The following is a 288358-nucleotide window of genomic DNA, read 5'->3' on the forward strand; positions in this document are numbered from 1 at the left end:
AGTCATGGATGCTGAATGCTGAATAAAAGGGAAGCTAGTCAAATATAAACCATAAGCTATATATAGTCGTTATAACGACTGCAAAACAAGCACCATACAGCTACAAACTCGGTTTTCTGAAATCAATCTCTTGTCACTGGGGCTGCCTTTGCTGCACTCTATTCCGACCCCGGCAGATTTCCCGGAAGATGTGAAAGCTTGAACAAATCGAATAGGAGTCCTCACTAATACCCCAGACAGACATGTGATACGAGTGTAATTCCTGTACAACGGTACACAGTGTCAAGAAAATTCTAACAAGACTGACTTGAACTGAGAGAATTTTCAGTATGGCACTCATTTCAAGCGCAATTGTACAGTGACTCTTGTATCACATGTGTGTCATAAGTATAACAAAACAGCTGCTACTATACAGTACAATTCGTAATACAGACAAATCCACAAACCAGCAGCGCTTTGAAGGTCGTTATGTGATTTCATTACATAAAAATCAAAAGTCGTCCGGCTTCGATGGAGCCTGATGGTGGCTCCGAAGAGGATAAGTAACAGTTTCTACTCGACAAAAAGTTATATGTACTACACACTTTAAACAGAATGCCGAGATTGGCTGTGCAAATCTCGATTAACCACAACATATGTGTTGTTGTGGTGTACAACCCGACCGGATCCAATCCCCTTTTTGTACAGCATTACGAGAAACTTTTACTTGACCTTCAAGAATTCGACTTCGATAGAATCTATCTGGTCGGTAATTACAACATTAACGTTGCAGCGAACCATCTCAGCGGCAATGCGGAGGCCCTTGCTCGCATCCATTCTTTCTTCAACCTCACCATTCTACCAACCGCCGCAACAAGGATAACCGAACAAAGTGCTACAACCATCGACCTTCTGGTTACTGATTCCCCGTCTTCCATCCGTACGTCTAAGACACAGTACGGTAGCTCTATCTCCGACCATGAGGTAGTATACCTGATTGCAGATATCCATGTTCCCTCAGCCGCATCCCAAACGATGAAAGTTCGCAATATGCGCGGAATCGACATCGTTCGATTACAAGCTGATTCCAAGCAATTGACCTTCAAGACGTCTACGAAACAAACGATGTCAATCGAAAAGTCGAAATAACAACAACAAAATTGCAGTCTCTTCTGGAAACGCATGCCCCGGAAAAAGTTATTCAAGTTCGCGATAAATGCACACCTTGGATAACTCGAGGTATAGAACAAGCTATCGCTGTACGAGATCTCGCGTATGCGCTATACGCCCGCAATCCCAACCGAACCAGAAATAGCAATCAGTGGAGGGAGTACGTACAAGCCCGTGATCGCGCAAAGACTCTGATCACCAACGCCAAGAAGCAATACGCCGACAGAAACTTCTTTGCTGACCTCCCTGCCAAACAGCTCTGGAGTAATTTGCGTAGGGAGGGAGTACACAACAACGAAAAGAAAGCCACACCATCCAACAATGTCGACGCCCATCAACTCAACCAGTTCTTCACGGAGGGGCATCTAGCACTTCCAAACAGTCGCAATGCAACGGTTCCGGTAACTCAGGAAACAGACGCCCGCCCACGTTCAACAAGAACTGAATTTTCAACCCATCAGCGTAGAGGAAGTAGCTAGAAGAATGTTCGAGATAAGTTCAATGCTACTGGAAGCGATCATCTCCCAATCTCCTTCGTGAAAATGCTGAGCCCCTTCATACTTCCACTACTGACACACATACTCAACACCATTATCGCAGAAAAGACCTTTCCGTCTTCCTGGAAAAAAGCTGTTGTAACACCGATTCCAAAATCAGGTAATCCAACAACCCCTAAAGATTTCCGCCCAATCAGTGTCCTGCCATCGATCTCGAAAATCCTCGAAAAGGTTTTGCTTGCGCAGATATCCTATCATCTAGATGTCTCCAATCCACATCTAATGGCCGCACATCAATCCGGTTACAGGCGGGGATATAGCACCACCACCGCACTTCCGGAAGTCACTCACAACATCTACCAACATCTCGACAATCAACACTGCACAGTAATGGTTTTGGTCGATTTCTCGTTAGCTTTCAACTGCGTTAAGCATCGAATTCTCTTAGACAAACTGAGCCGGGAATTTGGATTTTCCCCTGCGGCCTGTGACTTGATCTCGTCGTTTTTGAACCAACGAAGGCAAACTGTAAAGCACGGGGACGCCACGTCAGAGGATCTGCCCCTAATCGATGGAACACCCCAAGGATCGTGTTTGAGTGCCATGCTGTTCAGCCTGTTTATTAACAGTCTACCGAGTGTCCTGAAGTGCAAATACCAGCTCTATGCCGATGATCTTCAGATTTACGTTTCTGGCCCTATCAGTCAGGTTGATAGACTGGTAGACATCATCAACCGAGACCTGATATCGATCGAAGCTTGGACCCGGCACAATATGCTCACACCGAACCCTAAGAAAACCCAGGCAATTGTGTTTAGTAGGGAAGGCAATGTCATCCCTCAGAACGATATTGTCTTCTGTGGAGAACCCATTCAGCTTTCCGATAAAGTTACCAATCTGGGTCTTGCTAGACAAGAGACTATGCTGGACAGACCAAGTCAACGATGTGGTGAAACGGGTCTACAACACACTGCGGACTTTTCGTCGATTTCAGAGTGTGTTGTCGCACACCACCCGGAAAAAAACTCGTTCAAGCTGTCATCGTACCACTGTATTCGTACTGCGATGTTGTATACTACTCGGGATTGACGGAAGCACTGAAGCAGCAGCTACACCGAAGCTTCAAATCAGCCGTACGCTTTGTTTACGGTCTTCGCCGACGGGATACCACGGAAGAGGTACGCCATACCTGTGGGGGGTATGAACAAAGCTGAGTAGCATTTCTCATGCGTGTATTTCCCCAAGCAAGCATCAGTGACAGCCAGCACCATGACGGGGTCGTCGTCAGTGTGATGCTGCCTCATTGACGAGTGGACTGTTGGCGGAGCAAGTCGCCATCACCGTGAGGTTCCGTATTATGCCAAGTGATTCTACTGCAGTTTGCTAAGATGGCTGGGAACGGATTGTTCCAGTGAGTTGCCCGTTATTCACAATACCATTCTGGGAAGGGACCTCCTGGACAACTATAAACTTCGTGTCTGCTGCTTCCTACGACGCGGCTACCTCCGTGAACTACCGCCGTACCTGCTTCAACATCTTCAACCGGGGGCGAACATTAGAGCACGCTCCTTCGTCCTACCACATCATACAACGTCTAGAGGGAAGAGTGTTCTTATCAGCGGACCATCACTCTGGAATCATCTGCCTTTGGCCCTGAAGCAGAAGCCTACACTAACAGCATTCAAGAGTGGTTTCCAATAATATGTTAGATTGTCTAAATTGATAGCTTATAGGTTCTAATTGATTTCCTTCATTAATTACTAATGTCAAATTGTCCGATTCACCTTTCCTTGACCTGAGCAAAAGTTGTAATAACTAACAGGCTGCCGTTTTCTAAATAAATAAATTACAAAAATAAATTACAAATTACAAATTAAAGTTCATTTCCTGAATCTCGGCTAAACATTTGACATTTGAAGTTTGATGCCAGCGGCACCCATAGATGCTGATATGAATACAATTGATTTTTTGCCAACATTTCAGTTGAGTTTAGGTTGCAGAGCACTCGGCTGTGCGGATATCGGCAAAAGAATGAAAATTAGCCGAGCTCAACTAAGTGTGTAGGAAGAAAAGCTGGAAACCTAACCCATATCTATGTAATTGAAAATGTGGTAAATTATCTGAAAATTACTTCACACTTAATTTGGAATACCATGTTCGCTAATTTTTTGACGAAAATAGAACCACTGAATACAGCAATACTGCATTGTTTACCTTTTGCACTCGGTTTTGATAGTTGGTGTACTGAGCCTCAGTAAAATCGATTACCGCCGAAGCTACCGAAGTAGCTTTGCTGTTCTATTTTCGTCAAAAAAGTGCTGATCAGGCAATTCAGGGTTGAGTGTGTTGACTAACCTTCCAAGAACTTATTCCATGATGGTGGCTTATAGTTATATGTACCGTAAAACGGGGTATCTTTGATAATACGGGTAACTTTGATGCGACAGGCATTGTTTAGTTTATCTTGTAACTATAGGGGGATTCACTTAACAGCGTAAGCTGATTAAACTGATTAAACGTCACGATCACCAAGGCAATCTTTAATTATTTTATTCGCAAAATTATGAAACATTTCAATTAAGCAGAAAATTATGGCTTACGCAGCAATTTAATCTGTTTAGTGAGTACCCCTTATGATTCCTTCAATCAGTTCAGAAAAATAACATACGTAGATCAAAATTATACATATGAAATTCCAACTTAAACGTATTTCCATCAAAATCGAGATTATATTTAAATTTTTGGGCAAAACATAAAAATTGTTGATATTTTTGTCACTCGTCAACCTCTTCAAACAATCTGCTGTACGACTTTGTTTCAATTATTTTTTTCAATGAATGGTTTCTTATTTCCGGTAGATGCATCATAGTTGTAGAACCAAATCTGGCTTTGCATCTCCTAACAAAGTGTGTTTTTACAAACTGGAATCAATTTTGTAAATTGGGACATAACTCTGTACATCAATACACTCCTAAAAGTATGCAATGTCTTTGTAATTTAATGTAGTTAATTCTGTTGTGTTCTGTTGTCTATAAAACATTCAGAAACAACTCAAAAAAAGAATTCACCATGAATGGCATGTAATTATATATTAATGTACCGTTCAAATATATTTTTACAAAGATAATGATTTTTTATAGCTAAACTTACTGTGTTTTTCAGTCAGTATCCAACACAGGGTGTCTACTACCTGGAAAAACCTGGAAAACCGGGAATCCTCAGGGAATTTTATTTAACAGGGAAAAAAACCTGGAATACTCAGGGAAAACCTTGAATACTCAGGGAATTTTTACATCAATAAAAATAAAACATTGGTTACTTAGTATGAATAACAAGTAGTAAATTTTACTACTTGTAGATCTACATAGAAGTAGGGTCCACAGTAGGGTGGCCCACACTTATATGAAAAACAAAAATTTCGAAAAACTTCAAGTCTTACCTCCTAAATCAGTTGACTCCCAGAAGCTACGTTCAAAATTTGAGCAAAATAAATTAAGCCTAAGGGGGCGCTCAAAACGCTCAAAGTTTGTATAGAAAAACTTGGCCAAATGTATGCAGAAATTTTATGTTTTCGAATTTTGCCGCTAGGTGGCGCTGTAAGCGTTCAATAATCAAACACTTTGATATTATTGTTGGTGACTATATGCCAAAGAACTTTGTCGAAGACCGCGAAGTGATCTGACAGCTGTGAAAAAAGTTATACCCTAGGCAAAGTGAGGCAATGTATTGAGATTTCATTATTGATATTATTCCTTTACATGTATTGGAAAAACATCAATAAAGTTTATCCTCACTTTACCTAGGGTATAACTTTTTTCACAGACGTTGGATCACTTTGTGGTCTTCGACAAAGTTGTTTGGCATATAGTCACCTACAAAAATACCAAAGGGTTTGATTATTGAACGCTTACAGCGCCACCTAGAGGTAAAATTCGAAAACTTAAAATTTCTGCATTTGGTCAAGTTTTCCCATACAAACTTCAAGCGTTTTGAGCGCCCCCTTAGGCTCAACCGATTTTGCTCAAATTTTGTCCAAAACAACTGATTTAGAAGGTAAGACTTGAAGTTTTTCAAAAATTTTGTTTTTCAAGTGTGGGCCACCTTAGTCCACAGAGTATATAACATTGAATTAATCTCGTACTTTAAATTAATCTAGGAAAACTTTTTTTTTATCTGTATTAACGAGATTTTTAGCCCTAGGCTAGTTCATCTCGGGACCCACGCTTTACTTCCCTTCCAAAGGAACAGACAAAAATAAAACCTGTTAAACCCAGCAAAAATTTGGCAATTTTAGCGGTTTTTTTCAGGATATTTAAGCTTTGTAAAACTAGTATCACCCCCTGAATTTTCCCTAAGTTTTTCTTAAAGATTTTTTGCGAGATTTCTTCCTTGATTAATTCCGACTCCGAGATCTCCACAAGGTCGTAGGTGTTTTCACAGAATTTCTCCTAAAGCTTCTCTCGGGATTCCTCTTGAAGATTTTCTGAGGTTTCTTCCAGTGTTTGTCATGAGAATCCTCCAGAACATCTACCCGAGATTTGTGCTAGAGTTGCTGCAGAAGTTATTGCTGGGATTTCTACAAATTTTCTGTAGGAGTTTCTCCAGAGATTTCTTTCGAAGTTTCTCCTGCAATTTCTTGAGCTTACTGGTCAAGAATTTCTGCGGGAGTTATGACTGGAATATTTTCTAAAGGTGCTTGCAGGATTTTTATAAAGTTTCATCTGAGATGTCACTCGGAGTTTCTCCCGGTACTTCTCTCAGAAGATTCCTTCCAGCCTTGGCCCTGGGATGTGTAACAGAGTTTTTCAGAACTTATCTTGGTCTTTTTTTATAATTCTTTTAGTGTCCTTTGAGATTTCTGTATGAGATTTTTCAGGCTTTTCCTCGTATTTATTTACCGCATTTATAGCAGTGACACACATGAGATTATTTTTTTTAGGTTTTATAGGAATTATCCCCAGAGATTTTCTCGAAATCTCCAATTTTCGAAATCCAATCTCGAAGTTTCTTCAACCGGAAATCGTTCCAAAATGTGGATGCTCAATTTTGAGATTTCTTTCATAGTTACTCCAGGAGTTCTTGCAGGGATTTTCCGGGAGTTTTTCCTCGGAATGTTTCCTAAGATAAATTCTTTGAAGGATATTATCTGTGAAATATCGGAAAGAATCCAGGTAAGAAACCCATCAAAGATCTATTGCAAAACTTGAGAGGTAGTTTGGGAGAAATCCTGAGAAAAGTAGCACATTTCGGAAAACAAAATCTGAGAGTAATCCCGGCAGGAAATATTGAGGAAATTTAAGCAGGAATCCCAAAAACATCCAAAAGAAATCTTAACATCGGAAAGCTCTCTAGAGAAATTCCTTGAAGAACTACTACAAGAACCTCACAATAATCCCCAGAGAAACTGTTGAAAAGCTACCCAGAAAACCAGTAATTTCTAAAGTAGCTTTGCATATGTTTCTGAACGTTCTTCGGGAACAATCCAGCGAAAAACTTGCGAAAACCTCTGAAAAAATCCCAGTAGAGACTGTGATAGTATCTGTATAATTTTTAAAAAGTATACAAATTTAACTAGAATTTGGGGTTATTATTTTTTAATTATAAATTTTCAAAATTCCCCCTGGAAAAACCTGGAAAACTCAGGGAATTTTATTTTGTCTTATGAGTAGACAGCCTACAAACTCTTTTTTATACGTAAATTTTGTAAAAATAAACATATTTTGCTATAGAAATTCAATCTAATATATTACACAAGGTTTCTTATATCATGTTCATACTCCTAAGATTTCAATCTGTGATGATTTTTTTAGGATTTGATGTGTTTTTGGGCACTATTAAAGTTACCTCAAAATGAAAATGTAATTCTCGCGCATAAAAACTAAAAGTCTCCTTAAGTATTTCAAATTATCGGATCTTTCAATTGTAATTGCTAACGGATACCCTAGTACTTGTTTTAAAAATATAAAACTAGGGAAAATACTGTTACATTGAAAAATATTAAGAAAATTTGTTGAAAAACTATCAAAGCTCTCCTGTTTTACGGTACTAGGAAGAAAAACTGGGAATCTAACCCATATGTAATTGAAAATGTGGTCATTTATCTGAGGAACACTTGATTATCCTTCCCAGAACTCATTCCATGATGGTGGCTCCGAAGAGGATCAGTTATATGTACTAGGAATAAAATCTGGAAATCTAACCCACATGTAATTGGAAATGTAAATGATAACTCGATGAATTAAAGAAAATCAGAGATTCATGGAATCAGAGACTCGGAGCGTCATTTTATATAAAAATATTCTCAGTTTTATAAATATTTTGAATGTTGCTTGTGATTTGAAACAGTTGTTTGCTCAATCCTACAAAAAAATTAAAGTACAATAAAGTTTTCCTACTCAAAAGTATTAGGATGAACATTTGCTTTTTAAACACTCTCAGTACCACGCCAATTTCAATTGGCAATATCTCGGCAATTTTCCGGATGAATGTTGAATATTTACTATATGAATTTCATCAAACATGTATCTTTGAGATCTCAGAGAAATATTTAAAAATGCTTTTTTTTTGGACTAATAAAACAGCTTCTTTTATACAGTACGTTTTAAAATGTTGCCAAATACACAAAACAGCATAGCTTGGTAGCTGTTTAAAGAACACTTTTTCAGCTAGAAGCTGTGACGAAGAACCTGTTGGCGCAACCACAGAGCTTGTCCAATATAAACATTATTGCGTATGACGGTTCACAAGCTTTTGCAGTAAGATGAAGTTGGGTAAGGTTTCTTGTGGCACACTTGTAAAGCCTTGTCTGGAGTAAAACAAAACGGGCTATTTTCCATCATCGGGACCAGTGGATACGGAGATCGGGAGTTCGATCCCAAGTAGTGGCAAAGTACTTTAATTATTTAATTTTGAAAGCGATAATTCCAGTTGCACATGTATTGCGTCACGGTATCCATAACCTGATTATATTTAATCGATTAATTTGGAGATGCCGTATACTATTATTTAACAACTGTAAAAATACTGAACAAACGCCTTTGCAAGATGTTATTCAGTTAGTGGTTACATAGGAGCTGAGAAAAAAGCTAGGACTTGGTGGCATAGATGCTGATCTGTTTAGTATAAACGAATTTTGGCGCCGGCTCATCACATTGGGAAGTCTAATGCAACGAGCCAGACTCAAAAGTCGTGGAACAATTTTCACTAAATCCGAACTGTTAGTACTCTTCTTGGATGATGTGAACATTATTGGTGGACATGAATTGGACTGTGATATTCCACAGGACATCTTCAAAGAGCACCTCTTAAGCACCATCGAAACCTAGTTTATTCCGAAGTTCTAGTCTAGCGACATCAGCGAGTCCAAACTGGTTAAACTATCGCCCCGGCTCGACCGTACCGAGTTGCGACTGTCGAGCCGCGGTCCACCTAGATAGCTAATCGGATTGCCGAACTGCCGCTTGTCGGCGTCCAGATAAACCGGAGGCAGTTTCCTATACTTGACTCGCAACACTACATTGTCCGGCACCCGGGGTTCCCGTGGTTCCGCATCGACTACAACCGGTTCTCCGTCTGGGGTTTCTCCTACGACTGCGTGATCTACGACATCTCGTTCTTCGGACGAGTCCGACGTTGATGGCTCGTCTACTTCGGGGATTGTTTGATCTGCAATGTTATGCTGATATTTATATTGCGACGGTTCGTCGAGCTTAGCCTGCGAGTCTACGCGGATATCTACGGTAGCCGAGCTTGTTTCTATTGCGTCCTAAAGGGGAGGGAGGTGAAGGGCGGTGCAGGCAGTGAGCCGAAAGGTTAGAACACGGTGAGTAGCTAATATGGAGCGTGGAGGGTTCCTCTGCGATCCGCACTGTTCTCGGTGGACACTTGGCACTTACTCGATTGTGTTAGTCACGAACGGAGAATGAAACACAGAAACGATGACTGTTCCTTAAGAAAAGTAATCATCTTTATTTGGCTCCATACACTCTGCGGGGGAAACTAAGAATCTAATAGACTGAAGTTAATACACAGAAACACACATGTCGCCACCGGCTTGACTAAGGGGGATGGAGAGATGATGCTGACTGGAAAGAGAGATCATACAACACAAATATCCGCGCATTCCCAACAAAACACTTTTACACCAAAGACATGTACAAACACATGTGACCACCATGAAGCGATTAGCCACGCCCTCATTCTCATCCGCTCAGGTATCTATCTACGCCGGCGATTCGGGTGATTCGTCGATCTTGTACGGCAGCTGATTCGTGCTGATCAAAGCCGCCGGTGGTGGACCCCAGGATACCTGCCGCGGGGTGCGAGGTCGCAGCCCATTGTTGAGCTGTGGAGGTTTACAGGACAGCGGCGTCGATGGGATGATCAATGATGGCGACGAATCGGCAAATAGAACCAGCTTGGGGGGTTTCCGATGGTGACTAGGTTTGACCGGTTCCGCCACCTAGATGAACGGAATTTGGACGAAGTTTGTTTGAGCTGTCGTTGGGTGATAGGGCGTTTCGTAGTTTACTAACCATGCGGCATGAATGACATTCGTAGATATGTCGTGCGGCTGACAGAAACGAGACTTGAGACTAGTTTGGCATAACGTACGTCAGGAAGTGTGGCATATACAATGAACATGCAAAAGATATAAGCTGGAGTGTTCCTTATAGGCATGTACACTCCCGATCAAAAGTTTGGGGTCACCCCTGGGCTCATATCTCTACCAATTTTCGTCCGATTTTAAAACCCTAGATCTCATTTAAATGATTATAAGTCAAAGAAACTTTGAACATTATTTAAATGAAATTTTTCAAAAATGTTTGTGTGTAAACTCAAGCTCACCACATTTCAAAAAATTAGGCAATTTTACGTTAAGTTTTAGTATGTAAATTTCAACAAATATTTGTGGTTCAATGTCTATGCAGTAAGTACAATTCATTATGTTTTAAATAAGCCAAGAAGAATAAAATTTTTTATGAAAGATGCCAAGGATAACACTTTTCCATGTTTTAGGATAGAGACCCCAAACTTTTGGTCGATGACATCAAGAGTTAATTTACCTAATAACTTTTTTCCTACATTTTTTACCCAGATTCGGCAAAAACAGTTGAAAGCTAATAGAAGGTTATATTACCGCTCTCATCTTAAAATTTGGTCGACCCATTTTCCAGCAAAACTGCCGAATGTTTATTTTTAAGAATAAGCTTTAGCTTAATTTCACATACAAACATTTTTGAAAAAGTTTCATTTAAACCATGTTTTCGCAACACGATAAAATTGAATATAATAACATCATATTCTGAAAGCATTATTTAACTCTTCAGCAGCCACGGTGTTGTATTTTGTATAATACGTTTGAACAAACCTCGCCTCTTCTACACAAATTAACGTGATGCTGGTAGCAGTGGCCAATTTCTGGAAGATTTAGGAATTTTATTTACTTGTGCACCAGGTTCAGGTTTTGAAGAAATAAGCTCAGAATTTTGTTTGGTAATATTCTTCTTCTTTATGGCTCTACGTCCTCACTGGGACTTGGCCTGCCTCGCTTCAACTTATTTTTCTTTGAGCACTTCCACAGTTATTAATTGAAGGGCTTTCTTTGCCTGCCATTGCATGAATTTGTATATTGTGAGGCAAGTACAATGATACACTATGCCCAGGGAGTCAAGAAAATTTTCCCGACTGGAACGGGAACGAACCCGCCGTCTCCGGATTGGCGATTCATAGCCTTAACCACTAGGCTAACTGGAGACCCCTGTTTTGGTAATATCTACAAAACATTCGTAAGAAACTATAGCTAAACTCTTTTGGTGACTAACCCAGAATTTTCTTCATGATTTCCTACAACATTTTCTAGAACATAACCCGTCCGAAGATTTTTTTCAAAATGTTTTCCATGACTAACTGGAGCTCTTTCAGTAATTAATCATCCAGTTTGTCTGAGCTTATTAACAATCTTGGAATGTTCTGGGTCTCTATTCCTCTAAGAATAAACCTACAGCTGAATTGTTCCGAGTGCACCATTGCCGAAATCTCCCTAATGATTGTTTTATATACTCATATACTGCATATGTATACTCATCTCAGAGCATAATCCTTTAGAAATGTCAATAGACGTATTCCCAGAAAGTTCTTGGAAGAATTTTTGTAGGTTTTATCGTGAAAGTCTTGAAGAAAAACCTCGAGTTATACCTGTGGAAATTCCTGAAAAATTCCTGGAGAAATTCTAGAATTCTCTGGATTTAAAAAAATACTGAAATTTATTCAAAAAGAAATGTCTGGAGGAATTTAAGATGGAATTCCTATTGGAATACCTGAGTAAACTTCTAAAGAAACTGCTGGAGGGATTCCTGTATGCATCCTTTTTAAATTATCTTCCAATACTATTCGCTGGAGGAATTCCTCAAAAAATTCTTGAAGAAATTCAAAAATTCATCAGGAAACCCTGGAAAAAATCTACATCCCTGGAAGAGATGATTTCTGAAGGATTTCTGAAGCAACTTCTGAATGAATTTTTGAGATGTATTTCGAAAGAGATCACTGGAAGAATTCCCGGAGCAATCCCTGGACGACTTCCTGGATAAATCCCCGAAGACCTGGATGAATCTCTGGAAAATATCCAACCCTGTAGAATGCCCGGAGGTATCCTTAGAAGAATTTCTAAATTCGGCCTACTAAATCAGATGATGTTCACTTATAATAAACATTGCAAAAATATTGATCTAACCATGACACGGATAAAATTGAAAACAAAAAATACTTTTATGATAATCAAAACCATAAAACTTAATAAATATTGATAAGTGGAATAGAGCAATATGAAATGTACATCTAAGCATACTAATTCCTAGAGGAAATCTTGGAGAGATTTCTGAAGGAATCCTTGGAGGAATTTTTGGAGCTATCCCTGAAGAATTCCTGGAAGAATTCCTGGAGGAGTTCCTGGAGAAATCTCCAGAGGAATTCTGGAAAAAAAATCTGAAATTATCCTTTAAGAAATTCTAGGAGGATTTCTTGGAAGAATCTTTGGAGGAATTTATGGAGAATTTCGTGGAGGAATCTTCGCAGGATTTCCTGGAGTAATCTCTTGGGGAATTCCTGGAGGAATGCCTGGAAGATTCCCTGAAAAATTGCTGAAGGTATTCCTGGAGAATTTCCTGGAAGAATCTCTGAAGAAATCCCTAGAGAATTTCGTGGAGAAATTCTTGGAGGAAGTACTGACATAGTTTCTGGAAGATGTCCAGAAAAAAATCTGACAAAATTCTTAGGGTAATCCCTGGAGGAATTCCAGGAACAGTTCCTGGAGAAATTCCTAGATTAAATCGTAAAGGAATGCCTGGAGTAATTATTTGAGGTATTCCTGTGGGAATTTCTGGAGGAACTCTGGGAGATTTCTATTTGTATTATTTATATATTTCTGCAAAAAATCCTTGAGAAATTCCTGGAGAAATTTCTAGAGGAATTTCTGGAGGAATTCGTGAAGAAATCCTCGAAAAAACTTCTGATCCCTGGGGGAATTCTTGGAGAAATTTGTGGAGAAATCCTTGGAAGAATCCCTTAAGTAATTCCGGAAGGAATTTCTGGAGAAATTCCAGGAGGCATGCCTAAAGGACTCCCTGAAAAAATTCTGAAGATGTTCCTGGTGAATTTCTTGTAAGAATTTCTGAAGAAATCCCCAGAGGATTTCCTGGAAGAATCCATAGAGGAATTTCTGGAAGATTTCCTGGAGGAATTTTCGAAGGATTTCCTGGAGAAATCCCTGAGAAAATCCCTGGAGAAATTTGTGGAGAAGTCCGTGAAACAATTCCTGGAGGAATCTCTGATAAAATTCGTGAATTTTTGAAGGTATTTTTGGTCAATTTCCTGCAAAAATCTTTGAAGATATCCCTAGAGATTTTCTGGAGGAATTTTCGACAGTTAGATTTTTTACCAAATTGAAATGAATTGAAAGAATTCCTGAAGCAATCCTAGGAGAAACTCCTGGAGAAATTCCTGAAGGAGTCCCTGAAGCAATTCCTGGAGGAATATCTGTAGGAATTTCTGGAGGAATCACTGAAAGAATTCCTAGAGAAATCTCTGCAAGAGTCCAAGAAGGAATCCCTGGATATATTCCTGAAAGAATGCCTACGAGAATTCCTGATGGAATTCTTGGGGGAAGTTATTCCTGAAGAAATCTTTGGAGGATTTCCTGTAGGTCTCTGGAAAAATCCTTGGAGGAATCTCTTGAATAATTCCTGGATAAATTCCTGTAGGTCCTTGATGGAATTCTTGGAGGAATCGCTGAAACAATTCCTGGAGGAATGCCTGGAGGAAATCCTGAAGGAATGCATGGAGGAAACCTTGTAAGAATTCTTGGCGGGATCCCAGGAGGATATCCTAAAGGAATGCCTGTAGGAATTCCAGAAGGAATCTCCAGAGGAACTCCTGCAGAATTCTCTAGAGGAATTTCTGGAGAAATCTCTAAATGAATTCCTGGAGAAAGTCTACAGAAATCCCTGCAGGCATTCCCAGAGGAATCCCTGGAGGATTACCTGAAGCAATTTCTGTAGGAATCTCTTGAGGAATTCGTAGAGAAATACCAAGATCAATTCCTGAAGAAATCACAGAAATTTTGAAGGAATCCTAAGCAAAATTCGTGGAGAAATCCCTGTTGCAGTTGTTGAAGAAATCTCTAGTGGAATTCCTGAACAAACTCTAAAAGAAATCCCAGAAGCAATTTCACGAGCAATTTCATGGATGAATCTTTGGAGGAGTTTTCAAAATAAGTTGTTCCAGAAAGAATCACAGTAGGAATTCCCAAAGTAAAGCCATGGATAAATTCTTGGAGGAATCCCCGGAGGAATTCCTGGAGGAATCCCTCGAGAATATCGTAGAGGAATGCCTGTAGGAATTCCCGGAGGAATCTCTAGAGAAACTCAGGAAACTCTAGAAGAATTCCTGGAGGAATCCAGAGTCATTTCTGAAAGAATCCCTGGAAGAATTTTTAGAGGAATCCCTGCAGCAATTTCCAGAAGAATCCCTGGAAGAAGTCCTGGAGGAATACCTGAAGAAATCAGTGTACGAATCCTTTTAGCAATTCCTGGAGGAAGTTCTGCAGGAATCCCAGGAAGAATTCCTGAAGAAATTGCAAATGAAATTCTTCGAGAGATACTGAAGGATTCCTAAGAAGAGTTCGTGAAGGAACTCCTTGAGGAATCCCTGTAGTAGTTCCTGAAGGAATCCCTGCAGGAGTTCCTGAAGAAACCCCAGGAGGAATCCCGGAAGCAATACCAAGGGGAATTCTTAAGGGAATCTCTAAACATTTTATGGAGGAAGTACACGATTATTTCCTGGAGAAGTTCGTGAAAGAATTCCAAGAGGAATTTCCGAAGAAATAAAAAAAAAGTACCTGGGGGAATCCCTGGGTGAATTCTTGGAGAAATTTGTGGAGAAATCCTTGGAGAAATCCCTAAAGTAATTCCGGGAGGAATTTCTGGAGGAATTCCAGGAGGCATGCCTGGAAGAATCCCTGCAAAAATCCTGAAGGTGTTCCTGGTAAATTTCTTGTTAGAATTTTTGAAAAAATCTCTAGAGGATTTCCTGGAAAAATCCATGGAGGAAATTCTGGAAGATTTCCTGGAGAAATCTTCAACAGATTTCCTGAAAAAATCCCTGAGAAAATCCCTGAGAAAATCCCTGGAGAAATTTGTCGAGAAATACCTGAAGCAATTCCTGGAGGAATCTATGAGAAAATTCCTGGAGGAATCCCTGAAAAATTCCTGAAGGTATCAAGGAAGGTATTTCTGAAGAATTTCCTGAAAAAGTCTCTGAAGAAATCCCTAGAGGATTTCCTGGAGGAATTGTTGACAATTATATTTCAAATTCCTGATAAGCAATCCTTGATGAAACTCCTGGAGAAATTCCTGAAGGAGTCCCTTAAGGCGAAACTGGACGCTTTTCTTATTTTTTTTGGTTTTTGATTTTTTATTAAATAACGAAGCAATATTTTCAAAATCGGTTTTCATACACAGTTAGAGGAAGGATCGAGCTATCTCCTGGATTTTTTTCAGGTGTAAACTTTTACCAATTTTTCAAAAACCATATTTTTTAAAAAATTCATTCAAAAATGGTTTCCTTAAAACTGAAAAACAATTTCCACCTGAAAAAAAAAATCAGGAGATACCTTGATCCTTCCTCTAACTGCGTACGAACGCCGATTTTGAAAATATTGCTTATTTATTTAATAAAAAATCAATAACCAAAAAGTGAGGAAATGCTTCCAGTTTCGCCTTAAGCAATTCCTGGAGGAATATCTGTAATAATTCCTGGAGGAATCACTGAAAGAATTCCTGGAGAAATCTCAGCAAGAGTCCAATGAGGAATCCCTGGATAAATTCCTGAAATAATGCTTAGGAGTATTCCTGGTGGAATTCTTGGAGGAATCCTTGAAGTTATTCCTGAAGAAATCTTTGGAGGAATCTCTTGAAAGATTCCTGGATAAATTCCGGTAGGAATTTCTAGGGGCATTCTTGGTGGAATTCTTGGAGGATCGTTGAAGCGATTCCTGGAGGAATGCCTGGAGGAAGTCCTGAAGGAATGCATGGAGGAAACCCTGTAGGAATTCATGGAGGGATCCCTGGAGGATATCCTAGAAGAATGCCTGTAGGAATTCCTGAAGGAATCTCCAGAGGAACTCCTGGAGAATTCTCTAGAGGAATTTGTGGAGGAATATCTAGATGAATTCCTGGTGAAACTTTTACATAAATCCCTGCAGGCATTCCCAGAGGCATCCCTGGAGGAATTCCTGAAGCAATTTCTGGAGGAATCTCTCAAGGAATTCGTAGAGAAACACCAGGATTATTTCCTGAAGAAATCGCAGATGGAATTCTTGGAGAAATTCTGAAAGAATCCTAAGAAGAGTTCGTGGAGGAGTCCCTGTTAAAGTTGTTGAAGGAATCCCTAGAGGAATTTTTGAACAAACTCCAGAAGAAATCCGGGAAGCAATTTCACGAGCAATTTCCTGGGCGAATCTTTGGAGAAATTTCTAAAATAAGTTGTTCCAGAAAGAATCACAGAAGGAATTCCAAAAGTAAGCCATGGGGAAATTCTTGGAGGAATCCGTGGAGGAATTTCTGGTGAAATCCCTCGAGGATATCGTAGAGGAATGTCTGTAGGGATTCCCGGAGGATCTCTAGAGAAACTCCTGGAGGAAACTCTAGAAGAATTCCTGCTGGAATTTCAGGAGGAATTTCAGGAGGAATTCCTAGAGGAATCTCTAGAGCTATTTCTGGAGGAATCCCTGGAGGAATTTTTAGAGGAATCCCTGCAGAAATTTCCAGAAGAATCCCTGGAAGAACTCCTGGAGGAATACCTGAAGAAATCGGTGTAGGAATCCCTTTAGGATTTCCTGGAGGAATTTCTGCAGGAATCCCAGAAAGAATTCCTGAATAAATTGCAGATGGTATTCTTCGAGAGATACTAAAGGATTCCTAAGAAGAATTCGTGAAGGAACTCCTTGAGGAATCCCTGTAGCAGTTCCTGAAGGAATCCCTGCAGGAGTTCCTGAAGAAACCCCAGGAGGAATCCCGGAAGCAATACCAAGGGAAATTCTTAAGGGAATCTCTGAACATTTCCTAGCGGAAGTACTGGATTATTTCCTGGAGAAGTTCGTGAAAGAATTCCAAGAGTAATTTCCGAAGAAATTCTAAAAAGATTTCATGGGGGAATCCTTCGAGGAATTTTTAAAATAATCACTGAAGTTGTTCTTGAAAGAAACACAGAGGAGATTCCCTGGTGAATCCCTGGAGAAATTCTTCTTAGAGGAAAACCTGGATGAATTTCTGAAGAAATCCCACGAGGAATTCGCTTGGAGATCCTAGGAAAGTTTTCTTAACAAATTCCTGGAAGAATTCCTGTAGGATTACTAGAAAAAAATATGAAGGAATCCAAGTCTGCAATAATTTCTGGACGAATTGTTGGAATCTTGGGATAGACTCCCAAAATAATGTTTTGTAGAATGGTTCAAGGAATTCCTGGATTATTTTTTAGATAATCTCTGGTAAAATTTGCTGAAAGGGTTTCTGAAAGATATTCCTGTTGAAATACTTCGAATTATTCCCGATTGAATTAGTGAAATTTTTGAAGGAATATATGGAGAAATCCCTGAAGAAATCTTTGAAGGAACACTTGCAGAAATACGTAAAAAGATCTCTGTCAACATTCCTTTGGAAATCTCTGGGGAAATTTCTGGAGGAATCCTCGAAAAAAGCACTGGAACAATCACTGAAGGAACCTCTTAAGATATAGCTCAGGAGAAATTGCCAGAGGAATGTCTGGTGAAACCACCCTAGAGGTATGCTTGAAAAAATCTCTAGAGTAATCCATGATGGAATCACTGAAGGACGCTATGGAAAAAATCCTAGAGGAATTCATCGATGCATCCTCGCCGAAGTATCTGTAAACTGTATGAAGGAATCGAGTGAGGAGTTCCTGAAGAATTTCTTGAAACAAACCCTGAAACAATCACTATCGGAACCCAGCAGGATGCTCATGGAAGAATTCACGAAGGAGAAATTCCTGGAAAAGTCGCTTGAGGAATCCATGAAAGAATCCCTGCAGAAGTTCCTGAAGAAATACCTGAAAGAGTTTCTGAAAGAGTCCTTGAAAGAATTTATAAAGAAATCCCAGGTATTTTGCTCTTGGAATGACGTTTGTTTGAACTGAATACTAGTGAAAATTAGTGAATTATGTGCTACTGCAATCTATAGCAGCAGTAAAGTCTGCTTATCTAACAAATAGATAGACTGCCATTCCCAACAAACATATTTGCTGTATAAGAGTGGAACAAACCACTCTTAAACTAACTGTTGTTTAGCTACTTCTGTTACTTGGGTTATGTTTGATTTTATGGCTTATGCTCTTTGTACATGTTTTCCTTCAAATTTGTATTTCTGAATTTTTACACCTAACGTACGTATGCCAAATGTGTTCGTGTCAAAACTAAAAAGAAGAATGTGGGAAAACTAATTGGGACATGCGGTCTGAATAATCATCACTGAAGCTTTTACACGTTTTATTTCAGCTATTTTCATGCTTAAATTTTAACAATCAAGACTAGAACACGGATAATACTGCTGCTTACTTGTTTATGTACAAATAAATATCTTACAGCCTATTCGCGATTGATTGTGCTTACCGGATTTGTTTTGCTATTTAAAATGCTTCTTACCATTCTCACTAAATGCAAACAATGATGAGTAATAGTAATCGTACAAGAAATAAAATGTAGAGATGAAAGCGTGTCTTAGTATGCGTGACTAGTTTTGTAGGTGTGTGATAGAAAGAAAGGTGCATTAGTAAGACAGTAGGTAGATTAGAGAATGAACAAAGGATATAGACTCGAAATTAAAATAGAACAAAAAAATAACTTAAAGAACCATTGAAACACAATGCGGTATAAACTACACATCGAACTCCTCGGATTTTAGTTGCAAGTCGCCAAGATCCAGCTTGTTTAGTGTTACTTCACTGATCGAGCTAAACGGTGCAAGGGATTGCAGGGTCATGCTTACCGGAGGGTCGGTCAGTTCGCTATCGCTGTCCGCGTCCCGGTCGGACGGATGGTGACCGGTCACACCGTTGCTTCCTCCGTTCGCCAGCTGTGGTGAGCTGCCGCGACGGGAGCTGGCTCGACTATCGTCGGTACCATTCGGGATCTCTTTCATAAGGGCTTCCGCCTCCTCGGCGGCCAACGATTCCCACAACGGTTCGTGGTCCATCAGTTGACTGTCTGTTAGATGGAGATGGTAGTAGCAATCAGGATCGAAAAAAAAATTTGAATGAATTAATTGAACTCACCTCGAATGCCAGTCAGGAGCTGCATGTCCTTTTCGTCTGGAATTTTTTGACTGTTTGCATCCCCATTGATGGGAGGGGTAACGCTTCCGTTCTTCAGTATTCCAACTAACGGTTTGGTGGCACCGTTCTCCTTCTTTTCATCCAGCGGGATCTAAAATTTGCAGAACGTTGTACCGTATTACTACTATTTCAACTTTTTGCACTAGGAAGACACAATTTTAGAAATGAATCGTCCTAAATCCCATTTGAAAATGAATATCCCTGATTTATCCAGGTTTTTCTATGTTCTTGAAAATAATTCCAGGTCCATTCCAAATTACTTATGAAATTAGGTTTAAATTCCATATTCGACTTTCATAGAATTCTAAAACTCACCGCCTTATAGTTATACCCCTTGCCGGCGTTGGGTCCCGAAGCAGCCTCGTAGTGCATTTTGGCCGCGGCCTGTTCCTTCGACAGTATGATATCCTCGTCCGTTTTGCGCTCCTGCCGCTTCTTGAACTCCCGATCCGAGCGGTACACCTCAATCAGACAGCACACGACAATGACCACGAAGACCGCCGTCAGTGTGATGAACACCACCTGCGTTTTGTCCTCCTCGTCCGATGGGTCCGCATGGATGGCTTCGTACGGTATCCGGGTCGGTGCTTCCACGACCCAGTTTTTGTCCGAGCCCTGTGCCGAGAGAGGTAAAGCGCAATACATAAATGGATAGGGGGATATTCGGTACGGTCTTGATTAATCGCCGTTGCTGAGCAGTGCGGTGCTTACCGAGGACATATTGAGGGCCGGTTCGCTGAGGGGCAGCTTCGGAACGATGTCAAACTGCTTACACTGAGCCGACCGGACGCCCTGGGGATTGATGACTTGGATTGATGCCACCTCGCTCTTCGTAAACAGCATGTACTCTTCCAACGGTTTCATGGTGTCGTTGTTCACCTGGATGAAAATATCTGGGGATTTTTATATGTGGGAAGAAAATAGAATTTATGAGTTTAATCTCAGATGCATATGGGTCGAATATTTTGCCATCTCAAAAAATAAAATGCAGTCGGAAAGTCGGAATAATCTGCAAAGTTGTTCAGTCACTCTTAGCATTTTCAAACTGTTAGCGCTACAATGGCCACAACGTAACCCAAGTTCTACTTTTTTTTTTCGAGAATTCAACATTACAATTTATCAAGAGTATAAAATAATGAAATTATTATTTAATTGGTACCCATTTTATCCTGCATAACTTCAGAGAAGGTACAAAGACGATTCTAAAGGATTTCACAATAGTGGTTTTGAGGGGAGTTTTTCGGGCGGTTCAGAAGGAATAAAAGGGTTTAACAAGGTTTCAGGGGAATTCAGGGGAGATTCAACGAGATTTCATGGTGGCGTTTCAATGCAGTTTCGGGAAGGTAGGGAAGGGGTGCCAAGGGGTGGAATGAAAAAGTTGTTTCGAGTTTGTTTAGACGATAAGAGGTTGAAGGAAGAATGCAAGGGTGGAGATTGCAAGAAATGTTTCAGAGGGAGTGTCAGAAAGATTTTCAAAAGGGTTAAAGTGGGATTAGGGTCTTCAGTTAGCCTAGTGGTTGAGGCTATGGATCGCCAATCCGCAGACGGCGGGTTCGATTCCCGTTCCGGTCGGGAAAATTTTCTCGACTCTTTGGGCATATTTAGTGTATAATTGTTCTTGCCTTACAATTTATAAATCCATGCAATGGCAGGCAAAGAAAGCCCATCAATTAATAACTGTGGAAGTGCTCAAAGAACACTAAGTAGAAGCGAGGCAGGCCAAGTCCCAGTGCGGACGTAGAGCCATAAAGAAGAAGAAGAAAGCAGGATTGTTGGAGAGAACTTTGGTAGAGTTTTAGGGTTTAGGCAATTCAAGGAAAATGAAGAGCAGGAAGTGTTTAAGAAGAGACTATGCCAGGCGTAAGGAAAGGGATCATAGGTGGTCAAGTGGTTTTCTGAATGATTTCTAGAGTTCGTTTAGAAAGTTTGAAGGGGTGAGAAGGAGTTTAAGGAGGGTTTAATGCTTTAAAAGAGAGTAGTGGAACGAGTTCCTAGAAGAATTGAGGGGGACAGTTTATAAGTGAAAAATAAGCATAGAGAATCAATGGAAGTGTAGCTGGCCATTGAGTAGCATTTCAGTGGAGTTGAAAAGTATGGGCGTGCAAGGCGAGGCTATCGAAATTTTAAAGGGGGTATAAGATGTGCATAAAAAAGTTTCAGTACGAATCCAAATGGGGTTAACGGGCTTTCGCGAGGGTGTCATGATTTTTTTTTGGTAAGAAGATGAGAGCTTCAGTGAGGTAAGATTCAGTGGTGATTGGTTATGGGTTTCAAGAAGTTTCATGAGGATTACAAATGCGTTCAACAAGTATTTAATATAGTTTCAGAGAGACCTCAGGTAATTTCAGTTGAGTTCAATGGTAAGGAAGTGAGCACAGCGGTCAATGTTTTAAGATGACTGAAAACTCTGGGGTCTCCAGTTAGCCTAGTGGTTAAGGCTATGGATCACCAATCTAGAGACGGCGAGTTCGATTCTTGTTCCTGTCGGGAAAATGTTTTCGACTCCCTGGGCATAGTGTATCATTGTTCTTACCATACAATGTACAAAAATTCATGCAATGGTAGGCAAAGAAAGCCCTTTAATTAATAACTGTACTGCCTTAGATCAAAATTAGTTCCTTCACATTACCATAAGCTGCAAATACCTTCAGAAGGCCGGCTCCAGAGGCGCGTGCCGCTTTATTTCTTTCTGTTATTCTAATCTATCTGTCAGATCAATTTTTGTTATTGATTTGATGTTATAATATCTAAAGAAGATGTTATTTTGTTCTTTCCCATACTTATTTTTAATCTAATTTTTGATCTTTTATCTTTTATGTCCAACAAACCAATAGCTAATTATGATCTTGAGTTCTTCACTGAGTAATATTGATTGATGATATTGTTTTGATTTTTTCATCTACTTGGGCCGTCACCGATGATTCCTTCCAGAACAGAGTCAGGCGTCGAAAATGGCCCGGCGATTTCGGTTGGCGATAGACTTCTGGTTCACTGGCGCCCCGACGACCTAAAACCGGTGCCACGGCATGTCCCCGGCGATGCATCATGCCTGCCCGGATCCCCGTTACTGCTCTGTCGACAGCGTTCCATGTGTCTTCGTCGAGACACATTTCTTCGACATTGCTGACAACTATCACGCCTCGCATATCCCTACGCATCTCTGCGAACCTACCTTACGGTATTTCCTCCAAGTTCTGGGCAAAAAGGGGAAGACGCATGACCAAACCGAAACCGATACTCCTGGAAACAGCGTTCCTTCGCCGAAACCATTAGACGTCTTCCTCTACGTATACAGCCTTGTGAACAGCCATCGCTCATTTTCAGAACACTCGGTCAGCCTGTTGACCTTCCAGGACGCACGCCATCAAGCAACTGAAACTGCATCGCACTCGCATTGTATACAACGAGCGAGGTTTTTTGATAGTGTTGTACTTTTTTCAACAGCGCACGTCCTGAACGGTTAAGGATGATCCGATGCTGACATTTTCCGAGTGTATCCAACAGACAGATCGGCCTGTACGATGCTGGATCTCTCGGCTGCTTCTTTGGTTTTGCCAGTAGCACTAGTTTTTAGAACTTCCATATACATATCCGGATTGTTACCAACCTCCAGCATGAATTTGATCATCAACATTAACTTCTTTTCACAAGAATAGCACTACGGACCACCTGTTCCAGTGGCAGGAGTCCACTATTCAGGGAACCCCATATTCATTGTGTCATGTCGCCTTATACTCACAGTGTATTCTGTGAATCATCGCCTTTGGCGTTATACAATCGATACCAATCTCTTTATTGTGCTGTAATTGTAAAGAGTTTAATCTTGCCTAGTTTGGGTAGTGGCGTATACGGTTAGGATAGCTCAGATCAATATTCAGCTAAGAAGAACAGTAACGATCAATCTTTGCAAAATTCTGTAAAATGGTACAACCCAAGTGGCTTTAGTCCAAGAACCTAAATTTCGTAAGAGGAAGCTCTATTTAGGTAAACTTGTGAACACGGTGTTTGCTACTATCAGTAAAATGAAATGGCAGTCTCGCGTGTCATGCCTCGAGCATGTGTGCTTGTCAGCAACGCAATCGTTGCTACACTGACTATGAACTATCCACCAGAGATGTATGTGCTATCACAATAGAATGATTGCTGTGTACATTTTTATTGATTGCTCTCAGTTGGTGCCAGCAGTGAAAATTGCATACAAGTACTTTTATAGCATCTAGTTTCCAGGCGCTGTTTCGCCACCGGGCTACACCATCGCTTGTATTCAATGCACCGTCTGTGCTACTCTCGGTTGTCAACTTTCTTAAATTTTCACCTCAAGCTCACGGAAGCATGGTAGTCAAGAACTGTCAAATCGTATGGAAAAATCGCGAAAAATGTTAATTATTAGAAAACGGGATAGTTTTGTAAAAAGTTAGTGAATAGAAATCAAGAATGGTTTGAAAAGGCAACGTTTTGTGTTTACTTCATGTTCCGGAACAGTTTCTTCATCGAGAAATTTTGATTTTACTACCACACAAAAAAATGCCATCTGCGATATTTTTAGCTTGGAATGTCGATCTATTGATGTGTCTGTTGGAAATCTCAACAGGAAATATGTCTATTGTTCGGTTTACTTACCGCATGAAGAACCATCCCCTACGGATGCTTTTAAACAAGTCATCGCATACTGCACTTAAAAAGGCCTTCCGCTAATTGTTGGCAGTGATGCTAATGCTCACCATACCATCTGGGGCAGCTCAGACATTAACTTGAGAGGCTTTGGTTAGGTGGATTACTTTAGTAGTACAGATCTTGGATTGCTAACATAGGCAACCGTCCAACCATAATGATATCTGCTAAAGAGGAAGTGTTAGACGTAACGCTTTGCTCTAGCAGAATTAGGCACGAGATGACCAATTGGCATGTGTCAGTTGAAGAATCTTTATCTGACCATCGCTACATTTTTTTTGAACACTTAAATGTAACTTCGCATACTTTGGGTTTCAGGAATCTGCGGTCAATCAACTGGGGATCTATTTACTGATTTGATTTCGGTTAAATTTCATGGATACTCACCAACCATGGACACTCAAAATGATTTAGATGATGCCGTTGTTACTACAACGGCGTTTATCATGGAAGCTGTTAAAGAAGCTTGCCCTCTGAAGCTGGGTCCGTGAAATCCTTGGTGGAACTCTGTTCTGGTCAAGCTCAGCAAACAATGTAGAAAAAGTTGGAACAAATGAAATTCAGCTCGATCGGAGTCTTGCAAGGCCTACAGGAAATTCTCCGGTCTGCTGAACCATTCGGCTGGAAAAACCTTTGTACAAATGTTTGCGGTTTGAGTGAAGTCAGTCGGTTGAACAAAATCCTTACGAAATCTAAGGATTCCCGAGTGAACGAGCCAAATGACGATTTTACATCCTCTGATGAGGAAGTTCTGAAATGCTTATTCAGTACACACTTCCCTGGGCGTGTGGATATTACATTTTCGAATGAACCTCAGTGTATCACAACTCTAAAATCAATTGAGTAACAAAATTTCAAACATGTTTTGAAAAAACTACTTGTTTGCAGTTTTGCTACAGGGTGTATTCCGAAATCTTGTCGAGATATTATTGTGAGTTTTATTCCTGAAGTGGGTCGTGCGTCGTATGAACTAGCAAAGAGTTTCTGGCCTATTAGTTTGATCTCTTCTCTACAGAAATGCTTAGAACGTATTGTCGATCATCACATCCGTGAAGTTCATCTGGCTAGTGTACCTTTTCAAGTGAACCAACATGCTTACCAATCTGGAAAGTCCATTGGTGATTTGATGTTGCATGAAGAAGAAGAAGAAGAACTATGGTGTTTTGAAAAAATCCTATCCCTATAACACAGGGGAAGTTTTTAAAATGCCTCTATAAAACCTAAAACAAAATCTAATGAAAAACGGGTATGTGTTCCATCATTAATCTCACGCTCCCATATTCATCCTATTCGAAAACAAGCGACTACGGCACTGATTGATTCCGTTCTTTTTGTTTTCATGGGTGCTCACTTCTAACAAAAAATACAAAAATAAGAAACAAAACAAACAGCGCTTCAATCCTTTGTTTTTCGTAGGATGAAAATGGGAGCCACATGCTTAAGAAGGGAACCAATACCCTATTATCTCAAAATGTTTGGGTGTTTTCTAATGTCGTTTTCGTTTTTGATTCAGTTCCAACCTGGGTTGGAGCTGGATGAGATCACAGTTTCAACCCCAACCCGACTTCGGTTTTGCTTGTACTAAAGTTTGTTTGAGTTTGTTTGACGTTTGTTTGTTTACACATTTTCCGCCAATCCAGTTTCAACCCAGGTTCAAAAACGAATTCGACTTAAGATATCGAGGGTGCTTTTGACAACTTGTCTTTCGATGCCATATTGAAAACCGCACGGAGTCACAGTACATCTCCAATGATTTCCAATTGGATTTACAAAATACCCAAAAACCGACATCTCTTCTCGACATTGCGTGAAGCAGCGATTAGGTAATTGTTACCACCTTTGTGGAATCTCGCGGCAGATAGTTTATTGAGGCAAATAACATGAGAAACATTGTCAGATAGATGCTCATGCATGAGCAAAATTTCATATGAATTGAAAAATATCACACCTATGCGATTTGTGCGTTGAGCTGGAAATGCTTAGTTCGTTTTAAAATTATTTTCATCCGAACTTGTGTTAATACATCTTTCAAGATTTTCTTGTAGAATACGTTCAATACGTTTCAATACCGATTTTATTCCAGGATTTGCAAGGATTCTGTTCCAACGATATCATCTGAAAAAGCTTTCGCAGATAATCCACTCAATTACTTGACAATCCGTAAAGCCCCCTGGAAACTTATATGAAACCTCTTGAAACACTCTCGAAACTCCCTTGGAAGCTTCCTATAGCCTCGCATTCAGGAATAACCTTTAACACATTTAGTTTTATACTTACTGGACAAACATCCATCGTAGCCCTTGTACACAGCGAACCGAATATCGGTTGTATTAACTCCACCAAGCTGCACGTGGTTCTCTCCCGGCTCCGCCACCGGAATCAGCACCTTGTTGTCGATCGCCTTCATCGGATACGTCTTTCGATCTACCAACAGTGAACTTTCGTTGCCGTGTCTATTGTAGAAAATCGAATGCCGTGAATCGTCCATAAAGTTGTGCCCGATGACGGCCTCATAAGTTGCCCCTTCACGGTCTTCCTGAATGACCAGATTATTTTCCGCATTGATAGCCACCATCAAGTAGAAGCTTCGATCGTTCTTCGTCTGCAGCAGTAGCATCACCCGATTCGCTCGCCTCATGTCATTACTGGAAAATGCCAACTGCAGCCGAACCTGTTCCACCTTCTCAGTCAGAACAAACTTTCTCAGCACGGTCGCCTCCCCACTGAAACTGGCTCCCTTTTCCTCCGAGCAGAACTCCCCAAGGAAGCTCGTATGCTCGCAATTGCAGGAGCTTTCCTGTTTGGCAAAATTCTCCGTACAGATGCCACCATTTTTGCACGGTTCCGCATCGCACTTCATCTGGCAATCGTCCTGCACGCCGTCCTTGACTGCAAAAAGCAAAATTAATGACGATGAGACAAATTCAAACGGATCCTCCTTCCAGTCTTCGACCTTACCGTGGGCATTGTTCTGCTGGGCCATCTCTTTGAGCGAAATCAAATTATCGCCCACCTTGAGGCCCCGGATGCACCCGATGTAGCCCTGCAGGTCCTCCGTGTCGGCATTCGGTTTGAGCAGATTGGCCGGATCGTAGCCACCGATGTTGAACTGGAAGTACTCCGTGGGCGGGGCTGGAGGCCGGTGCGGTGAGAGGACCTCTGTCGCGTGTGGAGAAATGGCGGGGCGGTGTGAAATGAGAAGAAATTTCATTATCGCCTCGGAAGCTGATTTATCAGAAAGGAACTCATGGTGGGTGGTATTGGGAGCGGTGCGTCGATGGACGGGTTTTGAAGGAAAGAATTTATAAGAAGATTTTTGAAAATGTCTTAACCCGTAAACACCCGGGACGATCTTCTTTTCGTAGAAGTGCAATATCTTCTTTGTTTCAAAATATTTTACCCTGGATTTTTTTATAGTCAAGGGGAATAGTTGTTCTAAGAAATGCATGGAACCTCCCCCCTTTGCATTCTCCTTCCTTTGCCGGGAGCCGAAAATACGTGGCTTTTTTGTATTTTTCATAAATTCTACATACATGTTTTTGCTCAAATTTCATCGTTTTGCTATTCTAAGGCCTCCAAAGTACTCCGAAGATTCTGACACAAATCAAACATTCTCAACCAAATTTTATACACGATGAATGATACAGAGCATAGTCAATAGTACTCGAAAAGCCTCAAAGTACCCCTAAAAAATTCATGGTACAAAAATTGGGTGATCTAGGTTATCCAAACTACTCTGGAGTTCATTTTCTTAAGATCTACAACATCTGCCATCGTTTGCGTTCACTCTGAATTTAGAAGTTTAGTCACGTTGATGTCCATTAGACCTCGCAATGCTACAAGCAACTTGATATTGTGGTAGTTGGACATTCCGTGAAATACAAATGGCCTCCAATACACTTTGGAGTTTAGGTTACGATATCTACATATTGCATCATGCTTTAGTTGTAAAAAATATTCGTGGAATGTAGTCTATACTGCTGATGCAGCCTCAGTACTCAGCTAAGATGCTTTTGGTATATTCATGGGATATTCCAGGCTTTCCAAACTATGCTGGAATTAGGACCTCCAAGGTCTACAGGCTCTACTCTTGTTTCTCTTCACTCTATCGGCATAATTCTTTCACGATTGTGTCTGTTGCTGCTCATTATATTACGAGTATCTCTATGTGTTGCTATTTGGGTGACCAGTGGCATCAAAGTGCCGGCTCCATAGCCACGTTATCCTCCATTTGGGACATTTGTGTCCAGTGGCATACAAATGGACCTAATGTTTTCTAAAGTATAGGTCGCAATATCTGTAAATCTTAGGATATTTTTATTGTAGCGAATGCTCGCGGAATATATCTTACGCTACTCTCAGAGCCTCAGAGTGCAATTCTGATAACTTAGCAACATTCACTTGGTGATCTAGGTCATCCAAACTATTCTGGAATATAGACCTTAAAGCTCTACAAGCTCTACTCTTATATCTCTTCACTTAAAAAATCCTTTAGATATTCCTCTAAGACTTTTGCCAAGAATTCCTCAAATTCTGCCAATAATTCCTTCAAGAATTCTTCCAGGAATTTTTCAAGAAAATCTTCGAAAATTCTTCCAGGAACTCCTCCAAGAATTCTACCAGAAATTTGTTCAACAATCCTTTCAAGAATTTCTACAAGAATTCCTTTGAGAATTCCACCAGGAATTTTCCAGGAATGTCTCCAAGAATTGATCTAGGATTTCGTGAAGAATTTTTTCAAGCAATATCTACAGAAAACATTTCAGGAAATCCTTCAGAAACTTCTTCCTGGATTCCACGAAGAATTTAGGGATTTTAAGGATTTTTTCTTAAATTCCTCCAGAAATTCCTCCACTAATACTTCTAAGATCATTCAGGAAACCTTTATAAGTTCCTCAAGAAAATACACCTGGGATTACTCCAAGAATTCGTCCGAGAATTCCTTCAGAGATTTCATCAGAAATTCCTTCAAATTTTTTTTCAAGGAATTTCGCCAAAAATTATTCCCGAAATAACTCCAGGAAATCATTCAGGAATCCCTCATAAATTCTTTATGGCACTCCACCAGGAAATTCTCAAGGAATTCCCCCAAAAATAGCTCCGGAAATTCTTTCAGGAAGTCCTCCAGGAATTCTTCTTATAATATCTCATGGAATTCCCCAAGAATTAATTCAGGAATTCCACAGAAAATACTTCAAGGAATTACTCTAAGAATTCATCCAGGAATTCCTCCAAGACATCTGCCTAGAATTCTTTCAAGAATCCCTCCAGCAATTCCAGCAATTCCAACAGGACCTTCCCCAAGAGTTTTCCAGAGATTCCACTAAATCTTCTGCCAAGAATCCCTTTAGGAATTTCGCCATCAATACCTCCAAGGATTTAAAAAAAATCATTCAAGAATGTGTAGATGGGGGAGAATCGAATGTATTTTGTGCAACTCGTTTGATTCAACAAGACTGCGTAGCCTTCAAATCCGAGATTCATCAAACAAAAAAAAAATCCTCCAGAAATTCCTTTATGAATACCTCCAACATTCTTCAGGAAACCTACAGAAATTCCTCAAGAAAATACTCCTGGAAAAACTCCAGGGATTTCTCCGAGAATTTCTCCAAGAAATTCTTAAGGAATTACTCCATGAATTCCTCCAAAATTTTCTCCAAAAAATTCCTCCAGTAATTTTTCCGAGAATTTCTCCAGAAATTCGTCCAAGAATCCGTCCAGATTTTTTTCCAGAAATATTTCAAGAATTCTAACAGGAACTCTAATAAGAATTTCTCCAAGACCTGCTCCAATACTTCTGTCAAAAAATCCTCCAAGAATCCCTCCAGGAATTTGGCCAGTGATAGCTTTAAAAATATTCTAGGAATACTTCCAGGGATTTTTAACAAATACCTTCAGGAATTTCTTCAGAAATCCTTAAAGAATTCCTCCAGGAATTCTTCCAAGACATCTGCCGAGAATTCCTCCAACAATCTCTTCCAGAAAACCCTTTCATGAATTCCTTCAGAAATACCTCCAAAAATTCTTTCAAGAATTCCTTCAAGAATCTCTCTAGGATTTTTTCAATGATTTCCTTGAAGATTTTATTTTTCAGTATTCTTTCAAGAATTCCTACAACAATACTTCCAGGTATTTCTTCAAGAATTTCTTGAAGAAATATCTGGAGAAAACCCTGAAGGAAATTCTGGAAGTGTTCATGTAGTAATTTGTGAAGGAATTTTTAAAGAATTTCCTAGGGGAAGAATTTCCTTTAGGATTCCTTTGAGGAATTCCTGAAGGAACTGCTGGAGAAATTTTCGAAGTTATTTTTTTTCTTTTCTGGTGGAATTCCTGGAGTATTTCCTGTAAGAATTCATGGAGTAATTCCTGGAGGATTTTTTAAATTTTTATTATTGTTCGCGCGAGGTATTCGTAAAGTATTTCCTACAGCAATTCTTGTAGAAATTTCTGCAGTTATTCCTGGAGGAATTCTTGTAATAAATTCTGGAGAAATTCCTGGAATATTTCTTGTAGGAATTCCCGAACAATTCCTAGAGGAATTCCTGTAGCAATTCCAGGATGAATTCGTAGAGCAATTCCTGGAGAAATTCCTGAAGTAATTCCTGAAGGAACTTCTGGAGTATTTTCTGAAGGAATTTCTGGAAAATATCCTGGAGTATATCCAGGAAAAAATCCTGGAGGAATCCCTGAAGAAATTCCTTGAGAAATGACTGATGCTATTCTTAGAAGAACCACTGTTGGAGTTGCTGGAGGAATCCATGGAAGAGTTTTTGGAGGACACCGTAAAGGAATCCCTCGACGAATTCCGAGATGAATTAGCAGTTATTCATGGAGAAAGTCCTGGAAGAATCGCTGGAGAAATTACCCGAGAAAATTACCCGGAGAAATTTAGTAATCCCTGGCAGAATTCCTGGAGGAAACTCTGAGGGAATCCCTGGAGGAGTTAGTGGAAGAATCGCTTGAGGAATTCCTGAGGAAATCCTTGAATTAGTTGTTGGAGAATCTTGGATGAATTTCTGAAGGAGCTCTGGAAGAATTCGTGGATGAGTCCATGAAGAAATCCATGGAGGAATTCACGAAAGAATCACTGGAACAATTTCTAGAGAAATCGCTGGAGGAATTCCTGGTAAAATTCCTGGAGGAATCCCTGGAAAACTAACTCCTGGAGGAATTTAAGCATAGTTCCTGAAGAAATTTCCAAGAAACTGCCGAGAAGCTCGTGAAGAATTTCACGGGAAGTCTTGGAGACATTTCTTAGGAACTCGTAGAGCTTTTCTCGGAGACTCTTGGAAGAATTTCCGAGGAAGGCCTGGAGGAATTCTTGGGAAATTGCCCACACTTTATTTAAAATACCATAAAGATCATGTGTATGTCAGTGGATGCATAAGTAGCACGAAGAAGTACTCAACATATTATGAGATACAACAGAGGTAATTGAGAAAGAATTACATCGATAAAGTAAAGATATACAAGAGTAGAGCTTGTAGAACTTGGAAGTCTTTGTTCCAGAATAGTTTGGATGACCTAGCTCACCAAGTGAATGTTGCTAAGTTATAAGAATTGCACTCTGAGGCTCTAAGAGTAGCGTAGATTATATTCCGCGAGCATTTGCTACAATAAACATATCCTAAGATTTACAGATATTGCGACCCATACTTCAAAATATATTGGGTTCATTTGTATGCCAATGGACACCGAAATAGCAACACATATAGATACGCGTTATAGAATGAGGAGCAACAGACACAATCGTGAAAGAATTATGCCGATAGAAGGAAGAGAAACAAGAGTAGAGCCTGTAGACCTTGAAGGTCCTAATTCCAGAATAGTTTGGAAAGCCTGGAATATCCCATGAATGTACCAAAATCATTTTAGCTGAGTACTGAGGCTCCATCAGCAGTATGGACTGCAATCCACGAATATTTTTTACAACTAAAGCATGATACAATATGTAGATATCGTAACCCAAACTTCAAAGTGTATTGGAGGCCATTTGTATTTCACGAAATGTCCAATTACCACAATACCAAGTTGCTCGTAGCATTGCGAGGTCTAGTGGACATCAGCATGACTAAATTTCTTGAACAGAGTGAACACAAACGATGGTAAATGTTGTAGATCTTAAGAAAATCAATTCCAGAATAGTTTGGACGACCTAGATCACCCAATTTATGTTCCATGAATTTTCTAGGGGTACCTTGAGGCTTTTGGAGTACCGTAGACTATGTTCTGTGATCATTCATCGTGTATAAAATTTGGTTGAGAATGTTGGATTTGTGTTGGAAGGCCTTAGAATCGTTCTGGGATCAAAACTTCAACAGACTATGATGGGTAGCAATACATTGTATGTTAAGGATCAGTGAAAACTATTGATGAGAAAAACTATAAAATTTGAGCAAAAACATGTAGAATTTATATAAAATAAAACAAGCCACGTATTTTCGGCTCCCGGCAAAGGGGGCGGGATGCAAAGGGGGTTGGTTCCATGCATTTTTTAGCATTTCTTCCCGGGTGTTTGCGGGTTGACTGAGAAATAGATAAAGCGCTTAAAAAGTGTGTTGCTGTTGAGTAATCATAGATGTTAGTCGAGAAATTTGACCAAAAAAATTCTGTACTGTAAACTGTTATCTGTGGAACTTTGAATGTGTAGTACCATGTTTAAGGCTGTAGCCAATTATATTTTTTTAATTTAGTGTTTTCCGTTAATAACCACTCATCGAACCACCGCCAGCCGATCCTTAATTATTGTCGTCGTCCTTACCCAACTCCGGGTTGTTCCACGGTTTGTTCGAGTACTCCTCCAGCAGCAGATGGCCCCGCTCCACCGTGACGTTCTTCTCGTTGACAAACAGCGTCGTGTTGGTCTCGGTCCGGATGACGGCCACCTGGATGCTGCGCGCATTGTTCAGCCCGTCGTGCTCCAGCGTCAGATTGACGATATCGTTGCCGTAGTTGTACAGATAGACCATCTGGTTGCCGTTCGTCAGGTACAGCTGGATGAAATTGTTGAAGTGATCGTTGGCGTACAGCACGAACGAGTGCCTATCGTACGTGCGGAGATTTATTAGCAGCGAGGAATTTAATATGCTGCGAAGCTTTTCGCGCTCCTCCCGCTGGTCCTCGGCGTCGCTGATGTAGTTCCGCTTCAGGTACGAATCCCGACTGGTGAACGTCAGTGCATCTTCGTTGATGTCTATTGTGTGCGCCGTGGACCGCCCGAGAAAAGAAAGGATTGAAGAACATTGAGATTTGCTTCCCGTTAGAAGAAGACAAATGACAACCATTATGAAATGGATTTCAATTGATTGCTTTTGCCCTCCCCCGGCTAGAGGACCGACCGGAGCTTCCGAGAATTAATAACGTCTAAACGTGTCATTTGTGCTCGATTTCCGCGGAAACAAATGGAAAATGGGGCCGCATGGTGTTTTGTGACTTACTCGTTTCGCAGTGCTGGCCTAGGTGGGCCCATCGGTTTTTGCAGACACACTCGAACGAGCTCCACAGCTCCCGACAGTAAGCTCCACTCTTGCACGGGTTAGGAACGCAGGACGGTCGGCAGTCTTTGATGATTTCCGACAGGTGGACCGACATGAAGCTGTAGATGTCCAATATCTCGCCATTGACCACCAGACCACGGAAACAGCCGATCAGGCCTTGCTTGACGGTGTACTTTTTGGAGATTTCACTGAGGAAAAGTTGGGAAATTTAGGTGAAATTATAGGTAACAATAAGCATATATGCTTATTATAGGTAACAATAAGCATATATGCAGCACTGTTTTGGTCCAGCTCAAAATTATTCTTCTCTTATTTTCTGACGAAAGCTTGTTAAAGGACACGAACTTTTAGTAAGGATCAACATTTTTCATACTTCGCATCACCCTGTCTAGCTTTTTTTTCAATGCGAGTCAACTCTAGATTATCAATAATTCCAAATTCTAGACAAAATATGCCAAGAAATTTTGATAATTTCACCAAGTATCTCTCTAAGAGCACCACTTAAGTATTATCATATAAATTTGCCTAATAGAAAGCGTGGTTGAATGGCTAAATTTTGTGATTTTTGTTTATTCCAAATTCCCCGAATATGCCAGAACCTGTTTTGGTATGAAAAGAGAAGGACTTGCTAGGATGCTGCTAGCGTGTAGTAGTTCGAATTTCTCCTTGGTGAATGCCTTTATGGACGTGTTGCGGGATTTCGATAGTGATTGTTTCAGAGCTAGTTCCAAAAAAAAAAACGCTTCGGGAATTCCTCCCACAATATCTTCAGAAATTCTTACAGATACATCTGCAAAGACGCATTAAAGAATTTTTCCGAGAATTTTCCCAGTTTCCTTCAATGATTTCATCATGAGTTCATTCAGAGATTCCTTCAAGTATTCCTCTAGGGTATTCACTAGATATCCCTACGGGAATTTCTCCTGGGATATCTTTAGAGGTTCCCACAGAGATTGTTCCAGTGCACAGTGGGAAAAAACCGACCCAAAAAGGCACCTAATTATTGCGGCTGATTGCGATCTTTGAAGTCCACCTTTTCCGAATGGAAAAATGTCAAGGAATCGATTGGTGATAGTTTCATTCACCGGAATTGGGTGTAAATGTCCATTTTACCCTATTTTCCCCTAAAAAACACTGTTTTTCTGAATTAAATAATGATTTAAACTGATTGCGGCTAACCAACCAATTTTTTATTGATGTAGAATTGACAGGTGCAGTCTATGGGGCATACCTCGATCTGTGTCATTGACTGGAAGTGCCCATTTTGCCTCATTTTCCCCTAAAAATGCTGTTTTTCTGGATTAAAAAATAGTTTCAACTGATTGCGGCTAACCAACCATTTTTTTCTTGATGTAGAATTGACAGGTGCATTCTATGGGACGCACCTCGATCTATGTCTTCGAAGTGCCTATTTTGCCTCATTTTCCCCTAAAATACTATTTTCCTGAATAAAAGAAATGTTTCAACTGATTGCGGCTAACCAATCAATTTTTACTTGATGTAGAATTAACCGACGCATACTTTGGGGTGCATCTCGATCTATGTCATTGACTGGAAGGGTTCATTATGCCTAATTTTCCCCTAAAAATAATGTTTTTCTGAATTAAAAATTAGTATCAACTGATTGCTGCTTACCTACCATTTTTTCTTGATGTAGAATTGACAGGTACATTTCATGAGGCACACCTCGACCCGTGTCATTGACTGGAAGTGCTTATTTTGCCCTATTTTTCCCTATAAATACTGTTTTTTTTATTGAAAAATAGTTTTAACTGATTGCGGCCAACCAACCATTTTCAATCTGATGTAGAATTAACTGGCGCATACTTTGGGGCGCACCTCGATCTGTATCTTTAACTGAAAGTACTCATTTTGCCTAATTTTCCCCTACAAAATCTATTTTTCTGAATTAAAGAAATGTTTCAACTGATTGCGGCCTAACCAATCAATTTTTACTTGATATAGAATTAACCGGCGCATACTTTGGGGCACACCTCGTTCTGTGTCTTTATTATTATTATTATTATTAATATTTATTAAAGACTTTTTACCACTTATGTGGCATTCGTGTCTGGGTGTCTTTATGTGGTGGTGCCTATTTTGCTCCATTTTCTCCTAAACTACGGATTTTCTGGATTTAAAAAAGTTTCAATTATTGCAGCTAACCAATATTTTTTCCTGATGTTGAATCGACCTATGCATACAATGTGATACACCTCGTGCTATGCGTTAGTCTGAAATTGCCCGTTTCGCCCCATTTTCACCTAACTAGTTCCAACTAATTGCGGTTAACCAAGCATTTTTTTTCCTAATGTGAAATCAATCGATGCATTATATGAGGCGCAACTTGTTTTGAGTCATTGACTAGAAGTGCCCGTTTTTTCCCTTTTCCACCTAAAACACTATTTTTCTTGTTTGAGAAACAATTTCAACTAATTTAAATTAACAAAACAAGTTTTTCCTCATGTAGAACAGATCAGTGCATATTGTCAGACAAACTTTGTGTCACTGATTGGAGGTGGTCATGTTGTGCTATTTTCCCCTTAGTTGGAACAAACTTTTTGTCCCAGAAAAACAATATTTTAGGGGAAAATGGGGTGAAACGGGCAATTTCAGACTAACACGAGGTGTACCCCATAACATACATAAAACGATTCTTTTTCAGGAAAAAATATTGGTTAGCTGCAATCAATTAAAACTTTTTTTAAATCCAGAAAATCCGAAGTTTAGGAGAAAATGGAGCAAAATAGGCACCGCCACATAAAGACACAGAACGAGGTGTGCCCCAAAGTTTGCGTCGGTTAATTCTACATCAAGTAAAAATTGATTGGTTAGCCGCAATCAGTTGAAACATTTCTTTAATTCAGAAAAATAGTATTTATAGGGGAAAATGAGGCAAAATGGGTACTTTCAGTCAAAGATACAGATCGAGGTGCGCCCCAAAGTATGCGCCAGTTAATTCTACATCAGATTGAAAATGGTTGGTTAGCCGCAATCAGTTAAAACTATTTTTTAATAAAAAAAAACAGTATTTATAGAGGATAGTACAGTATTTATAGAGAATAGGGCAAAATAAGCACTTCCAGTCAATGACACGGGGCGAGGTGTGCCTCATGAATTGTACCTGTCAATTCTACATCAAGAAAAAATGGTAGGTAAGCATCAATCAGTTGATACTAATTTTTAATTTAGAAAAACATTATTTTTAGGGATAAATGAGGCATAATGGACACTTCCAGTCAATGGCATAGATCGAGATGCACCCCAAAGTATGCGTCGGTTAATTCTACATCAAATAAAAATTGATTGGTTAGCCGCAATCAGTTGAAACATTTCTTTGATTCAGGAAAATAGTATTTTAGGGGACAATGAGGCAAAATAGGCACTTCTAGTCGAAGACATAGATCGAGGTGCATCCCATAGAATGCACCTGTCAATTCTACATCAAGAAAAAAATGGTTGGTTAGCCGCAATCAGTTGAAACTATTTTTTAATCCAGAAAAACAGCATTTTTAGGGGAAAATGAGGCAAAATGGGCACTTCCAGTCAATGACACAGATCGAAGTATGCCCCATAGACTGCACCTGTCAATTCTACATCAATAAAAAAGTAGTTGGTTAGCCGCAATCAGTTGAAACCATTATTCAATTCAGAAAAACAGTGTTTTTTAAGGGAAAATGGGGCAAAATGGACATTTATACCCAATTCCGGTGAATGAAACTATCACCAATCGATTCCTTGACATTTTTTCCATTCGGAAAAGGTGGACTTCAAAGATCGCAATCAGCCGCAATAATTAGGTGCCTTTTTGGGTCGGTTTTTTCCCACTGTGCAGTGCTTTGTTCGAGGATTCTTCCAGAAATTTTGCCAGGGCATTTCACCAGAGCTCCTTTTAGGTATTTCTGCAGGTATTCCTTTAGAGAATTCTTTATGGATTTCGCCATACATTCCTTTATGAATTCCGCTAAAGATTACTCCCGTAATTCCATCTAGAATAAATCTCGCAGTACTTCTGCAGGAATTTCTGCCAGAACTTCTTTCGTATAATTTTACCAGAGGTTATTCAAAAATTAAAACAGCAATTGCTTCAAAATTTTCTACAAAAAAATCTTTTGGAGTTCATCCAAGAATTCCTTCCACAATTCGTCCAGAAATTACTGCAGACATTGATTCCTTCAGAATTATTTCCAGGGACTTCTACAGAAACTCTTCCAGGAAATATTTTAGAAATCTCTCCAGAGATTTCCTATAGAACACCTCATGGAATTGCTTTTGGGAATTCTGGAATTCTTCCAGGTATTCCTCCAAGAATTCTTATAGGTATTCCTTCAGGGATTTATTTGGGAAGCCCCTCGGAGACAGCTCCTGGGATTACTTCAAAAATTCCTACAAGGATTCCTTTAATTTTTTTTTGAGATTCCTTCTCGGAATTGTTTTGAGATTGCCTTCATTTTCTTGGGATTACTTTCGGGATTCCTCTTAGGATTTCTTCAGAAATCCTCCAGGGATTCCTCCAGGAGTTCCTCCATGAACTCTTCTCGGGATTCTTTCAGGTTTTTTTTTCTTCTTCAAGAACTCCTTTTGCAATTTCCTTAGTACATCCTACTGGGATCATTCAAGAATTCTTCCGAAAATCCTTCCAGGGATAACCATACTGCCGTTATTCTGCAAAGTGACGTAAGCGCCATTCAAAATGTCGATATTTTTTGGTATACAGTAGTTTTTCGGTTTTATCACGATCAAAAAAAAAAAAATTACCGTGATATAAACGAAACCGTGAATTTAGTGAAACGAGAGAAAATGTTAATTTTTTATTCAAAATCGTTCAGCTGCAAAATATACTAGTCGTAATTCACATTTTTTAGCAGTTTTAGCGGACTGGGCAAAGCTGTATTGGTTTTATATTGGTTTCGGAATGTTTTAGAACAATTGTGATAAAAACGAAACGAAAATCGTGATAAAATCGAATAGAAAACCGTGAATTTGGGCGAGTAGTGATTAAAACGACTAGTGATAAAACCAAAACGCCACTGTATTATATAAAATAACTTGTGTAAAAATAACACTGTGGTAGGCTTGCTGTAATAGAGTGCAAGATCTAATCGTAATCTATCATCTATGGAAAGAAACTTTTGCGAAACTTTTGAGGATGAGCAAGAGTTTTATGCATAATAACCAAAAAATGGGCCAAAACTATCAATGTCGCTTACGTCACTTTGCAGAATTACGGCAGCATACAACCTTCTGTAAGGATTGATCTAGGAATTCCCGGATTTTTTTTCCAATGATTCTTCCAAGAATTTCCCCAATGATTTCTCCAGGAATTCCTCTAGAGATTCCCCTAGAAATTCCTTCCGACATTGCTCCAGGATTCCATCCAGGAATACCTCCAGAGACTGCTTCAGAATGCCTTTAGGGATTCCTTCAGGAATTCGTCCAGGGATTCCCTAGGGATTTATCCAAGATGTCCTCCAGGGATTTCTCCAGGAATTCTGCCACGCATTGCTCCGGGCATTCCTCCAGGGATTGTTCCTCGAATTCCTCTTGTGATTATTTAAGAAATTTATCTCGGGATTTCCCCAAAAATTTAGTTGGGGGTTCCTTCAGAAATTTCAGAAGTCCTTCCATCCTCTTTTCCAAGGATGCGCCAAGAATTTCCCTAGGGATGCTTACACGAATATCTTCAGACTTGTTTTTAATTATTTCAAGGATTTCTAAAGGACTCCGGCGATTTTTATTGGAATTCTCTAGGATAATTCCATAGGGATGCATACAGGAGCTAGGAAATTCTGTAAGAAGTCATCCAGGAGTTCTTTCACAATTTTCTCCAAGAAATTTTTAAGTAGGTTATCCATGAATTTGTTCAGGAATTCATCCATGAATTCCTTCAAGAATACCTTGGAGTTTTCTACACTCTATAGTTAAAATACACTAGCTATAAGTTAAAATACACATAAATAAAAAAAAAATAATCAAGCATATCGCCTGAAGCTTCTGCAAAGGAATTCCTTCAAAAATTCATCCTGCGATTCTTTCAGATGTACATTATAGTTTCGATTTTATCACGCCCTCCACGCGTCAGTCCTTCATTTTACTATAATTTGCTATTACATTTGAGAGTATTTCCCCTCTTCTTTAAGATGAATGTTGAAGACGCGTTTTGCAACGTTGAAAGTATTGAAAATGCAAGTAGATTTTGTATAATATTTAAAAGCAGTTTTGAAAAGGGGCGTGATAAAATCGGAACAATACTGTAAATCCTTAGATTTTTTTCTCCACAAATCCTTTAAGATTTCTTCAGGAAGTCCTCCATAGAGGATTTTTTTCAGTGATGTTTTGAGGGTGTTCTTTCAGAAAGTCCTTCAGAGATTCTTCTAAACATTTGTCAAGGGATTACTTTGGAAATTCCCCGGAAATGCCTCGAGGGTTCTATAGGAATTCCATCAGGGATATCCTGCCAAAACTTCTGTAGGCATTTCACTAGAAATTTTTGCGACAAGAATGCATTCTTCTAGTGTAGAGTATCGCAAATACATTAACAAAAAAACAAAAACAAAAAAACAGGAATTTCTTTTGGAACATCCCCAAAAAGTTGCCTGAAAATTGCCAGGGATTCCTACGGGAATCCCTCCTGCAGTTTTTTCAGGATTTCACTAAGGGATTTCATCAAGAATTCACACAGGGAAGACTCTGTTGGAATTCTCCCAAGGATTCTTCCCGGAATTTCGCTAGGGAATGTACCAGGAATTTTCCTCTAGGAATTCCTTCAAGAATTCCTTCAGATATATCTTTTCGAATACTTTCCAGCGTCCAAGAATTCAGGTTATTTCATGAATTCTAATGACTCTCCGGGAATACCCCCAGGAGATCCTTCAAGAATTTCTCTAGGGATTCTTTTCAGAATTTCCTAAAGGGATACCTTCAAAGGTTTCCTTCAGTAATGGTTTCAAGACATTTACGGGAATATCTTCCAGAAATCTTCCAAGGATTCTTCCGGAAGTATGTTTATTGACTTTTCTATAGGATTATGCTCTGAGATGAGTACATACAGTACATGAGTGCAAAAAATTTGTCTTAAGAGAAATTTGCGCTCGTTTGTCTGCTCAAACCCTTCAACGAAAAAAAATCATGAAACAATACCGATATTAACCATGCATCGAAACCCTATTCCTTACTTCCTTCCCAGTGAACATCGAAAACACACTGAAACAGTTTTCCTTGCTTCACGATCATTCTTAGTCTGGATCAAATCAAGACCATTTCACTTTTAATTATATAGGTGTGAAATGTAATAAGGACCAAAGTTTTTCCTTTAAAAGATCAATATTCCAAACTAAAAAATATAACAGATAAGGCTCTTTTTTGTGTGGTAGGAAATTGGATTTTCTCGGTGTATTCACCGACATTTCGGAACATGGAGTAAACAAAAGAACTTGCCTATCCAAACCATTCTTGATTTCTATTAATTTTCATGGCCATAATTTTCATGGCCATTGTTTTGATTTTTAGTGATAAAACTGCTTTTTGTTTTCCGAAAAATGATGACGGTTGCTTGAGCCTTAACGTTTTTCGCGATTTTTCCATACGATTTGACAGTTCTTGCCTACCAGTTTCCGTGAGCTTGAGGTGAAAATTTGAGAAGGTTGACAACCGAGAGTAGCACAGACGATGGATTGAATGCAAGTGACAGTGTCGCCGCCGAGCTGACAGCTCCGGAAACCAGATGCTATAAAGGCACAGACAAACAGACATACCACTCAAATCGCATTTTTTATGAATGGGTAACGCCACGAGGGAGTCGTCACCTGCTTAATTGTTACATCGAATCGAGGGAAACAACACCTGCAAATGAATGCTTCGGATTGAGCATTATAGAGGGTGCTAGTGAGATGCCAAACGATGATTTTGAAACAAATTTCTTCTAAGTAGTATGTCTGTTTGTCTGTGATAAAGGTTCTTGTCTACACTGCTGGAAGCATTCAATGGATAATCAAACAGCTTTTACCCTATTACACTAAAATATGCTGTTCAATAGAATGATTGCTGTGTACATTTTTATTGATTGCTCTCAGTTGGCGCCAGCAGTGAGAATTGCTTGCAAGAACTTTTATAGCATCTAGTTTCCAGCGCTGACAGCCCGGCGGCGACACCATCGCTTGTATTCAATGCATCGTCTGCGCTACTCTCGGTTGTCAAATCGGCACCAACATTTCAAAAGGGCGTAACTGCATTTGGAAGTAATACCTTCTTTTAAAGCTGTAGGTCGTACTGCCTCCCTTACACTCAAACCACCGTGGTTGTCGGACGAGAGTTTTTTCCATGTGGTACTTGTTGTGAAAAACATGGAAATCATAACACATGATCCACAGCTTTAAAAGAAGGTGATGATTCCAAAAGCAGTTACGCCCTTTTGAAATGTTGGTGTCGAAATGTCTTAAACTTTCACCTCAAGCTCACGGAAGCATGGTAGTCAAGAACTGTCAAATCGTATGGAAAAATCGCGAAAAACGTTGATTGTTAAAAAACGGTATAGTTTTATGAAAAGTTAGTGAATAGAAATCAAGAATGGTTTGAAAAGGCAACGTTTTGTGTTTACTTCATGTTCCGGAACAGTTTCTTCACCGAGAAAATTTGATTTTACTATGTATGTACCACACAAAAAAGAGCCATCTGTTATATTTAAGCTTGGAATGTCGATCTATAGTCTATTTTACGAAACGACAACAGTGTTGATATTGATATTAACACTCACGTGCTTGGGCGCAACCTCCTGTCAAATTTTCATTCATGAAATGAGCGATCAGCTGATCCGAAACGTCTCGTAAAATGGCTCATTGTTGCCTTAGTTTGGAATAGGGTTAAGGTGGTAGATCTTTCACCGTAGCGCAATCCAAAAAGGCGATCTACTCACGTTACGGGCTCCGTTAATGATTGAGCATCTTCTAAGCCCCCTCAACCATTCATTCATCAGCACGGGTCGCTGGATACCTTGGATCGGAGTTCCCTGTTTGGTGGCCTTTAACCCTAGGAACAGGAGGTCCGTAGCACATTGATCAATACCGATTTTACTATATTAGGGTGGTTCAAAATTTTGAAATCTGCTGATTATGGAAAGCATGTAAAAATAATCGATAACAAGCCATCACGATGTGCTTTCTGAACGTAGGTTTTGATTAACCTTTTAATTTGGGGGTTCTTAAATCATGTATTGGTATTGAAATAAACTATAATTATGTATTTGATGCTGTTAGGGTGGTCCAAAATCTTCAAAACTACATAAATCATTAGAAAAAATCGTTTACCTACGTTTTCTTTCAGTGGATCAATTCAAATACATACCAATGTTGGCTGACAAGACGTGGTCTATTCTCAGGGACTGCCCATAGACCACGTGACATTTTACGGTGGGTGCACGGAGGTGTGTTAATTCAATCGTTATGGGGTCAGATATTCAAATATAGTGGACTGCTTAAAATTTGAACTGCTTTTTATCAATCTCGTTTCAACAACTTCATATATGCTTTTCCGAGTTTGGGTTGTAAGGTACATCGATCCCTGCTATCACTTGTCGAAGCAACCGAAACAACCCTATCTATAAAGAATTGGCAATTCATATTCGCAAGGGAAGGGAGTTTTTGATAAACGATCATCAGAGATCGGTAATCATATTTATAAAAAAGTAGAGTTCCAGCAAATATTTTCAAAATCTTCATCACTCTGTGTGTCGTTCAGTAGAAATGTGTTTAACGAAACTGCATTAATAACATAAAATAAAACTTCAAGTTTAAAAAACCAATATAAGGGGTTTTACTAAAGAGCCTAAAATGTTCGTTTCATAAAATTGCGATTAAAATATTCAAAGATTGCCTTGGTGATCGCGACGTTTACGCAGAAAAATATTTAACGTAGAGTTTAACGCCGTTTTGTGAATTTCTTTTATATTTTATAGATGATTGTTGCTTTGAACTGTAGCGATGTGCGTGTAGAAAAGAAACACGTAGATGTCGACGAATTTGTGTCACTATATATTGAAACTTCGATAGAAGTTCGTGAAGAGATTGCTTCCAAGGCTGTTAAGCAATTCTAACGATTAAGATGAATCGAAGAAACGACCAGTTTAAGAAAATCAATGAGCAATGGTTTGTAGTTATTTTTACATGTTTTTCGCGGTTGTTTTTGTCTTTCTGTTATTTTGAAGGTTAAAAGAGGTAGTTGTATCTGGTGAAGCAACATGTGGGTAGTGTCTAAGAAAATAAAGGCTTATTCATACTTAGTCATCACTCCTTTCCTCTCCAGCTGGAGCACCCACCTTCTTGTGTTTTACTGTCAAAAAATAAAATGATACTTAAAAAAAAATAATAATGTTAAAACAGTGGCCATTACATTATCAGACACCGCACCCCCCCCCCCCCTTGTGACCATCTTACTTGGTGAAAGTCTCTTACAAGAATGAAAATTACACTAAATTGTTAGTATTCTGAAGTCAATTTGACCTATGTTAAGATAAAATTTGAACTTTAAACAATATCACTTCCCCTACAACCATGCGGCTCCATAGTGACCTGATAGAAAAAAAAAATTTTTTTCGCTCTTAGCGCAAAAATGCGCAAACGGTGACCTATATAGCCAAAAACTAGACAAAATTACATGTTAGATCCGGGATACGGCATCGTTTTCTGATGTTTCCTAAACAAGTACTGGATCTCTTTAATACGAAGTTTTTCTTCAAAATTTCATAAAAGTCAATATGTTTGCATATTGTAAAAACATAATAATTTTGTGATTGAATTCCAAACAATCCCTGAAATGTAATGGTTATTCATACCCAAAACCACAAAAAATATTGTCACACTATTCAAGTCTTCCTAACTTTTACAACGAACTCATGAAGGAAGCTCATAAAATAAAGACAATAAATACTAATATCGTAGCACATAAAACTTCAACTTTGAAAAAATCCACAAGACTCAATTTTCGACCAAATGACTTGAAATTTTGGGATTTTCTTAGTTAATGGAAGAAAAATATTAGAAAAATAAAATATTGAAGTCGATTTTTGAGGTTTTGTCCGGCTTCCGGCCACTGTGCGTAGTGTTAAATCGCTTTAATGCCTGTAATGCATTTCCGATGTATTGCAAGCAATAATAATGACAATAAGAATCGGTTTTTAAATTTTCCAGAATTCTTTCAACGAAGGAAAGAATGGACTAGACTAGAATGAATTTTAAACAAAGCTTCGGATAGATGTCTGTTGAAAGTATCTGTTCTTTTATAGTGAATTTGGTAGAATATATTTTGATTTTTTTCTAGGATCCGGTGAGGTCTTCAAAAAAATCCTGGATAAATTGATAATTATATGAGTGGAAAAATTCTTGGAGAAATTCATAATGTTTTGCTACATTCTTTAAAAATCTTCTTGATAATTTTTAGTTTGCTCCTGCCGACAATATTAAAAAAAATCATTTACCAAATATTACTACAAACATTTTTTATGGGTTTATTTAGATATTTCAGTAATAAACACGTAAGCTTGATTCGAGAATTCGGTTTAAGTATTATAAATTTCATCAAATATTTTTTACTACTTTTACAAAAAAAAAACACTCTTAACATTTTTTAGGAAATCCTTAATTAATTCCTGAGCTTAGCCAGATTTTTTCTACGAGTTTAATCTTATATTCATGTTTTTTCGCCGAAATTTTCAGAGAATTACAAGACACTCGGCGAGATTAAAAAAAAATCCTGAATAAATTGATAATGGTATGGATGGGAAAATTCTTGGAGAAATTCATAATGTTTTGCTACATTCTTCAAAAATCTTCTTGGTAATTTATGGTTTGTTCCTGCCGACAATCTTGAAAAAAAAAATCCCTTACCAAATATTACTCCACACCATACCCCACACATGCTTTATGTTTTTTTTTCATAAATTCAGAGGCTTTGTTCGGGAATTCGGTTCAAGTATTATAAATTCTTTCAGTTATTTTTTGTAAGTATTTAAAAACAAAACTACTCAAAACTATTGTTAGGATATCTTTGATTTTTCCCTTCAAGAAACTCCCATGAGCTCAGCCAGATTTTTTTCTACGGTTCTTCCTTCTATTCATTTTTTTACGCCAAAACTTTTAAAGAAATTGCAAGACAAGGAATTCTTTAGCAATACTTTGAGAAGGTCCTACAAACATTTGTGAAAGTAAGTTTCCTAAACTTCAGGTATTTATTCAGGACTTCGACTGGGAATTCTTCTAAGGCATAACAAAATTCTCCCAGAAACTGCTACAAATGTCTTTTGAAATATTCCTAACATACCTGAAAATCAAAATACTGTCGAAAATTGCCCTCAGAAATTGCATATTTTTTCTCAAGAATCTGGAAATTCTGGAATTTTTCAAAATTCATCATAAACCTAAAATCTTTAAAGTCTCCACCATAATTTAAAAATAAAAGCAAAATGGCTTTAAGGCACTCTGTTGAAAATTTGTCCCAAGCTTCGGTCACCAGCTTCTCGCAAATATCTGTATAACAACCGACTCCTAGAACTTTGCAAGTTTTTTCAAAAAGAGCAAACAATGTCTCTGCAAATGCCCTCCAAGATTTTTTTTAAAGAATATTGATGTAGTTCAATATAATACGTCCTTGTGTCATTATTTGCTCAATAAACCCTGAGGAAGCATTCACATATTACGTCCATCGTTTTTAGGGATTTCTAAACCCCCTCTGCCCCCTCTGTCACGATATTTTCTTATACCTAATGCACCGTTGGGCCGTTGGGCGCATTCCCTTATCATATTTTTATCAAAATATTTTAATTGACTTCATAGCTCCCCGTAAAGGACACCAAGTAAGTTTTATTTTACTCTACTTAAGCAGTGTTGCCAATTCTAAAAATACTAGATTAGCATGTTCTGAAATGCCACCCATTAGAACGGTATTTGAAAATAGACTGAGAATTCGAGGGAAGTATTGTATTCGTTAACATGATAAATTTATGTTCTGAAACCACAAATCTGTCGAAAATTTAAACTTTTTCTAGTGTAAATAGCAGTAAATACTATTAACAGTAGCCAGTTCTTAGGATTTTCTTTTCGCCAGACTGTATATATATAGTGACTGTAGGGTGATCATGGTCTAATATAAATGGTGAGCAAATGTGGAATGCATGCAGGGTTTATAAACGGCAGCCCCAAGCCATAATGGTGAAAAAATGTTGGTTTAGTTTTATCTCAATTGATGTTACGAAATATAGTTTAACTGAACAAAAACAGTGCTGAATCGTGTCATGATCAACATGTATCATCTTACGTGGGTGCCCCTCCGATGAACATACTGCCCTCGAACGGGCCAAATTCCTCCTCCGGTTGAAGATCCACCATCCGCGTATCGGTATTGATCATAAACCGCACATGGTGTTCATTGTAATCGATCCAGATCTTGTGCCACTCGCCACCGTTCAGCTTTCGATTGGTATCGATCGTCAGCGTTTTCGGCGTTCCGGTGTTGAGGGTGAAATTGAACGTGAGCTGGTAGTCTCCAGTGAGAGCTACCATAAAGGACGGGAAGTTCGATCGGATTGGCGGTTGGAACAGAAGGATGGCTTTTTCACCGGTGGTTCGGAACGAGAATGCAATGTCACCTTTCCTCCAGCCGGGCACTTCGATGAAGGATTGGGACGTGGTGAATGTGACGACGTATTTTTGGGTGTCTGAAATGGGAGAGATTTCAGTAATTGAATAAGCGATAATTATTTTCTGAGCTCACTTGTTTCCACACATTCCAGCGGACCGAGTGTGATGCGCCCTTGCGATTTGTCGTTGAGAAGTTCCTTCTGTTGCAAGAAGTACATCTGCGTGATGCCCAAACTCGTCGGATCCCTAAAGAATCCCTCGTCCGATTGCCATTTGTCGGACCGGGCGTCACAGTTGCAGGTCGCACCCGGATCGATACAGCTCTGTGCCACCGAACATGGACACGTTCCTCTGAAAATTAATTGATAACGTTGTCTTAGGATTTCGCATCGAGTTGCGAATTGTCTCACCTCTTAACTTCTCCGAGCGAATCGATGGTGTTGTTGTTGTAGGACGACTTGAACCACGTGGCCGAGTGCAAATCCAGCGGAGCTTGGATGCAATCGTACTTGACGTACTGCGTACAGTAAAGGGAATGCGAAATCAGCTCCTGCAGCATCTCGGCGTTGAACTCTCGGTACTGAATCTGGAAGCTGAAGTCAACGTCGTCGAATGAACGCACGTCCACCTGCGACGGTAAATTATGCTCCACTATCGTCTTGGTGGCATTGGTTAGACTTTGGAAGTCACACTTGACCCTTGCCGGCGGAAACACCCCGTTGCCGTCGATGTCAATCGAGTAGACGTCCGACTTGGAGAAGCCCAGCAGGGCCAGCTCTTCGCACGTCTTGCGGTACTGGGTAAAGTGACAGTTCTTACCAATGTATCCGGTGTCCTTGCAGTCGCACGTGGTGCTGTCGTCTTTGACCGAGCATTTGCCACCGTGCTCGCACGTGTTCGGTTTCTTGCAGGGATCAATGTACTTGCAGTTGTCCAGGGAAACATCCCCCACCACCCGTTCACTTTTGACCAGAAAGCGTGGCTCGATTTCCACACCATTAATTTTCAAATCTCGCAGGCATCCAACGAGACCGGAGGCGGCCGCCTTCAGGCTGCTTCCGATGATGAGCTTATCGCCGACGTTGAACGACAGCCCGTACAGCTGGGTGACGGAATGCCGAAAGTCGACCACGAACGTAATTTTGCCCTGGGCGTAGGTCAGATGAATTGCGTGCCACGACGTGGGGTTGTCGATCTTAATGTAGGTGTTGTGGGTGATGTTGCTATTTATGTCCGGATTCAGGTCGAAGCTGAGCCGGTCGGACGAGAGGCGAATCTGGAAGTGATGGAAGAGAGGGAAAGTTAACGTTGGAGATAATATAATTGACATTCTTGTGAAATAGTTGGGATTGTGCGACATGGTGCCTCAATGAAATTCATTTGTCAGCGTGCTTCAGGCGAAATTCTTTGAATATTTTCGAATTTAATATAAATTAGCACGTTTGGCTTTACCTGGATAAAACAAGTGTGTCAATCATAACGGTTAACAGAACTTCATAGTTTTTTTTATTTCGATAGAGAATTTATGACAGAATCCATACACGCTTGTTTTGCATTTCTTGTACATCACTGTCTTTCAAGATATCAGATTATGTTTATTTACGATTCAGAAGATGTACAGCGTGCAAAAGATAACAAAGACACATACGAGAGAGAAGACAGAGAAGACAGAGAAGACAGAGAAGACAGAGAAGACAGAGAAGACAGAAAAGACAAAGAAGACAGAGAAGACAGAGAAGACAGAGAAGACAGAGAAGACAGAGAAGACAGAGAAGACAGAGAAGACAGAGAAGACAGAGAAGACAGAGAAGACAGAGAAGACAGAGAAGACAGAGAAGACAGAGAAGACAGAGAAGACAGAGAAGACAGAGAAGACAGAGAAGACAGAGAAGACAGAGAAGACAGAGAAGACAGAGAAGACAGAGAAGACAGAGAAGACAGAGAAGACAGAGAAGACAGAGAAGACAGAGAAGACAGAGAAGACAGAGAAGACAGAGAAGACAGAGAAGACAGAGAAAACAGAGAAGACAGAGAAGACAGAGAAGACAGAGAAGACAGAGAAGACAGAGAAGACAGAGAAGACAGAGAAGACAGAGAAGACAGAGAAGACAGAGAAGACAGAGAAGACAGAGAAGACAGAGAAGACAGAGAAGACAGAGAAGACAGAGAAGACAGAGAAGACAGAGAAGACAGAGAAGACAGAGAAGACAGAGAAGACAGAGAAGACAGAGAAGACAGAGAAGACAGAGAAGACAGAGAAGACAGAGAAGACAGAGAAGACAGAGAAGACAGAGAAGACAGAGAAGACAGAGAAGACAGAGAAGACAGAGAAGACAGAGAAGACAGAGAAGACAGACAAGACAGAGAATCCAAGTCATACTTCAAAACAATTTACAATTCAATAAATAACCTATAAAAAGTTCCATTGATCAAACTGTCAGGGCAGCAAATGGTGTGAACATTCCATTAACCGAAAAATTTGAACCCACAGCTGTCCACAAAAATTGATGGACGACAAACAGGTCTCACCATCTCACCGAGCCTACGTCACCGCCCTGTCACATTCCGGTTGTCCTACATCAATATGATTGTCGACGACACGCAATGGCCCGACACTGCTGCAATGTCCCCATCATCATCATCATCATCATCTACCACTACCAACGGAACCATTCGGTTGGTTGGTTGGTTGACAGAGTCGAAGGCGTGTGCAAATATACAGAGACCAATAAAAAGGCTCATAAAACGGTTTCCTTTTGGCTCGACATGTGCCTGGTTTCCGAATTCCTAGAAGGAAAGACACATTTCACACGTGTTTTCCTCCACACAGTCCACACGTTGCCAGCTTTTGGTTCATCCGTGTTGTGCCACACATGAGAGTTTTGAGTCAGAACTCAGAATTCTGATGACGATGCAGTCAGACAGTCAGTGGTGGACCTGGGAGGTCTGGAAAGAATGCTGCTGCCATCGGATGTTTCCGGCTCACAACGAAGTCAAAGTGATGTCCCCCAATGTATTGCAATAAAATATTAAAAACACGATAAGAGCATTTCCTTCCGTTCTTATTTGGTTGCAGATAGAGAGGAGGTTATGTGAGAGGAAAGCTCGCCCCAACTAAGGATCGTTTTACGACAGTTTTCTTCTCTTAGTTGTGGTATCACCTTTGTCCCGTTTGAGGTAAAGATTGGGAATTTTCTTGTGTAACAGTTTTTGCAATGCAAGAAGTTTGTAGAGAGATATGATTTATGAAAATTATACTTGGAATTGGAGACTTTTTGCTCCGACTCGGAAACATTGTTGAAAGAATTCTTAGCTTCGTCGACCATAAAAGCTTCACTTCGTGTTCTATCAAATTACGGTCAGCTCAACAACCGTAACGGATACCAGGCAGGCAGTGGCACTTTTCCCATCATGCTCTGCTTGAGATTGAGGTTTGAAGTTGGGTCGAATCGAATGGTTGCCAGTTTTTGGTTACAACTGGATGAGAGTAGTGGATGAAGGACAGCCAGCCACAATGGATGCCTACAAGGCTAATAAATGGTTTTGAGCTTGTGTCCCTGGAGGCTTGTAGTCGATATTCGTAACGAGCCTTTGTCTCTGAAATGTTTGGGTACGGAACGCATCGAACCTATGTCATCCCAAGAGGGAGGACTAATTGGTTTTGTGTGAAAGATCAGATTTTAACGACTGTGTGGGAAATTGTATGATTCTTGTTTGGGATATTGCAAAAAAGATAAAAATGCTCAGTGGTGGATTGAAAGATGACTGAAGACGAGCCCAAATTTGTACCAATGATACACATATAATAGGTTGACAAACAGTCAATATTTGAGATTTTCTTATGCTCTCTATGAAACGTTTTAGCATGTTGAACTTTTTTGTGAGAGAAAAAAAAAGCCTATCCCAAACATTTTGGCCACCCCCTGTACTTGAAACTAGAAAAAACAAATTCAATGGCTTTCAGAGGCATAACAGAGAGTTTCAGAGGTTTCAGAGAGTCACAGGTACGTCCCCTCTGACAAGGGGGCTTCAGGGCGTTTTCAGATGTATTTTAAGGAATTTAGATCGATTTTCAGCCGGTGTCAGAGGCTTTAAGGTGGTTTTAGGTGGTTTCAAGGGCGTTTTGGGGGGTTGAAGGGACGTTAAAGGGGGTTGCGATAAGGTTTCAATAAGTTTTCGGAGACATTCCAGGAAATATTACAGTATTTTCAGTACCCGAGTCTTCCAAAGGCGCTACAGGGAGTTTAAGGGGGTTATATGGAAACACTCTTGAAAACACCCTGAAACTCTCTAAAATGCCCTTGAGATTCTTCAGAACTCCCTTGAGTATATCTGAAAACCAACGAATGCTCTTGAGCATGGATGGAAGATTACAGCTGAGGCTCAGCTGCTGAGCATTTACAAACGCAAACCAAACCTACTCGTGAGCAACAAAGGTCCTAGGGCACTCGCACTTCTTTATTAGTGAGTAAACGAAGCCAGCACGTGATTCGCGATGCATCTCTGAGCCTAATCTCCTAATCATAAATTGTAATCGCTCTGAAATTGCTTTCGCACTGAAACCCCCTGATAAATGTTGTGGTAGCACCTTTTAAGCCCCTCCAAAGCTTATTTCAAACTCTCGTTGAACTTGTTTGACCCTTCTTTGGAACCCCTGAAGCATCCGTGTAAGTTTCATGAAACCCCTCAAAACCCCTTGGAACGCCTTGAAGCCCCACCCCCACCGCACATGCTCATCTCTTCATTTGATCTCATTTGCTCTCCCCTCATAACGAACCCGGGCTGCCGTTGACATAGTTACCGTCATTATCACATTTTCTTATAAACAATGTTGGTACCGAATACAGTACGACTGCAGCGACCAACACGTTTGGTCGTGTTCCGCGGCGTGCTCGCCAGAAAGTAAACTCCATTGGAGTATAAACGAAAACTCGTTGGCAATATAGCGCTAGTTCGCTGCGCCATTTTTCCGCTCTTTAGCTCTGTGCAAAGAGCACCAGAATTGAGAAGAAGAAGAAGGTACCGAATAGCTCTCCCACTAGGGTGGGGCTAATTTCAAAAAATCTCTCCGATATATGATTTCTCAAGTGGAAAGTGATCTACTAGTCGAAATAAGTCAGCTGTACAAAAATGAGCGATTTCGGTTGATATTTAGGAGTGGCGCAAAGGGTTCAAGTAAAATTTTCGCTAGAACCATTTCAAATTTAATTTTCAAACTTATTTTTTCTAGACTAAATCGGTGATTCTAGAACCCAATTGAACCAAATTTGTGCTCAAAATTGCGATATCTCCACTGGTTTCCGAGATATTTGAGAAAAATGTCATATTTTGGTACCAAACCCAAAAAATACTGAAAAACGACATTTTTTTTTTCAAATATCTCAGAAACCAGTAGAGATATCGCAATTTTGAGCACAAATTTGGTCCAATTGGGTTCTAGAATCACCGATTTAGTCTAGAAAAAATAAGTTTGAAAATTAAATTTGAAATGATTTTTGAAAGTTTGTTCTAGCAAAAATTTCACTTGAACCCTTTGCGCCACCCCTAAATATCAACCGAAATCGCTAATTTTTGTACAGCTAACTTATTTCGACTAGTAGATCATTTTCCACTTAGAAAATCATATATCGGAGAGATTTTTTGAAATTAGCCCCTCCCTACTCTCCCACTCCCTCCATTAAAACTTAAAAAAAGAGGTTTAAGTGTACTTTTTTTAAGGAATCCTTGGAAGAAAAACGGGTTTCTTGAAAATATTCCCGAAAATATGTTTGCAAATTTTCATTAAAACTTATGAAAAAAGTGCGGCAGAAATTTCCTGGTCAAATTTTGACATTCTTGAGATTTTTGTAGTGATTTCAAACGATTTTCACACAAAAATCTGTTTGCAAAAATTTCTGATGGAATACTTTATTTTTTTTACAACCTTGAAATTACTTTACCTATAGTGAATTTGTAGACTTTTGGAGTTTTGGTATTTTATGAAGGAATTTCAGCAGAAATTCCAAAGTATGTAATGCTTCTCGTATCAGATAACAGTGGGTCGGCTCCTGCCTCAGGAGTTTTGAGGCACGTTCCCCTCTTGTCTTCATCTAGTCTATGTGCTGAAAACACAGCTTTGCATGGGCTTGGATTACTGTTATGTATGTAAGTGTCAGGAAATATTTCGTAATCGTGCCAGCAGAAATGGATAGTTGGCAAGAATACTCTGGGTAAATAAATATAAATTGTCAGTAGCCTTTTCCGATAGAATATAAAACTTAAATGTCGCGTTCGTTCAAGTGGAGAAGTAATGTTCTACAAAAATATTATCAAAAATATTCTCTAGATTTTTATCAGCAAAGATAAGAATTCTCCGCAATATACCTGCAAGAATTGTTGTTGATGCATTGAGATGTTTTTAATGTAATTCCATAAGAAATGGCTGAAGAAACGACAGGTTTTTTTTCGTAGAAACTACTGAAAAAACTTGAGAATCTCGCGATACATTTTCGAAAATTTCTTACTGAATGCTTATCGTTGCTATACAAATTACTGAACAAATCCAAATTGATAAAATCCCAAAAAAAACTCCACTTTATTTCTGTTTGTATCATTTAAACAACGATGTCCCTCCAAAAATATTTATTAATTTGCCTAAAAACTATATGCATAGGATACAAGAAGCTCCAAACAAACTGTGGCATTAATGATAATAACAAAAAACGATAGACAGCTTTACCCTTGAAAAAGGCAAAATAAACCAAGCCGAAACGTCGTGCAATGCAAATTTAATCGTTTGGATTCCCTAGACTGAGAAAGCCAGAATTTCCATAGAAAACCAGTTCCAGTCGAAAACCCCTAGCAAAAGTTATAAATTTCATTAGAATAATTCTGGCACATTTCTGATGCTGATCCTTCAAAATAGAATTGCAAAATGTTTCAATAAATATTTGAAAGGATCCTGATAGTAGGTTAAAATCCTTCTGGAATTTATTCAGGACGAAATTAAGAAGTTTTTATAAATAATTTGCGAGAAGGGGTTTTCTTGAGAAATAATAAATAATTAAAAACTGTTTCATTTTCTGATAAAATTCTTCGTAGAAATTTAAGAAACATATACCTATTTTAAAAGAATGCTATAGATTTTATTTACAGCAAAATTTACGAAAGGGAGGGATTTCAAATCTTTGCAAATATAAAAAGGAAATTCTTGAATGTGGTCTAAGCAATTTAGAAAGAATTTTCCTAAAAGGATCTGGCTCTTCTTTTTTTTAAGTATAAATTTATCAGAAATTTCCATCGTAGTCCGCAAACTAATACACGATGCCTTGAAATTTGAAAAATAAAAGAAGATCTAGAGAATAATTACACTTTTCCAGAAGTTCCCTATGAAATAATTTAGAAATTATTTGGAGGTATCTTCTCAGGATTCCTGAGAAAATTATTTTGGAGGAATCAAGTGCAGAGATGCCAGATTATTTTATCAAAAATCTGTATCAATACAGATTTTTCTGTATCGCCGTATTTGAGGGTGTCTACTACTGAGTGTCCTAGATTTCAATAGAAACTAACAAAAATGTACTACTTTTTGACGATTTTTAATTTTTACTGTTATTTATTTTTCTAAAACATGTAAGAAAATATACAATTTCTCATGAATTCTGTAAAGATTAACGAGCAGTTTATAAATTTTTCATTGAATTTATTGAAAATAACTACACATTTAATGCTTTCTGGAGAAATCTGTATCACATCTTAAGAATCTGTATTTTTCTGTACTCTGTATCTTGTCTGTATAGAAAATCAAAAATCTGTATAATACAGAAAAATCTGTATATCTGGCATCTCTGATCAAGTGTAAGGAAAAACCCCGGAAGAAATTTAAGAAGGAATAACGGGAGGAGCTGCGGGAAGAATTTCTAAAAGAATGCGGGGGGGGGGGGGTAATCCTTGGAGGGATCCCGGGTAAAATCTCGAGAATAATTCAAGGACAATTCTCGAGGAGAATTCTCGAACTCTGAAAGAATTCAGGATGAATCACGGCAGAAGTTCCTGAAGAAATACTGAGAGCAATCCATGAATGAATTCTGCGATAAATCCTTCAATAATCTCAAGAGGAGTCTTAGGAAAAAAAAGGAATTCCTCTCAGGAAGTAATCTCTGTAGGAATTCCGAAAGGATACCTGGATGAATAAATCAATAAATAAATCTCGGAAGAATTTCCTAAAAGAATCTCTAGAGAATTCCCTGAATAAATCCTGACAGAAGTCCCTAAATAAAATCCGGGAAGAAGTAATGACAAATTCGTGGGACTAATCTCTCAAGGAATCCCTAAATAAATCTCAGAAGGAGTACCTGAAAAAATGCCGGCTGGAATCCCGGTAGAAATTTCTAATGAAATATCTGAAAAAAAAAAATTAAGGAATCCAGAGAGAAATCCCTAAAGAAGTCCAGGAGGATTGATTGTGTTTATATTCTGTCCAGTCTTGCTTTAGCTTATCATCCGTAGTTGTACAGCTAATATTATAACAGTCCACGACATCATGGATACTGATCGTTATTCCTGGTTCGTGGGTTGGTTTAGGCTCACAGACCGCGATTTCTTCTTCCAATGCAATCACTATTAGGCGAACTATTAGAAACTTGGCATTGGCACTTCTTCCTTGCGAGATTCACTACACGATCGTCTTTTTAGCACAAAATAATACACTTTATTTGGAAGCGATTAGAAATTAGCGAAAAATCCTTTTTATTGTTGAAACGCGCGACGATCTAGAACGATATCTTTATTGCCTTACGATAGGTTGGCTACTAACTGCCGGTTGTTTTGCTGGCTATCTATTGTGCCTAATGCTTATCTGTGTTATCGATGTATACAAAGTTTGTGTTGTATGAGTGTTCAAGCTGTTCATAGTGATGATCAAATTTGTGTCTTTTTTGTATAACAGTTTTTAACTAGGACTAAGTTTTAATTTGTTTGTGTTTTAGTTTAAGTAGCAATTCAAATTTACCTTAATCAACTAGTAAGCCAACATTACCGGCCCCCTTGAACTAGCTTCAACGAATCCATTTTACAATTTTTAATTCTTAAACCTACTAATTCAAAACCTCTCTGGAGCCACCATCTGGCATTGTAGATCTCGTAACTCGGCGATCCAGGTCATCCGTGGGTAACGGACATACACGATTCACCGCCCGCTTGTACACTCCAGTCGCCGTCTTTACCGTTACAACACGCACAACTCCGTCTGGACCGGGGTGTAGGCCAGTGATTCTTGCCAATGGCCAACATAGTGGAGGCATGTTATCCTCGCGTAGAACGACGATGCTGCCGATTTGGAAAAAGTTGACCGGCAGGCTTTTCGTTGTCATTTGCAGCTGTGTCAAATACTGCTTGCTCCACCGTTGCCAATAGCACTGGAACATTTGCTGTATTTGCTGGTAGTGGTCAAGGCGGTTCGTGGGAATTGATATTAGATTGGGCTCAGGAATTGCTTTCATGACGGAGCCTATCAAAAAATGTGCGGGGGTTAGCGCTTCAAATTCAGTGGGGTCGTCTGATAGCGGAGAGAGAGGTCGTGAGTTCAAAGCAGCAGTAATTTGAACCAAAAGGGTGGCGAAGTTGTCGTAACTCAACTGCTTAAGGCCGATATCTTTTTTGAGCGAGGTTTTTACAGAGCGTACGGCGGCTTCCCATAATCCTCCAAAGTTGGGAGCACGTGGGGGAATAAACTGCCATTTGATTCCTTGCTGCGCCAGCTCGTTGCTAATGGTGGTGAGACTGTTCGGGTTATTCAGCATGTCGTAGAGAGATTTGAGTTCGTTGCAAGCCCCCGAGAAGTTCTTGGCATTATCCGAGTGTATTTCGGCAGGGACTCCTCGATAACCTATGAACCTTCTTAATACAGAGAGAAAGGCAGCGGTAGATAGGTCGCCCGCGATTTCAAGGTGCATCGCCTTTGTTGTGAAACAAACAAATACTGCAATGTAAACCTTTTGAGGAGCTGCATTTCGACGTGACGGTCTCAAGTAGAATGGCCCACAATAATCTACACCGGTTATCAAGAATGGTCGTCCAGGGCGAACACGACTGGCCGGTAGCTGTCCCATTGGCTGTTGAATCGGAATTGGGTTGGCTCGAAAACATTGAACACATTTCCGAAGTACAGTGTTGACGACGCGCTTGCCATGTATGGGCCAAAACTCCTGTCGTATTTCGGACAACGTGAGTTGGGGTCCGCTATGGAAATTTTGACAATGGAAGAAGCGGATAACCAAATCCGTGAAGGGATGATTATTCGGTAGAACAGCAGGATGTTTAACTGTGTAGGCTTCTTGTGACAAGCGTAGACGCCCTCCAACTCGGAGGACACCGTCGACATCTAGAAATGGGTAGAGTCTTTTCAAGCTGGATTTGTTGTCGACTCGCCGATATTGCTGCAGTGTTTTAAGTTCGTCCGGAAATCTTTCACTCTGGGCAATCCGCGTCAACACCATTTTTGCAGCCTGTAATTCTTCAGGATCCAGAGTTGCTGAACGTTTTCTGTTGTTTGGGTTTCGACAGTTGTACGCAAACCTGCGACAGTATGAAACGATCCTAAGCAATGACAGCAAGGAAGAGCGAAGACTGAACAGTTCATTGGGAGCATCGGCGACTGTAACTTTATGAACAGTTTTGCGAACTTCTAACTGTTCTTCGTGATGATTGTAGTCCTCGGCTGCACTGGGCCAGGTATCTTCACTATTACGCAGCCATGGAGGTCCTTGTTTCCACAACTGACTATTCAGAAATTCCTCGATCGCCATTCCGCGGGACACTAGGTCAGCTGGATTTTCTTTCCCTGACACATGTCTCCAAGAATGTGCATGTGTGTTAGTCTGAATCGTCGATACTCTGTTGGCCACGAAGGTCTGCCATGAGTTTGGTGGAGCTCGTAGCCAGTGTAAGACAATTGTACTGTCAGTCCAGAAAATCGAGCGGACGTTTTCCAAAGACAGGGCTTTGATTACCTTCGAATGCAATATGGCTGCTTCCTTGGCAGCGCAAAGCTCAAGTCGCGGCAGCGTCAGTCTCTTCAGTGGAGCGACGCGAGATTTTGATGCGATGAGTTCAATTCGAACATTTCCAGCTTCATTGGTCGTTCGCACGTATAAACACGCACCGTAAGCCAATGTGGAAGCGTCAGCGAAACAATGAAATTGGACATCTATCCAATTTGAAACAAATGCAAATCGGCTAATACGCAGCTCGGAAATTTTATCCAGATGAGAATAGAACGCCTCCCACTTTCTCTCTATGTCCGCTGGAACTGGCGCATCCCATCCAGAGTTGAGTAATGCGAGCTCTTGCATCAGCATTTTAGCTACTATAATCACTGGTGATATCAATCCCAGAGGATCGAAAAGTTTGGCAATAGATGAGAGAATGTTTCGTCTTGTCCAAACTTGCTCGCACTGTGGTGCGTCGAAAATAAATCGTAGTTGGTCCGTACCGGGTTCCCAAGTGATTCCCAGAGTTTTCACCTTTTCATCCGGGCTAATTTCGAAAGAAATCGACAAATTTGTTCCTAGTTGATCGGGGGGAATAGCTGCAAGGACTTCTGGACGATTAGAACACCATTTGCGTAGAGAAAATCCTCCTTTCTTCATAAGACAGTCGAGGTCCGTTTGAAGCTGAATGGCTTCGTCTATGCTGGGTGCTCCACCGATGTAGTCATCCACATAAAAATCGTACACGATAGCGTTAGCAGCCTCTGGGTATTCATTGCCTTCATCTACTGCGAGTTGATGCAGTGCACGTATAGCCAAGAACGATGAAGGTGTCAATCCGTATGTGACCGTTGATAATTCAAAAACCTTTACAGGTTCATCAGGAGAAAACCGAAAAAAGATGCGCTGCAATCCGGTATCGTCATTATGTACACGCACCTGTCTGTACATCTTCTCGACATCGCCAACTAGTGCCACTTCATGCTTCCGGAATCGCAGAAGAAGGCTGAGGAGCTCATCTTGAACCACAGGACCCTTTAGCAGAGCGTCGTTCAGCGAGTAGCCGCTGTCCGTGCTGGCGGAGCCGTCGAAAACCACGCGAACTTTAGTTGTAGTGCTGGATTCCTTAAGCACGGCATGGTGGGGCAAATAATACTCTCTTTTCGGAATCGTTGCGCCTGTCTCCTTTAGAAGTTCCTCTTCAGTTACTTCCCTCATATGACCAAGAGTTAAGTATTCCTGCATAAATGCATTGTATTGTAGACGCATCTCTGGGTTCCGTTCTAACTGCTTTTCCAGGTTCTTGAACCTTGCTAACGCTACTGAACGAGAATCTCCTAGCATTTGATGGAAATTGACGTGTTTTGGTAATCGCACTACGTATCGGCCGTCCTCCGTGCGACTGAAAGTTCGAAGAAAATGATCTTCGCTGTCCTGCTCCTCTTTCGACCATGGTGGCCGATCCTCGTTGCTTTCAACCTCCCAAAATTTTTGCAGTTGTGTTTCCAAACAATCCGGAGTTGCCGCTACGCAGCAGGTAATTGTTTTGTTTGCTGTTTCTGAGACCTTCCCAGACACAATCCATCCGAATACTGAGTTGATCAGCATAGGCATTCCCGGTCCTAAAGACATTCGCTTCATTTCCCTTTCGAAGAAGAATCTGTAGAAGTGTTCCGCTCCAATCAAGAGATCGATTCTGTTGCTGGTATTGAAGTCTGGATCTGCCAGCTGAATGTCGTTTGGAAGCTTCCAGTGCGTTATCGACACGTGCGTCGATGGCAAATTTGAAGTAACCTTTTGCAGAACTAGAAATTCCATCCCCACTGAGAAGTCCTGAACCCGTGAGCTCACGGCAGTGCTTACCATGAATCTTGCTCGTGTTTCCGATTCACCGATGCCACTTATCGGTACGTTTATCGTCCGCCGTTTCAAATTCAGCATTCCAGCAAGTCGTTCGCTTATGATGTTGGCTTGAGATCCGTTGTCTAGCAATGCGCGAGCCAACTGTTTTCCTCCTTGCTGATCGCGTATGACCAATACCACCGTGGAGAGTAGAACACTTGAAATTTTGCCGAACTTGGCCCCTACGTTGTATGTTCCGACCGCGCCATGTTCGTCGTTCTCTCCTTCATCGTCTTCCGTCTCATTAGTAGCCAGGTTTGCAGAGATCGCCTTCTCGTTTCGTTTGCTCTCCGGCTTGCCGATCGGATGATCGTTTCTGTCGGACCCGCTACTACTCAAAGGAAACCCTGGATGAATCAGTGAATTGTGCCTCTTGCTGCAGTCCCGGCAGCTGAATTTTGAACTACAATCGCGTACCCAGTGGCCAGATTTTAGACAATTGCTGCATAATCGTTTGGCATTCACAAACTGCAACCTTTCCTTCAAAGTCATTTTAGTAAACTTGCCGCACCGTCCCAAGAAATGCGATTCCCCGCAACAACAGCATGCAGAACCACCCCTTTCACCTTCCGTAGCCGAATGCACAATGACCTTCTGTCGCCTAACTTCCACCTTTTGTGAGCTGCTCCTCACTTCGACGTTCGATGAAACCGCTTCCAACACTCTTGTCCGCTTTTCTAGAAAACTCACTAAAATTGCGAACGTAGGATCCTTCGTTGACGCTGCGTGGTCCTCCCAGAGCTGTAGCGTCTTCATGTCCAACTTAGAACACATCCAATGAACGATCATTGCTCCCCAATCGTCGGTCTTTTCTCCTAGCTGCTTCAAGATCTTCAACCGCTGTTCAAACTCATCCACTAACGCGTGAATGGCAGTTGACGACTCCTTCTCCACCTTTGGGTACTCCATTAGTGCCTGCAGATGCCGCTTCTTGAGCAGATACTCATTGGAGTACCGCTTCGTGATCGTGCTCCAAGCGATCGGATAGTTTTCATTGGTGAGCGTGAGCGATTCAATGAGCTTCGCTGCTTCCCCCTTCAGCGCAGATTTGAGGTAATGAAATTTTTGAACATCATTGAGCTCCCCAGACTCGTGGATCAGCGACACGTACGTTGATTTGAAAGACAACCACCCCTTGTAGTCGCCGTCGAACTCCGGTAGCGAAATCTGCGGTAAACGAACGCCAGTGTGAGCTCCCAATGCTTGACCGTTCCGTATTGTGTTGTTCAAATCCACCGCCGTAGGTTCCGGTTCCAGTTTTGCCAGCAACGCAGCCCGTAACCGATAGTACAACCTTTCAAACTCTTCATAGGCCGTACTACAGTCTTCCTCGTAATTCCCTTCTACATCCAATTCCGCAATCTCTTCCTGAACCTCCTCAAACTCTTCAAATTTAGTTTCGATTTTATCCAGCCTCGACTGAACTTCCCCCGTATGGACATCCGGAACGAAACTACCCAGAAATAGCGCATGCCGCTTTAATGATGCGGCAATGCGCTCCCGCTTTTTGATTTTCTCTTTAATTTTCTTCTCCGTCATTTCCCACAACCACTACCAGCACAGCAAGTCGACGTACGATCGATGAGGACCGAGAATGAAAAAATGAAAACCGACCAAGAAGCACTGCTACTCTCCACGTGAGGCTTTTGGACAGGTACTCACCTGAGGCCTGTCTCTAATAGGCCTTGTAATCAAAATATGCAGCTTGCGCCGGCCCCCGTGCAGTAATATACCCTGATTCGATCGTCGTCGTACGTCGAGTTGAGGCTTCGCCAAAAATTTTGTATAGTGCAACTAGCAATGCAGACTGTGTTGCAGCAATATTTCTCCGACAATGGGAGACTCCAGTAACCGTGCGATATCCAAAAATAGGAAAGAAAATCCAAAATAGCACTGGCTTTAAGGTAACGGAAGTTTGGACAGGTACTAACCTGGTACCTGTCAACAACAGGCCTTGTATGTTTGTACAAAATGCGCCTCGAATCCAAATGTATTCCCAAATAACAGAAAGGGTTCAATATCACTGACCTCGGATGTAGATTGATAGACTCTCCTGAAGCGTGAGCCGTCTAGTCGCATTAGTTTCCCTTCGCAAAGTGTGACGTCACGGTGCAGCAGCTGATCCAAACCACGTACACCAGATGTAGAATATCGCTGCCGTCCAACTATCCACAGGAACTATCGAAGGTTGTGAACTCCTGAGGCCTGTCAACAATAGGCCGGGCAATACACCGTTCGATGCAACCGAATCAATTAATGAATGCGCGCAGCCTCGAACTCCGTCCAGTCGCGCAGCCTCCCCAGTATCGTTGTATCGTGCAGTGTAGCAACCAGCCGTCGTACGAGAACGAAACCAAAAAACAATCTAAAGAGCACCAGCGGGCTTAGGAGAGAATGTAGGAGAGCCACTCACCCGTGGCCTGGGCAATACAGGCCTTGTATGATAATTAATTACTGCAACAAATCTCTCCCTCGTCGCACGACAAGATGGTACAAATAGATGTACGGCGAGTACGACGGGAAGGATTACTTTGAATTCGGTGAACGGAACACAAATTCTATGCCCGTTAGCAACCGTTTAACTAGCAATCCGTTGCTCCAAGATGTCCTCTGACCAGCCTTTTATCCACAAGAACAGAACGAAATATGGCCTTTTCCAACCGATCCTGGTCACGGCACCATAAAATGATGATCGTTATTCCTGGTTCGTGGGTTGGTTTAGGCTCACAGACCGCGATTTCTTCTTCCAATGCAATCACTATTAGGCGAACTATTAGAAACTTGGCATTGGCACTTCTTCCTTGCGAGATTCACTACACGATCGTCTTTTTAGCACAAAATAATACACTTTATTTGGAAGCGATTAGAAATTAGCGAAAAATCCTTTTTATTGTTGAAACGCGCGACGATCTAGAACGATATCTTTATTGCCTTACGATAGGTTGGCTACTAACTGCCGGTTGTTTTGCTGGCTATCTATTGTGCCTAATGCTTATCTGTGTTATCGATGTATACAAAGTTTGTGTTGTATGAGTGTTCAAGCTGTTCATAGTGATGATCAAATTTGTGTCTTTTTTGTATAACAGTTTTTAACTAGGACTAAGTTTTAATTTGTTTGTGTTTTAGTTTAAGTAGCAATTCAAATTTACCTTAATCAACTAGTAAGCCAACAGATACCAAGGGCTACCAATCTGTTTAGAGAGTGAGATGACCGCAGAATGCGTGAGATAGATATGGAGATACTGAACGCCATGCATAATTGGCGCGTGGAGTACCTGAATTCCACAGATGCTCCATTTTTAAACTGTTAAAGATCGTCCAGGTTCTTCATTCTAAATCTAATCACTAAGTCGTTAGGATCAACTTAAATCCAGCCCCTTTTTCAAATGTAATTACAAGTTAAATAAATGTATTGTCTGTAGTGTGAATAAACGTGTAATGTAGTGTGTAATAAATGAGTTGTCAGTGTTTTATGGTGTAAACGTCTTCTTACTGCACTGAACCTAGAACATACCTATCTACCGGAACACCTACATATCAACCTGGGCACTGCAGACTCTCGGAACTTGAAAACCTAGACGATCACAAGAATTTCTTTTTGAACACTTGGTTAGGTTACAACGGGGATCTTCGAAAAAATCTAGGAGGAACTCTCAAAGGAAATCTTAAAATGAATCTTCGGAGGAATAGTTGAACGAACTCCACCAGAAGTCCTGAAGAAATCAATAAATGAATCGCAGAAGGATTCCTTGAAAGAATCTCCGGGTATATCTCAAGATGCATCTTTAAAGGAAGCCCTGTAAAAATCTATGAGAAAATCCCGGGATAAATAAACGATAAAGAATTCCTAAAGAAATTCCGTAAGTAATCCCTGAAGTATGCCAGGTAGAAATCACGCAAGATAACCCGGGAAAGGATTAATTAAGGATTCCCGAGTGAATCGCTCCAAAGATAAATGTCGGAAAAAATTATAAAAGAATCTCGGAAGAAATCAATGAAGAATTCCAGGGAGAAATCTCTGAAGGGATTTAGAGAGGAATCAGGTATCAGAAGGCCAGCTTCAGAGGCACGTTATCCTACATTTGGCAGATTTCTGCCTTGAGGATGGAACCACCAAAGGTATTGTTGTCGGAAACCCAGGCACAATAAAAAAAACTCAAAAGAAATTAATGAAGGAATCTCGGCGGTAATCACCGAAAAAAAATCCTTGAAAAAATAGGAGGGATTCTCAAACGAGATTTTGAAGGAATACCTTAAAGAATGCCGACAGTAGGCCAAAAAATCCTAAAGGAATCCCGGGAAAATATAATAAAGGAATGCTAAAAGGAATCGCGGAAGATATGTATAAGAAACTCGGACAGAATCCTTGAAAGTATCTCTGATTAAATTTTGGGAGGGATCCCTTGATGGACTCTCGGAAATATTTCGTGAAAGAAGTAGGACGACATCTTGGTAGAAACCTTTTAAGAAATAACGAAAATAATTGATGGGCATGGGAGAAATCTCTGAAAGATTCCCGGCAGAAATCTCGGAAGAAATCAATGGAAGGAGCTTGAGAGCAGTTCCAAAAGCATTTCCAGGGAAAAATATACTTGAGGAATTCTTATAGAAATTCCTCAAGGAAACCCAGGAGGGATCAAACTAGGATGCCAAGAAAGAAACTCAAAAAGAATATCGGCGGAAATTGCAGAACAAATCTCTGGAAACATGTAGGAATAAATCCATAAGGGAATCTCTAAAGAATTACCGCTAGGATTCCCTGATGAAAATCTTGACGGAAAATCATGTAAATTTGTAAATAAATGCCTGAAGGAGCTCCGAGAAGAATCCCTTTGGAAACTTCTGAAAAAATTGCGGGAGGCGTTCTTAGAAGAATATTAGAAGGAATCCGAGGCAAAATTCTGAGCGGAATACCGAAATATATTCCAGAAAAAATCCTTGAGCAAATCCCTGAAGAATACTCGAAAGTAAGTTGCTGAAACCGACATACTGATACCTGAAGGACAATAATCGAAAAGAATTGCTGAATATTTTCTTAGATAAATCCATGCAGGAGATCTTATTTGTAGACCAAGATATCTGTGCTATACATTGATCATAAAAACCATCTAGTGTGGTAATTTTCTACTGTAAATCTTTTGAACACATGGTTCTTATAAGTAAATGAATGATTTTATTGAAGACGCCATCTTTGTAACCCTTTACTGAGCCGGAATATTAGCAATGAACAACTGCACCGAAGACTCCAACTTCACATTTGAATTTGGCCTCATAATCCGCGCCCATATGCAATGTTTGCGCTACCTAGTGAGCCAATTCTTGGGTTGATCATTCATTATGTACTGTCCCATAAATAGGTCTTCCATGGCGCCCCACAAAGAAAGTAAATCCTAGTTACACCAATGCCTGCCATGTTTCCGTGGCGCCCCTCAAGAAAGTAAATCCTAGCTACACCAATTCCTGCCATGTATGCTGGTTAAATTGCCCGCTTGGGGTTTAATGTTCCAACCGGCGCTTCACCCAAACAAATTCCATTTCTGCCTCATTGACTTCCATTTTATAATTGACAGAAAACTCCCCAAAGGGAGCCCACCCCCAAAAACACACTCACCTCCCAGTATCCGATGGCGTCGTCTGTTTTCACTTCGCTGTAAGCCAACACGGCCGACGGTTTGCTACTCTTGAAGTCGAACTTGAGATTCAGCGTATCTTTGGTGCTCAGCGGCCACCAGATGTGCGATTTGGCGTAGGAAAAGGTGATTGGGATGACGTCGACCTCGATTTCGCGGAATTCCTCCTCCAGCACGCCGATGTAGTGCACCTTGGGGTTGGCCTTTTTCAGCTCGAACAGCACCGAAACGTCGTTGTAGAAAACGTACTTGAGCGAACCGACGAAGTTGTTGTTCGAAGCGAGACCCTTGCGCTTGGACAGGTTGGGGCCACCGCCGAAGTAGATTTCCGGATCGAAGAGCAGATTGTGGATGACTCCGGGGATGTCGAGGATTTTCATGTGGTCATCCAGAATGGCCGTGACTTGATTGTTTTCGTGATAAATTGTCAGATTGTGCCAGTAGTGCTTGGTGAGATCCTGGCCGAGCACCGCCGTCATGACGCCATCGCCGAAATCCATCTCGATGTACGCCGAGTGGTTTTTGATGGAGGCTGCAATATACTGCGGTTTGAGGGATTCCCCGCTGGCGTAGAACAGCGCCGAGTCGTCGTAGTTCGTTTTGAACATCAAACTGATGCGTGTGACGGGCGAGTGAACGCGGTCCTTCCAGTCGTAGATCCGGTACGATACGTAGCTCGAACCTCGCAGCGTTAATACTGTTGCGGCTGTTTTGGGACGGGATGAAATTGGATAATTAGAAAATGATTAAATGGTGCGGTCAGGCCGCCTTCGTCCTTCATCAGCATCAGAGTGCCAGAGCGCTAGTCTATACTCACTATAGATATCACAGTGTTCGCCCTCGTACTTGGTCCCGAAGCAGTCGCACGAAATGTCGTAGTAGTGGTTGACGCAGCGGGATCCCGGGAAGCACAGGTTCTGCCGGGAGTGGCATTTGTTGCGACAGCCTTCCTTCACGTTTTCGTGTTTGGTCGCGATGAGGGGCGTGATGGGCAGCAGGTCCGATGCCGCCTTGCCGGAGCTGAGGACCACGTTGCGGATGCAGCCGACAAATGACTCGATTATGTACTTGACGCCGTGTAGTTTTTCCTCGGAGCTGAGACCTGGGCGAAGGGATGGGAAATTGAGAAAATTTTACATCGTACTTGAGGCATGGAGTTGCACGTACAGTTTGGAAAGCTTTCATACGTTCGAAGAAACCTGCTGAGTAATTGATTAGTGATAGGGTGCGGGCACCGGTATTGGCCAGTCTAAGGGAAATTATTTTTATAAAAATAACCAATAATCCAATGAAAACTACCAATGTGTTAAATGAAAGGTTTCGATCTATACTTTATTAGAAAAATGCAGAAATCAAACTGATACTTGATTTTTGTATTAAAAGTGGCACTGGCCAAAAATAGAAGCTTTGCCGCAGTTTTGGCCATTCTCAGCTTTGGTTTCTATTTTGGCCAATCACGTGTATTTCTTATGGGAGTGGCCAAATTAGAAGCACTCTGGCCAAAATGGATATATGGGAGCCGATTTTTTAAGGAAAATTATTTTTTTCTTTCAGTTTTCAATCAAAATGTATGGTTTTCACAGCTGTAATCATATTATTTTATTAAAATCTTCTAGTAAAAAATAAATTTATACCGATTTAGATCGTAACAGGCTGAATACCGCACTATGGCCAAAACTCCGGGCTGGCCAAAACTGAAGCTTCTACCCTATATACTCCACATTTTACATTTAAAGTTCTCAGATTCAAAACCAACTATTTCCCTTGTTTTGTCATAACCTTACACCTTCCAAACACATTTATTTTATCTCGGATGCTGCCTGAACCGTGCGAAGCAGGACCCAGATTAATTCGAATTACTCCCTAAGGGACTTCACAAGTTTTCAATCTCGATGTCCTTTATAGATAAGCAATCTGTTTTGAATAGACAAAGTTTGGCATTTAACACACTATAGGCAACCGGATAGCAAAGCTTCGGTCGATGCGGTGTCAAAGGGTTGATAGTAAGGTGTTTTGTCTTTGATTTTGAAGTTGGTGTGTACCAGCAAGAGAGCCAATCTTTGAAAAATGAGTTCTTAATTAAGTACGTCGACAAGTAGATGGTAAGATAGGGTTCTCTTTTAAACCGACACGTGGCATCTTTAAAATAATTGGTATTTATTCCTAGAATCTTAGGTGCTATTTTGTTATTCGTTCTCAGTTGTAAAAAGCAGAAAGTTTCCAAATTGGTCGGTTCACCCGTTGATTGCTTTAGTATCACACAAGTTCAATCATAGACAACCCGGGACAACGTGATGCAAAATGGAAATACCTAAATCGTGCAATGTTCCATCTCCATTTTCCTAAAAAACAGATTTTTTACGAAGACGCCTGGAATTCTTACTGGAATTTTCTTACAGATATTTTCAGAAGGCAACCGGTGAAATTCTTCAGGATATCCAAGGATGCATTCCCTGGGAATCTTTCTAAACAGTTTTCACTATATTTTTCTTATTATTTTTTAGTTTTTCCTGATTTTATTTGTTTAACCATTAAGAATTTTCTATCTAAAATAACTCATGTTTATTTTTTTTAATTTGAGACGTTTTTTTTTAGAACAGAACAAACATGGCTGTGATTTTGACAAGTATTCTTGTCGAGAACATTTTTTGTAGGAACTGTTATACAATAAGGTTCATGGGAACATGTTCAAAAAACTGCAGGTAAACTTTAAATCTTGCAGAATTAAAAGAAGGATTATTGACTGTATCTTTATTTGGTTGTTATTTAGAAAACTATTACAGAATTTTAGGATTCATTTCTGTAGGCATGGTTTACATTGCCAAATTCCTAGAGAAATTCTTGAAACATTTACAAAGATGTTTCCCAGATAACCTTCTCGAAGAAATACCCCCGGCCTTCCACTTGATTTTTTAGCTTAGTGTTTATACTCATCAGAAACAATATAAGAAGAACTAATAGAATAACTCGAGAGAAATTATTATCGGTATTTTACGAAAAATTACTACAAATATGCCGAATAAATTTCCGAATCTGTTGAAATTACTGTAAAAATTTAAAGAAGCATTATTATCTGAATCGTGATGCGATTCCTACCAAGTTTTCTTAGTAAGACTCGCTTCACGGATCAGCCAAGAATTTTTCTATGGCAGGATTTCTGGAGACATTATTGCATTATTATTTGCTTGCCTCACTCTTAGAGAGTGTGAAGAAGTAGCACTTGTTAAAATTCATCAATAAAAAGAAATAAAAAATAAATAAAATTACGAGAAACATGCTGATTCAATTTCCGAAGCTGAAAAATCCTTGGAATCCATAACAAATTCAAAGAAAATTTCTTGCGCACACTCGAGCGCCGTTTGTCAATCAGTGCATGATTCGGAATTATTATCTTATGCGCAACATTTGAATGCGAAATCATAATCCCATGAGTCAAGAACCGAAGTTTTGGAACGAATTAAATTCAATTTAAGCTAGCTCATCCTTATGGTGTCCATGGATTTCTTTAGTTATTTCTTCAGGTTTTGCAGTTCTTTGACAGATTTCTTCAAAAAATCATTTTATAATATTTTTTTTAGTGATTCTCTAAAGAATTGCTCCAGGTATTTTTGTCTATGCTAGATTTCTTTCGGAAATTTCTCATCAAATTTTGTGTATCAATCCCCTAAGAACTTGGAAAAAATAATTCTTCTAAGAATATCTTCAAAACCATTTCCATACATTCCAAGGTTTCTTCCAGAATATTGTACAGGAGTCCCACAGATATTTGTTGAGGATTTTCTTCAAGAATTCCACCACTACTTTTGTCGGCAACTTCTGCAATAATTTCCTTAGACATTTTCAAGAGATTCCTGTAAAAATTTCACTATGGAAATCCCACTAAAATTTTCTCAAGATTTTTCCATAGGTTTCTCATATTTTTTTTTCTGATGAATTTATAAGGTATTTTAAGAAGTTTCTTAGAGTATTCTCTCATGCATTCATTCGCTAATTCCTCCAGAAATAACTTCAGAAATTTCTTCAGATATTTTTGTTTAGGAATCTCTCCAAAAAATTTTAAAAAACTTCTCGAATCTTCAAAAGTTGAAACAGTAATTTTTGTGGAATTCCTTCATACAATACTCCATTAATTTCTTGAGAATTCCTTCAAGAAATCTTTCAACAAATGTTCCATTATTTTTTTGGGCAATTTCTGAAAAAAAAAAACCCTGGAAGAAAATCTGAAACAACTCCTGCTGAAATCTTTGAACGAATCCTACGAGATATTTCAGATAGAATCGCAAAAGCAATTTCTAAAAAGAAACTTTTAGGAATTTCATGAGGAATCCTTGAACAAACTGGAGAAGGAAGAATTTTCGAAGAAGTCTCTGTAGGACTAACAAAATTGTTGAATATGCAAAACTTTCCTTTAAGAACATTCAAATTCAGACAGAGAAGACAGAGAAGACAGAGAAGACAGAGAAGACAGAGAAGACAGAGAAGACAGAGAAGACAGAGAAGACAGAGAAGACAGAGAAGACAGAGAAGACAGAGAGACAGAGAAGACAATGAAGACAGAGAAGACAGAGAAGACAGAGAAGACAGAGAAGACAGAGAAGACAGAGAAGACAGAGAAGACAGAGAAGACAGAGAAGACAGAGAAGACAGAGAAGACAGAGAAGACAGAGAAGACAGAGAAGACAGAGAAGACAGAGAAGACAGAGAAGACAGAGAAGACAGAGAAGACAGAGAAGACAGAGAAGACAGAGAAGACAGAGAAGACAGAGAAGACAGAGAAGACAGAGAAGACAGAGAAGACAGAGAAGACAGAGAAGACAGAGAAGACAGAGAAGACAGAGAAGACAAAGAAGACAGAGAAGACAGAGAAGACAGAGAAGACAGAGAAGACAGAGAAGACAGAGAAGACAGAGAAGACAGAGAAGACAGAGAAGACAGAGAAGACAGAGAAGACAGAGAAGACAGAGAAGACAGAGAAGACAGAGAAGACAGAGAAGACAACGAAAACAGAGAAGACAGAGAAGACAGAGAAGACAGAGAAGACAGAGAAGACAGAGAAGACAGAGAAGACAGAGAAGACAGAGAAGACAGAGAAGACAGATAAGACAGAGAAGACAGAGAAGACAGAGAAGACAGAGAAGACAGAGAAGACAGAGAAGACAGAGAAGACAGAGAAGACAGAGAAGACAGAGAAGACAGAGAAGACAGAGAAGACAGAGAAGACAGAGAAGACAGAGAAGACAGAGAAGACAGAGAAGACAGAGAAGACAGAGAAGACAGAGAAGACAGAGAAGACAGAGAAGACAGAGAAGACAGAGAAGACAGAGAAGACAGAGAAGACAGAGAAGACAGAGAAGACAGAGAAGACAGAGAAGACAGAGAAGACAGAGAAGACAGAGAAGACAGAGAAGACAGAGAAGACAGAGAAGACAGAGAAGACAGAGAAGACAGAGAAGACAGAGAAGACAGAGAAGACAGAGAAGACAGAGAAGACAGAGAAGACAGAGAAGACAGAGAAGACAGAGAAGACAGAGAAGACAGAGAAGACAGAGAAGACAGAGAAGACAGAGAAGACAGAGAAGACAGAGAAGACAGAGAAGACAGAGAAGACAGAGAAGACAGAGAAGACAGAGAAGACAGAGAAGACAGAGAAGACAGAGAAGACAGAGAAGACAGAGAAGACAGAGAAGACAGAGAAGACAGAGAAGACAGAGAAGACAGAGAAGACAGAGAAGACAGAGAAGACAGAGAAGACAGAGAAGACAGAGAAGACAGAGAAGACAGAGAAGACAGAGAAGACAGAGAAGACAGAGAAGACAGAGAAGACAGAGAAGACAGAGAAGACAGAGAAGACAGAGAAGACAGAGAAGACAGAGAAGACAGAGAAGACAGAGAAGACAGAGAAGACAGAGAAGACAGAGAAGACAGAGAAGACAGAGAAGACAGAGAAGACAGAGAAGACAGAGAAGACAGAGAAGACAGAGAAGACAGAGAAGACAGAGAAGACAGAGAAGACAGAGAAGACAGAGAAGACAGAGAAGACAGAGAAGACAGAGAAGACAGAGAAGACAGAGAAGACAGAGAAGACAGAGAAGACAGAGAAGACAGAGAAGACAGAGAAGACAGAGAAGACAGAGAAGACAGAGAAGACAGAGAAGACAGAGAAGACAGAGAAGACAGAGAAGACAGAGAAGACAGAGAAGACAGAGAAGACAGAGAAGACAGAGAAGACAGAGAAGACAGAGAAGACAGAGAAGACAGAGAAGACAGAGAAGACAGAGAAGACAGAGAAGACAGAGAAGACAGAGAAGACAGAGAAGACAGAGAAGACAGAGAAGATAGAGAAGACAGAGAAGACAGAGAAGACAGAGAAGACAGAGAAGACAGAGAAGACAGAGAAGACAGAGAAGACAGAGAAGACAGAGAAGACAGAGAAGACAGAGAAGACACAGAAGACACAGAAGACACAGAAGACAGAGAAGACAGAGAAGACAGAGAAGACAGAGAAGACAGAGAAGACAGAGAAGACAGAGAAGACAGAGAAGACAGAGAAGACAGAGAAGACAGAGAAGACAGAGAAGACAGAGAAGACAGAGAAGACAGAGAAGACAGAGAAGACAGAGAAGACAGAGAAGACAGAGAAGACAGAGAAGACAGAGAAGACAGAGAAGACAGAGAAGACAGAGAAGACAGAGAAGACAGAGAAGACAGAGAAGACAGAGAAGACAGAGAAGACAGAGAAGACAGAGAAGACAGAGAAGACAGAGAAGACAGAGAAGACAGAGAAGACAGAGAAGACAGAGAAGACAGAGAAGACAGAGAAGACAGAGAAGACAGAGAAGACAGAGAAAACAGAGAAGACAGAGAAGACAGAGAAGACAGAGAAGACAGAGAAGACAGAGAAGACAGAGAAGACAGAGAAGACAGAGAAGACAGAGAAGACAGAGAAGACAGAGAAGACAGAGAAGACAGAGAAGACAGAGAAGACAGAGAAGACAGAGAAGACAGAGAAGACAGAGAAGACAGAGAAGACAGAGAAGACAGAGAAGACAGAGAAGACAGAGAAGACAGAGAAGACAGAGAAGACAGAGAAGACAGAGAAGACAGAGAAGACAGAGAAGACAGAGAAGACAGAGAAGACAGAGAAGACAGAGAAGACAGAGAAGACAGAGAAGACAGAGAAGACAGAGAAGACAGAGAAGACAGAGAAGACAGAGAAGACAGAGAAGACAGAGAAGACAGAGAAGACAGAGAAGACAGAGAAGACAGAGAAGACAGAGAAGACAGAGAAGACAGAGAAGACAGAGAAGACAGAGAAGACAGAGAAGACAGAGAAGACAGAGAAGACAGAGAAGACAGAGAAGACAGAGAAGACAGAGAAGACAGAGAAGACAGAGAAGACAGAGAAGACAGAGAAGACAGAGAAGACAGAGAAGACAGAGAAGACAGAGAAGACAGAGAAGACAAAGAAGACAAAGAAGACAGAGAAGACAGAGAAGACATAGATATTCTGAGGAATATCGAATAAAACCCTTGAAGGAATCTTAGTATGCATTCCTGTAGAATTCTCTGGATGAATTCCCGCCTGAAGCATTGATAGTAATTAGGGCCCATTCAAATATTACGTAACTCAAAATTCGACACTCTTAGACCCCTTCCCTCCCCCACGTAACAACTTTTGTATGAGAAAATTTGAACATTTGTATGAAACGTAACGTAAACGTATAGACGCCCTCCCTTCCCTCTTTGCGTTACATAATATTTGAACGAACCCTTATACAAGAATTTCTGAAAAAAAAAACCCTACTGAATTTTGAATGAATCCTTGAAGAAATTCCTTGACACATTCCTGTACAAGTTTCCAATGAAGCCACTAGAGCGATTTCTAAACAAATCTCTGAACCCCTTGATGAAATATCTATATAAACTTCTGAAGAAATCTCTGAGAGACTTTCTGAAGATACAACTGGAAACATTTATGAAAGATCTTTGAATAAAAAACTGAATTATTCCTTGTAGAAAATTCTCGAGAAATCCAGTGTGAAATTTCTAAAGGATTTTCTCAACAAATCCTATAAAGAATTTCTGACGGATTCTACAGGGATATTTCCAAATTAATCCCAGATTTTTTTTGAAGGAGTATGTGGAAGACTTTCTAAACAAATCATTAAAAAAACTTCTGAATGATTCCTGATTTTTTGATTTTGTGAAGAAATCGCTGAAAGCAGTTATGAAGGAATTTGTGGATAATTTCGTAAAAGAATTCTCGTACGGATTTCTAAAAGAACTTATCAAGGAATTTCCGAAGAAACCCATTGAAGCAATATACGGAAAATAATCTAGAGGATCCTATGAAGGAAATATTGAGAGGAGTTCTAGAGGAATTTCTGAAGCAATCCATGGTAGATGTTCTAAAAAATGGAATCTACTGAAGATTTTCTGTAAAAATCTCCCGAAGGATTTTCTAAAGTAACCCATGGAGCAATTACGGAAGAAATCCATGGAAGTTTTATGACGGAGTTCTTGAATTAATTTCTCTGGAAAATTGAAGGAAATTCTAAAGAAAACTATGATTTTTTTTCAAAAGAAATGCCTGAACAAAAAATGTGGGAATCCTTATAGAAATCTCTAGAGGCATTCTTAGCATAATCACTTTAAAATTCCTGGAAGAATGTGCTAAAAGAAGAGGATCAATTATATATCCGCTCCCTTATCTCGTTGATTGATTATCACCCACTTTAGGCTAATAAACAACTAGATTAATTTCCTCGGCTGCCCTCCATCAAGCCCCGTTTCTCCCAACCCAGTTTCCCATGAGCACCTCAGCAACTTAATTGATCCTGTATATTTCCCACCAGCAGTAACCGTTGAGGCAATGCAATGTCGAAAAAATACCCCTCCCCATTTGAAAGAACGCAGCCAACAAGGAACTCATTCCGAGGAATTTAATTAATGAACTTAAACTTTATCCAATCTGTTGGCTGTTGGCTGGCTCCCTGGTCTGCTGCTGTTCCTGCACCAATCTGGCTGTTATTCTTCCTGCTGGCTGCTAGCCGGATGGATTTTCCGAGAATCCAAGCAGCAGCCCCAAGCGGGGTCCACCCGACCCGATCCAATGAGCAGCACGGGGGCAGCAAATTTATTTCGCTTAGCACCAGATGCTAATGGGTGTAAATTTAATTTCTTGGCAACAACGACGCGATGAACCTTTCGGCTCTTTTGAGACTCTTCCTCGGCGGCGGAGAGGGTGTTTTCGAGATTCGAGAATGAAGTGGGCACAAGAAAAGAACTGAATAAGGAATAGCTCAGCTGGCGCTCATCTGGAAACGCCGGCGAGTTGTAGGTACTACTACTAGCTCGTTCGCTCTTGTTGGAATTGCACCTTTGTGGGGGCCTGTCATTGCCACGTTTCGTAGTTTGAAAGTTTCGCAGCATTATGCTGCTGCTGTTGGTGCTGGTGCTGCTACTGCAGTTCCGTTATGGTTCAGCAGTTAGTGTGCAGCAAATTAGCATTATGGGAAAAGTTGTTCGACACTATTGGGTGCCTTCTTTGAGTACACTTGGACCGGAAATGAATTGCTGTTAACACGTTTTCTTCCTCGTCGTTGTATACCGGTTTTCGAAATATGATGAACACGTTGCATAATTGAGCTGTTTAGAACAGTAAATGTTAATTGTCGTCAGAGCTCATGTTGCCGAAGCGATAAACGTGCAAGCAAGACCATGATGAAATTGTTTTATCTTTATTAACGAGATTTTTTACGATTGAGCCTCAAATAAATGGACTAGATAAAAAAAAGATTTTTTATCCGGAGCTACTTCATATCGGGACCCACGCCTTACGTTTCATCCAAAGGAAGAACTCAAATTTTGTGAGTTTGTCGATAGTGGTATTCAATCCCAGGTATTTGGTGTAATGATCATGTGCTCTAACCGTCCCCCCAGGTCCGCTCTACATTTCAGGGTTTCATTAGCGTTTATAAGGAGTCGGGGATATTCCAGCGTGTTTAAAATGTGTTCGGGAGGGTTTCAGGGCCGTTCCAAGGTGTTTTAAGAAAGTTAAGGGGCGTTCCAAGGCATTTCAGTGGTTTACAGAGGGTATCAAGAACGTTCCAGGGATTTCAGGATTGTTCTGTTGGGGGGACTCAGGGAGTTTCAGAATGCTTTCAGAAGAGTTCCAGGGACGTTTTAGGGTATTCCGAGAGGATTCAAGGGCGTCCTAGGGATATGTTCAAAGGGCCTCAGGGGGTTATAAGGATGTTCCAGAGTATTTCAGGAGCGGATCCAATCTTGGATCCAATCCAACGAAAAACCCTTCGGCATTCTAGTGAAATTCCCTTAAGAGCCTTGATATGCCTTTGTACTAATATGTAGACAGTGGTGTCATTGAGGTTACTTCAAGTTACTCACTGAATAACACAAGTTTACAAAATAAAACGAAAGTCGTGAACTTCTGTCAACGACCAAAATTTTTGAAGCACAATTTAGTGCTGATTTCGAAACCGACCTTCAAAAAATTTTAAGTAGAACAGTTTTTGAGTTTTAGCTCAATATCGAGTTTTACAACTTTTCAAAATATGTAATTTACTAAAATTCAAATATATTGCGTTTTGTTTAACCAATTTTAAAACTTTTTTCGTAAATTGAAAGCTGAATATAATACCATTCGATCATCTGAATACAGGTTTTGCGTCAGATTGATGAAATTCAAGATATTGGCGAGTTTTAGGGACGATCTTCTTAAATTTTAGCAAAATTCCCAAATTTTTTTGAAGAAATGTATTTTTTTCCATATGAGAAAAACAACTTAAAAATTCTTTCTCGACGTTTAGTTGACATATCATATGTAGACGAGTTACAGTAAAAATTTCAGCTCAATCGGAGCATTGATTACGGAGGATGAGATGTTTGAAATGAGCGACTTTGCTTAAAAATAGAACAAAAATCGATTTCAAATCATCAACCTTGTATGGAAAGTCGAAAAAATTTCCGCTCTACTGTAATTTTTTTCTTTCGCGTTTTCGAACTCAGGGCATGATTCTACACCAAAAATGATCATCAGCTTACCGAGTTCAAAAATGCTGTAAACTAGTGTAATCAGCTTTTCGGATGAAAAAAAAACTTCTAATGCGAAGCGAACACGCTACTTTAAAAAAGTGCTTTTTATGAGTTTTTTTTTCTAGAAAATGTTTTTAACAATTATTTAGAAATTTTTCTACAAATTGTTTCTGAAAATTCTTAAAAAAATCGTCCAGAATTTTCTTTAGGAATTTCTTCACGGATTATGACAAAAGAATTAGCAAAATTTTTTTCAACTTTTTTACAGGACTTGCATTAGAAATTCCTCCAACGATTGCTTCTAGAAATCCACAAGGATTTCTTCAGAAATTTTGAAAAGATTTCTTTTTAAAGTTCTACTGGGAGTGGTGATCTACCTCCACCATCCTGAAAATATTCCTTCTCGAGGATGATAGTGGTGGATCACCAAGACGGATTTTTTGGAACGTCCTTCAAAGATTCAAAAATTAGAAAAAAAACCTACGGAAGAATTCCTGGTGTAGGTTTTTCAAAAAAAATTCCAAAGTTCATTCAGAGTTTCCTTTGAAAATTTCTGCAAGGACTTCTACAGTTATTGTTTTCTAGGATTTTTTTTTGAGGCTCTCTAGCGATTTCTCCAAGAATAAAAATCTTTCCGTCTTTTCTATATATTTTTTTTGAGGAACTTATCCAAATATTGCTTAAGAAATATGTTCCATATACAGTCAGGATTCGTTATACACGATGCCACCCACTTTACGTCCTCCGCAATTTCTCTGTTGTCTTTTAAATAATTCCATTCATTTTTGGAAGGTAAAATGCCTACGATATGCCGCAACTATACACAAAAACTGCGCTCAATCGGATGTAATGCAGCCAAAAAACTACGGTGGGCGATAAGTACCATCCACCGTGTATTACGAATCCGGACTGTATTCTTTTAGAAATTTCTCCAAGGACTTTTTCAAAAACTCCCGCAAAAGTTCCTTCACGAACTTTCTCGAAAACCCCTTCTAAGGTTCATTTGAAAATATTTTTCAGGGATTGCTTTCTAAATCCTTCAAAAATTTAAGAAGACATTTCTTCGGAAATTCCAAAAACATTTCTTTTCAAAAAAATTGCATTTAATTCTTCATAAATTCCACCATGAATTTGTTCCGAAATTCCTCTAGAAATTCATCAGGAATCCTTTGATTAGAAAACCTCCCTGTATTTAATAAAAATTTCTTCAAGAATTCCTTTAAAAAAATCCTACAGAAATTTCTCAGAAGTTTCCAGATAGGGTTTCAGGAAATTTTCAAGGGATATTTTTTCTTTTGTTTTTATTTTCTAAATCATCACAGGAATTCCATCACAAATTCTGGCGCGAATATCTTAAAAATCCATAGTTGCCTGAAGAAATCTCGGCAGAAATGAATTCTTTCATACTCCTTTTCGGGAGGAATTCCTAATGGGATAACAGTAGGAATTCCGGAAATAAATCTTTATTATTATTATTATTATTATTAATATTATTATTATTATTATTATTATTATTATTATTATTATTATTATTATTATTATTATTATTATTATTATTATTATTATTATTATTATTATTATTATTATTATTATTATTATTATTATTATTATTATTATTACTTTATTATAGAGATTTTCAGCCCTTGGCTGGTTCATATCTTTAAAAATATGACGGGGGTCGAGAAGGAAAAGAGGTGAACCCTGGCAGAGTCAGGGAGGGGAAAAGGTTTTAACAGAGTTTTTGTGCGTAGTATGAACGCGAAAATAACTGGCAATTGGTGGGGTTGTCTGGTCCGGTCTGGCTGGGTCTGTCAAAATCAAGCTTGGTAAGTCTTGTCATAATCCATCGGGGTCCGTTTTCGTTGCAGGTCAGTCTTCTTGGTTTGTATTGCGGATTTTTAGAAAAATTTCCACTCTGCGGTAGCCGCCGAGTTCTACCGCAGCTGTCAAAGTCCTTCCGCAGGCTTGAAAATCATCCTATCATTGAAACTGAAGGCCAAATCAAAGCATGCTTGCAAGGTGAATTAAACTGAAAACCAACAACGAACAATGATCATCGGCGTCGTATCCAAGGCTATCCAAGGCGTCGCTAGGGCTCGCTAAGTTAGATCGATGATACCTCAGTGAAAATCAGTAGTCTGACAGCTGCGGTAGCTTTTCGTTCTACCGTAAAACGGAAAGTTTTCTCTAAATTAGCAATAAGTCCGGTCACGTGTCCGGTCATGTTCCAAATAAAGTTCCTGTGCTGCCTCAGAATCTCACTCCGTGCAAGTTCGGGTTTGAAACCCACATGAAGCCGGGATGAGTGAGTCTTAGGTTTGTTCTCGATGTTGTCCGTGTCAGACTGGGTCTTTCATTGGCTTGAGGGAGTGAATGTTTGGTTCCTTAGAAGTGTCCGTTGTTTGAGCTGGTCGTTATCGGGGTTTGTGATTACAAGTTCAATTTCCAAAAGAGTGCCCTATTATCGCAAACTGCTGCATCCTGGAGGATCTTCGTACTCAGTACAATATCAAGGACATACAAAGCGCCCTATCTCCAGATGAGGTCCGGCAAACAACGTTGCTTCTATTTCGAAAACACGCAGGGCTGTACGACCAAATTTAAAACATCCCACTGCCCGTGGCTAGTCATCTCTGCCCCCTGTGGGTTCCAAGCTAGGACTTGCACAGGGTGGAGCCCTGAGCAAATAATCTTTGAATGAATCTGACTTGGTTTGATCACCGCGATACTTTATATGCCTAGTTAGATTGGCTATTTTCGGTGAAATGATCAACAAACAGCATTATTTGCGTAACGCGTTCCGGTCTACTACTCTTCGACCATCATCAGACGCCTAAAAACATTTATTTGTTACAAACATTCTTCACATACATGCTGTTTGTTGATCATTTCACCGAAAATAGCCAATAACTAAGCATATAATCTTTGAATGAGTTCAATCCCTAAAGAATGCCTTATAAATAGTAAACAAAAAGACTACTTTCAAGGACAATCATAGTGTGCCGCGCGCGAATACGGACGTCAGCAATTTTCTCGCGTCGTATTTTTGCCCATGCTGAAATTATCGGCGTTTTTAAGAATTTCGGGTGATGCGAGTTCAAATTGCGTCCCTAAGAAGATTTTACTGAGGAGAATTTGCGTTAGCATAGTTGCGGCTCAACGGGGACTGGCGGTAGTGTTTTCCAAGGTGACACGTTTTGCTAGTGAGGTTTTCTTAGAACAATTCAATTCGACTCACTTGAAGTGTAAATTTTCGGTAATACCAATCCGCGTGGTCAAATTATGAATTTCAAATAACTCAACGTACATATGTAAAGATGGGTAAATTATTGGTTAAATTGGGAAAAAATCCACAGCTCAGGTGAGATTTGAACTCACGACCCTTATTCGCTAGACAAGTGCTTTACCAACTAAGCTACAGAGCCAATTAATGACCCGGTAACTTAGTTGTCATAAGGTTCAATTCTAATCTCATCGATCTATATCATCTTCCCCTAAACCGCAAATATAACCATCTCATATGTACGTTGTGTTATTTGAAATTCATAATTTGACCACACGGATTGGTATTACCGAAAATTTGCACTTCAAGTGAGTCGTTTTCGAGCATCTACCTATACGTAGTTATCTGTCGTATCATATAGAATGCGAACGACGCGTTTGATCGCCTTCCAGGTAGCATTGTTCTTCCTCTACAAGTGGTTGAGGAAGCGTTGCCTGTACGATAGGCAAACAGTTTCAAACAATAAACAAATCGCTTTCGCTCTTCGTACATATGTACAACAGAGATGGTTATATTTGCGGTTTAGGGGAAGATGATATAGATCGATGAGATAAGAATTGAACCTTATGACAACTAAGTTGCCGGGTCATTAATTGGCTCGGTAGCTTAGTTGGTAAAGCACTTGTCTAGCGAATAAGGGTCGTGAGTTCAAATCTCACCTGAGCTGTGGATTTTTTCCCAATTTAACCAATAATTTACCCATCTGTACATATGTACGTTGAGTTATTTGAAATTCATAATTCAATTCGGCCGATGAAAAAAGTGGAATGGCTTACGGCATCCGTTTTTTTTTTGGAAAACGCCTAGTAAAGTGATTTTAATGGTTATGCGGTTCAATACCTCCGTTTTCATAAAGTTGATTGTTCAGACATCAGTTTGATAGGTTGGTGTTTGCTACTATGAATTGTGTGCTATGAATTGTGGGTGCATTGTCTGTGTCTGGTGTACCGGGGAAACATCGGCATACGGCACCGGTGTGGTTGGTGGATCCAGTGTTGCGAAATGAGCGAGTACTCACACATCTAGTCAAACTCACTCATGAGTATGAGCAGTACACCTTAAACTCACTGTGAGTATTACTCACATTTGAGTAAGCGCTGTACAACTCACACTCACTCATGAGTATTGACGTGCAGATACTCACTCACAAGTATGCTTTACTCATATTTATACGGTAATCTAAAATTTATCTAAAGGCTTGGAATCCTAGCAAACATTAAAATGGTATGTTTTATTGGGGCGAATGTATTGAGTCAGTAGACAAGGTTGCTTGTCAATAATTCTATTGTTTTTTTTTTTATTCTAGTGAATTGTATCTTACTGCTAGTTCTAAGCGCTCCGTTAAGCGGTCCTGAAGAGGTCCCCTTTGAGCCCAACAGCTCAACGTGAGGGCTTTTGTTTGAACTCAAACCTCTTGTAGACAGAGATCAATCCCTTGAAATGGCTGTCATCCACATATAACTGGCGTGAAGCCAAAAATTTGGTGCAGAACGTGGTGCTGAATTGAATGGGCGGTTGCATTAAACTGAAAACAGTGATTTTTTTCTGTTAGTGCAGGCGTGACATTCACATATAATTGAGTTCAGCGTTGTTTTAAATGGACGAAATGTATTTGCATGCTTGTGCGTCTTGTAAATTTAATAAAGAACACTAAACGCATTGAACAAATGTGTAAACGATCGTTTTTCGAATGTACGATAATTCGTACGACAAAGTTCGCTTCCGCACGTAGCAGAAGGCAGGCTGAAATTTCGTAAACGAGCCCATTCGAGCCGGCTTCAAGAACTAACGCTTTCTTCAGGGGGTTGGCAGAGATAGCAATTAAGAAAAAGTAATTTTACGGAATCGTGTGGTGTGCTCGATTGGTAGCCGATTTCACCTTGGATTTGACAGTTCGATAGCAGCAGACCTGCTGGAAAGGCGCATATAGTGCTGAATTAATGCCATTTTAGCTGCTTATTGGTTTCCTGGGTGTGATTACTGGCCATGTTACTGGTAGTAATTTGCTCGGCAGTTTTTTTTTTCTTTTTAGGTCCGAGGCTCATATGGTTCAACTATGAGTGGTCCAACTTTATATGAAAAAAAAACTAAGACTTGAAAAAGCTCATGGGATTCCTTCAGAATTTGTTCCTTTTTTTCATTCTTCAATCACTTGACCTAATTTACAGCTCTTTTGTCCACTAGGACACTGCGTTAGCGATTCCAATTGGAAGCTGTACTTACACTTTGTACAGCTCCTAAATGTATTCTATTATAATTCTATTAGATCGAATTGAATTCCGTTGCGCTGTTTTCACTTTCTACCCTATCATGGTAGAATGATGAGCACGGGGATGTTGATGTATGGCTCTTGTTCCTTTCCCAGTCCAATTAGGGGTCCATTATGAGTTGCCGTTAGCCGATATCCAGGTTTCCGGGTCCGTTGGAGCATATGCTCTGAAGAGGGTCAGGTGCCAGCTGCTCTCGGGGGGAAGAGCAACTGACGAAAAATTGCAAGTGCCGGGGCTGGGATCGAACCCATGACCATCCACTTATGAAGTTAACGTGTAGCCACTACGCTACGGGCCCTGGCAATTTGTTCCTTTTGTCACCCATAAGTTCCAATAAAGTTTTGTTTCAATTCTATCAAGTCTAAGCACTTTTTTATGAAACATCCAGCAATTTGTGCTGATAGGGCACAAAGTTGTACCGGATTCTAGCAAAACATTGCTTAAAAATCAACTATTCGTTTTGCTGGTTTTTGCTTTGCTGGATGCGTTAAGTGTGTAGAGTAAGGTGGGGCAAAAGTTCGACCTTAGTTGAAAATTCAACCTATTTCAGAAAATCGAAGCAGATAAAAATAAATAAATACCGTGTGGTGATTCTACCATCCATGAGCTAAAATTTTGCTGAACAAAGTTACGCCAAATGTCTTTTCAATTTTGAGCTGCAACACTTTTTGTATGTGTGTGTTTTATTCGAACTCTTGCCCCACCACTGGGGCAAAAGTTCGAATCTAGTGTTTGTGGAATTTCGCTAACCGTAGCACACTATTTTTACACTTTGGTAATAGGAATACCTGAAACCACTTAATATTTGATGTTAGAACTGGAATACACTTTAAAATCCGATTTGGATTTTACCCAAATCTGGGTTAAATTTAATACACCAAAAATTAGTAGTTTTCCGCCAAATTCAGATAAAACAACATTTTTTTTCAGCTTTAATCGAATTTTCTCACTAATTTCATCATTCTTAGAGATAATATGTACATTTTGCAGAATTTTAGGTTTATACCTAAAGTTGCCACATGACTCGAACTTTTGCCCCACAATTCGAACTTTTGCCCCACATAGTGAACTTTTGCCCACCCATATGATTTCCAAACCTTTTTTGCAAAAAGTTATACATGCTAAAGCATCTTCAAAATATACCTAGTTACGCCCTTAAATAAAATATCGAATTCGATTTCATTAAAATTTCATTCCAAGCATTGGAAGGGCCATCGCATGTTACAATTTTTTGATCAAAAACCTACATTTTGTCATAACTTCTCGAAATATAGATCAATTTTCATAATTTTTGGAGTGAAAGACTCTTTTTCAAAAAGGGTTCGAACAACCTTGACACCCGAAAGAAATAATTTGAATTGAGCTCAAAAACTTCAAAAGAAACTCTTACCCCACTCGAACTTTTGCCCCACTTTACTCTAAGTTTCATGTTCGAAAGTTGAGTACTCAAGTAAATTTACTATTTTTTGTAAATTTTAAATTACAAACTGATCAAGTATTTAGTATGAGGAAAAACGTTACTTTTCCTTACGGAATAATAAAATGGACTATTTTTCCGCGCAGAAAAAAAACTACAGCACTTTTAGATTTACAAGGGAGGCGTTACCAATGTAAAACTTTTTCCTTACTTGCCTACTCAAGTAATTTTGAAGCGAAACCACTATTTGGCCATTACATGCCCTATCTTTTTGCACAGTAATAGAAACTAGCCATATGGGAAAAAACGATCAAATGTATGCGAAAAAGAAAAAAAATAAATGTTTGGACCTAGGAAATGCTGCTATTGACCCTACCAATTTTTATTTGAAGCTAGGTAAATATGCCAAACATCTTTATTGAATACGGTAAAGTGACCCGACGTATGCGAAAAAAGTTATACCATTAACAAAGTGTGGCGAAATATAGAGATTTCCTATTTGATGATATTACTTTGCATGCGTAGGTAAACAATAAGAGTTTTTAGCCTATGGTGCCAAAGCTCTCGAGCAGGCCCACCTTTCCTCGAAAACTGTGCCTAGTATATAAATAATCACCATTGCAGTACAGAACAAACGAAAACATCATTTCAAACCAACAAAAATAACTTACTCACAAAACTCACTGTGAGTAAAATGAGTAACTCACGCGTGAGTAATGACGTCATTACTCACGCGTGAGTATACTCATACGCGAGTAACTCACAGCGCGAGCATTACTCGCTACTCGCAAATGAGTAAGGTGAGTGAGTATTTTTTACTCGTGAGCATGAGTTTCGCAACACTGGGTGGATCATCGACAGCTGGTGGATCATCGACAAGGAAACGCTATCCGGGTGAGAAATTTCCAATCTTTGTTATAATGAAGAATTAGTTGAGGGGAGAGTATCTCTTCATCTCTCGGAGCTCGACGACGGCGCTTCTGAAGTCTGTTCGATGCGTATGATGGGGGAAGGGATAATTCGGTCATCAGCAACTTGTCTCCGGCATCTGTTGCAGATGGCGGCAGATCAGAGTGGCATTGTTGCATGCAACTAGGTGAATTACAGCAATAATTCTAAGGTGGTGATTAGCCAGTGTATGTTGGCAACATTCTTTCGTTTCTTTACTTTTACTGCGAGTTTTGTTTTGGTGCTGTTCTGCTCATTCTCACAGGGATTTTGAATACAGTACTCGAGGTAAAAGTCAAAATCTCACAGGCATGCGTTTGACTCAGTAGTACATTGTTATCGCTGGCGTGGGCAGCTTTTTAGTGACATACCAGTTGAGTATCATAGATAACCTTCAGAATGTTTTATGTAATTTATGGAAATCATAGAATTCAAACTTAAATTTCGATCTGGCTGTTTCCAGAAGGATATATTTGATCAATATTTCATATAATTTGTTCTATTTTCGCGTTCTATTTTATTGTTTACTACATAGTTTACTACTTATAAACGTTTTATTTCAGGAGGATTCAGGTAAATCTACTATTCGTATAGGAGGATTTCGGTAAATTTATAATATTCCTTTTCTATTTCAGTTTTGAAATCGAACACCCAACAAGGATCAAGTTGGGAAAGGAACCAGGCATCAAACAAAAAAAAATTGTGCACCTGAACGTTGACCAAACGTTTCCTTTGAACTTTACCCTTCCACTAACACCCAAATTCCCGTGACGCCTAGGCCTGAAAGAATGTAGAGGTCTCTATGTACTTTCATAGGTGTCCAACTAATCTTCCTTTACCATCCCTCAGCTGTCGCAAGGACGTGGCCAGGACAGCACTCGACCGTTGGAGGATTGCGTCAGTCTTGTCTAAGAGTCAGAGATTAGTCCCAAATCTTTGTGCATTGGTAACGGACAGGAAGGATGCAACCCTCATAACAGCGATCCAGGACTGTACCACCTACGAATTTGTGCGACTTGCTTAATGCTAATGCTAATGCTAAGTTGATATGGGACCAAAATGGAATTCAAAAAGCATACAGGAGTTGGAGTTTTTCCATTTTTTTAAAATTTTCCCATATAAACCGTGTACCTGGCAATACATACAATGCAATGAACAGCATCTTCTCTGAAGAAAGTATTCTAAAATTTTGCTTAATTCTAGAGATATTCACGTCTCAAGGGCTGTCCCATAAATAGGACGCTGGGCCGATATGGGTAAATGCAGTGGATATGAAAATCTTTTTGTTGCAAATTTTATTCAGAAAAAGATTGTAAATTAGTTTTGAAGATGCGAAAAAAATGATTTTATACCATAGGATGGAAATGCATACAAAAAAGGGTATACCAAGAATGCAAGTGCCTCTATTATTGAGGAAAGCAGTTCCTGCCTAAGAAACCGTTCGTGCAAAATTAGTCCCCCTTCAGGAAGCTTGAAACTTATTCGATTTGATGCAATGAATTCCCAAATCAAATTTCCCGGTGTCGAAATGCAATTTTTATAACGATCCCTCCCACCGGGGGGATTTGAAATTAATCGGGAGAGGCATCGAATTTAATTCCGCTTCTCCGTCGCCTCTGACAGACACAGATGCTGTCGCATCGAAGAACAGCATTCCGGACGGAATGAATCTCCATTCATCCAGTCAGCCTAGTTCAGTGTAGTCAGTATGTGGTCTGGTGACTTTTCCGGCTTATGAGACGTCACCAGAGCTCCGGCGGATATTACCCAAGTGCCATAAAGCGAAAGTCAAGCCAAGGCCCAAGCAAGGATGCCACAGCAGATGAGGATGGCTTTATGAAATCGCTCCAATCAATAGCCGTAAATCTTCCGGTGTGCCTCTGACCCAATTTGTGTGCATCTTCATCGTCGTCGTAGTCGTCGTCTCTGTCCGATGGGAGTCAACTTTACAACTCGGATGGTCCTCGTCCATCACATCCGGATCGGCATCCGTCCGTCCGTCCGTCCGTCCGACCGACCGACTGAGACTGACCGAAGAAGAGGAAGTGAGTGTTTATGTCAGATAGGTGCGGTTTATGAAACTGACTTCCAACCATCCGGCGCCCTATCGAAGGGGTCAGTGGCGGCGGTGGTGGTGTGGTGAATAAAGCACGTGGATTGAGTCAATTTTCGAAGGCAAGAAGCGATGACAAAGTATCCCCCGAAGGCCCATAGTGTGGTTGCAGCCAGCCAGCAGTAGCAGAAGTATCAAATTGTAAGCTCGTGCTAGTGCAGTACCTACTGCAGCCTGAGACAGATGATGGTTGCAGTTTGAAGGGAATTTGGTCTATCCAGTGAGGTTGGTAAAGTCAGTGACTTTGGCTGGCTTTATAGGCTTTTGAAGTGGATCCTAAGAAAAAAAAAATGTTCTGGGGATGGCTATTTTTATTGAATGCTTTAATTCGTTCATTACGCAAGCTTTTCATAAATTTTTCCAAGCATCTGGGGAAGCTTTTCCAAGCTTCTGGAAAAACTTTTCCAAGCTTCTGGAAAAACTTTTCCAAGCTTCTGGAAAAACTTTTCCAAGCTTCAGGAGAAGCTTTTCCAAGTTTCTGGAGGAGCTTATCCAAGCGTCTTAAGAAGATTTTCCAAGCTTCTGGAGAAGCTTTTCCAATCTTCTGGAGAAGCTTTTCCAAGCTTCTGGGGAAACTTGTCCCAGCTGCAAGGGAAGCTTTTCCAAGCTCCATGGGAAGCTTTTCCAAGCTAAAGAAGCTTTTCCAAGCTTCTGGAGGAGCTTTTCTAATCTTCTGGGCAAGCTTTTCCAAGTTTCTGGAGAATCTTTTTCAAGCTTCAGTAGAAGCTTTTTCAAGCTTCTGAAGAAGCAATTCCAAGCTTCTGGGGAAGCTTGTCCCAGCTGCAAGGGAAGCTTTTCCAAGCTTCATGGGAAGCTTTTCCAAGCTAAAGAAGCATTTCCAAGCAACTGGAGAAGCTTTTCCAAGCTTCTGGGGAAGCTTTCCCAAGCTTTTGGAGAAGCTTTTCCAAACTTCTGCAGAACCTTTTCCAAGATTCTGGAGAAGCTTTTCCAAGCTTCTGGAGAAGCTTTTCCAAGCTTCTGGAGAAGCTTTTCCAAGCTTCTGGAGAAGCTTTTCCAAGCTTCTGGAGAAGCTTTTCCAAGCTTCTGGAGAAGCTTTTCCAAGCTTCTGGAGAAGCTTTTCCAAGCTTCTGGAGAAGCTTTTCCAAGCTTCTGGAGCTTTCTCAAGCTTCTGGAGAAGCTTTCTCGAGCTTCTGGAGAAGCTTTCTCAAGCTTCCGGAGAAGCTTTCTCAAGCTTCTGCAGAAGCTTTCTCATGCTTCTGGAGAAGCTTCCCTAGCTGAGAGAGCTGCTTTAAGTTTCATGAGAAAGCTGTTCCAAGCTTCAGCGGAAGCTTTTTCAGTTTTTATTTGAAAAATAAAAAATGCAATGGAAAACAGAAAAAAAACTGGTTCAACTTGTGAGTTAACATGAATGATATATTTTCCCATTCTTTTGTGACATCCCTAGTGGGAAAAAATCCATGAAAACGTAAGTGCCGCTCCCATCATAGTGATAAGTGTGCCCTTAGCCACCGGTTAGAAGAAGGCAGCATGTCAAGCTTCATTATCAATCTCTTGCCAACTGTAGCGTAGTCGTCGTCGTCGTCGTCAATAGCTGACGTCCCCCGATCGAACGAAGAAGTCAATCGATGGTTTGACTTGGCTTCCTCTTTCGCCTGTTCAGGAGGTCTGACACACACAGAGCGAGACACCGACGACGACGTCGACGCCAACGACGAAGTTGTTGATGATAGTAATAAATTGTAAACATGCCAAGGTAAACCACAGGCCTTCCCGAACCCGGCAAGTTCCACTTACCTCCGACCAGCACCACCGACATCAGGTTGATCGAGACGCCGTAGTTGGTTTCGTGATTCAGCCCTTTCAGGTAGACTTCCTCCTTGTGGTCATCAACACGGGCTATCAGCCGGGCTCCGTGCACGTCTATCCGGACCTGGAAGGGAAGGGGGACAAGAAGGTATGGGTGGGTGAGAGATTATCATCGCATCGGTCTCGGCTCGGGGCCGCAGGAATTTTATGAGGGTGTGGATGTAAAATTGCTCCGATTAGCAGCAAGGATGGTTTTGCGAAGATTAAAGCGAGTGGCTTTTTCGTTTTCGATGGAGTGTGGACTCAGCTCAGGGGTCACCCAGTGGAACATTGTGAACTCGCAGGACACGCAACGCCCCCAGACAGAATTAGTCAAGGTTTTGAAATGTTTTGAATTTGATTAGCATTATAACTGAATTCATTTTGACAGACAATGAAATCCCACTGGGATGGGTGTTTGCTGTTCCCACGTAGAAGGACATCCCTCCTGGAGGATTATTCGGTAGTAAAAGTTGCTCGTCGTTACACATACATGGGGGCGCATAAACAATTAGATGTGCCACTTCTGTAAAGTTTTCAGCACTGAACCACGTGTGAGACGTGACTTTGGTTCTCTTTAAAGCAGGGCATCTCAACCAAATTGATCAGCACCTATGTAAGGCATTAAGTTTTTCATCAGACATGCTTCAAGGTTCGAACAGCTTTCCAGAAAGTTCTTTGCTTATTGAAAAAAAAAAAATGATGGATTAGGTTAGATTGAAACTGAGTTGTTCAAACTTCGATAAATTATTACACTACTGCAAATGTTTCCTACGGCAGAGGAATCTCATCACATTAAACGATTCTCGTTAATTAGAAGCTGTAAAGTAATTTATCGAAAAGTTTTTGGAAGCATCATTTATATACTGCTGGAAGAATTCTTTACGGAGATTCTTAGTAAAAATGTCTGAACTTCAATAATAATTTTAAAATTACACATTCTGACAGAATTTATGAAAAAAAAAACAGGAAAAATTTATACAAGATTTTTTAAAGATTTAACTGAACTAACAATGAGTAGCATTTCAAATTTTTATTGTAGATTGGTATTGTAGTGGTGTAGGTTGGATCTGCAAGGCAGCCATTGTGGCGGCTTCTCTGGGTTCTCTTACATGCTTTCTTAAGCAGTTTTATAATCAGTTGATAATGAAGAAAGTATACGAATTAAAAAAAAATCCCAATCGGACTTCTTATAACAAAAATGTTGAAATTTTTTGTAGGATTGCCAAGGCCCATGTTTTCAAATCCTATGAAGCAATATTTGGTAAAAATTTGGCAAAATTCATCATTATTTTCAGAGTAGGGCATTCGATGCGTAAGAAAACGCGAAGGGTAAATATACTGCAGTGCGTATTTTTTTCATTTTTCATACAATCGATTTTTATTTCAAATTTAATCTACGCTCCGATAAAGTTGAAATTATTATTGCAACTCACTACTATCTTATGTTTCAAACATTCGTTGGGAAATAGTTTTTTAATTGAATTTTCCACATTAAATATACATAATTTATTATTTTTTTGCAATTTAGTAAAAAGCAAGTCCCTTGTGCTCGCTAATAAGACATCAATCTAACACAAAAATTCATTTCATCGAAAGGTTTTCTATTCAGCTTTCAATTCATGCCAAAAGGTTGGTTCACTGCAGCACAAACTATTTGAATTAAAGAAAATTCAAAACCTTTGAAGAATGTAAATCTTTATCTTCAGCAATAACTTTAAAACTGTTCAACTTATAAAAATGAATCACGATTCCAGCATCAGCTAGCTTCATGTTCTCAATTGCCTGGATCAATGCAACGATACAACAGTGGTTTGTCACGCTGAAGTACTAAGGAATTCGAAAAAAAAATGTAAGTAATATTTCATAATTTTAGTGTTATTGATGCAAACCAAAACGAGCATCATCAATTTCTAGAATTGAAACATTTTCAAAACACTTCACTAAAACTCATATCTTGACAAACAAAAAAAAAAAAAAATAATGAAGTTTGAAAGTCGCAGATAAAATAGGCCTACCCGTTTGAAGCTTAGCACAAGTAGCGGCTATAAAAAGAATGTAGTCGTCCTTACAGTGAAGGAAGGTGATGGTATTTTTTAAATTTTTAACTATTTATGCAGTTCAAAACTCGAAAAATGTACTTTTGTTTGTTAATTTTTTTTTAGAAAGTCCTTACAAAAGTTCATTGGTACGCTCCAGGAATTTTCAATCGGAAATCCATCCTATTATTTGTATTCATATTTTTTTTTTATTTTCTGGTCCAATTTTGTAAGCATTGTAAATGTATGTTCCCTACACTTCCATTGAAAATATGGAGTTTATCACAGTTAATATCAGCTGGAATTCACAATGCAAAGTTCTTACAACTTCTGCCAGTGTAGTGAAACCATCTTAAGAAAAACTATAAAAGAAATAAAAGAAAACAAAACTACTCTTTTTTATCGTAGCACATTTTGAAAAAAAAAAATTATTTTAACACAGCTTCCAGTTCATAATTTTAATAGCAATATCGTGAAAAAACATTGTGTATCCTAGAAACCCAGAGAAAGTTTAGTTATTCAAAACATTCATATACATAAAAAAAATATTCGTGAGATTTTTGATTTCATGTTAGTTTTATCGTGAAACTATCCTATTCATTTTGTATTCCTTAGTTTGTAGCTCAGAATCTCAGCTTCTAGTGCTCAAATTGACTTCCAATTTACTTGATAACATGAAATTTAATATGTTAAGAAGTTAGATTATTCTGTGCAAGATTTTGATACATACGTACATTTATTTGTTCAACATCATTAAGATAAGACATAATCAACAATAGTACGCCACAATACTCGGTTTGTGGCTGCCGCTCTCCATCCTCGGTCGCGCCCAATGCTCGCCACGCTCCACCCATCGTGCTCTCTGCGCTCCACGCCTTGTTGTGCCAACCGGATCCGTTGCAAACACCAGCTTTGCAGGGTTGTTGTCCGGCATTCTTGAAACATGCCCTGCCCAACGTATCCTTCCGGCTTTGGCCACCTTCTGGATGCTGGGTTCACCGTAAAGTGCAGCGAGCTCATGGTTCATCCTACTCCGCCACACACCGTTCTCCTGCACACCGCCGAAGATCGTTCTTAGCACGCGTCGCTCGAAAACTCCGAGTGCTTGTAGGTCCTCCTCGAGCATGGTCCATGTCTCGTGCCCGTAGAGGATCATCGGTCTTATTAGCGTTTTGTACATGGTGCATTTGGTGCGTGGGTGAATCTTTTTCGACCGCAGTTTCTTCTGGAGCCCGTAATAGGCCTGACTTCCGCTGATGATGCGCCTCCGAATTTCTCGGCTCACGTTGTTGTCAGCCGTCAGTAAGGATCCAAGGGAGACGAATTCCTCCACCACCTCGAAAGTATCCTCGTCTATCGTAACATTACTACCCAGACGGATCCTGTCGTTTTCGGTTCCGCCTACCAGCATGTACTTTGTTTTTGATGCATTCACCACCAGTCCGACCTTTGCTGCTTCGCGTTTCAGGCGGGTGTACAGTTCTGCCACCGTTCCAAATGTTCTAGCGATAATGTCCATGTCGTCCACGAAGCACACAAATTGACCGGATTTTGTGAAAATCGTTCCCCGGCTGTTGAGCCCGGCTCGTCGCATCACACCTTCCAGAGCGATGTTGAAGAGTAGACATGAGAGTCCGTCACCTTGTCGCAGTCCCCGGCGAGAAACGAATGAACTGGATAGTTCACCCGAAACCCTTACGCAGTTTTGCACACCGTCCATCGTTGCTTAAATCAGTCTAGTCAGCTTCCCAGGAAAGCCGTTTTCGTCCATGATTCTCCATAGCTCTGCGCGGTCGATACTGTCGTATGCCACTTTGAAGTCGATGAACAGGTTGGGACCTGGTATTCACGCCATTTCTGAAGGATTTGCCGTACGGTAAAGATCTGGTCCGTTGTCGACCGGCCGTCGATGATAACTTGATAACTTCCCACGAACTCATTTGTTTTAGGTGACAGACGACGGAAGATGATCTGGGATAGCACTTTGTAGGCAGCATTCAAAATAGTGATCGCCCTGAAGTTCTCACATTCCAAATGGTCGCCTTTCTTGTGAATGGGGCAGATTACCCCTTCCTTCCACTCCTCCGGTAGCTGTTCGGTTCCCCAGATCCTGATTAAACTTTTCTGGGCCCTTCTTGATGAGTTCAGCTGCGATACCATCCTTACCAGCTGCTTTGTTAGTTTTGAGCTGGTGAATGGCATCCTTAACTTCCCTCAGCGTGGGAGTTGGTTCATTTCCGTCCTCCGCTGCACTGGCGTCGTCGTTCCTTCCGTTGCCGTAGGCTCCCGTGCCTACGTTCTCCACGCCGTTCAGGTGCTGATCGAAGTGCTGCTTCCACCTTTCGATCACCTCACGTCCGTCCGTCAAGAGGCCTCCGTCTTTATCCCTGCATATTTCGGCTCGCGGCACGAAGCCGTTGCGGGATGCGTTGAGCTTCTGATAGAACTTCCGTGTTTCTTGGGAACGGCACAGCAGTTCCATTTCTTCACACTCCGCTTTTTCCAGGCGGCGCTTTTTCTCCCGAAAGAAGCGGGTCTGCTCAGTGGCGTAGCTAGGAATTTGGGGGCCCGGTGCGGAAGCAAATTGGTAGGCCCCCCAGAAAATTTCATAATATGTACATATTTTACAATGATAAATCTATACATTTAACTGTCGAATGATCGCACTGTTGCATTTTGTACAAAACATTGAAAAAATCTCGCATTTTGTACTAAGCATTCTAGTGATGCTGGCAGTGCACTGCAGTGATGGCCAACGGAAGGTTAAACATTATCTAGGATTTCTAATCTAATTTTAAGGAAAATGATTTATTCCTACCATAATTTGAGCAAAATGTGGAGTTTAAATGAGTGCAACCATATTTTGTGAACGTGATCTGTTGTCCATATTTTTTTTCTTGTTGATTTACATCGTTAAAGGGTGAAAATCAACTATGGCGAATAATTGGTACTATAGCCATAATTGGAGCACTTACCCTATCTTGTATTATTTACTGTATTCCTTCATGATTTTTTTCGGTAGCGAAAGATTTTTTTTATAAGAATTATGCCGAAAAAGTTTTTAACAAATTATTTAGAAATTGCACAAAATAGTCCTTATAAAAGGCTTTCAAAGATTGCTCTCCCGGGTAGACGAGAATATCTAAATCATATCTCAAATCAAACACTTTTTGCTGTTATAGCTCGATGTGGTTTTGATGTGTTATTCAAAAATCTAATGAATATCGCACGAATAGCTCAAAGTGATATGATATCAGTATTTGTTCTTGCCGAAATAGCTGAAAATTTCTAAGAACAAGTTCAGCTCTTCTACACGAAATGGAACACATACACCCAAAGAGATGGCTCAATGTTAGTGAAATGCCATGTGTCCCTTTCTGAGCTGTTGAAACGAAGAACCGCATGCTCTTATTCCCATGTTATTTACAACAGTGAGCCACAGTTGAGTGGTAAGCATCGCCGCCTGTGAAACCTAAGGTCGTAAGTTCGATGCTGGATGCTGATATTTTTTTTTCTAGAAAAAATTGACAAATCTTGTCTGCTATTTTTTTGATCTTGTAATATCTTAACGAGCTATTATTGAGTAGTTCACCATATAAGATTCTGCTATTATTTGAGGGGCCCAAATGCAAAGGGGTATAAGTGACCATTGTGTCGATTTTGAGCTGAGCATATCAAAAAATTCTTCAGATTTTATGCTTTCAGGAACTTTTATAAGTTTGTTTTACGATGTTTGGAAAAATTACAATAAATCGGAAAAAATGTGTCGATTTTGCAACTCCATACATTTTATATGGGATGAAAAATTGGTGAAAAACTTTAAACCTCATTTACTCGAAAGTGGGTTTTTGTCACTTACACCCCTTTGCTTCTAACCCCCTGATTTATGTTCTTTTACCTCTTATATCAATCAAACCAATATCAGTTTTTGCTCTTCAGTAATTCAATTCAATCATTACTGAATATGCTATTCATCAGATTTTTCCACCTACTCGGGTTACCTTTTTCTTTGGGAAATCTTTCTTGAAGAATAATTTGTCTTCAAGAATCTTTTAAATTGTTAATGCAAGGATGTCATTCAGTATTGAGCATGAGCATGAGCATGATTGACCGCCCGCGGTTGCTCCTCTGTTATTGCAAGGACATCTGCATTTACACAAAGAACCAACAGATGAAGCTTGGGACTAGCCTTCTCTCATTGTGTGCAAGGATGTCATTCAGTATTCCTCTAAAAACGCTCCTTCAGGAATAATATTATTATTAGCAGTGGAGCGGACCTGGTGTGATGGTTAGAACATTTGACTATCACGCCGAGGACCTGGGATCGAATCCCACTCCCGACAAACTCGCAAAATGTGAGTTCTTCCTTCGGAAGGGAAGTAAAGCGTGGGTCTTCGATAAACTAGCCTAGGGCTAAAAATCTCGTTAATACAGATAAAAAAAAAATATATTATTAGCTTTATTAATGAGGCTTTCAGCCCCTTGGCTGGTTCACCTGAGACATTCAGGAATGTTTTCAAAAGTACTACAGAGTAATTCAAAAGATTCTTGCAAAGGCTTCATCGAGTAAGTCTCGAAATATCAGTTCAGGAATCTATCAATTATGTCTCTGAGGATTTATCTAGAAGATCATCTAAAGAATTCTTGAAAAATTCCAGGAAAAATACTACAAAAAACCACCAATGATTCATTCAGAACCAGATATTCTTCCAAAAAATTACATCTGGATCCCCTCAGAGGAAGAGAAGCCCTTCTAGAATTTCTTTAAACCTTCTTCCGTTTCTTCCAGGGAATCCTCTAAATATTCCTTTGGTGATTTTCGACGAAAGTCAAATATTTCTCCATATACAGGGGATAGACGAAATGATCGGGACAGGCAAAATTTTCACTTCTCAATTTTTTTTCAAATAGCTGTAACTTTTCGAAAGGTGAATCAAACATTCTCAAATTTTTAATGTGAGATGATCAACTAATTGTGTATTAGTGGTCTAATTTTGGAAAAGATCGGGCTATTCTGCACGAAGTTATGAAAATTCTAGAAAAAGGTGTAATTATCTGATAGCCAACTTTGAGCTGTTATATCTTCGAATTCAAATAACCGAATGCAAAGAAATTTCGACCAATTATGACTTATATAATGAGCTTTGGAAAACCTTTGACACAACATAGAATTCTCAACGCGGAAGAGAATTATAACGATTAGATTATTTTTCTAATAAAACACCAAATTATCCAAAATTTCAACATCGTTTCAAAATTCAGGATACTAATTATAGTTCATTTAAACTCCCGGAAATTGAGTTGAATATAAATATGTAATGAAGAAAAGTAACAACATAGCCGGCAATAAATTAAAAAGGTAATGGGGTGCATATTAAAAATAGACCAATTTACTAAAAAAATCATAATATAAATTAAATCGCTATAACTATTTTGCTTGTTGAAAATTTCAAATTGAGTCAAACGTTTTTCAGAGCTCATTATATAAGTCATAAATGGTCAAAGTTTCTTTGCATTTTGTTCATTGAATCCAGAGATATAACAGCTCAAAGTTGGATATCGGATAATTATACCTTTTTCAAGAATCTTTATAACTTCGTGCAGAATAGCCTGATCTTTTCCAAAAATGGACCACTAATACACAACTATCATCATCTTACAGAGAAAATTTGAGAATATTTGATGCACTTTTCGAAAAGTTACAGCTATTTGCATTTTTTTTTTAAAAGTGATAATTTTGCCTGTTCCGATCATTTTGTCTATCCCCTGTATTCTTCAAGCCTTTCTCAGTTATTCCCTCAAATAACTTTATCAGATATTTCTACAATAATTAAACTTGGAATTTCCTCAAGCATTCATAACTTATCTTGGCGTCCTTTTTAAGATTTCTTAAGAATTATTTCCTAGGATTACTTCAGAGATCCCACCAAAGATTCCTTTTTCCAAAAGTATTCTTCAAAAAGTTTCTCTAAGGTTTTACTAAGAGATTCATCCTAGAATTCCTCCTAGAAATTTCCAAAGAATCAATTGGATAATAATAAAACAAAATCTCCAAGTATTCCTACAGTAGAAATTGAATTAAATAAATTATATTAATTAAATTAAACTTTTAGAAGGACTTCTGTAGGAATTCTTTCGAAAAATACTTCTGGACTTTCAATATCCATCAACTCTAAGAGTTTTCTCAAGAGTTCCTTCAGCAATTTTTGCTAGTATTCCTAGCACTTTTCAAAAAACTTCTATTCCGCTTTTTGATAAGACTCCTTAAAAATTCTTCCAAGAAACCTTTTGAAAAATAATTCTAAGTTTCCATCACGCATCTCACTCAGGAATTTCTCCAGAATTTATGATTGATTCCTCCAGAATTATTACGTTATTTTTTATATAATCCGTGCTCACTTCTAACAAATATACAAAAATAAGAAGCAGAACAAAAAGCGCTTCACTCCTTTGTTTTGAGTGGTATGAAAATGGCAGCGTATATAAATAGTAAAAGAACAGATGCCCTATCTTATCAAAACAAATAACTTCTCCAGTAGTCTCTCCAAGGATTCCTCCTAAGACTATTTTGCCACTTTCTGCAGGAGTTCTTTAAGAATACCTAGAAGCATCCTTTAAGTAATTAATGCTAGGCTAAGATTTCAAAGAGGATATCCATCGGGATTTTTTCAGGAATCACTTCAAGAATTCATACGGTTATTTTTCCAAGGATTTCTAAAATATTTCTTCAAAAAAAGTCTCCTGGAAATTATCACAAGATTCTGTCAGAATTTCTACAAGGATCTTGTTAGAAACTCCTGCGAAGGTTTCATCAATATTTTAAAGCATTCTGCTTAATTTTTTAATAACATCTCCAAAGCTTCTACCATTACTTTTGGGATTTTTCCAGGAATCGATTTTCTAAGGTTATTCAACATTCTAATGGAATTCCTTCAAAGAAGCGTGTAGAAATTGCTCCCAAATTTCCTTCAGGATTTTTTCCAGAGATTTCTTTAGTAGCTCATTCAATAAGTATTCTTGCAATTTCTCCGAAGATTACTTCAGATTTTATTCAAGTTAGTATTCTCTTAAAATTTCTTTAATTGATTTCATTCATTCATTCTTAAACTGATTTTCCCAGGTATTTAACAAATAATTTTGTACAAGAAATCTTTTGGGATCCTTTCATGCAAGGATTTCTTCTTGTATTAATTCAATTACTCCTGCAAGAGTTTTCCGGAGATTCTTTCACAAATTCCTCCAAGAAATTCTGTAGGAAATCCTCCAGAGGAGGCATTGAGTGTTTTGCTAGTTTATTTTTAGAAATTCCTCTAATAAGCCTATTCAAGGATTCATAAATTCCTCCAATGAATACTTAAGAAACTCAAATAAAAAAATATAAGAATTCTTTCAATTCTCACAGAAATTCCCCCAAGAAATTCTAATGGAATTTCTTCATACATTTTTAGGAAATTAATTGTGATCTCTTCTGGTAATCATCTTAATTTTTTGGAAATTTTATTAGTAATTCTCTTGAGATTTTTCTCGGTCGTTCCGTTGTAAATTCTTTGATTTTTTTTTAATTTGCAAAAGTGTATCTCGTAGAAAAGTAGTAACAAACAAGCTTTTAAAAGTTGTCACTTAAATTTACAAACGAATCGACTAATTAAATTTCAAAGTACCTATCGAATGAATTTCAACATTGAACTATTGAAAGTATTACAAATGTAATTGTGAGGTATATTTGCAAAGGGACTGCCGGTGGAACTTTCAAAGAAATTGCTAAAATCCCGTGATAAATTTCCAAAGCAGCTGGCCAAAGAGTTTAAAAAAGTGATGTTAAAGATGTTTTCACAAATAATAATCTAATTCAACTTCGAATATTATCGCCGAGAAATTTCCAAAAGAGTTATTGAAGATTTCGATGGAAGTGCCGAAATAGTTTTCAAAAACATTTGCAAAGAAAACCCCAAGAATAATTTTATAGGAGTTTTCGGATTAAATCCAATCAAAGCATTTCCCAATAATTAGCCAAAAAAAACTCCGCCAAAAGATATTCGAATTTTTTTTTTCAGAAAAAAGTTGAATTTATTCCGAACGTAATTACCAGAGGTTTTCTCAAACGCATTGTCAAAAAAAAACAGTGAAAAGTTGCAGACGGAATTCCCAACGAAATTTCCGTTGAAATAAAAATCTGAAGAACTTCGTAGAAATAAAAATCAGAAGCCATTTTTGTAGCATTGCCGAGAATTAATTGAAGAAGTTTCCAAAGGAATTGCCTAACAATAAATCAAAAGTATCGCCAAAGGAAATTTTCAGAGCAATTGCCGAATGAATTTCCAAATTAATGTTTAAAGATCCTTAATGAATTTGTACACGGGTTTCCGAATTAGTTACTAAAAAAAATAAAAATACTTCAGAAATTCTAATAAATAATGTAAAAATTCTCACAGGAATTCCTCCAAGAAATTCTACTGGAATTCCTCAATGAATCATTTAGAAATTCTTCCAAGGTTTTTATTAGATTTTTTTTTCTATTGATGCCTTAAAGGGTTTCTTTAGCGATAACACCAGTTTCGTCCGGATTTCCTTCACGAAACTTCTAAGGAAAGTTTCTAACGATTTCATCAAGCATTTTTTTCCAAGTGCGGAGCTCTAAGAACTCTTTCTGGGACATCTTTTACGATTCTTCTGGGAAATACTTCAAGAACTTCTTTACAAATTCCTCCAAGATTTCCTGCGAAAGTTGCTACAGCGATTCCTTAGGAAATTCCTCGTTCATTTCTGAAGAAATTTCTTCAGTATTATGTAATCCCAAGAACTCCATAAAGAGTTTCTTAAATATATCCACTAACGATTCTTTTGAAGCTACCCCACATGTTTTCTTCAGCATTTTTTCAGAGGAATACTTTAGGAATTCCTTCAAGATTTTTTTTTATAAACTTCTCCAAGGGTTCATTTTGCACTGCCTCATATGATTTTGAAGTCCTTTCAAGGATTTCTTAAGAATTTTTTCAAGCATTTCTTTAGTCATACCTGCAGGGATTTCCTCAGAAATTTCTCTAATAATTGCTGTAGGAAATCATCCAAAGATTCCTTAGGCAATGTTTTCAAGGCCTCTTTCAAAATTCGTTCAATAATCTTTCAAGAAATTCCAGTAAAGATTAAATCCTTTCTCCAAGGATTTTTTTTCATGTTACGAATAAAGATTCGTTCATGGATTTTTCAGTTTTTCTTCAGATAACCCTACAAAGATGAACACATTCATCCCCAAAGTATTGCTGCACAAATTTCCTCATTTCCTCCCCCTGCAGAAATTCCTCCAAGGAAATATGTAGGAATTATTTTGAAGACTGTTTTTTTTATTTGCACCAAAGAATTTGGAATTCTTTACTAATTCTGTAAAAATACTTCCAGAACATCATCAAATATACCTCCAAAATCAACCCAATGATTCTTTCCTAACACATCTTAGAATTCATCCAGGCGATTTTTCAAGGATTTTTTTTAGAAATTTCTACAAAAAATGCTACAGACATTTCTACAAGGATTCCTTCGGGAATTCATTCAAATTTCTTCAGAAAATCTCCCAAGGATCCATTCAGGTATGGTAAGGCTCCAATCATGATCTCAAAAAATCATAAATGATATTTTCAGTGAGGAACTCCTGCAAGATTCCTTCTTGAAGAAATCTCTAAAATCATACTTGGACAGATTTCTTATGGTCCATCTAAAGGATTTCTTGAAGGGCATTATGACATAATCCTTCAATGGCTTTATGATCGTTTCCGAAGAGGTATTTCCGAACGACTGCTTGAAGAAATTCGTACAAAAAAAATCTCAAAGGGATTCCTGAAGGATTTTTCGATATTTTTTTGAAGAAATTCCTGAAGAAATGTTAGGAGGAGTTCCTGAAGGAATCATTGTAAGTATTCGTAAACCAATGCTTAGAAATTTTTTTAAGCAATCCCTAAAAAATGTTCTGAAGTAAATCTTAGAGGAATTTTTGTAGAAGTCTTTGAAGTAACTACCTGATAAATCGTAAAAAGATATTCTTGCCCGAAAGAATTCCCACAGAAAGCCTTCAAGGACGTTGAATGCGTTCAGTTCTTAATTTTGATGAATGGGGCCCCTGAATTTCAGCTGCTATCTTAAGCTAAATCAAGAGCTTTGTTTGGTTCTGTGGTTAGGATATCATGGATGTTTTCATAATGCTCATGAATTTTACTTCCATATCGGTATTGAATATCGTAAAATTCAATTTTGATTTTAAACACATTTTTAATTGTATTTTGGGGCTCCTGCAGGTGCAAAGACTACTCTAATATAAACAAAACTACACGAATAAAGTGTATACATCTTTAATTGTTAATAATAGAACTTCAAAATAGCCATCTGTGTTCCCCATTCCAAAATCTCTTGATCATCACGAAGAGGCCCCTGCATAACTACCCAAGTAACACAGAAAACATCTTTTGAAATTGGATTTTAAAAAGATGTATTATAAATGAATTATAAGAGAAATTTGTAACATCTTTAGTTGAAAACATGTTCTTACCAAGTATTGCAACAACAAGCTGAAAAATAATACCATCAACATATTTGGAAGTTGGTTTTACGTCTTAAATACCTGACCTATACAAGTTCGGAAACGTATAATTTTTTGTTGTAATGACGTGTTATGTCAAACATCAATAGAACATATTTTTACCAAACAGTTCGATCACGTTAGTTTTACGTTGAAAGGTTGTTGAAGGTACTAGTAATTGCATTTCTTGAATTAAGATGTTTATTCTTGTGTTTAATGATACGTTCTGAACACTTTATCATCGCTTTTTTGGCGATTTGCTTTTCTACTCCAATATTGGCTGTATAATGTCATTTTTGGTTTGCGATTACTGATGAAATTAAGCACTTGGTAGCCTGGAAAGTTGTCACTATGTAATTGGTATATGATCGGTGATGGGAAATCATCCAAACTATTTTGAAAACGTAATAATCAGCTTCTCATTCACTCGCGGTTATTTATTTGATTTAATTCGTGTACTTACTTGTAATATCCCGACTAGAAAAATATATCAACTTTATAATACATTGTGTTATGATGTTATGAAATTTTTCTATAACTTATTATGTTATAAATTAGATGCAGGATGATGTTAAAATAACTTAAATTGTAACAAAAAGTACATCGGTCTAATCAAAATGATAACCTATTTTGTTATAATCAGATCAAAATTATAACACAATATGATATAAATTTTAGCTTAAAGAAAACTAGTTTCTATCATATTTTGATATAATTGTGTAAAATGATGTTTTGAATGTCAAAGAATCAAAACTAAATTATTTCACAATGAGTTATTGATGAACTTTATAACATAATATGATACAATTGAGTTATAATATTGTTAAACACCAAATATGTTAAACATGATTATATCACAATGAGTTATATATATCATGGTTTGTTAAAATTATGTTATATTTTTGTTAGAATCTTCTAGTCGGGATACTCTCGTTTCGGCTCATAGATTCAACGATAAACGAAACTATGCTCTAAAAACCAAATCCCCAAGAGTGTCAATTGGTATGTTTGTTTTGATTTACCTATCTGCATGTCTTGTTATATTATGGTCGAAAATAAGTAAATAATACCTTGTCACAACTTTTTCGGCTTGTTGTTTAAAATACCTCAAAATGATGTTATTCCAAGGTAATTTGACAACAAATAAAGTAATATGTTATTAGGTGTTTGATGGATGTAGTTTGAACGAACTACAGACATCACTTTTCATTAGGTAAGGCATGATCAATTCAAGATGAAATTACAGTGCCTACTAAAAAAAAACATACATTTCGTATTAGATGGATATGTTTTGTTTTTTTTTTTGCTGTATTATCAGAAAGATAAAATTTGCAAGTTATTGGTATGCTCTATTATAAAAACTATAACATAATAAATATATGTTTTGAAAATATTTTTAATTTCACATTTTTTTACGGCACTGTATTGGGATGTCACCATGTTGCCTTCAAGTAATCTCGAGTGAAAAGTATTCCCAAAGCACAAAAAACATACGGAATATTTGTATTATTAAATATCAGATTGAAAGCGCATGAATTTATGGTGCATGAAAACGTTCATTTCACCATAAATCTGTGTCCGCACAAAAGATCTGGCCATGCTACTGGACATTGACTACATGATTATTTTATATTTCAAAGTCATTAAAAAGTGGCAAAATAATGTTTAGCCATCAACGATTCGTGAGAGAGGAGCTGGAAGTAGAAAAGTTGTGTTTTTTTGGAGCTGTCAAATATTATCGAATGGTTACCATTTGGTTTACAGCTTACTTCCTGCTAACATGATCGCAACAAGAAGGTATTTTCGAAGTTGTTGGATAGTTCTGAAATACATAATATGATGTTCTGACGATGTATCGAAAAACATCTTCAATAACATCAAAGATGTTGTATAATCCGCCATTTTTTGCGCTTTTTCGGTGGCATAAGTGTATGAATTTTAGTTTTTCGTATTCTTGGCCTAACATGAGTATTTGTATGAAGCGTGTATTTTATACATTTATATAACATAATGTGTTACTTGGGTATCAGCAGATCGGCAAGTGTTGAACTTATACTTATAGGAATCTTTCTCTAATCACAGAACTTTATTCAAACTGGGCCCCCGAATTCAGAGGGCCCCCAAATCAGGGATGGTTTATAACACTAGACCTGCCCTGATTTGGAGGCCCCCTGAATTCGGGGGCCCGGTGCGGACCGCACCCCCCGCCCCCCCCTTGCTACGCCACTGGGTCTGCTGTTTCCGCTTCTGTTTGTAACGTTCCACGTTCTGACGAGTCCCTTGCTGCAGCATTACCGCCCTCGCTGCGTTCTTCTCCTCCAAAACCGTTCTGCACTCTTCGTCGAACCATTCGTTCCGTCGATTCCGTTCCACGTACCCGATGGTGCTCTCGGCTGCGTCGTTGATGGCTGCTTTCACTGTACTCCAGCAGTCCTCTAGAGGGGCCTCATCGAGCTCGCCCTCGTCTGGCAACGTGGCTTCGAGATTCTGCGCGTATGCTGAGGCGACATCCGGTTGCTTCAGTCGCTCTAGGTTGTAGCGTGGTGGTCGCCGGTACCGTACATTGCTGATGACGGAGAGTTTTGGGCGCAGTTTGACCATCACCAGATAGTGGTCGGAGTCGATGTTGGCGCCACGATAGGTCCTGACGTCGATAATGTCGGAGAAGTGCCGTCCGTCAATCAGAACGTGGTCGATTTGAGATTCTGTCTGCTATGGTGATCTCCAGGTGTAACGATAAGGGAGGCTGTGTTGGAAAAAGGTGCTACGTATGGCCATATTTTTGGAGGCGGCGAAATCAATGAGTCGTAGGCCGTTGTCGTTCGTTTGCTGGTGGGCGCTGAACTTACCAATCGTCGGTCTGAATTCCTCCTCCTGGCCTACCTGAGCGTTCAAATCTCCAATGATGATCTTGACGTCGTGGTTTGGGCAGCGATCGTACTCGCGTTCGAGCTGCGCGTAAAGTGCGTCCTTGTCATCATCAGTACTTCCGGAGTTTGATTTTGATAGTTATCGCAAATTTCTTATTTTGAGAAAAGTTGCTAAATTAAAATTTTAGAAGATTTCCGAAATTTGAAAATTTAGATGAATATGTTCTTCAGTTGACAAACTGTCTCCTTAAAACAGTGCGTTTACCAAATATTTAAAAATCTAAATTTTACTATTTTTCTAAAAAAAAAAAGTTTTGTTTAAGAATACTTTATTTCCAATCCAATTTCAAGTTATTATGAATGACCTGTCAAAACTCATCTTAAGGAAAGTGCTCCCATTTTCATCCTCTCAATGATAAGCACATAATAAACGCATTTTTTTTTTTTAATTTTTTGTATTTTTTCTGGGGGGTGAAAATGTATATTGACAAACAGAACGGAAACATTTGGTGTCCTCTTAATCCGGGAGCGGTCGCGTCGTGTACTGAGAACACGAACCATGAAAAATGCACGGTTGTGGTACACAACATGAGCGTGTCGTCGCTGCAGGTAGTCGAAGACGCGAGCAGTCAAATGATCAATTTTTGAAATAGGAAAGTTTTGAATTATCTATTCTTGAAATAGGATGAACATGAAGAAAGGTACTCATACCCTTTCCGGAAATATCATAACCTTGTAAATAGTCATGTTAGTGTTGAACAACTCTAAATTTATGAATACTCTTAAGGGTTCCGAGATAAATTCGTAAATTTTTTACCAATATTTTCTTCACAGTGCAATTACCAAAGTGATTGCCGGTGAAACTCCCAGAGAAATTGCTGAATTAAATCCCGGGGGAGTTACCTAATAAATATGCAAAGCAGTTGCCTAAAGAATAAAAAAACAAGACACTACACTGAAATCGGTCAGCCAGAGACTTCACAGACTATACACATACCTTATACTAGACAACGGACAACATGTCAGACTTCCAGTGGCTTAATGTAGAATTTTCCGTTCGACGAAAATGTTTCTCCTACTGGAATGGGAATCTGACATACTCTGGCTTACGGTGTATTGTAAAAGGGAGCGTCCATAAATTACGACACGCAAAATTGCCCATTTTCAACCCCCCTCCCCCTATGTCACACTTTTTCACATATTCAGAGAAATAAGAAAAGAGTTATCGAACAAAATTTCAAACAAACTGCCAAAATAGTTTTCAAAAAAAAAAAGAAGAACTATTGGATCATATCCAAAACGAATTTCTGGAAAGATTTCCGGTGCATTTGATGAAGAAATTACACCATTACGTGCCTCTGAAACCGACCTATTGATACCTGAAGTACCAAAGGATTTTTCAAATGAGTTATGTTAAAAAAAAACAAAAAGGAATAGCATAAGAAATTTCCAAACAAATTCCCCTAGATAAAAAACCAAAAAGTTCACAAAGCCATTGCCGAAGCATTTTCTTCACAAATTGATTTTTTCAAAGGTTTTGCCTTGAACTTTCTCAAAAAAAAATGGCTACGGATTTTTTTAAATAAATATCGTACGGAGTTCCTAAAAAACTCTGCATTTTTTACCAAAGGAATTCCGAATTCAATTTTCGACACAATAGCTAATGCAATTTCCAAAAGAATTGCCAAAAAACAAATCTAACAATGCAGAAAGGTTTTCAAAAATATGCTTTCGGAATTCCCAAAGAAGTTGCCGAAGAAACTTTAAAAATTTCTGCATGGAATTCTAAAGCAATTATTTGGAAAAAAATCGAAGAAACTATAGAGAAGAAACTTGACGCTTAGATCCACAGACACCGATAAAGAACACAGACACCACGTTATGAGTGAATTTTGAAACAAATTGTTCTTTTTGTGTGAAAGCTTCTTTTCTTCTGAGATGCTTTCACAAATAAAGTAACATACTAAATGGATAGAAACGCAAAATAAACAACGATTATATCCAGCTTTTTGCTTCTAAGAACAGATGAACAACATAGTGAGCGAATTTGTAGCTAAATTGTTTTCTGTGTTCAGGCTTTTGGTCTTCTGAACCACTTAGCCGAAGACAGTATCCTTCAAAGATCAGATTGGGCTTGGGTCCGACGTAATTGTGCAGGGATTCAATAAACCGGGTAGCCGATTTTCCGGGGCTCGAATATGCAGCAAATAAATAGCTCAATTTTATGGGGAAAGATTTGCTAATCAAAACGTATTCTTAGTGAAAGCTTTTTTTCTTTAGAGAACATTGCCAAAAAAAATATCTATTTTATGTGTAAACAAGTATATAAGCTTTCAGTCTTCTGAGTAACATTCCCGATGACAGTATACTTCTTAATGGTCCAGAGCGCTTGGTATTCAACAACTACTGACAAACTATATTGCTATCCCACATGTCCGACATGGTACCCTGTGTAGCAGATTCCATGTGGGCAATGTTCCCGAATGCACTGTTTTACAATATCTACACATTTTTGATGAAATTGTTTTCTAATAAGACATTGGTCATGGTCATTTGAGTAGGTGAAAAGAATCATCATTTAATAAGAATTTGAATTTCTGGGTCGTAATAATTTTTGTGGCGCCATTTTGATTTCACCTTAAGAAAAAAGATAATAGTTAACTGCTGTTAAATAACATTTTCGTAGCTTTTTGTTGCCTGAATATCAAGTTTTAGGTAATTATGATTTATTTATGGAACTTTTGTTGTGAAATTTATCACTGACTCCTTTTAATTTGTGGCAAGCATGGATATTAATAGGGCACGGTAAAGGTAGGGCATGCTGCGCTATACAGATCCCATTGTGATCCACTAGCCTCTGCCAGCAAATCCTATCCATACCTCCTCGTGGTACCGGCCGGATACTACGAGCAACCTTAGGGAACATTGGGTAACCAACCCCGGTGGGAACTTTGGACGCAGGCTGACACGGAAGGGGGAGATTTGCTTCTGCAAACCTGAGCGTCTGTTTTACAGGAGGAGCGGCTGACATTAGCGTATGATCCCCATGTTAGGAGCGGCTGATCAATGTCCGAGTGCCAGGGAAGGACTCTAAGCTCAACTGTATCCTATAATCCTTCGGAAAGTACGGGGTTGGCCCTACAAAACAGCCTTAAAAATCATTGTTATGAAAAATCAGCAACAGAATAATACGAACCGAGACCAACGGCAACGACCCCAGTGAACAAAAAGGACTTGCGATTGGAAACTCGGTACGTGGAACTGCCGATCTCTCAACTTCATTGGGAGCACCCGCATACTTGCCGATCTACTGAAGGACCGCGGGTTGGGCATCGTAGCGCTGCAGGAGGTGTGTTGGACAGAATCCATGGTGCGAACGTTTAGAGGTAATCATACCATCTACCAGAGCTGCGGCAACACACGCGAGCTGGGAACAGAGCGTTCATGATTAACAAAAATTTTAATCATGATTAATCACTGATGATTAAAATTTTTATTTCAGTGATTATTGATTATGATTAATGATTAATTTGATTTTGAGGATGATTAAAGATTATGATTAATGATAAAATTTGGTTTTATCTGTGATTATTGATTATGATTAATGATTAAAAATGGCTCATTGATTAAAAATCATGATTAATCATGATTAATCAATCACAAAAACTGGAAGTGATTAAAATATATTTGTTGTTCAAAATATTTTTGAAGTTTCAAAAGTAAAAGGTAACACTGTCTGGGAGATTTTTGAAAGAAGAATCATAAATTATAATATTTAGAACAGCATTTAAACCAACTTTAATATGTTATATGATGAATCATTTTTTGGTGATGAATGATTAATGATTGATTAACTTTTTTCTTATGATTATGATTACTGATTAATGATTAAATTGCGAAATCAGTGTGATTAAGATTAATGATTAATGATTAAATGAGAATTTTTTGTGATTATGATTAATGATTTTTGATTAATCTTAACCATTAATCATTTATCATGATTAAATTTATGATTAATCATTAACGCTCTGGCTGGGAACAGCTTTCATCGTGATGGGTGATATGCAGAGGCGGGTGATCGGTTAGTGGTCGATCGCCGAAAGAATGTGCAGGTTGAGGATCAAGGGCCGATTCTTCAACTTCAGCATAATAAACGTGCACAGCCCACACTCCGGAAGTACTGATGATGACAAGGACGCATTTTACGCGCAACTCGAACGCGAGTACGACCACTGTCAAAGCCACGACGTCAAGATCACCGTAGGAGATTTCAACGCTCAGGTAGGCCAAGAGGAAGAATTTAGACCGACGATACACAGATAAAAATAATGAGATTTACACGTCATGTAAACTTCGGTTTAGTCATGTAAACTTAGGGGCTGTCCATAAACCACGGGCTCATAGGGGGAGGTCGGCCAATGACCATTTTGTATTGACAAATAAAAATTTTTGTTTGGACTAATGACCACGGGGGGGGGATGGGGTGGTGAAGGTCGAAAAGTTCCAAAAAAATGACCACGTGGTTTATGGACAGCCCCTTAGTGTTATGATGGTTTACATGATATATCATGTAAATTTGTGCTATATGTCATGTAAACACACAGAGTCGTGCTGAATTACATGACATATAATGGAAGTTTTCATTATGTTTTATTACTTTTACATGATATGTCATGTAAACTTCTGTGATATCCCACGCTCCAATCATGTGCATTATATGTCACAGAATTTTACACTCTTTTTTCTATCTGTGTAGGTAAGTTCAGCGCCCACCAGCACACGAACGAAAACGGCCTACGACTCATTGATTTCGCTGCCTCCAAAAATATGGCCATACGTAGCACCTTTTTCAAACACAGCCTCCCCTATCGTTACACCTAGAGATCACCACAGCTGACGGAATCTTAAATCGACCACGTTCTGATTGACGGACGGCACTTCTCCGACATTATCCACGTCAGGACATATCGTGGCACCAACATCGACTCCGACCACTATCTGGTGATGGTCAAACTGCGCCCAAAACTCTCCGTCATCAACAATCTACGGTACCGGCGACCGCCACGGTACAACCTAGAGCGACTGAAGCAACCGGATGTCGCCTCAGCATACGCGTAGAATCTCGAGGCCGCGTTGCCAGACGAGGGCGAGCTTGATGAGGCCCCTCAAGAGGACTGCTGGAGTACAGTGAAAGCAGCCATCAACGACGCAGCCGATAGCACCATCGGGTACGGAATCGACGGAACTAATGGTTCGACGAAGAGTGCTGAACGATTTTGGAGGAGAAGAACGCAGCGCGGGCGGTAATGCTGCAGCAAGGGACCCGACAGAACATGCACCGTTACAAACAGAAAGAGAGAAAAAAGCGCCGCCTGGAAGAAGCGGAGTGCGAAGAAATGGAACCGTTCCCAAGAAACACGAAAATTCTACACAGATAAAAATAATGAGATTTACACGTCATGTAAACTTCAGTTTTGTCATGTAAACTTAGTGTTATGATTATATATCATGTAAATTTATGTTACACACAGAGTCATGCTGAATTACATGACATATAATGGAAGTTTACATGATATTTTGTGACATTTACATGATATGTCATGTAAACTTCTGTCATATCCCACGCTCCAATCATGTGCATCATATGTCACAGAATTTTACACTCTTTTTTCGATCTGTGTACCAGAAGCTCAACGTATCCCGCAACGGCTTCATGCTGCGAGCTGAAATATACAGGCATAAGTAAGGACGGGGGCCTCTTGACGGACAGACGTGAGGTGATCGAAAGGTGGTAGCAGCACTTCAATCAGGACCTGAATAGCGTGGAGAACGTAGGCACGGGAGACTACGGCAACGGACGGAAACGACGACACCAGTGCAACGGAGGATGGAAATGAGCCAACTCCCACGCTGAGGGATGTTAAGGATGCCATTCATCAGCTCAAAACCAACAAAGCAGCTGGTAAGGATGGTATCGCAGCTGAACTCATCAAGATGGGCCCAGAAAAGTTGGCCACCTGTCTGCACCGGCTAATAGTCAGGATCGAACGTAATCTGCCCCATTCACAAAAAAGGCGACCATTTGGAATGTGAGAACTTCAGAGCGATCACTATTTTAAATGCTGCCTACAAAGTGCTATCTCAGATCATCTCCCGTCGTCTATCACTTAAAACGAATGAGTTTGTGGAAAGTTATCAAGCTGGCTTCATCGACGGCCGACAACGAACCAGATCTTCACCATACGGCAACACCTTCAGAAATGCCGTGAATGTCAGGTTCCAATGCATCACCTGTTTATCGACTTCAAAACGGCATGCGACAGTATCGACCGTGCAGGGCTATGGAGAATCATGGACGAAAACGGCTTTCCTGAGAAGCTGACCAGACTGATTAAAGCAACGATGGACGGTGTGCAAAACTACGTAAGGGTTTCTGGTGAGCTATCCAGTTCATTCGAATCTCGCCGGGGTCTGCGACAAGGTGATGGACTCTCATGCCTACTATTCAACATCGCTCTGGAAGGTGTGATGCGACGATCCGGGCTCAACAGCCGGGGAACGATTTTCACAAAATCCGGTCATAGCACACAATTTGCGGACGACATGGACATTACCGCCAGAACATTTGGAACGGTGGCAGAGCTGTACACCCGCCTGAAACGCGAAGCAGCAAAGGTCGGACTGGTGGTGAAATGGTGAATGCCTCAAAAACAAAGTACATGCTGGTAGGCGGAACCGAAGACGACTGGATCCGTCTGGGTAGTAATGTTACGATAGACGGGGATACTTTCGAGGTGGTGGAGGAATTCGTCTACCTCGGATCCTTACTGACGGCTGACAACAACGTGAGCCGTGAAATTCGAATGCGCATCATCAGCGGAAGTCGGGTCTACTACGGGCTCCAGAAGAAACTACGGTCTAAAACGATTCACCCACGCACCAAATGCACCATGTACAAAACGCTAATAAGACCGGTGGTCTTCTACGGGCACGAGACATGGACCATGCTTGAGGAGGACCTGCAAGCACTCGGAGTTTTCGAGCGACGCGTGCTAAGAACGATCTTCGGCGGTGTGCAGGAGAACGGTGTGTGGCGGAGAAGGATGAACCACGAGCTCCCTGCACTTTACGGCGAACTCAGCATCCAGAAGGTGGCCAAAGCCGGAAGGATACGATGGGCAGGGTGTGTTGGAAGAATGCCGGACAACAACCCTGAAAAGTTGGTGTTCGCGACAGATCCGGTTGGCACAAGAAGGCGTGGAGCGCAGAGAGCACGATGGGTGGATCAGGTTGAGCGTGACTTGGCGAGCATCGGGCGTGACCGAAGATGGAGAATGGCAGCCACGAAACGTGCGTATTATGGAGAAATATTGTTGATTCAGTTTTATCTTGATTTTGATGTAATACTAAATAAATGAAATGAATGGATATTAAAAAAAAATAACTTTCTTATGTCGTCTATATTCAAGATTTTCTTTTAAGTATTTGGGAACCCTCGAGCTTAATCTCGCCATTAGGACCCAGACCTCACCCTTACCAACCAAGTTGAACCAACAACGCGATGCAGCAACACCATCAGAACAAATACTTACCATAACGCTGTGCCACTCGTCCCGGTTGAGGCCCTCGCCGACGGTGACGCTGGTCGAGTGGTTGCCAAACACGTGCACCACCTTCAGCTGGCCCTTCTCCACGATGACGTAGAGGGCGTACGGGTCCAGCTTGACGCCGGCCGGGGTCTTGACGTTGTGATAAACCAGCAGCCCGTGCGGCAGCCGGGTGCGGAATTGGAATGATATTTCACGGCATAATCTGGAAATTTAATTAAACGAAATTTATGAGATTTGTGTTCTTCGGGGTGTGGGTGTGTCGTACGTGCTGGGTTGGTCTCGGACTCGGACGATGGTGGACAACAACAATGAACTGCCTGTGGACCGTTTTCCACCGAAAATGAGGGGTTAGCCATGGTCATTCGAACCGGACGACCAATGAGTTATGATTTCGGATGTTTATATTTAGGGCTTGACAAAAGAGCTGTTATTTCGAATCTAATCAGACGGCTATCGAGTGGTCATTCTGAAATTGAGAACACCGCTAGGGGAGAGCTAATTTAGGGGATTTATTCAGTTGTGCGTGGAAAATCAGGCAATTATAGAAGATCTATATTGAAGCTTGAATTTATTACATTGTGTAGTGTGGAGTAAGAGGAAAATGGGATTTCAATTCGTCTATTCGGGTATTAAATAGAAATATTTTATCGGGTTAGGAAAGAGTAGTGTGCGGTAGTTCGGCAGCAGCAAAGTTTCGCGCGCTCGCTTTGCTAGATTTTTGCGAGAGTGAGTTTTTGGAGGCAAAGTGTACAGGCCGCGTTTTCATTCGGTCGTCGTCGTCGTCTATTTGACTGCTCATCTTCGTACGGGGCGATTTATGATACGATAAATGCAACAAACAACATTTTTTGCGATTTTAGTCAACAGACATTGAAATGTTCGTCACGTCAAGTGTCGGCCCAAGTTCCAAAGCCACGTTGGTTCAAATCACTTTATTTTCTCTTTCGTTAATTTTCGCACTTCGAAAACTATCTGAATGGTTCGTCATCTTCGATGTCGGCATGTGTTTTGCTTTAGTCCAAATGAAAATAAGTGGTTTGATATTAATAGGGTTGCATGAATCACTCCACTTACCAAAGTGAACTCATATCATGCGCTCTTTCCCCTCCCCACTAACAAAAAGTCCTTCCAATGACAGACGTGGAGACGCAGAGGTGATCTCGGTCTTTAGTAAGCAACGCACGTCATAATAACATTCCTTTCCTTCCTCGATGACCGTAAGGACGTGGCCGGCGCCGTTATTGACCTAATAAAGTTTGGAATTCTCGAAGATGCACATTGAGGACGGTAAGCTTCTCCCAAGCTCCGTCTGTTGGTTCCTTGTGCAACTTCGATTGTTCTGGTCAATCACGGAGTAGCAACTACGAATAGTACGGTCATCTATGCTCATGCTCATGCTCATGCTCAATATTTTATCGGATTAGGAAATCTCATACAGCATTTCAGGATAGCAGCTTTAAAGCTTAAGAAATGCATTAAACTATTGTTAGCAGTATCCTAAGATGCTTTAAAAAATCTGGCAAGAAAGTGATTTGAGAAGACTCTACAAAATTTTGGGGATTTAGTCAGTTGTGCGTGGAAATTCAGGCAATTATAGAAGATCTATTTTGAAGCTTGAATTTATTACATTGTGTAGTGTGGAGAAAGAGGAAAATGGGATTTTAATTTATTAGTCTAGTCAGGTATAAAATCAAAACATTTAAACAGGTCAGGAAATCTCATACAGCACTTTAGGATAGCAACTTTAATGCTTCAGAAATTCATAAAAGTTTTGTAAAAAAATTATTGAAGTATGCTAAGATGTTTAGAAAAACATGGCAAGATAGTGACTACAGAAGTTACTGGTATGATTCTGCAAAAATCCCTGAGAAGATTTCTAGAATATGCCTGAGAAGATTCTACGACAATCTTCTCAAGGAAATTCTTTTTGAAGCTTCTTCTATATATGTGACTGGGAAAATTTTACGAAGCTTCTTAAGACGCTTCTTCAAAGACTCATGGGAAGCTTTCATAAAGCTTTTTTCAATACTTCATGGAAAATTTCTTATTGCCTTTTGGAAAATTTATTTAAAGTTAAGAATGCTTCCTGAAATACTTTGGATCCTTCTACGGAGTTTTCTAGGAGGCTCTTTGTATCACATGGCTTCACTGCAGTCTGCCCTTAAATTTGCTGCATCACAACATATTGAAGCTCAAAATCGATTTCCTAATTGTGCTCGATTGTTGAAAATCCTCTTCCCCGAGAAGCGAGCAAGCATCACCATTATCGGAGTAAGTAAATTATGCAACGTTGTTGGCCGTTGCCAGCCAGCCAGCCACCACCGGCTCATCAGTGCGTGAATATGTGTCCATTTCTGCGGAAACAACCCATTACAATCCACCGTCGTCGTCATCGTCGTCCCTTCTTCGCCCTAGAAGACCAGACCAGGACCAGGACCAGACCCGGCAAAAGGCCGGCCCGCATTTACCTTAATTGAAATGTTTGTATTGTTTCGCCGTCCATCTGGATGAACGTGTTGTTCTTGGCGAACATGAACGTTTTCTCGTAGCCGGTTTCCTTGAACGTCAGCTCCGAGCCCCGCAGTTCGTCCGGCATTGGTGGCTGGGTGCTGCTGGACGAGTACCGCTGCGACAGGGCTTCCTGCGTCTGGGTCTGCACCGTGGTGGACGTGCTGTTGGCCGTTGTTAGCTGCTGCACCGGAGGCTGCGTTTCTGTTTGGGTGAGAGCGTGTGTAGGTATTAGAAATTGACGGGCATTGCGTTCGAATGCGTTGTTGTGTGTACTCGTATGTCGTCGGTCAGGGTGCTGTCATTGGCGTTCTTAGTATATAAGTTTTTGTAGGGGTTCTCTAGAAAGAAATATCAATCCTTAGTTTTGGAAGAAGTACACATTAGACCTGTTCACTTTTTTTGACCTACCCGTGTCACATCAAATTATCAATCCACATGCAAAAACAAGTCTTCAGTCCAAAATTGAGCCAAATTGATAAAGGTTTAGAGGTGTATCAAATCGATTTTGTGTTTTTTCGAGCATTTTTACGAAAATGTACTCCAATATCCAGAAAATTGCACCGAAAAGGTACAGAAAACACCGTTAAAATATAGTTGGAACAATACTCTACAACTTTGCTGAAGACACTACGGTGTTTAAATTGCTTATTTCAAAGTTATTCAACAATTTTCTTTAAAAAATCGCGAAAAAATACAATATTTTTACGGTTTTTCATGTAAAAGTCATGTAAATTTACATTGTTTTAAGTGACTAATTTAATAAGCTTTTGCTCCTATGTGTTACGAACATTTCGTCCATACATCATTTTAGTGTAGGAATTCGTTTTCATTGACTAATTATCAAAAGTATGTCACGTTGATACTAAAAATCGCATAGAGTTGCCAGCACAAAATTAAACAAAGTTACCCATGATTAAAACGTCATTACATTTCTTTGTCGCATCTGCATCGGTTTCAATTTGGTGTAGATGGTTGAGCATGAGACTGCCGATTCGAAGATTCAAGGTTCGAGCCCTGGAATAGGGTTTTTTTGCGTCTCGATCCAGCTATAAGTTAATAAGACTATACACTCTGCATCTCATTGCAATTTGGCATCATAGCCTTGTTTCGAAATCGTAGAGTGCATAGTAAGAATGAAGTTTCCCTTTATCGTGTAGTTGTGTAGCTTGTGGCTAGATAGATGCAAGTAATCTCTACAGTTGTATGATAAATTTTGCATCCAGAAGCAGTTCCATCATCGTATTGAATTGTTTTAGCTAAATTAATCGGTATCAAACAGATGTCCAATATTTCGTCCAGCAGCTCTCGTCGACACGATTTCTTGTCAACAAGCAAAATAAATATCTAGCTAGTCCTGGAATGGGCTTAATTGGCTGGTCCCGATCATCATTATTTGGGAAATTGCGTGTAAGTCATGGGCCATGGCTCATGGTAGATTCATCATCCTAACTGCTACAAAGAAAGAAAAAAAGTTTATTCTGTATTTGAGCTTGAACCTGGGACCTTCTGATCCGCAGGCTCGAGCCTTATCATCTGCGCCATTTCTGATACTTGAATCAAAAGACATTAGAATACGATGGCATGACGTCTTAATCATGGGTAACTTTGTTTTAATTCGTGCTGGCAACTCTACGCGATTTTTAGTATCAACGTGACATACTTTTGATAATTAGTCATTGAAAACGAATTCCAACACAAAAACGATGTATGGACGAAATGTTCGTTACACAAAGGAGAAATAGCTAATTAATTTAGTCACGTAAAATAATGTAAAATTACATGACTTTTATATGTAAAATCGTAAAAATATCGTGTTTTTTCGTGATTTTTCAACTAAAATTATTGAATAGCTTCGAAATAAGCAATTTAAACACCGTAGTATCTTCGGCAAAGTTGTAGAGTATTGTTCTAACTATATCCTAACGGTATTTTCGGCACCCTTTCGGAGCAATTTTCTATATTTATGAGTAAATTTATGAGAAAACGGTTAAAAAAACAAAAAATCGATTTGATACACCTTTGAATCTTTATCAATTTGGCTCAATTTTGGACTGAAGACTTGTTTTTGCATGTGGGTTGATAATTTGATGTGTCACGGAGAATCGGAGAAAAAAAGTTTCAAAGTGAACAGGTCTAGTACACATATTATAGGACGGAACTTCAGGATGTCCAGCCCCTGACCTCCAGAGATTGTGAAGGAGGTTGGCCGATTGAAAAACAACAAAGCCGCTGGAGCATATCAGTTACCAAGCGAGCTTCTAAACTACGATGGAGAAGCACTGATGAAAGCACTGCACTGGGTCATTACCAAGATTTGGGAGGAAGTATTACCGAAGGAGTGGATGGAAGGTATCGTGTGAACCATCTACAAAAAGGGCGAAAAGTTGTATTGCGGTAACTAGCACGTGATCACAATACTGAGCGCTGCCTACAAGGTATTCTCTCAAATTTTATGCCGCCGTCTATCACTGATTGCAAGGGAGTTCGTGGGGCAATATCAGGCTGGATTCATGGGTGAACGCGCTACAACGGAACAGATGTTCGCCATCCGCCAGGTGTTGCAGAAATGCCGCGAATACAACGTGCCCACACATCACTTGTTCATCGATTTCAAATTGACGTATGATACAATCGATCGAGAACAGCTATGGCAGATTATGCACGAATACGGATTTCCGGATAAACTGATACGGTTGATCAAGGCGACGATGGATCGAGTGATGTGCGTAGTTCAAGTATCAGGGACACTCTCGATTCCCTTCGAATCTCGGGTTACGGCAAGGTGACGGTCTTTCGTGCTTGCTGTTTAACATTGCGTTAGAGGGTGTAATAAGAAGAGCGGGGATAAACACGAGTGGAATGATTATCACGAAGTCCGTTCAGCTGCTTGGTTTCGCTGATGATATTGATATTATAGCTCGCAAACTTGATACAATGGCGGAAACGTACATCCAACTAAAGGGTGAAGCCAGGCGAATCGGTCATTAATGTGTCGATGACAAAGTACACGATGGCAAAGGGCTCCAGGGAGGAATCACCGTGCCCGCCACCCCGAATTTCTATCGACGGTGATGCAATCGAGGCGGTTGAAGAATTCGTTTACTTGAGCTCACTGGTGACCACCCACAACGACACCAGCAGAGAAATTCAGAGGCGCATTGTGGCAGGAAATCGAGTTTACTTTGGACTCCGCAGAACTCTACGATCGAACAAAGTTCGCCGTTACACGAAGTTAACTATCTACAAAACGCTGATTAGTAGACTGGGTCAACGAAGTCGATTTTTTGTAACAAAGCTTTTTCGATTCGTTTTAGCGTCTAAAGCAACTGTGCAAAATTTGGGAGCGATTGGTTGCTTCCCCGTATTCCGCATTGCGATTGAAGTTTGTATGGAATTTAGTATGGAAAAACGTGGTTTTTTGCATTTTTCTCATAAATTGAAATTTTTCGTCTAAAACAGTCTAACCAATGACGGTAAAGTATAGCCTAGGATATGCCGAAAAACTTTGCCGAGGACCACAAAGTGATCCGACACTTGTGAAAAAAGTTATAACGTACAGATTGCCCAGTGGTACTTAACATTTAACATGTAAAGGAATAACATCAATAATAAAATCTCAATGATGATGATTAACCTGGGCTTGTTAGGGGAATATCTGTAAATAAAAAGAAAATCGGGTTAAGTACGGTTCCTTTGAATTCCACTAAGAATTTGCATCCTTTGACAGATACGTATTTCGACCTCAACTGTAAGGTCGTCTTCAGTGTCTTGTACTTGACTCGACTGCAGTCGAGTCAAGTACAAGACACTGAAGACGACCTTACAGTTGAGGTCGAAATACGTATCTGTCAAAGGATGCAAATTCTTAGTGGAATTCAAAGGAACCGTACTTAACCCGATTTTCTTTTTATTTAAAATCTCAATTTCTAGCCTAAGTTACCAGACGAATAACTTTTTTCACAAGCGTTGGATCACTTTGCGGTCTTCGGCAAAGTTTTTCGGCATATCCTTGGCTATACTTTAACGTCATTGTTTACATGGTATTAGACAAAAGAATTCAACTTATGAGTAAAATGCAAAAAAGGACGTTTTCCCATACTAACTTCCATACAAATTTCAATCGCAATGCGGAATACGGGGACGCAACCAATCGCTCCCAAATTTTGCACAGTTGTTTTGGACGCTAATATAAATTGAAGAAGCTTTGTTCCGGGTTGATACGATCAAATTTACCGTAGTGTCTACCTAATGATTGTGTGCATAGGATATCCTACATAAAATACTATTCTTTACAGTACCTAAATGTCTAGGTATGTTTCATTATGTCTACCTAAGGTAGTATTAATATGGGTGGTCATTGGATAACAGAGGAGAGACTGCGCAAGCCTTGGACTTGTCATCATCTTTAATATTCTTATAAAGGATATAAAAGTTTCTTCATACAACGTTGACCCACTCTACTGATTAGACCGTTCGTCTTCTATGGGCACGAAACATGGACCCTACGTGCAGAGGACCAATGCGCCCTTGGAGTTTTCGAACGGAAGGTTTTGCGTATCATCTACGGCGGAATGCAGATGGAAGACGGGACTTGGAGAAGGCGAATGAATCACGAGCTGCATCAGCTGCTAAGAGAACCAACCATCGTCCACACAGCGAAAATCGGGATCCTACGGTGGGCGGGTCACGTCATCAGGATGTTGGATAGCAACCCGACTAAAATGGTTCTCGAGAGTCATCCGACCGGTACAAGAAGACGTGGTGCGCAGCTAGCTAGGTGAGTCGACCAAGTGGAGGACGATCTGCGCACCCTACGCAGAGTGCGGAACTGGAGACGGCTACTATGTACATCAGAGGCCACTCCGGCCTTAGCCTGATCAATGATGGTGATAAGAGCAGAATTTCCATACCTTCAGTGCGGTCAAGCCTGGTCGCAGGTAACTATGGTCTATCAAGTGGTGAGTTCATTGATCCTTTAGGCTTTCAGGACGCGCGCCTGTTTGATCCTTCAATTCTTCGGAATTCCTTTAAAACCCCCGTGCAACCTCTTTGAAAATAACCTGAGAGCCTCTAAAGCCCTCGGGACTGAAACGCCGTGAAATTCTCCTGAGAACCGCTGAAGGCTCCTAAATCCCTCTGAAACCACCTGAAATGCCTTGAAATATCTTGAAATGCTTTAGAACGCCTCCGAAATCCACATGAAACGTTTGGGAAACTAGTCTAAGAACCGCCAGAGCCTCCTAAAACACCTCTGAAATTTCCTGAAACGCATTGAAACGCTTTAATACGTCATACGTCTTCGAAACGCATTGAAAAGTCTTGAAACGCCTATAAAACCCCCGTGACGTTCACCTGAGAGCCTGTGAAGCCCCATAAAAGCCCTCTGAAACCTGAAGCATCTTGAAATGCCTGTGACCGGAAAGGGGCGTAGAACTCCTTTAAAATCCCTCAGACTCCTCCCCCGTTTACATCTGAAAGCCTTGACCCCCTCCCCTTTGCAGTTGCTAGCCTTCTTATACTGCTATGCAACCTTTATGTCCAAATGGTAATGAACAAAATCCATTTAGGTAAACGTTCTATTCAGGCAGTCTCGACTCATTACCTAAATGGAGATTCGATATAGAATTTGTTCCAGAACTATCAGAAATTTGGAATTATTTTGAGAGCAATAAGATTGAAATTGTTGAAAAAAGTTCGAGTTAATTCACACAGCATTGATGGGAAGATACCGGAAGAAGACCTGCAGTAAATCTGTTCAAATATCTACAGAAGAATCTGGTGAGTTTTTGAGCTGGACTCAGTATAAAATTTAAAAAATGCAGATGTAATGTTCTTTGTAAAGAGATTAACCACTCATGTCACGGCTTGTGATATCTCTTGATAATTGCAAGCGATCACGTCGATAATTGAACAGTGATTATTTTATTGAACTTTAGAGAAATATAACTTTACCTACTGGAGACATCTGAACTCGCAATCGATATTTTAATTGAGAATGAGAGAGTAACTAAGTATGGCTCGATATTTAGGGAGAGCCTAATGGAGAAGGTGCTCATCACAGCTTGACGAAAGATATGCCTTGACAACTGAAGCATGGTAACGACAATGCCAATTGGAGTTTCTGATGCATGCTTGTGGTCAACGAACTGCTTAAGCCCAGTTTAGAGTTCAACAGGAATCGCCAAGAAACTTCTTGACCGATTCCTGGCGGAAACTTTCTACGGTGACTGCCATTTAAACTGTCATTTCTTCGCAACTGCGTACTGCGATCGAATAAAAAGTGGTTTCTTGAGCGATTCAGGCAAGGAATTTCCCATGCATCAAGATAGGCTGAGAAATTCCTTCTGATCTGCAAACAGCCCTTTACAGAAAACGGTTGGACGTTCAGTAAAAATCGCATGGGAAAAATTCTGTGGGAATTTATGACGTGTGGAATACACATGTCACACGGAACGCAGAAACTGTGGAGAAGTTTTAGGAGTAACTAAAAGATGCGATCTGGTTTAATTTTTGTAATTTATAACGTTTTAACATCTAATACTATTTAGTAATGTATTTCTCAAAATAAATTAAAATAAATTGTAAGAAGTTCTGTCGATGTTCTTTTTTTTTGTTTTTTTATTTTTTTTTTCTGTTTTAACGAGATTTTTAGCCCTAGGCTAATTCATCTCGGGACTCACGCTTTACTTCCCTTCCGAAGGAAGAACTCACATTTTGCGAGTTTGTCGGGAGTGGGATTCGATCCCAGGTCCTCGGCGTGATAGTAAAGTGTTCTAACCATCACACCAGGTCCGCTCCACAAATTCTGGCGATGTGGTTTAAATTTATTAGAGTAAATTTCTTGTACGATTTTGTGACTTGAGGCTATCCCAAGAAGTATGGGCACAGTTGGGAATGGATGCATGCACTAACTCTATTTTCACATATCCTGCCTTAATATACTAACAACATATGGAATAAATGGAATAAATTGGATAAAAAATAATAAATCTTACCGGAGTACGTGGATTTCTTTTTATAATTTCAAATCTCAATTTGTTCATCGAGCACATGTTCTGTTGTGCACATGGATGTCAAAGCATTTTCAACAGTGTAATTTCCCACATGGCTTGGTCAGCCAAAGCAAAATCAGGAAATTGACAATAAATCCATGATTTTTATGTGCGTAGGGTACCAAGTCACTTGGGCAGTGGTTGGTATTTTGGGCATTTTCCATGAATTACTTTGAGAAATCTCCAGGAATTCTTCCAGGAATTTCTTCAGGAACTCCTGCATGAACTTCTCTTGTGTTTCCTTCAAGAAACCTCCAGGGATTTCTCCATAAAATTCCAAGAAATTCTACAGAAATTCATCCAGGAATTTCTTAAGGAAAACCTCTGGGGATTCCTCTAGCGGTTTCTACAGGAATTTCTCAACAGATTCTTCCAGGGATATCACCAGGAATTCATTCAGGGATTCCTCCACGAATTCGTGCAGTGTTTCATACGAGTATTCCTCCAGGGATTCTACCAGGAACTCCTCCAGAGATTCCTCCGGGAAACCCTCCAGAGTGTCTTCCAATGAATCTTCTTGAAATTCCTGCAATCATTATTCCAAAAAAAATCATGAAAGAATTCCTCCAGGGATTCATCCAGGAATATCTTCTGGGGGTTTCCTGTGATTCCTTCTGAAATACTTTCAAGGATCCCTCCAGGAAATCCTCCAGATAATTTTCCAAGAAAACTTAAAATTTCTCCAGTGATTCCTCCAGGGAATCTTCGAAGAAATTTGCCAGAAATTCCTCCAAGAACTACTCCAAGAATTTTTGCAAGTGATTCTCAAATAATTCTCCAACAATACCTCCGGGGTTTCATCCAGGAATTTCTCGAGCGATTTTGCAGGAATTCCTCCAGCGACTTTTCTAGGAATTCCTCCAAGGATTTCTCCAGGGATTCCTCCAGGGCAGGCATTTCTCAAGGGAATTCCTCCCGGAATTCCTCAGAAATTTCTGTAGGAATTGCTTTGAGATATCTCCAGGAATTCCAGGAAACTCCGAAAATTTCTCCAGGAATTTCTATACGAATTCTTTCAGGGCTTCCTCCAAGAAATCCTCTAGGAAATTTTCCAAGGAATCTTACATAAATTCCTCTAAGGATTCGTTCAGAAATTTCTCGAGAGATTAACCAAGAAGCTCCTCCAGTGATTCCCGAAGGAATTCTTCCAGCAATATCTCTAGAAATTGCTCCAGGGATTCATTCAAGAATTTTTCAAGGGTTTCTCCAGAAATTCCTATGAAATTTCTCTAGCATCCTCCACAATCTCGTAACAATTACAGGTATAAAACAGCAGTAATTACAATGTTATTTCGCCACAAATATGTTTAAGAACATTTCCTCAGGATTCTCTTTAAAGTTCATCAGGGAATGTTTATTTCCGTGTCACTGCAACTGTTAATTAATATTTTTTTGAGAACCTTCTTCAGAAACGCGTTCCATTGAATATTTTCCTCCCGAATTTACTTCATAACCTAAAAGTAGTTCCTGATTTATTCGTCTAAGAAATTCTTCATAGCTTAACCCAGGGTTCCTGCTTTCCACTTTTCATCTTCTTCCACATTCGAATACAGTCAGCAGCGAACGATTGTCGCTTTAGTTTGTGTGTTTGCTTGTCAGCGACGACAATAAACTCCGGCAAACGGTGGGAAGCCACACTTGGAATTTAAACATTCGTCCACATTCGCATCGCAAGCGATTGAGCGGTGATACGATTCGTGAGTGATATTGCGCATACGAGTTTTTGAAGTTTTTAAAAAATATTTATTATTTTCTTTGCTAATCTAGCATTTCAACAACAATACACTCAAAATGTATGAATTACATGCAGAAATTCTCTTCTAGTTATGATAATAGCCGCTTCGATCGCTCACCAGCATTCGTCACCATTCGCCATTCATTCATTCGCTTGCGATCCTAACTGCGACGATCGGCAACGAATATCCATGTCAAGCAGCTTGCGCTTCGCTTCTCACTGATGATGGGGTTGCGTGTTTGATCACGACAATCAGTTTGCTACATCTTTCTCGATTCGCTTCAGCAAAGAGGAATGAATATGAATGGAGTGAGGCGAATATACCGATCCTTGGCTTAACCTTTCAGGGGCGAGTCTGTTCGATCCTAAAACTGTACCGTGCTTGGGCTGTATACGACGAGCGCAGTATTTTGGTAGTGTTGTACTTTTTACAATGACGCGTGAAGGATTAAAAAATGGTTAGACAGCGAATACTTACAAATAACTATTTTCACCGTAATTCCTGAAAAATAGCTTAACTAACGGGAGTCAAATAACATTTTGAACTTTCGGATACTCATAGTGACCAAGTTCCGCTTGTGAAGCTTCTGGTGAAGAATCCCAAAATATTCCCAGAAATATTTTTTTAAAGAATTTTCTTCTTATTCAAAAGTTTGATTAATTCATAAAGAATTGCCCCTAATTTTAGTTACTCGAATGATTCACGCCATTTCTCTGAATATAGTTTTATTCCAAGTTCCATCATACGTGGTAAAAGCGTTAATATTATGATTTTTTTTTTTAAATATACGGTAATCTGGGGAATTGTGGGTAAGGATACTGTGTAATTTGTGATAACAGCATTTGATATCTGCGTGTTGAATGCATACAGTAATGTTTCAAAAACCAAAAAAAAAATCATCCCTTGATTTATAGAGGCACTCCTTTGTATCAAAATTTGTGCCAATTTGTGTCCCCTCCTCCTACAATGCCTATGTGTCTTCGTAGAAATATAGACAGCTGCGGGATGTTGAAACGTGGTGAAGTTACGCAAAGGTAATACTTATCGATTCTTAGCAAGGTATTTGACAGTGGGCTTAGGGGGATGCAGCAATGAATATGATTTTTTTTTATTAATTTGCACACATTCATGCGGCTGTAAGCGTTTGGTTACGAATACATTAGAGAACAACATTGCAAATTTTTCCTCGATCTGGACTTCTTGAAACCACTGTGCTCCGGAACCCAACTACATCCGCACGGTCTCTGGTGAAAAGTCAAATTGAAAATCCTTCTTCCGAGAAACTAAGCACAACGCCCCAGCTGACCTCTCGCATAATCCGTATTCCGGTCTAGAGGCATTGGTCATCTGTCCAATAGTCCCAGTCACTAAAGCGTAGGTACTCTGCCCATGTGTATCGATTGTGTATACTCACGCGTCTCGTTATTGCACTGCTGCATGCACACTTCGTACGTTTCGAAATTGTTCTGCAGGTTGCCTCCGCAACCGCCCCAGGTGAACTGGGTGCAATTGTTGGTCGTCTGGTTGAAGTAGTACCGATTCTGGACGCCCTGGCAGCCGCCAGGGTTCGGTGGGCCGGTGCATTTTGCTGGGTGGGAATCATAATAAGATTAGTATCGGTATCAGGGGATGTGGGACAGGGGCCTCCGATAAAAGCTATTCGGAATAAAATCTAATGATACGGCAATTAACAATATGGGAATCAAAAACTATACAATACGTACGTATCTCGGTGGTGGTCGGGATGGTCGCTGCCGGGTGCGGAAGTGTGAGAATACTGATGGCGGCAACTGCGATGGCAATGACTGGCGTTCGGCAATGACCTGAGGCAGCAGCATGGTGGTTTTGGTGCATTCTTTGGTTATTGGCAGCAGGGTTGGTCAATTTTGTGGGAGCTGTAATAGAGAAACAAAAGAAACTGATTAGAATAACTGTTGACTTCGGTAATGAGATGATATAGTACAAAGCATTTTAAGGTGGAGAAAATATCCGCCATTGCTCTGTTGCTAATAAGATGGTAATCTCAGAATCTACTTCATATAATGGAATAAAAATCTATCATTGTGTATGCTCACTTGCAGTGCATATGCTTATTGTTTTTCAGCCTCATCTGTGCGATAGGAATCGAGATTACCATCTTCAAAATCGCGAGGCAAATTTTTAGAAAGAGTGGGAAGATAGGAAAAATAACACGGCGTCCCGTTTCACCTTAACGGATAGGAACTTTGTTTACTTTGTTTTTAAGGGCCATCTATTTACTCGTTAAACAATGCTTTTCAAAAGAACAATGGCGTGTCTTACAGTTCTCAAAAAGTACTTCATCATTGCTCATAATCTATTTTCGTTCCAAAAGCTGGTTCAAATAACAACATGAAGCGGCTTTTCTCTACCGCGACACCATTGTCGCAGTGAAGAAGACCACGGACTGAGTAGAAAATCCATTTCGCCAGATCCCTACCAGCTCCCGCACCAGCAGGCGGCGGCAATAGAGAATAAGCGAGCCACACCCGTTTCATCTCCATTTGCAGAAAAGTTAAAATAAGTACCACTTCCGGGGCGAGATGTCGTTTTGCCATCTTCTGGTCGTTTCCCGCCCGACATTCGAAAGAAATAAACGAAAATGTCCCGCACACAAAAGACTCAATCGTCTTCGCACCGGCTTGGGCACGGGGATCCGACTTAGCCTCCGGAGCCCGGTCGTCGGTCGGATCGGTAGGTTGCCTTATTTTTCTCACAGCAGGACTTGCCAGCCACCCGCCCGGGACGAAGGCTAACAAACTTTTTTCTTCCACCCGGCACCATTCTGGGCCCTAGTCAACTTTGCCCAACCACGAAATTATTCGCAATTGTTTACGTTCTAGAGATGATAATTGCGGAGTTTTGCTCAAGTGTTTTTGTTTCGGACTTTTATCCACGACGACGACGAAGAGGGTGTAGTAGCATTCCGGAAATGGCAAAACAGAAAATGGCTATGGAGACTATGCCACATGCTGGCACACAAAATGAGGGATAAAGTTTTTCGACGATGCCCCGGAGTGGTTTCCCTTTCGAAAATTGAATGCTTGAGAGTGTATAATAGGTTTCATGATAAGTTGACCACTCTGATAGTCATATATAAGGAAAATAACGAAATAAAATTATAGGACAAACGAGACTTCGTTTGTGCAGTTTTTCCATACAACTTTGACAATATTTATAAATTTGTCCTTTTTCCAGTAGCGCTGCCTTTTTGGAGTAAAAGCTAGAAAATTTCCGATATTTTTTACAATAGATTGTCTATTATGGTTTGAAAACATTTAATATATCGGTTTACAAAAAATGATAAAAAAACTGCTGAAATGCCTTTGAAATTTAACTTGTAATTTGTTTGATTGACTCTTCATAAATTTTGTCGACAATTTACCAAATCTCTGAGAAGCTTTTCGAAAAAAAAATGTGAAAATTGCTGCATAATTTTGTACAAAATTGTGTGATTTGTCCTTATTTTTTTTATCAGAATTTACTGCTGCACTAAAATTAATACCAACTCTGCATATTCCATATTCCTTTCAGCTTTAGCCGTTTTTAGGGTGCTGTATTTTATGCTGGGTCACCGTGGAAAGCTACGAGCTCGTGATTCATACTTCGCCGCCACACATCGTTGCATAGTGACAATTTGTCACTACAGTCCGGACTCGATTATCCAGAGTCTGGCTAAGCTTCACAGCCAAACATATACATATCTGGGGAACAAAGCTAAAATTTGGACTGGTTATTAATCAAAGTTGGATCGACAAATTTAAGCTTCATGTAACATTCCGTTCTCTTGTTATGTATTTGGAACGCATCAGACCCTGATTCCGGATAATCGAGTCCAACCTGTGTTAGGTCCCAAACCTGCTTTTTCGGGTCTCGACCACGCTATTTTCAATCAAGTCAACTTGATATACAGTTTTTCATATCATTTCATATCTGTTTTTTGAAAGTATATTAGTAGTGAAACTACTCACAGATCTCACAGATGTTATTTGACCATTTCCGGATACGGAATCTGACCATTTCAAGTGAAGTCAGCTAAATATACTGAGCGACATATTGTTTTCACAGGCATGTGAGTGGTAACTGTTCACCTCCCGTCGCTGCTGTCAGGAAAAGCGTTACATGCTAGTGCGTTGTCTAGTGTCGTACTTTCTTCAAAGTGCGAATAGCTCACTGGAAGCATTGAACGTGTCTAGGGCTCACATCTAAGCAGCATAAAGAATCAGGACATTTCATGTATTTTCTCGAAAACACTAGTTTACAGCATTTTTGAACTCGGTAAGCTGATGATCATTTTTGGTGTAGAATCATGCCCTGAATTCGAAAACGCGAAAGAAAAAAATTACAGTAGAGCGGAAATTTTTTCGACTTTCCATACAAGGTTGATGATTTGAAATCCATTTTTGTTCTATTTTTAAGCAAAGTCGCTCACTTCAAACATCTAATTCTCCGTAATCAATGCTTCGATTGAGCTGAAATTTTTACTGTAACTCGCCTACATATGATATGTCAACTAAACGTCGAGAAAGAATTTTTAAGTTGTTTTTTTCTTATTGAAAAAAATACATTTCTTCAAAAAATTTTGGGAATTTGGCTAAAATTTAAGAAGATCGTCCCTAAAGCTCGCCAATATCTTGAATTTCATCAATCTGGCGCAAAACCTGTATTCAGATGATCGAATGGTATTGTATTCAGCTTTCATTTGGTGTAAAAAGATTTAAAATTTGTTGAACAAAACGCAAGTTATTTGCATTTTAGTAAATTACATATTTTGAAAAGTTATAAAACTCGATATTGAGCTAAAACTTAAAAACTGTTCTACTTAAAAATTTATGAAGGTCGGTTTCGAAATCAGCACTAAATTGTGCTTCAAAAATTTTGGTCGTTGACAGAAGTTCACGACTTTCGTTTTATTTTGTAAACTTGTGAAATTAGCAAAACTCATCGAATAAAAAATTTTGGCCAAAATTTTACCAAAATCAGGACAAGTCCTACTGAATCAGGACGGATGGTAACCCTTAACGTGTTCCTGTCTGTAAAAAGACCTCATACTGGTCATACTTCCACTTCCAGTTAAAAAAATATCATTAATTCCACTACTACATACTTCTCCTGTAATTTTTTGGAAGTTTCTTGAGCTATTGAAATGCCATTTGTAATTTCTCAGGCCACTGCTAATAGTTTTTGTAAGTCCTTTTAGCAATTACTTTGCGTTATCGAAACTGTAACTTCTCTTTTGTTCTATTTTGTTACTTTAGAAAGTTAGTGAAGAATTCCTGTTAAAATTCCATAAAAAAACTTTGGCAGTTTATTTGTCATTTTTTTAAATTCATTTGGAAATTTCTTCTCCTTTTTTTTTTTTAAAATTTCTTTGGAAATTTAACCTGTAATTTCTTTGAAATATTTTTTGACCATTTATTTATTCATTTTTTCGGCTGTTTCTTTGGAAATTCGTTTGGCAATTGGTGTTTAAGTGAATAAAATATTGTTTTAATAGCCTAATCAAAGTTTTTTTTTTCAAAGAAGTTTTTTTTTTGCTTTTAAATATCATTGTTTTGAAAGTCAAATAAATAAAATAGATTTAATAGATTTAATGACAGTTGATTCGATATAGTGACAGCTCGCTTCAAAGAAAAAAAAACTTGTCCTTGAAGATTGTGAATTTTAAAACAGTTTTAGGGCATCGGAAATGATACAATTTTAAATTTAGATTTCATTTCGATTTTCCAAAAATGCTGCGGCAATTATTTCAGAATTTTCTTTAAAAATTCATCCAGAAATTCTTACGGGAGTTTACATAAAAAAAACCTTTCCCGATTAATTTGGAAATCACTTTGGAATTTCTTATCTAAATTCCTTTACGCATTCGGAATTTATCAGACAATTCATCGGAAATTCGTTTGGCAATTCCGTGTGGCCTTTCCTCTGCATATTTTTTTTTTGAAAATTCTTCGGTAATTTCTTCGGCAAGTTGTGGTATTTATCAGCAGTTTAATTGCAATGATGCATATTGCTCTTTTACTGACCCATTACATGATTTGCTGGTATTTCCGAAACATGCTGGAAAAACTTTTTATTGGAAGGCATGAAATGTTGCTAATTGACAAATTGAGAGATGAAATTTGTGAAAAAAAAAATCGCGCTCTGGTGTGATTCGAAAGCACGACTCCGTATTCGCTAGACTGGTGCTTTAACCAACTAAGCCACAGAACGAGTAATGATTCTGCGATGCAAACGCATCTCTTTTTCGGTTTACATGCCAATCCACAACACACTCGCGTTTGTGCCCACTAACTACAAGTGAGAGCGTAGCTCTCATTGGTTCCTTATGTGAACAGAGATGATCTAGCGAGAGTGATACATCAAGAGTAGGGGTAACCAGGACGTTTGAAGAACAATTTCAGGGTCATTCCAGGAACGTTATAGATGAGTTTAAAAGCATTTTAAAGGGTTACTTTGAAAAAATCAGCTGCCATATTCTGGCCCCACGGTGCTCCTAATTTGTCTACACCCACACGCGATTTGCTAAAATAAAAACCAAAGTAAGGAATATGGACAAAACTGACCAGTGCTTATTTTGATGCAAAAGTATATTTTTTCCCGGTTCTCATATTTTTCCCACAAAATATGGATTGAAAATTTTCGTTCGATATATTGTTAGATTCCATAGAATTGCTGTTTATTTGGGAATTCCCCTTAGAAATGGGCAAATTTTCAGAAAAAATAGCTCTTCATGCTCACATTGACAGTGGTTGTACTCCAGATAAAAGCCTTTTCTATTGATAAAATGATTTTTAAATGTTTCATTTCCATGACACTGAAAGACAACTTTCGAATTAAAAAAGTGTTTGAAAACCATTTGGACTTCGTTGAAATAACAGAAACAGTTGGGGATGAACCTGCCTCGGGCAGAAAATCCACATAATAAAAAGTCAATAACAATACAGAAACAGTTTCTAAAAGTGGAAGAAAAAAAGTTGCCTATCCCAAACATTTTGGCCATCACCTGTATATGGTGAAACTTTTGAATATTTTGTAGTCAAAATGGTGGTTGAAATCCCGAGGAAAAGTCTACAGAAAATACCAATAGATTTTTAAACAGAATTTCTCGAAAATCTTTATAAACTTTTGAGAGATTTAAGAAATAATTTCTCGATATTGTTTTTGGTTTTTGAAGATTTACAAAGAATAATACTTACTAGTGAAATGCGATATTTTATTTTTTCTTACTAGTGGCAAAGATTCATGATGATTTCGTTTACAAATTTAATTCCTTTAGAAGATAGGGGAACTTACGTATTTTCGGCCGTTTTGTTTTCCTCGTCATGTTTTTTTTAAAGCTATTAAACTTAAAGTTGGCATCAAAACTTTCCCAACCAAGCTGAATCATACGATCAAGCTTCAGGCATTTTGGCCGACTAAAAACGTCCGTGATGAAGAGAACAAATCTGTCGATAATACCCAAAGTCGCCGGGGCCCGCGGCGCAGTGGCTACACGTTCGCTTCACAAGCGGATGGTCATGGGTTCGATCCCAGCCCCGGCACTTCGTCAGTTGCTCTTCTTCCTCCCGAGAACGGCTGGCACTTGACCCTCTTCTGAGCTCACATAGCTCAAACAGACCCGGATAATTGGATATCGCCGAACGGCAACCCATAATGGACGACCCCACATCGGACTGGAAAAGGAACAACAGCCACACATCATTTCATCATCGTGCTCATCATTCTCAAGGACAGGGTAGAAAAGTGAAAGCAGCACAAAGGCAAACCAGTTCCGATATAGTAGAATAAGAATATAATCGAGCTTTTTACGGTATGATGAGGGGTGATTCAATTTTGACAATTCTTGCCGACAGCCCTTGCAGCATCAGAGGTCATCAGAGTAGCCAAAAATTTCAGTTCAACGCCACTTGAATGTCAAAAATTTTCACTGTTTATGTTTTCAACTTTTTCCTTCAGATTTTTAGTTTAAATTTAATATTTTACAGCATTTCCTTTAATTTTAGGTACATGATAGCCGCCATTATTTGTAATGATGAAACAAAAGGAATGGAGAATGCTGAGGACGTCGAAAAACCGAATGATTATGTACCAATGGTCACAACTTTGTCATCAGCAACCTCAACTTACTCAGCAATAAACACATTCTGTACACTTGGCTCTGGGAGACCTTTTGAAATTCTTGAAAGATTTTTTATTCCTGGTATCATTCTCTCTATCCATCCGAATCAGACATGAATGCCATATAAGTGGTTAAGTGTCTTTAATAAATATTAATGGTTATTAATTTCGAATCAGTATGCCACATGAGATGCCAAGTGAAGTCCAACAACATTGGAACGACTTTTTCTCTAGTTATAATTACATAAACGGCATTTAGGTTGTTGAAAATTAAAACTCTAACATAGCCACTCTGTCCGAGTGACGAATTTGAAACAAGATTTCCAAGATAATTGTGTGTCTCCTCATATACAGTTGGCTCACATGTGGAGAGTCGACTGTATTAACGTTTGCCTAATAAATAAATAATTACCCTTTCCCGCAACTTCGTTTTTCCAGAAGGTAATTGACCAATGCACTTAATCTATTCTGGATCTTTACTACTTCTGTGCACCCAATATTAAATAAAAGAACGAACAAGTTTCGTGCTCCAAGATTTGTGAATAACTACAACGGTTTTTTATTTGTTTATTGAAGAGAATATTAAATCTGCCGTCGTGTGGGTAGATGGTGTTGCGGCCATTGGAACAAAATCATTTGGTTTGGACGTCTACTCATGATTCCTTTATCTACTTATTATGTTCCATTTAATTCGGTATTGCCAATGAAATGGTGGCGACAATCATGAACCTAAAATTGAAGAAAATGCTTTTATTAAAATCGTACAAAAAAAAAACTCAAGAAAAACAACAACGGTGAAAATTTTTGACATTTTGGAAAAGTTAAACTGAAATTTTTGTTTGAATTTTTGGCTACTCTGATGACCTCTGATGCTGCAAAGGCTGTCGGCAAGAATTGGGGTTTTAAATTAAGAAAAATCTATTGATTTTTTGAGTTTATACGAAAGAGCACCTTTTTCTGAACCATCATGATTTTTTTCAGATTTTTAGAACGTCTTTTTGGTACCTAAAAGAGATTTTTCGAAATCACATTTTGACAGCTGGCCAACTGCTTGACAGCTCCGCCCAGTACAAAATGCGACGAGGGGTGATTCGACAAATCGCTCTCATTCAAACTTCAAACTGATTTTTAAATAGGTTCACGGGCACCAAAATTCATGAAAATTTGGATTTCGGCTCAGTTTTGCATGCAGATTCTGAATATGGAATTATTCCAACACCGCTAAAGAAGCCAATTGAAAAAATTGAATCACCCCTCATCATAGCGTAAAAAGCTGGATAAAACACATTTAGGCGCTGTACAAGTGTAAGTGCAGCCGCCAATTGGAATCTCTCACGTAGTGCCCTAGTGGACAAAAGAGCTGTAAAATAGGTTAAGTGGTTAAGAATAAAAAAAAAATACCCAAAGTCACCCTACTACTGAAAAAATAAAATTTTTTAAATCGATTTCTGGAAAAGTTTTTGGAGATTTTGTTTAAACCAGAAGCGATCGTGTCGTTGTCTGAGTACACTAACCATGAAAAAAGCATGCTTTCAGGACACAGGGCGAACCTGGTGGTGCTGAGAGTGGCATAAGACTCGACTGCTCGAGGGTTAATCTATGTCAATTAAACTTAAAATAATGTTTGACGTGGGTTACTAATTACACTCTTAGATTTTTTTAAAAGATTTTAGCACGGGGACATTTTTGAAGAAGCTTCAACGTTTTTATTTTCGAAAAATTCTGCCAGAAATTTCTCCAAGAATTCTATGAAGAAGTACACTTAAAATTTAATACTATTTCTTGATTTGACCCACACACCAACAAACATTTTCGCTGTACAAGAGTGGAATAAACACACTTAGAAATATAACTATTCTTGGGGCTTCTATGAAAACAAAGAGAAATTCTACCAAGAGTCAATTAAAATTTACACATTCTTCGCAAATCTCTTTGAGTTTTTAATAACACATTCTGCGTAAAATTTTAGCTCTACTGCATTGATCTCAGGGTATCTGGGACATTTGAAGGGGCTTCAGATGATATTTCAGAGGAGTTTTTATGAGTTTCATGATCGTTTATTAAAGGTCGAAAGCAGCTTTGGTGCCTCTAAACCTGGAGAACAAAACTTCTTTGAAACCCACTGGAACCTTTTGAAACCAACGGAAACCCTTTCAAATAACCCTGAAGTCTTCTGAAACGTACCTAATTTTCCTGAAATCCTCTGAAACTCTCGTCAACCTGGAATGTCTTTGAATCCTCTCTAAAGTAATTCTAAAACCTCCTGGAATACCCTTGAAAACGTTCCAAAAAACCATGGATTCACCTGAAATTCCATTAAACATTCGTTTTCCTCACATTTTGTGAGTTTGTCGGGAGCATGGTGGACGACACAAGTTTTACAACACAAGAAAGCCGGAAACCCCCACCAAAAGTTGTCATATCGACTGAAAAGACGGTCAAGCTTTTGCAGGATTCATTGAGTTTTTGGTTCAGAACTTAATATGAATAGCCTGAACTCCTTTGGTGCCTCTGAAACATACTTACAACCTCCTGAAATCTCATGTACCTCCTGTGCTTTCCAAAACGCCCTTGAAATCTCTTAGACGCCACTGTGGGCTCCAAGAAACTTCCCAAAAACCACTTTAAAACCCACTAAACCCCCTCAGAAATCCCCTGGAGCTCATTTAAAATTCTTCCTGAGACCCTTTACGGCTTTCGCCTCAAGAATTCCTAGTAAACCAATTTGCCTGTCATCCTTACATTTTTCTGAGACTTTCTTTTGCTCCCCCTTTACTTCGCCACCATGTTGCCATAGTAACCGTCATTATTCCACTTCCTTATGAACAAAACTGGTACTAAATAGCTTTTTTTTATGCTGAGAATTGTTACGTTTATAATTTGTTGAGAACATTTTTTTAGATTGTGCTGTATGCTATACTGTGATTTGTATATCTGTCTTTGATCTTTAATAAGCATTTATAGTGTTCAGGCTTTTTTGGGCACGATCAAGTACAAGCAAACCGTCACGGGCATCAAAATGTTGATTGTCTTTTACTGTTGCCCGATCAGGGTGCCTCCTTAGGATTAGATATTCCTAGACCAAACTTGAGCTATGCAAACAACTAACGCTGTAAACGACCAGCAACCCGTCAGAATAAATACGATCTCAGGATTGACTGATGGACCAAGAACAAAAATAATACCTCGTCATGCTGGATTAGATTTCGTTATCTATTTGGATAACATGACACAGGAGCGAACCAGCTGTGATGGTTAGAACACTTGACTATCACGCCGAATAGGGGAACTATACCCAAAATGCCAAGATGGGGTAAAATGGCCCAACTCATAAAATCATTCCTGAATGGGACTTGATCATTACTATAGGTGAATGGTGTCAAGATATGTTTGCATCGATGCTGGGTCATTAGGCCGAAGGTCATTAGGCCGAAGGCCATTAGGCCGAAGGTCATTAGGCCGAATGGTCATCAGGACGAATTGAAAATCAGCCGTTATGAGCCTGTAAAGAGATCTGTTGTTTTTACTTTTTCCAAAAATTTTTTGCCGAAAACTACTTTAACAATGAAACTAGAAAGAATAGCCTATGTTTTAAAGAAGGAAAAATTTATGAATTGAATATCAGCAGTTTCTGCGCCAAAAACTATTTTAGCAATGATACTAGAAAGAACAGCCTATGTATAAAAGAAGGAAAAATTCATGGGTAAAATATCAGTAGATTCAGCATCAATAAAGTATCTTCGTGCCTGTCACACGATATACACATGCAAAATGGTCATTTGCCGAGGAAGCTCTCAGTTAATAACTGTGGAAGTGTTCATAGAACACTAAGCTGAGAAGCAGGCTTTGTCTCAGTGGGGACGTAACGGCAAGAAGAAGACCCAATGATCATTCGTCCTGATGACCATTCGGCCTAATGACCATTCGGCCTAATGACCTTCGGCCGAATGGCCTGACACCGTTTGCATCGAACATTCTTCTAAAAGCTAGGCCACCAAACCCACGAAAAATCTGTTGATTTCCCAATGAAAATTGGCAACTTCCGGTTTTTCGTGCTTGCAATTAAGGTTTTCGGGTGCCACCAGCCAAGTGTTTCCAACGAGATTGAGGCACATATGGAAACGCATGGTTGTTGATGTCTACGCTTTCCATGTTCGGGGTCATTCAAATATTACGATCATCGTTTTGCGGGGAGGGGGTAACACTCCATTTATCGAGTATACGAAAAGAGCGGGACAGAGGGGGGAAAAAGTCGGAAAAGCCCGAAAACTGATGGACGTAATTTTTGAATGTTTTCATGAAGTGGCATCTTACCCCATGGCAGATGGTCGTTTTGCACCACTTCCGTTTTACGAGTCAGTTTTCAAAATCGCTAAAAATCGATGAAAATGCAATAGTTTAGTGAATAGTTCTGCTGAAGTATCGAGCAAATATTGTCTAGTTGCTGCTACCACTTTGAAAGCCTAACAAATAAGGCTTATTATCATTGAAAACGATGAATGTTTGAAAAAATGGCATTTTACCCCACTTGACCCTACCTGGGATCGAATTCCACTCCCGACATGCTCACAAAATGTGGGTTCTTCCTTCGGAAGGGAAGTAAAGTGTGGGTCCCGAGATGAACTAGCCCAGGGCTAAAAATCTCGGTAATAAAGACAAAAAAAAAAAATGGACACAATTCATGCTAAGTGTTGCATATTGTTTGGGTTGTTTCTTGTGGATTTGTAATGTTTCATTTTATTTTCGTATCAGTACCCAGCATGGGGCCCGATACGGAAACTAAAAATGAGCATTTGAAGGGTTCTGCTAATTGTTGTCCGTAATGTGTTTCACTGAATTTTGCTATATAGAAGCCCTACGTGGGGCACCTTCTGCATTTGTAGTGTTCAGCATAATTGTATTCGTTACAGAATGTATAAGAGGAGGTTTTACATTGGGGTCTCCAGTTAGCCTAGTGGTTAGGGCTATGGATCGCCATTGCCAATCCGGAGACGACGGGTTCGATTCTCGTTCCGGTTGGGAAATTTTCTCGACTCCCTGGGCATAGTGTATCATTGTACTTGCCTCACAATATACAATTTCTAAAAATGTCAGGCAAAGAAAGCCTATCTATAATAACTGTGAAGGTACTCAAAAGAACACTAAGTTGAGCAGAGGCAGACCAAATTCCAGTTTTCAGAGTATGAAAATCCTTTCGTGATTTGTAACCAGAATCCTGAAAACTTTTTTTCCTGGGTCTATGAAAAAATTTCTTGCCGGAAACAGGTGTAGGTCTTTTTCATTAGAGTCAATATATTTTTCAAGAATTCTGTGTAAAATTCAGCACAGAACTCTTCTTAAATTTCTGCTGAAGAATTATGCATTGAATGATTTAGAGTACGCTTCCTGGAATTCTATGGAGTGTTCTTGGCAAAATTCTTCCTGGAACCATGAGTAGGCTTGTACACAGGATTCCCTTAAGGTTATTCTTAAAATCGTAGGAAGAATGCTAAGTCAAACTCTTTTCACAATCTTGACGAAGATTTAAATGATTTAAAGCATTTTGTAAATTTTTCTTCTTTCTTTCGAAAATAGCGTGGACGATTGCCTTTACGGATCAGTTGTCTTGGATGCCGTGGTCTTGAAGACGCATAAAACTCCGTTTTCATTTCGAAAATGTTCATACAACTTTGAAAATCAGTGAAGATCGAGCAGCTCGCAATTGGGCGCTCGGGGGTGTGTTCGGTTGCTGAGTGGATGAAACAACTTTTGCCCGGAGGAGGTTGGATCTCGTGTTGTAGCAATTGCAGTTCGTTCGGTCGGTTGTTGGCAGCGTTCAGAGGGCAAAGGCAACGACCACACCGCACCGCAGAGCTGGTTAGACACATAAATAACGGTGTTGAAAGGTGTTCCCACCATTATATTGCCGACCTCTTGCAGTCGGTGTAGGGAGCAGTGCACTGGGAAGAAAACAACCGAACAACAATGCGATTAGAAAGGATTTTCTCAAGCTCAACTCGAACCGGGTTCGGGGGTGGATACCGGGTGGGTGGGTGTTTCCAGCATCAATTGTATCGAGCAATCCCCTCGAGGAAAGCTGTTAGAACACAAGCACTTCAGAACACGGTACTTGTCTTTCTATTATAGGGAGTGTACATAGGTTGTTCGTATTTTCATTGTTTCGTTCGAGGTTTGAGTTTAGGGTTTATAAGGCAAAGTGTAACTTTTTTGTTTAGTCCATTCTTGGATTAGAATGGAAATAACTCATACAGCGAAAGGATTCGTCAGAAAAGGTTGGTCGTGTTTGACAACCAAGATTAACAAACTAGCTAGAGTTTAGTGGTGAGTTCGTTTCTTTTTTTATTTTTAAAAAGGAATAAAACAGTGGTGAAAGCTAGATCCTCATTGTTTCAATTTGCATAATTATTGAGAAAAGTGTACAGAATGTTTATGGTTTATTGTTTCTTGGTATATTTAATCCTTTGCGGATTACGCTGACTTCCACTCCAGGCTGCAAGTCCGTAAATACCCTCGGAAAACTCCCATTGAAAAAGCTGCAATCAATTCTGACGAGCATTCAAGTGGGCACCTTCCACACACGTCTGTATGAATTATGCGGATTATTGTAACAACAATGGATTTCAATTACAACTCCGATACCGATCAAAATCAATTCGATTTCATTTCCCCGGCGCACGTTGTGAGATTTATTAGAAAGCAAGCACTGTACCACTCTTCCATCGCTCAGCAATCGTTAATGAATAGGCTGTGGTGTGTTGTACGATAAATTTAGCCCGCAATTGAGCGAAAATACACCGCCACCGACCAGCAAATGGTTGTGCGATAAAAGGATTTACAACCATGCAACTCTCTAATTGCACATAATTATCTTCGCAGCAGCGCTGGCTGGCTGGAGTCCTGATGCGAGTGAGTGCGGCCGGCCGGTCATTCCCCGGAACAGCCGGCCGACATGAAAGGGGATTTATCCATTGCAACCGGGCGGAGCCGCCCATTAGGCAGCGGTTACAAACGAATAGATTTATAATCGCGCGAATAATTTTCCCTCTTCTGATTGTAGGGGGCTTGCAGCAACGATCCGCTCATAGAAATGATTGAGGTAGATATGTGTCTGTGTACAGGCAGGGGGTAATGGAACCCTTTAGTAGAAGAATGTGATAATTAAAAAAGGTTCACGTGGTTGCAACAGCAAAGGCGCAGCCAGTCCGTATGAACATGGCTGGGTTCGAACCCTGTTTTCTCTGTCTTCTCTGTCTTATCTGTCTTCTATGTCTTCTCTGTCATCTGTGTCTTCTCTGTCTTCTCTGTTTTCTCTGCCTTCTCTGTCTTATCTGTCTTCTCTGTCTTCTCTGTCTTTTCTGTCTTCTCTGTTTTCTCTGTCTTCTCTGTCTTCTTTGTCTGCTCTGTCTTCTCTGTCTGCTCTGTCTTCTCTGTCTTCTCTGCCTTCTCTGTCCTCTCTGTCTTCTCTGTCTTCTCTGTCTTCTCTGTCATCTGTGTCTTCTCTGTCTTCTCTGTCTTCTCTGTCTTCTCTGTCTTCTCTGTCTTCTCTGTCTTCTCTGTCTTCTCTGTCTTCTCTGTCTTCTCTGTTTTCTCTGTCTTCTCTGTCTTCTCTGTCTTCTCTGTCTTCTCTGTCTTCTCTGTCTTCTATGTCTTCTATGTCTTCTATGTCTTCTCTGTCTTCTCTGTCTTCTCTGTCTTCTCTGTCTTCTCTGTCTTCTCTGTCTTCTCTGTCTTCTCTGTCTTCTCTGTCTTCTCTGTCTTCTCTGTCTTCTCTGTCTTCTCTGTCTTCTCTGTCTTCTCTGTCTTCTCTGTCTTCTCTGTCTTCTCTGTCTTCTCTGTCTTCTCTGTCTTCTCTGTCTTCTCTGTCTTCTCTGTCTTCTCTGTCTTCTCTGTCTTCTCTGTCTTCTCTGTCTTCTCTGTCTTCTCTGTCTTCTCTGTCTTCTCTGTCTTCTCTGTCTTCTCTGTCTTCTCTGTCTTCTCTGTCTTCTCTGTCTTCTCTGTCTTCTCTGTCTTCTCTGTCTTCTCTGTCTTCTCTGTCTTCTCTGTCTTCTCTGTCTTCTCTGTCTTCTCTGTCTTCTCTGTCTTCTCTTTCTTCTCTGTCTTCTCTGTCTTCTCTGTCTTCTCTATCTTCTCTGTCTTCTCTTTCTTCTCTGTCTTCTCTGTCTTCTCTGTCTTCTCTGTCTTCTCTGTCTTCTCTGTCTTCTCTGTCTTCTCTGTCTTCTCTGTCTTCTCTGTCTTCTCTGTCTTCTCTGTCTTCTCTGTCTTCTCTGTCTTCTCTGTCTTCTCTGTCTTCTCTGTCTTCTCTGTCTTCTCTGTCTTCTCTGTCTTCTCTGTCTTCTCTGTCTTCTCTGTCTTCTCTGTCTTCTCTGTCTTCTCTGTCTTCTCTGTCTTCTCTGTCTTCTCTGTCTTCTCTTTCTTCTCTGTCTTCTCTGTCTTCTCTGTCTTCTCTATCTTCTCTGTCTTCTCTTTCTTCTCTGTCTTCTCTGTCTTCTCTGTCTTCTCTGTCTTCTCTGTCTTCTCTGTCTTCTCTGTCTTCTCTGTCTTCTCTGTCTTCTCTGTCTTCTCTGTCTTCTCTGTCTTCTCTGTCTTCTCTGTCTTCTCTGTCTTCTCTGTCTTCTCTGTCTTCTCTGTCTTCTCTGTCTTCTCTGTCTTCTCTGTCTTCTCTGTCTTCTCTGTCTTCTCTGTCTTCTCTGTCTTCTCTGTCTTCTCTGTCTTCTCTGTCTTCTCTGTCTTCTCTGTCTTCTCTGTCTTCTCTGTCTTCTCTGTCTTCTCTGTCTTCTCTGTCTTCTCTGTCTTCTCTGTCTTCTCTGTCTTCTCTGTCTTCTCTGTCTTCTCTGTCTTCTCTGTCTTCTCTGTCTTCTCTGTCTTCTCTGTCTTCTCTGTCTTCTCTGTCTTCTCTGTCTTCTCTGTCTTCTCTGTCTTCTCTGTCTTCTCTGTCTTCTCTGTCTTCTCTGTCTTCTCTGTCTTCTCTGTCTTCTCTGTCTTCTCTGTCTTCTCTGTCTTCTCTGTCTTCTCTGTCTTCTCTATGTCCGCTGTCTTCTCTGTCTTCTTTGTCTTTTCAGGCTTCTCTGTTTTCTTGGTCTTCCTGTCTTCGCTGTCTTCTCTGTTTTCTCTGTCTTCTCTGTCTCTTCTGTTTTCGGTGTCTTCTCTGTTTTCGCTGTCTTCTCTGTCTTCTCTTGCTACTCTGTCTTCTCTGACCTAATTTTTCTGTCTTCTCTGTCTTCAAAGATTGGTGAGCTCGTTCTATCTTAATTTTTCTAAAAATTTTCATTTGTTTGAATAAATGTTTTAACAAATTACTTATTTGAACAATATTCCTGGCTATATAGTCACGTCACTGCCAATGTAGTTAAAAACAATCAGCGAAATGCAAATGAATTGTATATCTGTTTTGACAAACCACCACCATGGACAATGGTGGACAGTGATTAGATACGGCGGAACGTATGCACGTATAATTTCCAAGTCGGGCAGAGCTTTCATCGCAATCGGAAAATCGGCCGGACGGGTATTGCTTTGAATATTTTAGCTGGATATTTATGAGGCAGTAGTGGGCCTCTCTCGCTTTGAACAACCCGCATCCGAGTCGGAAAACGCGGCGAAATCGAGCGATGGACATTATCCAAGCCAGTAATTAGGAATATGTTGGCTTGGTTACTTTATCCACTCGGACAAACCAACAGCGACATGGGAATTTAATTATTGACAAATTGCTTAATCCACTCTGCGCGCCGAGCAAATGAAGCGATTACAGTGTCATTTTATTTCTATAAACCCACCTATCGGGCGGCGGCGGCGATGTTTACCGAGAGATAACCATTCCCAGCACGTGTAACAATCATCCACTGCTAAAGTGTATCTTTGGATCGCACAAACCATAAACCGATTACTAGTAACACACGGAAAAAAGATACCCTCTTGGGAACCGGAAAGGACCAACCGAGCGATGGTAAACACCAATCCAGCAACTAGCGAAAGTCGTCCACCCTGCAGTCTCAGTGTGGGTGGTGGGGTCCGAGTTCATGTCGTACCTACCGCACTGAACCTGCTATCACCTGTTTCCCCATTTTGGTCACGTTCGACGCCTTTGGATTAACTTTATCGAAATCTGAAAGCTGAAATTTGTTGCCTTCTACAGAGGATGAACCACTACTGTGTGATCGAGAACTGGGTCCTAGGAGATCCTAGATAGACAAACTCTCACCCGCCCCACACCCACAATTGCAAATAAATCAATTATAATTCGTTCGACTTCGTTTCGGAACATTCGTCTGCATGGCGTTAGGGTGGGTCGTTGTTGTGATGAAACGAAAACTATGTCGGTTCTTGAATGTTTGGGTCCACTGAGAATTTCTAGCAAATAAGAAGATGCGTCAGAATACTAAATAATTTATTAAAAAAATATACTCCAAGTTTTTTTTCAAACAACTTTCCTACGAAAATTTATGCAGACATTACTTCAGAAATTCTTATAACTTTTATTTTTGAAATTCGTCAGAAATTTCTTCAGGGTGATTCACAAATTCTCTGTATTTCTTCAGAAAATCCTTCGAGCTTTTTTACTGAAAATCTTTCATAATTTCCTTCAAAAATTCGTACAAAGATTCCTTTAGAAGTTTGATTTCTTAGGAAAACCTCTAGATTTTCATTAAAAAATTTCTTCAAACATTCCTTTAGAAAATTTTTCAGAGATTCATTCAGAAATATTTCCGAGTCTTTTTTTCAGGAAATTTTCCTTGTATTACTTCATTATTTCTTAGAATTTCCTTCAAGCATTTATTCGGAAAATTCTCTAGGAAAAACTTTAAAATTTATGCCGGAATTCCATAAGTAATTTAATAGAGAATAAGAAATTTAAGAAGAGAGAGAGAGGGGTTCATTTAGTAATTTCTCCAAATTCTCATTTATAAAGGCTTCCAGAGGTTTCTTCACAAATTCCTCCAATGATTGCCTCTAGAGATAATCTTATCGAGATGTCTGCAGAAACACTTTCTCGAATTTCTCCCAAGGATTCCTTCAGAAATTCTTCTAAAGTTTTCTCCAGATCCCGAGGGATTCTTTTGGAAAATGTTTAATGAATTTCTTCAGCAATTTCTCCATGAATCCCCGTTGAAATCTTTCAGGGATTTCTTTGAAAAAATATTCAGAGAACTTTACAGGAAGATTCCCTGGACTTTTCCAAACCGAGGCTAAATGAACCTCCAGAAATTTCTCCAGGAAATCGCTTTGAAAGAATCCATCGGAAATTTCTGCAGGGATTTCAGAAAAATTCAGGAATTCGCACAGATACTTTTTTATGAACTTCTCCATGAATGCCTTCAAGAAATTCATCAGGGATTCCTCCAGAGATTTCGGCATGATTTCTTTCAGTGGTTTTAGCACATATTTCTTCGGTAATTAATGCAGAAGTTCATTACTCGTGTTATTCCTGTTTGAATTTTCTCAGAATTTTCCTCATGAGTTCTTTCAACGATACCTCATGGAATTTCTCTTTGAGATTTTCACGAGTTCATCAGGAATTTCCTCATGAATATTCCTGGATCTTCATCCAGGGGTTATTTTAATAATTCCTCTTAAGATTTCTACAGGCATGCAACTAGAGATTAATTTAAGAATTCCTTCAATGATTTTCTCGAAAAATTTGTCCAGGAATTCTTGAAAAAATCTTGCAAGTTTTTTTTATTTTTTTATCTGTATTAACGAGATTTTTAGCCCTGAGCTAGTTCATCTCGGGACCCACGCTTTACTTCCCTTCCGAAGGAAGAACTCACAATTTGCGAGTTTGTCGGGAGGGGGATTCGATCCCAGGTCCTCAGCGTGATAGTCACGTGCTTTAACCATCACACCAGGTCCGCTCCACCATCTTGCAAGAAAATACTACATGCAAGAAAATACTACATGTTTTTTTTAGAAATTTCCCAAATTATCTTTCGAAAATTTCTCTAGTTGCTGCCTTTGAAATTTGTTCTAGGGTTCCTTTAGCAAACCTTCCAAGAACGTCCATAGAAAATTCTCCAGTGATTCTTACAGGATTCAACAGATTTTATTTTTTTAAAAAGTTTTTCCATGGATTCCATTTTATATTCCTTCAATGATTTCAGTCAATCATATATTCAGAAGTTCATCTTGAATGCTTTCATGAAATTCATCAGGGATTCCTCCAGAGGTTTTAGATTGGATTTCTTTTAGTGGTTTCAGCACAAATTTCTGCAGTGGCTAATGCAGAAATTCAATCCTCGGGATATTTCTGTTTATATTTTCTCAGAACTTCCTCCAGGATTTCTTTCAAAGATACCTCCTAGAATTTCTCCAAGAGATTTTCATGAGTTTATCATAAATTTCCTCAGAAATATTCCGGAATATCTTCAAGAACTCTTTTAAAAATATCTCTTTTAGTAATTCCGCTAGAGAGGTTTCCAATATGTTTTTTTTTCTTTAGAAAGCCATCTTTAATTGTTTTCAGTAATTTCCCTTGATACTTGTCAGATGTTCGCCCAGGTCTTATTTTTAATAGTTCCTCTTGAGATTTCATCCAACTAGAGATATATTTAGGAAATATGTCAGGGATTTCCTTGAAAAATTTGTCTAGGGCTTAGGAAAAGTCATTGTATGTTTTCCTTCGAAAATACCTCCACGATTTTCTTCAGAAATTTCCCAAACTTTCCTTCTGGAGTTTCTTTAATTATTACTTTTGATTTTTTATTCCTAGGATTCCTTTAGCAAACCTTCCAAGGACTTCCTCAGAAAATCCTCCATTGATTTTTCAAAATTCTTTTGGAAATTCTTCCATGGATTTCATTTAGAATTCCTCTAGCGATTTCAGAAAATCAGATATCCAGAACTTCTTCTGAAATTTCTCCAAATGTTCCTTCAAAAATTAATCCAGTGGCTTCTTGAGAAAATCCTAGAGGAATTCATTAGGCAATTTCTCCAAAGTTTCAGTCATAAATTCTTCCAGAAATCGCTTTTCAAATCTTGCGGAAATTGCTTCAGAAACACCTTCCCTAATTTTTGAAGAAGTTCTTTCAGGGATTCCTTCAGCAGAGTATTGTGTTGTTCTTTGCTGAGTATTGTGTTGTACTTTACAGAGAAGAACATTAATCAAGACAATTAGATGATCGGCATGGTACCACAAAAAACCCACAACAATTGGTGAGATCTTTCCAATATTATTTATTTATAAATAATTTTACTTCAGTATATTTATTTTATAACTGCATATAAGTTGAAAATTCGCTATTTTCAACATCCTTTCATCTATTGGAAGATGCTTCAGTTCTGGGCTCTTTCTAAGTTGATGAAGGGATTTATAAATGCTTGCAAGGACTTGGCCAGGTGTGTGGAGCTGAGTGAATCTATAACATTGTAGATAGTAGCGACATCAGCAATGTCAATGGAAATATTCAACTTTGCAACTCCATCCAAGATTTGTGCAAGTATTCATGCTATGCTATGCTATGCTAAGTTCTTTCAGGGATTCCTTCAGCAATTTTTTAAGGTTTCCTCCAGATTCCGAAAGAATCTGTTAAAAAAAGATTGATGGTTTTTTTTCAGCATTTCCGCCATGAATCCCTTTTATAATCCTTCGGGGATTTTTTTTGGAAATATATTCAAATAATGTTTCAGAAAGATTTCTAGGACATTTCCGAAAACTAGTCTAAATACTTCTCCAGAAATCGCTTTAGAAATCCACCTAAAATTTCTGTAGGATTTTATTTTGAATTCAGGAATTTACACTCAGGAAGATACATTTTTTGACCTTCTCCAGGAATTCATCCAAGAAAATCATCAGGAATTTCTCCAGAGATTTCTGCATGCCTTCTTCAAGTGGTTTTAGCACAAATTTCTCCTGTGTTTAATGCAGAAATTCATTGCTCGGAATATTCCTGTATGAACTTTCTCAGAATTTCCTCTAGCATTTCTTTCAAGGATACCCTTAGGAAGTTCTTCACGAGATTTTCACGAGTTCATCAGAAATTTTCCCAGAAATAATCTGGAATATCTGCAGGAATTCTTCTAAAAATATCTCAAGAGACTTTTTCAGGAACTCCACTGGGTGGTTTTCCAATAAGTTTTATTTTTAAATTTCTTAAAAAACATGTTTAACCCTAGTAGGGGCTGTCCATAAACTACGTAGACTCTAAGAGGGGGGGGGGGAATAGGGGGGGTGGGTCTGGCCAAAGTCTACGGTCCTTACAAATTTCGAAAATTTTGTATGGACGAAAGTCTACGAGGGGGGAGGGGGGGTCTGAGATTGCCAAAATTGAGTCTACGTAGTTTATGGACAGCGCCGTAAAATATTGGGGTCAATATGACCCAGACAGCATGGTGTGCCAATCCTGGCATCTTAATATTTCAGGAATTTCCCTTTAATTTGTCAGATGTTCGTCCATGGATTATTTAAAAAAATCCTAATGAGATTTCTACAGACATCTAACTAAAGATTTATTCAAGAATTCCTTCAATGATATTCTTGAAAAAATTGTCCAGGGATTCTTAAAAAAAAACTTGCATGTTTTCATTTTAAAATTCTTCATGATTTTTTTCAGAAATTTTCCAAACTTTCCTTCGGAAATTTCTCTAGCTGTTCCTTTTGAAATAGTCTAAGGATCCTTTTAGCAAACTTTCCAAATACTTCCTCAGAAAATCTTCTATTGGTTCTTAGAGAAACCCCTCCAGAATTCTTCTAGAAATTCTTCCTGCAGTGATTAAAGAAAATTGATTGATTGATTGATTTGTCTTTATTAAAGAGACTTTCAGCACTTGGTTGGTTCGTCTCTCCCCTCCATTAAAGAAAAGCAGACATTCAGAACTTCTTCTGAAATTTCTCCAAAAGTTCCTTCAGAAGTTCTTCACAAATTCTCCTTCAGAAAATCCTACAGGAATTCATTAGACAAAGTCTTATTCATAAATGTTTCCGGAGATTGCTTCACAAATTTCTCCAATGATTGCTTCTAGAGAAAATCTTGCAGGGGTTGCTTCAGAAACGCCTTTATTTTCTTCCAGGGATTCAGTTTTTTTTAGGAAATCTGATGGATTTCTTCAGTAATTTCCCCAGGAATTTCTTTTAAAATCCTCAAGAGATTTCTTGGGAAGTACATTTAGAGCCTCTGTCAGGATGATTTCCAGGATTTTTTCCTGGACTGATCTAATTATTCCTCCAAAAAGTTCTCCAGGGAATACGAGGAAATTCATCAGGGATTCCTCCAGAACTTCTGAAGGGTTTTGGAACGAATTTTTCCAATTATTAATACATAAATTCATACCGAGACCGTTTCCTCGAAATATTACTGTATGCATTTTCTCAGAATTTTCGCCAGGGTTTCTTTCAAAGATACCTCTAGCAATTTCTCCACGGTTTCTTTCAGGAGTTCATCTGAAATTTCCCCAGAATTCTTCCAAAAGTATCTCACGGGACTCTTTTTGGAACTCAACTTGGAAGTTTTCCATTAGTTTTTTTTTCAAGAATTTCTTAAGAAAATTCCCTACATTATTTTTAGGAATTTCCCTAAAATTTCAACAAATTTTCCTCCAGGAATTCTTCCAATAACCCCAATTGAGATTTCTACAGGCATCTTACTTATGGTTTATTTAGAAACTCCATTGAAAAATTCCACCAGAGGTTCTTCTAAAAATATATGCAGAGGCACCTGCAGTTTTTAAAGATTGCTTCAGGATTAAACCCTTTGGAGCTGAAGGGGTCATATATGACCCCAACATAGAAACGGCTGTATAAATTCACCCATTAGATAAAACAGAATACTGTTTTCGGATAAGTTGCTGCAAATTGAGTCCTATATTCGGAAAAAATGGGCATATTTGTATTTGGGGCTTCATTGACAACCTGGAACATCCTGAACACCATGAAATTTGGAAAAAAAACGAAATAATTGACATACCAGTTGATCTAAAAGCTGTACTTGGATGTGGGTTACATTACATATGTATTCATTTAACCTTTGCCAAGAATATCAAAAGGTGTTTCATATTCTGGGATGTTCTAGGCGTTCCAAAGTGTCCTATCGTGCAGTCCTTCAAATCTACAAGAATAATTTTATGTATTTTCGCCACAAACAACAGCATTGCATTACCTACTGGGATCCGTGAAGCATCCGTGAATGTCATTTATAGACACTATAGGGATATTCCAGGCCAGCCAAACTACCTTGGAGTTCAGAACTTCAGGTCTACACTCGTGACAAGAGCCTTATCTGTCATACTGAGTAACATTGCATAATCAACCGCAGTTATGGAGTAATCTGAAGTCTACTAGCTTATTATAAACCTTTGGGACATTCAGGATCGTCCAAACTGTTCTATAATGAAATCCTTCAAATCTACAAGAATAACATTATGTGTTTTCGCCATGAATAATAATATTACAAAATCTGCTGGGATCCGCAAAGCTCTTGGAATCTCAAATGTCATTTAGAGACACTACAGGGATATTTCAGGTCAGCCAAACTACCTTGGAGTTCAGGACTTCAGGTTTACGCTCGTAACAACAGGCGTATCTGCTATACTGAGTAACGTTGCATATTTATCCGGAAAATACAAGACACGGAAAATACAAGAAAAATTTTATATGTTTTCACCATAAAAAATAGCATAGCATAAACGCTGAGATCCGTGAAGCTATTGAAATCTAAAATGTCATTTAGATACACTATGGGAATGTTCCAGGTCAGCCAAACTATCTTTGAGTTCAGAACTTCAGCTCTACACTCGTAACATCAGTTATATCTGACATATTGAATAACATTTCATAATCAATCGTGGTGATTGCACCAACCTGAAGTCTACTATATATTATTATAAACCTTTGGGACATTGAGAGTCGTCCAAACTATCCTGAAGTTCAGCTCTTGATAGTAACAGTAGTTATTCTCACAATTAACTTTTAACTGTAATCTGTAATCGCTCTGGCATATCATGAGTCATTTCAAGATAGTTTTAAAATATTCCAGATCAACAACACTACTCCGGAAACCAAGGGTGGGAACACTCACTTGCAACGAGTTACATTCACTTGCTTTTTTCTCAGCTCAGAAGCGTGCAGTCAAGAAGCGATGTATGGGCGACTTTTGCCTTATAATTTCGTCTGAAACTTTGCCGAATAGAGTAGGGGTCGCACACAAGTTCCAAGGTCGTGACAGAGCTGTGAAAACGACTCTCCACGAGGTGAGTGTAATTTACATTCACCTCGTGGAGAGTTGCCTTCGCAGATCCCTCACGATTTCTGTATGCGTGTGCGATCCTTACTCTATTCGGCAAAGTTTTAGGCGAAACCACAAGGTAAAAGTCGTCCATACATCGTTTCTTGAATGCACGCTTGTGAGTTGAGAAGTGTAACAAGTGAGCAAGTGAGTGTAACTTTTTCCAAGTGAGTGTTCCCATCCTTGCCGGAGACCATAGCTTCAGGTCTACACTTGTGATAATAGCTTTTGCAACTACGCCCTAGTAACACACTTGTCACAAAGAAGGCGGCGGCGCAGGTTTTTATTGCGCAGAAGTTACTGTGATTTACTTCAAACAAATAAATACTTACTAGCTAGAAGTAAGTCATAGTGTCTTTTGTGCAACAAACACCTGCGCCGCCGTGATTATTCTGTGACAAGTATGTTATTTGGGCGTTAAGTAGTGTTACATTATCCACTGTTCTTACCAAAGTAGTTGGAGGAACATTAAGCATTGTTATATATTTTGGACTTCCTTACTGTCATGAAGCTTAGTTGATAAAAACAACTACTCTGACATGAGACGATTTCGTTTCAGATAGTAGCCAAACAGAAACTTCAATTGCTGTAAATGCTAGATATTAAACATCATAATAGTTTGGATGGCCCCGGCTGATCTTATGATGTCCATTGAACATTCAGAAGATTTATCGGACATGATAGATTACAGAAATCGTAGCATTGTATTATGAAGGAAGCTACCATTACACCCGTAGACTTTAAAATTTAATCTCAAGAACGGTTTGGATGACCTAGGATATCCCAACAGATGTGATACTGTCTTACTGGACATGATAGATTACGAAAAGTAGCTGTGTATAATGAAAGAAGTTACCGTTACTCCCGCAGAGTTTAGGATCTATACTCATGAACAGTTTGGATGACCTAGGATATCTCGACTGATGTGATACTGTCCATTGAACTTCCAGAAGACTTACTGGACATGCCAGATTACAAATCGTAGCTTTGTATACTGAAAGAAGCTACCGTTACACCCGTAGGCTTTTGGATGTAAACCCAAGAACAGTTTGGATGACCTAGGATATCCCGACTGTTCTGATATTGTCTATTACCCTGTCAGAAGATTTGCTGGACATGATAGATTACAAATCACAGATTTGTATAATGAAATCAGTTACCGTTACACCCATAGACTTTAAGATCTAAACTCGAGAACAGTTGGGATGATCTAGGATATCCCGAATGATCTGATGCTGTCTATTGAATTTTCAAAAGACTTACTGGACATGATGGATTACAAATCGTAGCTTTGCATAATGATAGAAGTTACTGTTACACCCGTAGACTTATGGATCAAAACTCAAGAACAGTTTAGATGACCTAGGATATCCCGAATGATCTGTTATTCTCTATTGAATTTTCAAAAGACTTACTGCACATGATATATTACAAATCGCAGCTTTGTATAATGAAATCAGTTACCGTTACACTCGCAGACTTTAGGATCTAAACTCAAGAACAGTTTGGATGACCTAAGATATCCCGACTGATCTGATATTGTCTATTTACCTTTCAGAAGACTAGCTGGACATGATAGATTACAAATCGCAGCTTTTTATAATGAAAGAAGTTACCGTTACAGCCATAAACTTAAGGATCTAAACTCAAGAATTGTTTGGATGACCTAGGATGTCCAGAAAAATATTCCGCATAATATTCAACCGTTTGTATATTATTGAATACCAAAAAACGTAGAAAAAACTCCAGAAGAACGCTTGGAAAAATTCCGGCTTCAAAGGGTTAAAGCATAGTTTTTTTAAAAGAAATTCTTCCACGATTTGCCTACAAGGAATATCGTTCAAAAACTTCGTCTGTTATTCCTTTATAAATTCCACCAAATATTCTACCAGAAATTGCTCCAGCGATTCCTTCCATAATATATCCAGGGAATCCTTCAGAGATTTCACCAGGAATTCGTAATATATTCCACCAGGGTTTTTTGTTTAGTAGAAGTATCGCACAATTTCTTGGATGAGTACAATTTCATGTTCGAAATAGAAAAGTTTCTGGAAAACATATACATACACATAACATATCAAAAATCAGTGTGTTTTTCAGTATTTGAATATGTTTTTTTTTTGAAAATAAAAGGCCAAATTTGGAACAATTTATAGAAAGAGTTATCGATTCATCCTAATATCCTAGCAAAGTATCGCCTCCCATCGGAGGAGATTTATGGCTTTTTGCTTTTTGACCGGTCGTCGTCTTGCCGTGAGATTCCAAGAGCTTGTTGTTTAACTCCTCCGATCCCCCGGATTTCACCCGTTATCAGTGCAAAAGAATCTGTAAAAGACAATCTCAGTTCTCTCAGCTTGTTGGGCCGGGCCCCTTCTTAGTTCGGAGGAATCGAAACAGGACTCGTTCGACAACAGCAACAACAGCAGCAGCAGCAGCAATAGTGGATGATAGCAGCCAGAGAACGCCATGCCAGGCCACTTGTACAAAGGAGGATTTATGGGCAGCTCAAACCTCTTGCGACAGACGAAGACGACGAATCAAAAGGGCCTCGTTCCGATATGGGCTTGGCTTGGCGACGAGGTACATATCTCCAGATGCTGTTGGTTGCTACTGAGAAAAGTCCCTTCGGAAAAAAGCATAACGTTCGATTTAACTTTTATCTCGAGCGCAAAACGATGCAGGATTGTGTTTACACAAGAGTGGGATCGGAGAAAAAAATATTGCTTGCAGTGAAAGCAATTCCCATTGGCATGGATGGCATTTCCGGTTCCGTAGGGGTACAAACCTGTCGAAGATCTATTGAGAAACAGATGCCTTTCGAGACGTGAGGATCGATGTTGTTTTGATTCGATTGCTATAGGTTTTTCTCGATGGGAATTTATGCGACACTATGGTGACTGATGCATTAAGTGTCATTTGCATGAAAATGGTAAATAAAACTGAAAATTTCAATTCATCTCCGAGTAGCTTTTAGCATACGCGAGAAATTCAAATACATAAAAACAAAATAGTAAACCTCTTAAATACTAAATTCTTCAATGACAAAACTGAAAAGTCAAACCTATCTTTAAACAGTTGAAATCACACTGAAACTAACTCCCACCAATCGATACCGCTACGAAATAGCAAAACCTATTAGCGAAATTGACCACCAAAGCGAATTCAGCATAGGAACATTACACCACACTGGGGAGAATTGCCGATAATCCAATCGTCTCGAATCTACCCTCCCCGGATGCCATCACCTCGGCTGGGGCAGCATGGCGACGGCGATTCGGTTAAACGTTCGACTGAGCATCGCCAGATTAAAACGACATTTTCAAGTGTAGGTGGGAAAGAAAGTTGTTCTGTCATCTAATTTTCCACTTGTGTGTCGTGAGATTACGCCCCAACTAGGAACTAGAATCTGTTCTCAGCTACGTTTCCTTTGGAACAGTCGGCAGTAAGGACCCACTTTTAGCATCGGTAGTACCAGCTGCCGGCTGTATTACGAGAGGCCACGTTCCACCCAATATTCAAGACCAATTCCATTTCCCACTATCATGCACCGCTGAATTCTCCTGGGAATGGTTGTTTTAATCTGGGCTATTCCATTTCCATTGCCAAACCGAAACGGGGTTTCCGCTTACTTCTGGTGGCAATAAGGGCGTTGAATGGGGCGTGTCAGAAGAGTGACCGACCGACCGTACGTTCCCCAACTGAATCTGGTTGCTGGTAAACATTTTATTTTCTACTTTTTTGGGTCGCTGAATGCTGTACCTGCTTCACTATATTCAGTTGAGCAAAAATCACTGCTCAAGGCCCAGCGAAAGTGTAGCTTTACAGAGAGTTTTTGGATACGACTGTGATGGATTGTAGCTTGAAAATTGGCCTTGACAAAATTCAAATACAGCTTTTTAATCTTGTCCAACGTTTCGGTCACATTTGGAGCCTTCCTCAGGGACTCAATTATTACAGATTCTTAGTCTAGTGTGTTCTGTTGAACAAAGGTTTTCCCACACAGCAATTAACAGTTGGGATTCGGTAGCTGTGGAAGAACCCTTACGGAATTTCAACGCTCTGGAATTTGACACCTCAGTTTTCCATGTTTTTTTTTTAAACTCTGTCAGGGATTACTTTTGGATTTTTTCAAGAGATCGTTCAGATAAACCTTCAGAACTTTCTACAGTGACTCCTTTAGATTTTTTTCAAGAATTCCTACATAAATTCCATTGAAAATTCCCTCAGGTACCTATGTATCAAGGAATTCAGTGATTCATTCAGAAAATTCTCCAAGAATCCCTCCAAAGATTTTTGCATAATTTCTTTCAGTGATTCGGGCAAGAATTTCTCCAGAGATATCGACAGGAGTTCATACAGCGTTTACTTCAGATATTGCATCATGTTGTATTTAGTTAGAAGTTAAACTGGCAGTTCTTCTAAGGATAACTCTATGAATTTTTCCACGGGTTCTTAAATGCATTTCTACAGTTATTCACTTAGAATTTATTCAAGAGATTTTTCTAGAAATCTCTACACAGATTTATCTATTATTAATTCGGAAGTACGTCCACGGATTGCTCCAGATATTCTTTCAGAAAAAAAACATAAAAATGTTTCTTGGATAATTTTTGTAAAAAAATACAATTTTTTTCTGACAATTCCACAAAGGTTTTCCCCAGAAGTTTATCCAACTATTTATTCAAGAAGATCTTCGTGAGTATTTTTTTAGATCTTCCTCTATGAGTTCACGCAAGTGTACTTCCTGAGATTCTTTCAAAAAATCCTGCTGGCGTTTCTTCTGAAATTCCTTCAAGAATTCCTTTCAAAATATCTCCACAGACTTCATAGAATTTTAAGAATTTCAACAAGAGGTTTAATAAAAAAAAATCCATGGAGTTCAGAAAAAACTCCTCTAAAATTTTCTCGAATATTCGTAAAGTTCTTCGAATCATACCTCCAAGAATTCCTTGAGAAGTTCATTCAGAGATTCTTGAAAAAACTCTTACAAGGATTTTTTCGGTAATTGCTTCTGTGATTCCGTCAGAAATGTATTCTGGGATTCCTTCAGAGATTCCTGCTGGAGTTATTTCAGATACTACTCCAGGATTTTTTACAGGAATTCTTCCAGAAATAGCATAAAATAATTGTAAGAATTCTTGAAAGAATCTCTGAAGGAACTTCTAATGAAATCCTTTGAGGTTTGTCTATGGAAATTCCATAAATCGCTTCTGTCGATACTTTTTGAAATTTCCAGAAGAAATTCTTCAACATTTCCTGGACAAACATCCTGCAATTCAAACAATTTTTGAAATATTTTTTCTGGAGCAATTCTCGGATGAATGAATGGGAGAAACATTAAAAATCTTTCAGATACCTTATCGATTGCGTTGCGTTGCGTTGCGTTGTAACGGAGTTGTCATGTTAAAACTTTAATACTCTAATTGCTTATGGAATGCTGTTTAGGAAGAAACAGCTATCCAATCAGAGGTTGAAGTAACAAAGACATGAAAACTTCCATTGCCGGCCACGCCCATCTTCTTCGTTACGAGGAAAGGAAAGGATGTGATGATATGACACCTACTTTATGAAAGGCCAGCGACTCACCGGCGCCCCCATAGGTGTCAAGGAGTTGGATATTTGGAATGGGTTGATTGGGGATTCACTATAAGCGAGTGATGCGGCAAGATTCAGAGTATGTAAGTGTATTTGAGTTGATCATGTAGATGTGTTGATGCGAGTGTAAGTGATTTTTTAGCATCAACGTTGGGAGTGACATAGCTAAGAAATTTGTCACTCCATGGGCCTTTTTGCTTCCGGGATGGGGCACAGGCATTTGGACCATGTGTCCTGGCTAATAAGCCTAGGCTTAAGCGCCATTGATCGCTCTCTGAAACGATAAGAAACACGTTATGTGGATGGGAAGGGATAATAGGGAAGGGATGATATCTATTTATCGAGATGCCAGCGACTCACCGACGCTCTCGTAAATAGAAAGGAGAAGGGATTTTGGTACGGGAAAGGTCGGGTATGATTAAGTTATTGGACTGGATTGTTATGAAATTAATTCAGTGTAGCTATTTTGAAATATACACGAAGAAGAACAGCAAAACAAGGCGTTTAATTGGGACGGGCTCACCAAGTTAAGTCTCCTGCAAATGCTTGACTTGAAAAGCATCAGCCAAACTCGATATCACATCCGAAATGCCGTTTATTTTCTCTTCACTGTTTGACCATGAAGGCACAAAATCACCAATATACAAAACCACCGCGATTCTTCCAAAAACTATCCGGAATCAGACCCGACGAATTTATTATACATATGTGCCATGTTCACTTTCACCGAAAGAACAACAATCCATCTTCTTAAGGTTCACAGGGAAGCAAGCAGCAGCAGCAGTTATCAACACGCTGCTCCGAGTTGCAGGAGTGCCGGAACAAACACACTCTTCCTTTTTCGCGGTGGTATTTAACTAAATGGTGAATCATTGCGCGATGATACTGATGGTACTCTTAACGAAACGCGGACGCACGGCGACACGGTACACATTAGGCGGATTTTCAGCCAGGAATATTTGTTTAAAAAAAAACTGATACTTAAACGCGAAAAATATGACAGCCGAAACTTTTTTTTTCCTTTCAGATACCTTATCGATTCATAGAAAAAATGAAAGGGAAAAAAATCCAAAAATTTCTGATTCTGAAGAAAATTCTGAAAACAAATGCCTGCAGCAATTTGAGATGATTGTACCGAAGGAGTCCTTCAACAAATTCCTGAGGGATCCTCGGAGTCAAAAGGAATCCTTAGAAGAACTCTTGGATATATCCCTGGAGGAATTTATAAAATAATTTCTTACACAGTTAACGAAGGATTTTTTTAGAGAACCACCAGAAAATGTTTTTTTTTTCGAAGGAAGCTATGGAACAATGCTGGGGAGACCTGGTTAACTGTTTAAAAGTAGTAATGGAAAACATTCTTGAAAAATCCTTGAAAAATTATTAGAAATACAGGGGGTGGCCAACATGTTTAGGATAGACAACTTTTTTTCTTTCACAAAAAAGTTCAACTTTTCATAGAGTGCATCAAAAAATCCCAAAAGTTGGCTGTTTATCAACCTATTATATGTGCATCATTGGTACAAATTAGAGTTTGATTGATTAATTTTTCACGAAGTTAAACACTATTTTTCAAACAACTTATTTTTGAACTGTAATATCGGAAACCATTGAACCGACTTGAATGAAATTTTTAGCGCTTATCAATAATATATTGGTATTTGATACAATGTTATAAAATGTAATATTTTCTCACGATGAATGAAGTTATAATGCTTTGAGATTTTTACCCATATAGAGGAAAATAAGTCAAACTTACAATACCATACAAAAATGACTAAATGTGTTCTTCCTTTAATCCAAATAGGCTCTAATACATCTTACTAGAGATATCTCAAGAACACAAATAGAAAATCTTTGGAAATCAAAACTAAAATTTAATGGCGTCGACGTAAAAAAATTGATAACTTTTTTCAAAAAGTATCTATGTTTTATTTACTTGTGAAGCATTAATATATTGTTATTAAACGTACAAAATCTAATTCAATTCGGTAAAAGATTAACCAGTCGTGCTCAAATTTGTACCAATGTTGCACATATAATAGGTGGACAAATAGTAAAAATTTGAGAATTTGTGATGCACTCTACGAAAAATTACAGCATGTAGATCATTTTTGTGAGAGAAAAAAAAGTTGCCTATCCCAAACATTTTAGCCATCCCCTGTATAGTAGCTTTTTCATGAATCACTGAAAGTATCATTGGAGAAGTGCTTGAAGCACCGGAAAAAGTTCTGAAAGAAACCCTGAAGAATGGTCTTTATAAATACTAAGCAATTCCTGATGAAAACTTCAGAAGAAACCTCAGGTTCAGAAAATAAATTCTGAAAGACCTCCCAAAAAATGTCTGAATTTTTGAAGGAAACCCTAGAGGATTTTTTGAAAAAGTCTACTGACAAACTTCTTGTGAAATTTCTAGAAGAATTCCTGGAAAAATTCCTTTAAAAACTCCTGGAGCAGTTCTTTCAGAAATATTTGAAGGAATACATGCACGAACATGTGCAGCAATTCTTGAGGGAATTTCCTAAAGAACGGCATATGCACGGGTAAAAATCCGGAACCCAAAACTGGTAAAATGCGGCATGATTGGGCGATAAATGTATGTTTTTATGTATAAATATACACCATGAAAAATCGGCATGATATCATGACGAGTTTTGCCGTGACATAGCTCCGACGCTACATTTCTTTTGTTTAGTACAAGTAATTATAAATTTGCGGCATGAAATCATGGCGCATGTACACTGCATCATGACGAAAATTAATGAAATCATAAGCCTTATTCATGGAACTCGTATTTATCATTTATGATTTCCATCAAATGGAAACTAGCTACAAATGTTAAACTAAATTAACTTCTTGTTCCAATTACTTTTTGGTAGTTCTTAACTCCGGTAGCATAATTTATGTTGCATGATGCGAAAGGAATTTTGATCCTCATATCAGTTATTTGAATAAAGTGCCGTCATAGGTAATAAAGAAAAATATCTTTTATGGGAGGTTTCTGCATGCAAACCATACGCCCTTCCTTTTTTCCTGCTGTTCTTTTTGCTGAAAAATTAATAAGGGTAGAGTTGTACACTTTATGTTTATTTAAAGAATACTTTGTCTTACCACGAAACACAGCCAATCGGAATGGGTGTGGAGCTTGCTACCGTACACGACGCAAACAAGATCGGTCGTCTTTGCGTCCGAGGTAACACTTTACCACCGACCGACAGACTTGGTGTGAACGCAACGACACATAGTCCACTGACAGTGTGCGTGGACCGTGTGGTGACGACGTTGATGGATGGCATTTAGTACAAAGCTCGCACCCGTTTGTTTTGTTGTATTGCTTCATGCCGCAGTTTTATGGTTTTATGGCTCAGCGGTATAATCCTATGACTCAGCGGCATGGTTCTATGACTTGTAGTCATGTTATCATGAAGCGACATATTTTATGATTTCATAAATTTTTCGTCATGTTTTGGGTTCCGGATTTTTACCCGTGCAGAAGTACATGAGATGGAATACATTCTGATCGGTCAAATGTGTTGTGTGTATGTATAGATATGTTCCGTACTACTATAGTAGATAATAAATCAGTTGCCTCCCGTTCACTGCCATGGCAGGTTGTGCACTCAAATGTATCCACTCGTTTTATTCCTAAAATCACAACGTCGAATAAGTTCTTGTCAAAACACATTCTAAAAGTATTCTCGAACGAATCTTTACAGGGTTTTTTTTTATAAAGGCATAAAAGAAATTGATGCAAGAATGCCTCTTCCACGATAATTACACGCGTCATAATATCTGCATTTGGGGATTTTTTTATTATCGTTTCAATTGGTACGAAGATTCTCAGAATTTAATGATTTTTTTTTCACAGGTAGGGTTCAAATATATATATGAACAAAAACTAAATTGAAAAAATCAGGGTCGCCTTATTTGCCGGAAAATTCCAGTGGAAACAAACATTTCCATACTATGAGCAATTATAACTCAAGAACGAAGCATCATAGACACAACTTTTTTTTTGTGAAATCATAAGCAAGTTTTCTCAGCAAATGAAAAAAAAAAATACGAAATAAAAATTGTTTCCAACGAAATTTTCCACAGTTGAGGAAAATCGGTTGGAAAACTCGGTAAAACTATTTAGGAAGCCCGGAAATTTATCAAAAAATATATTTTTGGATGGAAATTATATAAGCTATATTCTGTGAAATTTTCGAGATGTGGTTTTTGCCGTTCCTGAGTCATTTTGTTTTTTTTTGGATTGCTGAGAAAAAAATTCAAAATGACTCAGGAACGAAAAAAAAGACATCTCGAAAATTTCCAAAAATTTTTTTTTAGATTTTTTCCGGACATCCTAAATATTTTTTTCCGACTTTTTCAACCAATTTTCCGCAAAAGTGGAAAATTTTGTGAGAAATAATTTTCATTATTTCAGGCACAATACTGATACCTTTCAGACACATTGAAAGAGGGTTTTTCAATAATTCCTCCAGAAGTATCTTAAGGAGTTCTTCAAGGGTTTGTTCCAAATCATCCTACAAGAATCCTTTCAGAATTTTTTTAGGAAATTTATTCAAGAATTCTTCCAGTACCTTTGTCTGCAATTTCTGAACGGATTATCGAACAATATTTTTCAAGGCCTCCTTAAGAAACTTCTTCGAGATTTCTTTCAGATATTTATCAGGGGTGTCTACTACATATCCTTTCACGGAATTTTTCAGAAATTTCTTCAGGATTATTTCCTCAAATTTCTCCAAAAATTACTCATAAAGTCCTTCTAGAAGTTCCTTCAAAGCCATCTCAGGAGTTCATCCAGGTATTCCCCAGGGGTTTATCCAGGAGCTCCATCAACGATTGTTTCTGAAATTGTTTCAATGAAATTAAATCTCATCCGGAAAATTTAAGACATCACTATGAAATTCCTTCAGGTAACCCTTGAAGAATTAGATCAATATTCTTGATTTTGATTTTGATTTCATAAAATATTTCTGTAAATATCTGTGGAGGAATATCTCAAAGGATTCCTAGATAAATTTTTGAAGGAATCCCAGGAGAATTAAAAGAAAAAAAAACGAAAATCCAAAAAGAAGCCTTCTAGACATTTCTTCTGAAACCCCTGTCGAAATTTTTCAAGGAATTCTTGGAGGAATAATTTCCGATGAAATCGCTGGAAATTCTGAAAATTAAAAAAAAAAACAAAGAAAGTTTTTTGAGGCAATCTCTTACTGATATTCATGAAACATCCTTGAACTACTGTAGGAGCCTTAAGTGATGTTTCTGAAGGAATACTTGAGTAAGCTTAAGGACAGACTTGTAAGAATCCCAAAATGGCCACCACTAAGGCCAACTTTGCCGCCTATTTGAGGGCACAAAACTCTTGGTAAACAAAACCAGCGCACCTGAGCTTCGCATTTTAAGCTTATTACAAATGAGCAAGAATAGAGTAATAAAATGCATTGTTGTTTGAAGCTTGCTTTTTGAGATATGTGCGTCTGAAGTTTTGATGCACTGTTGAAGCGGCATTTCAAGACGTTTGTCCTTAAAATGGTATCCATGGAGGAATTTCTGAAATGATTGGAGGAATATAGTCTATTCAATTCTTGCAGAAATCCCTGAATATATTCCTAAACGAATCCCTAAAGGATTATGTAAAAGGATCGCAGAGAATTTCTGAAGAAATTCTAAAAGAGTTACTGAAGAAATTTCAGGAAATTCCCTCTCAGAAATTCTTGATGGATTTCTATAAGGATTTATTAATAAATATTTAGAAAAAAAAAATCCCAAGAAATCTCTTACCAAAATTCATGGAGGATTTTCTGAAAGAATTACGGGGAATTCGTGAACATTTTTAAAAGAAATCCCTGAAAGAATGTCTGAAGAAATACTTAAACTTCCGTAAAGGTTTCCAGAAAAAGCTCATGAGAAATTTCCAATGGAATTTACGTGAAACTTTCTGGGAATTGTTTTACAAGAATTTTCTAATTTTTTTAAGAAATCCGAGTAGAAAATTGGAATTGAAGGAACTTATGATGGAATATCTATATGAATTCCTGCACAAATTACTGAAAGAAAAGCTTCTAGAATCACTAAACAAGATCAAGAAAGAACTCCTGGAGAAATTTGTGGCGATACTCCATAAAGAAATTTATAGAAGAAGCACTGACAGAATGTTTTTTAAAGCAATTGATGGAAGAAATACTGGAACAACTCTGGGATTACTTTGTAAATAGAATTCCTGGAGTTATTCCTGAAGGGAATCGTCCATAAACAACGCCACGCGGAGGTCACCAGAAAAGTGTGATAATCCAAACTTAAATTTCAGATGATGTCCCATACAAAAAGTTTGACATAGGGGGGGAAGGGGTTGAAAATGAACGTTTTTGTTGCGTGACCTAATTTTTGGAATTTAAAAAAAACAATGGTGCCATTTTAGAGGAAACTATATATAAATTCTTTGGAAAATTTATGGAGAAGCATGAAGATTTTTTATAAGAAATATTTGGAGAAATTTCTGAAAGAATTCTGGCGCTTCATTTTCTGAAAATCAAATGCTGTTAGAATGTCTGGAATCCGTTGATGGTTTTCTGAAAGAGTTCCCGGAGAAATTTCTTAAATAGTAAGTATGTCCCATAAAAAATGCGAAAGTTTTAGAAGACATTGTTCCCTGCTTCCAATCGATAAACCATACATTTATCTATTGGATCATATAGTCGAGACACTGATTTAACAATGACATAGAAACATTTAGTAATTTTAATCATAAATCTTTGAAAAAATAATAATGAGCATATGGATCTCAAAAACGTCCACGCCTCAGAGGCCGTTTTTAAAGGCTGTTAATTTCTTAAAATTGCTCTCAGTCATATTCAATTGAATTTTATTTCAAGAACAGCACTTTCATAGCTTGACAAGGTATTTAGGCGTCCGTTGGTGGTTTGAACAAATAAGAAAAAATTCTGTCTTTTAAATTATGGGACATTTACTGAAAATTGTAGTGTACGACAAATCAAAATTTTCAGAAAATAATATGTATGATGCATCAAACCGTTTTCAAGTACTACGTATTTGTGTCTATCATGAATGTAGGTTTATGAAACTTCATTAGCAAGAAATTATCTTCATTTATTTTCAAACAGTGTGAAGTTATTAGCTGATCAATCTAATACACGACTTTTGAAATATGCCTTTTTTAGTATTTGGTTCCTAAGCATCTGATATTGTTTTCAAACAGTTTTCTAAACATGGGCATTTTCAAGAGTACCTATTTCTGCGTGATTCCTATACATTGAAAAACTTCCATCCAAATTCGTTAAGCTCAAATAATTTGAGGAAAAATTGATTTATTTTAGAAATTGTGTTATGTACGAGAATGTATTTGTGAACCTCATGAGAATACCGCTTAGAATTTCGTTAAGGTTTACTAAAGAGTAATTCTCGCTGAGACCGGTCTACTATTTACACCTTGTCTTCAAAGATGTCCTAGATGGAGATTTTCTGAATGTCCTCGTCAAAAAGTAAGAAAATGACGGGCTTGGTGTTCTAGTGGCTACCGCTTCTAATACATATGCAAAAGGTTCTGGGTTCAATCCCTGGCCCGTACCTTTTCTTCAATTTTGTATCTTTCTATCCACTTTCTCTATACTCTCCTCCTTGCTATCCTCTCTATATATACAACTCATGTATATTCATATGTTCATAGCCATTGCTAGAACCAGAAACAGTTGAAAAGCCGTTTCCATTCCTTCCTACTTTCACAGCACAGCGTCAACCTATAAGATAACCCCTACAAGTTATGCAATCAGGCGGACTGTGCCGCTTTAGCTTTATGGTGTAATAATCGCACTATTCTATCACCTTACGCCTGGCATCCACATACCAACACTCCGACATCCGTATGAGTTAATGCAGACGCAGAGTTATATTCGGTCTAATGTAAATACAAATGATTGTAATCATCACTTCCTTCCCCTTCCTCACATTGACCAGCAACCTGACGTAGCAGGCGCCCTTGTCGCCTAAAAATAGAAGATCACCAACGCTCACACACTGAAGATACCTGTTAGTCCCCGGCAAATAATTTCATTGATTCCTTGTGTGAATGTAGCTGGTCTGGCGATACTGGAGTAGCGTCAATCAAGCTCAAACTCAAGTCCTCACCAAAAAGTAAGAAAAATGCATTTAGTTACTCAAATTGATTAGTTAGAGTCACAGCAATTTTTGCAGACCCCTCGATTTTGGTCAAATGGTGGCTATAGCTCGAATTTTCTCCAAAAACAACCTCAAAACGAAATGTTGTTGAAAAGAGGAAATATAGAGCTACTATTTACAGTTGTAAAAAGTTGGGGCGGCCATATTGATTGCGACCGCCAACTTAGATTTTATACCAAATTTAGTTTTCACCATGTTGGCAACCACCTATTTTCAAAATAGAGACGAACCAGCCAAGGGCTGAAAGTCTCTCTAATAAAGACAAATCAATCAATCAATTATTTTCAAAATTTTTGCATCAATAATTGAAAGTTGAAACATTTATACACAACATATCAAAAAATTAGAGATGTCTTTCTCTTATTCTGAATCTGAATATATCAAAATTACATTTTCAGCACTGCTTCCATGTATTTCGCTAATACAGACACTCAAAATATAAAACAGCATGATACCTCTTCAGTTCATAATACTCCTATTCGTCCTTCTGAATAGCTCACCTGAAAAGAAAAAAGGTAAGAATGTGACCAGTGTCAATATATTTTTTAACTTTTTTAAACATTGAAAAAAGTGAGCGAAACAATCTAGTGCTCCAATTACAAGGATTATAATGAAATTTGATTTTAGCTAAGTAATTTACTAGGTGGAAGAAATACAGTTGAGTATTATTTATTGTTTTTTTTTTAACCGGAAGATACCCGCTGTTTTGACGCAGATGTAGTCTTCTTCAGGGAAAAAATGAGTTTTCGTTTCACGCAAAAGCAATAGTGTTTCACTCACGAACCGGTACATGTCACGCCAACTACTAGAAAGCAAATAGCAAATGAAAAGTTAAAACACCGAGACACTATCTGTACTTCTAGGTATGTAAGAGTATTTGACCATCACTTTTTCACCCATATGGTTCGTTCACCCAGCATCACCAGACTTCTCGTGGGATTGTCAACCTTTGAAAAGCCTTCCGAGAATGCTCTGCTGCTTTACCAACCGTACTACCATCAGATGGCTGGATGAACGTTGCTCTACACAGCCAATTTCTTTTCCATTTTCGTTTGCTTTCTATCCCATTTGTACACTACCAAACCGGCTGATGGCTCACTGGAACTCACGCGGGGGTTCGATGGCCGATACATAAGTACGTGTTCTTTACTTGTGCTGAGATTTCATGCAAGACCAAACGACGACCACGCGTTGATAACCAAATTGCGGTGCTTCACCTACATATACCCGTTTTTCCCGTGTTTTGAAAGTTTCTTGTGTAGGATATTGGATGCTGTTGGATCTAATAAAGAACGCTGGTGTTGGTTATCCTAGTGATGTTTCGTGACTAGATAACGAGACTGCAAATGATGTTTTTTTTGCAATGACTGCGCTAGTGCGTTCCCAGATAAATTCATATTACCAGTTATTGTAAAAAAAAAAATACATGATAAATTTATCATGTCATTTTTGAGCATTAGTCTATTAGACTACCTGACATGTAATACAACTTTGTATGGTGGTGAAGCGGACCTGGTGTGATGGTTAAAGCACGTGTCTATCACACTGAATACCTGAGATCGAATCGCACTCCCGACAAACTTACAAAATGTGAGCTCTGCCTTCGGAAGGGAAGTAAAGCGTGGGTCCCGAGTTGAGCTAACCTAAGGCTAAACATATCGTTGATTTGATACAGATAAAATAAACTTTGTATGGTTTATCTTGAATGTTTGCTCAATTTAGTTAACGTAATATGTTTTATTTATAATTTTTATCTGTGTGGATAAGACAACCTCTGATTAGTAACTCATTTTGCATAATTTGATTCTCTTTCAAATATTGAATTCGATGGAACATGCATTGCTTCATAAGTTGTCGATTACATTTGCCAACGCTCTCATTGGCATTAAACTGTATTTCAAACATTCCAACTTCAAAATAAACCGCCTGTACAAATTCATTTCGACGCCTTTACATCGGAGGCGTTGATATGCCAATGGCAGTTTACCGAGAAAGAATATCATTTTACCGATGTACCACCCGTGAAAAACACGCACTCCCACAAAATGAGGACTGCCAGACGTCAGAAAAGGCAAATCCTTCGGAACAAGACGTTTGTAGCGTACCGCAACTTAAACTTCACACCGTGTGCGTAACATGTGTGCGACGTCATCGTGCTTCTCGTCTTCTTAGATTTAAATGTCGGCGGAACAGTCGCAGAAGACCCACGACAAGCCCAACGGATATGTTTGTGCGTAGGCAGAGGCACTCTTCGTCACACGTGTGTGTGGCGCCAAGCCAACACTCCCTACACAGCCAGTGTCTATAAATCTTGAAAGAGATTTAGAATACGCGTTGCCTTAGGTGCGCTTCCGGCGGCACCGAACATTTATATATGTTCATTCGCGCGTTTTGTGGAAAACTTTCCCGGGAAGATTTGTTGGTTGGCAATCTGTTTTCGAGCGAAACATATGCCAACCGTGTTTCGCATTGTTGCGACTAGCGGTGTCCCGAGTAGGAGATGGGATTAATATGAGATTTTTTAAATGCCTGAAAATATATTTCTGTAACTAAGTCTGCCTCTTCATTCGAACTTTTCATTGTAAAACCATTTGAAATTCAATTCTTTGTGAAGAGTTTAATGAAACTTCACCCAATAAGGAGTGTAAATCCTGCGTTTAGATTCGGTACGCTTCGGATGGAAGGTATTATGTATGTGCCCAATCTACAAAAAAAGTCGACAAGTTGGATTGCGGGAACTACTGCACGATTACACTACTGAGCGCTACAAGATATTTTATCCAATTTTTGCCGCTGTCTATCACCGTTTGCAAGAGAGTTCGTGGGGCAATACCAGGCTGGATTCATGGGTGAACGCCATCCTCCAGGTGTTGCAGGAATACCGCGATCACGACGTGCCCACACATAATTTGTTCATCGATTTTAAATCGGCGTATGATACTATCGATCAAGACCAGCAATTGCAGATTATGTACGAATACGGATTCCCGGATAAACTGATACGATTGATCAAGGCGACGATGGATCGAGTTCGAGTATCAGGGATACTCTAGAGTCCTTTCCAATCAAGCAGAGGGTCACTGCAAGGTTCTGTCGTGTTTGCTGTTTAACATTGCCTCAGAAAGTAACAAGGAAAGCGAGAATAGCCACGAGTGGAACGATCTTCACGAATACTGTTCAGCTACTTGGTTTCGCTGATGGTATTGATATTATAGCTCAAAAATTTGAGACGTTGGCGGAAACGTACATCCAAGCGTACATCCCGCTAAAGAGTGAAGCTAGGCGATTCTGATTAGTCATTTATGTGTCGAAACAAAGTACAGACATGATGACAATGGGCTCTCAGGAGGAAACAAGGCGTTCATGGACTCTACGTGCAGCGGATCAACGCGCCCTTGGAGTTTTCAAACGGAAGGTGTTGCGTACCATCTACAGCGGAGTGCAGATGGAAGACGAGACTTGGAGAAGGCGAATGTACCACGAGCTGCATCAGCTTCTAAGAGAACCAATCATCGTCCACACCGCGAAAATCGGCAGGCTACGATGGGCGGGTCACGTCATCAGGATGTCGAATAGCAACCCGACTAAAACTGTTCTCGAGAGTCATCCGATTGGCACAAGAAGACGTGGTGCGCAGTGAGCTCAATGAATCGATCAAGTGGAGGACGATCAGCGGACGCTTCGCAGACTGCGTGACTGGAGACGCATGAAACTCAGGTCTTACTCTGACCGGTAAGCAAGTAAGAGTATGCTTGCATATGTACATAGCACTGAGAATAGCTCAGGCATCCCCCTTTTTTCTTTAAAGGGTTTCAAACTCCCATCAGAGCATGCTTCTCACCCAAGATGCACTAAAATGTCCTTTATACTATTTAACTGCAGAATGGATTTATGCAACTTTTTTTTTGTATAGCGTAATAAACGAAAAAAGTTCTCCATTATCACACAATGGCACCCAATGACGTTTACGGGGGAAAGGAAAAGTAAGCATCCGGAATATATGATGGAGAGAGGAGCAAATGGGCGAACTATGGCATTTTGAATGGGTTTAAGAATGGGTTCAGAGGCTTCAATGACTTCCAGGAGGTTTCAGAAGAGTTTTGAAAGGTTTCAAGACCGTTTGAGGGCGTTGCAGGGGATTTTCAGGGGCTTCCCAACAAACATTTTTAGCGTATAACACTGGAACAAACCACTTTTAAGCCAACTTTAGCTTAATAAACTGTTATTCAACTTGTTCTGTTTCTTGGGTTTTGCGATAGTTTTAGTGATTAAGAGCCAATTGTATATGTAGGAGGATTTCAGGGAATTTTCAGTGATATTATATAGCGGTTCTGTGGTTTTCTGACCATATTACTCCACGGCTCTACCCCATTTTTCATACCGTTTGGCATAGAGGTATTTGGTATAAAGGCCATTTGGCATAATGCCGTTTGGCATAATACGAAGAACAGCCATCATGGTAAAAATTTGCATAATTCTTGTTAGGCCAAATGGCCTTTTTGCCAAGTGGCCGTTATACCAGATGGCTTTATGCCAAATGGCATTATGCCAAACGGCATTATGCCAAATGGCATTATGCAAAATGGGGTGGAGCCGTACTCCACGAGCCCATCTGAATCGTCTCATAAACCCCTTGAAACGCCTAAAAAAGCTAAAACACCCTTGCAGTCTTGCACTACCTAATTTGAAAACCCTATGAAATTCTTTAGGATGCTCCTGATAGCCACTGAAGTCCTCTGAAATCATACTGAAACGCCTAGAAGTAACGTCTGTTCTCGCGAACCAAGTTCACTCATTAAAATCACAGACTTAATTTATGATCTCAGGAACGGAGGAAAAAACGGGCAAAATAGGGGTCCTTAAGATGGAAGCAATAGAGGAACTCAGGGAAGATTTTAAATGGATTTCTGCAAGAATTCAGAGGTTTTCTAAAGGCTTTTGAGGGGTTTGATGAGACTTACACAGGAGCAATTCAAGATATTTCATTGGGATTTTAGGGTGCCCAGGTGGCCTAAGGGATTTCACGGGGCTTTCCGACCGAAAAGTCTCAGGGGACTTTACAGGGAATTTCAGAAGGGCTTACAGGGACGTTTCAAGGGGTATCAAAGGTCTTTCAGGGGAGTTTCAGGGGCGTTCTGTGTGTAACCATGAACTTTAGGGGATTTCAGAAGATCTCCAGGAGGATTTGGAGGCGTTTTAGAGGTTTTTAGAAAACCCTTTCAGGAGCCTTACAGGGCACTTCAGAGTCGTTTCATGAGGTACCAGGGGCCGTTCAACGGAATTTCAGGGGTTTCGGAGGATATAGGATATGTTTTTAGAGAGCTTTTCAGTGGTTTCAGTGTGTTCAGGTTACTCAAGTTGTTTTTAGGGAATTCAGGGGAATTTGAGAGGATTGGCGTTTGAGGGGCCCTGAGAGGCGAGTTTTTTAAAGTTTTATGGACGATTTAGAGGCTTTAGGGGTTTTCAGAAAGCTTTTCAGGAGCGCCTAAGGCTTTTTGGAAATTAACCATTTGAAGCTGATTTTTTTCCAAGCATTATTATAAAGTTTTTTCTACGTATTTCTGTGGTTTTGATGCTCAACAACACAGAAAGAGAAGAATATGATGCAGAATATTTTTTCTGGATATCCTAGGCCATCTAAACTGTTCTTGAGTTTAGATCCTAAAGTCTTCGGATGAAACGGTAGCTGCTTTTATACTGAAGCTACGATTTATAATCTAGCATGTCCAGTAAGTCTTCTGAAAGTTCAAAAGACAGTATCACAATAATCGGGATATCCTAGGTCATCCAAACTGTTCTTGAAGTTCAAGACTTGAAGTTCTGAACTCCAAGGTAGTTTGGTTGACCTGGAATATACCTATAGTGTCTCATTATAAGATATATTGGATAATTTGGATCACCCTGAATGTCCCAAAGGTTTATAATAATATCAAGCAGACTTCAGGGGTCTCCAGTTAGCTTAGTGGTTAAAGCTATGGATCGTCAATCAGGAGACGGCGGGTTCGACTCCCGTTCCGGTCTGGAAAATTTTCTTGACTCCCTGGGCATAGTGTATCATTGTGCTTGCCACATAATGTACAAATTCATGCAATGGCAGGCAAAGAAAGCCCTCCAATTAATAACTGTGGAAGTGCTCCAAGAACACTAAGTTGAAGAGAGGCAGGCAATGTTCCAATGTGAACGTCGAGCCATAAAGAAGAAGAAGAAGAAGAAGAAGAAGACGAAGAAGAAGAAGAAGACGAAGAAGAAGAATAAGAAGAAGAAGAAGAATAAGAAGAAGAAGAAGAAGAAGAAGAAAAAGAAAAAGACTCACGAATAAAAAAGCAACATTACTCCGTATAGCAGATATTGCTGCTATGACGAGTGCAGACCTGAAGTTCTAACTCCAAGGTAGTTTGCCTGACCTGTAATATCCCTACAGTGACTCTAAATCACATTTGAGATTTCAACAGCTTCACGGATACAAGCAGATTATGCAATGTTATCATTTATTACGAAAACCAAGGTGAAAACACATAAAGTTATTCAAGTATGTAGATTTGAAGGACTTCATTATAGGACGGCTTAGACGACCCTGAATGTCCCAAGGGTTTATAATAATGTAAGTGCATTTGATTATGCAACGTTACTCAGTGTAACAGATATGGCTACTATTACGAGTCTAACCCTGAAGTTCTGAACTCCAAGGTAGTTTGGCTGACCTAGAATATCCCTATAGTGTCTATAAATGACATTGTAGATTTCAAGAGCTTCACGGATCCCAGTAGGTTTTATAATGCTATAATTTATGGTTAAAACACACAAAGTTATTCTTGTTGATTTGAAGGACTTTACTGTAGTATAATTTGGAACACCTAGAACATCCCAGAATATAAAACAACTTTTGATATTCTTGACGAAGATTAAATCAATACATATAAACGTAGCCCATAACCAAATTTAGCTTTTAGAACAACTGGTATGTAAAATAATTCATTTCTCCAAACTTTGTGGTGTTCAAGATGTTCTAGGTTGTCAGTGAAGTCTCAAATACAAACATTCAACCCGGTACCCAGAAAGTGGCCAAAGCCGGAAGGATGTTGGTTGGACATGTTGCAAGAATGCCGGACAACAATCCTGGAAAATTAGGGTTTGCTACTGATCCGGTTGGTACAAGAAAGCGTGGAACGCAGAGAGCACGATCTGTGGACCTGGTGGATCGTGATTTTAATATGTGTTGTCCTTATTGTGATGATGTGCAAATAAATGTAAGTATGACAGAAGTTAGAATAATGAATAATAAGAACTACCGTATGCGTGATAATGTTTGCACCATCGTTAAATAAAATTCCAGTTTTACTTGTGAAGACAATGTATTGGTTTTATTTGCAGGCATTTAAGCTATAACTCATATCATAGTAGGCTGTGAATAAAAAGTGTTGATTTTCTTAGTTTAACACTTGCATAATGACTAAGTGGCAACCTAGCTCGTGATTTGTCCACGCGCAAATGCCGAAAAGTACCCGTGGTAGTGTCAAAGTCAGGATAAACAATTTTTGAATTTATTTTTTTATTTTGACATTGCCTCATGGTGCAGACATTGACACACAAACAAAAGTTATAATAACTATTGATTCTGGAATTTGGTACGGATCGATAGTTTTTCGGAAATCGAAAAAAAAAACGGAGGTTGCGTTCGGGCAAATTCAAGACTTTCTTATATGGTGCTACTCGTAGCTCCTGGATGCCATTGGTAATAATGTAAGTTTTTTTTTCTATGATCGAAGGATCATAAAAGCCACCGTAATTTTCCTTTTCGTTATGCCATGCCGTTAAGTCGCTGATTTCGCGTTTCTTTGCCATTTTTCTCATTGAGCGCATATAATTCACCCAAATCTTATTTTTGGTGGCAGCGATAGCTTTCTTAATCCATGTTAACCTTGGACGACCAGTGGACACCTTTGGGAATAGTTGCCCTTGCTTTTTTTCGGTCTAAGACTGTTTTACGGTTCTCCTGAACACTCCTGAAATGTATTTTTTAGCATTTGCGCGTGTACAAATCCCGACTACCGCTGCTACCCCTTCATGGTGCAAATTTTAAACTTAAGAAATCTACCGCATCTACCCGCAGCCTACTGTGATATGAGTTAGAGCTTACGTGCATGCAATAAAAACCAAGCCATTGTGTGTACAGGTCATATGGGTACCTTATTTGTACGAAGGTGCAAACATTATCACGCATACGGTAGATGCAACACCGAAACCAGGAACTCTTATTGAAGCTTGGTAGTTCGCTTCTGGTACCAACCTCCACTCGGGATCCTACCACAAATCAAGACGGCTACTATGGGAACCCTTCTGCCTCGGAGGCATGTTCCGGATGGGCTTTCTCCGGAATAGGAGGACTTCCCAGTTGGGTTTTATTTGTCTGTCGATTTGCTCCTAGAGGATCTAAGCGTCGCACGAGAAAGCACCTAGTACAGGGTAGGTACGCGGTCGGTGGTGGCAGAGGGGACTCCACATTGGGTGTCACTTTCATCCGGTGCGTTGACAATTATGAGCTGGTTAAACATGGCATGTTTGTCAAGTAGGAAAGCTAGAAATATCAACTCTCTCCCCCACTCTCGGCTTGGGATGTGTTTGTTGCACGAAGTGGAGTGATTCTGAACAACTGTCGACCTCATTCGCTTGGATGATTTATTGTTATTCTAGAACGGGATGTGGTGGGTGGGATTGCTAATGTGTGAGTTTTCTTCGAAGGTATGGCTGTGATGATTTCAAGCATAGATTCCATAAAATTCAATCAGTCTATATTTATGAGTTACAATATTGTCGATGTCACTTGATAAATTGTAGTTTGAAGATTGACTGGGTCAAATGGCAAGCTCAAGTCGAAATCATCTCAAGATAGCATAAGTTTCATTCAATCTGGTTCAGCTCCAATGACCATGATCAGTTACTAACGATGTAGGTTTTCCCTTACATGGCGTTGTGGTTTCTGCTACCTACTGGGTTGAATCGCTCGGTTAAACGAGCTGCACGCTGTGCGGTTGTTACATTACGAAGCAAGTTCTTAGCAGTAACTCAAGTGTAGCAGTAAATCATACTTTATGATCTGTTACCACGTGCCGCTGAAAAGGTGCTAAATCCCAACACCATTTGGCACCACGGCCCTGCTGGCGTTGATGAAATCTCATTAATCTTCGGCCTCATTTTTCTCGTTGCTCCCATTTTTTTTTCTGTATTCCGGAACCCTGGAGTCCCTTTTTCCGCGAAACAAATGCAAAATCTAGGCTTCTCGGCTGTAATCAGTGAATCAAAATTCAACCATCGCGCAACAATAATGACAATGTCGCAACCTGTATTTGTTGCGACAAAACAACCCATGCGACACAAGTTTGTCCCAACTTGAAAATAATGGGATTAACATCGTACACCACGAGTTTAGAGATTTTTAAGCCTTGCATTGCGATTTTCGAACGGTATCTTCGAGTCGGTAAACACTGCAACTCTGGTGAAGCTCTATCATCAAACAGATTCGACTTTGGGTTAGTAATAATTGATTATTCACGAGTTAAAAAGTACGCAACAAATTCAGCTTCCGTTTTGTCTGCAACAAAAAATTTCGAGATCATGTCATTATCTGTCACTAGTAGGGATAATGACTAATCGTCACACCTTCTTTGTTGCTTGTTTTGTGCCTCTTTTGTCTGACAATTCTCTTCACTGGCTGTAATAAAAAATTACACCGCTTTGCTCAACTCAAGCCGCTTGCAAAAGTCTTCGCGCGCGCGTAATCCCGACTCTAACCCAATATTTACCCGCACACTTGCCGTATCATTAATAATTTACTGTGCAAATAAATTAGCACACACTTCGCCCAGTAGCAACCTAACCGGCGCGGCGGCCAGCAAGTAAGTGCCTCATCTGCTGCTTTGTGAGAATCGGGCACTTCACTTGCACACACCGAAGTGTAAACATTTACTACCGCTGGGCGCTGGCTGGCTGGGTGGTGTTGGCTGGCAAACCCCCTTCGACCTTCCAAGTGGTTCCCATCCGCCTTTGCATTGCATTGTATGTGGGGAACCATGCGTCTCCTTTTATTTTTCATTATCAACCGCACAGCCAGCCGGTGCGCCCAAAGGAAGGGGTGGTTGATGTTATGGCAGTGCAGTTTGCAGATGTGCGGTTTAGGGTACCGTATAAGATTAATGGCGACCACTCAGAATTAGCTATTCGAACTAGTGAAGCGTTATATTAGGATTATGAAGGAACTTTTCAAACTGTTTATGGACTACTAAAACATATCCACTAGAGTGGGCCAACGTTGGAAAAATTAAAATTTGATCGCATCCACCCGAAACAAATCTGTTTTAATCTATATTAGCGTCCAAAGCAATCGTACAAAATTTGGAAGCGATCAGTAGCGTTCCCATATTTAGCATTGCGATTGAATTTTGTATGGAATTTAGTATGTGAAAGCGTACTTTTTTTTTAATTTTTCTCATAACTTTTTTTTTTGTCGAAAACACAGGTCGTTTTTTTTCATTTGTTGTGATTAAAAATGATAGGTGGGTCTCTGAGTCGTCTTCATTGGATTATTTTTTTGAAAATTATTTGAAGTATTTTTCATATTTATCCATTACTTTCCCAAGTCAGCGACTGAAAGAGAAGACCATTGGCGTAGGATTTTTTCTGGAGGGGGCGCGGGGGGCCTGTCTTGAGATGACTTTTAGGCGGCGTGGGCGCCCGATATTTGAATATGCAGATCGGCATTGCAGTTTTAAGGAATCAATATTACTGTTTAAGATTTTTAATTCCTAGCAGGGATGCCAGATGATTTTGCCAAAAATCTGTATCAGGATTTTAGAAAATCTGTATTTGTCTGTATTTTGAAACTGTGACTGAAAGCCAAAAAACACCAAGTTTCCGTATATCCTGTCAGACCCCGTTAGAAATCTGTGGGTGCAACATGTAAACAACATGTTTGTGTCCCGAATTTTGCACGAACATTTCTATTTGCAGTAAGTTTTCACTAAACAGTGTAAATAGCAGAACGTTATGGTTTTGAATAGTAAAATAAATATGTCTATTCTTAATAATTCTGAACTTTTACGTCGCCGGATTACTGTGAAAATTTCTCCAGGGATTCTTCCAAGAATTTTCCCTGGAACTTTCCTGGGAGTTTCTCAAAAAATATCCTGAAACTGTACCGACTTTTCGAACCCTCTAAGCAGAATACCCCCTTTCAATGAGTGTAATCAGTTTCGTACATAGGGCGGAATTAAAAGGTACGAAACTGATTACACTCATTCAAAATCCTGAAACTGGTTCACGGGTTTCCGCAGAAATTCTTTTCGAAAATCCTCATGGGATTCTTTAAAGGATTAAAGAGCAAATTCCTTCAGGGATTGCTACATAAGTTATGCTTGTATTTCTTAATATATTTTTTTAAATATTTTTGGGGAAGTTCCTCCAATTTTTTTTCAGCATTTCTCCGAAAATTTATCAATGAATTTCTCCAGGGGTTTCTCCATGAATTCCAGGAGATATTTTTCTTTAACAAACATTCAGAGATTCTATCAGAAATTTCGAAACTTTCAGTTTGTATGAAGAACTAGTATATATTAAAATACACAAAAATAGAGAGATTGTAAAAAATAATCTTCAAGAACCATTCCAGAAAATTTTGCTTGAATTTCTACCTCAAGGATTACTCCATTTTTTCAGAAATTTTCTCGGGATTTTTTTTCGAAATTCCTCTAGAAATTCTCGGAAGATTTTTCTGTAAAGTTCCTCCAGGAGTTTATCCAATAGTTCTTGAAGTATTCCTCTAGGTATTGCTTTGGATTGGTTCAGACCTTTCTTCAGGGATTTTTTTTTCATTTTTTTCCAAAAGATTTTCTCAACAATTAGTTCTGCTGCAATTGTTGAGAGAATCTTTTGAAACTACTAATAAGCTTTATTCCAAGATTTTTTCTAGAAATGTTTCAAAGTATATTTATAGAGGGTTCTCCAGTTCTTGTAGGTTTCTCAAAGATTATTATTGGTTCTCTAAAATATTCTTCCAAGTTCATAAACTGCACGAGTTTTTTTTTTCAATGAATCCTTCAGAAGTTCCTCCAGCAGTTCTTCCAAGGATTCCTTCAGAAAATCCTCCAGGGAATCTTCAGAAACTCAATAAAGGATTTCTTTAAAAATCCACAAGTACCTTTGTCTGCAATGTCTCCAGTTTTGTAGAGATTTCTTTAGAAATTCCTCTACGGATTTTCCAGGAATCACTGCAGAATTTTCTCAAGGATTCTTGCATTTTTTTTTTCTAAAAAAAACATGAAGGAGTTTCTGCAGGAATCACTGAACGAATTTCTCAAAAAATCTTAGAGATCCCTGGGAAGAGTTTCCGAACAAATTCCTTTAGGATTTGTGAATAATTTCAGAATTTTTATTTTTTTCAAGTATACTCCATTAAGGAACTTCTAAATTTTGAAATCTCGATGAAATCTCTGGAGATAAATATATCTTCACATACGATTTTCTAGAGAAATCTAAGCAGAATTCTGAAAGAAATCTAACTCTTAAGTAAAGTTAGTGGCAAGTTAAAAGAAAATCGGGTTAAATAAGTACTGTGCCTTTGAATTCCACCAAGAATTTGCATCCTTTGACAGATACGTATTTCGACCTCAACTGTAAGGTCGTCTTCAGTATCTCGTATTTGACTCGACTTCAGTCAAGTCCAGTCGAGTCAAGTGTGAGACACTGAAGACAACCTTACAGTTGAGGTCGAAATACGTATCTGTCAAGGGATGCAAATTCTTAGTGGAATTGAAAGGAACAGTACTAAACCCGAATTTCTTTTTTTACATCATAGAAGAAGTACCTGGAGAAACATTTCGGGAAATCCTTGATGGAACGCATAACAAAACATTTGCAAAGATCTCAGAAATAAATTCTTCAGTTATTTCTTAAAGAATTTTCGTAGAAATTCTTTAGAAATATTCCTGAATGAATTTCTCAAAGAATCCGTGGAAATATCAATGGAGTTATCCGTCGACACACAATTTTCGGTAACTTTTTAAACAAATCTCCAGAAGAATATGTAATGTTTTTTCTTGCTGGAGTTTAAGAAGGAACCCATAGAAATCTATTCGAAAGAATTCCTGGAGAAATTAATCAAGGAATATCTTAAGAATGCCCTCTAGAAATTTCTCAAGGAATCCCTGCAAGAATTTCTTTAAAAAAAACCTGCCCATTACCGATGTTCCAGTACTAGACGCCTCTCCGCCTTTTGCCGAAATTAGAAAAAAAACCTCCCATGCCGCCTTCTCTGTGCTTCAACAAGCTAAGATGGGCAAAATTGATATAGTTTTTTCGATTTTTCCTTATACTAACATAATCTTTGAAAACTTGTTTAAAAACTTCACTTTGGCGAAGGTTAAAAAGTTTTATATTACAAGATTAAGATTTTAACGTGATAAAAACATAAAAAAAACGCCCTTAACGTATGCTTATTACATATCTAGAACGTTTTATGTTTCGTAATATTTGTTTTATTAAATTCAATTCTAAAGAAAAATCCTGTAATGAAATGATTGAAAATTGAGGTCAAATGTGAAAAATATAGATAATTTAATGGATTTGTACTCTCAATAATTTTTATTACTTTATTTTCCATCTTGCATGAATGTATGAGGAAAAAAATATGTGGAGGAAAAATCTGTATCCAGATCATGAAATCTGTATTTTTTCTGTACTCTGTATCCTGTCTGTATGAACCTCTAAAAATCTGTAGAATACAGAAAAATCTGTATATCTGGCATCTCTGATCGTAAACTATACACGCAGAAAAAAATATATTGAACTCAAAAATAAAGTGCTTTGAATCAAAGAAAATAAATCATTGAACCACGGCCTAATACCTTTTTTGCTTTGAATCAAAAATATTTGGCATTAGTTTCAAAGCATTCATTTCATTGTTTCTAAAATCAAGCTTCGCGGCGTGGATTTTAGTTTCAAATACTTCTTCACTTTGAATCTATAACATTATTGCTTTGAAACTAAGCAATTTGGTGATTTCAAAGTCTATATTTTTTAGAAACTAATATCCATCGACTTAGATTCAAAAACAAAATATTTTTGTTAAAAAGTGGTAACGAAATAAAAAAAAGCATGCGAGAATCGAACACGGGTACTGTTATAATATGCATCACCGATAGCGAGCTATCGATCACGGCTAGATCTGCTCTTGAAAATCTCAGGGTAAAACTGAATCATCTTGCTCATTATCGGCTATGTGCATTCTCCGATATTGAAATCAAAGATAATATTTTTTGATTCAATAAACCCCGCGACTTAGAAATGAAGTCTCTTTGAATTTGGTTCTAATATGCGTTATTTTTCTGCGTGTATGAGTATGAACAATTTCTCCAGGATTCCATAGCTTGTTGCAGTGGATTCCTCTAGAGATTCCTTCAAGAATTCATCTAGGGCAGAGGCTCCCAAACTTTTTGGTATCGCGGCGCCCTTTGACATTTCCAAAAATGTCACGGCGCACCAAAGTTTTAAACAAAGTTTTTTTTTTTAAATTTTGGGCAACTTTCACTTTACAGTGTGCAGGACATAATCGTGAAATACTTCTCAAATACAGGTATTCTTCGATATAACGTAAAAAAACTTTTCTCTTTGTACGTTATATCGAAGCAGACAAAATTTTTATAATTTTTATGCTATTATTGATGTATTCGACGTGAAATTAATCCCTAATAATGATTTCGGTGAAATTCACAAAAACAATTCTGAAAAACATGGGTTTTACAAAAATTTCTTTTCGTTTTTTGTGCTTCGATATAACGATATATGCTGCAACACAGCATTGATTTGAGTGATTTCGTTGGTTATCTGGTGGTTATTACTGGAAAATATGACATTTTTCAATGGTGTATGTTATATCGAAGCAAAATGTACGTTATATCGAATCGCTATATCGAGGGTACGTTATATCGAAGAATACCTGTATCATGTTTTCAGAAATCAATATTTGGAAAACTAACTATTTTTTTTTAAATTTATTTCTCAAAGATAGTTGAAATTTATGTAAGATTTCAAAAATCATGTTAATTTCATCATAGAAGTTTTAAAAATAAGAAGAAACTCAGTTGTACAGGTAAAACAAGCTGCTAAATTTCAACAATTCAGCCGAAAATTCTAAAGCGTTTGCGAAAATTAAAGAATTCTTATTGAATGAAAATGACTACACAGAACTTGACCAAAGCTTTAACTTTTTGCGGAAATTGAAAAGCAACACTTTTATTTACTTTGAAAAATTTCGGCAAACTGGGACACATGAAGAGATTGTAAAGACCTGCCAAGTGGGCTTATTTTCATAAATTTCAACTTAACCCTTTGGGCCTGGATTGACCATATATAACCCCATTGATGAATCCGAGCATAACAAACTTATTCGAGTGCAGCGAGGTTGCGGCAGTACTGATGAAACAATCCGGTACAAAAAAGTCAAAGCTAGCTCTGCACACTACCAGATCGGCAAACCTGCATGCCGCTAAGCTGTTCTAAAGACCTTGTAATTATTCTGGAAAAAACGTAAATGATGTTCTTGAAATTAAAATCTTTGGACAAGTTATAGTTAAATCAAAAGCCAAGCTGAACCTTACGAATTCCAAAAACAATTTCAAAAACTTGAAATTTCAAAATGTGGTTTTAATTGATATGTTTATAAAAAGGATACCAGAAATCCTATGGAACAATCGAAGAGTCAGGAAAGATTAAAAAATGTGAGCGACACTAGTTTTACTAATAAGATAAAAATAAATTAAAGGTGTTCCGCAATACAAATGAAGAGTTTTTTGTTTGTTTCGTCACAAAAGTCAAAATCCTGCGGTGCATCTGGAAAAAAGTCGCGGCACACCAGGGCGCCGCAGCGCACAGTTTGGGAAGCACTGATTTAGGGATTTCATCAGGCATTTCTTCGGGGGTTTGTGCTGGGATATCTTTAGAGATTTCTCCAGTGATTGTTCCAATGCTTTTTTCGAGGTTTCCTTCAGTATTACTTTTTAGGGATTCAGTATTTTTTAGGGATTTATCCATATATTCCTTCCAGAATTCCGCTAGAGATTGCTCCAACAACTTCATCTAGAATTATTCGAAATATTTCTGCAGGAATATCTTCCAGATTTTCTTTCAGAAAATTTTACTATAGATTATTGAAAAATTAATCCTGGAATTGCTCAAAAATTTTGAACAAATCCTTTAGGATTCCATCCACTTATCAAATTTGTCCATCAATTACTGTAGACATGGATTTCTTCAGATTTTAATCCTGGAATTCCTACAGAAATTATTCCAGGAATTCACTTAAAAGCTATCCTGAGATTTCCTAAGGAATTACTACTCATGATATTGCTTCTGGGATTCCTCATGAGGTTTCTTCAGAAATTCCTCCAAGGATTCACCCGGGAATTCCCTCTGTGATACTTTCAAAAACAAATCCAGGGATTATTATAAAAATGCTTCCAAGAACTCTTCTTGGAATGTCTTCAAGACCTTGTAACTAGTGGGCGATCCCTGCCCAGCACTGGTGAGACCCCCCTCCTTCAACTGCCTCAGGGTCGGCGTACGCGCTTGACTATCGCGGCCAAGGAAACCACTTAAACACTTTGCTTAATCACAAACCCACTTTATTCTTGCTTCTACACACACACAAACTAGGTACCTTTATTACTTCCCACTTTCTTACTGGCTAACTCCTACCTCACTTCTTCTTCTTCTATGCAGTCGGCGGGCCCCCTTCTTCTCGCTCCGCTACTTCACCTTCTCCTTCGTCCTTCCTTTCGGTGTCTTTCTTCTACGTTGTCGCCTTCCGTTGGGTTGGGCGGCCGTTCGATGTCCGAGTCGCGGGTCTAGTCGCGTCGCGTTAACTCCAGGACACGCTTCTAAAATGACCGTGCCCCTATTATCCGGCGTCTAACTTGCCAACGGCGGTCTATCCGGTCGACGGAGTGGCTTTCTTGATGGTTGGGCCAAACTCCGGACCTTGGTTGGTTCGCACAGCGTTAAGGCGTACTTTCGGCAGTTCCCCGGCCAGGTAAGTACTAGGCACAGGTAAGTACTAGCTGCACAGGCTATTTAAAACTATAGCACAGGTAAGTGCTAACTTTTAACTTAAGCACAGGGTCCTGGATGCTTTTTCCTAATCGCTTCTTCCACTTTCGCACGACTTGTAACAAAGTCACTTTCTTAAATTTGGTTCAATCACTTTTGGTTTAGCTTTGCTAACTCACGTCTTCACTTCTCGAGAATTGTAACGTAATTGCTGGATTAGCGATGGCGGTTCATGCTCCAAGCCTTCGACCGTGCTGTAATCCGCCCATCATATTTCGCCCCATCATTGCCCCCCTTTACACCACCCACAATGGCCGCCCAACATGTCCTTCTGCGACGCCTGGTGGTGAGTAGCGGAACTATTGGCTGCGTTACCTCACAGTGTGTGTTGGGTAGTGTCCAGTTTAGACATTTAAGGACTTCCTTGGATTTACATAACAAAACAACGAGACACAAAATCACGAAAATCTCACAAATCTTGGACACTTCAACACACCACTGGTTACAACCTCCTGAAATTCATTTTGAAAATCCTCAAGGAATTAATCCAAGACTTCTTCCAGGAACTGTTTTGTGATTTCCTTGGGAATTCCTCTTCGGATTGCTTCTGAGACTCCTCTTGGGGTTTCTTCAGGAACCCCTTCATGTATCCTATCAGGAACTGCTACAGGGATTCCTTCAAGACTTCCTTTACGTACTCCTTTTAGGAATTTCTCAGGAATATCTAATTATAGATTTCCTCAGGATTTTTGGCGATTTTTTTGGCACTACCTCCTGAGATTTTATTTTTTAAATTTTTAATTTATTTATTTTTTCATTTTTTTTTCAGAAACTTGGAATTCCCTCAGAAGTCGCTCCTTGGATTTATGCGGGAATTCTTACTGTGATTCCTCCAATAATTGCTTAAGAAATTCCTCCAGTGATTCTTCCAGGATTCCTCTGGAGCTATTCCTCTAGAGATACCTCAAGGGATTCCTCTGGATCAGTGATCCCAGGCCCATTTTTTCAACTGCTCGTATTGCAACACCTGGATCGACTTGCGAAACATTCAACACGTTATTCTTTATTATTACGGGAGTAGAACAATTTCCATGAAAAAGAAATTGCAAGGAATTATATGGTAACAAAGAGAACTGGCATTCCCTGCGGCCCGCAGGCCGCATTTTGGTGACCAGGGCGCAAGATATTCCTCTCGAGATGCCTCCCGGAATTAATCCAGGAATTCCTCCAGAATTTTCTCTAGAGATCTTCAGAAATTCCTCCGGAAATGATCCCGGAATACCTCCAGGAATTCCTTCAGAAATTACTACGGCAATTTCTCCAGAAATTCTCCCAGGAATTCCTCCCCGAATTTATTCAGTAATTATTTTTTGCATTCCTCCAGGATTTCATCCAGGCATTTCTCCAAGGATTCCGCAAAGAATTTCCAGAAATTTCTCCAGCAATTCCGTCGGAAACTCCTACAGTAATTCCTCTAAAAATTTCTTCATCGTATCCTCTTGGGATTCTTTGAAAAATAATTTCAGGAATTTCTTCGGGAATTTCACAGGGATTCTTCCGGCAATACCTCCAGGGATCCCTCCAGAAATTCCACCAGGAATTCCTCCAAGTATTTACCAAGAATTCCTTCGAGGATTCCTCTGAGGATTCTTCCAAAGATTCCTCCAGGAATTTCTTCAATGATTCCTCCAGATATCCTTCCTGAAATTCCTCTGGGAATTTTTCTAGGAATTTCTCTAGGAATTTATCCAGAAATTTCTCGTGGTATGTCCCCCAGAATTCCTCTAGAAGGAATTCTTCCAGGCATTGCTCCACGGAATTTCTCAAAGAATTCCTCTAGGAATTTCTGAAAAAGTTCCTCCAGGCATTCATCCTGAGGTTTCTCCAGAAATTGCTCCAGGAAATCCTCCAGGGGTTTTTCAAGATTTTTTCCAAAATGTTCTCTAAGGATTCCTCCAGGAATTTCTCGAAAGCTTTCTTCCGAAATTTCTCTAGGGATTCCTCCCTGAATTCCTCCAGGGATTCTTTTCAGGGTTTGCTCTAGGAATTCATCTAAGAATTTCTTCAAGTTAATTCCATGCAGCGCCTGCCAAGGAGTTTCTACAGAAATTCGTCCTGTGATTCTTTTACAGTCACTGTAACTTACTTCAAACAAGAAATCCTTCAGGAATTCACCCAGGGTTCCCTCCCGCAGTTTTTCTAGAAAATGCACCTCGAAATTCCTTCTGGAATTCCTCCAGACATTTCTTGTTGATTACATTACATTACAGCCATTCGTCCAGAAATTCCTTTAGGTGAACTCCAGGGTTTTTCCAAAAAAAATAATCCTTTGAGAGTTCTCCGGAATACCTTCATGAAATTTTTCGAGAGTTTCTGCAGGGATTCCCTTCAAAACTCTTCCTCGAAGGTTTCCTCCTGTGATAGTTTCAAGGCTTTAACGAGAATACCTTTAAAAATTCTTCCAACGATCCTTCCAGGAATACGTCAATTGGCATTTCTATATTCTGAGATATGAATATATACAGTATACGAGTATATAATACTAGAAAATGTAGATAATAACAAAAAATTATAAGCACCAGAAGAAACAATGCACGAGTATAGAAAAGTCCTAGTAATTGGCCACCACTACCAGCACCATGCTGATTTGTGTAGAGAATGCGAGGTTTTTTCAACGTAATGTACAATATACTAGGGCTGCTCCCGCCCCCTTTCCTCGAAAAGCTGGCCTTGTCTTTTGTTATCTCTTTTAGCGTAACGTCGAAACTAGGATAACGTCTGAATCTCAGCTTGGAGTTTAATAAGAACTTTGAAAGGCATTATAACTTCCTCGATAACCATTTGTATGTGTGCATTGTTTGATAGAATCTCAAATACTCGATGCCCAAGAAAGTCAAGGAAATTTGTAGTGCCCGACTAGAAATCACCTTCATCATGGTTTCGATGAATACACTCGCATTTACGCTCCAGCTATATGGGCCCTTACAGCGTGTGACATATATTTTCTCTAAGGGTTCAAAAACTTGTGCTGGATTTCCATTTAAAATTCTACCAGAATGTTTTTTTTCACATAATGCTTGAATTCCATAGGCAAGTACTTAACAATACTTGCAGTAATGCTGCTAGGAAATTCAGAAGATTCGTTGGGATACCCATCAAAGAACTTCTTTGAAAACTATCATTAAGATTTTTTGGAGATTAAAAAAAAGTTGTACAAAGCATTGCTACATATAAAATTCTGGTTATATCATGTTTCCAAACAAATCTATCATAGTAAAGAACTTCGTGCCATGAATTGTTTCAGGAGTTTCTGCTACTATTTCTCATGGAATTTCTATGACAATTTCCCTTCTTGAACATTTTAAGGATTTCCTCAGAAGGTTATTCAAAAAGGCCAAGAATTTGAAATTTGCCAAGAACTTCACCCCAAGGATGGGGACACTCACTTACAAAGATTTACACTCACTAGCTGTTTTCTCAGCTCTGAAGCATGCAATCAATTAACGATGTATGGACGACTTCTGCCTTGTGGTTTTGTCTAAAAGCTGGCCGAATAGAATAGGGCTCGCACACGCATACCAAAGTCGTGACAGAGCTGTGAAAGTGACTCTCCACAAGATGAGTGTAATTTACATTCACCTCGTGGAGAGTTGCCTTCGCAGCTTCCTCACGACTTCGGTGCATGTGTGACCCCTACTTTATACGGCAAACTTATAGACAAAACCGTAAGGCAAAAGTCGTCCATACATCGTTTCTTAATTGCACGCTTCTGAGCTGAGCAAATGACAAGTGAGTGTAACTCTTTGCAAGTGAGTGTTCCCATCCTTGCTTAGCCCTATTATTTTATGATTTTTTTTTAATTATTGCAAAACTTGATTTAGGGGATAATTTTCAGAAATATTGCTAATGTTTGCTCGAGGAAATGATCAGAAGATTTTTTTTCGGAAATTCATCTTATTATTATTTTTTTTTCAGAAATTCTGCCAAGAGTTCTTTTTAAGAATCCTCTTGAAAGTTCACCAAGTATTTGACCAAGAATTCTTCTGAAATTTATCTGCCAATAATTCTCCCAAGGATTCCTTCAGAAATAGCTGCAAGGATTCCCAGAATAATTAAAAAAAAAAACGTCCGAGGAATTCATCAGATCTGTGCTCGTACTTCAGATCTTTTCGGGGATTCCTCTAACAATTTCTCCTTCAGCAGCTCATTCGAAGATTCCACCTGAAAACCCTGCTCGAGTACCTTTCAAAGTTTATTCCGAGGAGGCTCCAAGGCTGTTCCCAGAAATTATTTAAAAGATTCTTGTCAAAATCACTCACTACATCTTCCCGGGAATTATTCCAGATTTTTTTTCTAATCAATCCTCCACAAGCGCTCTGAGGATATAAGTTCAAAATTTTCTTCCAGTTTTCATTCTTGAATTCCTTTAGAAAAATTTATTTATAGTTTCCTTCAAAAACTCCCCAAGAAGTGCTTTCAAGGAAAAAAAATCTTTAAAATTTGCTGAGAATTCTCCTAGAAATGCATCCACAAATTCTACTTTAGTATCTCAGACGAATCTTCAAGAACTTCCTTTGAGAAATGCTGGAAAATTTGTTCCTTGAAAAGTGCTCTATCAGAAGCTGATCCGAGGAAACTCTACAGAGGATTCCTCCAAAATTTCTCCTCTAGAAATGCTTAGTAGAATTTTTTAAAGGATCTTCTAAAAGCTCCTCCAAGGCTTTCCTCAAATATTGTCCCGAAAAGTTCCCATAAACTCCACTCGAAATTTCTATGATAGCTCTGTTAGAAATTCTCATGCTCCAAATATGTTTCAAAAATATTTATATAAGATTAGGCCTACGTAAATATTAAATTTGTTACATGCATCATATTGTTTCAATAGGTAATTTTAATTTTTCAATAGTTTTTTTGTTTGTTCCTTATTAAATTTAAATTAAATTAAATTAAAATAAAAAAATAATGTTTGCATCGGTATTACTACTGCAATTCTTAAGAGCTGTTTCCTTAATGAAAAAAAAAATCTATTTGAGTGTTCCTTAAATCAGTTTTTTTTGGAAATTGCTTCAGTATTTGTTCTGCAAATTTCTTTGAGAATTCTACTACAAATTTCTTTGAAAATTGTTCAACGGAATTTCATTAAAAAATCCAGTGGAGTTTATAAAAACACATGATGCGGTTTAAAGATAATATTCTGTTATACTTCTATAAGTCGGTTCTCATTGTAACTCTTTAATGCTAATTTTTCAGAAAAAAAACTGTATAGCGACATTGATGAGTTTCCCAAGCTGCACACTTAAGCAATAAGAAGTATCGACAGCACAGGTTTATGGTTGTAAATGAACTATAGTCATGTAATTCTATCTCAAAGGCAGACTTACTTGAAAATGATTCGTGTCCAACCAAAAACCTTGGGTTTTATGCTAGCAATATCGGCATATCTTTACGTAATAAACAAAATTTAAAAGAAAAATTGAAATTCATGTGATCTTCTTTGCATTTGACAATAACAGTTTGAAGGAATTGTTATAAGTAGAAAATTCTAAGAATACGCAAGATTTTTTTGTTTTTATTAACACTTATGTGGCCGGCAGGGTACCCGGGTACCTTTTTCAATTTCAAATCTCGATATTTTAATGGTTATTGAGACTAGGATGATGGAACTCTGTTAGATCTTAGAACTCGTGAATATACATCTATTACTGGGGTTGTCCAAATTTTAAAGTGAGGAGGGGCAGGGGGAGGGGCTCCTGCATTTTTTTATTACGTGGAAGGCCGGCAGGGTACCCGGGTACCCACGAAATTAAAATGATCATATCTCCGTAAATTTTTCATCGATTTTGGAAATTTTTAGCTCATTCAATTCAGAAACTTATCATCTATCGGGAAAATATTTGGTTAGACCGATCTAATCACCGTGGTTTTCGGAAAATCCATATTTTTGGGAGCATGTCCTTATACCATATTGAAACCCACATTGTTAAGGCTAGGATACCTTAAAGTGTTTATGGTCAACCATGGCCTCACGGGAAGCGTGTTCCGAAATCACAGTTTCAAAGTCAACTCGTTTTATGATTCCAGGCCGGTCAGATACAATATACCAAAGCAATTTTACGATGCTTGGTACCGAAATTGCTACTAACCTACCGAAAATCCCGTATATTGTATTGTATAAAAACACGGATCCCGAAATCCGGATTTTCCGGTACCTATGGTGATCGGACCGGTCCAACCAAATACGATCTTGATAGATAATGAGTTTCTGAGTTGAATGAGGCAAAAACTTTTAAAATCGGTGGAAAATCGCTGAGATATGATCATTTCCATTTCGTGGGTACCCGGGTACCCTGCCGGCCTTCTACGGGTGTTTTTTTTGCTGGCCACACTACGGTTAACGTGTATTTTCACTTCCCAGGTAACCAATAAGCAGATAAAATGGCATTAATTCGGCACTATATGCGCCTTTACAGCAGGTCATTAATTGTTAATCTACCGTATATGCGCCATTAGTGCTAATTTAATGCAGGTTTTGGCCCAATATACGGCTGATTAAATGCTTATCCCTCCTATCCCCCAGATTGTCAAAAATAAAAACAAATATTTTCCCCTGACCATTTCACGGCTTGCCTCTCTCTTCTTTTTCTCACTATCCCGTGGAATTTTTGAGGCTTGCTATTGCTGTTGCTATTTTTCGGCCAAAATGGGATTTGATCCTCGGGTTGACGATGGTGCTGAACCGCACTACAGGGTAAGCTATAGATGATCAGATAAAGCGCGTAGGATTTTTAATCTATTTAGGGCTTGAGTATTACACCGGCAGTTGCTTCGTTATGTTATGAGCTCAGCAGGTGCTAATGATGAAATTGATTATAGGAATCATGGAATTGATCATGGAATTAATTTGCCAAAGCATGTTTTCGCATTGATTTTCTTCGTTGTTATTTACCTATGATTAACTGGGCATGCGAATGATTATGGCTTCTACAGCCGTGGCACGTCAACCAGAAAGTGGAAATGTGTTGTGGTTTTAGCATCACTCATCGCTCTTAGCAGTTTCATGGCAATAAAGTAGCAGTTATGATGCTTGTTGACCAAAACATACCGTGCAATTGAAATGCTACGAGACTGCTGTCAGATTTTATGTAGCATTTGAATTGTTAATATAGGGCAGTTTAGCAGTCGAACTGCTATAATACAGCAGTAAGCAGGCCAAATACAGATATAAAACTGAAATTCGGCTCATTCAAATGCTTATTGGTTACCTGGGTAATGCTTGTTTTATACTTAAATAAACAAGATGTTTCTTAACACTTTTTATTAAAAACAAAACTTAGAAAATTCAGAAACTTTTTCATGGAAATTCCACTACAATGCAAATTTGAAACAAGTTTTTATGGTTCTCGTTGTATCAAAACAAAAGCGCAACCGTACTTGGCACAAAGGTTTATTTTCTCATTTTCGCGCTCTTAATTATTAGTTCGTATGATTGAGAAAATAGAGCAATGGTGTCTTCGGCAAAGTTGACGGGAATGACAAGCGCCATCTTTTGATGTTTAGAGTTTTCGGATCAATCTCCCTAAAAGTGAGATATAATTTTTTTTTTGAGTTGTTGAGATAGATGGTTGACGTCTTCGGCAAATATGTAGCATTTTTGATTCCAGAGAGAGGCCTGTGTTTAAAAGTTAATTCCAAAAACACGTTTTTTAAATACAACATACATATGTTGAATTTTTAGACCCATACAATGTTCTACAAAGTTGTATGTATCAAGAAAACACGCAACTTTGCCGAAGTCATCAAAGCTGTAAGAATTAGATGAGACGAGATATAGACAAGTTTATGATTTTTTTCATCGACTTTCAGGGATAAATATGTTTCTTAGGGGCAAAAAGGTGCAGCTGAGGATACTTTTATCAGAAAGTACATTTAAAGAGCTCTCAAATGAAGGTTAGTTTGTACGTCCACGATCGTCTATTGAGAAGATATGACTATGTATAACAAAAAATGTCCATATAACGATTTAACTGCATTCAAATCCAAATGTGTCAAATGTGTCCACTACCAGGAGGCTCAAGTACGAGCTTTTTGGTGTAGGGGTAGTTGGTGGGCCATAAAAAAAAGTACAAATCCCATTTATTGAATAAAAAAAAAAGATAAATCGAGGGTTCATACGCTCTCACAGAGCCAAACAACTCACGAATTCTTTTGGAAAGCAATTAAAAATTTCATATGAAGAAAGTCAACACAATGAACTTTTATAAAGATAAGACGAAAGTGAATTTAATTTATATTTCATCATTGTAGCCAAGAATTTTTCTGTCAAAGTAGATTTGGTTGCAATTGAATCGTAGTAAGGACATTTTTTATTATGATAATATCTCCTCACAAGATGATCGTGGATGGACAAACTAACCTTTATCTTTGGATGCACTTTCTAATAAGGGTATCCTCAGCTGCACCGTTTTGCCCCTAAGAAAGACATTTATCCCTGAAAGTCATATACTAATCTATAACTCGTCACATTTAATTCTTAAAGCTCTGATGTCTTCGGCAAAGTTGTGTATTTTATTGATACAAACAACTTTGCAGAACATTGTGTGGGTCTAAAAATTCAACAAATGTATGTTTTATTTAAAAAACGTGTTTTTTGGGTTAACTTTCAAACACAGGCCTCTATCTCCATTGGTGTCAAAATTACAACATTAACGTCTTCAGGAAAGTTGTTTGGAATCAAAAATTCTACAGCTTTGCCGAAGATGCCAACCCAAAAAAAAAATAATTTTGTATCTCACTTTTAGGGGGATTGCTCCGAAAACTCTCACTGTCAAAAGATGGCGCTTGTGATTTCCGTCAGCTTTGCCGAAGACACCATTGCTCTATTTCCTCAATCCTATGAGCTATTAATTAAGAGCGTGAAAATGGAAAAATAAACCATTGTGCATGAATTTCAACATTTTGTCAACAGTGGAGTTATGTTTTTCAAGAGGAAATTTTGAAGAATTTACCTCTGATTGTTTCCAAATGATATATAATGAAAATTTCTCTTAAGTTATGAAATATTTCTTCAAGAAATTAGCTGAAATCTTCTGAATGAGTATTTCATTGTTGAACAAACATACAGGCATTGTATGTAGTTTGAATTTGTTTCAAAATGATATAAACAATATAAATATGTATATTGTTATGAAATATTACTCAAACTGCAGTACTGATTGTTAAGACGTGTGATCATTTAAGCATATCCCGTGAAGACACTTGAAAGTTTAACCTGCTGGTATCCCTACAAAAGATGTGTATTTCGACAGAACATATCTGCAATTTTGCTGAACATTGTACATGTAAATGAAACCAAAAAGTTAAAGAATAACATTGAAATACTGTGGTCCCTATGAATCACACTGTCGGAGCAATGACTGTACCACCCCAGAGCGGTGGTACCTTCGAGTGGTGCAGAAATCGCAACAATCGTAAAACACAAGAAAAGTGCAATTCACATTACACACTTACTGCTTACGAGGCCCGTCGTCGCGTCGTCGGCCTCGACCGTGATGGTGGCAGCAACAGCGAGCATGCCGTACTACGAAGGTGTGGATAACCTACTGTCGACTAGGACATGGGTTAGTAAATTGCAGATAGGAGCAGTGTAGTATCAACAACCACCACCGTTCATTGCGGTTGGTAGACAATTAATTTCCGTTGAAGCATGCCGCACCGCTTCGCCGGCCGCAACGGTTGCTGTTTGTATGGATGTTTCTGTGCCGATTAGTCGGTTTAACTATGACTCCAGGTTGTAATTGCAAATTTACGATGATAAATGGGACGAATGCTGGTGGAGATAAGGTACCCAAGGTGGGTTTATTATTGCTTGAACAGGTGGAAACGGTGTAAGGGTTACTTTAAGGAGAAGATGTTCTAAGAAGTGTATTGTTTTGTGCATATGGTTTTTCAAAGATGGAAGAATTATTTCAGAAATCAGTTGTAAGAAAAACTTAAAGTGAAAATAAACCTTTGAAAACAAAACAAAAAATAAAAACATAAAAGCTGGATGTTTAAATTGTTTTGAAATAAAATTAATACATATTTTTAAGTAGAATTTTAAAGTACGTATTTCTGATATTCAACTGTATATTCAGATGAACAAATTCTCTAATGCTCAAGTACATCAGGTTTCAACAATGGAGCCTCGTCACATGAATACACTATGCAGATTTCATTTTGAAAATTTCATCAAACCCACACAGTTCCACTAATGCCATAATCGTAATCCGAGCACAACAAACCCGAAACAGATGGGTTTGGTATTTCTATCAGATTTCTCCAAAATGATATGCATGAAATTCGATCGCAATCGCACATCTCCCAGCAAATCCCATCAAAATTTATGTCACTCTGTTCTGGCGAAATGAGCTCGCTTGACATACCGAAGTGCCACAATACCGAAAACACAAAGCCCCCGCTCGGAAACCAAATACACGATAATGGAAAAATGTCGTTGTTTTCCCTCCGGTCGGTCGTCGGTCGAGTCGAGTCGTAAATTCAACAGGAGGAGTACACACGACAATCATACTACATGGGCACGAATCCTCCTCCCATCCCGGGTGCCAAATGAAACGTATCGCCTTTCACTTCCCAATGGCTCCAGACCGCCCAGCCTCCCTAGCTTGTGTGACGTTAGGTTGTGACGATCTCTTTTGAAATGCCGACACACTCAATATTAATCACATCGAATCATTGTTGTACAAACGTTCACCCATCCGCAACTAAGCCTACAAATAACATGAACTACACACAGCACACAGACAGCAGTAGTGGAAACAAACTGTCTCGTCGTCGTCGTCCTCAGCCTTGTCGGTTGTTGGATGTTGTCTGATAGCTGTGTGCCAACTTGTTACTGGTTCTCTGGGTTCTCTGACTGGCAGTGCTGGAGAGACAGTTTGACGCCCGGTTGGGTGATAGTGGTTCTGCAGCAGTGATTGGCGTCAATACGAGTTTACCTTTGCAATTACAAGACTGTTTGATTAGGCAAAATAGGATGCAGTTTGCCTGACAAGGGGTCGATTAAAGTCTTTATAGTTGCCATAGATTTTCCCAATTTTTGATGACAACATTAGTGCATAAACTCAAAGTGCAAGTGTGTATTTCTTTGTTCTTACTTAGTGTTTATAGATTAAAATAACCAATAACCATCATTCCATATAACGTTAGGAACTTCATTTGTTTCTGCAAACTGGGGACTACAAACAGGGTCTGGAAGCACTCACACATCATTAAAATTCTTACCTCAACTTCGCCACAACGAGGAAGGTGTAGCAAATCCACAACTTCCAAGAGCAGTCTTGGCCGTGATGGATAACGCGCAGGTACTCAAGGCAGCATCCACAAAACGTTGGTCGGTTTCGCCTTTTTGTTTTTTTTTATCCTACTTTCTATCCGCTTGCCGAGTGTCTAAAAATAGATTTCCGAGCTGCCGCAGTAGCTGCCGTCACCAACACAATCACATTCTGGCTTTGTTAGTTGCAAAAGTGCTGTCGTTTGAAACAATCCATTACACAGCGTAACAAAAATAAACTTTTGGTCTGTCTCAAGAGCAAATTTATGTGTCTCTGACAGATTTTGGGCCGCTGAATCCGAATCCGGGCTCAGATTTGCTCTAACACGTCACAATTTTGAGCTATACCGCAATTTGTACGGCAAAATAGGCGATTTTGGGCTTTTTTGACTGCAAGCCATTAAGTATGGAAATATTTTTTTAAGCAATCAAAAAGTTAATTGGTCAATTAACATCTAAATTAACGACTCATGCAAAAAAAAAAATCGTTTTACCAAATCGTATTTGATAGTTTACAGCGATTTATGTTAGGTACGACATTTCCCATACAAGTCACCGTCCAAAAGTTGCATGCAAGTTTTCATACTAACATAAATCACTTAAATCTATCAAATTTGATTAGGTAAAACGAAATTTTTTGCATAAGTCGTTAATTTAGATGTTAATTGGCCAATTAACCTTTTGATTGCTTAAAAAAAATATTTCCATGCTTAATGGCTTGCAGTCAAAAAAGCCCAAAAACGCATATTTTGCCCTATAAATTGAGGTATAGCTCAAAATTATTTTATGTTGAAACTACAAAATCTCAGTTTGGACTTACAAACTGTCAAAAATTTCGTCAAATGAAAATACTTGTATTATCAAACAATGGAACAGTTTAGTTTAAACTAGAAATCAGTTTGTCGCTCTAGCAAACTGAAAAATTGATTGATTTCAACTGGAATTTAATTGTGTTTACAATTTATTTCTCTGCGTGTTTATGAGAAATTTTTACACATAATAAAATTGAATTTACCAAATTAATCGATTTAAAGTGCAAATGAAAAAAAAAAACGTGACGTCCATCGGATTCGAACTGGAAGCCAGTGTGTGAGAGCTCTACACTTTACCCCACATCACAATCTTGATGACGTATAAAACGGGTAAAATCTCACTTAAATCATGCTTTGTCTACGCTTAAATGTGTAAACTTGTACAGTGGCGCAGTTAACTTTAACATATCAAGTATCTACAGCAGCGCAGTAGTACGGCAGTAGGTTATCACTAGGGACAATGGAAATTCGCGGCAAAATTTCTCAAATTTCGCGGGCCAACATTGCGAGTTTCGCGGTGATTTCGCGGCACCATATTTTTGATCGTATTGTTAAAGAAAACATCAATTTTGCATGCGAAACGAATAATTCACTTGGATTTTATGAGGCGTAACATGGGCGTAATCATAAATTTACAGGGAAAGTAACAAATTTGATGAAAAATTGGAAAAGAAGTTGATGTAAAATGTATTAAACTCTAGGGGCAAGACAGATCCAGAATTCCTCTGGATAGCTCTGGATCACTCTGGTTTTCCCAAAATGTTGCCTGATACCAGTGAAAAATCGAGCAGTCTTGCTCGATATCCCGCTTCGCAGAGACGTTTCTGAATGGAATCGAACAAAAAGCGTTACTCAGGATTGCTCAGAGTTGCTCTGGATTGCACAGTGTCTTGCCCCTAGATTAAACTATTAAATTATTTGACATTGGTAAAATGTATCAGCCAATTTATTTTTTAAATTTTAAAATTAGCGAAACTTTGAGGTTATTTTCTGGATTTTCTCAGATTTCGTGTCATTTCGCGGGATTTCTTAAATTTTGCAACCATTGCCCAATTTCGCGGATTTCGCGGCATTCGCGAAATCGCGAATTTCCATTGTCCCTAGTTATCACGCAGAAAGACCCGGTTCAAATCTATTCCAAAAGTGTATCATGTACAGTTAAGGTTGGTCATGTTTCACGCAATACACACAAGCAATTAACACAGGCTGTGGTGAATCTGGAAAGTACATTTTTGTTTTTACATTCATTTTGCGAAAGTTCTATCAGAAGCTGCTTAGAAGGCTAACAAGCTTCCTTGTGTGAACTTTCAAGTTCTGAAATCACTTAAAAATGAAGCTACTTTAGCATCATCCAACAAGCTGCTTAGCTTATAAAGTACCCTCTTATCCGAACTTCTGGTTACTTGGGCACACTCGAAAAACGCCGATTTACGCAACAAGGTGCAGGTGGACACAGCACTCGTCGTAATTATCCAACTCGGCTAGCCTCGTTGGATAAATGTACGACTCGTGTTGTAAAAATCGAGTTCTGCACAAAGTTGAGTACAACGTTTTTTGCAATTTCATAAATTACCACTTGACGACAGTTTTTAACAATTTGTTTTCATCAAACTGCACGCTGATGTTCAAAGCCATGTTTAAGAAAGTCTGATTACAGCAGGTTATACCAGCGGCGTCATGGTCGCGATTTTTTCCGCAGTCAAGTTCGCAGATTGTGAACAATCGTAATTTATGTTTAGTCCCTTACTGTCAGAGCTGTCAGATCGGTGTAACACGCTAAATATAATTTACACAAAAGGCAATTTACACGGAAAAAAATACACGGTAATGAATATCTATTGGGTACCGGACTGGACACAGAAAATTTATTGGTTTTCTTTGGTACATCGAGGTCTTGAAATTAGTCTATGGTTATACTGTGCCGTTGTCGCAATTTATCAAACCTGTGTCCAGAAAGAAGTTGATCGAAACTGAAAACAGTGCTGTAATGGCTCATTACGTAACGCAAATCAGTGCTGTAATGAACCATAATATAGTGTGGGAAAGTAGGCCTTTTCCTGGCAAATTTGCGTGAGGTAAAATAGCCTATTACGATGAGAAATTGCAAAAAATACTACGCAATGATCTATCTACAAACATATTCAGAAAATTCTCTTGATTTGGGCTTTTGTTAAGTTCTCTACCTGGAACCATATCATAATTCCTCACAAAAACCTGTTGGGATTCGTTCCAGGATTTCTGCTTGAATTCCTCGCGAGATTCTTTAAGTGGTTACTCCCTTTATTCCCAAAGGGATTTGAATTTTTTCGGGGATTCCTCTACAACTCTTTCAGGGATTTTTTAGAAAATTTACATGGGATTCCTCCCGGGATTCTTGCAGAGTTTCCTCCCAGAATTGTTTTTCAGGATTATGTCAGGTGCTCCTCCCAGGATTCCTTCATTGGTTTCCCACGGGATTCCTTTAGGGATTTCTCTCGAGAATCCTTTCTCCTGGGTGTCCATTCTCGGGATTCCTTCCAGATCTTCTTATGGAATTTCTATTGAAGTTTCTTCAGGGATTCCTCCCGAGATTGCTTAAGGGATTCCTTCTGAGATTCTTTTAGGGATTCCTTTTGGTATTCCTTCAGGGATTCATTTCGGGATCTTCCCAGGGATTTTTCTCGGGATTCCTACATTGAGATTCCTCCGAGGATCTCTTCAATGGGTGGATTTATCCTGGGATTCCTACACGGATACCTCGAGGATTCTCTTGGTGCTCTCCCGTGATTCTTTCAGGAATTCTTCAAGAATGCTCAAAGGGATACCTTTTCAGATTCTTCTAGGAATTATTCGAAGATTCGTTTGGGGTTTCCTTCAGGAATTCTTTCAGAATTCTTTTGGGTTTTCTATCGGGATTCTCGGAATTTATCCCACACACCTAGAAAAAAAAATGTTATTTTAGGGGTCCTGAACCTGACATATAGGAGCGTCTTCAAAGACACAAATTTAGGTCAAATCATGTAGTCAATCATACGTCTTCCAGGACTTATATTTTCTTAGCGCCTAGCAATCGCTAGATCCGATCTGATAGATAAAACATACAAAAGTAATATTAACATTTCTGGATTCGAACTCAGGATCTGTTGATTGTGAGCCACATCTCTTACCTCTCGGCTATTTCACCAAGTTAGAAGTTGGTTGATGAATACATATGATACTGATTCTACGATTCCAGTGAAGTGGATTTGTTGACATCTAACGCAACCAACCAAGACTTACATGATGCACGTAAAATTGAGTCCAATTTGTGATTTAGTCTTGGAAAAGTTTACGTTCTTTGATGTTAATTAGCAATTACAGGCGCGTTTTCGGTCATCGGGTTACTTATAAAACAACGGTTGTAATTATAGCCGACGTTTCGAGTTCTTTGATGTTTCTGTATCGTGCAAATTTCAGAATTTTTAAGTTTGCAGGCTGCCTTAATTGATTTTTCATGGAAGCTTGTCGTATTTATTCCTAGGTTTCCTTTATAGTTTCCTCCCAAGATCCCTTCAGGGAATCTTTTGATGATTTTTTCCTGGATTCCTCCTAATATGCTATGCAAGATTCATTTGGTTAAACATTCAGACATTTTCTTATTTTTTCGATTTCTCCAGGATTTTTTCATGCAATCCTTCATGGGTTAATATTGGAAATCCTTGTTATAGTTTTCCTGGGATGTTTTCAGCAATTATTTTAGAGACTCCTCTCAGGATTCTATAAGAGACATCATTTGAAATTTGTTCAGGAGGGATTACTTCAAGAATTCTTGCATGGATTGTATCCGGGATTACTTCAGAGATTTCTACCTGAATTCTCCGCTATACTGTCGCTATACTGTTTTTGGGTTTAACTGTAAGATATCAAAATTGAATTTTCCTAATGTTTCAAATACCCTTTGATAATGGTTATTTCACTACACTCAAAACAACACACCCGACACAAAAGTTTTGTGACATATAATGTTTTTATTTACAATCAAGGTTTCTACCTACTCAGCCAACGACAATTATACACGTTGATATACACAGCAAAAAAATTCTTGTAATATCACATCATTTTCGATGCACATCAGTCGCGTCGTAAAATTGATGTACAAATTACATCCGTTCTACGCAGCAAATCAGCCGCCGCAGCTTGAAAGTGGGTCTAGCAATCGCTAGAACCGGAACGATTGTTGAATCATATATAAGTAAAATATTGGCATGGATTCGTACACAGGTCCGTTGATTGTGAGGCGTATCCCTTACCTCTCGGCTATTTCACCGAGTTAGGAGGTAGATGATAAATATGATACTGCTTCTGAGTGTTTGCTGGAATGGGTTTGTTGACACTTTCCAGTGCCAACCAGGGTGTACATAGTGAGTGTAATAAATGTTGGAAAACGATGTAACCGAATGAAATTACGTTCAAAAATGGTTACATCTCCAAAAATTACGCGCCTGGATATTACAAAATTATTTGCTGTGTACGTCGCTACAAATCGTCAATCGCCTAGCCTTAGCCTCCTTGTTTGCCTGATTATAGTTTGCACTTGTTTCGTTGGTAAACGTTCCTCATCATCGCCACGGTTGTCTCCTCTCCTCTTCTTGGCGTAACGTCCTCACTGGGACAAAGCCTGCTTCTCAGCTTAGTGTTCAATGAGCACTTCCACAGTTTTTAACTGAGAGCTTCCTCTGCCAATGACCATTTTGCATGTGTATATCGTGTGGCAGGCACGAAGATACTCTATGCCCAAGGAAGTCAAGGAAATTTCCGTTACGAAAAGATCCTGGACCGACCGGGAATCGAACCCGTCACCCTCAGCATGGTCATGCTGAATACCCGTGCGTTTACCGCCGCAGCTATATGGGCGGTTGTCTGCCGGGTTCTAATATCAAGCTGCATAACACTAAATAAATGTCCGACAACACTTCAAATGCATATAATGTCTCTCACCAACCCCTACACGCCCCCAGTCGGGTCGGATCTATTTGGCACCACCCACATCCACTATACACCATAGAGCTTAGGTCCATCCGGACCGGAGGAGCAATGACTGACTACTAGATATGTGTACGCGGGGGATGAGACCTTCCGCTGCTGTCTGACCTCCAGTAGGTGGTGGCACAGATCATCATCATCATCAACATCGGAAAGCTGAGAGTCAGAATTATCATCCGGCAGTAGCAGCAACAGCAGTGACAATTTTGATCCGAATCGCATACAGAACTTGATTGCTGCTGGCCAGAATCCGGGCATGCATAGGCCAATGGCAGCGATGGCGACGATGACGACTACGCCGACGACTACATAATAATGTTGTCCGGTGAAATTTGTTTGCTCATCTATAGCACTGCTTGTGTTGCTCGAGAGACTTGTTCAGGAGTTTGTCACCGTCGCCGTCGCCGTGTGTGCGTTGCTAAAGGGGATGCAATCCGCTAAAAGCGGGGGAGGATTTTCCAGCTAACTGGTTCTGTGCAACTGTAGGTCGTATGCAGGGCGCAAAATTTTCGAGCAGACGAGTTGAAGTTCACCGTGCGGTTTCTCGATCGGCTTCATATTCAATGACTACGAATTGACTGACTGTGTGAAGAGGGAGAGCGAAAATAAATTTGTTTGTTTTGAATGTTCAGTTCAGAACCATTCAAATTCATGCTGTTTTCAGTCAATAACTATGAAGATTTTGCACCCTGGTCATATGCATCGTTTTCTGATTATGAAGCATTTCTCAAAATGTTGGGGTGCGAATCATGTACATCACACGAGATTAAAATCTGGTTTTTAAGGTTTCAAATATAGGTGCACTCTAGTATTCCTTGGATGAGCTCGAAGAGCAACCGCTAAACGAACATTATGAGATGTAAACAGACAATATCAATAGAATGCATTGAAGTAATTTCTAGTAAAAGAATAGGATGCCAAGATGGAGCATCCAGAGGAATTTATTAAGAAACAGCAGGAAAAATCCATCGAAAAACTTCAGAGATAGAATATAATTTTGTTACGGATTAATTGGAACCCTACAAAGGCACATTTTATTTTCCATATCGGGCCCCATGGGAATTAGATACGAAAAATAAAATGAAACATTACAAATGCGCCAAACAGAAACATGCAACACATAACATAAATTGTGCCCAGTTATCTAAATAGATAACGAAGTCAAATCTAATAATGACGAGGTTTCATTATTGTTCTTGGTCCATCAGTCAATCCTGTAATCGTATTTTTTCTGGCGGATTGCCTTTTTGTTCGCAGCGTTGGTTGCTTACATAGCTTGAATTAGGTCTAGGAGTTTCTAATCCTAAGGGGGGCATATAGATTCGGGCAACAGCGCAAGACGGTCTGCCGTTTGATGCCCGTGTTAGGGGGCGACTTGCGTGTTTTGTATTGGATCGGTGCCCAAAATTACTGGAGCGCTACAAATGCGCATTTGGGAGGACATTCATCTAACCATAGTATAACATATAAAATTAGTGACAAAATGTTCACAACTATTTACATACGTAATAATTTCTAAAGGAATGTAGAGAAATCCCAGATGAATTTATGAATTGTCCATAGAAGGAACCCTTAGAAGCACTTCAGGAGGAATAGCAAATAACTTAGGCCAAAACGACGGGCAATGTCAATTTAATCGTTTGTATTCCCTAGACTGAGAAAGCCAAAATCTCTTTTTATTATTTTGAATCTTATGCTAGGTGACCGCCCAAGCATAAGCCATTGGATTTATACTGTGCTTGCAAAAAGAGAAATCACCTCTGAGCTGGGAAGTTCTTCTATAACAGTAAGGGCAACGAAAGGTTGCCCTCAAGGAGGAGTCCTCTCACTACTAATGTGGTCCTTAGTTGTAGACGATCTTCTAAGAAGCTTGAAGGAAAAGGTTTCGAAGTTGTGGGCTTTGCAGACCATAGTCATAATAGTGAGAGGAAAGTATGACGGAACTGTTTCGGAGAGAATGCAAATGGCCCTAAACTATACACATTCATGGTGTATTAACGAGGGCCTTAGCATCAACCTGTCAAAAGTCGTAATTGTCCCTTTCACTAGGAGAAGGAAGATCAACCTAAAAGCTTTTCGGCTTAGAGGGATACAAATTCATCCTAGTGACCGAGTCAAATACTTAGGTTTGATCCTGGATGCCAAACTGAACTGGAATGCTCAAAATGAGTCCGTGATCGGTAAGGCAACAAGTGCGTTCTGGTTATGCTCCAAAACTATTGGCAGAAAATGGAGCTTGAAACCAAAAATGATAATGTGGATTTATACTGCCATAATCCGCCCAAAGGTGACGTATGATTCGCTTGTCTGGTGGCCAAAAACAAAAGAGGCTACCACGCATGCACGCATTGCGCGCAATTAAAGCTTGCGAAAATTCAACGTCTTGCGTCCATCGCAGATTCTCAATCTGCTACCTTTGCACGAGTACGTGCAATTAGAAGCAGAAAAGGAATTGCTGAGACTTGAACGAGTTGAAAAGTTTATGCCAGGTGATCTTGTAGGTCACCTGAGCATTTCACAATACTTCCAAAATAGGCCAGTAATGAAAATGATTAAGTACTGGTTGAAACCTGTGGAGAACCATGATGTTCCTTACAAGTTGCACGAAACAACTCGTGCAGATTGGGAAGTCGGAGGTCTCACTGTTCGTCAAGGATCTATCAAATTCTATACAGATGGCTCAAAAGGTGGAATAAAAACGGGAGCAGGAATCTACGGCCCTGGAATACAAATTTCAGTGGCGATGGGACACTATCCTACGGTGTTTCAAGCAGAGATTCTTGCTATTTTGAAATGCGCAAATTCTGCCTTGAGAGAAAATACACATATGCAAGATATTTGTATTTTCTCAGACAGTCACTGCGCTTACAAATGTACTTCAAAGTTTGTCTGGGAATGCATTCTTTCACTGCGCAGGCTGTGCCAAGGGAATTCAGTAAACTTTTACTAGGTTCCTGGTCACTGTGGTATTGAAGGGAATGAAATGGCAGACGAGCTTGCTAAAAGTGATTCCAATTTACAGTTTGCAGGCCCAGAACCATTCTGCGGTATTTCAAACTGTACATTAAAAATGGACCTGAAACGCTGGGCTGAGCAGAGGATGATATCCAATTGGATGGATGTCAAAAATTGCAATCAGTCAAAACGATTTATAACACCAAATGCTTATAAAACCAAAAAGCTCTTAGAGCTCAACAAGAGAGCTCTATGTACATACACTGGCCTAGTAACAGAGCACTGCCCGAGCAGATATCACTTGAAAAATATTGGCTATATTCAGAGTGATATCTGTCGTTTCTGTAATACGGAACGTGATACACTCTGCTTAGAGTGTTGAGTTTACGTCGATCCGGCTATCAGATGCGTACGTGAGAATGTATGGGAAAATGGAAGGATCGCAATTTTTGTGGGCTCATGTAGAAAAAGTGAGTTACCTCACACGTGCAATTGGGAAAATTGGGATTCCTTCAGAAATCTCAACAAATAAAATTAAATATTTCGGGGAGTCCTTCAGAAATCCATCACGGGATTTCTTCAGAGATTTATTCAAGGTCTACCCACAAATTTTTCCTGAAATTTCACTACAGGCTCTTTGAAAAATCTATCAAAGTTTTACTCGGAAGTTTTCTCCATGGATTTATTTAGTTCCCCATATCTTCAGAAATTCCTCCAGTGATTCTTCAGGAAGTCTTCCAGGGAATTATTAGGAAATTCGCCATGAATGTCTTCAGGAATTTTTTCATTGATTCCTATAGAAAGTTCTTAGTTTACTTCAGACTTTTCTTCAAAATTTACTTGGAAATTGAATCTTGAAATTAATATGGATTTTTTTAATTTTTTTTCATAAAACCTTTGGGTTCCTTTCGCTAATGCTTCATAGAACTTTTTACAAAATCCTCCAGGAAGTCGTTTGAAATTTTGAAGGTTCTTTAAAACATCTTCCTTGCATGGCTTCAGAATTTCCACCGGAATTGTCGTTAGAGAATTCTCTATAAATTTTTAAAAAATATCCTCTTAAAAGCTTCTATGGGGTTTCTTAGAAAATCCTCCTAAGAGTTTCTCAAGAATTCTTCCACATGAGATTTTTTTTCAGGAAATTGTCAACTGATTCTTGCAGAAATGCTTTCAGCGATTCTTTAAGAAACTTAAGGGTTTCTCCAAAAATTTCTCCAAAGATTTCTTTAGAAAATCTTCCACCGACTTCATCAGAAATCCATTCAAAGATAACTTAAGAAATTATTGTAGAAGTTGTTTTGAAATTTCCTTGGAGGTTCTTTTAAAAAAATATACAAGAATTTCAAGTCCAAGGAAAATTATTATGGATTTTTTCCAAAATTAATCCAAAGATTTCTTAAGAATTTACTCCAGAAATGCGGTTTTAACCTTAGTATGATGTTGGGGTCAATATGACCCAGACAGACAACCTAACATTTTAGGACGATACAGAAACTCCTCCGACTATTTTTTTCTGAAAACTCTTTCAGAAATTCTTGAGGAAACTTCTCTAGGACTTCTTTCAGATATTCCATCTCCAGGAATTCGTTTCGGAAGATTTGTATGGGCTTTATCTGAAATTCCATGCAGGAATTACTTTTAACTTTTTTTTGGGGATTCGCTTAAAAAATCATTGGATATTTCACCCGGGATTTTATCAGAGTTTTCTTCAGGATTTTTTTAGAAATTGTTTCAAAAATTCTTCAATAAATTTTCCCATTGATTTCTTCAAAAAATCCAAATTATTTCATTAGGAATTCCAACAGAAATTTGTTTAGGAATTGTTCTGGGGATTCCATTGAAAATTCCCACATGAATGTGTCCAGAAATTTCTGCAGGGATTTATTCAGAATAGCCTGTAGAAAATCTGCCAGAGAGTCTGGCATTCTTACCTTTAGTGATGCAGACAAGAACTCCTTCAGAGATTCCTGCAGAAGTTCAATCACAGATTGTTTCAAGATTTTCTCTAGATATTTCTCGACCCCAGGAATTTATCCGGCATTTTCTCTAACGAGGACTCCAATAATTTCACTACGGAATCTTTAGCAAATTGACTCAAAAATATTTCCTTGGAATTTCTTCGGAAATTCCTTCAGAAATATCTTAAGAGTTTTTTTTAAAGGAACTTTGCAAACGCTTACATATGAGTTTCTCCAGGTATTCATTTTTCATCCGTCCACAAGTTTCCCCAAGAATACCATCAGAAAATACTCCATGAATTTTTATCCAGGATTTTCTTAGTAATTTTTGCAATTTCTTGGTTTATCCAGAATGAATAATTCCTTTTTTTCTAGGAATTCCGCCAATAATTGACCTAAAATTTACTCCATTTAGTTCTCAAAACATTTCTTCTTGGATTTCTTCAAGAGCTTTTCAAGGAATTCAGAGATTCATTCAAAAGTACTTCCTAAGATTTACAAACGAATTTAACTGAAGATTTCTTTACTTCCAAAAATCCTTGATCCCAAATGTAGGGTTTCGCTGAACTGTACGCAAACGCTCATGGAATGATAGGTTCAAGTATGCACTTCCAGCAGGATTCCGCCTTCCTAATCACGGAACTCCTCAGGTTTTTTCTTCAAAAAATCCTGCTAGAATTCGTTCTGAAATTCCTTTGAGGAGATTAATTTTATCTCCAGAGACTTTTTAAAATTTCCACAGGTTCTACATGAATTTTTTGAGAAATTCCTACAGTGATTTTTTAAATAAATCGTTCTATCAGAAACATTTCCTAGGATATTTTTAGAGGTCACTGCAGAATTGGTACAGATATTTCTCCATGGGTTATCAGAAGTTCTTCCGGAAATTCCACAAAATTACTGAAAAATTCTTTAGGGAAATAATGTCTAAGAATTCTCAGGAAACCCCTTATAAAACTCCTGGAGATGCCTTCGGAGATACTCCTGAAAAAAATATATTGAAATTTGTTTGAAGGAATTCGTGAAAAAAAAAAACAAATTCCTGAAGCAATTTCTGAAGCAATTATATTCAGAGCAATTCCTGTATGAGTGCCTAAGAGAATACCTGAATAAACACCTTGAAATACTTCTTTTATTCTATGGAGGAACATGGTAAGTAATTCCAAGGAAACATTACTTGAGATACATCTGGAAGGATTCCTGGGAAAATCCGTAGGGAAAACCGCAAGAATTCCGATGGATCCCTGGATGATTTCCTGAAGGAATTCTAGAAATAAATCCTGGAGACACATCTGAAGGAATTTCTTATACAATTTTTGAAGAGATTTGTACACAAAAATCCCTAAAGTACTTCCTGAAGAAATTCTGAAAGAAATCGTGCAGAAGCAATGAAAAATCCTGATGGAGTTCTTTAGAAAATCACTGAAGACATAAAAAAATGAATGTTTAAAGGAATCTTCGAAATAATATCTGGAAGAACTTTCTGCAAGTACTTATAGAAACATTTCTTGAAATAATCCATCCAAATGCTGAGGAATAGATTGTGGAGTAATTTTTGAGGGAATTGTTGAACGAGACTTTGGAAAAACAATCTGAGAGAATGCCCGAGAAAGGTCTGAATACATCCAAAGCAATTACTGGAATTACTGGAATACCTGGAGGATTTATTGGAAAAATCATGGAGAAATTTCAAAAGAATCTCTTGAGAATTTTCCGAAGGAATTTCCAAATAAAGCCGGAGAAAATCCCTGAATAAATGGAGTCATACACTCCCGTGCAAAAGTTTGGGGTCACCCCCTCGAAAACATGGAAATGTTTTTCGGTCATATCTCAGTCATCTTTCATTTAATCCACTCGTTCTTATACTCTTTCGAAAGATAAAGAGTTAGATTTGATTCGTAGGTACTTTTCACAAATTTCATATGAAATTTTTAGTATGAAAAGTTTACCTAAACTTACATGTTTTTCCTAAATCTGTACGAAATATTGTTTTCCGTGTAGTTCAAAATTGGGTCGACCAAATTTCAAAATTAAAGTTGCATTAGGCCGTTCGCAATGCTGTTTTATTTTGTATGGCGAGTTTTAAAAATTTTAAAACTCGCCATACAAAATAAAACAGCATTGCGAACGGCCTTAGAACCCTATTTCTATCCTCTTTGAGAGCCATTCATTAGATTTTAGCGAAAAAATTCATAACATAATTTAAATGATCGAGTTAGGTTTACAAGTCACCGTGCAAAAGTTTGGGGTCACCCCTTAGTATGCTGCATCGTGCAAAAGTTTGGGGTCACCTTCCAAATGAAGTCTGAGTCGGTTTTTTATTCAAATCATCATTGTTTTTGATGCAACTCCAATTCCTTCTTTGATATTTGAATGACAAGACACAAAAATGGTTATGAAATGTTCATAAACTAAGCTCTAGACTAATTTAAGGTAGAAAACGGTATATAAAATCCATACTAAACCAGCTAAGTTCGTTATATAAAGTGCAAAAGAGGATGAAAGTGAGATAAAAATGACTAATTCGTGAATTCTACCCTATATAACTGTAAGTGTTATAACCACAAACATACCATTACCCTAAAATCCATAAGTTTCAGCAATGTTACATATTTTATTTTAATAAATATGCCATATCAAAAAATTATCCCTTTGCTTTGCACCAAAACCCAAAATCTCGAATGTAATAGTACATTCCGAGAAATGTCATTCGTTGTTATGGATTTTGGGGTAATGGTATATTTGTGGTTTGAACACTTACTGTTATATAGGGTAGAGTTCACGAATTAGTCATTTTTATCTCACTTCTATCCTCTTTCGCACTTTATATAACGAACTTAGCTGATTTAATATGGATTTTATATACCGTTTCTACCTTAAATTAGTCTAGAACTTAGTTTATGAACATTTCATAACCATTTTTGTGTCTTGCCATTCAAATATCAAAGAAGGAATTGGAGTTGCACCAAAAACAATGACGATTTGAATAAAAATCCGACTCAGACTTCATTTGGAAGGTGACCCCAAACTTTTGCACGATGCAGCATACTAAGGGGTGACCCCAAACTTTTGCACGGTGACTTGTAAACCTAACTCAATCATTTAAATTATGTTATGAGTTTTTCCGCTAAAATCTAATGAATGGCTCTCAAAGAGGATAGAAATAGGGTTCTAATGCAACTTCAATTTTGAAATTTGGTCGACCCAATTTTGAACTACACGGAAAACAATATTTCGTACAGATTTAGGAAAAACATGTAAGTTTAGGTAAACTTTTCATACGAAAAATTTCATATGAAATTTGTAAAAAGTACCTACGAATCAAATCTAACTCTTTATCTTTCCAAAGAGTCTAAGAACGAGTGGATTAAATGAAAGATGACTGAGATATGACCGAAAAACATTTCCATGTTTTTGAGGGGGTGACCCCAAACTTTTGCACGGGAGTGTATCTGAAGGAACCTGGGATGCAATTCAATAATTTCTAACAAATTTTTGGAATAAAAATCTGAATATCTAAAAAAAAAAAACTCTAAGGGGTATTTCTGAAAAAATCTCTGAACCTTTGTTAAAAAACCTGTTACAATTGTATCTTTTAAAGAAACGTTTTTGGGGATTCCTGCAGCAACCTTTGGAGAGATTCCTAGAAGAATTTTTTGAGAAATTTCGGAAAAATATCATAGAAAATTTTTCGGTCTCCAGTTAGTCCAGTGCTTAAGGCTATGGTTCGCCAATCCGGAGACGACGGGTTCGATTCCCGTTCCGGTCGGGATAATTTTCTCGACTCTCTGGGCATAGTGTATTATTGTACTTGCCTCACAATATACAAATTCATGCAATGGCAGGCAAAGAAAGCCCTTCAATTGATAACTGTGGAAGTGCTCAAAGAACACTAAGTTGAAGCGAGGCAGCCCAAGTTCCAGTGCGGACGTAGAGCCATAAAGAAGAAGAAGAAGAATCATAGAAATTCTCTGACAATATTTCAGGAAAAGCTTCGTGGCAGTGCGGCTAGTGTCACCCAGCATTTAGTCACATAGCTCACTGGAAACATTAAACGTGTCCGTGTGTTTTCAAAAAAAAAAAAAAAAAAATGTTGGAAGAAATACATACAAGAAATAGAATAATTATGCAGCAAGTCTATATAAATAAAAATGGAATGGTGTTTGTATGTCACGAATTGGGTCAGGAACGGGCCAACGGATCTACACAATTCTTTCAGTGTTTCATTCGTGCAGGGCTCCGACGTGTTCATACGAAAAAATAATTGGGAAAATCGACCGGGAACTCACCGAAAACATTTCTTATAGAGTCCCTTAACGAATCCCAGGAGAAATTTCAGTAGAAATTTCTGAGGAACCTCGTGGACCAGTTTCAGGATTATTCTTAGATTATCTTTATAGAAATTTCTTGAGAAACTCCTGAGGAAGTGCCAAGCAAAATTCCTGTGGGAATTCCTGAAAGAATATAACGAAGAATCTCCGAAGAAATTTTCGAAGAAATGCATGGACATGGATGCATTAAGAACACTATGGGGGATCTTATGAAATCCTGCAAGAATCCTCATTCTGTAGGCATTCCAGAAATTTTTGATAAATCCTCCAGGAATCCCCAAAAAATGTCTGGCGGTGTCCCTGGAAGTAATTCTCGAGGATTTTCTGGAAATTTTGAGAAGAAGTCTTGTGGAACTCATAAATGGAATTCTCGCAAGAATTCCCTTTCGAGACAATTACAGAGAAAAATCGTGAAATAATAATGCATGGAAGGGTTTTCACGGAATAATTCCTAATTAGGCGCAATAGTGAAGTCATTTCCTTTGTTGCGTACCAGTAAGTATATAGGGCGATGAAATTTGTAAGCCTTGGGTAACCAGCTCTGATTTTACCCAGAGTTGCACTCTGTCACTGTCAATGGTAAGCAAATCGCTGATTTTGATAGGCCGACTGCGATCCAAGTCAACGTGCGCTCTATTGAGTCACCGTCACTTTCCTTGTTCCATCAGGACTGGATTGACTGTGATGGTGTGTTGAAATCACTGATAGGCAATCTTTAAGATTCGTTTAAAAATCCAAATGAAGATTTACCAAGATGATATTTTAATATGTGGTACAAAATAACAAGTTATGCATGTTGGACACAAACAAAATTTTCGTTTTGGCGAAACCCACTAAAATATCACAACAGCTGCAATGATTGTGATCTAGAGTGCGGGTCAATATCAGGTCGTACCCTGTCGTTGTCGTTTTGATATTGAACGGCCTGGAGTGATAGTGACGATTGTAGTCACCTGATAAGATTGATATTGTGCAACTCTGATTTTACCATGACAGCACTTCAGACTCTAGTTTAATTTAAAAACACTTCACTAATACTTTACTTTTGCAAAAGAAAATAAAAAATGAATAACTCTTTTAAAGAAAAACTAGAAAGGACGAGCAAATTCCTTTTAATTCTACTACTGTGCTTATCTTCGGACAGATAGGCCTATTTCGTCTGTGACTTACAGACTTCTTCAGTGTCAAGTGCTCGACTGACACTGAAGAAGTCTGTAAGTCACAGACGAAATAGGCCTATCTGTCCGAAGATAAGCACAGTAGTAGAATTAAAAGGAATTTGCTCGTCCTTTCTAGTTTTTCTTTAAAAGAGTTATTCATTTTTTATTTTCTTTTGCAAAAGTAAAGTACTAGTGAAGTGTTTTTAAATTAAACTAGAGTCTGAAGTAACAAGTTCTACTAAAAGCTCTAAAGTAATAGTAAAATGACAGCACTGCCCCACTTTACCAACATCAGAAGCGATCGTGTGTTGGGATTGGTCCTGCATTGTGTTAATTGCAGTTCGTCGGTTCCAAAAAGTTGACCATCAGGTAACATAGTTTTCCCTTAAGAATGAAAAAATCATTTTTAGCGTGAACTAGTATCGTGCACCTCTGAAATGTGTTTGTTATCCTTGTTGATGATTTGAAGCATAGATTCTCTTCATGCTCCAAAAGGAAAAGACCTTCAGAAAAGAAAAAAAAAAAAAGCATCGAGAATAGCGCATGACAGTTGGAACGATCGATTGTTCAAATTGAACCAAGTCACGTTATGATCGTTATGATCGAGTTTTACGGGACAACCGATTGATCCCGAGAGATTACGTTCGAGTGAATAAAGCTCAACTGCATTAAGACCCCCATCGCAAAAAAAAACACAATTGAGTTGAATTTTTGGCGGCAGGATTCCAGCTATGGGATCGAAAAGTTTGCGATAAAAACAGAAAATGAACGGACTAGTATGGTCTTAATTTGTTCCTCACATCCAAACAATGTGATATCCGTTAAGCTGCAACCCTGAGCTTAATTAACCTTAAATCATAATATATCATCAACGTTCCAAGTGCTGCTCTAAAATAAAGACACACTTTTTTAATTGAAATAAATGCTCACAAAGATGTCTTGGTGGTTATCCCAATAATGGAAAAAGATCTAAAGTTGGCTAGAGACCATTTCCAATGAAATACTCAAAAATAATATTACTTTTAAACCTTCCAACAACTTCAGAGAACTCAAATTCAACGCATCACTTATTCCAGTTGTCAGAAACTACTTAGTAGTACATGTTACAGTAATCCCTCTCGAGAACACCCTCCTAACGTAAGATCTCTTCAACCGCATATGGTACATCCCCTCCCGGTTAGATGGTGCAACACGTGGGCAGTACGAAAAACCAGTTGAACAGAGCAAACTAGTACCTACCTAGTGCCTTTCTTTTCGTCTCATCACATGTGTGGCTTCAAAATGTATATAAGTACTACTGAGCGCTTACCTTCTCAACTAACTGCCTTTGTGTCTGCACCGACGAATACAGGATGATGACGACGACGACGGGGACGGGTTGTGTGGGTTTCCCACAGAGCGATTATAACAATATAGCAACACAATATGTTCCGGTGCGGAGTGTGTTGGTCAGCCAGCAGCTTCCTTGCAAGATATCCTCTTGGTAGGGCTTCCTCCTACACACGACCGACTGGGGCGAGCTTTGTTTGCTTTTCAACACTTTCTTCGTAGCACACAGCACAAGGCACCAGGGAGGGAGGCGAATTATGACCGGAAGTAATCCCCTGCCGACAAGATGGGATATTTTCCACACGAATTCACTGCAACAATACTCAGACACTTCCTCGTTGTTCACGAGATGCTCACAAGTGCTATTCTTTTCCTATTTAGCTTGGTAAACGCACTCTCAGACCGGAGGGCAAACGGCTTGATTGCGGTGTGAACTGTTGACTTCTTCGTCTCGCGTCTTCCTGCAGTCGGGGGGCACTTGTCAACGACACTTTTTTTCCTTGCTCCACTTCCTTATCACACTCTTTTATCTTCCCATTAATATCATCCCTCGTTCTCACATCAGGAACGGGACTTCTCGACGACGACGGCAGTGATATCCATCCATTCACAAACTACTCCGTCCGTCGGCGGTAAACCGGGTTCAGCACTCACTAGACTTCCTTCTCTTTAGTTACCACACTTCCAGTTGCACTTTTTCTTCGTTTATTTTCCCTGCACAAAAAGCAAACAATTTCAATTGCAATTGTCAGCAGCACTCGAGATCCAGCCCCAATCCGCAACAATGAAACGAACAGAACCACACATGCACTCGTCAAGAAGCTCGCGGATTAACTGAAGTTTACTATTATGCGATCAATCCTCCACCGGCTTTAGGATTCTGGATCTCAAACGCGCGATCTTCTCGATCTCTTTCACTCAGAACCGCGAGCTTAGATTGCCAGCAGCGCACAATTGAATGATGAGAATAATTTTCAATTTGGATTCATCAAGACACCGGCCGCTGCACAACTAACGGCGCACTACTCTTCTGGAGATTTTTAACTCGGGTTTTCTTTGCATCACTCAACCACTACTGCTGAACTACCGGCCGATATACACCGGGTCACAGACAATCGGACGCTATCCCACATCAACAAGCTGTGTAACCAATCACATGAACATCACTTCACCACTCGTCCGATTGTCTGTGATCACACGGTCACTAATCCCGTCCAGTCGAGTAGAACAAAGCACGCAGTCGTTCGATATCCACGATAGGGATTCTTCCAATAGGTTACAGTTGCACTTCAGCTCCGTTCGGGCGTAACCTATACAGTTGTGGACGGTTTGCACTTGCTGGTGCGGTTCACCTTTAGGCTTCCAAAGGATATTCAGATACACCATGGAGAAGCCGCTGACCACAATCCACTAAACAGCAGAAACCGATGACAGTCAGTCAAGTCAGTAGCATTGAATTCTTCTGGTCGCGGCGGTGCTCACGGACTGCTGACCACTTGTTGGACGCGACTGGATTGAGTCGTCGAGACACGGTAACTGACTGAGTGAACCACTACGCGAGAACGAGAACGAGTTAGATTGCCTGAAATGAAAAGTACCCCCGCTGCTGAGGGCACAGAAAAGAATGACGCATTAGATGAGATGTCGCACTGATGAGGTAATTGGGGATTTTAAGGGTTATTTAGTGTGTGAAGCTTATGGTGTAAAAGCATTGTTCTTGTTTACTGAATTGAACTTTAGGTCTACTCACGTTGGTTTGACTGCTTTTTTTCCGAAAACTTCAATATTTGAGCCTCGTAACTTTCAACAAAGTGAATGATCTATAAAATTTCAAACTATGTCAGTCCATAACAACGTTTGAAGGTTGTGCAGAAAAAAATGTAAAAAATGAGTCGACATTTGTAATTGAAATCGTTACACAACTAATAAATGATCCTTTTCGATTATTTATATAAAAATATGAAATGAAATCAATGAAAATAAATAATAGAAAGTTTTGTCAATTTAAACTTTTGCAAGTTACCCCATAGTGGTTGTCGAATATAATAATCATTTTTTACATTTCTTTGTTGATAAGTTTATCAAACTTTTATCGTTTGGCTTAGCTCACTATTAGAAACCCTAACTGCAAGCAAAGTCTTCAGACTTATCGTACTTACCATAGGAGATGTAAAGCACGAATTTCATATTGGCATTTTATGGCATAAAATAGTGTTGCTAAACAATAAGAAGTCATGCACAAATTACGTCACGCTGTTAGAGGGGACGGGGGGGGGGGGGGGGACGGGGGGGTGGTTTGCCTACCGTGATGACCGATACAAAAAATTTGAGGTTTCATACAAAAAGTGTGACATAGGGGGGGGGGAGGGGTTTGAAAAAGGTCAATTTTTGCGTGACATAATTTGTGTATCACCCCCAAACAAATAAACAAGCTGATTTTAGAACTAAAACGGTCTTTGGTATATATCATCTCGATAATCGATTTTCATTATTATTCAGCCATTCCATAGTAAAACAGAGTGCAACTCCGATTATCATGAAAATTGGTGGGTTTGTAGTTCATCGAAAATGATTAGACCCAATTTTTTATGTTGTTATTAGGGTGACCAATTTTCAGATAGGGTGGTCCTAAAAACCAAGGTTTTTAAAAACTAGAAATTAAAAAAAAAATCATAACTATTGAACCAGTTGGCCTATTTTAAACCTCTTTTTTGAAAGCTATTGAATTGTAGTTTTAAGGAAGAATACGTTGAAGGGGCCGAATTGCGTTTAGATGCAAAAAATATGCATTTATTTTTCATTTTTTCACGTTTTCATGGTTTCGGGACCAAAGGGGTACCCTGGTTTTATATTTTTATCACAAAATTCTGGAAATTTGGCGTAACATATCAGAAAATCATTGATGTCAGTTTTTTTGGGATGCTAACATAAGGCTGAATTTCAAAAGGCTGAATGCACAAAAGGCTGAACACGAAAGGCTGAAAGTATCATAAGGCTGAATTTCAAAAGGCTGAATGCACAAAAGTTTGAAATTGCAAAAATGCAGGAAATGAGTTACAGTACTTTTTCTTCCTTTTTTTCTGGCGTAACGTCCCAACTGAGACAAAGCCTGCTTTCAGCTTATATACGCATTTCAACAGTTATTAATTGAGAGCCTTCTCTGCCAATGATAACTTTGCATTTGTATATCGTGTGACAGGCAGGAAGATACTTTATGCCCGCGGTTGTCAAGGAATTTTCAATTACAAAAAGATCTGGCCCGAGGGAGAATCGAACCCGTCATCCTCAGCATGACTACCCGTTCGCTAACCAGATCGGCTACATATATGAGTCCTAGTCATAGAATGTGCTTAGTGAAGAGGCTAATGATGCATACCAACTAACACAAAAAATGACTGATGATATTTCAATTGGAGATTTTTCCTTCTTTGAACATGAGCTATTCTTTTGAGTCATGCTGTTATGGAGATCGGTTGCCATTAAAGCTGCCAACAATGTGATCAAAGATTTTTCCTTCTTTTAAATATATGCTATTCTTTGGAGAAATACAGTCATAGTTATGTAGGCGACCAATAATGCATACTTTAGCGCGGAAAAACAGTCCTAACGCTTTCCGATTTCGAACATAGTAGCGGAAGCATGTTCGTCCAATGAACCATCAACCAATTAGTGGTAGTGTGCGTCAAATGTCAAACTCAAGCAAAACCAATGCAAGTGTCAGGGCTGAGTGGTCGACCAATTTGCAAATTTTCATAAAGATCATATATCAGTGTACGATATGAATAATTAGAGTGTTATGCCTGTTTGTCTGTGATGTTAGTGTTGCCTTTAGGCTCGCATGACTGCCTTTAGGCTTGCCGTTTGAAAACTAGTCGAATCATTATTTCAGCCTTATGTTATTTCAGCCTTTTGACATTTTCAGCCTTTTGTGATTCAGCCTTTCGTAATTCAGCCTTTTGTTATTTCAGCCTTTCGTGATTCAGCCTTTTAATCACTTCCAGTTGGACACCCAGAATCGATTTTAAGACGCTACCGGTTGTCTAAAATATGATATATGTTATAAAATATAAAATATGTTCTTACGAATCGATCATCGTGTTAACAAAAAAGCTGCTATTTGATGTACTGTCAATCACCGCGTATTCATCACTCTTTAATACGACACTTTTTAGTTCGTACCCCGCTCATTCGACATTTGTCGAATTAAAAAATGATCAAATGCCACAGTGTGATACTCTGTAAATACGAATGATCCGATATTGTGCTGTTACTCACACCCGCAGTGGCTTCTCGTGCAGCTGTTATTTCCGACACTTGATCCGTTTGATCAACCGCAGTGAACTTCGGAAGCTAATAATCGTAAAATGAACAAGCTTTCAATTCGTATCACCACAATACCTGTAGAATTTGTGTTCAAAAACAAATCCTACAATCTAAACAATAACTAAAATAGAGTTAGTTTATCGAATTAAAAGTTTACCCAGGAAATTTGACATAAATCATTGTCGAATTAGCGTGGTTTTGTGATACCACACGCATGGGTTTGGTTCAATTTCTCATTTTACCACTCTCGGTTCACATTTTACCACTTATCGATTGTCCCTGATGTGGTCTTAGACTAGTTTCATGCAACAATCAGTTTGCAATTAATAAGGTTTCCGAAAAAATCGTGAATTGATGTACCGCATGCATGGGTGTGGTTCATTTGTGCATTTCACCAGTTCCGACGAGACACTCGAAAATGGTTCCAGAACTCTACCGGTAGTCTTAAATGTGGCCTGAGACTATTTTATTGCTGACCATTCTTCGCGTTGTCGAAGAAGCCGTTATTTAATGGGCTGCGTGCATGTGTTTAGTTCCGTTCTACATTTGACCACTTCCGGCGGGGCACCTAGAACCGGTTTCGGCACACTATTGGTTTTCCAAAGTTTGGTCTATGATTTCATCAGGTTACGTAAAAGGTCATTTAATGTGTCGCATTTATGGGTTTGGTTCTCCTTTATATTTGACCACTTCCGGCGGACCCGCAATCGGTTGCGGAACACTACTGCCCCAAATATAGTCGGAAACTGTTTTTTTTTCAATCAACATTTAGGTATTTGATGTGTCGCATGCATGGGCTTGGTTCACTTTTATATCTGGACATTTTCGGCGGGACACCTGGAACCGGTTCCGAAACACTACCGGTTCCGATATGATCTGAGAATATTTTCCTGCTTACTGTTCATCAGGTTATCGAAAAAGCCACGTTGTGATATGTCGCATACATGGGTTTAGTTCACTTTTATGTTTGGCCCCTTCCGACGGGACACCTGGAATCGGTACCGGGAAACTACCGGTTCAGATATGGTCTGAGACCATTTTTCTGCTTACCGTTCATTAAGTTAACGAAAACGCCGTAGTTTGATGTGTCGCATGAATGGGTTTGTAACGTTTTCATATCTGGCCCCTTCCAGGGGTACCGGTCCGGAACACCTAAATGGCCATAACTCCGGAACGGCTGGACCGATCCGAATCAATTTCATTAGGAAACAATGGAACCAGATTCCGCGTCGAATGAACCATCGGTCATTGAAATCGGTTGAAGTTTACTGCCTAAAAGTGATGTGAGTTTATTTTGTACACACACATACACACATACGCACACACACATACACACACATACACACACACATACACACACACACAGACATCACCTCAACTCGTCGAGCTGAGTTGATTGGTATATGTGACTCGACCCTCCAGGCCTCCTATCAAATAGTCATTTTTGGGGTGAACATATAGCCTTTCCAGTACACTTAGTGTACGAAAAAGGCAAAAACCTAAAAAAACATACATCTTTGATTTTTTGTAATGTTACGTCAAATTTCCTGAATTTTCTGATAAAAATATTAAAACAGGGTACCTTTTTGGTCCCGAGATCATGAAAACGTGAACAAAACTAATAAAATTGCTTATTTTCTGCACATAAACACAATTTAGCCCCTTCATTGTATTTTTCCTAAAAACTATAATTCAATAGCTTTAAAAAATTAAAATCGGTCAGCTGGTTCAAAAGTTAGAAGCACCCTATCTGAAAATTGGTCACCCTAATGACAAAAAAATAAAAAAAATACAGATCTAATTATTTCTGATCTAGAATCTGAGTTGCACTATATCGTAATTCCATGTAATGGCTGATTAAAAAAAGCTTCACATTTAGAGTATGTCATCGTGTTGCAAGTAACTCCGTTTGACGGTACTTCAGATTTATGCTGACCAGGTCAATTAAGCCCAACTAAACTTATTAAGAATTCAAACGGACGTTCTAGTATACAGTAGAGCGAACATTTTTTTGACTACACTACTTGACTATAATCAAGATTCTCTGCTCTTAAATCGGTTGAAACGTATTTATTTAACCCTTTGAAGCCGGCATGTTTCCAAGCGTTTTCATAGAGTTTTATCTACGTTTTTCTGTAGTTTCAATGCTCAACAGCATTACAAGGAAAGAATATGATGCAGAATATTTTTTCTGGATATCCTAGGTCATCCGAACTGCTTTTGAGTTCAGATCCTAAAGTTACGGGAGTAACGGTAACTTCTTTCATTATACAAAGCTACGATATGCAATTTATCATATCTAGTAAATCTTCTGAATGTTCATTGGACATCATCAGATCAGCTGGGGTCATCCAAACTGTTATGTTGTTTAAAATCTAGCACCTACAAGGGATGGCTAAAATGTTTGGGAAAGGCAATTTTTTTCTGGCGTAACTTTGGTCAGCAAAGTTTCAAAGTGCTGTCATGGTAAAATCAGAGCTGGTTACTCAAGGTTTCCGAATTTCAGCTCCCCTATACTGATTCACCCCCAAGGAAATTACTTCACGAGTGAGCCTAATTAAGAATTATTTGGAGAAAAATCTTTGATTGTTTTTTCACGCTATTATTTTGTAATTGAATTCCATTTATGAATTTTGCTAAATCGCTTCTTAAAATAAAAAAAAAGTCTAGAGGATTAGTTCCAGGGATCATTCCATTACAGAAAGAAGATACTCGCATCCCTGTCCATAGACTTCTTTGAAAATTTCTTCAGGCATTCCTCCAGATATTCTTTCAAGAATTCCCACAGTTTTTCTTGACACTTCATCATTAGTTTCTGAAGATATTTCTCAAAAAAAATCTTAAAACTGGTTCACGGGTCTGCTTAGAAATTTCTTCCGAAATTGCTCCTGATATTCGTTAAAGGATTGCTGCATAAGTATATGATTGTATTTTTCATGTATTTTTTTTTCAAAAGTTTCTGAAGGAATTCGTCCAGAATTATTGTCAGGATTTTTCCAGGAATTTTTCATTGGTGTTTCTCTAAAAATTCTCTAGAAAATTTTTCAAGAATTTCTCCAGGGGTTTCTGTAGAAATTTCAACAAATGTATCTGCAATTCTAGGAGACATTTTTGCACACATATTCGAAGATTCTTTCATAAATTCCTTTAGGGTGTTCCTCCAGAAATTCAAAAATTCAGAAATTCTTGGTTGGATTATTTTTTCAGGCATTTATTTGGGAATCCCTCTAGCAAATTCTAATGAGACTTTCTCCAGGGGTTTCTCAAAAAGTTATTCCAGGTATTCCATCAGGCATTGCTTTGGATTTATTCAGACCTCTAAACAAATTTTATATCAGATTTCTTTTTCAAAGATTCTCTCTACAATTCCTGCAGAAATCACTCCAAAATCTATTCCTATTGCTGTTTCATGGAATTTTTCAAGTTTTTTTTTTATAATACTTGCAGAAGGTTCTTCAGTTCTTCCAGGTATTATTCAAATGGTGCACTTCCTAGAAAAAATGAGGAATTTACAGGAAAATTCCAGGAGAAATCCTTTAATGAAATTCTTGGAGAAATCTATGAACGAATCTCTGAAAAAAGAATACCTGGAGAAATGCATGGATTAGCGTTCGCAAAGATTCATAGAAAAAATCTCTTGAGATATTTTCAAAGGAATTTCCGGAGATACTAGTAAATATTTTTGAATAAATTGCTGAAAGACTACATGGAGATTTTTTTATAGTTATTCTAAAAAGACAAATAATACAAATTTCTGGGGTAAACATCGAGAAATATCTGGAAGAAATCTCTGTTTGTACTCTGGTAGGGATCTGTAGAGGAATTCCTGCCTGGATCCCTGCAAGTATTAATGCAAGCATCTCTGTAGAAGTTTCTGCAAAAAAAAATCTGTAGACATTCATGCGGGAATATTCAGAACAATTTTTGTACAAACGTCTCTTGGCATTTCTGTAGAAATACTTGAAGGAATATCTGGGAAATTTTCTGAACACACCAATGGAAAAATAGTGTTGAAGAGGGAATATCTAAAGAAAGCCCTGGAAAAAATTTTCAAAGAATTCCTGGAAAAAAATCTGAAAAAAGTCGGAGGAGTTTTTTTTTCAAAGAAACATCGATAAATTTAAAAACCGAATCCCTGGAATAAGTTCTGAAGGACTTTTTGGATTTATTTTGGAATTATTTGGAATTTTTGCGCAAATTCATGGAGGAATCTCGTAAATAATATTTGAAGGGATTTCAAAGAAAATTTCTAAACATATCCCTGAAAGAATTTTCGAACGAATCTGTGGAAGATTTTCTAAATAAATTCTTGCATTAATTTCTAACACCGCTAGCCATCATGGTTTCTCATAGCGGAAATCATGATGGTTACAGGTCGCAAGCCCTGGTAAAGTGTGGAACGTTTTGATGGCTGTGATCCCTGACCATCATGTAATCAAAATCCCAGGGATACTCAAGTGACCATACTGTTGGGTTGTGGGGGTTGCGTGTGTGGGGTGCATATATTGACAAGCATTGCTATGGATCGTTAGGGCTGAGTAGGAGCGGGGAATGGATCTACGATTGCTTAATTGCGATTATACCTACTTACTGGTATAGTCGTGGTTCAGCAGTGGTGGTGCCGCTTTTCGCTTGTGTTCGGCCTAGGTGGTTTGTTTAGGCGGTGCGGGTAGGTCTGTATGTACTTCGTACGTGCAGTGCGTACGGCTCCTACGGCTCAGCATTGTGGTTACTTGGGTAGTGTAGGATAATTGGGTTTGGGACTGAGGGGGTCGTCATTGATTCTGCCGACACCATTGCGTGCTCATTGTTGACGGTTGTGTTGGTGACGATTTCTTCAGCTTTAGAATCTCATTTATTCCACACACAATCTTTGGGAGGAGGGACTGCTTTGTAATGCAAGAGAGGGATTTAAACTCTGCGTTACGGGTTGGGTGAGGTCATGCAGATAGAAGCAACCCAGGTGACCGTGCGGCTCGGGTCGTGATGGATGCATGAGTGCAGTGTGTGTGGGGTGCGCTACCCTGTGGGTGCAGTTGAGTCCGGGTTGGAGTGGAAAGAGACCCTTCTCTACCCTAGATCGGTTTCGGTTGTACGAACGGGGTAGTGTTTGGCTTATTTGTGACGTGTTGTGTGGGATTTGCGGCCCGAGCTGCGCGGTTACTTAGGAAGTATTGTGCTCTGCAATCTAGATTTTGGTTTTAAGATGAAGCTATGGCTGGGCTGTGCCTCGGATTTTTTGGGCGCAGGTCGGGAGAGCTGATGGCGGTTTGTGCTGGAGGGTTTGCTCGATTGGTTAATCACTGGTGGTGGCCAGTTGATTGACTTGTCGGCGCTGCCTGTCATTTGGTTCTTGGGGTTTGTGCTCTCGAGATCCGGGGCGTTGCTTCGTTGTATCTTCGCTTTAATACTAGTATTCCTTGTTTGATTTAACTGACTGTTATGTACAGGCGCTTAACTCATTCTATTTCATAGATTGCCAGATTTAAGGGTAATGGTTCAATAGGGTGTTTGCAATCAGAGTGGATTAGAACGAGTTGGCGCCTACAATACACCAACACTAACACACATACACCAATACTTACACGCACACATGCACCTACAACTAGCTGTAAAAGACCAGTGGGCGGGACAATGGTGCCTACCCAACAGTTGTAGGTGGGGTGTTTGGCTTAGCTACATGACTTGGTCCGGCAAGCCCATAAACATCAATTGGTAGACGTATTGCCTAGTGAAAAGACAACGCAGATGGGCGAAAGCCAGGGGATGCGTTGATAATAGCAGAATAGCAGAATAGCAGAAATTCTTGCATTAATTTCTGGAGGACCCTCTATCTAAAATTTGGGTGGAAGTTCTAGAGGAAGCTCTGAAGCTATGCATAGAAGAAATTTCTGAGATCTTTCGAAAGGAATTTCTGGAAGATTTTTTAAAGAGTTCTATGGATCAATAACGGAAGGAGTCCAAGAAAAGATCCATTAAAACATTCCAAATTAATATCCGGCGTAATCTCTAGGAAACTTAGAGAAATTTCGAAAAGACAGTAAACTTTTTTCTAAACGAATCAATGGAAGAATTCCGGAAGGATTTCTCAGAGAAATCTCCGAAAGCATTCATGGTAGAGTATCTCAATAATTTCCTGAAAGATTTTCTGAAGATTCGCTGAAGGAATCCATGGAGAAAACTTCGGAATGAAGCTTTGATAGGTTTTTTAAAGAGCCTGTAGAGGAATTTCAGGAGCAATTTGTAAGGTGATCCTTGAATAAATTTCTGAAGAAATCCCGTGACGAATTTGCAATAGACTCCCCGAAATATTTATTTCATTTGTAGGGATTTCTGAAGGAATCGTAATAAGTGGAGCGGAGCTGATGTGATGGTTAGAACACCTGACTATCACGCTGAGGACCTGGGATCGAATCCCACTCCCGACAAACTCACAAAATGTGAGTTCTTCCTTCGGAAGTGAAGTAAAGCGTGAATCCCGAGATGAACTAACCTAGGGCTAAAAATCTCGTTAATTCAGATAAAAAAAATCCTAATAAAAGGTTCAATATTACAGAATATTTTTTGGCCATGTTGTGGCAAAAAAAACATGGAAAACACACGAAGCACAACATTGTGATAAATGGTAAGGTCCGGGAACCGGTTTTTGCCAGTCTAAGGGAGATCATTTTTATAAAAATAATCAATAATCCTATGAAAAATACCAATGTGTCTAATGAAAGGTTTCACTCTTTATTTTGTGGGAAAAGGTGGCACTGGTTAAAATAAAAGCACTGCGTCAGTTTTGTCCATTTAGTTTTTCTTGCATTTTTAATCAAATTATATGGTTTTCACCGCTTTGATCATCATATTATATTACATGGTAGGTATTGAAAAGAGCAGCATAGTGGTATTACCTTTTCACCGTTTTGCTTACATGCTTTAATTTTTGTCGGTGACTGTCCGCTCTTTAAGAAAACATTGTTCTTTCTACTAAGTAGATTCATTCATAAGTATTGCCACTTTTCTGAACTGAAATTTTGTCTTTTTTCAATCCTTTTGCGTCCTTGGACACAAGGATTCTTTCGATCACCGTGTTATAACAGAAATGAATTAAGGTGTAATACTTTTATAAGCAATTTGACTTTCTTTAAATAGGTTTTTCTTTCAAACTATGTTAATACGATGATTTTTGACGGTTGGCCATGTTCAGCCATTATGTAGCGAACGAGGGTCACATGTCGGATACTAAGTACACCATGCGGCTGTTTTCGGTTTTCGATGCATTTCATGATCTTAAGTAGGAGAACTTATTTTCCCCTCTGATGAATTATCTCTGACGTTGATTTAGGTAATCATTTTTTATTTTGAATATAAGGCCGTTACAAATATTTATTTCACTTTTTGTCCCATCACTCTTTGGCTGGTCGAGGGGGGGATAAAAATAATAAAGTATTTAATCTGAAAAATATTTAAAACTCATCGGATTTGTTAAAGAATTTTCATCAAACCCCGAAATTTTGATAAATATTTTTTCATCTGCCCCCTCAAAATGCAAAATCCAGCCAAAAATTTTTGAAGGGGGGGGGAGACAAAAAGTCAAAATATAATTTGTATCAGCCTAATTTGTTCAATAAACACATACAGGGGGTGGCCAAAATATTTGGGATAGGTAACTTTTTTTTCTCTCACAAAAAAGTTCAACATGCTGCAACTTTTCATAGCGTGCATTAAAAGTTCTCAAATTTTGACTGTTTGTCAACCTATTTGTGCCTCATTGGTACACATTTGAGCTCGATTGGTTAATCTTTCGCGAAGTTAAAACCGTTCTCGTAAAACACTATTATTAGACAACTAATTTTTGAACTGTAATATTTTGGAGACCAGTGAACCGAATTGAATGAAAATTTGAGCGATTATAAACAATATATTATTGCTTTAAAATTCTTCAAAACATAGGTAATTCTTAAACGTTGAAAAAAGTTATGATGATTTGACATTTTCACCCATATAGAGGAAAATGAGTGAAATTTACAATACCGCACAAAAAATATTAAATGTGTTCTTCCTTTAATCTAAATGGGCACTAATATATCTTTTTATAGATATCTAAAGAACAGAAGTAGAAAATCTTTGGATATCTAAAATAAAATTCAATCTTTTCAATATTTTTTCGAGAAAGACCCTAAAAGTGTCAATCCATCATAACTTTTTTCAATGATTGAAAAGCAATAATATATTTTTGATAAACGTTCAAAATTTCATTCAATTCGGTTAACTGGTCTCCGAGCTGGTCCGACAGCTCAAAAATAAGTTGTCTAAAAAATAGTGTTTTACGAGAACGGTTCTAGCTTCGCGAAAGATTAACCAATCGAGCTACAATTTGTACCAATGATGCACAAATAGGTTGACAAACATTCAAAATTTGAGAATTTTTGATTCACGCGATGAAAAGTTATAGCATATTGAACTTTTTTGTGAGAGAAAAAAAAGTTGCCTATCCCAAACATTTTGGCCACCCCCTGTAAATTCTGGACTTGTTGGAATTGAGCGTAATAGTCGAGTGAATCGTGTCTGCAACTCTACATTCAACCTTCTTCAAATTCATCCCAGTACAAAGTCAGACACGCGCTTATCTTAGGTTCGGTAGCTATCGCAGTGCAAAAATACCTTGAAGTTTTCCAAACACCCCCGCTTCATTAGATAGTGTAAAAAAGTTGTTGTCACAGCTAAATGATTGTGGTGTTTAATCAAGTGTTTGTTCCACCTTCTTGAATGAAATACATGATTATTCTGTTCAAAATAAGTAGGAGGGTCTGGGGCATTCTGGACGTTCTCACCCACCTAATAAAAGTAGCTGCATAACAGCTTATGGACAAACGCTTGCGTGAAAGTGCTTTATCAAGCTCTTATTCAGCAAATATATGTCAGTTGGGCAGGGCGAGAATTTTTTTAATATCTTAATGGAACTTCCAATAAAAACTTTAATGCAAAACTGGTACAATACAGCTTAATGTTCTATTTTCATTTTAAATTATGTTTATCTTTTGAAATAATCAAAATGTATTGAAAATAAATTAATTTCGCATGGACTCATTATAGTTTTGAACAAGCATAATCTAAAGTTTTATTTATTTATACCAAGAGTTGGCACTGTATTTGAAAGTGTCAACGGACAAACAAGTCTAAATCTTGGTCCAAAATGACTTTTAGAATTAATTTATTTCAGAACATAAATTATCGATATAAAAATACTTTAAGGTATTTTTAATATGGATTGAAGTATTTTTTTTTTCACAAATCCAGGATTTTTTTTTATTAAAACTTCAAGCCACATAACAGTTTGCCAAATAACGGTAATTCATATGTATTCTATGGATACATGAAAAACACTCCTCCTACAGTTCCATCCATCGGTGCTGTGTGTCGTTCGGTATCGAAGACTAAATTTTTATCAACTGTTTATCTTTGGATTTGGGTAGCGCACGTCTGTAAACCGGCATCCGCCAGAATACAGCGACCGACGGCGGAACGTTACAGATTCGTTTAGCATGTTGTCTTTGAATAAATGATTACGTTTCGATGTACAGGGGCAAAGGCTGTGTACCGACAATGACGACGACGACGACGACGATTTGGTAGTTCATTCCAGTAGATAACTCAAACCAACAAGCAAATATCCGCCGAATAAGATCTGAAGGGAGACCAATCTTGTGGGGAGGGGAGTTTGTTCAAAATTGCGTAAGAAGTGGCCTTGATTTGATAATGGTTCGACCGTTGTTGCAGCGCAGTGCGAATTCAGGGGTGGCTCGTTTATACAAGGAATCTGGTTCATTGAGGACGATAATTTGCAAAGATTGCCTTTTGGAAACCTGGGAGTGGAATTTTCTTGCTGTTACTAATTGAATATTTTATTCAAGGAGCATACGTTTTATGTTATCAAGTCTCTGATTTGTGATCTATCAAATATTAACTTTTAGGGACGTGCACAGCTGAAAGAAGTTCGACACTACCATAAACAATCGACGGTTACTTTGCGACAAATATCTGATAAATTTCGGGAGTACAGCTTGCAAATACTACATCAAGTGGCATCGAAACTCTGAATAAAAAAACAACGACTATTTCTTGTTTCAATTTTGAACTTCTGTAATGACAAAATCTTAAAGGTAACTGTTGGCCTTGTAGCCAAGGAATCGGTGTTATTGAACTCAGAATTTTTCAAATTTCTTTATATGTAATTACAAAACTTCAAACACAAAATAGAAAAGATGGTGAACAGTGCTTCTTCATTCTATAGGATTGTTTTCGTCTTCTACCTCCAACAATCCAGCAGTATTTTCAGAAATCAGCATTGTCTCAGTCATGAGAACCTGAAGAGTTGAGAATTATATAAAAGAACATCTGTAGAACTTATTGTCACTCACAGTCCGAGCGAATTCGTTACAGAAATTAGCAACAACCGCTGCCATTAATTCCGATGAGTCGTTACAAACGGGCGGAAATCTTTCGTTTAGTGTCAATGTCATAAAACTCAACCAGACCGTTTTCACTGCCGCTCACAATTGGCCACGCGTCTCCACTTCCCTTCATTTGGCCACATTGCTGTCACTAAGTGTTACTCATCAATTAATTAATTACGCTGACCGACGGGCGGCAACGACGACGACCACGATATCATCGCCGTCATCGTAATGACCCCCAAAGCAAAGACGACTTTTCGCGAACAAATTGTCGCACAATCTCTGAACTTGAAACTGCGGTAGTCTCATCACTTTTTATGGCAGCCATTTTGATTTTATGACACTTACTACACTTCGCCTTCTGCCTCGGTCTGGAACCTGGGTTCCTTCCAGCTCTGCCTAGATAGTAGATTGGAAAATTTCCACATTCACATTTACTTGCACTTGCACACTGCTGGAGCTCAAACTCTTCAGGAGGATCGCGAAAAAAGGACGATGTTTTATCCGCGGTGGTCTAAGCCGTACTGACTGACCGGAACCGTGGGCACTGCGCATACATCTTACCTCTGCTGGAGCTGCAAGTCTAAGTTGCCCTCGTTTGAAATTGTGCGCGCGAATCTCGCGTCAAGATGATAACGAGCCGGGAGATGAGCCCCGGCATGTACCAGTAGTAGAGGTATAAGATGAGCTTCTAACAAGCAAGCGCTAGTCAGTAGAGCATTATTGTCGTTGCGCGCTAATTTAATCAGCCAACTCCCGTGTGTCTGTGGTGTGCACACGATATTATATCTAGACCAACATTTGAAAAAGGCGTAACAGCCATTGCGCTGCTTCTCCCGTCCCTCCTAGGCTTACCCCTCATTATTCATGTAATCTTCTACCAGTAACAGATAGATCTGACTCCCCTCTATCTATTAACGGGAAAAGTTTGCATAAAAGTATTGAAATACGTCCAGGAGGGGCGGAACAAGTGAAAATTTGCAATGGTTGTTCCGCCCTTTTCAAATGTTAGTCTAGATATCCAGCCAGAAGTGCAGACGTGATCAGCCCAAGTGATATCATGGAAGAACGTTGTGAATTGTATAAGCTCGACTTGGTGTGAATAGAAGGCAATTCGCAAAATGGTGGAGTTTAGTTTCAGCTAAAGTTTTCAAACAAAATCATAGCTAATATTTCTGATATCGATTCTCGATATGGTGCATTTTGAGAGGTATTTTAGTTATAAGCACTGTATATTAGTATTAGTATTATTAATCGACGTTCTACGTGCTGAAATCTCATAATCTTTTCGAATTTCTCGTATACTATGCATATAGGGTAGGCTTTGTATTCATTCCAAAACTGACTTTATGACTGAAGGCTCGGAATTTCAAGTCCTACTTGTTACCTGACTTGATATCGTAAAAATGTTCAAGGAGTATGCAAACAACAACTGAAAATTGGCGAATGCAATTTCGAGAAAGGAGTTCCTAATCCGATGCCGTAGCAACGGTTTAACCCCGAACTACGTTGTCAACACGCTCAAATGCACTTTCTCGTTAATTGAAGCTCAAAGTCCTCACAGTGGAAAGCTACAAGGAATCCTAGACCGTTTCCAGAAGTCTGTACTCAACGTCGAAATACAGGACACCTTCAGCAAAATCAGCAGGCTCACATCCCAACAGTCCGACCTCAAGAAACAAATTACGAGTGGAACTCCAGAAGGCATCCACGCACAGTTTCTTTTCCTACAACAAATCGCGTATCACTCCACTCTCAACAACAGTAGACGACGAACGAATAAGAAATACAAGATGTTGCTTGACCGCATAACCAGCACACACGCGGGTCCGACGTTGAACCAAAAAGCGATCCTGAATGCCACGGATCTCAGCCTCCCCAAGGACATGGACGTTCTATTAAGCTTGGGTCCAAAATTTGCGATCGAACCATACAGAGTACCGAAATCGCAATACTTCCATCTCATAGCGGACGTGGAAAATGTCATCAGCAGTAATTAGGACTGATCCGTCCAGGAGAACACCAGAGCTGGGGTGGTTAATATAATCCAAAATCACATTTACCGTTCAGGACCAGCCAACACGATGTCAGCAACGAGGAAATTCTTTATTAAAGCGATGAAAACTGCAGAAGTGTTCCTCAAACAACACCCAGAGGCTTGCATCTTGCAGTCAGACAAAGGCAACAGAACAGTCGTCATGAAATGTGAGGACTATGTCACCAAAATGAATCACCTACTAGCAAAGACTCCTCGACCTATGCAGTGATGACATCGGACCCCACAAGCAGGCTGCAAAAATAAAACAACAACTTTGTCACCCGGCTGGCAGATTTGAACCTAATCCACTCAAACGCTTTCGAACCAATACGGCAGTGTACCCACGAATTTATGGCCAGCCAAAGGCACACAAACCCGACTTGCCATTGCGTCCCGTAGTCCCCACGATGACTGCGGCCAACTACCAGCTTACGAAGTACATTGCGAACATCCTCCAAGCATCAATCTTCGTCCGCTACAGCGTTAAAAGTTCGTTTGAATTCAGCCAATTCATCAACGAATGCACAATTCCTCCCGGATACGTCATGGTCTCATTCGATGTTGTCTCTCTTTTCACCAATATACCATATGAACTGGTATGAAAGGGAATAATCAATCAATGGGACAACATCAAAACACAAACCAACATCAATCTCGATCTCTTCCTTGAGATCGTACAACACTGTGTTGTTTCCAGCTACTTCAAGTTTGGCAATCAACACTATAAACAAATCGCTGGTATGGCTATAGGAAGCCCACTATCACCTGTCTTAGCAGAAACAGTTGCCACGACATTGGACACCAGGTTGCCAATAATCAAAAAATATGTTGATGACCTATTCCTGTGCGTACCGAGGGAGAAAATTCAGGACGTTCTCCAAGCGTTCAACAATTACCACCCCAAACTGAAATTTACAGTGGAGGTGGAACACAACCAGCAGCTTCCCTTCCTCGACGTGTTAGTGATTCGGCACGAGAACCAAACGTTCTCAACCGAACCGATTGGTACAAAAAACCGATCGTATCGGGCTGATTCCTAAACTTCCACTCCATGCACGCAACACACCTGAAAACAAACGTCGCACACAATCTCATCGAAAGAGTAAACAAACTATCGACGATCAAAACACAAGAGGAGAAGAACCAGACGATCATGGAGGAACTCCGATCAAATGACTACCCTAAAACACTAATAAACAGAATGATCAACAACAGAAACATGACACGAACACGGACGGAGACAACCAATAACGATGAGACGATCTACAAATCAATTCCATACATCGACAAGCTTTCACCGCTAATAACTAAACACATGCAACAGACAGGACAGTATGGAAATATAAAAATATGACACTACACCAACAACACGATGCAAGGGATGTACACGCACATGAAAGGGACAACAGAAAAACTACAGAAGAGCAACGTAATATACAGCTTACGGTGTCAACAATGCGAAGCTATGTATGTAGGGTTAACCACAATCAAACTGCAAATACGACTCTACGGACGCAAAGCAGACAAAAACAACTCGACAAAATTATGGACATGCAAGACGAAGATTACCGGAAAATTCAATCGGCCCTATGGAAAGAAAGGACGGCGATAATGCAACACAGCACAACAAAAGGACATACATTTGACTACAGTAACCCAGCAATACTTGACTCCAGCAACAAATCAACTAGACTTCCAATATTAGAAATCTGCCACATTCTAACGACGAAAAACATAAACAAACGGACCGATACGGAAGGATTAGTTACACAGGTATCATGCACACTCTAAAAAAGCAACACCACAACACAAATAGCAATAGAATTAACACGACACAAACACAGACACAAAATCAAAACCAAGAACCATCTTATAAATAGGAAAACATTAGACTCGCCTACACCCGACAGTGAAACAGTGTTAAGAAAATACCAAATACTACCGCTACTTGAACAAGATACCGTTGATCGTTCAGTATCACCTACATCAGTAAGTAGACGATTTTACGACACCGACAATTTGCAATATAATAACATGTAATAAAATAGGATTCCACAAATGTTCAAACAAAGAGGACAACACGACAGGCAAAAAGTTTTAGGACAAGAGCGAACAAATCTTTGTAAGTAAATGTTAATTTTATCCACCAATGTTTATGTAAAATTGTTTTGTAAAACATTATTTGTCAATTGTAAAACTGTTAATTGTTCATATTATTAATAAAACTATAGATCCCTGAAGAAGGTCCCAAACCAGGACCGAAACTTCCGAGCGAGGAAATTGTAGTTCGCTTAATGATTAAATAAGACTGCCGAGCCAATACAATGACCGCCCCTAGGTGATATCCAGTCGAAAATCCACCGTGTTACCTGACTTAGTTGGACGAGTTGGAGTGATACCTGTGACTATATTGTTTGATGCATTTGAAGGAGTTTGGAAATCAAATTTTAATAACAGGCTAGTTTGTTAGGTTGCCTCATGCTCTAGTATTTTTGGAACTGTGAGGGACTCAAATGTTCACTTAAAACACTTCCCTAGGTACACACAACATTTCCTTTTCTTAGCGTCTAGCAATCGCTAGAACCGATCTGATAGATAAAACATATATGTAGAAGTAAAATATTGACATGTCTGGATTTGAACTCAGGATCTGCTGATTGTGAGCCACATCTCTTACCTCTCGGCTATTTCACCAAGTTAGAAGGTGGCAGATGAATGATTCTGATTCTTTGTTTCTGGTGAAGTGGATTTGTTGACGTCTAACGCAACCAACCAGGACTTACATGATGCGCGTAAAATTGAGTCCAATTTGTGAGTCAGTCATGAAAATGTTTACGTTCTTTGATGTTTCTGTCTCGCGTAAATTTCAGAATTTTTAAGTGTGTGGTTTACGATTCACAGGTGCCCCAACGACCAAGCTTTGGTGCATCTTCGCGGTATACTTGGACTAGTACCCAGGGGTAGACCTAGTCTACTCCTACGGAGAAAATCCCCGACGGTTAAAATTATTTAGATACCGGTAACATCTGGTTAAGTCGCTAGCGGGGCGGGTGTTCCGACTCCCGTAACATTGCCTTCTCTTAATGCAGCGCTGATTCAGCAGGATTACATGCCAGAAATTCGTAAAGCAACGCAAGTTTCGCCACAGGATGGCGTAGTACCGCTGCATTAGTCTGGACTACGCCCACCCTGATCTGGGATTACCTGAACGACCTTGCCCCTAGTCCAACGGTTTCGAATGGCCACGCCTACGATGAATACCATACATATATTCTTCCCGGATGGGTCTTACTTCATCATGCCACTTGGTGCGCCGAATCAAGACCGGCAAATATTTCCGTATCCATCTAGCCCAGAATTGATCTAGATTGCAGCGACACAGATCCCATCCGTATCGCAACACCTCACACTGTGTAGCTGGCATTTTTTCCGGCTGCTTGACTCCATTGCTGCAGTTGGATGGAATACCTCCTGATCTGACGTCTCCAGCGGCACGTACGTCATCGTGGCGCCTTTTCCCCTTTTGGTCACCTCATCCACTACCCAAGCAACATATAATATAACAGTTACGGCAGCGCAAGTTTTGATTGTATAGAAGTTAGTTTGACATTATTTAAGCATTGTGTTAGAATAACGTCAAATTTACTTATGTACAACCAAAACTTGCGCTGCCGTAACTCTTAAGTATATGACAGGTGTGTTGCTTGCGAACGTTTACCTTGGTGGGAACCCGCATCATCCCTTGGACGGAGTTTCCTCTAGAATTTCTTCAACTCGCGCCGCCCGCTACGTATTGGCGATACTTGCGAGCATCCGAATTGATCCAGGACAAAACTGTTTTTGAATCACTCCAAAATGACTCTACGCCTCACCACTTCCCCAGAAAAGTGTGATACTCTGCAATAGACTTTGCTAGATGGCTTCCGATGACCACCACTTGAAGCTCCAGTCTAGGGTTCGACAGCGGTTTCAGTGGAGCAATCTTGGTCTTGGCCACCACCAGGGAACATCGCGGCTGGCCGCTAATGATGACCTGAAAATAGGCCACACAAGCGAAGTTGGACTCACTCCCGTCCACGAATACGTGTAGTTGCATCGTTTCGAAACACTCACGATCGTAACCGACGGGAAAGTAGCAGCATGGAATTCGTACTTGGCTCAATTTTGGTAGTTGCTCGATCCAGCGTATCCATTGATCGAATACATCGGCTGGAATTACATTGTCCCCCCCTCCAGGACTGAAAATCATCACCGTCCAAGCAGAAAAGTCGACGACGAGATCGAAATCTAGACAGTCATGGTTGCTCGTTCCACATCGGATGACTCATTTTTAGTAGTGAATCGTAGTGAATGAATTGTGTCGTGAAGATAACAAAGTTTTCATTTGTTTTGTCTCGCTCTTCGTCCAAGAGCGTTTAGCCGACAAAGTCAATGTAGCCCCAGCAATACACAAAACAATAGATATTAATGAAAAAAATTCATGCATCTGGAATCCTCCAGGAATTTATCAAGGAATTTCTCCTCTAGGAATGAAATTCCTTCCGACATTTCTCCAGATTTTTTTTCATGCATTCTTTCAGGAATTCCTCCATGCATTTCTTTTGGAATTCCTCAAGAAATTCCTTCAGGGATTGCTCCCGGGATTCTTCCAGGATTTTTGCCTTTCTCGTACACCAAGGTGTACCGAAAGGCTATATGTTCACTCAAAAAACGAAAAGTTGATAGAGCCCCAGGAGGGGTCAAGTGTTATATACCAATCGACTCAGCTCGACGAGATGATGTCTGTGTGTATGTATGTATGTGTGTGTATGTGTACAAAAAGGTCACCTTATTTAAAGATATTAAATATGAACCGATTTTAACGACCGATGATTCATTCGCATCGCATTCATGTCCCATTGTTTCCTATTGAAAATGGTTCAGATCGGTCCAGCCGATCCGGAGTTATGACCATTTAGGTATTCCGAACCGGTGCCCCAGGAAGGGCCAGATATGAAAATGCAACAAACCAATGCATGAGGCCCATCAAACCATGGCATTTTTGATTATCTGATGAACGGTAAGCAGGAAAAACGTCGCAGACTATATCTGAACCGGTAGTGTTCCGGAACCGTTCCGGGTGTCCCGCCGGAAGTGGCTAAATAAAAAAGCACCCAAGCCATGCATGCGACACATGAAATCGCCGCTTTTTCTATGACCTGATGAACGGTAAACAGAAAAATAGTCTCAGACCATATATTAACCGGTAGCATTCCAGAACCGGATCCGGGTGTCCCGCCGGAAGTGGCCAAATATAAAAGTGAACCAAACTCATACATGCGATACATCAAATCGTGGCTTTTTTGATAACCTTATTGTGCGGTTAGCAAGAAAATAGGCTAAACCCACATTAGAACTACACACATTAGACTACTTGTAGTGTACAGGTGTCTCGCCGAAAGCTGCCGAATGTAAAAAAGGACCAAAACAATATTCGCGACACATCAAATGGCTTTTTAGGTATCCTGATGAACGGAATCGGTTCCGGATGTTCCTCCGAAAGTGGTCAATTGTAGAATGAAACCGAACCCCATGAATGCGACACATCAAATCGCGGCTTTTTCAATAACTTTATGAACAGTTTTCAAAAAAAAACGCCTTATATTACGGTAAAACCAACGATATTGTTCCAGAACAGGTTTAGGGTGTCCCGCCGGAATTTGTCAAATGAAAAAATGAACCATGGTCTGGAATCGGTTTAGGGTGTCCTGCCGAGAGTGGACAATAAAAGTGGACCAAACCCATGCTTGCCGTACATCAATTCACTTTTTTATCAGTAACCTGATGCATTGGTAATAGGAAAAAAGGCACAGTCCACAGAAGTTACTACTGTTAGCTTGACCGATAGCTAGTATTACTAGCTCTGGGTAATCTGATGACATTTAGCATTTACATAAGCTCAGACCACACTGCCTGTGGAATTCCGGAATCATTTTCGGGTGTCCCGTCGAAAGTAGCCTAATATAAAGTGTACCAAACTCATGCATGGGACACATCAAATCGTGAGAATTCGGATAAGCTAATGAACGGTTAGCAAGAAAATAGGCTCAGACTATATTTGTTGCAGAAGCAGCGTTGGATGCTTCAGTGGAATTACGAAATTGAACAAAATCAATGCAAGTGATGTGTATAAGAGAACCAAAAACCTAAAAAACTAAAGCGATCTCATCAAATCACAACATTTTAGATTCCTTAGATGTAAACATACAGTAGAATGGGTCAACGTTATATGGAAAAATAAAATATTAAGCGCATCAGCCCCGAACATTTTTTGAAAATCCCCTTTTGCGTCTCAAATTACTGCCCAATACTTTGATGCGACTAGAGGGCGAGCTCTGTACTGTGTTTATAATTTGAATAAGATTTAAAATTGGCAATTCAAATTACTACATAACAAATTTTACATGAATCTTGTAACCAATGATAATAAAATATAGCCTAAAGTGTGCAGTGTTGTCGAAGTACTCTGTGAAAAAAAAATATATCCTAGCTTGTAATTACCATCTTAGTATGGACCGGCCTCCAGTGAAGGTGCTCTGCCTATACGTTGAACATAATGTCGGAATAAGTAACCCAATTCGATGATGACTTTGATAAAATTCTTGTTTTTCTAAATAAAATATTCTCAGGATTCAGAATTTCGTACGTGGTACAGTCCCAGATCGCTGTTCTTGTCCGTTACCAAAGCACAGAGCTTTGGGGCTGATCACTGACTCCAAGGCAAGATTGATTGGGTCGACGGTATGATCATGAGTACATATTCGACGAGAAAGGCACTATCACCACTAGGTGGATTAATCTGTTTTTTTTTTTTAACTTTATTTAGCGGTAGCTAAGTCCTTTAAACGCAGAATAAATTGCTTTCTGTACCCAAAGAACAAATTTTGTCTTTTTGTGCGTAAGTAAATCATGGGTTTCACAAGAATTTGTCTATACATTTTTGAAAGATTTCTCGAAGACGTTCTGCAGGAAATTTATAAAAGATTGCTCAAAGTAGAAATTTGTAAAGTCGCCAGCCTGTTCTATGGATTTTTCTAAATCTCATTTAGAAAAATGCTGTCGTGATGACATCATTGCTCCCGTGGTCCTAAATTTCAGCGCACCATATACTGATCCTCCCCAAGGAAATTACTTCAATATTGAACCTTATGCACATTATTTGGATGTTTTTTTTTCCTAATAATGACGATATTTTTTTAGTTATTAGGTAAAATATCAATCCAAGAACCAGCAAGTGTATGGACCAATAATCCAGCATATGCTGGTATCGTTCGGCAGCTTAAAATACATGATTATAAAATAGAATCTACCTCTAGGAGTTGCTTAGAAATTCCTTCTGAAATTTCTCCATTAATTTTCGAGAGAATTTTCAGATTATGTAGCAGCTCGAATTCCTCCAAAGATGCCTCCAAAAATTCCTTTGGAAATTCCTTAAGTATTTTTTCTTAAGATTTTTCCTGGGATTCCTGTAGAAATTTCTCCTGCACATTTTCAAAATATTCCTCCCGGGGTTTCTCCAGTTTTCACCCAGCCATTCCTTAAAAAATCTACTCCTGCAGACATTTATTATCACATTGTAGAGGAGTTTCTGTAGTGAATTCTTTAAAAGTTTCAGCAAAGATTACTCTTGTTTATTCAGTAATTTCTCAAGAGATTATGGCAGAAAATTCTCAAGAGCTTCCTCATTCCAAAATTTTCCCAGCGAGTCCTTCAGAAAGTCAGTTTTTTTTCTATGCAGAAATGCTTTCTGAAAATTTGGTCGGAGATTCGAGAGATTCCTTTCTGCAATTTCTCCGGAGAATCTCTCAAATATTACTTTAGAAATTCCTCTAGGGTGTCCGCATGAGATTCGTCTCAGAAGTTTCTCAAACATACCACCAGGGATTGCTCCAGAAACTTGAGGTTCACTGACACCTTTCTAAGGGATTCTTTCAGATTTTTCCCCGGGGACGCTTCAGGTATTTTTCAGAGATTCTTTCAGGAATTCTTCTTCAGAAACCACTTCCGGATTTATTTCTTGTCGTTTCAGAGCATTCTCCATATTTCTAGACACTCCTTCGGAGATTCCTTCTAAAAATTTACCTTCTTCAAAAGCATAGTCTAGTCTAGTTCTCTCCGTTAGCTCATCCAGCGATTATTTAAGAAAATGTTTCAGGAATTTTTGTTCACTCACACCTTTGAATATTTTTTAAGAAATTCTTTTTAAAACTTGAGCTTGAGCTTGATTGACCGCCCGCAGTTGCTACTCCAGTATCGCCAGATCAGCTACACTCACACAAGGAACCAATGAGATAGCTGCTTGGGACTAACAGGCATCTTCAGTGTGTGAGCGTTGGTGGTCTTGTATTTTTAGGCGACAATGGCGCCTGCTGCGTCAGGTTACGGATCAATGAGGAAGGGGAGGGAAGTGGTAATTGCAATCGCTTGCCCGCATCAGGCCGTTGAATCCTCTGCGCCTGCACAAGGTCATGCGGATGTTGGTGTATTGGTGGGAAATGTTTATTTTTGGCACAAGAATCATGCATTGGTGCAAGGATGTCAGGCGTAAAGCGATAGATTGTGTGAAGATTACTGTGAAGCGGCACAGTCCGCTTGGTTGCATAACTTGTAGGCGTTATATGATAAATGAACACTGTGCTGTTATGAAAGTTGGAAGGAAGGGAAATGGTTTTTTTTCTTTTCAATCCGTTTCTGGTTCTAGCGATCGCTACGAACATACGAATATACATGAGATGTTTATGTAGGAGAGAGAGAATGATAGAGAAAGTAGATAGAAAGATACAAAGTAGGAGGAAAGAAACGAGCCAGGGATTGGACCCAGGGCCTTCTGCATATGAATCAGAAGCGGTAGCCACTAGACCACCAAGCTCGTCTTACAAGAAATTCTTTTTAAAACTCCGCCAAAAGTATTTCCAGCAGTTTTTCATGCTTCAGAACATCCTACAAAAATCCCTTCAGAAATTTATTTACAGATTGATTCAAGCACTCACCCAATACCTTTGTCGGCACATTCTGCTCGGATTCCTGCAGAAGTTATTTCAAGGATTCCTCCAGAAAAAAATTCTGAGGTTTACTTCGGTAATTCCTCAAACGTGTCCTTTAGAAAATCTCTTCAGGGTTTTTTTTTCAAAAGATTTCTCCAGGATTTCTTTCTTGAAGCTTTCCAAAAAACATCATAAAATTCTTCTAGGAATTTCTCCAGAGCTATCTCAAGGGGTTCTTCCAGAAACTTACATAAAGTTTACTTCGGATTTGTTTCTCAGAAAATTCTTCTAGGAATTCCTCCTGAGCCATCTCTAAGGAGTTTCTCTAGGTATTCTCTTGAGGTTCCTGTAGAAAGAACTCTAAAAATTACTTTAGAAATTGTTTCAGATAATTTTGTTCGGGAATCTCTTCTGGAAATTTTCAAAAAAAAAGTCTGTGATTCTCCAGATGTATCTTCAGGATTTTTTCGAAGATTTCTTTAGGGAACCTTTGACAAAATTTATCAGTAGGGTCTGGGAGCATCTGTATGGGATACAGATTGTTGAAAAAGTGATACAGATTTTTCGAAACATCATCTGGTATCCCTACTCTGGAGGCGTCATTATTCAGGCACTGCTAAACTACGTGGTCGATGTCATCATAATCGAAAACGCAACATTGCTCAACACGAGGTTAATCCTGTGTTATTATGATTCTGGCGTTTAATGGGTTGGACATAAATCTTGACATCACGCGAATGAAATTTCGATTTACATCACACTGCACCACACTCGCAAGCAAACATTAGGAATAATGGAATGGAACTACTGTCCCAGCTGGCTATCTCGCCAATCATTTTGCCAACTTTGAAGAGAACTTTGGCGAACAATATGGAAACATTCAACGTGTGGGATTCTTCTATCATAGACTTCACCTTTCAATGCGAGAGAGTCCATCTTCTCATTGCCATAAATAGAGCAATGTGAGCCGACCCATACAAAGGTGGTATTTCGATCAGTGCATCCATCTGCTCCTTTTTTCTTCGTTAGAAAGTATGATGGATATTTTACGACCGGAGTGCCTCAACTAAGACTATCCGAGAAGATGAAGACATTGTCTATGGGCATGTTGGAAATCATCCCCAAAACGAAGTGGATTGCTGTCAGCTCAGCAACATAGATCGAACCAGGCTTCTGAAGTTTACGGAAGGCGATGAAATTTTCATTGATGACACCGAAACCAGTGTATCTATTTATGTGAGACCCATTAACGAAAAAAATCTCTTATAGAAATTGACATTTTTTTTTTCGGCAGGAGTGCGAAGGGTAGATATACACCGAAGTTGATCTGGTTCGATTTTCTGGTCGATTTCTATTCCCAAAAGATTAAGTCTCAATTGGGCTAGATCCCGATTTCTAGAGAAAATAATTGAGTTTTATGTGGAGCAAACTCGATCCCCAAATCTCTTGCCCACGCGGACAGATTATTTAGGAAATTTTGCAATGGTTTTTGCAACATTTCTGCATTGCATTGTCTTTCTAAACAGCTATCAACGTCTTTCACGTAGAAATAATGAAGCAAGGGACTTAAACATGAACCTCGGGGTAGGCCCATGTAGGAGAGCAACTTGCAGACCCATAATCTGTTTATTGATTTCAAGGCGGCGTACGATGTAGTGAATAGAAACGAGCTATGGCAGATGACGATCAAACATGGTTTTTCGGCGAAGCTGATTAGACTGATTCGTGAAAAGCTTCACGGAATGAAACCATGTGTTCAGGTAGGTAGCGGATGAAATTTTGTCATCTTTCGTAACCTTAGACGGACTGAAGCAGGGTGATGGCCTTTAGAACTTACTGTTCAATATAGCACTGGAAGGAGCTATATGGAGAGCTGATATGGAAAGCAGCGGAACCATTGCGTTGTGCCACTTTACATGCTTCTGGGCTTCGCGGATGATATCGATATCATCGTCGGGCCGAGGAAGAGGCGTTCATACTTTTTCAGAAGGAAACTGTGAGAGTTGGGCTTACGTTTAACAACACAAAGCCTGATTGCTGGAGGTCATAGTTGGTCTGGTCATGGTAGTGGTAACGGCCGTGGTAGTGGTGATTGTAAATTTGCTGTTGTGAACGAATTTGCTTATCTGCAAAACGAGGCTGCGAACGAAGACAAAACTCCCGTTGTACAAGACTCTTATTGTTCCGGTCGCTTTATACGGCCATGAATCGTAAACGTTGTGAGGAGTTGATTGAAGAAAAGAGCCTTTATGACCTTTGAGTGTAAAGTTCTGCGAACAGTACTCGGCGGAGAACTGAGGACGGCATTTGGCGGCATTACATGAGCTACAAATTGTACCAAGTATATAGAGAGATGGATGTAGTGAAGGAAATAAAACACGACATGCTGTAGTGGGCTGGGCACGTAGCTCGTATGCCGGAGGATCGACAAGCTAAAACCATATTCATCAGAGAACCAGAAAGCGTCCGTTTGATTCGTGGAAGGCCGGTCGTTGTTTTTTTTGCGGCTGATGAGGACCCAAGGACTTCAATCGTGCATGGCAACTAAATAGCAGCGATGGACCAGAACCGGGACCAGTGGAGACGAATGCTTTATTCACCGCTACTAGTTTAGCCCATCAAGTATCAAGTAAATTTACCACAGGCTGCCAAACCTATAAAAACATCAATTTAAATTTGTTCCACTGCAAGAATCGCATCCATTGTCAACCGGATGTAACCGAAAGCTACTTATCAGAAAGTCGAGAAAAAAAACTCATTTCTCACCGGAAACCATTAATTCTGTCATTTGCCTGTAAATTTCTCGATAGGACCATAAAACGCCAAGCCAAAGTAGAACAAGACTCGCCTTCCCAGTGAATTGCATCTCGCGTTACATTACACCGCGCCAGTTACGGGCAACACCCAAGAATCGTTACTCTTCATCACCCAATTTTCTCGATGGCTCTTCTGTGTGCGCCCAGAAGAGCCTCTGCCTTTTGCTATTGGAATTTTTTAAAACATTCAACCATTAGATCGCAATTTGCTTCGACTCTCCTGCTGCTGCTATCAGCAAAACCGGGAGGAAACTTTTTCCGTTGCACTCGAATACATATTAACCGAACTGCATTTGAATGATTTTATTTCCCCACAGCAGCTACCACCGGTGACACGGTTCGGAGTCTTCGAATGGAAATTCAAACCAACCGGCGTCGTCGTCGTCACTAATGGATTTTCGTGATGAACGTAAATCTTGGATGATGGTTTGAACTTGGCGTGGATGGGATTTCAATTTTTTCTTGCTGCTGCCCAATCTTTGAGCGGGTTCGCTTTTTTGCGTCCTCCTCGCGAAAAACCGGTGAAATGTGTGGTTGCTCACTTCTGGCAGGGTCGATTTGCAATCGTCCTCGCTTTGAGCTCTCTGTATGCCTCGAATGTACTCGAATGGAATTAATTCTCGTGTAGTGTAGGTACGTACGTAGGTACCTACAGCTTTTCTCCGAAACGGATGATGGGAGGACGACGACAGTGGTTTGGAGTGCAATCGATCAACTTCAGACAAAAGGGATTGTGCCACGGTTTTTCCTCCGTTTTTTTCCAAGAACGGAACGGGTAAATGCAATTTGGATGTTCGAAAGAGTGAAATTCCAAGTACTAATTGAGTATGAGCGCTTTTCATCCGCTATTCAAATGAAGCTGATTTATTCAATTGCTCTCTTGGCGAACGGTCAGTTTGGATGGTGAATTTTTCAGCTGATACGATGTCAGGTGAGAATAAAAAATCAGATGTATGTCAAGGTGTTGAGGTAGTTATCTGAATGTCTTTTATTTGCTTCTGAACAAAAAATGATAAAAAGTTAGAGCGAAAAGCTTTCTATTACGACAAATGGAAAGTTGTTAATCTTTAGTTAATGATGGTTTAAAAAAGTGTCGTGTAGGCGAATAACAACATTGATTTAATAAAAAAAAAAACTAATTTTTCCTCTCTTTTGATCGGTTCTTCGCCAAGAGACCTACGCATCTTTTTTTTCTCATCAGTGTAAATTATTTAAAAATATGTAGTTACAAAGAACAATCTTCAGTACACATAAACCCATAGCACCCAAGTAATGAATAAGCAGTTTTTTCAACGGAAGAGCATCTTGGCGCAGCTACACTTGATGATGGCTGGAGGGACATCCGATCCTCCATAGGTAGTACCTCGGCTGCAGCACTAAGCGAATCACAGGAACGACTGATACGACGGCGAATGTGATCAGTTAAAAACCGAGAAGAATGCAGCATGGATTATTATTTTTATTATTACTTTATTATGAGCCATTTTACGAGACGTTTCGGATCAGCTGATCGCTCATTTCATGAATGAAAATTTCACAGGAGGTTGCGCCCAAGCCCGTGAGTGTTAATACCAATATCAACACTGTTGTCGTTTCGTAAAATAGACTATTGAGATTTTCATCCCTAGGCTGGTTCATCTCTTTAAATACAGTAAGGACCCGATTTTGTCAGCCCCATTTCGCGACAAACTTTTTGCTCTCATTATCTTACGGATACATTTTGGGCTACTTATTAATTTTTATCATCAAACTACAGCTGAGATGCAGAACATAGAGGGATACAAGTTGGAAAAACAGTTTAAGTTTTTGAAGAGTGCAAAAAAATGTGTTCTGAAAAGGGGCTGATAAAATCGAGTCACTTATGTATATGACGAGGGTAGCGAGGGAACATTGGAGAACCCTGGCAGAGCCAGAGACGGGATCTAAATTAGTAGTTTACGCAACAAGGTGCAGAATGAAGATTTTTACAGCACGAGTCGAACATTTATCCAACGAGGCTTGCCGAGTTGGATAATTACGACGAGTGCTGTAAAAATCGAGTTCTGCACCGAGTTGCGTACAACGTTTTTTGCAATTTTATAAATTGCAACTTGAGGATAGTTTTTAACAAAATGTTTTCATCAAACTGCACACCGTTGCTCATAGCCATGTTTAAGAAAGTGTGATCATAGCAAGTTATACTGTGCAGTTGTCACAATTTTCCAAACCTGCGTCCAGAAAGCATCAAGAAGTTATTCAAAATTGAAAACAGTGCGGTAATGGTTCATTACGCAACGCAAATCAGTGCTGTAATGAACCATTACAGCACTGCTGATTGGGTGTGGGAAACTAGGCCTTTTCCTGTCAGATTTGCGTGAGGTAAAACAGCCTATTACGATGTGAAATTGCAAAAATAATTTTTCGTCATCTAAAATCGATTTAAACATGTTTTGGAAGATGATTCTTTTTAAAAAATTCTTGTTAAAAAATAAAAATTATAAAAATCAAAAACTGAAATTCTCGAAATCGAGAATTTCAGTTTTTGATTTTTATAATTTTTATTTTTTAACATCCCCACACTTTTATATTTTTCCTGGAAGCCTATCTGGGGTACCGATTTTTTGAGATGAAAACATTTTGAGATTTTATGATTATTGTTGAAATATTATTATTTTAATTTTTTTTCATATGAATTTTTATTTTCCGTGTAATTTTAAGGAAAATAAGTTTAGAGTGTATTCGATTGCCTTAAACTGTTAAACATGGGTAGAATGATTTGGGAAAAAATTAAAATATGTTAATTGTAGCGATTAAATACAAAATAAATAATGATTTCTAAAAGGTGACTAAAACTCAATTTTTCAATGATTTTTAAAAAATGTAATTGCGTTTCAAAATACACCAAAAACCATTTTGAGATATACAAAACAGCCTTATTATTCCGTGTCGGGTATTTTCATCACTGCGACCATTGTTTTGATCTATTGTGATATATTCCTCATTTTGTTTTCAGCTTTGTCCATATGACATAGCACTATTGGAAGTGATTGTCAATGTTGGACTTATAGCAGCCTTAAATATCAGCCAAAATCAGCCAAAAATATAAAAAAATGATTTTCCACGAAACAAAAATTACAAAAATGCTCAAACTATACCCCGTCTAAAGGCGGGGTTGGGTATTAGAGGGTTAACAGAGTGTTTTGTGCGTAGTATAAACATGAGTATAACTGGCAATCGGTGCGGTTGTCTGGTCCGGTTCTAGCTGGGTCTGTCATCGTCTAGCTTGGTGGGTCTTGTCCAAATCCATCGGGGTCCATTTTCAGGTAAATCTTCCAGATTTTCAGTTCCGGTCATATTTCAAAAAAGATCCTGTGGTGCGGTTTGCCTCCAAATCTCATTCCGTGCAAGTTCGGGTTTGGAAACCGTGTAGATGCGCTAGTCGTTGTCCGTGTCGGCTGGGTCTTTCATTAGCTTGAGAGAGTGTATGTTTGATTCCTTAGAAGAGCCCGTTGTTTGCGCTGGGTCGTTATCCGGGTTTGTGGTTACAATTTCAATATCAAATAGAGTGCCTTTGGTGTGGTCTCCCTCAGAGCTTCACCCCGTGCAATTTCCGACTTGGAACCCACAGGGGGCAGACATGGCAAGCTGCAGGCAGTGGGACGTTTTATATTTGATTGTACAGCCCTGCATCTTTAAGAAAAAGAAGTAGCGTTGTTTGTCGGACCTCATCTGGAGATAGTGCGCTTTGGATGTCCGTAATATTATATTGAGTACGTAGGTCCTTTAGGATTGTTCTCTTCTGAAAGTCTAGTATGCCCTCTTCGCAGTCTGGCAGGACAACTTGGTCTCTTCGAGATGCCAGGTCGATTCAACGCTGCGGGCTCGGTTTAATTTTCCGGGTGAAAAGAATTTGTCTCGACCAGAGAGACTCCCACGCTTCTCGGATGCTGTGTCTAAGCCACATCTTGACATCGTCCCCCGGTATCTTCGGGGTGAGGAGTCCTCCGTCACGACCGAGAGAAGCCAGCATATCAGCTTCTTCGTTCCCCTTGATGCCGCAGTCCCCCGGCACCCACATGAAGGTTACGTCCACCATTGGCTTCTCTGCCGCCCAGCTTCTAGGGCCGATCCGGTGGAGTCCAGCCACCAGGGGAAGCCGAGGGATGGCCACATCCGCTAGGGCTCGGTTGGCTTGGTTGCCGAAGAAGTCAACGGACCCATCGTCGACTGTGCTGTGCAGATATCCGACAGCTCGGCAGCCGATCGTCAAACTTCGGCTGGTGATAATAGCATCGGCTACTAGAAGACGGGATTGTCGGTCACTACGCGTACGCTTCCCAGATATCGCCCTGAGCAGGTTTAATCGAGTCTTACAGCGGTCCTTGACCTTGCCAAAATAGTTGCGAAAAGAAAGCGTCCGATCCAGTGTGATTCCTAGCACTTCTAAGGTTTTTTGATTAGGGATAGGAACACCTTTAACTGTTAGCGGCGCAGAAAGAGGCATGTGACGGTGGTCACATATATGCAGCCGGGCACACTTTTTGGCTGCCAGTTCAAAGCCATTTTTATCTGCCCATTCAGCAACCGCAGTGACCGCGGCTTGCAGTTTCCTCCGTGTGGCCTTTGGGTGTTAACCGGTGGCTAATAAAAGAATGTAATCTGTGTATACTAAGATGTACACTCCTGCTGGCAAGATATTGAAAACACCATTCATTGCTACCATTGCCTATGGCAACTTGGAAAGTGCGGCTAGTAAGGTAGTTCTTAATGAAGTGTAAACAGTGACCTGTTACGCCCCAATCATCGAGCTGCTGCAAAACTCCTGGCATCCAGGCTCTGTTATAGGCTTTGGCCAAGTCTAGTGATGCTCCCTCTATGTGGTCTCCTCTCTCCAAAGCTTCGTCTAATATTTGGCCCAGGGTGGCCAGGTATGACCCCGTGCCGTGCCCAGCTCTGAAGGCATGCTGCCTGTGATCCAGACAGCCTTCAGTTTCCAGGTGATGTACAAGTCGTCTATTCACCAGTCGTTCCATTACTTTGGCAATGCAGCTGGTGAGTGTGATTGGGCGAAAGTTTTCCACGATGTTTGTAGGGCCCGATCCTCTTTATTGATGGTGTCTAACAGGCTCTTCTTACCGATCGGGGGAAGATTTCGGAGCATCGGGTATCCAATTTTATCTGGGCCGGTGGATTTGCCTTTGCTCTTCCGAAGGACGAAGATTAGTTTTTTTTTTATCTGTATTAACGAGATTTTTAGCCCTAGGCTAGTTCATCTCGGGACCCACGGTTTACTTCCCTTCCGAAGGAAGAACTCACATTTTGCGAGTTTGTCGGGAGTGGGATTCGATCCCAGGTCCTTGGCGTGATAGTCAAGTGTTCTAACCATTACACCAGGTCCGCTCCACTACGAAGATTAGTTCTTCCATTGTAAAAGGCGAGTTGAAACACTGTTTCTGATCCGCAGGCACAATAAAGTTAGTGACTGCAGTAGCAGCTGCGGGATGTCGCCTAATGAAAGCGTCACTGTATCGGCTGATGGAGGATATTCCCCCAAAGTATTCTAATAGAGCGTCCGCTATTTTTGCCGCATCTCTGGTTGTGGTATCTCCTGTTTTCAGGGCACACCCCTTTTGTCGCCTCTTTCCTTGCAGGGCATTCAATCTTCCCCAAAGTTGGGACGCAGATTGGTCGTCGTTGAACTGGTCTAGGAAGGTGGTCCAGGAAGCATCTTTTGCCTCTCGAATAACCTGCCTGCAGTTGTTTCGAGCCTCATGCCATTCGTCCGCTATTTTCTCCCAATCCGGATGTTTGGTCGGGAGTCGCTTTAGACGCCTCAGGGCTTTCCGACGTGCTTTTACCGATTTCTTTACTTCGTCGGTCCACCAGTGGAGAGCCTTCCGGCCTGGATTAGGGCTGGTTCTCCAATGATAGAGGAGGAATCTATGACAAAAGGTCGAAAGACATAAGGTCGAAGGACAAAAGGTCGAAGGACAAAAGGTCGAATGGGACAAAAGGTCGAATGGGACAAAAGGTCGAATGGACAAAAAGTCGAATGGACAAAAGGTCTAAAAGGGCAAAGAGGTTAAATAGACTAAAGACAAATTGGAAGACATGAAAAAGTGATCAGAATTCGACAGAAAAACGACGATTAAAAAATAGAACGAGTGATAGCAAAATTATTCAACAACTTCAAAACAATCATTATTGGAAAATTGGAAAGTGTCTTCCAAAACTTGCAATAGCTTATATGCAGCAATTTCTACCGCATTGCAATTCGAAATAGATGCCCATAAATGATAAAAAGTAATGTTAAGTTAAGGTTAAATATGGAAAATAATACTCCTTGCATGGCAAGTCACGCAGAAATTGTGCAAATTAACGCTCATCTTTCACTGAACTTCTCAGTTTCATTTACCTTACAAAAAAGAAAGAGAAAAAACCCTAATTAATCCACCTTTCGGTGATGCTGCCTTTCTCGTGCCTTCAAAAACACATTTCAACACAACTCAAGTGACATGTTGATGAATATCGCACTTTCATACGTTTAACAGAAATCCATTTCATGGCATCAGAGATCATATCATTTATCTGGTTTATGATTTTTGAACCTTGAACTCTTAAAAAACAGTCGCAATCTTGAATTTTGAGCCGCCATTTAGGATCTATGTCCAGCAGCTTGGAAATTCTGGTCGCTATTTTTGGACTCCAGACTTCTTCCCCATATCAGATACACCCATATTGAATGGTTTTAGAGCCCAAAACTCCATTAAACAGCCGCCATTTTGAATGTTGAGACGCCGTCTTGGATATTCTGGTAGCAATTTTTGAAGTCCGGTTGTCTTCCCCATACCAAATATACCCATATTGAACGGTTTTAGAGCGTAAACCTCCATTAAACAGCTGCCATCTTGAAGTTTATGCCGCCATTATGAATTTTAAGACACCATATATCCATATAGTGAACATATAGCCTTTCAGTACACTTCGGTGTACGAGAAAGGCAAAACAATATTTTCGAGCTTAAATGCTGTAGAAAACTAAGATATTTAACTAAACCAATAGATTGAAAGATATGTTTTTGATACACACTTAAAAATTCTGAAATTTGCACGAGACAGAAACATCAATGAACGTAAACATTTTTAAGACTGAATCACAAATTGGACTCAATTTTACGCGCATCATGTAAGTCCTGGTTGGTTGCGTTAGATGTCAACAAATCCACTTTACCAGAAACGTAGAATTATTATCACATTCATCTGCCACCTTCCAACTCGGTGAAATAGCCGAGAGGTAATAGATGTGGCTCACAATCAGTAGATTCTGAGTTCGAATCCAGGCATGTTAATATTATACTTTTATATGTTTTATTTATCAGATCGGTTCTAGCGATTGATAGACGCTAAGAAAATATAAGTCCAAGGAGACGTAAATTTACATGTTTTGTTCTCTAAATTTGTGTCTTTGAAGACGCTTGTATATGTCACGTTCAGGACACCTAAAATTACATGATTTTTTCTAGGTGTGTAGAAAATTCAATAAACTTTCGAATGAGGGTTAAAAAGCTGCAATAAGTTTGACCATTTTTAAGTTATAGCCAATTTGAGGCAAGCAAAGTCAAAAACATGTAAAGTTCAATTACTATGTAACGGTTGAGATTTGACGATATGCGTACACATTGTTTTCACTATTGGTGATCCTCTCTCTCTCTCTCTCTCTCTCTCTCTCTCTCTCTCTCTCTCTCTCTCTCTCTCTCTCTCTCTCTCTCTCTCTCTCTCTCTCTCTCTCTCTCTCTCTCTCTCTCTCTCTTCTTGGCGTAACGTCCTTATTGGGACAAAGCCTGCTTCTCAGCTTAGTGTTCTATGAGCACTTCCACAGTAATTAACTGAGAGCTTCCTCTGCCAATGACCATTTTGCATGCGTATATCGTGTGGTAGGCACGAAGATACTCTATGCCCAAGGAAGTCAAGGAAATTTCCTTTACGAAAAGATCCTGGACCGACCGGGAATCTAACCCGTCACCCTCAGCATGGTCATGCTGAATACCCGTGCGTTTACCGCCTCGGCTATATGGGCCCTTTTTGTGGAGTGATCCTCTATCACTCCTTGAAAAGTTTGCATTCTCCCATCGGGACCCCCCGGAACCGGTTCCGGAACACTACCGGTTCAGATATGGTCTGATACTGTTTTCCTGCTAACCGTTCCTCAGGTTATCGAAAATGCCGCTGATTGTTGTGTCGCATGAATGAGTTATGTTCAATTTTATATTTGGTCACTTCCAGCGGAACACCCAGAACCGGTTCTGGAACATTACCAGTTCATATATGATCTGATACTGTTTCCCTGCTTACCGTTCATCACGTTATCGAAAAGCCGCTGTTTGATGTGTCGCATGCATGGGTTTGGTTCTCTTTTATATTTGGCCACTTCCGGTGGGACATCCGGAACCGGTTCTGGAACACTACCGGTTCTGATATGGTCTGAGACTATTTTCCTGCTTACCGTTCATCAGATTATCGAAAATGCTGTGGTTTGATGTGTCGCATGCTGGGTATGGTTCTCTTTTGTGTATGGCCACTTCCGGCGGGACATCTGGAACCGGTTCCTGGAACACCACCGGTTCAGATATGGTCTGAGACTATTTTCCTGCTTACCGTTCATCAGGTTATCGAAAATGCCACAGTTTGATGTGCCGCATGCATGGGTTTGATTCTCTTTTATATTTGGCCACTTCCGGCGTGACATCCGGAACCGGTTCCGGAACGCTACCAGTTCAGATATGTTCTGATACTATTTTCCTGCTAACTGTTCATCAGGTTACCGAAAATGCCGCTGTTTGATGTGTCGCATGAATGATTTATGTTCAATTTTATATTTGGCCACTTCCGGCGGGATACCCAGAACCGGTTCCGGAACACTACCAGTTCAGATATGGTCTTATACTGTTTCCCTGTAAACCGTTCATCAGGTTATCGAAAATGCCGCTGTTTGATGTGTCACATGCATGGGTTTGATTCTCTTTTATATTTGGCAACTTCCGGCGAGACATCCGGAACCGGTTCCGGAACACTACCGGTTCTGATATGGTCTGAGGCTATTTTCCTGCTTACCGTTCATCAGATTATCGAAAATGCCGTGGTTTGATGTGTCGCATGCATGGGTTTGGTTCTCTTTTATATTTGGCCACTTCCGGCGGGACATCCGGAACCGGTTCCGGAACACTTTCGGTTCAGATATGATCTGAGACCATTTTCCTGCTTTCCATTTAACATATGATCAAAAATGCCGTGGTTTGATATGTCGCATGCATGGGTTTGTTGCATTTTCATGTCTGGCTCCTCCCAGAGGTACCGATCCGGAACACCTAAATGGCCATAACTCCGGAACGGCAGGACCGATTCGAACCATTTTCAATAGGAAACAATGGGACCGGATTCCGCGTCAAATGAACCGTCGGTCATTAAAATCGGTTGAGGTTTACTGCCAAAAAGTGATGTGAGTTTATTTTGTACACACACATACTCACACACACACACATACACACACACACATACATACACACACACAGACATCACCTCAATTCGTCGAGCTGAGTTGATTGGTATATGTGACTCGACCCTCCGGGCCTTCTATCAGAAAGTCATTTTTGGAGTGAACATATAGCCTTTCAGTACACTTTGGTGTACGAGAAAGGCAAAACGCACAATAAAATGTACATAATTTCTCTCACGCAGAGTTTTTGTGCGGGTGATTAGAGTGCTGCGTGAGAGCAATGAGAGCCCGCAGATCATAATCCCAGTGCGCAATTTCTGCGCGCACGCAGAAAAAACAGAACTCAGTGCACACGCAGTGTGTTTAAAGGGGTCAGTGTTGTTTGAGCATTTGAAGAACCGAAAGCATGCCAGTAAGTCCAAAACCCGCTAAGGGGTATCAAATCCTGTGATATCAGAGACAAGCAGACGTCTTAAGCTGGTCAAGGACTTACAGTTGATGAATATTTTGGTTCCAAATTCCACCAATAGGTGGTGCTAGTGAGCTAACAAATTTTGTTTTTGATATATATCAGGAAAATTTGGCAAAAAATTGCAACTAGCGCCACCTAGCTGCAGAAACTCGAACCAAACGATAATTATCCTGAAAGCCCTTGATCTACCAAACAATTTTGCCGAAGACACCATCTTTCTAAACAATCAGAATGCTGAGATATGTGAAATGTAAAATTTGTACGCTATTTAGCGCCGCCTAGCGGTGAAATCACAAATCACACGGCCCATATTCTGAAAGCCCTTGACCAGCTGAACAACTTTGCCGAAGAAACCAACTCTCTAAGTAATCAGGTTCCTGAGATATATGGGATGGAAATTTTGTCAAAGTTGCATCTGCTTGTCTAAGATATCACATAAATCACAGACAAGTAGATGTGACACTAGCGAAATTTCAATCTCATATATCTCATGATCCTGATTACTTAGAGAGTTGGTGTCTTCGGCAAAGTTGTTTGGCTGGTCAAGGGCTAATCGATAATAAGACTTAAGATTTAAAATTCTACCACTAGGCGGCGCTAGAGAGCAAACAAATTTTAAATTTCGCATATCTTAGCATCCTCATTTTGTAGAAAGATGGTGTCTTCGGCAATATGGTTTGGTAGATCAAGGGCTTTCAGAATAATTACCGTTTGGTTCAAGTTTCAACAGCTACGTGGCGCTAGTTGCATTTTTTGGCAAATTTTCCTGATATTTATGAAGAACAACATTTTTTAGCTCACTAGCACCGCCTAGCGGTGGAATTTTGAATCCTAAATCTTATTATCGGTTAGTCCTTGACCAGTCAAACAACTTTGCCGAAGACACCAACTTTCTAAGTAATCAGGATCATGAGATATATGAGATTGAAATTTCGTTAGTGTCACATCTATTTGTCTGTGATTTATGTGATATCTTAGACAAGCAAGTACTTTTATACTCCCGTGGTACACACAGTATTGCACTGGAAGCACGACTGAGTGCGCTCTCAACACGAATTTTTGTGTGCACATTTTCTGCGCGCACAAAATGTGCACGCAGAAACTGAAAAAAAAAACATGTTTGTGGTAACATTTGTTTGAGCACTCATTTTGAGGGTGAGCGGGTGGTTTGTGTGTGAAAAAAGTTGCGTAGTTCACCCTCGCTCTCGTTGAAAGTCGTGTGTAGAGTGTATGTTTTCTCTTCACACGTTTCGTACTGAGGAGCATGCCATCTCTGATTCCTTGAAAGAACAGCCTATGGGTTGAAGAAGGATGAATCATAGATCGGAATATTCTCATTTGAAATTCCAATCATTAATGCGATTAAATAAAGTCAAGCAGTCTATAAATTAGCAAAGGACAAATCTCTGGGTATTATAGGGGTGATCCATGGAGAACGTCACGATTATAGGGGGAGGGTGGTTTGCAAAAGTGTAACAAGCAATATAGTTAGTATAGGACAGGGAGAGGGGGATCGAAAATTCTAAATTTTTGGCGTAACGCCTGTATGAACAAACAAAATGAAATTGTTTACTTATACAGTATAATTATTAGGATCTACCTATCAATCCAAGGGGGGATGATCACTAAGCACAAGTAGTTAATGAATGTTTCTGCAGTACAGTTAGAAAGAACAGATATTGAAAAGAAGAAGGCAAAATTTCTGATTGAAAAATAAGTCCCTAAGGAGTCAATAATTATTTCACTAACAAAAGTTAAAAGAACAGCCTATAAATTTAAGAAGAAAAAATTCCTGAACAAAAAACTAAACTAAATTGCCATTAAATAAATACTACATTATCAGAACTTGAAAGAACAGCCTACAAACAAAAGAAGGAAAAAATTCCTATGGGAATGTTAGTGACTGAAATGCATATGATTTCTATAACAGCACTACAATGTTTCTTTCAATGAGCGGCAACAAAGACTTCTCAAAAATGTTTGTCTTATAAGCGAGAAATACCAGCTGGTAAATTGGTCTACTAAAATTCGACCTTTTGTCCCATTCGACCTTGTGTCCCATTCGACCTTTTGTCCCTTCGACCTCATGTCCATTCGACCTTTTGTCCATTCGACCTTTTGTCCATTCGACCTTTTGTCCATTCGACCTTTTGTCCATTCGACCTTTTGTCCATTCGACCTTTTGTCCATTCGACCTTTTGTCCATTCGACCTTTTGTCCATTCGACCTTTTGTCCTTCGACCATTTGTCCTTCGACCTTCTGTCCCAAAGCCATCCGAGTGATGCAGCATGGACGAGAATGTTGCAAAAACACCGTACGAGGGCGAATGAGGCACATTATAGACAGGCGTGGAACAGGCAGAACTCAGTCTTCCGGAGGAAGTAGCACCAGCAGGAAGAACGATATCGCGGAACGATTGAAGAGCTGTACTGCGCTAAGAACACACGGAAGTTCTACGAGAAGCTGAACCGCTCACGCAGAGGCTTTTTGCCACAAGCCAACATGTGCTGAGACAATCACGGGAATCTCAAGAGTAGCGGCGGGTCGAGAGGTGGCGGCAGCATTATGATGAGCACCTCAATGGTGACGTTGTAGGCACCGAAGGTGGCGTGATAACAGATCTAAGAGTACGTTCACAGGACGAAAAATTTCTGGAAGAGATTGAGACAAAAGTTGGTCGGTTGAAAAATAACAAAGCCGCTGGAGCGAGTTTCTGAAATACGGTGGAGAAGCCCTGGTGAGAGCACTACTCTGGGTCATTACAAGATTCGGGAGGAGGAAATATTACCGGAGGAATGGATGGAAGGTATCATGTGTCACATCTACAAAAAGGGCGAAAAGTTGGATTGCGGGAAATTTCGCGCGATCACACTACTGAGCGCTGCGTACAAGTTACTTTCTCAAATTTTATGCCGTCATCTATCACCGATTGTAAGAGAGTTCATGAGGCCCTATCAGGCTGGATTCATGGATGAACGCGCTACAATGGACCAGATGTTCACCATCGCTAGGTTTTACAGAAATGCCGCCAATACAACGTGCCCACACATCACTTGTTCATCGATTTCAAATCGGCGTATGATACAATCGATCGAGAACAGCTATGGCAGAGTATGCACGAATACGGATTCCCGGATAAACTGATACGATTGATCAAGGCGACGATGGATCAAGTGATGTGCGTAGTTCGAGTATCAGGGACACTGTCGAGTCCTTTTGAATCTCGCAGAGGGTTACGGCAAGGTGATGGTCTTTCGCTTGTTATTGACCATGGCTTTAGAGGGTGTAATAAGGAGAGCGGAGATATTCGCAAGTGGAACGATTTTCACGAAGTCCATTCAACTAATTGGTTTCGCTGATAATATTGATATTATAGCTGGCAAATTTGAGATGATAGCGGAAACGTACACCCGACCAAAGAATGAAGGCAGGTGAATCGGATTAGTCATTAATGTGTCGGAGATACCTGATGACAAAGGGCTCCAGGGAAGAATCACCGCGCCCACTACCCCGAATTTCTATCGACGGTGATGAAATCGAGGAGGTTAAAGAATTCCTGTACTTGGGCTCACTGGTGGTTACCGAAAACGACACCAGTAGAGAAATTCAGAGACTCATTGTGGCAGGAAATCGAGCTTACTTTCGACTCCACAGAACTCTATGATTGAACAAAGTTCGCCGTCGCACAATATGAATATTCTATAGCTAGTTATTCTAATCGTCACACGAAGTTAACTATCTACAAAACGCTGTTTAGACCAGTAGTCCTCTATTGGCACGAAGCATGGACTCTACGCACGCGTTGAGTTTCTGGTTCGTCAGTCTGAATTCTTTCTCCTGGCTTACCTTAGCGTTTAGGTCTGTTGATGTCGTGGCTTGTAGGTACTCGCGTTCGAGCTGCGCGTAAAATGCGTCCTTGTAATCATCAACTTCTGGAGTGTGGGCTGTGCACGTTGATTATGCTGAAGTTGAAGAATCGGCCTTTGATTCTCAACCTGCACGTTCTTTCATCGATCGGCCACCAACTTATCACGCGCAATCCGCATTTCACCCATTACGATGAATGCTATTCCCAGCTCGCATGTGTTGTCGCAGCTCTGGTAGATGGTATTATTACCTTTAAACTTGTGCACCATGGAACCTGTCCAACACACCTCTTGCAGCGCTACGATGCCGAAACCGCGGCATTTTAGTAGATCGGCGAGTATGCGGGAGTTCCCAATGAATTTGAGAGATTGGCAGGTCCACGTATCGAGTTTCCAATCGCAAATTTATTTTGTTCGCTGAGGTCATGGCCGTTGATTTTGGTTTGTATTATTGTTGATTTTCCGTTACAATCCTTTTTTTACGGTTAGTTCGCAGGGCCGGATACCTACCCCCTACTTTCCGGAGAGCAATGGTGTACAATTGAAGTTAGAATCCTTGGCACTCGGATGTCGATCAGACATCCCTTAAATGGGATAATATGCGAGAAAATGTGGGGTCGGGGAAGGTTCTTAAGTTGGTGACCCCTCCTATCTCTGAAAAGGGGAGCTCCCATACAAATAAATTTGCGGGGAGCGTCCCTATGGGCAACCAACTAAACCTTTAAATATATGAAATTCGTGCGAACCACACTTCACTTTATGTAATTTGTTTCAAACTGAAATTTCAGGGAATTTCCAAGCCACAAACAAACAACCCCACCATGATTCAACAAAAAGCAAAACAACTTGACCAACAGACACGCTGTTCCTCAATGTTCTAATGGTCAACAGAAGTTATTTCACAGTCCCAGTTACTAAACACTTACATCACTTCCAAGAAATCCATCCCATTCAAGGTTTTTTACTCGTCTACCTATATGTCTCATCATTCACCACAAGCAACGGTCTTACATCGCACCGTCAACACTGACCATCGAATCTGTTATCAGTTGGGCCGCAAGCCACACCGTACTCTCGTTATCACCAATCAGCAGCGCATAGATTCGTACTCGGAATCGTCACGTGCTTTTCCATAATCACCCCTCCCCCGCCCCCGGCTAACAAACCAATCGAATTGTACGCTAATGACTTCAAGTCACACCTCGCGAGAACCCCGCAGACGATGGCAACCACGATGAAAGAAGATGATAATATTGTATCCGCGCAGACCGCCGATGTGGTACGGCACGGCGAAGGTGATAATTGAATTGTGTGTGACACCACAATAACAATTTTCGCTCCCCCGGTCAGTAGAACAAGGGCTCTTGCATAAGAATCTGCGGTAATAACCGGTCAACAAAGTATATTTATCCCAAAACATCTAATTGAAATATAGCTGTCAACAGTGAATTAACCTCGTTCGCTGGCCTAGGCTGTCCCCACCCTGTTGAACCTGGAATAATCCAAAACTAACCCTTGTTTGGACGTTGAATTTCTTTCAACGTACTTCGGAGGAATTCTGAGGCAGTAAACCAACGTCGACAACGACGACGCAACGCAAAGTTCGCTGAATCACTACTGAATTGAACGATTTCCTTAACGAGCGGTAATTGCGCATATTGAATCAAACGGATAAATGACACACATTACTGGCCTGCACACGTATCCATACTGCGCTAACTGCTAACCTAAGACTTCGGACTGACTGACTGGACTGTGAAGAACAACACACGGGGGTCGTTTGACTTTTGCTACGTCTCATCGCAAGTCTCAAGATGGGAAGAAAGCTGTTCGATGGCATCAGAGTCTGTCGGTGGGTGTTCGTTCATTCGTTCGGTTGTTGTGTTGTGTGTATATGGTAGGTATATGACTTTTAATTTATTTGTTAACAATGCGAATTTCGTTGCGAATACCGGGACGAACTGGAACGCACCGGAGTGAAAGACATTGATATTTGACCTGCAGTGTCACGTGACGATTTGTACGAAGCCAAGTGGAACATGAGTAATTAAAGGCCGAAACAAGTAGAATGGCAAGACTTCGTAGCATACATTTGTGAAATGAATGTTGAGCTAATGTTTTCTGGTATATTTTTTGTCTGTATTAACGAGATTTTTAGCCCTAGGCTAGTTCATCTCGGGACCCACGCTTTACTTCTCTTCCCAAGGAAGAACTCACATTTTGTGAGTTTGTCCAGAGTGGGATTCGATCCCAGGTCCTCGGCGTGACAGTCAAGAATTCTAACCATCACACCAGACCCACTCACTTTACCGGGAAATATAATGCAATACGATACGGCGCTGGAGTTAATGTACACTCCCGATCAAAAGTTTGGTTCATTTTTTAGGCCCATATCTCCGATGATTTGCGTCCGATTTTAAAACTCTAGGTCTTATTATTTTTTTTATCTGTATTAACAAGATTTTTAGCCCTAGGTTAGTTCATCTCGGGACCCACGTTTTTACTTCCCTTCCGAAGGAAGTCGGCTGTTCGAGTCCATATGAAGTTGATCATCAATATTAACTTCTTTTCTCGATCAGCCTAGATAGCTGTGTAGTGTCGGTAGCGATTGTCTCAATTGGCTAAGAATAACACTACGGACCGCCTGTTCCGGTGGTAAGAATCCACCAACAGGTGACCCCTAATTCATGGTGTGATGCGGCTTTATGCTTACCGTGCCTAGGAATGAATGACTAGGGGGGTCTAATAAAAACCTAACCGCTAACGGAGCCTGTGGAGTACCAGGGCGCCCTCCACAGTATGTAGCCCTTACTGCGCTAACCGGAGCAATGGTGCAGTGGACCTTGTGTTTCTCCGAGACAATCAGCTGCCCTTCTTTAGTCTCACTTGAGGCTAAATAAGGGCGGGATTATGAAGATGTTGTTAATTAGTTTAAATTTTCACCTATATGGTTTCGCATTATGCGATTTACACAGTGTATTCTGTGTATCCTCGCCTTTGGCGTTTTCCAATCGATACCGATTTGGTTTTATTGTTGCTGTTCTTTGTTGTGCTGTTGTTGCGAAGAGTTTAATCTTACCTAGTTTGGGTAGTGGCTACGGTTAAGATAGCTCAGATCAATCTTCAGCATAAAAGAACAGCAACGATCAATCTTTGCAGACTTATGCAAAATGGTACAGCCCAAGTGGCCTTGGTACAAGAACCTTACTTTCGTAAGGGAAATTTCTATCTAGGAAACCTTGTGAACCCGGTGTTTGCTACTTTCAGTAAACATGAAATGGCAAACTCGCGTGTCATGCCTCGAGCCTGTGTGCTTGTCAACAACGCAATAGTTGCTACACTCATCTCTGAACTAACCACCAGAGATGTATGTGCTATCACAATTGATGTATCTGTTGGAAACCTCAACAGGAAATACGTCTATTGTTCTGTGTATTTACCGCATGATGAACCATCCCCTACGGATGCTTTCAAACAAGTCATCGCATACTGCACTTCAAAAGGCCTTCCGCTAATTGTTGGCAGTGATGCTAATGCTCACCATATCATCTGGGGCAGCTCAGACATTAACTGGAGTACTTAAGTAGTACAGATCTTGCATTACTTAACATAGGCAACCGCCCAACCTTCATGGTATCTGCTAGAGAGGAAGTGTTAGATATAACGCTTTGCTCTAGCAGAATTAGTCACGAGCTGACCAATTGGCATGTGTCAGATGAAGAATCTTTATCTGACCATCGCTACATCTTTTTTGAACATTTAAATGTTACTTCGCAAACATTGCGTTTCAGGAATCCTCGGTCAACAAACTGGGATCTTTATACTGATTTAGTTGCAGCCAAATTTCATGGATATTCACCATCCATTGACACTCCAAGTGATTTAGATGATGCCGTTGATACTACAACGACCTTCATCATGGAAGCTTTTGAAGAAGCATGCCCTCTACGGTCTGTGAAGATCACAAGAGGAACCCCTTGGTGGAACTCTGATCTGGCGAAACTCAGGAAACAATGTAGAAAGAGTTGGAACAGACGACGTTCGGCTGGTTCGGAGGCTTTCAGGTCGGCTCGCATGGCCTACAGGAAAGCTCTCCGGTCTGCTGAACGATCCGGCTGGAAAAACCTTTGTACAAATGTTTCCAGCTTGAGTGAAGTCAGTCGGTTAAACAAAATCCTTGCGAAATCTAAGGATTTCCGAGTGAACGAACTTCGTTTGCCAAATGGCGATCTGACTTCCTCTGATGAGGAAGTTCTGGAATGCTTATTCAGCACACACTTCCCTGGATGTGTGGATTTTACATCTTCGGATGATCCTGATGTCTTTTCTTGTAGTTATGATTCTTTAGCTTCGGCTCGGAGTATTGTAACTATAGAATCGATTGAGTGGGCTCTTAATAGCTTTGCTCCTTTCAAATCTCCTGGGGCAGATGGGATTTATCCCATTTTGCTTCAGAAGGGATTTGATTATTTCAAACATGTTTTGAAAAAACTACTTGTTTGCAGTTTTGCTACAGGGTATATTCCCAAATCCTGGAGGGATATTACTGTAAAGTTTATTCCGAAAGTGGGTCGTGCGTCGTATGAAGAAGCAAAGAGTTTCAGACCTATCAGTTTGACCTCTTTTCTTCTGAAATGCTTAGAACGCATTGTGGATCATCACATCCGCGATGTTCATCTGGTCAACGTGCCTCTTCATGTGAACCAACATGCCTACCAATCTGGTAAGTCCACTGTGACTCTTTTACACAAGGTTGTTTACGATATCGAGAAAGCATTCGCTCAAAAGCAATCTTGTTTGGGTGTTTTCTTAGATATCGAGGGTGCCTTTGACAACGTGCCTTTCGATGCCATATTGGAAGCCGCACGGAGTCATGGTATATCTCCAATGATTTCCAATTGGATTCACCAAATGCTCAAAAACCGATATCTCTTCTCGACATTGCGTCTAGCAGGGATTAGGAAATTGAGTGTTTGTGGATGCCCCCAAGGGGGAGTCTTATCACCGCTTTTGTGGAATCTCGTAGCAGATACGCTATTGAGGCAACTCAATAATAGCGGTTTTCCTACTTATGGTTTTGCCGACGACTACCTAACATTATTAGTTGGTATGTACATCAGCACCCTTTTCGACCTGATGCAAAACGCCCTTCAGGTAGTTGAGGGTTGGTGTCGCCAATACGGCCTTTCGGTTAATCCGAGTAAAACATCTATTGTTCTTTTCACGGAAAGGCGAAACCGTAATGGCGTTCGACCTTTGCGTCTCTTTGATTCTGATATCGATGTGACTGAACAGGTAAAGTACGTTGGAGTCATTCTTGATTCCAAGCTTTCCTGGACACCTCACATTGAGTTCAGAATCAAGAAAGCTTGTATGGCCTTCGGGCAATGCCGGCGAACCTTTGGTACAACTTGGGGTCTAAAACCCAAGTATATCAAATGGATCTTCACAACTGTGGTTCGGCCAATATTGGCTTATGGATGTCTTGTGTGGTGGCAAAAGGGCGAAGTGAGAACGGTTCAATCAAAATTAGGCCATCTCCAAAGGATGTGCTTAATGGCGATGTCTGGAGCGTTCTCTTCAACTCCTACGGCAGCGCTCGAAGTTCTCTTTGACGTTTCCCCACTACACATTCATCTCAAACAAGAAGCCCTTTCTTGCACTTACCGGCTACGGGTACTCGGTCTACTAGAGGAAACTCCTGTGAACCGCACATCACCACACACCTCGTTGTTTCCACTTTTAGTGAATTGGGACAAAGTTGTCCTTGCTCCAAGTGATCTTACAATTGCTTGTAATTTTCCATATAGGACATTTTCCATGAAAATCCCTTCCCGGGAAGAGTGGACATCTGGTTATCTGGAAAGAAGTATTTCAGACGGCATCGTATGTTACACTGATGGCTCCCTTCTCGAAGGTCGAGCAGGTGCTGGTGTTTATTCTCGTGAGCTAAGGCTGCATCAGTCTTATTCACTTGGTAGACATTGCACCGTTTTTCAGGCCGAAATCTTTGCTCTTATGTGTGGAGTGCAATCAGCACTTCAGCAGCACGTAATGGGCAAAGTAATATACTTTTGTTCAGATAGCCAGGCTGCTATTAAAGCACTTGCTTCGGCCAACTCCAGGTCGAAGATAGTTATCGCTTGTCGAACTCAAATCGAGGAGCTGAATTCAGCAAACGCTGTTCACCTTGTATGGGTACCTGGCCATTCTTCCATCGCTGGAAATGAATTGGCTGATGAGTTAGCTCGCACTGGAGCATCACATGACTTCATTGGCCCTGAGCCAGCTATTCCGGTATCCAAGTGTTGGGTAAAGCTTCAGATTGACACCTGGGCTGCCACTCAGCACAAACAATACTGGAATAGTTTGGAGTCATGTCGTCAAACCAAATTGTATATTGCCGAGCCATCTCTACGGGTGGCGAAGTATCTAACTAATCTGTCTAAGCAGAATTGCAGCATGCTGGTCAAAGCATTGACTGGCCACTGCCGACTCAGCTATCACATGGCGAATATTCAGCAAGCTGATTCATTCGCCTGTGATAGCTGTGAATCCGATTATGGAACTTCGTATCATTTGATATGTAACTGTCCAGTTTTCGCGCAACTGCGTTTCCGAGTATTCGGTAAACACTTATTAAGTGAAACTGACTTCAGAAACCTGAATCTTCAGGATATTCTGTTGTTCTTAACCCGCTGTGGTAAAGAGCTATAGGCTCTCTTTCGCTTTATGCGTTATTACAGTGCCCTTTTCAGGGCGCTGTTTGAACCCATTGTGGTACGCTTGTGCGTTAGTACCCTCTTCCAGGGTATTTTTCCTATTTCCCTACCTGTCCCTATCCCCATCCAAATCCTTTTTCCTTCCTTTTCCCTCAGGTAGATGATGAAATAGGCTGTTATTTTGGCGATGGCACAAATGTCCCAAATGGAGGATAACGTGCCTCTGGAGCCGGCCTTCTGATACCTGATACCTGATTGGTTCATTTTTTAGGCCCATATCTCCGATGATTTGCGTCCGATTTTAAAACTCTAGGTCTTATTATTTTTTTTATCTGTATTAACAAGATTTTTAGCCCTAGGTTAGTTCATCTCGGGACCCACGTTTTTACTTCCCTTCCGAAGGAAGAACTCACATTTTGCGAGTTTGTCGGGAGTGGGATTCGATCCCAGGTCCTCGGCGTGATAGTCAAGTGTTCTAACAATCACACCAGGTCCGCTCCGCTCTTAATAAAAAGATAATAAGTCAAAGTAAGTTCTAACATGATTAATGTGAAATCGGACGCGAATTGGCGGAGATATGGGCCTTAAAAATGACATGTTTTTGAGGGGGTGCCCCCAAACTTTTGATTGGGGTGTACTTGCTTGCCAAGGTAGGACCACCAGCACACATGTATTTGTAGAGTAGCGCTACGGACCAAAGGTTAGAATTCTAGGGTAGCAGAGTTGGTAGTCCAGGGGCCTGACGCTCCTTCCTCTCTGGGATCTGGCGTGGCGGACCTTTTTCCGCGCTACTCGTGGGATTCAAACATGAATATTAACAATAAAAACCAAACATCGGTAGTAGCGAGGATAACTCCTTCGCGGGAAGCGGGTTGGCTAGGTCTCCATTAAGAAGATGAAAAGGAGGAGTTGGGAGCTATGCACGTAGTGCCAACGTCGGTTACCCAATTTCCTTTCCGGCTAGTTTGAGGTATTAGACGGAGCGTGGTTGATGAAGGCCATCAACAAGAATCGAGATAGGTTCTCTGCGGTGGAAATGACAGCTTGACTCCATCATTGACTGTGCGTCCTCGAAGTCCAACATAAGCAAGGAAGTCAAGCAGATCCTGCTGGGACTTCGAAAGTCAATGGCGACAGCCAATAAAGACCATGTGAGATTCATGGAAATTGTGGCAGCCAGCGGCAGAACCCGTGAAGTCAAAGGTTCCGAAGTATACCCAAATGGAGGCCTTCGCTTTCGCGGATGGCCCAAAGAGTACTACTGCAGCTGAGAAGCTAGCAGATGGCGCCTACAAGGCTAGGCGATTGTTAACCCCGAAAGCCGGTAGTAATGCCGGTAAATCGGACCCCAACCAGGCGTCCCGAAAAGATGGAAAGGGTGGGCTTGAAAAAGCCGGCCCGTCCCGGATTGAAGAGAACAGGGTATTGGGATCATTGTTAGGTCCTCAACAATCACAAGTTAGGGAAGATCAGAGGGAGAACACCCCTTGGACCATAGTTGAGCGGCAGAGCAGAAAGAAGAAACCGCAGGGTGTGTAGGAGTGTTGGGACAGCCGACCTAACAATCATAGGAGAGGGCAGGTGCTAAGCGCTAGAAGAACGACGTGTTCGTCATCAAGACCGAACAGTCCAAGTACTCGGAAGTCTTGAAGGCCAAGTTCGTGGATGAAGGGGCCGACAAGGACCGCAAGGACGCCGCAGAAAAGGTCCTTGGTGAGGGGTCGTGGTGAGGGCTCTTACGGTGGAGGGGACTCTAAAAGTAAAAAACCTAGACAAATCCGCCACAGGAAGCTCGCTTTAGGCGTCTGAAACCAGGACATAAGTCATGATGGATGAGTCATCCATCCAAGTGTTTGATTTGCTCCACGAAATCCGCGAACAACAAGCACCCAACGGGTGGTTCAAAGTGCGCGGCCTGCAGAAGAGCTGATAACTCACAGTGCAAGTTACGCAGCTGAACTTGAACCAGTGTAACGGGAGACGGAATCGCCGCCAAAGAGGACTCATACCGAGTACCGTAATCTGGGGTCAAATTGATCACTTCAAAACAACTTTTGCGGATAACATCAGTGCCAATTCAAATATTGCCAAAAGAATTTCTGTAGAACCAGTATCCAGTGGATCTCCATGGAACCATGTGACAGAATTTTGTTCAACAAATTTAAACTTAAAGTTAAATAACTCCAAATATCAAAAAAATGGAAATGTCACTTTGGGGCGAAATTGATCAGTATACAATTAAGCATCGGTTGGAAAGGGAAATTTCCTTCTCCGCTTAATTTTGCTCTTCTAAAACCGAATAAACGCGTTTAAAATCTTACAACTAGTGAAATTAATACTTTAAATGCAAAATTAAATTTTGAAATTTCCCCTTAAACGCCTTAAAATAGACAATTTCATTTGATATAAGTGATTTCCATCACAATAAATGACTATTTCATCTTAGCATGAACTTTATTTTAACTATTTCATGTTCTGATTAGTAAGGGTATGCGGTATACCGAAAAGTTTCGCCAACTACACCTCGAAACGAAATTCCGCGGAATTCCACGGAATTCAACCAGGCGAAATTTATGATTATTTCGTTTCGTTTCGACAAATTCTAAAAATTTCGCCTTCAAAAAATAGATTTTGACGAAATTAAACGGAATTCCGCGGAATGTTTAATTAATTTCGAAAACAAGTTCATTGTGTAAATGCCCTTTTTGAAACAGTTTAAATTTTTAATGGAACTCTTGGAAGGGATTTACCATTACATCGGTATGACCAGGGTGGCCGGGGTGGTTATTCGGGCTCCGGGCCCCCACATTTTAGGGCCCCCTACAAAGACCTTTTTTGGTTATTACACATAAACTTTATGTTTCATATTGCACAAATACTGTTTGAAAACAAAGAAATTTTTGTATGCTCATTACCAAGGGACCTTCGCATCCGCTTGGGCCTCGGACAATCCTTGATGCGGGCCTGTGTATGACGAAACGCTATTCACGGTTAAGCTCTTATTTCTTTCGTTAATAAGAAATCCAGTAGAATTTTCTGGCCAAATTATACATGTACGATTTATAAAGCTACAGCCCTAGGCTAGTCCCGAATCAAATGACCTGAAGGTAGAAAATACTTTTTGAATTTTTTTGGGAGTAGTTTTTTGATCCCAGGTCCTCGGTGAGAAGGGCATGCACATCAACCATGTCAAAGCTTCGTGGTCGTGCGGCTAAGGTCACCAAGCCTTTAGTCGCATCGTGCTAAGAAGCGCGGGTTCGATTCCCGCCGCAGCTGTCAGGAAAAGTTTTCGGCTGTGCCACTGGGCGTTGCATGCTAGTCCGTTGTCTAGTGTCGTGCTACCTTCAAAGAGCAAATAGCTCACTGGGAGCATTAAACGTGTCCGTGTCTTTTAAAAAAAAAAAAAAAAAGCTTGACATGTAGAATCTTGAGTACAGATTTATCTGGTAGAATTTTTGGCCTTATATCTAGAGATTATTGTATTTATATTTTTAGAATTTGCGGATTGCGGATCGAGTTTGCAAATGCTTCAATGATTAACGCATTTATTTCGTAAGCATTCTTTGTGAGTTTTACAGGATATTTTCTGATAAATTCAATCATCTATCATTTCTTTGAAGGTTGTAGATTTCAAGCTCTCTTTAGCTTGATTGGTAAACATCTAGTAGTTGATGTTTCCATATCATATGCTTCATGTTTCAGTTAAACAACTGATATTAGAGCATCTTACAGAGCTACTAATTTCGGCACTGCAGTCTTGGGGAGTTAAGCGAAAGTTTTAGATATTTCCCAACGTTTCGACTCGTATTATAGTCTTCTTCAGGGGATAATTCTGGCAAATATTTTTATCGTTTGGGATAGCTTAGAACCAGGCACCCCCCTCTACGGTCTTGCATAGAACTCTCGGTGTCTGAACTATTATACATTGGATACGTAGCGTTTATTCTTAATTTCACCTAATGAAGCAATTGATTTCTTTGAACTACACATCTAGTGCAGATAACGATTGGTTTGAAGAATGTGGCTTATTTGTAGTTCGAGCATATGCATCTTATAACATCATCACAATGATGCAACGCATTGGTGTAATCTTAAGTCATTGGAGTAATCTTATTCGATTATTGCTGTGAATTTTGAAATTTTCAATATGTGTTGCTAAATATTAAAAAAAAATATCTGAGATCATTTGGGCACTTTGCGCTCTAACTCAGTCAATTTTGAACCAAATGACTTGATTTTTTTATGCAATGAGATGTGCAAAACTCCAAGTAAATTAGTACAATATTTAACTCCTTGTAACGCTTCCCTTGCTCCAAACGAGACTAGGAAAACTCCCAGGGTCGTTATGCAATTTTGTTTACAATCTCAGAATCTTCAGATTCTCCAACATCGAAAGCAGCATAAAACTCAAAATGAATTGCGTGAATGCAAAGGGGTTCATCCACCAGGGTTGAAACCAATCAGTCACACTAACCTTGATTTTCTAACCTCGGAAAGATTTCAAGAGGGAGGGGTGGGAAACTTCAGCTTTTGGAAAATTTACATCGGAAAAGGGCGTGATATACCGGAATGTGTGTAAATTAGGCAAAACTTAATACCTTGTCTAGAAGAAAAGGCGAGATTTTGGTAACGGGGCAACTACAAACATAAAGGGGATTTATTCATGAACTTTGACCTAACTAACCTGCCTCTACGTGATCACGTTATTTACACATATGTTTACAGCTGTTTTGGCATGCTTAAATATAGAAAAACTAACCAGCGCGACTTACGGTTTGTTCCGGGATGGGGACTTCACCAATCTGTTCAGGAACTGTAGACCTAGGGTATCGACGTGAACACTGTCCGACGACCCAACGTGGAAGCGGAGAATAGGCGGATCCTCCGTCTACAATTGGCCGGGGCGGGCGTCGATCAATGGCGTCCTAAACACCAATGGCATTTCAAAATGACGTCCGACAATGCCGTCCACAATGGCCACTCGCTGATTTTCCGGGAAACCCGATCCAGTCCAGAGAGTGGTGACTCCAGATACCGACCGATTGTAACTTGGACTATTGGCGTAATCTCTCTTCTGCAATTGTCTCCAACGGAGTACAAGCAGGGTTGATCTCTGGCTCAGGGGTGTTTTTGAATAACTAGCCACAGAAGTCCAATGTCGCGACTATTCGTGTGACTAACATCTAGTTTGCCACGACCTTACAGCGTCTGTAGCGGTCCTAGAAGTGTCAAACAAATGTTGTTCACCAAAACAAAAGATCCTCTACAAGCTGGACACTTGAACTTTCAATTATTACAGTTCAAGTAATTAATTCAACTAAATAAGAAATGTGACTACAGCGCCATTGGAGCTCTAGTGTATTTCTATTGTTTTTGATCTTCGAGTGGTCCGATTTGACGTTTGTCCAGCGAAGAATCGGTCTTCCTTACATAAAATTGCAAATACACGGAAAAAGACCAATGTTGGCTTATTCAGGTTCAGATTAGTGACTATTTTGGGGTTATGTTCGCAAGATCGCAGTTCTCCGTTTAGATTTACATTTTTCCGTAGTAATCCGTGTCCCACAATCCACGAGGAACGTGTTTCTATGCTTCTCCACACAATATCCTATACATAATATATTTCTTTTAGGTTATGTACAAAACTAACAAAATTAACTTCTCTAACAAATACTATGCACTTGAAACATTCTTTTAAATTAACCTTTCAACGTTTTGGCTATCTCCACTAACACTAAAATATAAGGAAAAAGAATTACTTAAATTCCGCACATTTTACAAGTCAACTAACACTTTGAGTTTCAATCGCGCCGCGCACTTCTACCTATCTTGAAGTCTTGAGCCAGAAAGAAAGAATTAGCAAAGCTAGGATGACTGATACACGCTAACGCCGCTCAGCACTAAAGTGCATAATTTCCAGACTACACTAAAAATGTGTAACCCTTGCACATTCACAAAATCAGCTGCTGTGTCCGCAAAATCGTTAAATTTGCAAAATTTTTTGTACAGCAATCTAGCTAGGTTTACTAGTGACCTTGGAAAACAAAAAATATCGACATTTCGCATCTAGACGAGTGTACGAGCTGTTTTTGAGAATGTGTAACTGTAACACATTTTTGTGTGGTCTGGAAATTATGCACTTATGAGTAGGGCTTACAAATTTTAGTGCTGAGCGGTTTTACTGTGTAGGCATCGGATTCTGGCTTGACTAGCCCTCTATATTCCATGTCGAGAATCATGCATTTTTCGAAATTAACAATTTCCGTGTATTGATGTAATTTAAGTTGACCTAATAGATGCTTAGAAAACGAACTCTCATGTTTTCACACCTAGATGGGAGTAGTTGTCCCTTATGGGCAAGGTGCGTCAGAAGGAGGTAACCCTAAATGTTGCACTTGGCAGAGTCAATGCCTATTCTTGCAACCAACGGTTACAAATATTGGCTGAATTACAGCTCAAAGTGGTCAGAATCGGTCCAGGGCCCAAATGGTCCTCCATTCTTGTTACGCAAAGTTGGGTACTTATCTGAAATGTTTAGACATATCAAATTATATTTGAACACCACTAGTCATTCATTCTGCATAAGATGCATGCGAATAGGAATTCAATTGTTAGTTTTGTGAGGAGGTGTTTCCTAATAAGATCACCGAATTTGTGAGTAGTCTATTTTTCATGTTTGTTCTAATAAATGTATTATTTTAGCATTTTTGCTTACCGAAGACAAATCCAATGTCGGGTTTGATGTGAGAAATGCTAGAAAAACGGCAGCCCCAACAACAAACTTATAAATGGAACTGTAGCAAATTGAAGATGTGACTAAACGGAAACACCGCCACGCCACCGCTAGAAAAAATGCAAACACGCAGCATCCATTTCCTGATCAATTTGATATAACTGCAAAATTCCGCGGAACTTTTTCGAAAATTTCGTTTCGTTTCGAAAAATACCGAGTGAATTCGGATTTCGTATCGATCTCACGAAACATTTTTGAATTTCGTTTCGTTTCGTACCGCATCGCATCAGAAATTTCACATATCGTTTCGTTTCGTTTCGCTTTGAAAAAATCCCATACCGCATACCCTTACTGATTAGCTACATAATTTCCCAACCAAGGCTCCACAAAAATGTTAAAACAGAGAATTTACGGGGAGTCCTATTAGCAATGGATTGTTTATTAGCAATGCTTTCAGCTAAATGAGAAATACATTGCAAATTCCTAAAAAAAAATAAGGTAAAACTAACTTTTTTTCTAAAAAAAAATCAAGTCTACGCTCATCTCTAGACATCTAGGTACCAGATGACGTAAAAAGTTTAAGATCATTACGACGCTTATGAGTTCCTAGTATGGAATTACAATGTGATACCTGAATGATCAATTTCACCCCGCTGATCAATTTGACCCCGGTTTACGGTACCCGTCGGTAACGGCAATTGGGTCGCAGATGGGTCCAGAAAAACGGCGGTGATATGGAAGGCGTCCAAGAGTTGGTGTCCACTAATTATGAGAGCTTTATGGTCGCCAAAGAAAGCGGGGTCTTCTTTCGTAGATGCTATGCGCCTCCGCGGTGGTCGAACGAGCAGTTCACGCAGATTCTGGACTGTATGACGACCTTGCTGACAGGGCGAAGGCCGGTGGTAAAAGCGGGTGACTTCAAAGCCTGGGCCGTGGAATGAAGAAGTTGACGATCCTGTGAGGTCCGATCATGCAAGAAACACTGACTGGTCATGCTCCATGTCGATCTGGCTAATGTCGGTGCCTAAAGAACCTTTAGTCGGAACGATGCAGAGTCGATTATCGACATTACCAGGAGGGGATCATCGACGGGCTCTTTCCGCGTCATGGTTCTAGCTCTTGGTCTTTTTTGCATAGGACCGTTGAATTTTAGGGTTGGTGATGAGGGGACGGTCACCGCTGATGAACTTGTGGGAATTGCAAAACTTGTTGAGGCTCCGGGTTGCCTCAGGGATTTGATTGGAATCGAGGATAATGATCTTTCGCAATGAAAGACGATGGAATAATATTTAACAATATTTATAATTGGTAGGGGGATTAGGGACATAAAGGACACCCGGGGCGAAATGGACACCCCTGTTTTTGCCGAAACCGTTGACTTTTATGTAAAACTTTTAATGCATAAGTGTTAAGGAACAAGTCATGGATCTATTTTTCAAAAGTACCATATATTTTGCTCCAAAATAACCAAAATATCGTTGAAATTGAAATATGTTTTTCATATGGTGAAATTCTTATAATTTCGAAGCAGCATCAAGTAAGGTATTACGAGTGTTTAAGTGTGTTTACCACAAAAACATGTGAATTGTTGCCTTATCTACTACATGTATACGAAGATTTAGCAATGGATGAAGTATTTTATTTTTTATCACAATTTACTTAAAATAGCAATTTTAATGTTGCAGTCGATTCGGGGCGAAATGAACACTGGCAATTACGAATGGATGTACGTTCATTGCATACTGTTAGGCGTTTTAGAGCTTTTGAAAATAATCGATCCGATTATTTTATCCTAAAGTTTTTTTAATTAACTTAGATGTTATGTAAACTCGTCTAAGATGGAGTATTATATCTGTGGTATTGATCTCCGCCGACAAATTACTTAACTAATCGATGTAACCAAAGAATCAGCATAAAATATCCAGGGGTGTCCATTATGCCTCGATTGGTGTCCATTTCGCCCCGTACCTTTCCTGCCAGCCCTGAAAAACACACGTTTTACAATTCGTTATTTCTTCACAATAAAGACATTCTACCTGCTGTAAATGATTGAAAGACGTAGGAAACAAGTTAAAGTTGTAAGACAACTGATAATATGTTAAGTTTTACTCTGTTATACGGGCCTAACGTACTCATTTGCTTAGGGTGTCCATTATGCCCCTAATACCCCTACTTGAGCTTTAGCCAGGTCGGGAATCACTGAATGCTGCTGCACCAGACGGGTGTTGATTTTATAGTCCTTGTTTGGAAACTTCGAGAACTAGTAGTAGCTATGGCAATTGCTTATATAACTATGGTACATAATAGTCCTGTTCAACGACGCAGGTTGAACTTGCTCGAAGTTGCTGCATCTTGCTCTTACCCATTTGTCATCAAACGGGTAAGAGCGAGATGCAGCAACTTCGAGAAAGTTCAACCTACGTCGTTGAACAGGACTAATAGAAAAACAAGTACATAAAAAGGATAAAGGTTGCTTCGATCTCTATTTCCGGAGCGTTCAGTTTAGGCGCGAACAAAACCCTCTAGCGTAAATAAGTCCCCACACTGCAAAATATTTTTGCTGGTGATCAGCAAACTTTGCTGATTTTTGGCGTGCTGATTGCATTCAGCAATACATCCAGCAATTTTGACAGTTGTTCAGCAAAGTTGTGCTGACATTCAGCAAAAATGTGGCTGCAATTCAGCAACTTCTTTTGCTGATTTTTGGCGTGCTGGAAGCATTTCAAAAATTTTGGTGTGCAGATCCGGATGGAGTTCCAAACCAGGCCTTGAAAAAAAGTCATTGCAAGAGACTCTTGGGATGTGCAGATCTGCAATGTAGAATCTGGACAATACAAGCCTAACTTTACCAAACACCGTGTAAACAAAAAAGAGTTTTTCACATGAGGCGCTGAATCTGATGATGGATGATTTGTGAAAAAATATCAGAACTTTTCATTTAGGAATGCTCAATGTATGAGTTGCTATGAGAACAGCGGATTTCCCCTCCATTTTTCTCTGTTCGTGAATTATGTTAGACACGGTGTTTGATAAACTTTGGTAAACGGTGTTATGTAATGCCATGTACGGTGATATGTTGAGGTTGAAGTTCTCAGTGTGCATGTCCACCGGCTAAAGTCGCGACCAAAAATGAGTCTACATAGTAGAAATGAGAAATGTATTAAATTTTGAGAGTGAATTGCTTCCGATTCACTCTCAAAAAAGAGTCAACTCTTTTGATCGATTCAGTAACACATTTCCAACTTGATGAAAAATGTCCTTTTTTTCGATGTTAGCCGACTCCTTTCATATTGCCCACTTTTCTAGAAAATCAGCTTGGAAGGTGTGGACGTCGACTCAACCGTCTTGGTACATGATGCTTAGGTAGTATTAGATGTAGTAAAATTTGTGTTCCTCCCACTAAAGAATCGAATCACTAGGTGAGCCGGCCATATGAATGAAAAATTAGCGATAGGCAAAGATTGCTATATTCTGTGTCTAATCATCACTATGGTGCGCAGTCAATCCAAATCTTTCGGTGACTTGTTGAACTCTTAATGAACTTCAGTGATTCATAACTCTTTTGAATAGAATCATCGTTCACTCACTCGGTTTCGCGAGTCGGTTCGTTGAGTCGATTCACGAGTGAGTTAGACCTTGTCCTTTTTTTACGTTCATGCTTGGCTGAGCGACAAAAAATTCTACCGCTAAGACAATGAGCAAACTCAACAGTTTTATATTTTTTTAAACATCTTCATGATTAGGAGAAGTGTACAAAAATATAAAAATGTGTATTTTGATCATTATTTTGTCGGTAGAATTTTTTTTCGCTTAGCCAATAGTGGACGTAAATCAAGGTTTAGGTGTACCTATGTCTACTACGTAGTTAATGGACATAAATTTACCTTTAGTAGCCACGTTGATTAGGCCTGCAAGACAGCCTCTACAACTATGAACTTCTGCACGAATTTATACTGGTCTGCTTACTCTTGCAGAAAACATTTAAGTTTGAGTGGTGTCAGCGGTGCATAGGTACCACTAAGCGTAAGCTTCTAGCTAGTGTCACCTCGTTCATACTTAAATAGGTATTGGGGACCGGCTTGGGGCATGGCGCTCTGTACTTATAGATACCGTCCGTGGTAAGCTGGAAAGTTCGTATAGGCTTAGGCACCTAAAGGTGGCAAATGCGTACCTACCGTACCGTATCAAACCATGCGCTCTGTGTCGTCATCAATATGATAACTATCAGTGGCCTTATCGGTGAGAAGCACATGGGTCTGCCAGATTGGCCTCAATAGCAGCGTGCGTGGGGCAGTTCTACCAAAGGTGAGGAAGGTAGACCCACAGGTTGAGTCCGAGAGAAGATAGTTGGGTCAACAGGCGCCCTGGGGAAGAAACCTCACGTCAGACTCAGGTCCTTTAAAATCAAGCTTGCTTTGGGCAGTATTTACGTCTTGATCTACGCTATTTTGATCATATAGGGTTCACCCGAGTGCCCGGTGGCTTGTAGTCGAGCTCGTCGAACTTCCATTATACAGTTGACCGTGTAGAAAACTTGCTGGTATGTCTTCGTCGTGAAGTCGGACTCTTGCGTTAGATCCGAACCCGTAGTACATATGGGGGTGTATTTAACCTTAGGTACAACAGTCTCTAAGACTCCAGTCAACCAGTGATCGTATAAGATGTTATATAAGATGTCAAAGTGGAGGCGATATACGTACATTTTACATGCGCCTAAATGGAGGCATGCACGCATATGGTCTCCAGTTTATCATCTTATGCAACATCTTATACGATTAGTGGTTGTCTGGGACTGTTCAACATCTTAGAGAAAAAAGATTGCCCAAAGATATGGAATGCATCCAACATCCGATTGCACCATAGACTGCCTCAATCGTATCAATACCATAGCTCTTCTACATCATTGAAGAAGTCAACAACAGCGACCACATCCTGGCCCTCTTACCCGAGCGTGCATCTTCTTAGTTTGTGTTTTTGCCGACAATATCTACAAGTAGAAATTGCAATTTTCTTCTGTAGCAGTTCCCGAGCGGGGTCAGAGTTTTATCGTAATTCCGCTTCACCAAGTGGAAAGTCGAAAGGCAGCTCCGCTGGAAAATGAGCAACAGCACTGTCATCAGCGAGAGAGCACACAGCAGTGTTTTAGTCTCAAACTCAAACCCAATCCAGCCGAGCAGAAACAAACAGAGATCTGTTGCCCTCAACCGTTGCTACCAACCAAGTCAACCAGCCAACCAGCCACCCAGCATTGCTGAAGGAAGAAAATTGTAATTATTCTTCTTGCTGCTGTTGCTGTTGCTCGCTTATCTCCGCCCCGGTCAAATCCCGAAAAGTACTCGAAGCAATTTCCAGAAGAAGTGATACCCAGCCCGGGAAAGAGATATTATCTCCAAACTACCAGAATGGATTACACAGCTCGTGGGTGGGTTCGAAATGCGAGCTCAGCCATCGGAAAATTGAAATTTGCCGTGTCAATCTTAGCTCCTGTGAAACTTGCCCCTTCTTTCTTCTTGGTTGAACCGTGATGACAGAAAGATAATTTTGAAGAAGCAAGCAAATACCTTCGCGCATTGCCCACACCGAAACGCTGTCATCCGCACCTGATGTCTTGGAGTATTAGTTTTCCTCCGCTCTGCCACGACGCCACGACATAGTTTCACACGAAGGTAAAATTCTCTAAACTTGTCATCAGCAAGGATTAGATGCACTGCGTGGCTGAGAATAACATCGAGAGTTTCCACGCCAGTTTAGATTTTCCACCTTGCTCTATTGCACACGTTCATTGTGCGAATGTCACACACACAAGTTGTGTCAAGTTGAGCACGTCGAAATTTCAGTTGCACCAAACTTTGTTCTACTAGGTACTTCTTTAGAGGCGAGGTAAAAACTACTCGAAGCCATAATAGATCGGTGGCAAGAGAGTGGCGACGACAACTTTCCGGTAGAGTTTCTTCTGCAGTCACGTGCTCTGATCGTTTCATTGAGTTCCCTTTTTGTAGCGAAAGAGACTGAGAATTGTCCGAAAGTTCGAATCATGACAAAAAGTATGTGATAGCAAGTTTGTATTTCTTTGGATGATTGATTTGGGTTTCGTGTATCGTTGCGGCAAAAACAACAACTGCAACTAAATAACAATTAGGTGTCGGAATCAGGGTAGCAAAACCTACTGATTTATCGGTAATCCGATCAATTTTTGATACGTCAACTAATTCACAGACGAGAACCAAAAAACTGCTGATTCTCCTACTGAAATTTCCTACTAAGAACTTCGGATTCTTCTTATTTGCTTGGCGTGGCGACCCAATCCTGAAAAGGATTTTTGCAGAATTCTGAAAAAGGTTCTTGCAGAATCTCAAGAAGTATTATTCCCGAATTCTGAGGATTCTTCCAGAATCTTAAGGATGGTTCTCCGAGAATGCTGAGAAGGATTCTCATAGAATCCAAAAAGGATTCTCTCAGAATCCTGAGAATGATTCTCCCAGAATCCTGAGAAGGATTCTCCCAGAATCCTGAGAAAAATTCTCCAAGAATCCTGAGACGAATTCTGCCACAATCCTGAGCGGGTTTCTCTCACAATCCTGAGAGGTATTTTCCATCAACAACTCTGAGAGGGATTCACTCAAAATCCAGAGAGGGGTTTTTCCAAGAATCCTGAGAAGGATTCTCCCAGGATCCTGAGAGGGATTCTCCCAGAATCCTGAGACGGATTCTCCCAGATTTCAAAGAGGGATTCTCCCAGAACTCTGAGAGGGATTCTCCCAGAATCCTGAGAGAGATCCTCCCAGATACCTGAAAGGGATTCTTCTAGATGCCTGAGAAGGATTCTCCCAGGTTTCCAAGAGGGATTCTCCCAGCATCTTGAGAGAGATTCTCCCAGAACCCTGAGAGGGATTCTCCCAAACCCTTAGAAGGATTCTTACAGAACCCTGAGAGGGAGTCTCCAGAAGCCTGCACGGAAAGATCGATGTACACAGAACAAGGAGTAACTTTCACGCAGCGATCGAAAAGACAAAAGATTTCATGCAAACTTGTGTGAAAATTCACGCAAATTTGTGTAACACCGGATCAGCACATTTTTTGTGCTGATCCAGTCGTACGCAAATATGAGTGAAAAATCCTTTGTCTTTTCGCAAGTTACTCATTCGCTGTGTACTTTCGTTTTAGGGTGTGAGAGGGATTCTCTCAGAGCGCTGAAAGGGATTCTCCCAGAATCGTGAGGGAGCATCTCCCAGAAACCTGAGAGGGATTCTCCCAGAATCCTGAGACGGATTCTTCCAGATTTCAAAGAGGGATTCTCCCAGAACTCTGAGAGGGATTCTCCCAAAACTCTGAGAGGGATTCTCCCAGAATCCTGAGAGAGATCCTCCCAGATACCTGAAAGGGATTCTTCTAGATGCCTGAGAAGGATTCTCCCAGGTTTCTAAGAGGGATTCTCCCAGCATCTTGAGAGGGTTTCTCCCAGAACCCTGGGAGGGATTCTCCCAGAATTCTGAGAGGGATTCTCCCAAACCCTTAGAAGGATTCTTACAGAACCCTGAGAGGGATTCTTCTAGAAGCCTGAGAGGAATTCTCTCAGAGCGCTGAGAGGGATTCTCCCAGAATCGTGAGAGAGAATCTCCCAGAAACCTGAGAGGGATTTTGTAAGAATTCTGAGAGGGATTTTCCCAGAATCCTGTGAGAGATTCTTCCAGAATCCTGAAATGGAATCTCCCAGAATCCTGGGAAAGATTCTCCCAGAATCCTGAGAGGGATTATCCAAAAATCCTGAGATGTACTCTCCCAGAATCCTGAGAGAGATTTTCGCAGAATCCTGAGAGGCATTTTTCCAGAAGCCTGACAAGGAATTTCCCATAATCATAAAAGGAATTCTCCCAAAATTCTAAGAGAGATTCTCCCAGAATTCTCAAGGGATTCTCCCAGAAATCTGAATGCGATTCTCCCAGTATCCTGAGAAGGATTCTTTCAGAATCCTAAGAGGAATTCTCCTGTGAGGGATTCTCGCTGAATATTGAGAGGAATTCTCTCAGAATCCTAAGAGAGATTCTCCAAGAATCCTGAGCAAGATCCTGAGAGGGATTCTTCCAGAATTCTGAGAGGGATTCTCCCAGAATTCTGAGAGGGATTCTCCCAGAATTATGAGAGAGATTCTCCCAGAATCCTGAGAGAGATTCTCCCAGAATCCTGAGATGGATTCTCCCAGAATCCTGAGACGGATTCTCCCAAAATCCTGAGAGGGATCCTCTAAGAATTCTGAGCGGGATTCTCCCAGAATCTCGAGAGAGATTCGACCAGAATTCTGAGAGAGATTCTCCCAGAATCCTGAGAGAGATTCTCTCAGAATCCTGAGAGAGATTCTCCCAGAATCCTGAGAGGGATTCTCCCAGAATGCTGAGAGGGATTCTCCCGGAGTCCTGAGAGGGAATCTCCCAGAATCCTGAGAGGAATTCTCCCAGAATCCTGAGATTCTCCCACAAAATTGAGAGGGTTTCTCTCACAATCCTGAGAGGTATTCTCCACCAATCTCGAGAGGAATTTTCCCACAATCCTGAGATGGACTCTCCCACAATCCATAGCGGGGGTTTTCCAAGAATCCTGAGTGGGATTCTCCCAGAATCCTGAGAGGGATTCTCCCAAAATCCTGAGAGGGATTCTTCCAGAATCCTGAGAGGGATTCTTCCAGAATCCTGAGAGGGATTCTCAGAATTCTGAAAGGGATTCAATCAGAATTCTGAGAGGGATTCTCTCAGAATTCTGAGAGGGATTATCCCAAAGATCTGAGAGGGATTCTCCCAGAGTTCTGAGAGATTCTCCATAATCCTTGACGAGATTCTCCTGGAATCTTGAGAGGGATTCTTGCAGAATCCTGAGAGGGATTCTCCCAGAATTCTGAGAAGGATTTCCTAGCTTCCTGAGAGGGATTCATCCAGAATCCTGAGAGGGATTCTTCCAGAATCCTGAGAGGGATTCTTCCAGAATCCTGAGAGGGATTCTTCCAGAATCCTGAGAGGGATTCTTCCAGAATCCTGAGAGGGATTCTTCCAGAATTCTGAGAGGGATTCTTCCAAAATCCTGAGCGGGATTCTTCCAGAATCCTGAGAGGGATTCTTCCAGAATCCTGAGAGGGATTCTTCCAGAATCCTGAGAGGGATTCTTCCAGAATCCTGAGAGGGATTCTTCCAGAATCCTGAGAGGGATTCTTCCAGAATCCTGAGAGGGATTCTTCCAGAATCCTGAGAGGGATTCTTCCAGAATCCTGAGAGGGATTCTTCCAGAATCCTGAGAGGGATTCTTCCAGAATCCTGAGAGGGATTCTTCCAGAATCCTGAGAGGGATTCTTCCAGAATCCTGAGAGGGATTCTTCCAGAATCCTGAGAGGGATTCTTCCAGAATCCTGAGAGGGATTCTTCCAGAATCCTGAGAGGGATTCTTCCAGAATCCTGAGAGGGATTCTTCCAGAATCCTGAGAGGGATTCTTCCAGAATCCTGAGAGGGATTCTTCCAGAATCCTGAGAGGGATTCTTCCAGAATCCTGAGAGGGATTCTTCCAGAATCCTGAGAGGGATTCTTCCAGAATCCTGAGAGGGATTCTTCCAGAATCCTGAGAGGGATTCTTCCAGAATCCTGAGAGGGATTCTTCCAGAATCCTGAGAGGGATTCTTCCAGAATCCTGAGAGGGATTCTTCCAGAATCCTGAGAGGGATTCTTCCAGAATCCTGAGGGGGATTCTTCCAGAATTCTGAGAGGGATTCTTCCAGAATTCTGAGAGGGATTCTTCCAAAATCCTGAGCGGGATTCTTCCAGAATCCTGAGAGGGATTCTTCCAGAATCCTGAGAGGGATTCTTCCAGAATCCTGAGAGGGATTCTTCCAGAATCCTGAGAGGGATTCTTCCAGAATCCTGAGAGGAGTTCTTCCAGAATCCTGAGAAGGATTCTTCCAAAATCCTGAGAGGGATTCTTTCAGAATCCTGAGAGGTATTCTTTCAGAATGCTGAGAGGGATTCTTCCAGAATCCTGAGAGGGATTCTTGCAGAATCCTGAGAGGGATGCTTTTAGAATCCTGAGAGGGATGCTTCCAGAATCCTGAGAGGGATTCTTCCAGAATCCTGAGAGGGATTCTTCCAGAATCCTGAGAGGAGTTCTTCCAGAATCCTGAGAAGGATTCTTCCAAAATCGTGAGAGGTATTCTTTCAGAATGCTGAGAGGGATTCTTCCAGAATCCTGAGAGGGATTCTTGCAGAATCCTGAGAGGGATGCTTTTAGAATCCTGAGAGGGATGCTTCCAGAATCCTGAGAGGGATTCTTCCAGAATCCTGAGAGGGATTCGTCCAGAATCCTGAGAGGGATTCTTCTAGAATCCTGGGAGGATTCTTCCAGAATCCTGAGAGATTCTTCCAGAATCCTGAGAGATTCTTCCAGAATCCTGAGAGATTCTTCCAGAATCCTGAAAGAGATTCTTCCAGAATCCTGAGAGGGATTCTTCCAGAATCCTGAGAGGGATTCTTCCAGAATCCTGAGAGGGATTCTTCCAGAATCCTGAGAGGGATTCTTCCAGAATCCTGAGAGGGATTCTTCCAGAATCCTGAGAGGGATTCTTCCAGAATCCTGAGAGGGATTCTTCCAGAATCCTGAGAGGGATTCTTCCAGAATCCTGAGAGGGATTCTCCCAGAATCCTGAGAGGGATTCTCCCAGAATCCTGAGAGGGATTCTCTCAGAATCCTGAGAGGGATTCTCCCAGAATCCTGAGAGGGATTCTCCCAGAATCCTGAGAGGGATTCTCCCAGAATCCTGAGAGGGATTCTCCCAGCATCCTGAGAGGGATTCTCCCAGAATCCTGAGAAAGATTCTCCCAGAATCCTGAGAAGGGATTCTAGCAGAATCCTGAGAGGGATTCTCCCAGAATCCTGAGAGGGATTCTCCCAGAATCCTGAGAGGGATTCTCCCAGAATCCTGAGAGGGATTCTCCCAGAATCCTGAGAGGGATTCTCCCAGAATCCTGAGAGGGATTCTCCCAGAATACTGAGAAGAATTCTCCCAGAATCTTGAGAAGGATTCTCCCAGAATCCTGAGAAGGGATTCTAGCAGAATCCTGAGAGGGATTCTTCCAGAATCCTGAGAAGAGTTCTCCCAGAATCTTGAGAAGGATTCTCCCAGAATCCTGAGAAGGGAATCCTGAGAGGATTCTTCCAGAATCCTGAGGAGAGTCTTCTTCCAGAATCCTGAGAGGGATTCTCCATTAATCCTGAGAGGGATTTTCCGAAATTCGTGAGAGGAATTCTCCAAGCATCCTATGAGAGATTCTCTCAGAGTCCTGAGAGGAATCTAACGAGTTTGTACTATATTTCATTTTGCTTCACTTCACTATAGGATATCAGGCGGACAAAAATCAGAATAGTGACTTTCATCAATGCTTGTTCTGAAATTTTCTATCAATAATAATCATATAAACTAAGAGAAATCTAAAATTTCAAGTTTCTAGGTGATGTAGTTACAAAGATATTGTGTATCAAAGTTGAGTAAAGCTAAAAAATGCGATTTTTTCAAAAAAAAAAAAAACAACACATAATTTCAAATCGATATTTTCTAATTAATATCGTCGTTATCTTTACGTTTCAATACGTCATTGATAAGGTAATGAAGCAAGCTTTCCAACAAACAGGTGGTTTTGTGAAATAGCTGTACAATTGTAAGAAAAGTGGTAAAAGAAGAAGAAGTGTTAAAAAGGCATGAAATTCAAATTTTGTTAATCGGCATCTTTTTATTCCCAAACATTCCCAGGTCCAAAATCAGCTTTTGGCCAAACTTTAGGTCTACACTAACGATTTCTATTGCGAAATGTTGTGGTAAAATACGGTCTTGGGAGATTCAGCTTTTTTTTCGCACGGGAACGCCTGGGCGCGCCCCTTGAAATTTAACGACGATTTTCAAACATTTTAAGCAAATTCCCTTGAAACTCATTTTCGAAAGTAAATACACAATAGATTTGATCATTATAAGTATAGAAAACAAAATAAAAAAATTAAAAATAAATAAAACAAATTCAAACTTTTTATATATTATCAGTCATTTGACTATACTAAAAATACGCCCTTTTCAAAACTTGATCGCGATGTTTAAAAATGCTCATAAACAATGTATTTTGACCGAACCAATAACATATTACCAAGAGGCATTTTTCCAGAAGCCTGACAAGGAATTTCCCATAATCATAAAAGGAATTCTCCCAAAATTCTAAGAGAGATTCTCCCAGAATTCTCAAGGGATTCTCCCAGAAATCTGAATGCGATTCTCCCAGTATCCTGAGAAGGATTCTTTCAGAATCCTAAGAGGAATTCTCCTGTGAGGGATTCTCGCTGAATATTGAGAGGAATTCTCTCAGAATCCTAAGAGAGATTCTCCAAGAATCCTGAGCAAGATCCTGAGAGGGATTCTTCCAGAATTCTGAGAGGGATTCTCCCAGAATTCTGAGAGGGATTCTCCCAGATTTATGAGAGAGATTCTCCCAGAATCCTGAGAGAGATTCTCCCAGAATCCTGAGACGGATTCTCCCAGAATCCTGAGACGGATTCTCCCAAAATCCTGAGAGGGATCCTCTAAGAATTCTGAGCGGGATTCTCCCAGAATCTCGAGAGAGATTCGACCAGAATCTGAGAGAGATTCTCCCAGAATCCTGAGAGAGATTCTCTCAGAATCCTGAGAGAGATTCTCCCAGAATCCTGAGAGGGATTCTCCCAGAATGCTGAGAGGGATTCTCCCGGAGTCCTGAGAGGGAATCTCCCAGAATCCTGAGAGGAATTCTCCCAGAATCCTGAGATTCTCCCACAAAATTGAGAGGGTTTCTCTCACAATCCTGAGAGGGTTTCTCTCACAATCCTGAGAGGTATTCTCCACCAATCTCGAGAGGAATTTTCCCACAATCCTGAGATGGACTCTCCCACAATCCATAGCGGGGGTTTTCCAAGAATCCTGAGTGGGATTCTCCCAGAATCCTGAGAGGGATTCTCCCAAAATCCTGAGAGGGATTCTTCCAGAATCCTGAGAGGGATTCTTCCAGAATCCTGAGAGGGATTCTCAGAATTCTGAAAGGGATTCAATCAGAATTCTGAGAGGGATTCTCTCAGAATTCTGAGAGGGATTATCCCAAAGTTCTGAGAGGGATTCTCCCAGAGTTCTGAGAGATTCTTCCATAATCCTTGACGAGATTCTCCTGGAATCTTGAGAGGGATTCTTGCAGAATCCTGAGAGGGATTCTCCCAGAATTCTGAGAAGGATTTCCTAGCTTCCTGAGAGGGATTCATCCAGAATCCTGAGAGGGATTCTTCCAGAATCCTGAGAGGGATTCTTCCAGAATCCTGAGAGGGATTCTTCCAGAATCCTGAGAGGGATTCTTCCAGAATCCTGAGAGGGATTCTTCCAGAATCCTGAGAGGGATTCTTCCAGAATTCTGAGAGGGATTCTTCCAAAATCTTGAGCGGGATTCTTCCAGAATCCTGAGAGGGATTCTTCCAGAATCCTGAGAGGGATTCTTCCAGAATCCTGAGAGGGATTCTTCCAGAATCCTGAGAGGGATTCTTCCAGAATCCTGAGAGGGATTCTTCCAGAATCCTGAGAGGGATTCTTCCAGAATCCTGAGAGGGATTCTTCCAGAATCCTGAGAGGGATTCTTCCAGAATCCTGAGAGGGATTCTTCCAGAATCCTGAGAGGGATTCTTCCAGAATCCTGAGAGGGATTCTTCCAGAATCCTGAGAGGGATTCTTCCAGAATCCTGAGAGGGATTCTTCCAGAATCCTGAGAGGGATTCTTCCAGAATCCTGAGAGGGATTCTTCCAGAATCCTGAGAGGGATTCTTCCAGAATCCTGAGAGGGATTCTTCCAGAATCCTGAGAGGGATTCTTCCAGAATCCTGAGAGGGATTCTTCCAGAATCCTGAGAGGGATTCTTCCAGAATCCTGAGAGGGATTCTTCCAGAATCCTGAGAGGGATTCTTCCAGAATCCTGAGAGGGATTCTTCCAGAATCCTGAGGGGGATTCTTCCAGAATTCTGAGAGGGATTCTTCCAGAATTCTGAGAGGGATTCTTCCAAAATCCTGAGCGGGATTCTTCCAGAATCCTGAGAGGGATTCTTCCAGAATCCTGAGAGGGATTCTTCCAGAATCCTGAGAGGGATTCTTCCAGAATCCTGAGAGGGATTCTTCTAGAATCCTGAGAGGGATTCTTCCAGAATCCTGAGAGGAGTTCTTCCAGAATCCTGAGAAGGATTCTTCCAAAATCGTGAGAGGGATTCTTTCAGAATCCTGAGAGGTATTCTTTCAGAATGCTGAGAGGGATTCTTCCAGAATCCTGAGAGGGATTCTTGCAGAATCCTGAGAGGGATGCTTTTAGAATCCTGAGAGGGATGCTTCTAGAATCCTGGGAGGGATTCTTCCAGAATCCTGAGAGATTCTTCCAGAATCCTGAGAGATTCTTCCAGAATCCTGAGAGGGATTCTTCTAGAATCCTGGGAGGGATTCTTCCAGAATCCTGAGAGATTCTTCCAGAATCCTGAGAGATTCTTCCAGAATCCTGAAAGAGATTCTTCCAGAATCCTGAGAGGGATTCTTCCAGAATCCTGAGAGGGATTCTTCCAGAATCCTGAGAGGGATTCTTCTAGAATCCTGGGAGGGATTCTTCCAGAATCCTGAGAGATTCTTCCAGAATCCTGAAAGAGATTCTTCCAGAATCCTGAGAGGGATTCTTCCAGAATCCTGAGAGGGATTCTTCCAGAATCCTGAGAGGGATTCTTCCAGAATCCTGAGAGGGATTCTTCCAGAATCCTGAGAGGGATTCTTCCAGAATCCTGAGAGGGATTCTTCCAGAATCCTGAGAGGGATTCTTCCAGAATCCTGAGAGGGATTCTTCCAGAATCCTGAGAGGGATTCTTCCAGAATCCTGAGAGGGATTCTTCCAGAATCCTGAGAGGGATTCTCCCAGAATCCTGAGAGGGATTCTCTCAGAATCCTGAGAGGGATTCTCCCAGAATCCTGAGAGGGATTCTCCCAGAATCCTGAGAGGGATTCTCCCAGCATCCTGAGAGGGATTCTCCCAGAATCCTGAGAAAGATTCTCCCAGAATCCTGAGAGGGATTCTCCCAGAATCCAGAGAGGGATTCTCCCAGAATCCTGAGAGGGATTCTCCCAGAATCCTGAGAGGGATTCTTCATTAACCCTGAGAGGGATTCTCCAAGATTTGTGAGAGGGATTCTCCAAGAATCCTGAGAGGAATTTTCCAAGCATCCTGTGAGAGATTCTCCCAGAATCCTGAGAGGGATACTCCCAGCATCCTGAGAGGGATTCTCCCGGAATTCTGAGAAGGATTATCCCAGAATCCTGAGAGGAATTCTCCCAGAATCCTGAGAAGAATTCTCCCAGAATCCTGAGAAGGGATTCTAGCAGAATCCTGAGAGGGATTCTCCCAGAATCCTGAGAGGGATTCTCCCAGAATCCTGAGAGGGATTCTCCCAGAATCCTGAGAGGGATTCTCCCAGAATCCTGAGAGGGATTCTCCCAGAATACTGAGAAGAATTCTCCCAGAATCTTGAGAAGGATTCTCCCAGAATCCTGAGAAGGGATTTTAGCAGAATCCTGAGAGGGATTCTTCCAGAATCCTGAGAAGAGTTCTCCCAGAATCTTGAGAAGGATTCTCCCAGAATCCTGAGAAGGGAATCCTGAGAGGATTCTTCCAGAATCCTGAGGAGAGTCTTCTTCCAGAATCCTGAGAGGGATTCTCCATTAATCCTGAGAGGGATTTTCCGAAATTCGTGAGAGGAATTCTCCAAGCATCCTATGAGAGATTCTCTCAGAGTCCTGAGAGGAATCTAACGAGTTTGTACTATATTTCATTTTGTTTCACTTCACTATAGGATATCAGGCGGACAAAAATCAGAATAGTGACTTTCATCAATGCTTGTTCTGAAATTTTCTATCAATAATAATCATATAAACTAAGAGAAATCTAAAATTTCAAGTTTCTAGGTGATGTAGTTACAAAGATATTGTGTATCAAAGTTGAGTAAAGCTAAAAAATGCGATTTTTTCAAAAAAAAAAAACAACACATAATTTCAAATCGATATTTTCTAATTAATATCGTCGTTATCTTTACGTTTCAATACGTCATTGATAAGGTAATGAAGCAAGCTTTCCAACAAACAGGTGGTTTTGTGAAATAGCTGTACAATTGTAAGAAAAGTGGTAAAAGAAGAAGAAGTGTTAAAAAGGCATGAAATTCAAATTTTGTTAATCGGCATCTTTTTATTCCCAAACATTCCCAGGTCCAAAATCAGCTTTTGGCCAAACTTTAGGTCTACACTAACGATTTCTATTGCGAAATGTTGTGGTAAAATACGGTCTTGGGAGATTCAGCTTTTTTTTTCGCACGGGAACGCCTGGGCGCGCCCCTTGAAATTTAACGACGATTTTCAAACATTTTAAGCAAATTCCCTTGAAACTCATTTTCGAAAGTAAATACACAATAGATTTGATCATTATAAGTATAGAAAACAAAATAAAAAAATTAAAAATAAATAAAACAAATTCAAACTTTTTATATATTATCAGTCATTTGACTATACTAAAAATACGCCCTTTTCAAAACTTGATCGCGATGTTTAAAAATACTCATAAACAATGTATTTTGACCGAACCAATAACATATTACCAAGAAATCCTCGAAAATATGACGAAAATATTTTTGTCCACCTGCTTATATGAGAATCCCCCATAGTGCACTTGTCCTAAATCGAAAGCAACTTTTCACTTATTGCAAGAAGAGCCATTTAATTTTTACCAATAAAAGAGGACGAGATTATGATCCAAATTCTGTCAAAATTTATGATTGTTATCATATCGCTTCAAAATACACCATGCGTCCGGAATCTAAGTGGACAATGTTTCATTATGTTATCAAGCTAGTTTTGGTGATGCTGAAATTTCGCTGAAACACTCCTAAAGCCTCCTGCAATGCCTTGAAATACAGAAATCCTTGAAATCCTAGAATCTCCGTAAACTTCCTGGAATCCCTCGACAATATCTTAGAATTCCCCTGAAACTGTGGAGGTTAGGAAACCATCACAAGTAGTAGTAGAAATAAATGAAAAAAAAAAAAAGTTTTTCACCGGATCTAGAAGCTATCACGATTGAGTTTTAGATATTTTAAGCAATATCAACATCTATGCTTTGTGCTGCTTCAATAAAGGTTTCACGAATGCACACATTCTCTCTGCAGTGCATTCCTCTTCAATTGAAATAAATTGCCCAATTATTGGCCTGCATCGTCGTTATGGTAGCCGCTGCCATCGTCGCTATCATCATATGCAACCGAAATGATTATGACGTTGTTGGTGTGCAATAAATCAGCTCTAATCTGCTGCAGTATAGCTCCGAACTTGGTGTAAACGATTGGCATTGCCAATTTTATGTTCTGTATGTTCAGCGAGTTTTAGTTATCATTGAAATTTTCGATGTTCTGGATAATAACTCATGATTTCTTTATATTCGAAGGCTATGAAAAAGATCAAATTTCATTTTTTTGTGTGATGTGTGATTGATGGTAGACTTGACTTGACTTCTGTTCCACCATTTAATCAATTTATGACCTAAATTGGCAGCGTTTAAATTATCTTATCTTCGACTCATTGTTCTAGTTTTCTATTGCAGTCGGCACACTTATGAAAAAGCTAATTTTAATCCACCTGGTAGCTTTCCTTCGGTCTTAAAAATACCCATGCTCTTATCAGCAGCAGTAGCTTTAAGTGTAGCAAACGTCTATTATGTCACATGCAGTCGGTTTTAGGTTGTGTTTCGAAACTTTGTCTTGTAACCTTAATTTCTCAACTTAAAATATTTTGACGCATTACTTACCTGTTCTACAGAAAATCAAACTCCAAACCTTCAAACAAATTCAACGTAACTTATCAACTTCAACACTAAGAACCTTCTCCTATCCTCCTCCGCAGACTAACTCACAGCTCACGCCCACACAATTCACAATCAGCCCCAAAGAACCCACCTTCACGCAAACTTACTGCGACACCTGCCTCGTGAGAGAACGAGAACACCCCTTTTCTTATCGAACTGAACTGCGCGACGGTCGAAACCACACTGGAACCTGTCTTCTTCCGATTGATAAGGCGAACCGCAAACTACTCGCGCATGGCTGAGCTTGCGGTCGCCTCGCCGCCGTTGTCGTCGTTGTTGTTGTTTACTTACGGACGTTGTTGTCTGTTTGGCGGCGGTGGTAACCCTACTTACGATTCCTACATACTAAGTGCGGCACATGGCAATTCAGCATACTTGTGGCAACGCCGAATGCAATCGGGCAGATAGGGAAGCGGGAGGGGGCGAGGGGTAGAGAGATGCAATGATGAAATGTGCTGAATGTCGCGCAGCTCAGCTGGTTGATTGCCGGTTTTTGTTATCAGCTGAGTCGGTGCGGCCGAGAAGAGAGCGAGAATGACAGTGAACTTGCGTGAGACGATTTCGGAGATAAGAGAAAGTGCCATTTGAGAAAAAAAAGCAGAGAGCGTGGGTTTTATTGTTTGGGATTAGACTGATCAACAAAATTTATTATGTTTAAGGAATTTCCAGAACTTACTTGTATAAATACACTCTATTTTCAAGCTTTCTTTCCTATGCTTTGGTTTTTATTTGTTTTCTTTTTTATATTTTTACAACTACATGCTTGCCTTCTCTCCAATCTTTTCCTCTATGCCTAAGTTTTTTGAAGTCTTTTACGTAACTTTTACTGTTCATTTTCTCGGACTCGGAAAGGAGAGAAAGTTCTAATCGCTGCGTGAAAGTAGCTCATGCAATGTAAGCACTGTTTTTGTTTTAGTATAGTTTGTGTACAGATTGAGCATTGTTTAGATAATTCATTACTTATCTTTTATTATATTCATTCTTGTCCTCTATAAATATTTTCGTTTTACTTTATTCTTCTCTTATCTTCTCTTATCTTCTCTTATCTTCTCGTATCTTCTTTTCTCTTCTTTTCTCTTCTCTTCTCTTCCATTCACTTCTCTTCTCTTATTTTATTTTCTCTTCTATGCTTTTCCCTTCTCTTCTCTTCTAAGGTCAAGGAATATTACACCATGAAAAGTTCCTGGACCGAGCCGGAATCGAATCTGTCACCCTCAGCATAGTCTTGCTAAATACTCGCGCGTTTATGGCTCCGGCTATATAGGACCAATTCCTCGAGTATTTTTTTTTAATTTGCTCACCAATGGGAATTGATTCGGAAAAATCATTGTAAATTTCTACGGCAATCCCTTTGGAAAATCTCTCGGAAATTCTCTTTGAATTTTGTTTGAAAATTGTCTTTGCAAATTTTACAAATAATTCTTTAAGGAATTTCTTCCATAATTACTTCAGCATATTCTTCGTAACTTCCCTTGGTAACTTTTTTGGTTAACTTTGTTGGAAAATTTGAAATTCACAATTGGAATTGCTGAAATAATCTGCAATGGAATTGCAAAGGGAATTGATTAATTACAAAATAATTATCAAAGAAGAATAGTCGAAACAGTTTTCAAAAAGATTGCTGACGTACATAGTTCCAAGTAATTGTCTAAGAAGTTCCAAAAGGAATTTCAGAAGGAGTAGCCATTGAAATTCGAAAAAAATGGCCATATTGCCAATTTTCGGAGGATAGCGAGAGCTAAAGAAGCTCCAAATCAAGTTTTTGAAGAAATTTACGAAAGAAAAACACCAATACAATTTCCAAATTCATTTCTGCAATCCCAGTGTTTGTTTCAACATTATAAAGCATTGTCCACTTAGAATCCGGACGCATGGCATATTTTCTAGGGACGCTCTTAATGATCACAATCTTCATTCTTTTACTGCAGTCTGATCCTACACCAGTCCTCTTTTAACGGTGAAAATTTCATCGATTTTCTTGCAACGAGTGAAAAGTTATTTCAGATTGAAGACCAGAGAAGGAAAAAAATCTTGCACAAACACGTTGAAAATTTAGTGTGGTCAGGTACGACAGTCGCAAAAAATGTTGATATCTCCAAAACCATTATGTGTTTTGTGCACAGATGTTGTTAATCATGGCATAAAGAAGTGTCCCCAGAAGATTGAAGTTTAGGTTCATTCATTAGTCTGCATGGAATTCGAAGATTTGGCAAGAAGTTCGAACTCTGGGCATCGTTTTTTAAAAACAAGATGATCAGAACAAATTTATACAAGGATGACAGCCTCAATAACCGCGTGCTGCTTTTCAAAAACGCACACAAGGGATCTATAGAGGTTATACCTATTTTGATGATCTATCACGGCAGTCGGAGCCGTTCAGTGGTATCGTCATATATGGGTAGTGTTTATCAACGAAAAAACACTCAAATTTCGCGTTCACTCTATTAACCAAATGGCCCCTCATTTCGCAATAAGAAAAACGTTTGGATTTTTTTTTCGGAATTTCAATCAGACTAATCAAGGCACACAGCAAATTGTATAGACGACCTGATTGTTGGACTAACATGCCGAAGGGGTTGATTCTAAAATTTACCACCGTTGTGCAGATTTTTAAGAGGTCAACACGGATAAAGTGAGAAAATGTATTTAAAATAAAAATAAATAATTTCAATGTAATTTTTCCATGAAACTAAAATAAATAATCTTTGTTTTGAGGGCTTCACCTTTGATGTTTGTTATTCCATCCCTGAGATATACGTGATTTTGTCCGTCCGGATTCTAAGTGGGCAATGCCTTACTCCGTGATTGACCAGAACAATCGAAATTGCACAAGGAACCAACAAACGGAGCTTGGGAGTAGCTACCGCTCTCAATGTGCACAGTTCGAGAATTCCAGACTTTATTAGTCAATAACGGCGCCGGCCACGTCCTTACGGTCATCGAGGAGGGAAAGGAATGTTAGTGTGACGTACGTTGCTACTAGAGACCGAGATCACCTCATCTTCTCCACGACTGTCACGGGAAGGAGTTTTTGTTAGTGAGGAGGGGGAGAGTCACATGATTTGGATTCACTTTGGTAAGTGATGTGATTCATGCAACCTTTACTTGAGTCAAAACATTTATTCATTTTGACTAAAATATTACATATGTCGACACCGAAGATGACGAACCATTCAAATTTTTGTGTAAATGCAAAAAATGAATGAAAAATATTTATTATCAACTGAATGTGCATTGAAAACTAGCGCCGACACATGACGTGACGAACTCTGCAATATTTGTTAGATAAAAACACAAAAACCAGAGCAGAATTTTATACATCCTTGAGCATTAATTATTATGATAAAATGGAACGAGCTCACCAATAAACATCCTTCGAAGTGTTCAGTGCGTATGTGCTGCAGCATCTGCCACTAACTGGCCTCTTCTCCGAAATCACACTGTATCGCTACAACTATACACGGGTACGACGATGTGCACATTCAAATTGACGACGACGACGACGCGGCCGGCCCGAATGAAAAAAGCGGTCTCTTCACTTTGCCGCCAAAATCACACTAAACCGTCCCGTACGAAGATAAGCACAGTCAAATCGGCGACGACGACGACGACGCGGCCGGCCCGAATGAAAAAAGCGATCTCTTCACTTTGCCGCCAAAATCACACTCAAATACTGGTCAATTCACAAACAAATTGAAAAATAGGCGGGAATAGGAAAATAATAAAAATAAAGTAATACTTCACCAAATCCAAGAAACATCAATTAAAATATAATCTAGAGAAACTCCTTAGCCAAGGAAGATTTGAAAAGCTTCGAGCTTGAAACCAGGGTAAGTAAAAGGAAGGTAATCCAATATGATAAATCATACAATCCGCCATATTGGAATTTGAAATGACAGCTGGCAAGTTTGTTTTGATTTGGCAGTTTATAAATAGTAGCAAGCCATGATCCAAAAGATGTCTCTTCTGGTTACATGTGCTTGCGAGCTAATATGGTAATAAAATCAACCAAAGAGCTTCAGTCCTAATTTTTGGAATCCAAATGATGCAATAGCTCGATCGACATGCCCTAGATTAGAGCAATACATCCCGTCCCCTGAGAAATTTCTCTGAAATCCTGTGGAGTAATCTAGTCAATAGTTTGGAGCACATGAGACCTCCGAGACCTCCCATTTCAAAACTGCCGAAGCTGCCCCATCTCACCATTTCACAAGATTATGATCGCTTCATTAAGAGTTCTTCAAAATTGCGGCAGTAAGGATTCAATATGCGAATGGCTAATGTTGTGCTCAAAACATCCAAAAATGTTGTTTATTCTCACAATAATTAGCTTTAAATTAACAGAACAAGCAGCTGCTCTGCCAATGCGGATATTTTTTTTCACTTGAGTGGAGGTAAACAACAACCCCTAGCAACCCTAGCAACCACACATAAACCGATAGTGTACAGCGTACACAAACTCGCCAGCAATCACCTCCACCACCCCCGCCATAAACCTCTCCCCGCGCCCACTGACTGCTTATTAGGTTGTCCCAAAATTGCACATGGTCAAAAAGCTTGGGGCTCACCCTGCAAATGATAGCTAAGGGTGTTAGAAACAAACTTTTGTATGACGGCAACTTTCAGAAATTACGTTTAGAGGTCACCCCGGCGAAATTTTTGAAAAATGGCCATTTTTCATAATAAATTTCATACAAATATTTTTTACCGTACAAAAATTGGCACTATCCACTATTTTTATATTTTTTACAGCCTGATATGGATTCAAACTTCTTGGGAAAAATAATTAACGACATGTTTTGCATGTAACTTTTTGATACGGAATTTTTGTATTTACTAAAATTTGTCATTTTTTGATATACTGTGCATTTTACCCATCATAAAAAGTATCTGAACCTTACGATAATTTAAAACAATTTCCATAAAAAGATCTGAAATTTTATGAGGAAAAACTTTGCCGAAGACAGCATGGCGTTTTTTCTATCCGTTTTAGAGTTATTCACAATTTGCTATTTGGTGAAATTTGAATTTTTAGGTATTTTTCAAAAAAATGTCACATTAGAACTTCCCAAAAACACACAAAGTAAAAAATCACGTATGCTCAACAACTTTTTGTCCTGATTGTGTTATGAAATTATGGTGACATCATTGATTGATTTTGATTTTTTGTTATTCAATCCCTCCATATAGAATTAGCAAAGATTTTAAAAAAGCTGGCTCTATTGACAAGCTTCGTACAGCCTATTGATTTTTTAAAGATATTCTCCACAAAATGTTAAATATGTTTTTGCGTTTATCTTACTTTCCTGTCGATATTCTCAATTATTTTTCTACACGAAGACGTATGAGTCCTGGACCAGTGAAACAGCCCAGGAAGTGAATAAAGGCGAATACGTTGCTCCATACCAAATTCAAATCGCGATTACGAACATCTTATTTAAGAATACCAATATGTATACCAATTCAAGACATTCTAAAAAACAAAGCATGTCTTTTTTGACATTTACTGATTTGAACTATCTTATCAACACCGAAAATAAGATACACCGAGGCAAATTGAAACGGGTGGGATGAGATGAACCAGTGAGTTGAGTTAACGTAATGTTATCCAAGGTTAGAACAAATTGATTACCGTAACACATACACGGCATACAATAAGACAAGGTAGGCTATTATTGGTAAACAACAGTTTTGGACATTAACAAGTGACGTCATTTTTATCGTCCTATATGTTGATCAAAATGATAGGGACTACTAGAACGTTTTATTCATGTCTTTGAACGATTAGAACAACATCATTGAACAATAAAATCAGCATGTTTTGCGGAATGTGGGGTCTTGTACCATTTGGGCAGGTGTACCTATAATGGGCACTTGCAGCTATAACTAAGTCAACTTCCAACCGATTGATTTGAATTTTTGTACAGGGTTAGATGCTGTACTCCAGTGCTTCCCAAACTGTGCGCCGCGGCGCCCTGGTGCGCCGCGAACCTTTCCCAGGTGCACCGCAGGTTTTTGAGTTGTGACGAAACAAACAAAAAAAAACTATTTATTTGTATTGCGGAACACCTTTAATTTTGTTTTGTTTAATAAAACTAGTGTCGCTTCATATTTTTTTTTAATCTTTCCCTGAGTCTTCAATTGTTCCATAGGATTTGTGGTATCATTTTTAAACATATCGATTGACACCAAATTTTAAAATGTTTAAATTTTAAGTTATTAAAATTGTTTGTGGACCTTATAAGCTTCAGCTTAGCTTTTGATT

At 39.6% G+C, this 288358-nt stretch overlaps 1 protein-coding gene across 1 annotated transcript; it reads right to left on the bottom strand.

The window, feature by feature from the left end:
• Nucleotides 1-8952: 8952 nt before the first annotated feature.
• On the bottom strand, nt 8953-223484 carry LOC109399283 (axotactin). The gene is made up of 21 exons (XM_062854139.1): nt 223351-223484; nt 208215-208948; nt 124841-125011; nt 124531-124704; nt 114286-114529; nt 111800-112019; nt 88681-88816; nt 66657-66941; nt 65821-66545; nt 47751-48616; nt 47474-47691; nt 47018-47417; nt 33656-33903; nt 32980-33411; nt 27177-27377; nt 26496-27107; nt 20259-20440; nt 19863-20162; nt 19488-19638; nt 19202-19419; nt 8953-9411 (listed from the first exon to the last, which is right to left on the bottom strand). The coding sequence occupies exons 3-21, from the start codon at nt 124968-124970 to the stop codon at nt 8986-8988; spliced, it is 6168 nt and encodes a 2055-aa protein (XP_062710123.1). The 5' UTR covers nt 124971-125011; nt 208215-208948; nt 223351-223484; the 3' UTR covers nt 8953-8985.
• Nucleotides 223485-288358: the final 64874 nt, after the last annotated feature.

This window comes from Aedes albopictus, chromosome 2, assembly GCF_035046485.1.
Source record: "Aedes albopictus strain Foshan chromosome 2, AalbF5, whole genome shotgun sequence".
Taxonomy (NCBI): Eukaryota; Metazoa; Arthropoda; class Insecta; order Diptera; family Culicidae; genus Aedes; species Aedes albopictus.

What these genes read in the sequence shown, in the direction of transcription:
- LOC109399283 (XM_062854139.1), bottom strand. Translation starts at nt 124,970, where the DNA reads ATGCACCAAAACCACCATGCTGCTGCCTCAGGTCATTGCCGAACGCCA. An exon ending in GTGGAACAACCCGGAGTTGG is followed by an intron (nt 27,378 to 32,979) that starts GTAAGGACGACG and finishes CACACGCGACAG; the next exon opens with AGGTCCTCTCACCGCACCGG. An exon ending in CGGCCCTCAATATGTCCTCG is followed by an intron (nt 20,163 to 20,258) that starts GTAAGCACCGCA and finishes CTCTCGGCACAG; the next exon opens with GGCTCGGACAAAAACTGGGT.